This window comes from Sus scrofa, chromosome 4, assembly GCF_000003025.6.
Source record: "Sus scrofa isolate TJ Tabasco breed Duroc chromosome 4, Sscrofa11.1, whole genome shotgun sequence".
Taxonomy (NCBI): domain Eukaryota; kingdom Metazoa; phylum Chordata; class Mammalia; order Artiodactyla; family Suidae; genus Sus; species Sus scrofa.
Genome location: NC_010446.5, coordinates 15,632,031 through 15,892,911, shown reverse-complemented (window position 1 = coordinate 15,892,911; position 260,881 = coordinate 15,632,031). Strand labels below are relative to the sequence as shown.

General features: G+C 44.6%; 3 protein-coding genes and 1 pseudogene across 6 annotated transcripts; 1 reads left to right on the top strand and 3 right to left on the bottom strand.

The window, feature by feature from the left end:
* On the bottom strand, nucleotides 91,439-99,915 carry KLHL38 (kelch like family member 38). 2 transcript variants are annotated; one of them, XM_021088954.1, is made up of 4 exons: nucleotides 99,667-99,915; nucleotides 97,609-99,198; nucleotides 93,587-93,692; nucleotides 91,439-92,548 (listed from the first exon to the last, which is right to left on the bottom strand). In XM_021088954.1, the coding sequence occupies exons 2-4, from the start codon at nucleotides 98,959-98,961 to the stop codon at nucleotides 92,250-92,252; spliced, it is 1,758 nt and encodes a 585-aa protein (XP_020944613.1). In that variant the 5' UTR covers nucleotides 98,962-99,198; nucleotides 99,667-99,915; the 3' UTR covers nucleotides 91,439-92,249. The 2 variants fall into 2 exon arrangements, with proteins under 2 accessions (XP_020944613.1, XP_020944614.1); XM_021088955.1 differs by having other exon boundaries at nucleotides 91,446-92,548; nucleotides 99,643-99,858.
* ANXA13 (annexin A13) lies at nucleotides 126,978-185,336 on the bottom strand. Of its 3 annotated transcripts, XM_021088956.1 has the most exons (12): nucleotides 185,191-185,311; nucleotides 183,979-184,101; nucleotides 162,581-162,656; nucleotides 150,930-151,024; nucleotides 146,495-146,665; nucleotides 143,965-143,998; nucleotides 143,784-143,863; nucleotides 142,066-142,134; nucleotides 141,553-141,654; nucleotides 136,371-136,446; nucleotides 132,292-132,404; nucleotides 126,978-128,379 (listed from the first exon to the last, which is right to left on the bottom strand). In XM_021088956.1, exons 1-12 carry the CDS (start codon nucleotides 185,203-185,205, stop codon nucleotides 128,260-128,262), a joined length of 1,074 nt encoding a protein of 357 aa, XP_020944615.1. In that variant the 5' UTR covers nucleotides 185,206-185,311; the 3' UTR covers nucleotides 126,978-128,259. The 3 variants fall into 3 exon arrangements, with proteins under 3 accessions (XP_020944615.1, XP_013851954.1, XP_020944616.1); XM_013996500.2 differs by lacking the exon at nucleotides 183,979-184,101 and having other exon boundaries at nucleotides 185,191-185,336; XM_021088957.1 differs by lacking the exon at nucleotides 141,553-141,654.
* Nucleotides 211,086-252,626, top strand: FAM91A1 (family with sequence similarity 91 member A1). The gene is made up of 24 exons (XM_003354982.5): nucleotides 211,086-211,417; nucleotides 216,030-216,114; nucleotides 217,687-217,838; nucleotides 219,440-219,497; nucleotides 220,191-220,258; nucleotides 220,836-220,949; nucleotides 222,171-222,261; nucleotides 222,662-222,724; nucleotides 227,027-227,133; nucleotides 227,647-227,685; nucleotides 228,428-228,540; nucleotides 228,962-229,077; nucleotides 230,024-230,136; nucleotides 230,481-230,567; nucleotides 232,354-232,486; nucleotides 234,253-234,401; nucleotides 236,066-236,200; nucleotides 236,356-236,469; nucleotides 240,786-240,858; nucleotides 242,862-243,011; nucleotides 245,259-245,363; nucleotides 245,897-246,020; nucleotides 247,296-247,365; nucleotides 249,592-252,626. The coding sequence occupies exons 1-24, from the start codon at nucleotides 211,346-211,348 to the stop codon at nucleotides 249,775-249,777; spliced, it is 2,517 nt and encodes an 838-aa protein (XP_003355030.1). The 5' UTR covers nucleotides 211,086-211,345; the 3' UTR covers nucleotides 249,778-252,626.
* LOC100736994 lies at nucleotides 223,440-224,205 on the bottom strand (annotated as a pseudogene).

Below are 260,881 nucleotides of genomic sequence, written 5' to 3'. Positions count from 1 at the left end.
ATTTTGCACGTAGTCCCTACCCCATCTTGCCCCTCCCCACCCCTCACCCTCTCCCCGCTTTTATCCACTACTTGGTTCTCTTTGAGTCTGTTTCTATTTTGCTATATACATTCGGTTTTTAAATTTTTTAAAATTGTGGTTGAATTACATTTTTATTTTTTAGATTCTACACCTAAGTGATAACATAAAATACTTATCTTTCTCTGACTTTTTTCACTAAGCATATTACTTTCTAGGTCCATCCATATTGTTGCAAATGGCAGAATTTAATTCTTTGTTACGGCAGAGTAATATTCCTGTGTGTGTGTGTATCACATCTGCTTTATACATTTGTCTGCTGATGGACACTTGGGTTCCTTCCATATCTTGGCTATTTTGGCTGTTGTAAATAGTTCGACTATAAACATTGAGCTACATGTATTTTTTTGAATTAATGTTTTCATTTTGGGGGGATATGTTGCCAGAAGTGGGATTGCTGGATCACATGGTAACTTTGTTTTTAGTTTCTTGAGGAACTTCAGTACTGTTTTCCATGGTGGCTGCAGCAGTCTGCAGTCCCACCAACAGTGCACATCCACATCCTCACAAATAACCCTTGTTATTTGTAGACATTTTGAAGACAGACATTCTAATAGGTGTGAGGTGATATCTCATTGTTTTGATTTGCATTTCTCTAATAATTAGTGATGTTAAACATTTTTGCATGTGCCTGTTGGCATCTGTATGTACTCTTTGGAGAAATGTATACTCCAGTCTTCTGCCCATTTTTAAGTCAGGTCGTTTGTTTTTCAGATACTGAGTTGTATAAACTGTTTATATGTTTTGGATATTAACCCCTCGTCAGGCATATCATTTGCAAATATTTTCTCCCATTCAGTAGGTTGTCTCTTCATTTTGTTGATGGTTTCCTTTGCTGTGCAAAAGATTTTAAGTTCAATTGGGTCCCATTTGTTTACTTTTGCTTTTATTTCCAAAAAAATATTGCTATGGTTTATGTCAAAGGGTATTCTGTCTATGTTCTTTTCAAGGAATTTTATGGTTTCAGATCTTACATTTATATCTTTAATTTTAAGTTTATTTTAAAATATGGTGTGAGGACATGTTCTAGTCTCATTCTTTTACATGTAGCTATTCAGTTTTGAAGAGAATGTCTTTTCCCCAGTATATATTATTGCCTCCTTTGTTGTAGATTAATTGACCATAGCTGCATGGGCTTAGTTCTGGGCTCTCTATTCTGTTCCATTGATCTATGTGTGTGTTTTTGTGCCAGTGCCACACTGTTTTGATCACTGTAGCTTTGTGGTATAGTTTTAAACCCGTACTTTCCTGGTTCTTGACACTGCCCTCGGCTATGTAACTTGCTTTTGGTCAATGGGTGCTGGTGGATATGATGTGAGCAGAGGATATAATGTGTGTGCTTGTCTCATTGAGTTTGTCCTCTTGTGCTTCTACCAGTGCCACGACAAGAGTGTACTGTGGGAGACCACTACTCCTGAAGTCTTGGTCCTAGGATGTGACACATGGAATAGACACCTCAGTTGTCCCACAGGTATGTTAGCAAGAAATAAATTTTCACTGTTGAATGCCACTGAGATTATAGTGGTTTTTTTAATTACACAGTACTATTGTATCCGTAGTCAACTACTACAAAAAAAGGGTTGAGTGGATAAAGGTTTGTGGAAGTTTTAACTTCAAAAATTCAGGCACAATTATGAAATCACAATTTTTTCATCCTTGTCTTTCTGGCTAAGAACTAATCGCAGGAACCTCAGTGTTTGTCTCTTGTCCTTTGGCTTTCTCTTCCTTCTCAAAAAAAGAAAAGAAAAAAGTGTCTGTCATATCTTAGCCCAGACTTTACTGAAGTATGAGTGACTGCTTTAGATTTCCCACACCATTAAAAATCTAACTTGACGCTTCTTCCAACACATGGTTTCTAACTAAGAAGGCTTGTGATGCTGAGCCCCTCAAGATAAAGAATGTGCTAGGCCATGTCTAGACCAGTTACCTTCACATCAGATGTTGACTTGACTTTGCAAAGGCTCTGGGCCTGGAGTCCTTATCATGGCTGAGCATTTGAGAGCTGCAAAGACAAAATATCATTGTAATGGTTTTGGACTGAAGATATAGCGGCAGAAGGATGCTTTCACAAGGCACAGACCGATGTGATGGTTTGAACATTGCCCACAGTGTTGGAACTGTGGCTGTGGTTCCATTGCAGGGGTCCCTAGGCCTTGCCTCTTCTGAACAGCTTTGTGTAGCAGATTGACGAGATCACAATGCTGGGTATTTGATTATTTACACGTGCTTTTCCCCTATGGGGCTGTGAGCTTCTTGGTGGTAGGTCTGTGTCTTAGTGGTTTAGTTATCACAGTGCCTGGCATGATGCTTGGTACATGACAGCTGAACAATAAATAACACAATAAAGGAGTTCCCTTCATGGCTCAGCGGTTAACGAACCCAACTACGGTCTGTGAAGATGTGGGTGCGATCCCTGGCCTTGCTCAGTGAGGTAAGGATCCAGCGTTGCTGGGAGCAGTGGTATAGGTCGCAGATGCAGCTCAGATCCCACGCTGCTGTGGCTCTGGCGCAGGCCAGCGGCTGTAGCTCCAATTCAACCCCTAGCCTGGGAACTTCCATATGCTGCGGGTGTGGCCCTAAAAAAAGCAAAAAAACCCACAAAAAACAAAAAAAAAAACCTAACAGAAAACCCCCACGATAAATGTTGAACTATGGTGGGATGCTGTTAGTCCCATGACTTCATCTTTTGACATCTTATTACTTCTAAGGACATTGCAGAGTAGGGAGGTGGGAGAGTCGGCAGCCCCCCAATCCCAGCCTGCATATCTGAATTCTCTGGTGGTGTGCCTTACCAGTTGGTGAGGCAAATAGAGAAAAAGGTGGTCAAAAGGTAGCATCCTAGAAAAAAGATGTGTTAATATGCTTGTTACCTTGATGGCAGATGCTAGCTAGCCACGCTGAAGCGTGTGGCAAGCACTTTGCCCTGTTTGACGCTCCTCACAAAAGCCTATGAGCTACGTATTGTTATTCCCATTTTATAGATGATGAAAGGGAGGCTCAGAAAAGTTAAATAACCTGTCTAGGATCACCCAGCTAGTATGTGGTAGAATTCAGGCTGGTACCCAGGTCTGTCCTCAGCCCTAGCTGGAGCCAGATTGACTGGGTTCAAATCCTAGTTCCCTACTTACATAGCTGTGTGACCTTGGGCAAATTACTTAACCTCTCTGTGCTACTCTTTTTTCACTTGTGAAATGGGAAGGATGACAGTACCTACCTCCGAGGATATTGTGAGGATTTATTGAGGTAATACATATGAAGTATCTAGGATAGTACTGATACCAATAGTAGTTATTATCATTTTAGGCAGAACTTGCTTAAGCCCATATGTCTTCCTTACTAAATTTTAGGTTTTGAGGGCATGCAGCACAGCTTACTTAGCTAATTTCCAGATTTGGGAAACGTATCTATTGGAGCAAACTGAACAGTGAAATGCTAGTTTACCTATTATTAGTTATTATTTACTGCACTTGAACTGCAGAAGTGGGCCTTATTCTGTTCCAAAGACTGCATTTTCAAAGGTAAATCTGGAGTAATTTCAGCCTGGCTACTGCCTCCTACGGCTGTTTAGAGAAATTGTTTGTAGAAAGGATTGTGGAAAATGTGATAAATGAAATAACTATGATAAATATGTTTCTAACCCAAAATGACATTCGTTTATAGCTTTGGAAGAGGGATTGGCTACTTCGCACTGACATGTCATGATATTTTGTTTTTTTCAGAGCTTCTCTTTCTAAAAGGGTATTTTGTGTGTGTGCGAAAAATACTTATCAGCAGTAGTTGTGAGTTAAAAATAGCTTGAGCTTGTTGGGTTGGGGAGGGGCTGGAATCGGCCAGATCCATTGGCCCGCCCTGTTCAAGTCAGAGAAAATGTCCTAAAGGCAGAGCTGGTGTCTTAAGTTCAACCTGCCAATGTCTTCCTGAGGAATGTATTGTTTAATGCCACAGCAATTTGCATATGACCTTGTGCCCCGTCTGTCTAGGGTAGGGTATCCTTGAAACAGTGCGAAATAAGTCTGTTAGGTGTGTTTGAGCAGGAACTGCCAGCTGTGTGTTATTTCTGGGCCTGTGGCTGCCATGGGTCCTGCCAACTGAATTAAAGTCGGTCAGACACATGTCACTGAAAATATTCTCATTACTTTAATGAGAATCATTTGCTATTCCTCAGATGGGGGCCTGGTTCTGTTTCTGAGAGAGGGTCAAGGACATTGTGCTATAATCCTCCCTCTTTTATAGCTCAGTTGCTCAATTTTAATGAAAATTCCTTTTTTATCTTTTAATAAGTAGCAAAAAGGGTTTGGATGCAAAACGACTAACTTTTGTATCAACTAGGGAGTTGAATGAAACCACAACATTTACATCAATAGCCCAGACTGCTAAAAAAAAAACACAAAAAAACCCCCCACAAATTTTAATATGTGAAGGTTAAATTTGTTGTCTTCAATTTTTATGTTAAATTTGTTATGGATGTAAAACTTTAAATACAGTATTAGTTCCTGAAGGTGGTTAAAACTAGCCTGTTCGTGGAGTTCCCGTTGTGGCTCAGCAGTAATGAACCTGACTAGTATCCATGAGGACTCGAGTTTAATCCCTGGCCTCGATCAGTGGGTTAAGTATCCGCTGTTGCTGTGAGCTGTGGAGTAGGTCACAGATGTGGCTTGGATCCTGTGTTGCTGTGGCTGTGATGTAGTCTGGCAGCTGAAGCTCTGATTCAACCCCTAGCCTGGGAACTTCCACGTGCCACATGTGTGGCCCTAAAAAGCAAAAAACAAAACCCAAAAAAAACTAGCCTGTCATAATTCTTTTTTAAAAACTTTTTATTGAATTATAGAAGGTTTACAGTTTTGTGTTAATTTCTGCTGTACAACAGAGTGATTCGGTTATGCATATACTCATACCTGTCTATAATTCTTCAAATGGCATCTTGAATGGTTGAGTAGCAAATTTTAGTTCTGAGATTTCTCATATGCAAAAGTAGCTCAGACCGAAGTTCTTCTAGACATTGTGTCTTATGGGTTACTTACTTATTATCACTCATGTTCATGTAGTGTTGCATGGTAAATGCTTTATTCCCAGTTCACAGATGAAGAGACTGAGACTCAGGTGTGTTACCTGCTTACTAGCATGTCTGCTTAGAGAAATCAGAACAAACTTTTAGAGGTTACCTAGTCCGATTCCAAAGAAGAGAAGCTCACGCAGGAATACGGAGCTAGTTGTAGCAGTGCTGGGAATTGAGCACCGTGAGACCAAGCCCATAAGGTTAGGATACTCCATTACCCTTTCTCTAGTGGCCAGTGTCCCTGAGAAAAGGAAATGTAGAAGTAAAATGCAAACTCTGATTTACACATCCCAATGTTTGGATTTTATCAGGACTTCTCATCAATGAATTTGGTCCAAAGAGTGTAAGAAAAACAGTAACCAGTATTTGAGCCCTTAAAGAGACTACTCTTCAAAGTCAACCAGGATCCTAGAGAAACAGCAGATTTGAAAAATCAAATGCTTTGGAGTTCCTGTCGTGGCACAGTGGTTAATGAATCTGACTAGGAAACATGAGGTTGCGGGTTCAATCCCTGGCCTTGCTCAGTGGGTTAATGATCCGGCATTGCCGTGAGCTGTGGTGTAGGTTGCAGACGTGGCTCAGATCCCGCGTTGCTGTGGCTCTGGCGTAGGCCGGCAGCTACAGCTCCAATTGGACCCCTAGCCTGGGAACCTCCATATGCCACAGGTGTGGCCCCAGAAAAGACAAAAAGACAAAAAAAAAAAAAAAAAAAAAAAAGAAAGAAAAGAAAAATCAGATGCCTTTAAGTCCTTACCTGACCATTAGATTGAATGCAGATCTACAGCTTGTCATATTTTGACAAATAGTTGTAATCACTACGTGTTTGGACTTGTCAACCCTAGTGCTTGGGTAAGAGGTTTGTGAGTCACTTTAAGAATGTTTTCTCGTATGAGTCAGCTACTGATGTGTCAAATCCTGGAGAAGTCGCTTAACCTGTTTGGTTTCACATTTAGACACACATACATGTTTTAGATTGGTTGTGTGATTCTATGGCTTCATTGGTTGAAGGATGATCATTCATAATAACTACAGATTGTGAATAGGGAACAGAAAAACACAATTCTCTCCTATCCTTTTTCTTGGATGACTTGTATATCTCTGCCCATCTTAGCCATTATTTTCCCCAGAAAGCTGAAGTCTAGAAGTGGCTTCTGTTCACTCCTAGAGGACTGATGTCTGGCACATATGAGGTCTCAGAATAGGGGAAACTGCATTTCTAAGTTGCAGCCTAGGAAATGTGGTCAATGACTTGAAAACCATTTTTCTGTTTATCTCAGGTGATTCAAGAAAAATAAAAATAAAATGAACCCATGATTTCTTTTAAATAACAGTACATTCATTTCAGGAAGAAGAAAGCAATTTAAAAAGAAGTACAGAATGTTCATCTTCTTTCCCATTCCAGCTACTGCCTGGGAAATTCAGTCCCTTAAGGGACATAATATTTTCAACCAGGATTTACTGTTGATAGTAATTTAATAAATCATTTCGTCTTTTAAACATCTGTTTTGCTAAAAATGGTATTCCGTAAGTGCTTTTGCTAAACGTCTTCAAATTGTGTGTTTATTGAAGAGATGGCGCATAAATTAGATTTTTTTCCCCTCTCTTCTGTCAGCTGAACAAAAGGAGTGGTTATCTTTCGTTCTGTTTTTGATTATTTTACTGGCTGTAAAATTTATTATAGAATGTCATTCATTCATCATCTCAGCAGGGACACATCACACCCTTGCTATGTTCCTGCTACTCTTTTTTTTTTTTGCCTTTTCTAGGGCCGCTCCCGCGGCATATGGAGGTTCCCAGGCTAGGGGTCGAATCGGAGCTGTAGCCGCCGGCCTACACCAGATCCGAGCAGTGTCTGCAACCTACACCACAGCTCACGGCAATGCCGGATCATTAACCCACTGAGCAAGGGCAGGGATCGAACCCGCAACCTCATGTTTCCTGGTCGGATTCGTTAACCACTGCGCCACGACAGGAACTCCCTATGTTCCTGCTGCTCTTGATCTAAAGCAGCTTAGGGAACACAGAGATGAACATCTACCCTCAAGGAGTGCATAGGCCACAGGGAGAGAGACACACATAAACACGTACTCCTGAAACTGTGACAAGTGCAGTGATGGGGATTTGCGTGGGGGTCTTTGGGACACCCACAGGGATAAAGCACCTAAGCCAACCTGGGTCTTAAAGGATGAGTAAGAACTGACAGAGGAAATGGAGATAAAGGTGAGAGTAGGAGGAGCAGCCAGGTAGAGGAGACACATGGACCAATGACAAGAGTGGGGGAGTAGCATCGGGAGGGGGGCAGTGAAGGTCAGAATGTGAGGCAGGGAATGCAGAGAGCTGGGGATGAAGAGGGTCGGGGGCAGGTGGCAGAGGACCCAGTGAGGGTTGTCAGAGAGCCTGGGTCTGGTCTGAAGCAGTGGGAGCCACAGAGAGGGCTGTAAGTAGGAGAACCACATGGGTCCCTGCTGCTGTAGGTACGTATCCCTTGGTGTCAGAGGGCTGGATGGAAGAGGTACATGGACAGGAGAGAGGAGGCAAGTTAGGAGCAGGTCACTGTTTCCAGGCAGCAGCTGATGAGCATCTGAGCAGAGAGTGGCAGCTGGGATGATGATGAGGGGATGGATTTGAGACATGTGTGCAGGAGGCAGACACTGCAGGACTTGGTGACTGATCGATGCAACGGTTAAAGAAAGGAAAGGGCTAAGGCGGGCTTTCAAGATTCTAGCTTAGGTGAAAAGAGGAATGAACGGTTGGATGGAAGGCTGAGGACCAGCATCTTATTATTTGAATCAGGGCTCACTGTCACTGGTTTTAGGGCCAAGAACAGAACAAATTGTGTTTCTTAAGCCTTGGGGGATGTTGCCTGTGTTGCTGGAAGAACTTCTAATTGCCCAGGGATGCCCAGAGAGAGCAGGAACTCTATTTGGAACAACACTCCGAAGGGATCTTCTCTTTTTGCCGTCCCTTGTTTGATCCATCTTAAGATGGGTTTTCTCTGCCAGTGGTTGCAGCACCTAGCCCTGTATCATTCAATGAAATGTTCAGTTTTCACATTCCTTAACAATGTTACAAATATATATAGTGCTATTTTTCCCTACGAATAAGTTATAACAAACTTATTTATTATTTTTATTTTTTATGGCCACATCCGTGGCATATGGAAGTTCCCAGGCAAGGGGTTGAATCCAAGCCGCAACTGCGACCTGCACCACAGCTGTGGCAACACTGGATCCTTTAACCCACTGTGCAGGGCTAGGAATTGAGCCCGAGCCTCCGCAGCAACCCGAGCTGCTACAGTGGGATTCTTAACCCATTGCACTACAGCAGGAACTCCATACCAAACTTCCTTTAAACTAAGCCAAGAGTTAAATTGCCTAAAGCCAAGTGAATGAATGAGTGTTTAAAATTTATTTATATGTTTGTAAATATGATGTATATTGTATATATAATATGCATCATGATATGTATTAAATATATTATATATTTATATTACTATCTGATTAGTACCACACTCTTCCTAGCCCCTTTTTTGATTGAGGGGGATGCCTCACTGTGTTTTGGGGAGAGGTAGTGTTTATTTCCAAATATAGGACCTAAGGGGATCAGATCTTCTTGCTCCCTGCCTGTGGTCTTCTTGGGCTCTCTCTGTTCCCACTTACTTTCCACACCTGATTCTTCAGCCTCTTGCTGATGCTATGGACCCTAATAGTCTTTTGATCAAATCTTTGTGCTTGAGAGAACCAGGGCTGATTTCTGTTGCTTGCACATATCAATCCTGACAGTGTGAAACTCCCACATAGGAGAAGGAAGTAGTCAGCCTGGGTCACACACCCACACGCACTCTCCCCTCCACTCTTCTCTCCTCTAAGCCCCTGCAGTCTCCTGTGTTTACGTGTATCCTCAGGCCAAGGGTTGAATTAGACCAAAGGATGGTTTGTAAGTATTCGGGCTTACCAAAAGAAATCATCTGCTGAGGAAACTGGGCTCAAGCCCAGACAGGGGATTTTGGCGTGCACAAAACTGGCAGATTTAGAAACACAGAGACAGAGAAGAATGCTGAGCTGGCCGTGTGTGGAAGTGAAGGACGAGGAATTGAAAAGTTGAGAGCTATAGATCTTTCTTATAAATCCATGCCATGTGCATCATCAGGACAGCAGGGCTGAGCCCCAGAGAAAATTCAACTGGTGCTATTTTATAAATTTCCCTAAGGTACACATTTCGTTATAAATGGTTTCTTAAAGTGATGCTTCAGATGTGGAATTTAGCTTGAATGTGTATTGAGTGCCTGACTTTTTGTCGACATTGGTTTATGTGATTCACCCTCTAAGCCTGCAAAGTAGGTAAAATATCCCTGTTTTAGTCACAAGGAAACTGCATAGTTAGGATCACACAGCTCATAAGCAGCAAAGCTGGGATTTGAATCTGGGCTTTTTTTTTTTTTCTTTCAATTTTATGGCTGCACCTGTGGCATATGGAAGTTCCTGGGCAGGGAATGAATCCAAGCCATAGCTGCGACCTAAGCTGCAGCTGCAGCAACATAGGATCCTTTAACCCTCTGTGCTGGGCTGAGAATGGAACCTGAGCCTCTGTGGTGACCTGAGCCACTGTGGTTGGATCCTTAATCCACTGAACTCAGGAATCCGGGAGTTTTGACTCCAAAGCTCATGCTTTTCCTATGACACCATTCTGCTTTCCGAAATTGACATGAAGCCAACAGGGAAGTTGAAACAGTGTAGACTGCTAGACCTCAGGAAGGAAGAAAATTCTTCTGAGTAAAGGAGAATCAGGACCAGAGACACAGCTGACTCGATTGAACACAGCTGCCGTGTGGACTCTGGAGGGGCCACAGCTGTCTTGGTGTCTCTCACCATCGTGTCTCTCAGTAACCAAGGTATTTACTTTATGGCAAAAGAAGCATAGCACTGGCATCTCGCTGACAAAACTAGCTGATGTTACTGTGTAACTTCATCATTCAGAAGCTCAAGCCAATGTAGAATGATCTTCTAAAAACCCCTGAGAAATAATGTCCTAAAAATTTGGGGCTCCTGTCCTATGAAATATAGTAGGTATGGTGTTTGCCCCATATCCAGAATATAAGGCCTTGGAACCAAGAGAAAAGTGAGAGTAACCCCATCTCATTTTTAGACTGTTACACCTAACAACCCACTTAGAGTGTTTTGGCTTCCTATCCCTGAAATCCTGGGTTGGTGGGTTTGGAGGCCCTGGTTCTCAGGTCCATTAGAGCTGAAGCTGAAAGCATCCCTGGTCATTGGAGACTCCTCATGCTGCTGGACCAACAAGCATACAGAAGGTCACTGTGTGGGAGTTCCCATCGTGGCTCAGTGGTTAAGGAATTCGACTAGGAACCATGAGGTTGCGGGTTCCATCCCTGGCCTTGCTCAGTGGGTTAAGGATCTGGTGTTGCCGTGAGCTGTGGTATAGGTCATAGATGTGGCTCGGATCTCGAGTTGCTGTGGCTCTGGTGTAGGCCGGCGCTGTAGCTCCAATTCGACCTCTAGCCTGGGAACCTCCATATGTCACAGGTGTGGCCCCAGAAAAAGACAAAAAAAAAAAAAAAAAAAAAGAAGGTCACCGTGTGGACTGGAGTGGCTGATCCTCATTGTCAAGAAAAATGACATGATTGCCACCCAACAAAGGCAAGAAAAACCACATCCAGAGCCCAGAAAACTCAGTGGGTCCTTTCTTAGCATTCTCACATACAATAATAGCGTTTAGTTGGAGTTCCTGTTGTGGCTCAGTGGGTTAAGAACCCCCGACATAGTGTCTGTGAGGATGCAGGTTCCATCCCTGGCCTTGCTCAGTGGATTAAGGGATCTTGAGCTGCTGTGGCTGTGGCATAGGCTGGCAGCTACAGCTCCAATTTGACCTCTAGCCCGGGAACTTCCATATGCTGCAGGTGTGGCCATAACGAGAAACAAAACAAACCAAAACAGTAAGAGTGGTTAGTGAAAAACCATGCCAACCCAATGAATGCCGGATCACTAAGGGCTTGGATCCTATGGAAATAAAAGGTTGACTCATTCTATCAGGTAAACAAAACTCCAGTCATCCAAAGTGCTGAGAGCAGGGAGCAGGTGGATTGGGTGGTGGGAGAAGGAGGCTGTGGTTGTTGATTTTGGTCCCTTGACCAGCAGCTGTGGTGTGGATGTTGTACAGGTTATACTTGTTTTATCCAATCAGTTACAGTTTCCTTTTTCTGCTTGCTTTCGGGCTCCCTGGAGTGAAGGGTATGTTACAATTTCGGTTCCAAGTGAGGGTGTGACTGTGTTGCCATCTCCTTACCGTGACAGGGACCTGCTCTCTCAGTCGTGTTGGGAATGAGAGTTTCCTCTTCTGTGTGAGGGGCGAGGTGGATGCACGAGGGTGGGTCATGGGGTGACTCTCAGCCCCCTTCCCCATCCCTCCCCCCAGTCGCTTGCTGTCCTTCTCTGGGACCACCTTGCCTGGGCTCTGCCCTCTGGGTTCCCTTTGGGTTTGGTCAATGGAAGTTAATGGGCAGGAAACTTGGAGGGTGAGAGGAGAGAAGTCAGAGCATGTCCTCCTCACCCCCTCTTTGCGGCAGCACCGTCAGCCCCAAACCTTCCATGACTGTGGTCCTGCCAGGCAGCTCCTCTGGCCTGACTTCAGCTCTCAGGGGACTCTGCAAACTTGCTATTCTTCCCTTTGGCCCTTAAGACCCCGAGGTAGCAGGAGCCTCCCGCTGTCTCTAGAAGGCTCCCTTAACTATCCACACCTCCCTAGCTGATGCATTCCTGAAAACCTCTTAAGTCAAACTGAGCAGAGTTTTGTAACCTGCCAGGCCCCTATGTGATACAGACTGGGAGCTGATTGCATCTCACTGAAGCATAACATTTTCATTTTATTCATTTTATTGGAGCAGTCTTCATTTTCCCAAAGGGTATGTGGTCATGTTTCTGGAAAAAGAGTTTTGAAATATTTAAATCAATTTAAAATATTTTTTATTATAGTTGATGTGCAGTGTTCTGTCAAATTCTGCGGTAGAGCAAAGGAACTCAGCTTTATATATATGTGTGTGTGTGTGTGTGTGTGTGTATACATATATATGTATTCTTTTTCTCATATTATCTTCTCTCATGTTCTGTCACAAGTGATTGGATATAGCTCCCTGTGCATACAGTGGACCTCATTGCTTATCCATTCTAAATGTAATAGTTTGCATCTACTAACCCCAAACTCTCAGTCTATCCCACTCCCTCCCTCTCCTCTTGGCAACACAAGCCTGACTCCATGTCTGAGAGTCTCCTTCCATTCTGTAGATAGGTTCATCTGTGCTACATTTTAGATTCCATATATAAGTGATATCATATGGTATTTGTCTTTTTCTTTCTGACTTCAGTTAGTATGAGAATCTCTAGTTCCATCCATTTTGCTGCAAATGGCTTTCTTTTGCTCTTTTTTTGGCTGAGTAGTATTCCATTGTGTATATGCATCATACATTCTTAATCTCTTCATCTGTTGCTGGACATTTAGGTTGTTGCCATGTCTTGGCTATTGTGAATAGTGTTGCAGTGAACATAGGGGTGTGTATATCTTTTTCATTGAAAGTTTTGTCTGGATAGATGCCTAGGAGTGGGATTGCTGGATCATATGGCAGCTCTATATTTAGTTTTCTGAGGAATCTTCATAGTGGTTGTACTAACTTACATTCCCACCAACAGTGTAGGAGGTTTCCCTTTTCTCTGCACCCTCTCCAGCATTTGTTCTTTGTGGACTTAATAATGACGGCCATTCTGACTGGTGTGAGGTGGTGCCTCATTGTAGTTTTGATGTGCATTTCTCTAATAATTAGTGATATTGAGCAGAATGCCTTTCCATTTACCCTCTTTGCATCACCAGCTTCTGATTCAAAGCTCATTGGCTGTGACTTAACTGCAAAGGAAGCTGGGAAAATGAGTCTCTGGCCTCTTAGGCCTCTGTCATGGAGGGGAACTCTGCTTTACCCCAGAACTCTCAGTGGAGAATTCTTTTTCTCTCTCTCTCTCTCTCTTTTTTTTCTTTTTCTAGGGCCGCTACCTGCAGCATATGGAGGTTCCCAGGCTAGGGGTTGAATCAGAGCTGTAGCCACTGGCCTACGCCAGAGCCACAGCAACGTGGGATTCAAGCTGTGTCTGCAACCTACACCACAGCTTGCAGCAATGCTGGATCCTTAACCCACTGAGCAAGGCCAGGGATCGAACCTGAAACGTCATGGTTCCTAGTCGGATTTGTTAACCACTGTGCTACGACGGAAACTCCGAGTAGAGAATTTTCTAGAACAGGAAGATTCAGTGTTGGGTAGGATTTTTTTTTTTTTTTTTTTTTTTTTTTTGCTCTAGTGATAGGTGGAAAGCTAGATCCCTCCAAAATGAATACATTACAGTTGTTTGATAGCTTCTGACAAAATGCCCAGTTCTCTGAATATTTTGTCAGTGACAGCTTGACTGCGTTATTTTTCATCTACTCCCCACTCTCCAAATGTCAGGTGTCATAGCTATGACAGGTCATCATGTACTCAAGAGGGCTGTTAATTTCTTATCTATCCCCTACCTTTTATTTTAAAAGCAAATCCTGCCAGAACACAGTGCCCTTTTAAATGTAAACGGAATTGAATGCCTTAAGAAAAAGACGAAGAAACAAAACAAAAATACCCCGAAAAACACTGGGGCTTCAGCCTCTGATCTTGCCGTGCACATGTCACTGGGGAGGAGTGGCCTGGGCGGATGGAGCTGTTCATCTTCCACTCAGCCTTTCCCATTCCCCTTGTTAGTTCTTCAGTGTCACCTCCAGGGAATCTGGCCCCAGACTCTCCATCGGGTGCTCATGGAAACAGAGCCATTGTACCATCTGAGAGGCCGCGCCCTGAGTTAAGCAGTGTTTGATTAGATGAGTGTAATAATGCAGCCCCTCTCCTCTGCCCTTGGGCACATGGACAATTAAGCTGCATAGTTACTCTCAGCAATATGGAGGTGCCAACCTCCCCGTACTTAAGCCAAGAGACCTCAAGTTTGCCAGACAAAGATGAAGGGCATTCTAGAAACCAAGGCCATCTCTCTTCATTATCTTGGGCATTGGCTGGGTTTTGGAGAGCATCTAGTTCCACCCTGACCATGTTACAGAAACTAGGGCTTGAGGAGGCAAGGTGCTTGCTCAAGCTTATGTAGCTCAAGTGACAGGGCCAAGGCAAACTCTGGTTCTCCACCTCTAAAATGGAGGTGATAAAAATAATAAATATTCATCTGTGAATCACAAGCTTGCTAGGACATCAAATAAGAAAATATATGTGCAAGCCTTTATATACAAACATTAGGTAAATTTAGCATACCTGGAGCAAGTATGTAATCTCTCTGTGCCTCAGTCTCATCCCCTGTGAAATGGGAATAACATCATTAGGCCCTCATCACCAGCTTATGTGAGGATTAATTAAGTTAAAGCAGGATAGAATTTGCACATTGGGTGTCTCAGTGAATGGTGGCTGTTTTGTTGGTGTATTGAACCTAGTACCCAAATGAACCTTCATTTAGGTCCTCCTAATTAACGGATACATTAAAAAGTTAATTAGATGGTTAATTTACTCCTCTCCAAATTCTTACCCAAAAGCTAAGGTCTCACTGTCCTGTATGAAGGAGCCCCAGGAATAGCAGGGAGGGCTGTCATGGAAACCGGGGAACTTGGCTGTGCCACCTTTCTGAACATGCAGCCTTTGGGTACTGTCCTGAGAGCTGGACCTGTTTCAGATCCCGGCTCTGTCAGTTGCTGGCTGGGTGTCCACAGGCTGACCCCTCCCCTTTCGGGGGCATCCATTCTCTCGATTGTAAAAAGAGGGGAGTGAATAGGCTCTTCTTAGTTTTAGATGTCTCTGCAGGAGGTGTAGGCATTGGGACCGAATTTACTGATTTCCTGGAACAGTTGAGTGTGTGGATCCTAGAGTCAGAGTCCTGGGTTTGAGGGCAGTCTTGTGTGACCAGCAAATTATCGAACCACTTGAAACCTCAATTTTCTGATCTATAAAATGGGATGACAAGCGTACTTCCTTCGAGGGTGGTGTGAGGCTTGAATTAGTGCATGTACACGTAGCCTAGTGTCTGGCATCCCGTGAGCCCCTGCTAAATATTGGCTGCAATAATAACACAGACTGGAAGGGATTTATTTCTAAAGCTCACCCTCCAGTGTTCGCTTCTTCCCTCCATGTGCTCAGTCTTTTCCTTTGAAGTCCAGTACAAAGTTTAGGTTAACTGAGAGTTCTGGTTGCCTGAATACTGATTAATCAAGAGTTGGTTCCTCTGCTGTTTGATGGTTTATGCATATTTATAGATAGACTTTGCAAGGAGCCTGCTGGCATCTGATGGCGTTTGTCCTGAGATCATTCATTCTGAGGGAAGGAAATAGACATAGGTTCCCAGGCAATGGCCACCATCCTGAAACCATGAAGGCGCACAGCTTCTGGGAGATCCAGGTTAGGCAATATCTTACCAGAAGTAGAAGCAATTCTTCAGAAAAAGGAAAATATATCTAATATCACATTTTGTCTGAGGGCCACAGGGAATATATTTTTCTTGGAGATAAATAAAAAAGAAGCCACTGCCCCCTCCACACAAAAGTAATAAATAGTAATAAAATCTCCTGTGAACAGCCACTTCTTAGTAATCTGGCCCCCCAAATGTGGGTTCAAAGTCAAGGGTAGAACAATATGAGATGCATCACATAAAAACACAAGGAGCGTGGCGAACTGGTTATGGATTTATGACGTGTTTATGAAGCTGAATATTTGCTTTTAAGAGCCTCCTTCCCATGGCGTTGCAAGGAGCCCCGGCTCTGGGGAATGTTTCCACTTGGCCTCCTGGAGACTGATGGGGGTGGGGGGCGGGGTGGGGGGGAGGAAGGGGAGGAGGCAGAGGGGCCGGTTATCTGGTGATGGAAGAGCAAGAGAGCAAGTGAACTTTCTGGAGTCTCAGGCCCTCGATTCAAGGGTCTTGGTGTTACTCAGCCAAGCAACAAGTGGTCCTTCTAGAAGAGAATAGGTCTCACGGAGGTTCTGTCTCCAGCCAGGTTATTGCCTAACCTGATCTCCCAGAGGCTGCAGCCTTCATGGTTTCAGGACTCCAAGCCGTGGAGTCCTTGGCATCTTGGTAATGGAGCCATTTGTCTTCTGAGGCACTTACTCCTCCTTCCATGGTTCCTGGTCCACTCTAACCTTCTGCCTCTCGCACCTTGCTCTCTGCGGACTTCTGCCCTAGCTGACTATCCATTCCCTGCAGTGCCCTCTCCCAGGCCTTCTCTACCTCGCCATCCTCCCATTCACTGGGCGCATCGCTCTGTCCAGATCCGCAAATTACAGGACCTAACTACTAATAAAACCACGTGCCAAGCCCTTACTGGGTACTCACTGCTCAGCACTTTACAAATAGTATTTCCAGTTCCTACACCATCCCAGAGAAATGGCTATTCTGAGCTCCCCTTTTCATATGAGAAAACTGAAGCTTAGCTTGGTTACTTACCCAAAGTTGCACAACTAGTTACTAGCCAACCCAGAATTTAATGCTGGACCTTCTCTCGCTCCAAGATCCGGGCTCTTTGTACAACTCCAGTGGTCTTCAAACCACTGTCACATGAAAGATCAATAAAGGTGGCACTGCCCCATAGGGAGCAGGGGTGAGCCCTCCTGTCAGACATTAACAGGTGTTCCCTTTGAGTTAACTGCTAGGTAAATTTTATTAATTAATTCAGTGGGATAGAGTTATTTTTGAGCACGTGCCTTCTTGTGAGTTCCTGGGCCACCAGCTTGTAAATTGAGGCTAATAAACCTCCTGGTGGGTTGTGGTTAGGTTTCAAGGAGGTGATAACGGTGGAGTGTCTGGTGCACGGGAGGCGCTCCCTCAGTGGCGGTGACTGCTGTGACCTGACACTTGATTTCAGCCAAAATACAAGTCAAGGTTGTGAGGATGAACTTTTTCATTCAATAAATGACCTAAAGGCTGTTGGTTTGTTTAAAGAAACCAGAACCCAGATGGGTCGTATAGAGTCTCCCGCCCCGTCCGCCTGGGAAAAGGTCAAGGGGGCTGATAGACGTTTATGTCCAGGAGGGGATGCTCACAGCTGCTCCGTGAGCCCGCCGGGTGTACTGCCTGCGGGGAATTTGGAAGTGAGACACTTATCTTAGCAAAGCAGCTCCCCAGATGCTTCGTCAAATTCTTCAGCTCCGTTGCTCCTTTTGGCAACTCCAAAGGGCTCTGGTTCTGACCTCAGCCTGGACAGTGGATGGCTGGGGAATGGCTCTTTCTTCTAAATTTCTTCCTCAATGGCTGGATTCTCTGCAGATTGTATTCCTGCTTCTGGTTACATTTCAAGGAGTGTCTTTCACTTGGAACCGAGCCAAGAGCTAGACCTCGGGGACTCAGGCCAGAAAATGCTGTGCCTGGGATGGAGCTGCAGGAGGAGGAGACAACTGCAGGTGCTCCACGCAGAGCAAAAAAGCCGTCCTTTCTCTCCTCCTCTGCAGCCACGAGTTTCCATATGGATGCCCTGCAAGGCCCATACAGGTTTCCAGGTACCTCCAGACTAGTTAGTATTCCCAGCAGATGCAGAGGGAAGAGAGAAGTTGAGTGGCCAGGAAGGGCCCCCGGTTACAGACATCTCCTGGGCAGAGTAAATGACTTGCGAAAGTCTGCATGCCCTTGGCTGAGCGAGGCCAAGGGAGGCCAGGCGTTTGCATTTGTGTGAGGGCGTGTAGAAGTGGAGAGTCTCATGGGTCCTGATCGTTGGCTTAGAGTCAGAGAATTTAAGAGCTGGGATTCAATTTAGGAGCTGCAATTTCAGTGCAGTGGGTTAATGATCCAGCATTGTCTCTCTGGAGGTGTGGGTTTGATCCCGGCCTGGTGCAGTGGGTTGAGGATCCATTGTTGCTGTAGCTGTGAGCTGTGGTGTTGGTCACAGCTGTGGCTCAGCTTCAGTCCCTGGCCTGAGAATGTCCATATGCCCCAGGTGCAGCCAAAAAAGAACAACAACAACAAAAAAGATCTGGGATTCAGAGTTCCTATGTAGCTCAGAAGGTTAATAAGTAACTAATGGTGTCACTGCGGTGGCACAGGTGGCTACGGTGGCACAGGTTCGGTCCCAGGCCTAAGAACTTCTATATGTTGCTAGTATGGCCAAAAAAAAAAGCAAGGATTCAGGAGACACTCCAGGGCTCTAGGAAGTTGTGTCTTGCCCCAACTGATCTTATTTCTTGAGTGTATTAGCCAAGGCACTAGGCTGCAAGTGAAAGAAACTCAAATTAGTTTAAGGAAAAAGAAAAGAACAGAGGGAATTTATTGGCCCAAGAGCATGAAAAGCCCAGGGGTGACTCCTGGGCTGTGGGCACAGCTGGAGGTCCCCTGTGCTTCTCTTTCTCCCCATTACATGTTCTTGCTCACTTCTGCACTGGTTTCAACACCAGGCAGGCTTTTCTCAGTGGTGACAGATGGTCCAGAGCCCCTCCCAGCTTCCATTGTCCTCCCAGCTGATGATCCTAGGAAAAAGGGAGAGCATCATTCCCAAAATTCCAGTCTAAGTACGAGGCGTGACGTGACTGACCTGGCTTGAGTCACGTGCCCGTTCTCTGAAGCAAATGCTCCACAATGCATTCTGATTGCACATATTGCACAGGGCGTCCTGTCGGTACTGTCTGAAGCTGAGAGGGTGGAGGCCGGCTCACATGAACCACCTGGACTGCACACAGGAGGCGCATCTCTCAGGGATGCTGGACAGACAAGAAGCCCCACCTCCTCCATAGTGAGCACCTCCCATGCACCCACATGGCGGAACTTAGGGGAGGGTGGTGCGTAGTGACACCCACTGTCTGAGATCACAGGCTTCTTGGGGAGTGTGCCATGTCCTTCCATCCTCCTTGTATAATGATAGCATTTCTGCCATGGTTGCCTATGTTAAGCCCCTCAAAGATGTCTGTCTCCTAATCCCCAGAACCCGAGACTATGCTGTATTATATGGGAAAGAGAATTAAGATTACAGATCAATTCTATCCATGTTACTGCAAATGGCATTATTTTATTCTTTTTTATGAAAGACAAATACCATATGATATCACTTATAACTGCTGTCTAATATAAGGCACAAATGAACCTTTCCACAGAAAAGAAAATCATGGACTTGGAGAAGAGACTTGTGGTTGCCAAGGGGCAGGAGGAGGTAGTGGGACGGATTGGGAGTTTGGGGTTAATAGATGCAAACTATTGCTTTTGGAATGGATTAGCAATGAGATCCTGCTGTGTAGCACTGAGAACTCTGTCCAGTCATTTATGATGGAGCATGAGAAAAAAGAATGTATACATGTATGTGTAACTGGGTCACCATGCTGTACAGGAGAAAAAAAATTGTATTGGGATAACAATAAAATTTAAAAAAATAATAAAAATAGTTAACAAAAGATTACAGATTAAATTAAGATGGCAACATCAGTTGACTTTAAAGAGATTATCCTGGATTATCCAGGTGGGCCCAGTATAATCACCAGCATCCTTACATTGGGTGAAGAGTCAGAACCAAAGAATTGGCACTGGGAGAAAGACTCATTGGCCAGTGCTGGATTTGAAGATGGAAGAAAGTCATGACCTAAGGGATGGGATGACCTCTAAAAGCTGGGAAAGGCAGGACATGAATTCTCCTCTAGAAGGGAACCCAGTCCTGCTGACACCTTGATTTTATTTATTTATTTATTTTATTTTATTTTTTAAATTTCCCCAAATACATTATTTTTGGATTAGGAAGATGTGGTATATATATACAATGCAATACTACTCAGCCATAAAAAAGAACGAAATAATGCCATTTACAGCAACATGGATGGAACTAGAGACTCTCATACTAAGTGACGTAAGTCAGAAAGAGAAAGACAAATACCAGTGGACATTTGGGTTGTTTCCATGTCTTGGCTATTGTGAATAGTGCTGCAATGAACATGCAGGTGCATGTGTCTTTTTAAAGTAGAGTTTTGTCTGGATACATGCCCAAGAGTGGGATTTCTGGGTCATATGGTAGTTCTATGTATAATTTTCTAATGTACCTCCATGCTGTTCTCCATAGTGGTTATACCAGCTTACATTCCCACCAACAGTGCAGGAGGGTTCCCTTTTATCCACACCCCTCCAGCATTTGTTATTTATGGACTTATTTTTGATGTGCTTGTTGGCCATCTGTGTATTTTCCTTGGAGAAATGTCTATTCAGGTCTTTTGCCCATTTTTCCATTGGGTTGTTGGCTTTTTTTGCTGTTGAGTTGTACAAGTTGTTTGTATACTTTAGAGATTAAGTCCTTTGTCAGTTGCATCATTTGAAATGATTTTCTGCCATTCTGTAAAGACAACAAAAAAGTTGTCTTTTTGTTTTCTCTTTGGTTTCCTTTGCTGTGCAAAAGCTTGTCAGTTTGATTAGGTCCCATTGGTTTGTTTTTGCTTTTATTTCTGTTGCTTTTGGGAGAAAACATTTGTAAAGCTGATGTCAGAGAATGTTTTGCCTATGTTTTCTTCCAGGAGTTTGATGGTCTCTTGTCTTATATTTAAATCTTTCAGCCATTTTGAGTTTATTTTGGTATATGGTGTGAGGGTGTGTTCTAGTTTCATTGATTTGTGACACTTTGATTTTAGCTCAGTGAGAACCATTTCAGACTTCTGAGCTCCGCAAGATAAAAGATGTGTGTTGTTTCAAACCATTAAGTTTGTGCTAATTTGTTACAGCAGCAATAGGAAACTAATACTCTGCCTGGAATAAAAGGGACATCGCTCAGGCGTCTTTGCATCTAAGCCTCTATGACTGAGTTCTGGGTGGAGGTGGAGCAGGTGTGTGGCAGCTCCTGAGAATCTCTTCATCTCTGTTCTGTCCTGCTGCCTAGACGTGGTTGCAAACTGGACCACAACGATGCGGCCAGACCCCATAGGAGGTGGAGGTATGATCTGGAAGGAACAGAACCACAGACCCACATGGGCCTTTCTACCTCCACACTTTGGAGTGAGAAAGAAAGTTCTGTCTTGTTCAAGCCACTGTTACTGAGGGGTGTTAGCAAAACTCACAGCTCAAGCCAATCCTAATGGTTGTAGAAAGAAGAGGCGTTAGTCCTGAACTTTAAGGAGGTCTAGCAGACCCAGGCTCTACAAGCTGGGAGCATCCCGGAGCTGCTCCAGCCGTGATTTGGGAGCTTCTTCCCTGATCCCTGACTCTCCCCACGCAGCATCTTTTCTCTCAGACACTGCCGTCTCGACCTTGCAGCCCTGATCTCCATCCCGTCTCTTGCCTCTGTTTCTGGAATCTATTCTTAGGTGGCAACCCTAACCAGCCCTGATTTAACTTGACTCCTTGGCTCTCTGAATCCTGTGCTGCTTTGTGAGCATCCATGATCCAGTTCCGGCCCCATGGAACTCATCCCTACCCTGGCATCCCCCACATCCCACCCAGATAGAGCTAAATAAGAATGCAAGTGTACTTTTTTTTTTTTTAAGGGTTTTTGTTTGTTTGTTTGTTTTTATGTGTGTGGGTTTTGGCCACATGTGGAAGTTCTTGGGCCAGGGATCTAACCTGCACCACAGCAGCAACTCAAGCCCCTGCAGAGAAATCCCTAGATCCTTAACCCACCGCGCCACAAGAGAATAGCAAGAATGCAAGTTTTAATTAGTGCTGAAGAGCTCGTCTCTAGGTGTCTGTGTGTGACTTCAGAGCAAATCGTAATTACAGTAGTTAACATTTATTGAGCACTTACTGTGATACAGAAAATTCACTACGTGCTTTAAATTTGAATTGCATTTAATTCTCAGAATAGCACTAGGGGGTATATACTAGTGGTCTCTCACTTTACAGGGAAAGAAGCTGAAACCCTCTTACCAGAGCAGTTAAATAATTTGTCTGAGGTCACTCAACTGCTAAGCTGCAGAGCCAGTATATAAACTGGGCAGCTGGAGTTCAGAGCCCATGCTGTGATGCATTATGTGGATCGCCTCCCAAGCCCGGCCGCTGCCATATTCCGCCTAGCGCTTCACTCTGCAAAATGTTTAGACGATCATGAGTAATGGCTCAGGGCATCAGGCAGGGTCGCCATGTAAGGATGTGTGGACTGTGCACTGCACAACTCAGGAGGTGCCATTCACATTATCGTCTGTGTGAATTTAACCCCTGGAGTTGCGCGTGAACAACCCGGGCAAATGATATGTGGCTACTCTGAGGCCTGGGACCTGTGTGAGCTGATAGCCAGAGGTCACATGGAAATGCCAGGAGCTCAGTTGGGGAGCTATTAAAAACTGTGCTTGAGAGTTGGTGTTGAAGATTAGGAGTCAGAGAAACAAGCCAAGGTAACGGGAGACAGGAACGCAGAGGACTCTTGCTGCGGCCATCTGACAAAATCTGCTGGATGGTTTCTTACACACCCAGACCTGCACAGATGATGCTTTAAAAGAAGGGGAGGAGTTAGTTTTGCTTTATCATAAAAATAATAGATGCTTAATTGATGAACATTTGGAAAATGTAGAAAAATTTAAGTAAGAAAATAGTAGTCTCCCATTGTCCGCAATCCAGAGAAAACCACTGCCAATATTTTATTCAATTTTTTTCCAGGCTCTCCTCTCTCTGTTTTTTGATGATGATAGAAAAATACATACAGATGTCTCTCTGTCACTCTATCTCTCTCTGTCTCTGTCTCTCTCTATATACACACACACATACATAAGGAGACACACACAAAGATTGACTTGTACATGATTGATCATATTAAAAGTATTAGCTCATACTATCTGCATAACTTTCACCAGGTTCTCTGGAAATGGTTCAGGTGGGATTGGGCTGATTCTTGCTTATCCTGGAGCATCTCTAAGGCCCCATCTGAGTGCTAATAAAAGCTATGGAGCAATTCTTTCAAGAACTAGTGGGCCATAGAATGGGCAGAGGCCATTAATAGAATCGAAGGGAAGGAGAAACGGCCTTTGAGATGACAGAGAATGCGTCACAGTCAAACTCAGGGGTATTGAGTGGCGGGGCCACTGGAACACCTGGGCCAGGACGCAGAGTCATGAGCCTGCTTATACACCAGGCAGCTTGGTGACCTTTCAGATGATAAACTGGTTTTCCTGAAAGGGATCTTTAAGGTGACATGGTCCAGCATCCTCCCTCCTCTTCATCACCTTCCTGCCCCACCTTGACCACACAAACACATTTTCTGGATGAGGAAACTAAGACCTAAGGAGGTGATTAGACCTGCTGGAGACCACAGAGTGAGTCAGTGGCAATATAGGGACCAGAACTCAGGGTTCCTGAGTTCTTTTCAAGAACCCAGCATATCTGAAAAAGTGTTCTGGGAAAGGCCAGATTTACTATATACTCTGGAATAAAGGAGTGTTCTAGGGTGCAAGCAGCACTTTGGTCAAAGGCTGCACACTATAATCCTCTCTGAGACTCCCAAGTACCTTAGCTTACCAAAAGCTCTGAGAAGGCCTGCAGCAAAGAAACCTATTGAACTTGGTTCAAAGCAGTGTTTCCTGAACCTGTGTGAACAAGGAACTCTTTTTTCATTGATCATCTAGTCACATCCTGAGGAAGGTCCTTGGGGAAAGAGAGGCTGTGTTACACTATACGGCCTGTCCACTTAGGCCAGAAGGACACCTGAGGACATAAGAAATGTCACACTGGGTCAGGGCCACAGTCCTTCTAGCCCAGGAATGTGCTCTCTGATTCGGCCACCAAGAAGAGTATTGCAAGAGCGTGTGGCTGCCCTCTGCTGAGGCCAAGTTGGAGGCTGGACACTGAGTTTCCTTAATGGCCCAATAGCTTAGAATGTCACTGTTGTCCTCAAGGGGATTTAAATTTTTGAAAATTTCAAATGATTTACACTAAGTCAGTTCCACAGGAGTAAATTCTTGTGCATCTTGTTTGTTTCTATCCTTAGTGCCCAGAGCAGTGCCTGGTACATAGTAGGCATTCAGTAGAGACTTGAAGAATAAATGGAATCAATTTCCTATTGCTTTGGAGGGCTGTCGAATTCCCAGTTCATTTTCCTCTGAGCAACATAAAATCTTTAACTCTCTCTCCTTACAGCCTCTGGTCCTTACCCCTGATTCTGATTTAACAAACGCTTACTGAGTGCTTAATGTACGCGAACCCTGGGCTAGACCCGTGTCCCCTTAACTAAGCCCTTATTTAATATTTTCAGTGACCCTGTAAAGTATTATAATCTCGATCTTTCAGGGGAGGAGGCCGAGGCTGGGAGGTGTTCGGTGACTTAACCGCGGTGATGCTTTTAATAAGTGGCAGAGCTGGGACTTCAGCCCAGGTGTCCTCAATAAATGGCAGAGCTGAGGTTTATGGCCCCACTGCCAGAGCCAGGTGTTGCTTAGTCATGGTGCTTGCGTGGGATGAGCAGGGCTGACTTGAGATGAATCAGCAGGAGGCAGGTCCCGTCTGAAGGCTCCTCTGGGTTGGAAAGGAGGGCACTTCCTCTTCTGAGAAGTTGTCTGCAGCAAGGCCTGGTCACTATGGCTTTTCTGGGCGCTTTGTGGTGACCCCAGGCCACCTGTTATATGTCTTTGTAGAAAGTAATTCCTCCTCAGGCGGAGTAGCTCTGAGAACGGAGAAACACGAATAGTTCACAGCTGATAGAACAGCTGAAGCCCTAAGCTTCTCCGGCCCTGGTTACAGAAACAGTGCATAACGCGCCAGCCTGCCTCGAATCGGCCTGTCCACTCAGCATGTTAATAATTCTTTTTCCATCCAACCCTCTGAAAGCCCAGGCATTGATTTTATTAGCACTAGAGGACTTTTCTCCTTCAGTTTAATTTGAAAATTAAAGATAGACAATCATTGTAACACCTGATGGCTCTCTGAAAACAGTCTGTTCCTTTGAGCTAGAGCACAGAGTGGTTGATTAAACTATCTTCAAGAGAAAATGTGTGGGGAGTTCCTGTTGTGGCTCGGTGGGTTAAGGACCTGACATTGTGAGGATGCGAGCTTGATCCCTGGCCTTGCTCAGTGGATTAAGGATTCAGTGTTGCCATAAGCTGCAGTGCAGGTCACAGATGGGGTGTAGGTCCAATGTTGCTGTGGCTGTGGTTTAGGCCTTAGCTGTAGCTCCAATCCGACCTCTGCCCTGGAAACTTACATATGCCTCAAGTACAACCCTAACAGAGAGAGATAGAGAGAGAAAGTGTGTGGTTGGATGAAGGACTGGCAGATGGAAGATTATGTCTCAGTGGAATCATGGGTTGTCAGAACTGGGAGGAGCCCTGGAGATCATCTGGTTCTTCATATTACGGATGAGGAAACCTAGGCTCTGAGGTCGCCCAAGGTCACATAGCTCTTGACTGGTAAAGCTGGGTTTCAAACTCAAGTCTCTTGATTTCTTGAGGCCATTTTCTTCAACCTCCAGCATGCTGCTCTCGTGAGTAGGATCTTGGCTTCATCATTCATGCTTCATCACTATGCAAGTATTTAACCTCTGTGATCTTGGCTCATCTGCCAAGTATAGGCAGTCACAGTTACCTACCTCATGGAATCATGGTAAAGAATACATGAGATTTTTACCTGTAAAGTGCTTTCGCAAGTGCCTGGCACACATAATTGCTAAGTAAATTAGAGTTTAAATATTTAAAAAACGCTGTTATCATCATCATTCTGTATTCTAGAAAGGCATGATCTCTCTGGTTGGGGGGATTGGCGTGTGAGAAGGAAGGGATACCTCTGTCTGCCTGCCCCTTGCAGCCTGGGGCACATCAAGGATGTCTGTATTTGGGGGTTTCCTGCAATCCTCATTTCCATGCTTTGCCAGGCATGCAATGTGGTTGTGAAACTCTGGGCTTTTTCTGCCACTAAGGAAAGTCATGTGATAAACCCACTCATATTAAGGTGACAATGATAATGTTTTACTCCTCTCAGGATGCCTGGGAGATGATACTTAGTCACGTCAGACACTGAGTTAGCTCCCCCATTCAGAGTGATCAAAAATTTCACATGAAATATGGACAAACATCTGCTACTGTTGGTAGCAAACCTCACCCTAAGTGTATATTGTGCTCTGAGATATCAACTAATGAGAGTATATGGTCATCCTGATTTTTAGTATTTAAAGAGAATCTTTTCTTTATGGTCATTTTCAAACATTCATAAAATAGAAAATACAGTAATAAAACTCCATGTACCTGTGGCTCAGCTTCAACAATTATCAGCATTTTTGCTAAGATAAGACTTTAAAAACATTTCTTAGCTTCCTTTAAAAGTTTGTCTATATTTGTATAATGTATGTGAACTACACAGTATATGAATGTACAAAAATAAAGTACAGGAATTTATATAAAACCTTTTTACTCTTAAGAATGCATAATCCAGTGTTTAGAGATGGCTGTTCTGTGCTGCAGTCAGGAGACCTTTGCTTTTTTTTTTGCTGTTTTATATTTTCCTTTTTAAAAAGTTTTCATGAAGGATAGCTGATGTGCAATAGGATCATTTCTGCTGTACAACAAAGTGATTCAGTTATGCATATACACGCATCCATTCTTTTTCAGATTCTTTTCCCATTATAGGTTTCACTGAACACTGGGTAGCATTCTCTGTGCTATGCAGCAGGTCCCCATGGGCCAGTCATTCCACACACCTCAGTGTATACATGCCGATCCCAGCCTCCCGTCCATCGCTCCCCCTGCCTATCCCCTTTGGTAACCATAAGTTTGTTTTCAAAATCTATGAGTCTGTTTTTATTCCGCAAATAAGTTCATTTGTATCCTTTTTTATTTTTACTTTTGTCTTTTTGGGGCCATACACCTGTGGCATATGGAAGTTCCCAGGCTAGGGGTCAATTGGAGCTGCAGCTGCCGGCCTACACCACAGCCCCAGCAATGCCAGACCCAAGCTGTGCCTGTGACCTACACTACAGCTCATGGCAACGCTGGATCCTTAACTCACTGAGTGAGGCTGGGGATTGAACCTGCGTCCTCATGGATACTAGTCAGATTTGTTACTGCTGAGCCACCCCAGGGACTCCTGTGTCCTTTTTTTAGATTCCACATATAAGTGATATCGTATGATGTTTGTCTTTCTCTATCTGATTTACTTCACTTAGTATGATAATCTCTAGGTCCATTCATGTTGCTGCAATGGCATCGTTTCATTCTTTTCTATGGCTGAGTAACATTCCATTGAATATATGTATCACATCTTCCTTATCCCTCTATTGATGGACATTTAGGTTGCTTCCGTGTCTTGCGTATTGTAAATAGTGCTGCAGTGAACACTGGGGCGCATGTATCTTTTTGAATTATGCTTTTCTCTGGATAGATGCCCAGGAGTGGGATTGCTGGATGGTATGGGGATGGTAGTTCTATCTTTAGTTTTTTGAGGAACCTCCATACTGTTTTCCATAGTGGTTGTATCACTTTACATTCCCACCAACAGTGTAGGAGGATCCCTTTTTCTCTGCACCCTCTCTGACATTTTTTGTTTGTAGACTTTGTGATGATGGCCATTCTGACCGGTGTTACGTGATAGCTCATTGTTGTTTTGATTTACATTTCTCTAATAATTAGCAGTATTGAGCATCTTTTTATATGTTTTTGGCCATCTGTGTGTCTTCTTTGGAGAAATGTTTGTTTAGATCTGCCCGTCTTTGATTGGGTTGGAGACCTTTTTGATGTGCACATCTCATCATGCTGCATACTCCTCGAGGTCTTCTCATTGCTTTAAAGGAAAGTTCTGCAAGGATCCACCTAAGTGTTGTGCCTCATTCTCATATATCCCACTTTACTCTCTCTGCTCTGGCCCCAGGGTCAGTCAGCAGTGCAAACTTTCACACACTGCAGGTGTTGACCCAGTGTTCCTCCTGCCCAGGGCCTTTCCACATTCTTCGTCCTCTGCTCTGATCTCAGCTCCAGAGCCACTTTCTCAGGGAATCCTCCCTTTCCTCCATTCCAGGCTATGTTTCCTAAAGGTGATCCATTCCCATTGAGTTGAATTCTCTTCCTTCATTTTGCTTGTCTCAGTCTCTCCTATCTCACTGTAGACTCATTTGAGTGATGGCTAATGTCTGTCTCTCCCTGTGACTGAAATCTCCCAAGAAGTCTATCCTCCCCGATGTCCAAGGCAGTGCCCAGCACTTAGTGGGAGTTCGACACATTGTGGACTAAAGGAAGGCTGTATTATAGTGCAAGGTGAAAATAGCACAAGGGTGAGCGGTGACCCCTGTACACCAGTTGGTAGATGAATCATCACTGCATGAGAAGTTCAACTCTGGCAGAGAGAAGGAACAATGCAAGACAACTATTTGAGTTCACGGACAGTGCGTGGTTAATTGCATAGTGGATGTCAAATGCCTGAAGTTCAAAGAGAGAACGCTCTCGGTGGGGTGGGCTGGGCTAGTTTAAGATGGTATTATCTTTGAAATATAAAAGCTGCGTGTGAACAAGCACATGCTGACATCCTGGAAACCGAAATCCTTGTGTGTGATACTGAAAGCTAATTTAATTTTGACTTTCAAGAGTCTCCAATTCGACCCTGAAGTCATAATGATAATGTCATCCTCCCAGATCCTTCCAACATGAATGAATCTGCCCTTTTCTCCGGCTCCGTATCGTTGCCGCCTTGAGGATGGGACTGTGGTTTATTAGCAGGAACATCTTTCCTAAGGTCTTGCAGCCGTCCGTCCCAGTTTGACTTTCGACCAGGCTCTCACGTGGTGTTTTCTGTGGTTTTGTAATAAGGGGACTTGTTTTTAGATGATCTGGTAAGTAGAGAACCAACTTGGTATTAATTTAGAAGATTGGAGGCTGATTTGTGAAGCTCAGCCTGACATTCATATGATCTGACCTTGTTTTTTTGCCCAAGAGAAGCTTTGTTTGCATCTGTTTTCATTTCAACACACACTTGTTTATTTATTTTCCTGATTTCTTACTTGTCTCTTGCCATTAGAATCTAAGCTTCAAGAGGGAGGGGGAGGGAGTGGGATGGACTGGGAGTTTGGGGTTAATAGATGCAAACTATTGCCTTTGGAATGGATAAACAGTGAGATCCTGCTGCATAGCACTGGTAACTATGTCTAGTCACTTACGATGGAGCATGATAATGTGAGGAAAAAGAATGTATACATGTATGTGTGACTGGGTCACCTTGCTGCACAGTATAAAATTGACAGAACACTGTAAACCAGCTATAATGGAAAAAAAATCATTTAAAGAATCTAAGCTTCATAGGAACAAGGACCTAACTGTCCTGCCCTCATTATAACCCCAGCACCTAGGACAGAGCCTGGCACAGAGCAGGTACTCAATAAACCTTTATTGAATGAATGACTGCAGGGCAAGGTCATGAAGGAGAGTGGAGTTCATGGTGTGTTTGAAAGCATTGGCCAGAAGATTTTGTACCATTATTTTAAAAACCTCTTCAGCTGGTGAGTAACTTGAGGGAAGAGGAAATATTCCTCCTCATTTCTTTATTTCCTAGGACATTGGCTGGTACCAGGTATTTGGTCATGTAGATCTGAGGACATAGCTGAAGAGGATCAAGAACTCTGGAGAGGAGTTCCCGTCGTGGCGCAGTGGTTAATGAATCTGACTAGGAACCATGAGGTTGCGGGTTCGGTCCCTGCCCTTGCTCAGTGGGTTAACGATCCGGCGTTGCCATGAGCTGTGGTGTAGGTTGCAGACGCAGCTCGGATCCCGCGTTGCTGTGGCTCTGGCGTAGGCCGGTGGCTACAGCTCCGATTCAACCCCTAGCCTGGGAACCTCCCTATGCCACGGGAGCGGCCCAAGAAATAGCAACAACAGCAACAACAACAAAAACAAACAAACAAACAAAAAAAGAACTCTGGAGAGCCATTTGACCAGGGTCATGGAGAAGAAGGAGGGCAAGGACTGGCTTTTGAATGAATGCACCTGGAGTGAAGCCCCAGTTTCCCTATTTTGCTCACTGAACCACCTTGGGTGAATCACTGGATTTCTCGGCCTCAGTTTAGTCATCTGTACAATGGGGATATTAATACCAGCAGTCCTTGTCCCAGAGCTGTTGTGAGGCATTCTGTCTGGGAAGGGCCCTGTAAACAGTGACATGCCTAGAGATATGAGTTGCGGTGGACTCTGGCCAAGGCAATTAGAAAATGCTGGAGGTTCCCATAGGGCTGTTGGCAGTGCCCTTGGCCTTCAGATGGACACCGGCCTCAGAAGCTGAACCTGCTGGGTCCAGATTTCCAAGTCTTTGCCTCCATAAGCTCCTCTTGTCATCACATTTTTTTTTTTTTTTTTTTTTTTATCCTGCTCTCCTTCATGGCTTTTTCCTCCCTCCCCCACCTCCGGTCTCTTTTTATGCTGGCTCATCCAGCCTGTCTGGGTTGCCAGATGAAATGTAACTTGATAGATAGCCTGAGTTATCTAGAATTACATTCCAGAAACATCTCTGTGTTTCCTCGGGGTGGGGGAAGGAAAACAGGGACCAGGGCACAAGAGGGCATAGAAGACTCTCTAGCCATGTTCCACCTTTTCCTTTATGAAATCTGGCCTTTGGTTTCGTAAAGAAATGTCCTCAACCAGCGCCAGCCCTGTAGGTGGAACAAGTCTCCTGTTGGGTGTGATTTGAGGGGAATTGGAAGCCCTTGCTCTGATCTCTCATACTGGCCTGAATTTCTCCCATTTCCTGCACTTTTGGTTTTGAAGCCAATATATTCCCAATTGAAGATCATAATTAACTATTATCATCTGAGCTCCAGTTAAGGTTATCTCAGACTCCAAGGGCCTGGAACAAAGAGGATAGAAAAAGACACCATCAAAAAAGTACAGCCTTGAAAGGACCAGATAGAAAGGAATCCGGAGTGGGGGACAACCTATGGAGCTTTCCGATCTGAACTTGGGGAAGGATGGAAGCCTTGAGATGGGAGAGCGGAGGAAAGGGATGTAGCTACTTTTAAAAGAAACTAATTGGGTCACATACCTGCACAGAGTAACTCTGCTCTGCCTTTAACATTTCAAACCTCGACTAACTGGTTCACTCTTTTTTTTTTTTTTGTTTCACTCTTAATTAATTATTATGAACAAAGGTTAGTGGGAATATGGTTCTGTTGGCTTCCATTGTAAGGTGCTCTTTATTTTGTCAGAGTGAAAATAATCCTGTTGACCTTTCAGATTTGCATCATAATTGTTAATATCTTCATCTCATAGTTTCGTTATTATAAAGCAACGTGAAGATGACTGTGAGCTCCTGAGAACAGTGTCTGGTTTCTGTGCCTGAAACCTCCCCCTCATGCTTTCACCCTGGCCTGTGCCTCCTCTGCACCTTTGCTCGGACCTTTCCCTCTGCCTGGTGCCCCCTCACTCTCCCTCCACCTGTGCCTGCTGGAATCCCTCAAAGCCACGCTCCAACTTTATCAGCCCAGGGAGCTTCTCATGACATCTGTGCAGTGTCCCAAGCGGCCCTTACTTATTTGCCTCTCATGCACCCACGTCACTCTCCCCCCACAGCGTTCAGGGTATACCTGCTTTTCCACTCCACTCCCTGCCCCATCCCCCGGCTGGATGAGATGCACAGAGGCCATCATCCTCATCGTGCAGCCCTCAAAGCGTGCTTAATAATGTCCATTGAATAGAACTGTGTGCAGCTGGGGCAGAGTGCACTTCTGTAGTGATTTCAGGAGCCTCAGAGATAAAACATGCAACTGTCTGACTGGTGACTGAAACCGCCCCCACCCCCCACCCCTTACAGTCATGTAGGGCTTTCATTTCAATTCAAAGCAATGCTCACCAAAAGGTACATCAGGCTTCCAGCTTCCCTGAGAATATCTGAATGAAAGATGGAGCAGCCTCACCACAAGCTCTAAGGTGTTCTGTATGGCAATATACACTGTTTATAAGGAGATACACTGTATGGCGTGTAGCCAATGTTTTATAATAATGAATGGAACATAACCTACAAAAACATTGAATTGCTACATTATACACCTGAAACTACTATAGTATTGTAAATCAACTATACTTCAATTAAAAAAAAAATAGAACAAGGAGGTTCCCTGGTTAGGTCTAGTGGTTAGCACTTTCACTGCTGCAGCCTAGGTTCAGTCTCTGGTCTGGGAACTGAGATCCCACATCAAGCTACTGCGCACCATGGCTAAAATAAATAAATAAAACAAAATTAAAAAAAAAAGATACACCGTATTCCATACACTGCAGGGAGAGGTCTTACAGTGTAAGAATCAATCAAGCTTGGAGTCTGGAATCAGCCCATTCAGGTTCAAGTCAGTTGCTAGTCTCTGCAGTTCCTACCACATAGGGATGTTGTGAGATTAAATGGGGTAATATTCATGAAGCGAGTGAAGCAGAGCCAAGGATGTGATTGGGGCTCAGCAAGTGGAGTTGTTACTATTGTTGTGTTATTATTGTTATTTTCCTTCTGATCTGAATGACTGTGCCTTTGGGCAGCCCCTTCTGTTACTCTGTACCCACGGCGAGACCAAACTCAGCTCCTTACAGATACCTTTTCAAATTAAATTGAACTCCAAAAGTTTTTGAATTCAAGATTTCTTTTTCATGTGGAAGTTCCTGGGCCAGAGATCAAACCTGTGCCATAGCAATGACCTGAGCCACAGCAGTGACAACACCAGATCCTTAACCCACTGAGCCGACAGGGAATTCCTAGAGTTTAAGATTTCTTAGGGAAATCTGGAGGATAATATTGCATATTACAAAGTAAAAGTTTTTTTGTTTTTAATTCCCCTTTTAAGCATCTCTGTTCTTTTTCCTAAGTTCCTCTCTCAACACTTGCAACCCCATCTCTCTTCCCTGCCCAGATATTCTCCCATGACTTCTGGTAGCTTCTCCAGCCATCTAGACACATCCCCTTTGGGATTCACTCTCCTTGGGAGGTAGCGGGAGCAGAGTACAAATGACCTTTTCCCTGCTGACATGTATAATGTTAATTAAGAGAAAGTGCTATTTATTACAGATGTCAAAGATTAAGTGTGAATGCCAGGTACCCAGAATTCCTGGATGACCCAGCCTACAAAACTCATTCAGGTTACCTGCTTGGCCATTGGTGTGCTGGGGCTAGTTCAAGAGTGCTAGGTGTTCATGTTTCTCTCCACCTTTTCTTTCAGAGATATGTCAGTAACTTGAAATTGGCAAGAGTAATCCACCAGAGAAATTGGTGGGAGTATTCATACCACAGAAATGGGCAAATGCTGCCAACCAGGGCTTTCCCCTGAGAGTATTTGTTAAGTATTGACCAGCACATCACTGCTGCAGCCATTGGCACACACCTTTCTCTGGCTCTCATGAAAAATCTTGGGGGTGCCCAAGTTCCTGGTATTCTGTGTGTAGGTGGCAAAGAATTGTTCTTAGTTCTGTAAGTTCTACCCCAGTCCAGCTGGCTTTCCTTATTCTTTTTGGCCTTACGTCTGTTTATCTTACATGGAATCTGAGCTCTTCTTCTTTATTTGTTAATGAGCCCTGGTTATGCTTCAGACTATTTAGGGTCACTCTCCTTTTTTTTTTTTTTGGCCTAAGTTCCCAGCATGCTCCATAGTAGGGACCTCATCAGTTATGACATTGAGTGTGCAAGATTTGATCACTGCAATGGGCCAGTCAGTGATGCTGGACAAGTTGCATGACTGCAAGGGTAGAGACTGTTCCAAAGTCATGGTTTTGCTGTTAGCCTGACTCTCATTGTGATCTAGAATTCAGTGGTTTGCCATTGTAGTTGAATGGCATTTGAATCATCTGAGGCGTTTATTTATTATTTAAAAATTGAAGTATAGTTAATTTACAATGTTGTGTTAATTTCAAGTGTATAGTATATTGCTTCGGTTATATCTGTATATCTCTATGTCTATCTATATTCTTTTTCAGGTTCTTTCCCATTATAGATTATACAAGATATTGAATATAGTTCCCTGTGCTATACAGTAGGTCCTTGTTGTTGATCTGTTTTATATATAGCAGTGTGTATTGGTTAATTCCAAACTCCTAATTCTACTCCCCTCCCTGCTTTCAGTGTCTTCCATACAAATTTAAAAATTTTGTGCTCTAGTTCTGTGAAAAATGTCATTGGCAATTTGATAGCGGTCATATTGGATCTATATAGATTGCCTTGGCAGGATGATAATTTTAACAATATTCATTCTTCGAATCCAAGAACACGGTGTATCTTTCCATCTGTTTGTATCATCTTTAGTTTCTTTCATCAGTGTTTTATAGTTTTCAGAGTGTGGGTCTTTTGCCTCCTTAGGTAGGTTTATTCCTAGATATTTTATTCTTTTAAAAAAAATTTTTTATGGCTGCACCTGTGGCATAAGGAAGTTCCCAGGTTAGGGGTCGAATTGGAGCTGCAGCTGCTGGCCTACACCACAGCCACAGCAATGCCAGATCTGAGCCACGTCTGTGATGTACACACCACAGCAACACTGGATCCTTAACTGCCAAGTGGGGCCAGGGATTGAACTCACATCCCCATGGATACTAGTCGAGTTCATTACCACTGAGCCACCAAGGGAACTCTGATGTTTTATTCTTTTTGATGATATGGTAAATGAGATTGTTTCCTTAATTTCTCTTTTTGATACTTGTTAGTGTATAGAAATGCAAAAAAACCTTCTGTATATTACTTTTGTATCCAGCAACTTTACTGAATGATTTGATGAGCTCTATTTTTCTAGTAGTGTCTTTGGTATTTTCTATGCATAATGTTATGTATTCTGCAAACAGTGACAGTTTTACTTCTTTTTCAATTTGGAATCCTTTTATTTCATTTTTTCCTTCTCTGTCGCTGTGGCTAGGCATTCCAAAACTATGTCGAATACAACTGATGAGAGTGGGCATCCTTGTCTTGTACCTAATCTCAGAGGAAATGCTTTTAGCTTTTCATTATTGAATATGATGTTGGCTGTGGGTTTGTCATATATGACCTTTATTATGTTGAATTACCCGAGGACTTTAAAAGCTCTCAATGCTGAAGTACAGTTTGAGCAATTAAATCTGATAGACCTAAGCATCTTAGGATCTAGAAAAATTAACTTAAATTCCCCTCCTGCAGTCTGTGGAAGATCCAGGATCCTCCCTGTTGACTGTTAATTTTACATTCTCCTGGTCACCACCTCTGTTCCTTAAACCCCACTTCTACTACACTGGTTTGGCTTAAGAATCATCTTACCTTTTGTTTCATGAATTCATACAAATGTCATTTTCTTAGAGAAGCTTTCCTTGATTCTCCAGACTATGTCGGATCTTCTTGTGTACATGAAGATACACACTTTTTTCTCATCACTGAGACCAAATGCTTAGGTCTTCATGCTCAGCACGTGGGAGGTGGTCTATAGATAATTGTTGAATGTCGAAAAACTGCATCAGGAAGGAATGAGACTGGGGCCTCAGAAAGGGGCTGCAGCCAGGAATAAGAAACAACCTAGACTCTGAATCTGGTGTCTCTGGTTCCTTCTTTCCCTGCAGACTGGCCTCCTCTGCTTCCCAGTCTACTTAGTAGGTGACCATACAGGTCTTTAGTTTACATCACCTCCATTTAAAAGACCGACTCAGACTGAACTAGACTCTCCTAGTCCCAGGTCCTCAGTTAGAGATGTGATTGGCTCCAGTTGGTTCAGGCGTCCAATCCTGGTCCAGTCAGCGCTGGGGAGGGCACAGAGTATGAGGTATGCCAGTAAGCATATGCTTAAGAAGTCATATAAACACCCCAAAAGGTGTTCTGCATAGCCTATACATAGAGTCACCATCCAAAATAAACATTGACCTACAAATGGTAGTGAGAACTGGGAGTATGAGAGAGAGACAGGTAGCCTCAGGTAGCTAAGTGACCACAAGGAGTTCCCACCAATCAGTAGGGGAAAGGGTTGTTAGCTTGCCTCCCTGGATCAGACTTTTATACTCTAATCCCAAGGGCCTGGAAAGGCCAAACATTCCCAAGACTTATTTCCTGGCTGCCTTTGGCCCTCTCATGCCAGTGGAGGGGAGAAAGCACATGGACTGGTGCCCAGTCTGCAGAGAGGAGCTGGCTGGCTCCGAGTGGGTTGGCATTATCCAGATCTCATCGGACTAACATGGAGTTGTTGACAATGAGAGAGAGTAGAAATTCCTAAAAGAGGGAGAGAGAGCCATAAGAGGCCTGGGGCTCGCAGGCTGAATCTGCTGTGGAATAAACATCCTGGGCTGTGAACTTCCCTACCACACTGTGAGCTCTGAGGGGGCAGGGCTCTCTTCTTGTCTAGGATTCTGTAAATGACAGCTTACTGAGTGCTCGGTGAGGTCAGGGGATGTAACCTCAAATAGGCCATAGCCTTTGCCATCATGGGATGTAGTCTAACATAGTGTAAGAGAAACACAATCAGTCATTGGAAGATGGTTGTGGTTGGTGGTGACTGCTCCAAGGAGCATCAGGTGCCGGGGAGGCACATGGATGGGACCCCAACCCATGGGTGTCCGAGAAGCCTTCCTGGAGGAGGTTGATATTTAAGTTATGACAAAATAAACAGGATTTAGCCAGGCGAAGGAGGTTCATAGCGGGGCGAGACATGAGGAATAACATTTCAGGCATAGGAAATAGTATTTACAGAGCCTGCAGATGAAAAGAGCATGGTGTCATGCAAAAATTGGAAGTGGTTCAGAAGTGCAGAGCACTGACCAGCAGGTCCTCCTGGGGTCATTCTGTGTGTGGGGTGCCATTTTCCCTTTGTTTCGGGATGGGAACCTTGTGATCCCCACACAGGGGGTGGGGGGCGGGCATACTTCACAATCACGGGCTTTGATTTCTGTGGCGAGCAGAGCACGAGCAGTCACCACATCTCAGCTGACCTCTTTGGGCTACCTGTCTTCTCTGTAAACCATCTGGCACAAGGAATGTGAAAGTGATTTTCAAATGGAAGGGGATGTCACTGCTTCTCTTGGGTTCTGTGTTTGAGGCTGTACCACTGACACTCTTTGGATGATTGAATTATTCGTTTGACCTGATCTGTTTTCTAGGGCTGCTCTCCAACATCCCACCCTGCTGCTTACAGTGTGTCCCTGCTGCTCTTCTAAGTGGGACATGAGCTCAGCCAGTGCCCTGGTGGTAACACCGTGGCTTCCTCTCATCCTATGTCCTGCCCCAAAGTACTTCGGACTCTTCTGAAAACTCAGTGCACAGGGCTGCATTTCTCTGGGCGTGGGGATATTCTACTGTGGCATCCATGACCCCATGGATCACCAGGGTTGATGGGCTGGGAAGGTGTCCCCTCTCTCTCCTGCTGCTCTGTGCATGCCATGTCTTGAGTTGCAGGACAGATGTAGGAGGAGCTGAGATGGAAAAAGACAACCATCTTGACCGGGGCGGGGAGGCACGATCTTCAGTCAGAGTTGAGAGAGTAGTTGTGTTCCCCGCTAAAGTCTCATCACTTCCCTGGGCCCCAGCTTCCATATCTGTTAAGCAGGGAGATTAGACAGATGCTGTTTGACTTGCTTGCCCATGTCTTGCACAGGAGTCCAGGCCAGGCTGCTGAGAGGCAGCCCAGGTACGGCGGGGGAGGTACACGGTAGGGCAAGCTGACAGCAATGCCTTGTGCCAACCAGGATGACAGACTCAAGTCCCAGGGGTCAGGGTACCTGAGGGAAGTGGAGCGCGTCCCCACTGCTCCTGCGAATGGGGCACAAGCTCTCCAGGTCCTCAGGGGCTTCTGGCAGCCCTCAGCCCAGCGACTCCCTGGTTCTGTCTGGCCGCGGTGGTTGAGGCTGTACAGTCAACTCTTCAGTTTCCTCCCTGACGTCCTGGTCACTCCCTCACCCAGCTTCCTCACGACCGGACTCTGGGAACTTTCCCAAACCCTCTGAATCATAGTGGCTGCCTCCATTTGTTGAGTAACTGCCATTTGTTGTGTCTGGTGCTGCACTAAGATTTTCCATACTTTATCTCCCTGAGTCCTTATGAAATAGCCTCTGAAGTAGGTTCTGCCTGAATGTACTTCTCCTCTGCACGTGGCTGGTTTGTTTCCCTCCGTCAACCATCAGCTCAGTCCTTCCTTCCCGTGTTTCACTGCCCCCTGCCTCCCACCACTTCCCATCGCACCCTCGTGGCTTGTTTTCCTCATGGCATTGGTTACGGAAATGATCCTGTTTTTCTCTATCTCGTCGCTCCGTCCCAGGATGTAAACACCCCCAGAGCAGTGCCCATGAATGTTTGCCCTCCATTGTGCCACCCCAGCCCCAGCACCTAGAAGAAGGTCTGGCATATACCAGGCATTCGTGAACATTTGCTGAATGAATCAGTGCGATGATATCACCATTTCACAGAACGAGAAGACTGAAGCAGAGAGAGACTTTGTAGTTAATACAATGGCAGAGTTGGGGTTCAAAACCAAGTTGCCTGTTTCCAAAACAGGCACCTTTAATCCTCCTGCGTTTCTGGCCCCTCCTTTTGTGGCCTGGTTTCTCTTTCTGGGCTGAAACGGGCTGGGTTACTTTTCTGCTCTGACATGCCGCCTCATTGGTGCTGGGCCTTACTTTCCTTAATATGGAACACGACGTCCCAGAACCATGCCTCTCATTGCTCCCTGCCTCCCCTCTGTGTAAATAGTTCCTGGCGAGGCTGAGTGTTTTCCCCATGGACCTGCAAACTGCAGGAACCAACACCACGTTTATCTCTCCACAAAGCCAGCTTTCAAGAGGGCTTCACCTTTGCCATGCCTTTGGGTCTCTCCTCCCCAGATATCATGGCACGGAAGATGACTGAGACGATTGAAATTTGAGTCCTTGAAAAATATTCTGGAGGGAAGAAAAGGTGAAAATCCAGGGTCCTGGATTTCTCTTAGTCATTTTTCAGGGAAATTGTAAAAATAGAAAATCTTGTTCTACTAAGAAACTATTTAAGGATGAAAGTACATCAGAATCACATATAGGACTGGGTTAGGAAGGCAACAGCAAGACATGAAATACCATCACGATTCTGGGAAGAATCAGAGAGAAGGGCTATGTCTAGTTCTGTCCTTTCCCAGATTTTTGTACTTATGGCATATAAATAAAGAAGGGATTGGAAGAAGGGAGTTGGGAACCAGAAAGGAATTTAGGCGTCCAAAAGATACTGAAATGAGGTTTATGAACTCATGACTGCAACCTCAGAAGTGTTAGTCTCAGAAGATCCTAGGCCTATCCCAGCACTTCGGGTCCAACACTATGAATTCAGAGCAGGCAATGGAAGCTCAGCATTTCTTGAGCACCTCCCATGCCGTGGTTTTTCTTCTTCCCTAAGTCCTCTGTCTCCTACAAAAGTCAGTCTTTGCACGTTTTACACGAACCATGATAGAAATGTACTGTATTTAAAATCCCTTCCCCCCAAACACAAAATGGAGTTCCCTGGTGGCTCCATGGCTGAAGGACTTGGCATTGTCACTGTTGTAGCTTGGGTCACTGCTGTGACACGGGTTCAATCCCTGGCCCGGAACTTCTGCATGCCTTGGGCACAGCCAAAAAACAGCCCCCGCCACTTTAAAACGTGAAATCCCTTAAATAAAAGAAAATAAAATGCCAAGAAGGTCTTTAGAATTAAAGCCTCCATGCTCCCCCTCCCTTGCTGATTTCTTTCTTGCTAAGAGAAACTTCTAAAAAAAAAATCTCAATCAGAAATATTGCTTGAAATGAGTCACTAGATTGTCTTTTCTTAATAATTGGTTTACAACATTATCTATGTTTAACGTGCGCAATATTGTATTTCAGCTCCTGCAGACACTACAATGTGCTCACCATCAAAGGTTTAGTTTTCATCTGTCACCCCCCTTTAACCCTTTCACTCTCTCCCCACCCTCCAGCCCCTCTGGTAACTACTACTCTGTTCTCTGTATCTATGTGTTTATTTTTGTATGGTTTGGTTTGCTTATTTAGTTTATTAAAATGATTTGTTTATTTAAAAAAATTTTTTAAACATTCCACATATGAGTGAGATCATCCAGTATTTGTCTTAACTAGAATTCTACTGGATGGAACTCCCCTAGCCTGTGGCCCTAAAAAGACGAAAAAAAAAAAAAAAAAAAAAAGAATTCTGCTGGAGACAGAGAAGGCCTAGTATGTTATTTTCTTGTTTATGTTGCTGCTGGAGCTCAGCTGGGCAGAAGTTGTGAGCTCCTCAGTATGGGCGGCCATGAAAGGGCTGTTCTTGGACCTGGCAGTGCCAGCAGTGCACTTGCGGAGGTCAGCTATAGGCACAAGACACCCTAGAGAAAGAGGATTCATCAAGTAACTTCTGTGAACCTTCTTCAAGCTCATGGAAATATTCTCCTTGGATGAGATGAAAGAAGAGCAGGAAGTTGTCTTGGAGTTCCTGCTGGGGTACAGTGGTTAACCATGTGGCTTGTCTCTGTGGAGCCACCAGCACAATCCTGGGCCTGGCACAGTGGGTTAAGGTGCCAGTGTTGCTGCAGCTGTGGTGTAGGTCAAAGCTCCGGCTTGGGAACTTCCATATGCCGTGGGTATGGTTAAAAACGGGGAAAAAAAAAAAAAAAAAAAAAGAGAGAGAGAGAGAGAAGAGCAGGAAGTTGTCTGTTCTTTATACCTTGGTGGGTACAAAGGTATACGAAGGTATGAAGCCGCATGTTAGACTTGTGTACCTTCCCAAAGTTTACTGCTTAGGATTTGGGAAATGTATTTACTTTTGGTTAAAATAACTTCATACATATACTATAGAGCTGAAGGAGAAATCACATGGAGTTTTAAGGTGAAAACAATTTCAAAGAAGTGATGAGTTTATGGTGGGGCATTTGGGGCTCTGCTGCCCTCAGAGGCTGTCTGCTTCCATGGGTTTACTCTTCTCTCCCTTTCAAGGTCATTGGTGTGTTTAAGAAGTATCCACACAGTTGATAACATTGGTGTCTCTGGGGGAAAAAAAGTGCTAATCAAAAGGAGAACAATTAGGAGTTCCCATCATGGCTCAGCGGAAACGAACCTGATTAGCATCCATGAGGATGCAGGTTCGATCCCTGGCCTCACTCAGTGGGTTAAGGATTTGGTGTTGCCATCAGCTGTGTGTAGGTCACAGGGTGGCTTGGATCTGGCATTGCTGTGGCTGTGGTGTAGGCCAGTGGCTATAGCACTGATTCGACCCCTAGCCTGGGAACCTCCATATGCTACAGGTGCAGCCTTAAAAAAAAAAGATAAAAAAAGGAGAACAATTAATTAGTGTGGGTCAGAGGGGAGAGAGCTGGCAATACCCAACCAAAGTCAGAGATTTCCCTGGAGAGAGAGAGAAAGTGTCTCTCTGTGTGTGTGGTGTGTGTGTGTGTGTGTATTGGAGTGTGCTGGGGTTGGGGAAGGATGCTTCAGGCTCTCCTAGGCCAGAGTCATCAAATATTTCAATCATTTTATTTATTTATTTATTTAGTCTTTTTAGGACCTCGCCCGCATCATGTGGAAGTTCCCAGGCTAGGAGTTGAATTGGAGCTATAGCCTCTGGCCTACATCATAGCTCACAGCAATGCCAGATCCTTAACCCACTGAGTGAGGCCAGGAATCGAACCTGAGTCCTCATGGATACTAGTCGAGTTCATTACTACTGAGCCTCAATGGGAACTCCTAAATCTTTTTTTTTTTGCCTTTTCTAGGGCCGCTCTCACAGCATATGGAGGTTCCCAGGCTAGGGGTCCAGTCAGAGCCGTAGCCACCAGCCTACGCCAGAGCTGCAGCAACGCAGGGATCCGAGCCGAGTCTGCAACTTACATCACAGCTCACAGCAATGCCAGATCCTTAACCTGCTGAGCGAGGCCAGGGATCGAGCCCGCAACCTCATGGTTCCTAGTCGGATTCGTTAACCGCTGCGCTATGATGGGAACTCCTAAATCATCTTTTTTGGAAAAAACTTCCTTTGTTCTGGCTTCCTGCACTCCTTGCAGGTTCCATTGTAATTTGATTGTCCCTTCATTTTCCCGCAGGGCAGCATCTGGCTTTCTTGGTAGCTATGTTTGTCATTGTAAAGCAGTGCTTCTTGACTGGGGATGATGCGGGCACATCCCCACAGGGGACACCCGTCGCTACCTGGAGACAGTTTTGGTTGTCATGACCCGGGAAGGGGTGCATGCTGGCATGTGATGAGTAGAGGCCAGGGATGCTGCTAAACCTCTCACAGTGCCCCTGCCACACACAACAGAATGATCCAGCCCCCACAGTCAACTGTGCTGAGGTCGAGACATCTTGCTGTAAGTGACAAGTTGTTATTTTCCCCTCCGTCTCTTGTAAGCTTAGCTAGTTTGAATTTGCTGCTCAGAAACTAAGCCATCTCATGCCTGATGTAATAAAGTCTCCTAGCCCTTCAGACTGAAGACCAGCACCCAGGCTGTGCTCAATTCACCACCCAGAGCTCTGGGCAGCCCACTTGTGTCCCTTGACTTCAAGTTCTTTCCACTTTCTCTTGTTTTATTTTATTTTTAATAGAATGATTTTTTTTTTATTATAGCTGGTTTACAATGTTCTGTCAATTTTCTACTGTACGGCAAGGTGATCCAGTCACATATGCACATATACATTCTTTTTCTCACATTATCATGCTCCATCATAAATGACTAGATATAGTTCCCAATGCTACAAGCAGGATCTCATTGTTATCCATTCCAAAGGCAATCGTCTGCATTATTAACCCCAAGCTCCCAATAAACCCCACTCCCTCCCTCTCCCCCTTGGCAACCACAAGTCTGTTCTCTAAGTCCATGAGTTTCTTTTCTGTGGAAAGGTTCATTTAATCTCTAAAATATGCAAACAACTTATACATCTCTTGTCAATTTTAAAAGACTCTTCTTTACTTTGAAAACATTCAGTAAGTGAAATATGAATAGATGGTGTACAGGTTTAGATAACCAGGGGCGGGCACCCAGTCTCTTTCTTGGACACTCGCATTCACACATTCACATATAGATTTTAAAAATCATAGGTAAGGTCACACGATCCCGATACCTGCGTTCTTCACTTACTCTACCCATGACAAGACAAAGAGACCCGCCTTATTCTTTTTAATTGTTGTACATGGTATTTCCTCAGACGGGTATGTTGCAGCTGCTTTAATCATTTCTTTCTTGACTGGTATCGCAGTTGTGTACAATTTTCTGCTATTGTAAACATCTACATGGCATTTTGTCCCTTGCCGAGACCAGCTCAGCAGGTGAGGGCTGAAGAACGGGTGCTGTGAAACTTAAGGAAAAAGTTAACACAAAACAAGACACAGAGACATTTATCTTAATTGAAGGTGGGAACCAGGGGACTCAAGGTCTCTGGGACCAAGAGCCCCGCCTCAAGAAACCACACTGCTTTTATTGTGCTCTTGAGGATGACGTCAAGTGAGGAGGGGGGCTATAGGTGCAGGATATAGATTTTTATTATTTTAAAAGTCACATAGCCAGTAGCTGGTTAAGCGTTTATTCTGACTTTTAGGCATTTAACAGTCATTAGCATTGAGGAAGCTTGGTGTCAGCTGTCTATGCATAGCATCTAGAGAATCACCATTGTGCCTCTGCAGTCACTGTGCCTATGTGCAGTAACCTGGCGTGCCTAGGTTTGCACCTCGGTTCTCCTTGCTGATGCATATCCTGCTAACGACCCCTCATAAACCCCTTGGGGCCATGAGGCTCATCTTCCTCTTATTCTTTAGAGGACGTATCCTGCTGTGCAAACAGCGTGCCAGTCTGCACAGGTCTGGCGTGCCTAGACCAATGCATCAAGTCCTCATTCAGCTGACCACAATTGTATTCTGGCAATTGTAGCTGCTCTATAAATGTTAGTGGAGGGGCATTTTTCTTTCTTTATCTAAATAGAAGGATCTTTGACTAGAAGTTCTGAGTCATTATTATCTTTTTTTTTTTGAAAGCATGCTGATCTTGATGAAAAGACAGCACTAGCTGTCTGAAAATAGGTACCCATATGAGCTTTACAAACATCCTTAGGGGAAAAAAGAGGATTTGAAAGGATAGACGTGAATATATTTGTGCATGCGTATTCATGATACACGTGTTCATATACCCATGTGCATATTACATGTGTACGCATAGATAGTAGATGGATATATAGACATATATGTATACATACGTTGTAATAGTTTTTGGTCCTTTCCATTTTCTATTATAGCAATGATACCTATTCCTGATTTAAGATTTCAAACAGTATAGAAGGGCATATGTGAAATTAAAAAGCTTATGCTCTCCCCCGAACTGATGACCCCGCTTCCTGGCCGGGCACACTACCCCACCTTTAAATGTTAATATTTATAAATGAATGTTATGGTTACAACCATACACCTAAATGTGGTTGCACCTTTATTTTGTGATTTGCCAATATTTTATGAATTGAACAATAGTGCTTGGCATCTTACTGTTGTAGCTGAAACTTAGCAATTCCATTACCTACTGCCTTTCTTTTCCTCTCCTTTTCCCGTCTCATTCTTGTTTTCTTCAAAGTCACCTCTTTGGGGTGGCCACTGTCACCACAGCCAGACTCAGGAGGGCAACCCTTTGAAAGCAGACAGGGCAACTTCCTGGCAGGTCAAATCACTAGGTAGAAATTTCACTGGGTTCCCATCTCCCAAGCCTGGAAAAGTGACAAGAGCACTAGTCTCTGTTTTGATTTGTTTTGCTTTCTGCTGGAAGATAACTCAAAATATCTTCTTTAGCAGACTGTTGCCAGCAAATCAAATTCCGCCATCAGGCATGCATGCTCTTGGCTTCATTAACATTTCTTCTCTTTATTAAAATAATATTTACTTGACTATCTATCCAGCTCCTAAAACAGTTCTACTTTTCTTCCTCTAGATAGGCTTTTTAAAATTTAAAAACATTTTAAGAGAGGGGATTTGGCACTTGTAATTTTCTTAAAAAGCTAGAAATAATGCCCAAGCATCATATTAGAAAATGAGACAGATACTTAAGTTGAAAAAATAAACCACTGTGGTTGGAGACACGAAGGTACAAGGTTTTGGAGCAATTAATGTTGAGTCAGAAACCAAGGAGACTCTCAGGATGCCGAGAGCAGAAGTTCAAGAGTGCCGTTTGTTGGAGGATGTCAAGGGCCATTTCTCCTTTGGAGACGCAGCTGGAGCTATGGGATAGGACCATTTGGAAGGTGAAGGGGGCGCACGGGGTGCTCGGAGAAAGACTGCCTGGGTTTGAGCCCAGCTCTATTGTTACGGGCTGGGTAATTTGGGGCAAGTTATTCAGCCCCTCTGTACCTCGGTTTCTGTGGGGCTTCTTGTGAATATTAAAGGAAATAATGACTTTGGCCCCATGCTTGGCACAAAATGAGCCATTTTTATTATAAATGTTCTTATTATTACTAAGGCAGTTGACATCAACAATCTTTTTTTATGTTCAATCCAGGACAAGCTGGAACAGACCTGAGGAGTAGTTGAGCTTGGCTGTCTAATAGTGACAAGGGTCTTTAAATGAATTATATGAGCTTTTGTTCTAACATTTATTATGTTGCTGCAAGAAGAAACGGAGATTAATAAAAAGGTCGCACTATTTAGTGAGTAAAGAGCATCTCTATATTTGGTAAGAAAATGTGTTAAAATTGTGGCCGGACGCACATACCTGTTTGTGTTAGATGTGCTAGGGTGTTGGGCCTATTAACAAACAAGCCTGCAGCAACTACTCAGAGTCGAGAGCCTAGATGGAATTGATGAGTCTTGGTAAGTCCGTGGCTTGTCACCCCAAAGCTTTCAGGTGGTGGATGAGCCGAACACATTCCACACAGCCTCTTCACCAAATATGAATTATTTTGTCTCAACCTTTCAGAGACACACCTACCTGAGAGAGTAGCTCCTTGGAAGGCGTGTCCCCCATGGGCCAGGTGTGATGCATCCATGCTAAGGAGGCTCTGAGAAGGTGGAGGTGAAGGTGGAGTGAGAGAAAAGGACCAGAGCCATGAGGTCGGAAAGGAAGGCACTACACCCCTGGGACCAGGAGAGAACAGAACCTTCCTTTTCAAATTTCACCAGAGACGAAGGAGGCAGGGGGAAGGTCAAGTGATTGGGCGGAAGGTAGGGCTGCTTCGGCCTCAGAATCAACCAAAAAGGCTCTGAATTAAAAAGCAAAATATGGTGTTGGTTATCCAGCTTTCATTTGTACCCCACCATTTGACTGTGTTTCCTTTACAGAAATTCCCAGGCCAAGGACTGAACCCTCGCCTCAGCAGCAACCTGAGCTGCTCCAGTGACAACACCGAATCCTTAACCCACTGAGCCGCACGGGAACTCAAAGTATTTTCTTTTTCTTGGTCAACAAACGAATATTGACCCATTGTAGAAAACCATAGCAAAGTTACTGAAAGTTACGTAATTCCATTATGTAGGGACGACTCCTTAACACTTTGATTATTTCTTTCCAGCCTTTGTTCTAATATAGGTATTTTGCTTTCTTTGTGACCACATGCTACATGCATGGTTTTACACATTTCTTTTTTAAATTGTACTTTGTCATTTTAAAATTGAAATATATTTGACCTCTAACATTATATCGTTTCAGATGTACACCATGATGACTTGTTGCAAAACGATGACCACAATAAGTCTAGTTAGCGTCCATCACCACACACAGTTACAATTTTTTTCTTATGATAAAGAACTTTTAAGATTTACTCTCTTAGCAGCTTTCAAATATGCAACACTGTATTACTATTATTATTATTATTATTATTATTTTGTCTTTTTAGGGCCACACCCATGGCATATGGAGGTTCCCAGGCTGGGGGTTGAATCGGAGCTGCAGCTGCCGGCCTACACCACAGCCACAGCAACTCGGGATCCGAACCTTGTCTTCAACCTACACCACAGCTCATGGCAATGCTGGATCCTTAACCCACGGGGCAAGGCCAGGGATCGAACCTGCGTCCTCATGGATGCTAGTCAGAACTCCCACAACACAGTATTATTAACTGTAGTCACCAAGCTGTACATTACGTCCCCATGACATTTAGTTTATAACTGGATGTTTGTCCTTCACTTATTTTGCCCTCTATCCATCCCCTCCTCTGGCAACCACCAATCTGGTTCCTGTATCTATGAGTTTAGTTTTTTTTTTTTTTTTTCTAATTCCACATATAAGTGAGATCATATCGTATTTGTCTTTCTCTGCCTGACTGTATTTCACTTGGCACATTGCCTTCAAGTTTCATCCATGACATCACAAATGGCAAGATTTCCTTCTTTTGTGACTGAATAATATTCCATTGTAAATATATAGCACATCCTTGTTATATATTCACCCCGTGATGAACAACTGTTTGCTTCATGTTTTGGTTTTGTAAAACTGCTGCAGTGAACTTGGGGGTACCTGTATCTTTTTAAGTTAGCATTTGTGTTTCCTTTGGGTAAATGCGCAGAAGTAGAATTGCTGGGTCATATGGTAGCTCACTTTTTTTTTGAGGAATATCCGTACTGTTTTCCATAGTTGTTGCACCAGTTTACTTCCTACTGACAGTGCACAAGATTTCCCTTTTGCTCCACATCCTCGCTAACACTTATTCACTTATTTCTCATCTTTTTTTTTTTTCCCCTTCCATTTTTGGCCACCCCGTGGCATCTGGAGCTCCTGGGCCAGGGATCAGATCAGAGCTGCCGTTGAGCCCTAAGCTGCAACTGCGGTAACGCTGTATCCCCAACACACTGTACCTTGCCAGGGATCAAACCCACGTCCCAGTGTTTCCAAGATGCTGCTGATCCTGTTGTGCTGCAGCAGGAGCGCCTCGACTTTTTGATAATAGCCGTTCTAACAGATATGAGATGATCTCACTGCTGTTTTGGTTTTCATTTCCCTGGCAATTGGTGATATGGAGCATCTTTTCATGCTTCTGTTGGTCATCCGTATGTCTTTGGAAAATGTCTCTTCAGATCCTTTGCCCAGTTTTTAATGGGATTGTTCATTTTTGCTATTGACCTATGTGTATTCTTTCTATATTTGGGATATTAACTCCTTATCAGATATATGATTTGCAAATATTTTCTCCCCTCTGGTAAGTCGCCTTTTCATTTTGTTGATGGCTTCCTTTGCTGTGCAGAAGCTTGTTAGTGTAATGTAGTCCCACTTGTTTATTTTTCCTTTTGTTGCCTGGGCTTTGGGTGTCAAATCCTAAAGACCATGAGCAAGATTGAGGTCAAGGAGCTCACCACTTAGGTTTTCTTTCTGGGAGTTTTATGGCTCCAGGTCTTACATTTAAGTGTTTCGCCCATTTTGAATTGCTTTGCCTGTATGGTAGAAGGTAGTGGTCCAGTTTCATTCTTCTGCATGTGGCTGTCCAGTTTCGCTCAGACTGTTTATTGAAGAGAGGCTCCTTTCATGCGTCTTTTCTGAATAACGTTATGTCCGCACATTTTCCCATCGCTTTAGGACCCCTTTGTGAATGTTTTTAATGTGTGCCTAATACTCCACTGTATTGATGAGATATTGTATTGATGAGTTACTCAGCTATTTCCTTAGTACTGGACATGAAGTTGCTTCCAATTTTTTCTAGTTATACATCGCATTAACATGACTCTTCTTATGTGTACATCATTGACCGTATCTGATTGCTTTGTTAAGCTAGGTGCTTAGACATGGAACTACTGGGTCAAAGGGAACGCCAGAGTGATTTTTGGAAAATGGACCCAAATTTATCATCTCAGCTGGCTTCTGTAAAGCATGGGACTCTTACAAGCTCTACTGATGTGCCTCCTCAGGTTCTCAGATCCCTATGCTCTTCCCCCCGCATCACCTTGCAGGTTCTGCTCCTCCCTTCCCTTGTCTTCTCCTCTGGCCGGGAGTCATGTCCAAGTCACTCTTTCACCTGGCTGTCAACTTATTGCTTGGAGGATGTTGAATCCTAGTGATTTCTCAGAGTTTGGGATGGTTTATTTTCTCATACTTCCTAAGGATTCCCAGATGCAGCCAGTGAAGAGGAGGGAAAATTCTAAAAACAAAAACAAAAACAAACACAAATCAACAACAACAAAACAAACAAATTCCACCACTGCCCCCCCCCGCCCCATGCTCATATACATATAGAGGTCCCTAATTTCCCCACCTTTTCTCTGACTACTTCCAAGCTCATCTGAGAAGTAGTCAAAGGTAGAAAAAGAAAGAGAATAGCTGTCCTCTCTTCCTCCCTCCAGTCCTTCCTTCCTTCCTTCCTCCCTCCGGTTCTTCCTTCCTCCTCCGGTCCTTCCTTCCTTCCTTCCTCCCTCCTTCCGGTCCTTCCTTCCTTCCTTCCTTCCTCTTTCCTTCATTCGTTCCTTAACACACATCACCTATTAGAATCAAGGCCCTCTGATAGATTCTGGGGGTAAGGGATAGATAACACCAGGTTTGTTAGTCCCATTTCTTGGTTACCACCCAAAAGCTGACTCTAGTAAACCGACGAATAAAAGGCATGTATCAGAAGGATCCCGGTCACTTCTCAGAGTGGTGGGAAGCCAGAGAGCAGGACTTGGGCAACAGGCAGGGCCAAGGGAGCCAGGCTGCAGAGAACACAGCTCAGGCGCCACCCCAGGGGCAGTCTACTGATTAGGTCTCCCTGCCACCCTGCTGAGACAGCCACCATGATGTTTAGAGCATGAAAAAGCTCTGAATGAACTTACTTCTTTGCTTTCTTCCCTCCAGCTTTTTATTCTTGGGTGGAGGTTTCTGATTGGGTGAGGCCAGGTCATGTGATCGTGACTTCAGGGAGGATCCACTGGCTCCCTTGCCTGCTCTTGGGGGAGGTGAGGTCTCGCCTCTCACCATCTCTCACTCAGCAGAGGATTTAACCTAAATAAGAAGGGGGTATTCAAGTTCTGGGAGTTACCTCCTCAACCACCACCTGTCACACACACAGAACAATATCAGGACGTCAGGTCTTTGCCATCACAGGACTGACTGGTCAGAGAGGCAGAAAAGTAAACAGATAACTCCACAACAAAAGGAACAGTGGTGCTTTGTTCCTTATTCCAGGTGGAGAAAGAGAAAATTGAACGGGTAAGAAATATTAAGAAGATAGGCATTCCTGTTGTGGCTCAGCAGGTTAAGAACCCAACTAGTATCCCTAAAGATGCAGGTTTGATCCCTGGCCTCAATCAGTGGGTGACGGATCTGGCATTGCCGGGAGCTTCAGTGTAGATCACAGATGTGGCTTGGATCTGGCATTGCTGTGGCTGTGGCATAAACTGGCAACTTCCATATGTCCCCTAACCCAGGAACTTCCATATGCCGCAGATGCAGCCCTAAAAAAGAGACAAAAACAAACAAACAAACAAAAGAAAGTATAACTTGGAAACTCATTGCAAGTGGGAGGTGATGGAGAGCAAAGGAGATTCAGATGACACCCAGATTTGGGGGCTTAGCCAGAAAATGGGTGATGGACAGAGCCATCAAATTGAAGAACACAGAGCTCCTGCCGTGGCACAGTGGGTTAAGAATCTGACTGCAGTGGCTTGGGTTGCTGCCTTCATAATCTCCCATGTTGGATTCCTCTTGGCTGCATTCATATCAATCTATCTCTCTCCATACCCCACAGTACGTGGTGTCCCAGTTCTGGAACTACTGGTATTTATTGCTGTGCCGAGGAGGCCCATTGCATAAGTCCTCCTGAAAGAGGACATTGTCCTGATCATTTGGGCATCCCTGCCCTGGGGAGCCACAGGCAGAGAAACGGGCCCTAACCTTCCCTCTGCTACTAGTCAGCCCCCCAGCATCTTAAAACTGGAAACGAGTTTGGGGATTGTGTTAGCCAGGGTTTTCCAGAGAAACAGAACAAACAGGATACATATAACATACACTCACACAAACAGACATATAGACAAGTACAGTTTTTTTTTTTTGTCTTTTTTCTTTTTTATGGCTACACCTGTGGCATATGGAGGTTCCCAGGCTAGGGGGTGAATCGGAGCTACAGCTGCCAGCCTATGCCACAGACACAGCAACGGCAGATCTGAGCTATGTCTGCACCTACACCATAGCTTGTGGCAACACTGGATCCTTAACCCACTGCCTGGGGCCACGGATCAAATCCATGTCCTCATGGATACTAGTGGGGTTCTTAACCCCCTGAGCCACAGTGGGAATTCCTTTGTGTACTTTTTTAATTAAAAGAATTGGCTTCTATGATTATGGAGGTTCGGAAAGAGTCTAGAACAAATCTGCAGGGCAGGCTGGCAGGCTGGAGACCCAGGGAAGAGATGCAGTTGGAGTCCAAAGGCCATTTGCTGGCAGAATTCCCTCGTGCTCAGAAGAAGTTGATCCCTGTTCTATTCAGGCCTTCAAATGCCTGGATGAGCAACTGCCCCCCACCCCCGCGTCACATTATGAAGAACAATCTGCTTTACTTAAAGCCCACAGATTAAATGTCGGTGTCCCCAAACCCTGTCACAGAAACATCTGGAATGATGTTTGACTATATACATACCTGAGCTCTGTGGCCTAGCCAAGTTGACCCATAAAATTAACCATCACAGGAGTCGTTGTGTTCAGCCCCTTCACTTGAAGAATGAGGAGATGGGGGTCCAGGGAGGCTCGGTGATCTGCCTGTAGCTGTGCAGCCGTTCAGTGGTTGGGGGTGGGGGGGGAGTGCAGGTGGAGCTGCAGTTGTCCTGGTTGCAGCCCTGTGCTCTGCACTTCACTGCTCCCTGGGGTATTTCTCCACTGGGGCCACGTGGAAACCCAGCGCCCGAGGAGACTGCCCATTGCTTTGGCACCAAGTAAAGGGGAGTCCCACCATAGCATTGTTTAGTTGCCCTGGATTGGCGTGTTTGTAGATCTGCAGTGTACATTTTAGAGGAGAACTCTTTGGGAAGCTCGGTCTGTGTCTTTGGGTATCTTCCAGCTTGGTACCTCAGTTAGAATTCCGGGAAAGTGAATGGCTGAAACCTGAGGATGTTTTCCTGGAATGAAAGTCTTTAATCAAGCCATAAATCCCCTCTGCAGTATGTAGCTTACTGTCTTCCTTGTTTTCCAGGGGAATTTTTACAGTACAATTTTGAACACTTGCCATATACCTCAATAAATATTTGTTGGGTGATGAATAATATAAAATTCATCTTGACTTTTAGCCCAGGTTGGGAAGATAGGAATGTGATTCTTTACCAAGGCCCTGACTCATATTCTGAATGGTCAGTCTAAGTTCTGCCTCCTTCTTCTCCCATCAGGCACCTGCTCACGTATCAGCCCTGGTATTCCCCTCCTGCACTGGGGCGTTACCGCGTTGGAAGGAATGCTGATCTCTAAGTCACAGAGGGTGGGTGGACTCAGAAGTACAGGGCTTGTCTATTTCTTTGTGGAAGAGCTGAATTTAGAAGTGACAGCAACTGTTATATAATGATAATGGTCATGACCATGATAATAACAGCTGCCCTTCATGGAGAAACCAGTAGGTTCCAACCACCATGCTAAGCACTGTGTTAAGTTTCTGTGCATTTGCTCACATCTTTGGGTCTCTCCTTTGCCCTGATGTGATTCTCATTCTTGGATTTAGAAGTTTTTCCACTTAAGCAGAGTGAAATGTCCAGAATACAACCCAGAATAGTGTTAATATAACGTATAAGATGCATGAAGCATGGGATCGCTCAAGAGGGCTGCAAATATGGTGTTGTACTGGAGCAATCTTTGAGAAGCGTCTTGTGAGCCATATGTGGCTAAGGGCCCCTCATTTGCTGATTGTGCTGGGATCCCTGTAGAGAAGGACTTTATAGAAAATAATAGAGAGGCTCAAGGAGTTCCCTGGTGACTCAGCAGTTTAAGGATCCGGTGTTGTCACTGCTGTGGCTTGGGTTGCTAATGTAATGTGGGTTCAATTTCTGTGGCCGTGAAACTTCTATATGCCTTGGCAGCATCCAAAAAACAAACAAACAAAAAAATAGAGGGGATCAACTCTACTGTGGGTGACCTGGTCTGAAGTACTGTCTCTCATGAATCCCTGTTGGTACAGGAAGATGTGGCTCCCTGCTCTAAGTAAAAGCAGGAACAATGATGATATTATTGAATCAATTAGGGATGCTTTGGGCTGTGAGTTACAGCTTATTAACAGTGACTTAAATACTCAAGCATTTATTATCTCACTTAAGAACTCTGGAGGAAGGCATTCTGAATTGGTTCATCAGCTCTAAGGTCTCATCAAGGATCTAGGGTCATTCTTCATTTTGGCTTCTCTATCCTTAGCTTTTGATTACTGCCTTCATGTTTACCACTTCGTGGTCACAAAATAGTTACCATAGCTCCAGCCATTGCATATAAATTCAAAGAAGAAAGATGTGAGAAAGATTGTGTGTGTGCAGATGTGTGAGTTGGGGACACTTATGCATATTATTTCATGCCTTTCCCCTTACAAGCAAGCAAAAAAAAAATTTCCAGAAGCCTCCCAGATGACTTCTCTTAACCTTTCTTCAGTCAGATCAAAGTCAAATAGACATTCCTAGGCACAAGGGAGGCTGGAAAAGTCAGTATCTAACAGGAAGGAATAGGCTCATCATGCCTCGTGACCATAGCATGCCAATTGTTTTTTGTTTTTTTTGTTTTGTTTTGTTTTGTTTTGTTTTTTGTCTTTTTGTCTTTTAGGGCCACACCTGCAGCATATGGAGGTTTCCAGGCTAGGAGTCCAGTCGGAGCTGTAGCCGCCAGCCTATGCCAGAGCCACAGCAACTCAGGATCCGAGCCATATCTGCCACCTACACCACAGCTCACAGCAACGCCAGATCCTTAACCCACTGAGCGAGGCTAGGGATTGAACCTGTGTCCTCATGGATGCTAGTTGGGTTTGCTAACCATTGAGCCACAAGAGAAACTTCTTTTTTTTTTAATCATGTAAATTTTAATTTATATTCTAGAACAGGCATAGTGCTCTCTTGAGCAAAATCAGGTGTCTGACAACAAGGAAGACGGGTGACTATGTGATAGTATCTTCCATCATAACAGCTGGCATCATCTCATTAAATTCTCACAGTGATCCTTGCACTGGGAATGATTACTGTCCCCGTTCACACTGAAGAAGCTGGAGGTTAGAATGGTGAAGGGATTTTTCTGAGGTCACAGAGGTTATTGGCATGTCCTTATGTCCTTAAGGTCCAAACCGCGTGCTTCCTTTGCACTCCCTTTCTTGCGTATGAAGCTTGGCAAGCATGCACTTAAACTTGCTAGTTTGAATGACGGAATGATGGCACATCCATCCATTGAAGGCAGAGGGTCATGTGTGGTCATCTTACACTGGGAATAGGGGACCAGCAAATTCTTGTTTCACTGGATGGAGAAGTTGCTTCCCCTGGGGAAGGGCCTATGGACTTCATGGAGATAACTTTAGATAAAAGACCTCCCTTGGAGAGGGGTTTCCAGCAGTAAGTAGAGGCTCTGAGAGGGACGTAGTGGCTCTAGAGGCTGTGTTTCCCAACCATCTCCTGGTGTGATCAGCATCTCTGAAGTTTGTTGCTCAGTTTGGAGGAAACTGTCACATAGAGGTGCCTGGCATCTCATCCTTCCTGAGAGCAGAATTAGGACAAATCAGAATTAGAAAAAAAACTATTAGGAAGGAGTGTGCTGTTTTTTAAAAAATTTACATTTTATTAAAGTATAATCGATTTACAGTGTTGTGCCAATTTCTACTGTACAGCAAAGTGACCCAATCATGCATATATATACATTTTCTCTCTTATATTATCTTCCATTATGCTCTATCCCAAGAAACTGGATATAGTTCCCTGTTCTGTACGGTGGGAGCTCAGTGCTTATCCATTCTAAGTATAATAGTTTGCATCTACTAACCCCAAACTCCCATCCATCCCACTCCCCCCATCCCCCAGCAACCACAAGTGTATCCCCTATGTCTGTGAGTCTGTTAGGAAGAAGTGATTTATTGAGCAAAAGTATAGCTTTTGGCAGCAGAAAGATCTGGTTTTGAATCCCTTTGTTATGATGATTAAGTGAAATAATACACATAAGTTGCTTAGAACAGTGCCGCGAATGTACATGCTTCCTGTGTTGAATCAAATTAAGGTTGTCCAACTATAGCATAGGATGCCAGTGAGACTGGGACCTCCTTATCACCCAGGTATTCAAGCGTTTAACCCATCATTTGCAGTGAAATAACTCAACAGCAATAGCACCACTATCAACAGTCCCAGTCCACATTTTAAGGTAATGATCTTTTACTGAGTGTTTAATAGGTGCCAGGCACCTTGCTGAACACTTTCCATGAATTTTCTCACATAATTCTAATAGCAATTCTATGAGGTAGATGCTACTGTTATCCCTAGCATATGACTGAAAGACTGACGTTAAAAAAGACTGAGAAATCTGGCCCAAGTCAGCTGGGGATGGGGATGGGTTGGTGGCCAGATCTGCCTCTTGCTGTGGCCCGCGTTGTTCATCAGCAGAGCACGCGGTTTCTCTGAAATGGACCCTTACTTGGGTGAAGATTGCCTGGGATGGTGGTTCCCAGGCCCTCCTATGTCTTATCTGGATTCTGTCAAAAAACTGGGAGCCTATTATGACAGATTCAGAGAGCCCAGTTTTCCCAAGGACTTACATATCTTTATAGATATTAAGAAATATGTTTCAAAAGCAGATAAAATACTATGTCTTGCTGTAGTAAATTCTATTGCTATAATTTTAAAACACGAATGAAAGTAATAATTGTGCTGGCAGATGATGGTGGAGATAGTAAACGCCAAGTGTGCTACCATCTTCACATCCTTCCCTGCCCAGCCGAGAACTGCGGTGCCAACCAGGCCCTTTGCCCCCTCTCCCTCCATCATATTCAGCTGACAAAATCTCACCTCTCCTGCTATTCTTGACCTGTACCCAGTAGCTGAATAAGGCTGAGCAAAGCATTCAATGATGTTGACGGATCTTGCTTTAAATTGGGGACCATCATTTTTAAGAGGGCTCTCGGGCATGCGCAACCATTCTACTGCATTCCTCTGGTCAATTTTTGCCCCATTCTCCCAGAGGGCTCTTGCACCACCATTCTCCTCCAATCTCAAGCATCTCCTCCCCCATCCTCACTCTCATGGAAAAACTGGAAACAATTAGAAGAGAACTTCCCCTTCCTTCTACTACCAAATCTACAGACCTCCCAGCAGCTGCTCCCCTCTGCTCCTCCCCTGTGGTCCTTGCTCCTTGGCCAGCCTTGCACTCACACACTGAGTCCTGCTCCCATCACCTTCTCTAGCACTTAGCCTCTGTAGTTATTTATTTTTTTTATAGGACTGAAAATGGTTTTATTTTTTTATTTTATTTATTATTATTATTTTTTTTGTCTTTTTGCTATTTCTTTGGGCCGCTCCCGTGGCATATGGAGGTTCCCAGGCTAGGGGTCGAATCAGAGCTGTAGCCACTGGCCTACGCCAGAGCCACAGCAACGCAGGATCCGAGCCTCGTTTGCAACCTACACCACAGCTCACGGCAACGCCGGATCGTTAACCCACTGAGCAAGGGCAGGGACCGAACCCGCAACCTCATGGTTCCTAGTTGGATTCGTTAACCACTGCGCCACGACGGGAACTCCAGCCCCTCTAGTTATTCTCTTGCTTCTGCATCATCACATTTCCCCCTTCCTTCTGGATGATTCCCTTTATCACACAGACCCATGGTCATATATACATACCATCTTAAAAAAAAGGGGAAAGGCTCTCCCTTGCCTCCTTGTCTGTTTCCTGATACATGTCTTTTTTCCCTTGGGGGAAAAAATCGTGAAAGTAGTTTATCTTCACTGCCTCTACTTCTTCAGTTGCCATTCTCCTTGTTTCCTCCATGGAGAAGACAGACTATCACCAAGCAAAATGTGAATGATAATGCTTTTGTGCAGTGAGTGCTATGAAGAATTGAAAGTGAGGAGGCTGGGCTAGCATAGCCTAGGTGGTCCCAAAAGCCTTGTAAGGAAGTGACTTCTTTTTTTAAATAAAAAAAATTTAATTGAAATATAGTTGATTTATAGTGATCTGTCCATTTTTTTGCTGTACAGCAGGTTGACCCAGTCATACCTATACATACATTCTTTTTCTCATATTATCTTCCATCGTGTTCTATCACAAGTGATTGGATATAGTTCCCTTTGCTATGCAGCAGAATAGGAAGTGGCTTCTGAGCGTGGCCCACAAAGTGATGGCATAGGATATAGCCAGCCATAGTCATGCTTAAGAGAAGTTTCTGTTGAATCGCTTTCTCAGTTCTTTCTTTCTTTATTTATTTTAATGGCTGCACCTGTGGCATATGGCAGTTCCCTGGGCCAGGGATTGGATCTGAGCTGCAACTGTGGCATAGGTCACAGCGGCAGCTACACCCAATCCTTTGACCCACTGTGCCAGGCCAGGGATTGAACCTACGCCTCCCCAGCCACCCGAGCTTAACCCATTATGCCACAGCAGAACTCCTCTCAGTTCTTGTTTAAATGGTAAGATATAGAACATGTAAGTCCTTGAAAAAAATATCCTTTAAACAATATAGTTTTTCCTGTTTTAAGATTTTATATATGTTCAATAATCATGTATGCATTCTTTTTGTGTCTTATTTCTTTTAAGAGTCAACATTATGTTTGTGGTATTTATCTGTGTTGTCTCTGAGAATTTCCTTTCATTGATGCCATATTGCTCCGTGGTGTCAATATACCCAATTCATGATCTACTACTGATGGACATCTGGTTGCTTCAGTGCCACTATGAGCATGCCTGTATGTGTTTTATGGTGTATGTGTGCTAGGGTTCCTCCATGGCAGCTTCAAGAAATAGAGTTGCCGGGTTGTGGGTTATATCAATCTATGACTTACCTAGTAATACAGATTTTTTCCTACTTTTTTTTTTTTTTTTTTACTTGAAAGGGCTCCAATATTTAAGAGTATTTTTGATCTTAAAACACTCTCTTCAAGGTCACCAGCTGCCTCCACATTGCCGCAGTTCTGAGTCTTCATCTTGACCTATTAGCAGCTTTTGACACCATTGTTCTCTCTCTCTTCAAGACACATCCTTCACCTGGATTCTGGCTGATACTCTTGTCTGTTTGCTAGACTGGCCTCGTCTTCCCATCCTATAAATTCTCATGTGGAAATGCCAGGCCAGGCTTGCCCATTTCTTCAATTATTCAGGACAACTAGAAAACCTATATTTGTGTGAAATTTTTCAATTTTTAGTGTTGGAAATGAACTTACAAAATTTTAAAAACACTGTGTAGGCCAACCAAAATATATCTCCCTGGCTCAGGGCCCACGGGCTTTTTTTTTTTTTTTTTTTTTTTTTTTTTTGTCTTTTTGTCTTTTTGCCTTTTCTAGGGCCGCAACAGCGGCATATGGAGGTTCCCAGGCTAGGGGTCTAATTGGAGCCATAGCCGCCGGCCTACGAAAGAGCCACAGCAATGTGGGATCTGAGCTGTGTCTGCGACCTACACCACAGCTCACGGCAACGCCGGATCGTTAACCCACTGAGCAAGGGCAGGGATCGAACCCGCAACCTCATGGTTCCTAGTTGGATTTGTTAACCACTGGGCCATGACGGGAACTCCACCACAGGCTTTTTGCAAAGAGTTGGAGGAAGCCGACTGAGAAGATGTAGTCACACAGGCAGGAGGAGAACAAGGTGATTTTGGTGTCGTGGAAATCAAGGGAGAGGAGAGTTTCTAGATGGAGGCAGTGAACTGGAGTCAGATGTGGGAGAGAGAATGAGGAAGCTAAGGCCTGAAGGATGGCCAGCATATATCCTATTTAGGAAGCCACTGGAGATGAAGACAGGACAGGCTCCCTGGCATTGGGACCTGCAGAATCCAGACTACAATAGGTGCCAAGGTAGTGAAGGCATCATAACTTCTCTATCAGTTAAGATGTTGTTGGCTATGAATAGGAGAAAACTCTAAAATGTCTTAAAAAATAAGGATCCTTACAAACTCACATAAGTAGAGAAGAATGCCTGTTTCTGGATTGGTTAATCTATGGCTTCCTAGTGTCATCATGGACTCTGGTCTCTTCCATCATTTGGCTTTAAGACATTACAAATACAATCTCCAGCAATGCGGAGTTGAGGCTGGGTATTGGTCTTATACAGGGTCTGAGGCGTGGTTGGGGAGGGCTGGACCACCACTGATGGTGGCTGATGCTGGAAGTTTCTTCTGGGCCAGCCCAGGGCTTAGGCTTTAGAGAACAGTGGCTTATAGAAGGGTGGAAACCACAGAGAGACACCTGCTCAGAGGGCAGCGCTGCAGGGTGGGCAGCAGCAGACAAGTGCCACCTGCTCGGCCATGCAGCCCCGTAGTCCACAGCAAGGCCAGAAGGAGTGGCTGGGTGGGGAGACTGACTCCACATCTTCTATGCTTGATGTGGAAGAAGGATGGACCCTGCCAGCAAGATTCTTCCCTTGCTTTCCACCTCTTTAGCCCAAGTTATTGGAGTCATGTCCTGAAAAAGGGGATCCCAGACTTTCTGCCATATTGGTGTGTGGGGGTTGAGTCATTAATTGGAAAAACAAAAGCAAATGAGCGCATTTGACCTTAAGCTGCTCAAGCACGTTATACTGCACATAGATGTACATATTTATAATTATCTGCTTGTGTCTCCTTTTCCTCCATTAGACTGAGGGTTTGGGAAGGCAGGGATCACGTCATTTATACCTCTGAGTCCCAGAACCCAGGGTAGTGCCTGCCCTTTAGTAGGTGCTCAACAAATGCTTATAGGCCTAAGATGAATTAAGAAATGGGTAGTTTGGTTTTTGCAGATTCAAACCCAGTGCATTTTAAGGCTGAGGGTAATAGTGTAAGAATGTACCAGCTGTGTGCCAGGTGCTCACAGGTCCTGTGGAGAATATAAAGTTAACCAGATCTAGTTCTTGTCTTCCAGGAGCTGATGGTCTGTGGAGCAGGGAGACACAGACTCTTCCTACTGAAGTATGATAAGGTTTAGAATAATGAGTCAAATTAAGTATTATGGAATACAGAAGGAGCAATTCATTTCAATCTGGGACTTTTGAAAGGTGCCAGGGATATTTTGAGCAGAGCATTATGGATAAATCTAATTTCAACATGTGGAGAAGGAAATTGCAGGCAAGGAAATGGCCAAGCAAAGTCATGAATTATTATTATATTATTCAGAGGCATTTTAAAAAGTATCTAGGAAGAATAAAAGGCAGGTGGTAGAACACTATGGCAGGCTCACCAATAAACCAGTTGGGAGAATGACTAGAGTACCTTTCAAGAAAAGAGGGAGTATCAGTCAAGACAGGCTAAGTTATGCTGCAGTAATGAGCAACCCCAGTATCTTAGCGGCTTATACTAACAAAGGTTTATTTCTCACATGTATTACATATGTTCTGTGGGTCACCCGGAGGTTTGGCATCCTGCCGACCCAGGATGACAGAGCAGTTACCGATCTGAATGTAGGTGATCACTGAGGTGGAGGGAATGTGAACTCCATAGAGTCTTGTCCCATAATTAATTGTCTGCTGGAACACATCATTTCTGGTTACAACTGATTACCTGGAACTGGTCCCATGATTCTACTCCCTACAGGGGGGCCAGGAAAGACAGTCCTATCATGAGCCCCCAAATGTGGAGAGATAGGAATATCTGATGAGTAGCACTAACGGTTACTCTAGATGGCAAGACTGAATCCACTTCAGGGGATAGGGTCATGGGCTTGCTGTTTGTTTTTAAATTAAAATTTTTTTTTTTTTGCCTTTTAGGGCCACACCTGCAGCATGTGGAGGTTCCCAGGCTAGGGGTTGAATCGGAGCTGTAGCTGCTGGCCTATGCCACAGCCACAGCAATGTGGGATCCGAGCCATGTCTGCAGCCTACACCACAGCTCATGGCAACACCTGATCCTCAACCCACTGAGTGAGATCCTTAACCCATTGAACCTGCATCCTCATGGATACTAGTAGGATTTGTTTCTGCTTCACCTCGATGGGAACTCCTTGCTGTTTATTTTCTGATGGTGGGATAGTAATAGTGTCATGGTGGCCAGTGTGTGTGTGTGTGTGTGTGTGTCTGTGTGTGTGTGTGTCTGTGGTCTGTGTGGTGTGTAGTGTGTGTTCAAGTGTATGTGAGAGGAATGGGGGCTCTCTCCTTCTCATTTTTAATTTTTAAGATTTTATAGTCATTTGTTGTCATATTTTTCTAGCAGTAACTAATCAACACACCTAACTAGACATCGTCTTTCCTTATCCGACCTGCCCAATGTTTTCAGTGTCTCTCCTCCCTCCCTTCCTTCTTTCCTTCCTTCCTTTTATAATTTGTTTCAAATGAACTTCTTATTTTAAAATAATTTTAGATTTATAACAAAGTTGCAAAGACAGTACAGAGAAGTTCCATATACCCCTCACCCAGTTCTAGTTATGCTATCATCCATTTCCATGTCCATGGTATTTCTTGACGTTTTAAACCCCTTAAGGACTACATCCTGTCTGACCTAGTGTTTTCCTGGAGTTTCCCAGAGAGCCGTGGCTGGTGGGAGTCGCAACTGAAAGGCTGAGACTGTGTTTTCTGTCGGTTGTACACATGTCCGGGCTTGTCCAGAGGCCAGTAAAGTCTGTGAGCTGGACGGACAGAGAGGCCCCCTGGGAAGGAGAGAGAAAGGAGGTGGAAGAAGCCTAACAGTCTGTCTAAGCCAGGGCCACGGTCAGTATTGGAAGGAAGGAGGCTGCAGAGAGTGAGTGGGTTGTTCAAGAGCTTTCTCTCTCTTTCTCTCTCTCCCCCCTTCCCCCGCCCTCTCTCTCCTCTTTGACTCGGAGGAGAGGAGGTGGTTATGTGACTGAGCAGAATCCAGTTCTGTGAAGGAAAAAGAGCACAAAGGCTGTAGGACTCTGTGAGGCAGAACTCAGTGGAGCTGGGAGAGGTGAGCTGAGAAGACATCATACACTGAGGTGTGGCCAGTAAGGCTGGCCTGAGCAGAGTCTCCATGGGGCGGGAGTTCCAGGCTCCGTGAGAGCCCACAAGGCGATGCTCTCCAGGGGGAAGAGCCTGGGAAAGAGCTGGGTGGAGGTGGTAGCATCATGGGTCACATGTTTCCTCCGAAATTCTGTGTCATTGCTGTTATTGGAAGCCTGTTGTATCCTCACAGCAGTTACTGCTGGACGCATAGGAGTGACACGTGTGTGTTGGGCTCTGATAAGTATTGAGTCACCGCCTATCTCCCTCTTAAAGTGAGAGAAGGTCCCCAAAGGCCAGGGCCCAAAGAGATGAGTGGTACCTGGGCTTCAAAGATGAAAGTCACCCACTTGAGTGAGATAATTGGGCACCTGCAGGTCCATTAGAAGAAGGAATGGTCTGACCTCAAGGCTTGTGGTGACACCATGCCCCACCCAGAGGAAGAGGTCAGAGGTGGGGGGCTGGGTGAGCACCTCCCGCAGGAATGGAAGCAGAGATCTAGAGCTTTCAGGGCTTTCCAGCAGCTACCCCAGAGAGGAGTCAGTTCAGGAGCCTAAGAACTTGGTGGCGTTCTGTATACTTGGGAAGATTACATGCATTATTAACTGTTGCTTAGTGAGGCTGTAGGCTTGTCTTTGGAGGAAGCAAGACTTGGGACCTAAAGCAATTCTCAGGAGAAGGAACACCTCTAAGGTGCACTGTGAAGCTGCATCGTGAAAGAAAGGAGTCCCCGAGCCCGGGTAGGAAATGCTGGGTCAGGCGAAGAACTGACCTGGAAGCAGCTGCCTCTTTGCAGAAGAGCTGTGTTGGTATCCAGTAACTCAGCTCAGGTTGCAGCCCCTCTGTCTGCTCCCAGATATTCATTCTGATTGGATGTGCCATCTCGGTCAAGGGCATTGCCATCCCCTGTATCCTGAACTAGAAAGCCACGTGGCTTTTGTGATGTGCCCTTCAGTCCACAGTGAGCAAACTTGTCCTGAGGGTCAGTTGTGCTGCGCTCTGTATTGGGGCCTTACAGGGATTTTTGCATTTCACCCTCATAATAATTCTGTGAGATGGGTACCATTACTCTTATTTTACAAATGATGAAACTGAGGCTCGCAGATCAGGTAACTGATTCAACCTTAAAAAGAATATGTCAGAGTTCCCACTGTGGCTCAGTGGGTTAAGAACCTGACATAGTGTCTCTGAGGATGTGGGTTCGATCCCTGGCCTTGTTGAGTGGGTTAAGGATCCAGTGTTGCTGCAAGCTGTGGTATAAGTCACAGATGCGGCTTGGCGGATCTGGTGTTGCCATGGCTGTGGCGTCGGCCAGCAGCTGAATCTCTAATTCGACCCCTAGCCCAGGAACTTCCAAATGATGCAGGTGCAGCCCTAAAAAAAAAAAAAAAAAAAAAAAAAAAAAAAAAAAGAATACGTCTGTGTCTGACATCCTAAGCCACATTCCTTGACAGCCGCCATGTGCTTTGTTGGTGTTCTCTGTCTTGATCACACTGTGAGATCAAAGTTTCTTCAGGAGTGGTCCAGACTCCCTGCCTTGGAGTCCCCTGGCCTGTTGTTGGGAAGAATTGTAGAGTCTCTAGCAGTGGAACCCACCCCTTGTCTATAGAGCAAATTGTAGGCAATTCTGACGTCATTCGTGCTTAAGACCCCCTCCTGTGGCTGATCAGCATCTCTGAGATTGGTCCAATTTCTAGGATGGATCTCAATATTTTCGCCACGTGCTATGTACCCATTTTAGGAGAAGAGACAGATGAGCCATGACACTTCCCGAGTGGCTCTTTTCAACTGAGAATAGTCAGAACGAGAGCTACAGGGCCACCCAGACGGGACACCAGCACATCAGCAGGGTGATGGGCCCCGAACCATCTGGAGACCAGTTTTGTTAACCATTGTCACTGCTTAGAGAAGATGTTACACAAGTTCAGAATGGGCTTTGAGGATCCTTTTAGAGCAAAGCTTTGGTCCACAGACATGGACCAAATTGAAAACATTCTTTGAAACATTCATCAAGTGTTTTTTAATCTGCCAAACTCTACGTACTTGCAAAGTGCATTGCGTGTAGTATTATCTCACAGTGCTATGAGGTGGAGAGGAATATGGGTTGCTATGGAAGCTGAGCTTATAAATCTTGGAGCCAGAACTCACACCCAGGCCATGGTGCATAAGATTTGGGAGCTTCTGACTTCACTCAAGGCCACTAAGTCTTAGGCTTAATTGTCTTCTGATAGTTCTGGTTGAATGGATCAACTGACCCTTCAGTCATTCCATACTTACACCTTATTGAGCCTGAACCTAGGTGCTGTGGGGCACCTCCCGGGCTGAGAAAAGATACTTGCTTCTAGAAACTCACAGGGTAATTAAGTGAACAGCTGACATGTGAGGAACCGTACTAACTCACATGGACTTGCTGGGAGTTTCGCTCTGTGGGTCCATGTGTGTGAAAGTGTGTGTTACTGTGAGTCTTTATGAGTGTGTGTGTATGTATACGTGTGTGTATGTACAGGAGCAAGAATATGGGAAGAGAAGGCAGCACCCAGGGGATGAGCGTAAGAGAAGATGTGGTTCCAGGACCCAGTTCAGAGAACCTGGGAACTCAGAGTCCTGCCTGGCTGGTGAGATAAGAGGATTCTATGGGGAGGTGGTATTCAAAGTCCAGTGGCAGCATCTTAGACCATCTGGGGAGTTTTAAAAAATACCAGTGCCTGGGCCCTTCATTTAGCAGAGCCAAGTGGGGGATAGGAGAGGAATCAGTCATTTTTAGAAGCCCCTTCATCGTTCTGTGACTATCCAGATGGAACACCGCGCCAGTGTGTGCTTTCCCAGCATTTCCCGGGGCCCCCCTGTTTTGAATCCAAGCCACAGATCTTTCAATAGACTCCTTGGTGCTGGGCCTTCTTGTTCTCTTTCCTGTGACCAGGAGGTCAGATGACCACGTATACGCCTGCTAGGAGAGGTCACCACCTGTTGCTGTAAATCTGGTACAATTTCATCATCGCTTTGCCCCATGTATTTTCAGTATCTTATATCTACATCTGGATGGACGATCTGTTGTTTTCTGCTTTGTAGCAGCTTGTACAGTCACACGGGGACGTGTGCTGTGGGCTGTGATGCTGCTGGGGGGTTTGCCCTGTAAATACGGGCGGGGTGAGTTTATTTATAGGAAGTGACGATGGTTACCTTTGATGGTTATTGACCAGAGCAGGTTTTCACGTCTCATCTTTCTTTAATTTGTTGTTGGGAAAGAGTTTCAAATAAATTTGTAAAGGTCAAGTGAATTCTCACCACTTCGGGGAAATCTCCCTATGTGGGAGTTTCTGTGAGGTCTGAGGAGATGATCAGAAATCTGCCCGAGCAACTAGAAAGATAGGACATCTGGGAGGAAAGAGCTTTGTCGATGTATTTGACAGTGCATCAAGGCAGTGGTTCTCAGGCTTAGCTGCAGCATTAGAATCTTCGAGAGAACTTCAAAACCCAAAAGAAAGACAACCCCCGACCCCAAATCCCAGGCCTTGGAACAATCTAATAAGAGTCTCTAGGACACAGGACCAAGCATCAGTATTTTTTATGTTTTTTGGTCTTTTTAGGGCTACACCTGAGGCATATGGAAGTTCCCAGGCAAGGGGTAGAATTGGAGCTGTAGCTGCCGGCCTACACCACAGTCACAACAACGAGGGAGCCAAGACGAATCTGCGACCTACACCACAGCTCACAGCAATGCCAGATCCTTAACCCACTGATCGAGGCCAGGGATCGAACCCTCGTCCTCATGGATCTAGTCAGATTCATTACTGCTGAGCCACGATGGGAACTCCAGCATCAGTATTTTTTTTAAAGCTCCTCAGATGATTCCCTTGTGTAGCCAAGGTTAAGAACCACTGCATGAAGGGATAAGAGAGGCTTAAAAAGAAGGGCCTCGATAAGTTTTAAGGAAGAAAGAAGAAGAAGCAGCCAAGGTTAGAGAACAGTCACAGAGAGCAGCTTCGGAATGTAATAGTTAAGTCCAGCCTGTTCCAAGAACTCAGCTTAGCCTTAAGAAACGGATGGCCAATCTCCAAACATCCTTGCAATCCTCAGTTCATGAGCCATTTGCATCACGAGGCCCAGGGCACATGCAAGGGCTGATGAGAGGAGCACCCTGCTTCTTCTGTGCCTCCTGGCCCAGGAGAGGAGGGAGAAGGACTGCGAGGTCACTCTGATTCTCTACGCAGCCAATGATCCAAATGGATAACTTCGGAGAGGGTTAGAAAAGTCTAGGTGTGGGGAACGAGTGATTATTCTTCAAAGGTGGGGCTGAAAAGGTTTCCTGTTTCTGCCTTTGAGGATCTGCAAGGGGAGGAGATGGATCAAGTGACACAGACAAGACACGGGCCCATCATCTGAGATCTTAGCTGAGCAGGTGTGGTCTGTTAGGTCTGGCTGTAAGCACTCAGCTGGGGACATTTTTAAAAGAAACATTTTATTATTTAGTTCCTATTGCGGCTCAGTGGGTTGCAAACTCCTCTAGTATCCATGAGGATGCAGGTTTGATCCCAGGCTTCATTCAGTGGGTTAAGGATCTGGTGGTGCTGTGAGCTGCAGTGTAGGCTGGCAGCTCTGATTCGACCCCTAGCCTGGGAACTCCATATGCCTTGGGTGCGGCCCTAAAAAGAAAAAAAAAAGACTTTAGGGTAAAATACTGTGAGCTGACACACACTCCATATTCAGACTTTGCCAGTTGCCCCAATCATATCCTTTTATGGCTTTATCCCCCCAGGTCCAAAATGCAATAGAGGGTCATACATTGCATTTACTCATCATGCCTCTTTAATCTCCTCTAATCTGGAAAGTTCCTTGGGGTTTTTTTGGGTTGTTGTTGTTGTTGTTGTTATTTGCTCTTTCCTGACATTGACTTTTCTGGTGTCCAGGCCGGTTGTTTGTGGTGGGAAGACTCTTGAAAACACACGTATCTCAGCTGACGGTGAACATGTGTCAGCAGCCAGCGGCCCTCCAGGCCTTGCTTCTTGACCTCTGTCCTAGAGACTCCGGGGATTGTTTGGGTTTATGCAGCTCAGGTAACCAGATAATCAGCCCTTCAGTGAGGACACGGAAAGTCACATCTCCATGCAGGGCGGAGGGGAGGCTTGTAAACAGAGTGGTACCCATGGTCATGTCCTCTAGCAGCTAATCCTCTGTAAGGCCAAGAGAGTGGGTGGAACATGTTTTGGTTCCATTTGTGGAAATCATGTTCTTTCATTAGCCCAGCTTCCCTCTGCCTTTTATATACGTGCACACTGGTTTATGTTTTGTTTTTTCCACTCCTTCCCTCTCCTCTCCGCCTTCTTCTCACTCCAGATGCCCATCTCTGCAAAGACGCCAGATGCATTTTCCAGGAAAGGGTCAGGGTGCTGTTCCCGCAGCATGGGGTACTGTGGCCGCCATTTGTCCAGGATTGTTGAAATTGGCCTGGATTCTTCAAGAACATCAGGCACCCAGAGAAGATTTTGTTTGGGGGCCTGAATAGCTTTGGGGGCAGGGCTGTCGCTCTGCAAACCTTCACCCCTCAGTCCCTCCAAGCTGCTGTCAAAGCTCGATCTCTGGATCTGTCAACAGCCTGACTCACAGTTAAAATCCTTTCTATCTTCATCCCTCTTAATACACTGAGCAATAACACGTTTTTATTTATGAGGGATTGGACCAAGTTCGCTCTGTGCGGTGGTTAAGATTACGGTCTTTGGTGTCCGATGGTCTGGCTTTACTCTTTGCTGTCTCACCATGTGTCCTTGGACAGATTGCTTAAGAGCAGTGAAGTGGGGCACATATTAGCTGTTTTATAGGGTCAGAGCAAGGATTAAATGTCAGGAGAAACGATGGCATTTAGCACAGTGCTTGGCAAATAATAGGCCCTCACTGGATGTTCATCGTCATTATTACTTTGCTTATCACTTAAGTGGAAATTTAAAACTCATTATCCGTGGTCCTCGGGGAAAGAGTATGGGGTTTGGTGTCACCCAGGTGTGGATTTAAGCCCTGGCTGTGCCCCTGTGGGCTGAGGTTGGGTGCCAGCCCTTCTCTGAGCCTCGGTGGTCCCCATGTGTACAGTGGGAATGCTCATCTCTTCCCAGACTTGTCGGGTCCACCGAGAGACCCCAGCACAGTGCCCAGGGCAGAGTGGATGCTCGAGTGAGGCAACTGCTGGTTCTTTCCTCCTCTTCCTCTTCTCCCCCCGACCCACCCCTCCTGGCCCCACATCTCATTTCATTGAGTTTCCTTTCTCATAAGGGAGGGAAAGCAGTTGTTTTGAGTGGGTCAGGGCAGTGATGGGACTGGCATTCCTGTGGATTGTTATCACTGGAGTTATTTACCATTTAATAAGCACCCACAAGGGTCTAGAAAGCTCTCACTACCAGACTTTTTGCAGTTTTTCTGTAGCCCCAGTCCAGGAAAAAAAATGGGAAATGGGAAAAATTAGATTTTTGTGCATTGTTCACACCTCCCTCTCCTTTGGGTGCCTCCAAAATGGGGGCCCATGGCCTCCGCACCAGCCGCGTCTCCCACCAGATTCCTCTCCTTCCTGGAGAAGCCATCTTCTAGAACTTTCCCTTCCCATCACCCTATTGAAATTACTGATCGTTTGTGGCTTTTTTAGATCCTCTGAGAGGCTGGACAAGCTCAGCTGGGAGGCTCATTTGAGCTGAGGGGTAGTGGGTAGCAGACGATTATGTGGTATTCTTTTCAGGGAATTAATTTGTCTTTTAAACGGAGACCATTAATCTTGGAATCGTCGGTATTTTAGAATGAAGAGAATTGGTACTATTCATTTTGGAAGTCAGGTCTTCTGATTTCTGGTCTGGGAAATAGACTGGTGTATGTGTGTGAAAATAGAATCATGGTGGAAATCTTGGGTTCCAGGGTGGGAAAGCTGGGACGTTCACTTCGTTCCGACGGGCTGATCCGTGCCTCCTGCTCCTCCGTGCTGCGGCAGGGCCCAGGGCTGCGGTGGCCTTGCATGTAAACCACCCACAAAAAGACGTGCCACAGGAGTTCCCGTTGTGGCTCAGCAGTCACAAACCCAGCTCATGTCCATGAGGATGAGGGTTTGGTCTCTGGTCTCGTTCGGCGGGTTAAGGAACTGGTGTTGCTGCAAGCTGCGGTGTAGGTCGCAGACACGGCTCGGATCTGGCATTGCTGTGGCTATGGTGCAGGCCTGCAGCTGCAGCTCAGATTCCACCCCTAGCCCAGAAACTTCTCTATGCCACAGGTGCAGCCCCCAAAAAAAGAAAAAAAAAAAGAACAAAAAACATGCCACAGAATCAGCTAGTAGAAGCTTGGGAGGGTGAGTTTCAGATTTCCCTTTTTCTAATTTAATTTTTGAGTTGGTTTTATTTTCCAGATTGACAAAATAAGTTTTGTTAATTTGCACAGGGAAGTAGAGATTCTAAGTTACAGGAAAGGTCATTTTTACTCCAAAATTCAGGTATATGCAATTACACTCTCATTTAAGGAACTCTCCCTTCCTTCGTACCCAGGACCCTGCAACTCCCCTGAGCCTCTGAGCTTGCCTGGTACAAAGAAGGAGCCATGCATTGCTTTTTTTCCCCTCCTTCAATGTCTTTTTTTTTAATTGTCCTATAGTTGCTGTAAAATATTATATACATTAAAGGTGCATGATATAGTAATTTAAACCTTTTAAAGGTTATACTCATTATGGTTATTAAATATTGGTGATATTGTTGTACCATACATCCTCGTAGCTTATTTTGTACCTAATATTTTGTACCTACTACTCCCCTACCCCTAGAATACCCCCCCAATAACCACTAGTTTATTCTCTGTGTCGGTGACTATGCTTCTTTTTTGTTATATTCACTAGTTTGTTGTATTTTTTTAGATTCCAAAGGTAAGTGATATCACACAGTATCTGTCTTTCCATGTCTGATTTATTTCACTAAGTGTAATGCCCTCCAAGTCCGTCCATTTGCTGCAATGGCAAAATTTCATTCTTTTTTATGGCTGAGTAGTATTCCATTGTGTATATATCTGCCACATCTTCTTTAATCATGCATTGCCTTAAACCCTATCATCTCACCGCAGTGAGCCTGAAGCTTCAGGTACCCCAAGAGATTGCTTCTTTGAGGTCCCTATAAATTGCAAAACTGATAGAGGGCCTGGGCTAATCACGAAACGATTGAAGAAAGAGGAGAAAGCACTTCTGGAGCTTAAATTACTTCTTGAAGAAGCTGCTTCTGGATGGGGAACCTTCGTGTGGGGAAGAGCTGAGGAACAGGAGGACAGGATGCAGACAGAGGGTGCAGCACAGAGAGCAATTACTGCAAGCAGAGTTGGGAGACGGTTGCTGAAGGAGCTGTCACCTCCTGTCCAAGTTTGCTAGCACTGACCCCATATTTGAGAACTCCAGGCTGGTCACTCTGAGACTTATCCCATTCCCATAGTATTTGCCTCTTTGGACTGGCTGTGGGAAAAGATGAATAGTCCACTAACTTAACTTAGAGAGATCAGAGATGGTTTTTTTCCTTCTCTTTTTCTGGTTCCCAAATAAGCCTTCAAGCAGGAGAGAACACACAGACCTTGACCTGATTCATGTTTAACTAGAGCAGGGATGTGGGAGTCCAGTGCCTGTAAATCAGCTTTCCTATCTGAACTCCTCAAAGAAAATCTTTCCCCGGAGCAATCGCCACGTCCAGAGGTCACACACACTGACCAGCCCTTTGAAATTCTGTCTGTAGATAATGGCAGCCGCAGCCAGCCTGTCTTACTGAGAGAATCCTGTTGTCTGTGATATAATCCAGAAGAATCCCCAAGGTGGCTGATGAGATTTGCCTTTTGGAGCAAAACTGTAGCCAGGACCAGAACATATTTCCCATTGCGGTTTAAAGAGGTTTCTAAGCTTGCAATCCTAGATGTTTCAGGATTCTAAAATTAGGAAGCTGATTAAGTCTTCAAGTTCAGTTTAGAGAGAAGTGTGGGTTGATGAGGATTCAAGCACCACTGTCTCCTCTAGTGATTTTTTTTTAATTGATATGAGCTTTTCTTAACCTTGATATTCAACCGATTTTTAGGCTGCAAATAGCTGACACTAGATTGTCAACGGCTGAAGTCAAGGCCGGTTTGGAGACACAGGGGGAGGAAATATCTAAGTGGAGTATGTGTGTGTGGGTTCTCTAAGTTGTGTATCCGAATCATAGTTTTAGTCCATGTTGTCAGAATCACCTGGGATGCTTGCTTAGAATGTTTGCCCAAAATATTCCTCAGCTCTACCCAGTCTGACCAGATTAGACATTTGGGGGAAAAGTAGTAGCCTAGAACTTTACCTGTTACACAGTTTCTCCATGTGATTCTAATGAACACCAAAGGTTGCTTTAAATGAGACTCAGCTCCTAAAATTTGCAATATCTGTTTATCTCTAACCAAACTTTCAAATTCTTGGGAGAGAAAGACTCTGGTTGGCTTCATATTCCAATGATCTGTTGCTGAATAACAAATTATCTCAAAACTTAGTGACTTCAAATAAGATTTTGGTTTTTTAATTACTCAGTGAATTTTATTACATTTATAGTTGTGCAAAGATCATCCCAACCAAATTTTACAGCATTTCCATCCCAAACCCTCTGTGCATCCCTCCCCCCCAACTTGTCTCATTTGGAAACCATAAGTTTTTCAGAGTCTGTGAGTCAGTATCTGTTCTGCAAAGAAATTCATTGTGTCCTTTTTTAGATTCCACATGTAAGTGATAGCATATGATGTTGGTCTCATTGCCTGACCTACTTTACTTAGCATGATAATTTCTAGGTCCATCCATGTTGTTGCAAATGCTGTTATTTTTTTCCTTTTAATGGCTGAGTAATATTCCATTGTGTATATGTACCACATCTTCTTGATCCACTCCTCTGTCAATGGACGTTTAGGTTGTTTCCATGTCTTGGCTATTGTATAGAGTGCTTCAGTGAACATTGGAGTACATGTGCCTTTTCAAATCATGGTTTTCTCTGGATGGATGCCCAGGAGTGGGATTGTTGGATCAAATAGGAATTCTTATTTTTAGTTTTCTGAGGAATCTCCATGCTTTTTTACACAGTGATTGCACCAACTTACATTCCCACCAACAGTGTAATAGGGTTCCTTTTCCTCCACACCCTCTCCAGGATTTATTGTTTGTAGACTTTTTGATGATGGCCATTCTGGCCGGTGTAAGGTGGTACCTCATAGAGGTTTTGATTTGCATTTCTCTAATAATGAGTGATGTTGAACATCTTTTCATGTGTTTTTTGGCCGTCTGCATGTCTCCTTTGGAGAATTGTCTTTTTAGATCTTCTGCTCATTTTTTGATGGGGTTGTTTGTTTTTTTGATATTGAGCAGTTAGGAGGTGTTTATAAATTTTGGAGACTAATCCTTCGTCAGTCGCTTCATTTGCAAATATTTTCTCCCAGTCTGTGGGTTGTCTTTTTGAAGATTTTGTTTCATTTCATGATTTACAGGTCAGGAATTTGGGCAAGGCTAACTGTTCTGGTAGTCAGAACAGATACTAACTCAGCAAGTGCTGCTTACAGTGGGGCCGAAAGATCCACTTCCGAGATGGCACATTCACATGACTAGCAGGTAGTCCCTGGTTATCAGCTTGGAGTTCAGCCAGAGCATCAATGGGGAGACCTCAGTTTCTCTCCATGTGAGCCTCTTCATGAGGCTGTTTGGCTTTCCCACAGCATAGCAGCCAAGTTCCAAGAGCCAACATTCCAAAGGACCAAGATGGAAGCTGCCAAAGCCTCTTCTGACCCAGTCTTAGGTGTCAGACAGCATCTTTTCTGCCATATCCTTTGGTCAAAAAATTCACTATGATCAACTGAGATCCAAGCATAGGTGAAATAGACTTCCTTTTTTTTTTTTTTTTTTTTTTTTTTTGTCTTTCTGACTTTTTTTCTAGGGCCACTCCCATGGCATATGGAGGTTCCCAGGCTAGGGGTCCAATCGGAGCTGTGGCTGCTGGCCTACACCAGAGTCACAGCAACGAGGGATCCGAGCCGTGTCTGTGACCTACACCACAGCTCACAGCAACGCCAGATCCTTAACCCACTGAGCAAGCCCAGGGATCGAACCCTCAACCTCATGGTTCCTAGTCGGATTCATTAACCACTGTGCCACGAAGGGAACTCCAAAATAGACTTCCCTTTTGGGTGTGAGGAGTAGCATGTGCACAGAGGGAGGAAAGGAATCAATGGTGGCCATCTTTGGAGCCTTTCTTCTGTACCCTACTTGGGTCAGTTGTCAACCCCTGGATCATGAACACAGGCATTGGAACATAGTGTAGATTTAGCTACTGGGAGTTCATCCTGGCATATTGAGGGGAGAATCATCATAAATCTCGCAGGCACTCCAAGGGATGTCCGGTGATTATAGAATCTTTTTTTTTTTTTTTTTTTTAAGAGCCACAGGTGCGGCATGTGGAAGTTCCCCAGGCTAGGGGTCCAATTGGAGCTACAGCTGCCGGCCTACACCACAGCTGCAGCAACACCAGATCAGAGCTGCATCTGACTTACACCACAGTTCACGGCAACACCGGATCCCCAACCCACTGAGCGAGGCCAGGGATCAAAGCTGCATCCTCCTGGATCCTAGCCAGGTTCGTTAACCACTGAGCCACGAAGGGAACCCCAGAATCTTATGGATCTATACAGTCTGAGCATTTACTCAAATCAGGAACTGCCCATGGGCACTGGTTATCCTTAAAAGCTAGAATTCTTCTGACCTGTCCATGAGGCACCTGTTCCACTTTCAGATATTTCTCTGTAACGCCTACCTGTCATCTGCTAGAGTAACACTCAACGACTATGGATTGCTTTTCTAGACTATAAGTTTCTCCACCAGGCAGGCCTAAGCTCTTCAAGGCCTGAGCCTGTGTATTTTGTATATCCAGCTTCAGTCCCTGGCACATAGTAGGTGTTGAGTAAACGCATGTTGCATGTTCTTGAATGAATAAACACATTTATCTACATGGATAACAAAATTGACTCAGGTGAATACTGAGTCTCTACCAGTAGGGACGCATTCATTATTGCCTCCATATTTTCTCAAGTCAAGTTCACCTGAAGTAATTTATGGTTAAATTGCAGCTGGTAAATCAAGTGAACACTGGCCCAAACGTTGGCAACTGAAGGTATATTCTTTAAAACCACAGGAGAAATGTCACTATTTTGGAGCCAGGATCGAAATAACCGCCAACAGAAGCATTGCATGTTTTGCTGTTGTTTGGTTTAAAGAAGAAGTCAGACAACTATCCTCCTTCCCCAAGGCTACATCCTGCCTGCCACCTGTTTTTGTTAGTAATGTTTTGTTAGAATACAGTCAGGTCCGTTTATTTTCTTATTGTCTGTGAGTGCATTTGTGCTATGAGAGCAGAATGGGGTAGTCGTGGTAGGGGCTATTATCCACCTAGACCCTAAAATACTTACTGTCTCATCCTATACAGAAAACACTTGCCAACCCTTGGCAGAGGGCTTATTTTAAGTCTGTTTGGTGCTATAATAAAATATCACGAACTAGGGGGGCTTATATAAACAACAGCACTTTATCTCTCACAGTTCTGGAGGCTGGAAGTCCACGTTTAGGGTGCAAACACGGTCAGGGGAGGGTCCTCTTTCAGGTTGCAGACTCTTCATTGTATCCTTAAGTGATGGAAATGGGGCTAAGAAGCCATGTGGGGTTCTATTATTATTATTATCATTATTATTATTATAAAAGGGTTATTATTAAACATTATTAAAAGCATTAACCCCTTTCATGAGGGCGCCACTCTCAGGATGTAATCCCCTCCCAAAGGCCCCACCTTCCCATACCATCACACAGGACACTAGGATTTCAACCTTTGAATTTGGAGGGAGACACAAACATTCAGACAAGTGGAGGTCTGAGCCCTTTGTTCTTGGTTACTTTACTTGGCAAAGTTGAAGGGGTCTTCTCCCCACATTTCTACATTTTTAGCATTTTCTACCAAAGAGAAAAGCTCATCCACTGTGGGAACTCCAATGATGCTGAACTTCTTAGGTAAAAATAAGGTTCTTTGACTTGACCAGTAAATAAGAAGAGACCAAGAACCAGCATAAGGAGCAGAGGACTTTTAACCTGAGGGCAAAGGTTGGGAGTAGACCTATGGCTACCCTGTAGTAGACATTTATTGCTCTTTAGCAATAAAGGATCCATTTCTTCTTTCTTTTAGTAATAGCATCTTACTTACTTCTAGGTAATTACCTCTCCCCCACAGAGTGCTGATCTTGGTTGAATCAAGGCACCTGGTCCTGCCCTACGCAAGACTGGACTTATGATTTAAGCCCTTCGACCCAAGGGTGGATAGAATATTGAAATTGACGCATTCTAGTGATGGTGGCCTTGAAGACCATCCATTCCTTCCTGCTGCCTGGAGCCCTTGGGATGCTCTGGTCCCCCTTCCTTTTCAAGCCGTATTCTCCAACTTTCCCTTTAATTCCACGAGCCACCAGTATTCTCTCAGTACTTCCTTTTCCAAAAAATTTTAAATTAGTCAAATGCTATTACTTATAGCCAACCACCCTGAATGTGCAGATAAATAATAACTATATGAAGAAATGTTCCAAAAAATGCAAATCAATACAAGTATTTTTAGCCTATAAAATCAACACATTTAAATAATGATGTTATATCAAAGATGTAGTGGGTCAGGCATTCACATGAACTTTCACTGAGATTTTTTTTTTTTTTTGTCTTTTTAGGGCTGCACCCACTGCATATGGAGGTTCCCAGGCTAGGGGTCAAATCGGAGCTGTAGCTGCTGGCCTATGCCACAGCCACAGCAACGCCAGATCTGAGCAGCGTCTGTGACCTACACTGCAGCTCACGGCAACGCTGGATCCTTAACCCACCAGGTGGGGACAGGGATCAAACCTGTGTCGTCATGGATTTTAGTCAGGTTCATTTCTGTGGAGTCACGTTGGGAACTCCTCACTGATATTTTTAATTGGTGTTTCCTTTCTGGAGATTATTTTTTGTAATATATGTCAACAGGATTAAAAAAGATCATGCCTTTTGACTTAGCAACTTTGCTTCTAGACATTTGTCGCAATGAAAGAATGGAGCTGGAGATATGTAGATTTATGTAGAAAGTGTTCAGTATTATTTACGGTTACAAGAAATTGGAACTTACTTAAATGTCCAGAATATTAGGAGGACAAGTAAGTTGAAGGAGGTGTTATCATGTCACAGTTTCAAGTGTGGTCTCTGGAGCTGGTCAACCTGGCTTCAAGTCCTGTTCTTCCTCTGATCAGCTATGCAACCTTGGACCAATTGCTTAGACTTCTATCTGTAAAACAAACACAAAATGATATTATCTAATGGTGGCAGCTGGCCTTCCCAGATGTTGTCCACTGATACCCGTCTCCTGGAATTCATGTCCTTGTGTAGTTTTCTCTCATATTGGGAAGGATGACCTTTGTAACCAGTTGGATAGTGTGAAAATGATGGAATGTGACTTCTGAATCTGGAGACATGGTGGCTTCCATCTTGCTCTGTTTTGGATGATCTTGCTCTGGGCGAGTCTAGTTGCCACGTTGAGAGGGTACTCAAGCAGCCCTATGGAAAGGTTCATGTGACAAGGAACCTCCTGCCAGTAGTCCTGGAGTGAGCCATCCTGTGAGTGGCTCCTTTAGCCGAAGTTAAACCTTCAGATAAAACACACTGGGGAGTTCCCTGGGCTGTACAGTAGGACCTCACTGCGTATCCATTCTAAATGTAACCGTGTGCATCCCCAGCCCCAGACTCCCTGTCCATCCCACTTCCTCTCCCCTCTCCCCTGGCAACTGCACGTCTGTTCTCCATGTCTGTGAGTGTTTCTGTTTCGTAGATAGGTTCATCTATACCATATTTTAGATTCCACGTAAAAGTGATATCATATGGCATTTGTCTTTCTTTTTCTGACTTATTTCAGGGAATATATCCAATCTCTTGGGATAGAACATGATGGAAGATAATATGAGAAAAAGAATGTGTGTGTGTGTGTGTGTGTATGTGTGTGTGTGTGTGTGTGTGTGTGTATATATATATATATATGACTGGGTCATTATGCTGTATAGCAGAAATTGACACAACACTGTGAATCAACTATACTCTAAAAAAAATAAAATTAAAAAAAAAACCCATTCTGGATAACTGATCCACATCTTAACTACAACCTCATGAGAGAACCCTAACCAAAATCACTCAACTAAGCCACTCTTGAATTTCTGATCCACAGAAATCATGTGAAACAGTAAATGTTTACTGCTGTTTTAAATCACTAAGTTTTGGATTCATTTGTTGTGCAGTGATAGATAACAGGTCTTTTAATTTCTCCGAGCCTCAGTTTATTCATTTATGAAATGAAGATAACATTGCCTGCCCTAGGTTTTTGTGCAGAAAAATAAGGTAAGGGAAGAATTACAACTCTACCAGCCTTATTTGAAATCTTAGGAGCAAGATGTGTTTTGGTTTTAAGAATTTTTCAGTTTCGGGAGTTCCCATTTTGGCTCAGCAGGTTATGAACCCGACTAGTGTCCATGAGGATTCGGGTTCGATCCCTGGCCTTGCTCAGTGGGTTCAGGATCTGGTGTTGCCGTGAGCTGTGGTGTAGGTCATGGACCTGGCTCTGATCAGGCATTGCTGTGGCTGTGGCGTAGGCTGGCAGCTGCAGCTCAGATTTGACCCCTAGCCTGGGAACTTCCATATGCAACAGGTTTGGCCATAAAAAAAAATTTTTTTTCAGTTTTTATTAAAGTAATAAGCTGCACATTACATTATACTGTATATTCTTACCATCCCACTGGTGTCTGACTCAGCATCTCGAAATCAAATGGTAATATTTCTACATCAAAATGTATGACTATGCACCCAAAGTAGGATAAATAAAGGCTAAAAATAATCTCTTGTCAGTTTTTGCTACCAGGATTTGCTGCCAAATGAATATGCCACAGTCATACAAAATGAAACAAACAAGCAAAAAACTTGATTTTTCAGAGCTTTTTTTGGATTTAGGAATTGTGATGGGGCTTGTGGATTTGTATGTTTTTCATCATCTCAGGTTGATTCCTGCTCAGACACTAGCTCCCTCTCTTATCTGGTTGGATTGCAGTTATCTTTTTCCCTTTATTTGCATTGATGGGGAAGAGACCAACACGGCCTCCGTCACTGCTTGAAAACCCAAAGAGGGTAGGTTGAAGCCCTGGAAAAACCAGGGTTCCAACTGGTGGATCTCTCCTCTTATGAATTTAGTTCTCATTTCTGAGTCAGCACCTGATAGTCATGACCCCAGAGGAGACCAATGAATCATCCGTCATGGGGTTTGGAGATGATTCAGCAAGATCGAAGTGGTGTCAGGAGTGTTTTTGGCTGAAGTTCTTGAAGGTACTGATTACACGTCCAATTATGCCACTGGCGCTGAGGCTCGCATTGTGCTCCAACCCATTTCTCACCCAAACCAAGCATGTGAGACGGGGCCCTCACCTGGTAGGGCATGGTCTCCTGGTGGATCTCAGGCCCTTGGAGCTCAGGAAATTGTTCCTGCCAAGACGGTTCACTCGCCTTTCTTGAGTGAAGGGGAGGTGGACTCAAAGCCACCCCATCCATATTTACCCCTTCGGCGTCATCTCTTGCTCTGAACCAAGCTCAGAGATGATTTGAGAGAAACCAGAGTGATTCCTGTGACATACTCTCTTGCTGTGTTGCCTCCTTTCAAGGTATGAGAGGAGACCTCTCCAGGTTGAATCAATTTCTAGTGTTCAAAAGTGTCCCCATTCAGTGACTAGCGACTCATTCAAATGGAATCAGACCTTGTCCCCAGTTCTTGGAGGCTTAATATTGTTCTAGAACATAAAATCATGAGCTTGAGTTCAGATTCCACTGCTGCTGCTGACCTGGCCAATTTATCTTTCTGAACTTCGTTTTTACCAGTTGAATGGGGAGTGGGGAGTAAGAAAAAAATAGGGCTCCACTAGTTTAATATTCTATTATTATCTTTGAGAAGGCCATCTGAATTCCTTTCACTCTCTGTTCATCCAGCAGACATTTATTGAATACTTATTGTGTCCACTGTTCTAGGCATTGAATATATACTCTCTGTCTCTGCTTTTTGTCTGTATTTTAGTGGGATGGGGCAGCAAACAAATAAATATTAAAAGAGGACATGGGTAATGTTATGTTTGCATTTGAGAATTTGAATCTTGAAACTAATCCAAGAAAATATAGCACTTTGACCTATTGTCTTTACTTATAGAGCCTTGTATCTAATTATGATTTTTTCTTTTTAAAAATTATAGTTGATTTACTGTTGTGCCAATATCTGCTGTATAGTACTGTGACCCAGTCATACATACATACACATTCTTTTTTTTTTTAAAATATTATCATCCATCAGGAGATTGGATATAGCTCCCTCTGTATACAGTAGGATCTTATTGTCTATCCATTCTAAATGTAATAGTTTGGATTATTATGATTTTTAAAACAATGTTTTTGATTAAGGGGATAAAATATTATAAGCAAAAAAAAAAAAAAAAGGATAGAGAGATAGAAAGGCTGGAGGGCCATTAAATTCTAGGGGAAGAAACGGTGGTTTTCATTATCAGAGTTCCAGCCCTCTGCATGGATGTATGGAATCGTGTGTGACATTTTTGCTCTAGCCACAAAATTTCATGAATTTTCAGTCACTGAATAACAAAATAATTCATCATTCTAGTTGAAAAGAAGGAGGCAATTTTGAGGGCAAAAATATTTCCTTGAAAACCTCTTGAGATTCTAAGGCCTTGACCGCATTCACTGGGACTGAGCCCTCAGAGGAAGAGTGTCCTGAGGCTTTGGCGTGAAAGAGCAAGTCCCTGTGTCCCCACAGGATGGGGAGCCAGTGGCCAGGGACCTGAGATCGATTTAGTCTGTTTCTGTGTATCTATAGCTGTAGCTAATAGCTGAACGTCATTGTTAATAGGCAAATCAGAGAGTCCTCCTTCCGGCTAGTTGAAGAGAACAGGGAATATGGGGGCAGCAAGGAAATGAGCATCCTTGGAGTGCCTCTTGGGGGCAGGGGGTCCTCTGCTACCATTTTATTTGTTACCTAATCAAGTGGAGGCTGTCGATTCATACATATACAAAGGACCTTGTGGGTATGGAAGTGGAGTTTGAATTTTTCAAGGCAGGAAACCATTGAAAGGATTTAAGAAAGGGAGCAATCTGGCCAGATTTATTTTTTAGAAAGATAAATGGATCTGTGGCTTCCCCATTCTGCTAGGAGTGTCCCTACATTCCTGACTCCAGACGGAGGGCAAAGAGTGAGAAGAGGAGAGGATGGAGCCAGGGAGCTGCGGTCCTCTCTGCATAGTCTGCTGAGAGATCCCCACCAGTACGCCCACGAAGCATTGCCATCTCCTTCCTCCCATCCTTTCTGCTGTCATTGTCCTTTACAATGCTGTTGCAAATTTACATTGTAAATGTCGTGGCCATTTTTAATGTCATTGCACATTTTACTTATACATCTGTCATTACCCCCACCATTTGTGGTTATTATTATTATTATTAATGGCCAGACCCACAGCATATGGAAGTTCCCAGGCTAGGGGTTGAATCAGAGCTGCAGCTGCTCCACAGCCACCGCAACATCAGATCCGAGCCGCATCTGCGAACTGCGCCACAGCTCATGGCAACGCTGGATCCTTAACCCCCTCAGCGAGTCCAGGGATCAAAGCCACACATTCACGGATGCTAGGTAAGGTTCTTAACCTGCTGAGCCACAGTGGGAACTCCTTGTGGTTATTATTTTCACTTTTGACATTTACATAGTCATCTTATATGCTTCCCCTTCCACGAGCCCCCAGAAGGAGGCGAATATTATAATTCCTAAAATATAATTGTGGTAGTCGTGCCCTAGTGGGCTTGAGTGACTTGCCCGGGGTCTTCTTTCATGTTGGAAGATCAGGGGGGTGACTGCTCAGAATTCTGTGGTCTCATCATCCCCTCCAGTTTGGAGATGAGATAAGAACAAGTGCCCAGCATCCTCTTTGATGGACACCGAGATGTACAGACTCCTAAACTGGGGACATTCTCCATCATGGTGCCTTTGAACGAGAGGCGGAAGGGAGGCGGAGGGAGATGAGGCAGTAACATTAACCTGCCTCGTGAAGGAGTTGAGCTGGCACGAGGTAGCAAAAACCTGGACACCTTTATCCCGTCTGAATTCTCGTTTTATAGGAGGGGAGATGAAGGGCCAGGGAAGGGAGGTAAATTATAACAGTAATTGTTATAAATTGTTGGTTGCTGGCTACTTTGTGGAAGTTGCCTCCTTCAATCCTTGCAGCAATCCTATGAACCAATGTCTTAGTTTCCCGTGGCTGCTGCAATGAGTCACCAAAACCTGGTGGCCTAAAACACCAGAGAGTTGTTCTTTCATGGTTCTGGAGGCTAGAAGTTGAAAGCCAAGGTGTTGGCAGGGCTGCCCTCCGTCCAGAGGCTCTAGGTGGAGACTCTTCCTTGCCTCTTCCAGGTTCTGCTGGCCCCAGGTGGGGGTGGGTTCCTTGGCTTGCGGGTTCCTGCGTTCGGTCTCTGCCTTCATCCACTGTTGCCTTCTCGGCGTCTTACACCTCCCGCAGCCTTTCTCTCGTAAGGACACTCGCCATTGGATTTATGATCCACTCAGCTAATCATGATTAATCCATTAGGATTATCTCATCCCGAGATCCTTCATGTAATGACATTTGCAAAGACCCCTTTTCCAAATAAGGTTTTATCTTTGGGGCCATGATTCAGCCCCCTATGGAGTGAAAGGGTCACCATCACCATTTTAGCAAAGGGCACACTGATGTTCAGAGAGGTTAAGGGGCCTCCCCAAGGCCACACAGCTACAGATGGCTCTTTGCAGTGCATTATATGTAATTACATAAATGGTGATAATGGCTAACTCACAGACAGCATTTGTGTCTAATAATTCAGTTAATCCTCTCAAAAACTCCATAAGGAGGCAAGTGTTATTGTAGTCCCCATTTTGGAGATGAGGAAACTGAGGATCAGAGAGGTAGGTTAATTTTCCCAGGGCCACACAGCCACACACGTTGGCTCCATCTGTGCTCGCATCCACTCAGACACTGCCTTACAGGGTCCTCCACAGACGTGGAAGTTCACCACATAAGCCATTATTAGAGGTGCTTTCACTGGTGGCTGAGGAGTTTTAAAAGGGTTTCTGAATGAAGGGTCCCTAAGATCTCATAAGGGAGACAGACTGTAGGCAAAATTATAGATCCATGGGACCTGTGTCAGCCCCTGGGCAAGGGACACTGCTCTGGATGAGGAGGCCACGCTGTCTCGGAGTTTTCACCTCCCGACTGGCAGCCCCATGGCATACTTCCCTTCCTTTTGTTTTGCGCTTCTCTGCTGATGACATAGGCATCCCGTAGGTCAGCCAGGCCAGCATCTGCACTCTCTCTTCCTTGCTCCCCACCTCCTCCCCTCTCTGCATCCAGTTAGTGTCCGGCTCCGTGTGGATTCCGCTGCCTTGCTTCCTAACTCCTCGCTGTCAAGTCAGTGGCCACAGTGCATCATGGGATGGGAACGGCAGCCCATCTGCTCTCTGGACTTCTCTATCCTTCCGCTGGCTGCCTGCAGAGTGATCTTCCTGCAGCATCAGCCTCTGGATAGAGAACATGCCCTCCCCATGGCCAGTTAATCCCCTCCTCATACAGACCCCATGCTCACCACCCCACCAACCATCTTTCTCTTTTTTGCTGACATTCATTCATTCGTTCATTCAACAAATCTTTGTCCTTTGCCTCTTCCGTGTCAGGAACCAGGGAACCAGGGAACCACGGCAGATTTGTTCTCCATCCATGTGGTACTTCCACGGGGGTGAGGGTGTCAATCAACTGAACCCCAGAAAGCAGATAAAATAGTGATGAGAAAAGGTATAGAGAAAATATGCAAAGGGTGAAAAAGAATAATGCAGTGGAGTGGGTAGACGCTATTTTGGATAAGGTTTCAGCAAGAGTGCTGAGGAGATGCTGGACAATAGCTGAGCCAGGTCATTTAGGTACAGTGTTTAGCGGGTGGGCAAGCACCATCAGTCGTCGTCACTCACGGACTTATGCATTCAGCAAACATTTTCTGAGGGCTAATGTTTACCCCTGTGTGCACAGACCCCGGTGGTCTCTGTCTCGAGTGGAGAATTATCTGGGATCTCTCAAAGCCACTAGCATTCTTAGTTTTGCCCTTACGATAAGTTAAGCCAAATAAATCTATACCCAAAGTAGGGATTAATTCTGTTTTCTTCGCTAACACGCCCCGAAAGATAAGTGTCTCAGAGGCTCCACTAATGAATTCTATTTTCTCCTTGGTCTTATCTTGAGTATTGCTTCCCTTCCAGCCCCTCTCAGAGGATTTTGACTTTGCCATTGCCCTGAGGTGGCCTCTTGTCTCCGAGTGTGGGTAGGGCCAGCGGGTCTTCTGGGGAAACCGCAGAGACAAGCTCTGATTTTGAATAGGACGCGCGTCTTCCTAACTTACAAACACCTGGTACTCTGGACGCTCTCGCCTCCAGTCACCATATTCTGGACCAGCAGCTTGTTCTGGGTGCGTTGCTGGAGAATTCTGGACCTCATGCGCTGGAATTCTAATTAAATCAAACAAGTGAAATGAAGAGGAAAGAGAAAACAAAACCCAAATTCCCCACATGAGGAGAATGACGTTGCACTTGAACGGGAGCCTAGAATTCCTCTAAGATTGCGTGAGAGCTGACATTTCAGAGACCAGACTCCCTCCCTCCCGCACCCTCAGCGCTGGCTTCTGCTGTAAGGTGCAGCCTCTCACAGCATCCCCCCAAAGGCCTATGTTGGCAAGACCGAGAAGGAGACATTGTGGTGACATGGTGCCAACGGCTTAGTTCTCTTAGATCCCCGCTCACGCCTGACCCTGGGCTCGTCCTCACGGACTCTGCCTCTTTCTTGATTGGCATGTGGCAACAATTGCGCACCTTGGCCTTGGGGACGCCACTCAGAAGCTGTGTCTTGTAGACATCGGCCTTGAAGTCTGTTGAAGAGTCGCTAGTCCCTGTGGCATCATTTACTGCAGTCCAACCAATACACGTTTACGGAGTGTCTTCTCAGGCATTGTCCCCGCCCACGAGATGCCCCTGACAAAAGGGGGACATGAGGAGGAGTCAGTGTCACGGTGCCCAGCCTGGGGCAGAGGGCCGCGAGCCCCCATCAAGGATGCCTTCTTGGGGGAGATGCTCTCTGCAGGGGGCTGGATCATGTCTCCCGCCAAATTCATGTCAATGCGGACGCTCAGAATGGGACCTTCTTTGGAAATAGGGTCTTTGTAGATGTAATGAGTTAAGGATCAAGATGCAATCATGTAGATTAGGGTGGGCCTCAAACTCAATAAGAGACAGAGGAGGACATGCAGAGAAGGTCTCATGGTGATGGAAGCAGACTTGGGAGTGATGCAGCTGCCAGCCGAGCAAAGGCCAAGTTTTCCAGAAGCTGGGAGAGACAAGGAAAGATACTTCCTCAGAGGCTTCTGAGCAGGCCCAGCCCTGCCTACACTGTGATTTGGGGTTTCCAGGCTCCAGAACAGTGAGAAGCAAATTTCTGTTGTTTGAAGACACCGACTTTGTGGTGGTTTGTTGTGGCAGCATTGGGAGCAACACAGTGTCTGAGCTGAGTCCTGGAAGGACAAGTGTTGGGGTCTCCCCACCTCTCTCCCGTCCTTTTGAGCACATCCAGTTGGCAGAACTCCACTGGCCTGTGCCATTAGTGACAGCAGGAGCCTCATTCGCCTCTTGTTCAGTCCGTGACCCTCACATTCACCACCGTGCCTGGCCTGGAGGTTTCTGGGCCACATTTGTTGAATGCCTAACAGCAGTCTGTGAGTCACCGAGTGAGAGAGAGCGGTGCTGTCAGAGGAGGCCCCGCTAACAAAATGCAGGAGTCGGGTTCGCAGCTGTGAGAAGCTGGGGCAGCCACAGGGACGGGGCTGTTCGGGGCTGTCCGGGTCAAGGGCACAGCCTTGGTCAAAGTGGGTATTGAGGGAACTTTTTCATCGGGGACGTGCAGACTGGCTGGTAGTGAAGACAGGGAGAAGGAGCGGTTAGGGAGGAAGGGACAGGAACTTGACCGTGTCCATTGCCCACTTGATGTCAGACACTGTACTGTCTGTTAATGGCCATCATCTTTCTTGTTCTCCGGACACTCCCTCGGGTTGGTAAAAGTCCGCCCATTTCCTAGAGGTGGAACCTGAGGCTCAGCGAGGTCAAGTAACTTGTCAAAAGTTGCACTGCCATGGAGTTCCCGTCATGGCGCAGTGGTTAACGAATCCGACTAGGAACCATGAGGTTGCGGGTTCGGTCCCTGCCCTTGCTCAGTGGGTTAACGATCCGGCGTTGCCGTGAGCTGTGGTGTAGGTTGCAGACGTGGCTCGGATCCTGCGTTGCTGTGGCTCTGGCGTAGGTTGGTGGCCACAGCTCCAATTCGACCCCTAGCCTGGGAACCTCCATATGCCGCGGGAGCGGCCCAAGAAATGGCAAAAAGACAAAAAAAAGAAAAAAAAAAGTTGCACTGCCAGTGAGTGGCAGACCCCGCATCCAGGCCCAGGTCTCTTCTGCTCCTACGTTTGTATTCTCTGCGGCACAACGTGCTGCTTCCACAACACAATTGCTGGGAAGGGAGGGTAGTCGGGGGCCCCTGAGGCTGGGAAGGGCTGCAGTGCCTTCCAAGTCCAGATGACGGGCGGGGGGATTCTCTGAAAAATGATCCCCGAGGACAGAGGGCCCGCCGAGTTCTGGGGATCTGGGTCATCTGCAGGCCATCAGCTGCGCCCCTTTGTTTGTTTGTTTGTTTTTTGTCTTTTTTTTTTTGCTATTTCTTGGGCCGCTCCCGCGGCATATGGAGGTTCCCAGGCTAGGGGTCGAATCGGAGCTGTAGCCCCCGGCCTACGCCAGAGCCACAGCAACTCGGGATCCGAGCCGCGTCTGCGACCTACACCGCAGCTCACGGCAACGCCGGATCGTTAACCCACTGAGCAAGGGCAGGGGTCGAACCCGCAGCCTCATGGTTCCTAGTCGGATTCGTTAACCACTGTGCCACGACGGGAACTCCAGCTGCGCCCCTTTGAACAGTGGTCTTGGGGTGAGGATCAGTGTCATTTTCTCCCTCACCGCCTTTCACACCACTCTAGTCTGTGCTGTTCCTTGTTCTTAGATAGATCTGCAGTAATCGTTTTTAAAGCTTTGACACCATTGGGGTTCTTCCTTGACGTAACCCCCAGTTCACCTGATAATTAAGCCTTTGTTCTCACCCAGAGCAGCGTAGACAGCCCCGTGGTATTTAAAACCCGTTCACTTGTGCAAGCCATTCATTCATTCCACCAACATGTTGGCACCGTCTGTGTGCCAGGTACTGATTAAACTTGACCTACAGGTTCACAGGGCACCAAGACTCTATCTTTGGGTCCCCTTTCATCTCCATTCAACAGGTCTCTATGCTACAGCGTGAAAGGAGCTAGAATAAAGGGAAGGAGGGAGGGAGGTGGGTAGAAAGGCTGGAGAGGGCTCCACGGAGGAGGTAAAGGCCAAGGAAGAGTTCGGTGGGTGGGGCTGGGGAAGACATCATAGCAGAAGTAGCATGTGCAAAGGCACGGGGGCCTGGACATGTGTGTCTCACAGGAGCTGGGAGGGAAGGGCAATGCCAGACGTCCTGAGGACATAGTGGGTTTTTTTGGTTGTTGTTTTGTCTTTCTCTCTTTTTTAGGGCCGCACCTGCGGTATGTGGAGGTTCCCAGGCTAGGGGTCAAATTGGAGCTGCAGCCACCGGCCCACACCAGAGCCACAGCAACGTGGGATCCGAGCTGCGTATGAGAACTACACCACAGCTCATGGCAACGCCGGATCCCTAAGTCACTGAGCAAGACCAGGGATCGAACCTGCGTCCTCATGGATGCCAGTCAGGTTCATTAACCGCTGAGCCACGGCGGGAACTCCCCGGAGTGTTTGAGTAAAGCCAGTCATAGTCTTTGCCCTCTGGGATGTCGCAGAGTCTTGTTGTAGGCGGTGAAGGTAAACTCATCCTCCATTGGAACTGGGTATTTAAGATGTGGATACTCAGGACTTGCTCTTATTCACCAGGCAGAGTGGATTCGGGAGAGGGAGGGGCAGGACCACAAGGAGGAGACCACTTGGCGGGGAGACTGGCGGCTTACGGGGTCTCACCTTCAGAGCGACCACTGCTCACGGGGAGAGAGGCGGCAGAGTCTGCAAGGGCTGGGGCCAGGATGCCAGCAACTCTGTCCCACTGGGACCATGTTACTGTGCCAGGGGACACCATGCAGTGTCTGCTGGCCATGTCCCAGTCTGTGATTAGCCTGATGGCAGCCTCAGCCCTGCAGACCCTCTTCCCAGGCGCCCGCTGGGAGTCGGGGCTGGGGGCGTGTTCAGTGCTGGAGCAGCCCCTCCAGGGCCCACTTACCACTCCCTGTGCCTCGGTCTCTTCCCTCCAGCACTGTTTTCTCTGCTGGCTCCTCTCCTGCTCACTGGCGTGTGTTGGGAGACAGGGTGTTTGATGTTTTTGATAATGTGTTCTTGCTTAGCCCTCAGTCCCTGTCACCCCCCCTTCCCTTGTTGCCTGTAGAGATGATTAGTCAGGCTGGTTGACATTTTTCTACTTAAAATGTTTCGGTTTAACTGCTGCTGGCTAAATATATTTTGACCTCAGCCCTGGACTGTGGCTCTCTCTCAGCCAGGGAGACCAAGGAAGCTTTGTGCCAAAACCTTCTCCCTCTTTCGTTTTGGACTGAGATCATCCTCGCAGATTGGATAGGATCCCTCGTGTCCTGAGGGTCGCTTTGCAGCCCAGGTCAGATGTGGGCCCCGGTGTGTGAATGCACCTGTCAGAGGCATCTGACTGATGCACAGAGCTGGCCTGCCACGTGTGTCCTAATGTGTTTGGCCCTGGTGCCATCTTTCTTTAGAAATCCCAGCGGGCAGTTTACATAGTTCTTCTGTGCCCCAGGGAGACTTGGATGAGTTCTGAGTAGCCACAAACTCTGGCAGCTTATTAAATATTGGACTGAGACGAAGGGAAAAGAAAGTCAAGGCATTAGCAAGTCTCTGACAGAAGGATTTTTGGAGGCCACGGGAGGAGTTTATAGATGGCAAGACGCCTGCTTCTAATTCCAGGCAAATAGATCCCTCTGGACAAAGCCCTTCACCCTGCAGCTTGGCCGAGTAGGCTGTGCCACCTGGACTCGCTAAACTCAGTTCAGGATGGGGGAGGGGAGGGAAGGGGGGAAGGACAGGGTGCCCCCTTAGCAGAGGGTCTGGGGGCTTAAACCAGTGCCCGTGTACACATCCTCCTGAGTTTGAGGTGGAGACCCGGAGATGGTGGGAGTCAGCCTCTCTGTTCATTCAGTCATCATATGTTTATTGAGGACCTGCATACCTGGGGCTGACACTGAGCCCAGCCCCGGACGTGGGAATGCAGAGGAAAATGGGACAGATCTAAAGCTCTAAACATCTGTGATCAAATTATCACAAATAAGGGTGTCAAAGGGGATGTATCGAGACAAGGGGGGCATCTATTCGAGCTGACCCAGGCTGGGGTGGTGGTGGGGGCATGGAAGGCCTTCTTGATGCAGTGACTTTTAATCTAGCGTGTCAGGTCGAAATTGAAGGTGACGAGGTGAGAGACGTGTATCAGGAAGGGACAAGAGCACGTGCAAAGGTGGAGTTCCCATTGTGGTTCAGTGGTTAACGAACCCGACTAGAAACCATGGGGTTGTGGGTTTGATCCCTGGCCTCGCTCAGTGGGTTAAGGATCTGGCATTGCTGTGAGCTGTGGTGTAGGTCGCAGACACGGCTCAGATCCCACGTTACTGTGGCTGCGGCATAGGCTGGTTGCTATAGTTTCAATTGGACCCCTGGCCTGGGAACCTCCATATGCCATGGGTGTGGCCCTAAAAGGACAAATTAAAAAAAAAAAAGAGCACGTGCAAAGGTCCTGAGGCAAGAGAGATGAGGGGCACTACTAAAGGATGGCTGAAGCAGAGATGACTGCGGGCTGGGGGAAGAGGAGTCACAAAAGACAAGGCCAGACAAAAGGCAGCTGCTGGGTCATCAGAGGCCCTGGAGGCTAGATAAGGGATCAGGGGCTTCATGCAGAGGTCCCTGGGAAGGCCGTGTCATTGTTTTAAGCAGGAAAGCAACATGATCATTTCTGTGCTTTGAAAAGATTACCTGTTATTTGAGGAACGATCAGAGGGACAGCAGTGGAAGCAGCGAATCTACTAGGAGGCTGGCAGGCGGTGAGAATGGCTTGCACTCAGAGAAGCAGCAGTGAACAAAGAGGGACTGGAGGTATTTGTGGGCTATTTTGGGGGTGTCACGGACAGGACCTGTTGATGGATCAGAAGAGGGCCATCAGGGAGGGCATCTCTGAGCAGAGGCTTGAGGGAGGTGAGGCGGGGCGAACCACGTGGTTGTGATCTGGGGCCAGGGTTTCCAGGTGGAGGGCACAGCCGGCGTGGAAACAGCTGGAGACCAGCCTGGGAAGTGTGAGCTTGGAGGCTACAGCTGGGCGAGGGGGCGGGATGTGGTGGGCGATGAGACCAGGGGAGCAGGGTGGGCGCAGGGCCAGTGGGGGGCAATCTTGCAGGTCCCTGCAGGTGGTTTGAGACAGCTGAGAAGCCTTTGGAGGGAACGGGAGACTGGCCTATTGTGACTTGCTTTGATAAATGATCACACAGGCTGCTGTGTTGAGAGGAGGTTCAGGGGACGAAGGTGGAAGCGGAGGTCAGTGAAGACATGATCCTAAGCGTTCACCTGAGACAAGGTGGCGGCTGGGACCAGAGGCTGAGCTGTGGGTGGTGACGCTGCTGGGCTCTGGGTATTTTCGGAACACATGGAGTGGAGTGTTGAGAAAGAGCCAAGAGTAGTGGCCAAGGCTCGGGCCTGAGACACCAGGAGAAGGTGGTGTCCTGTGCCAGGATGGAGAAGCCTATGGGAGGAGTTGTCTTAGAAAAGCGTGGTCTTGAACATGTTTCGTTTGCAGTATCTACTTAGCATCACCGTGGAGAGGAAGGGCAGGCAGTGGGGTCTGGAATGAGAGACAGCGTGTGAGTGGTAGGGAAAGCCAGGCACGGGGGGAGCTCATGCACCCAGGGAGCGAGAGGAGAACCAAAAAATTCTCAGGGCTGAGCACTGGTGTTAATAAACCACTGCTGATTAGCCAGGAAAATCAGGAGACAAGAAGGAATGGCAAGGAGAAGAAAGGGAGGCCGGTGTGAGTGGGTGTCCCGGAGGCACAGAGAGGACAAAGAGGACGGAAGGGTCCTCTTCCTTCAGGACAGAAGGAGGGTCCTCAATGCTGCTGATGGTCAGGTCGGCCGAGGCACTGTAGGAGTCACTGGTTACCTTACAAGCATAGTTCAGAGTTCCCGTCATGGCGCAGCGGAAACGAATCTGACTAGGAACCATGAGGTTGCGGGTTCGATCCCTGGCCTCGCTCAGTGGGTTAAGGATCCGGTGTTGCCGTGAGCTGTGGTGTAGGTCACAGATGCGGCTCAGATCCTGCGTTGCTGTGGCTGTGGTGTAGGCCAGCAGCTGTAGCTCCAATTCAACCCCTAGCCTGGGACTCTCCATATGCCGCGGGTGTGGCCTTAAAAATAAAAAAAAAAAAATTAGGCATTACAAGTACAGTTTCAGGGAGGGGTGGGATTGAGAGCCTGAAATGGGGAGGTTCAAAGAGAAGAGGTTGGAGTTAGGCCAGCCAGACGCTCTGGGGACAGCGTGGAGGATGAGCAGTGGGGGCTGACTGTCTGGGGAGGGTGTCTGGATCACAGCCAGGTGGTCTGGGGAGCTGAGCAGAGCTTCAGACCCCAGTGGGAGAAAAAGTGAAAAAAAAAAAAAAATACAAACTAGGAAGAAAGGAAAAGTCCAGAACATGGACCTGGAGAGCTGGCCGGGGTGGAAGGCTTCAGCTTGGGGGCACTCTGGTGCCTGGCTCAGGGCAGCAAGACGCATCCCAGAGGCTTCCATTGGTCGGGAGGGGACTCTACCTACCCTGGGCTGGGGCAGGTCTGGGGAGATAGGATGGGGAAGAGACCAGCACAGGACGGTCTCCAGTGCTGAGAAGGGTGGTGGTTCTCCACCTGACTGCCAGTCATTGCAATGAACTGGGATGCTTTTCAACAATGCGGAGCCCTGGCCCCGCCTCTGGGAATCCCTGTCTGTCCATCTTGATTTGGGCTCCGCCCCATTTTCAAACGTCTTCCCAGGTGATTGTAGTGTGCCCCTAGCTTCAACTGATTCCTGAGTTTGGGACCGAGCTAGTGTGGGAGGCACTGTGAGATAAAGAGGGCCACGGGGAAAGTCAGCCCTGGCATTGGAAGGGCTGTAATCTCTGAAAGAATTTGTTGGCTTTCCTCAGGAAAGCAATTCTCGTAACATTTACCAAAATGAAAATCGTGATTAATTCTGCAGGTTTATAGCTCGCTGGAGGCTGGAGAAAAACATCATTTGGCATCAGAAACAAACTTTATTCCAGTGGTGCAGATACTTTTGCAAACACTAGCAACTGAGGTTCGCATACTCTCCTGGAGTTCCAATGCGCTACGTTCTAGAAGGTAGAGGAACATGGGCTCAGCCAGTTGCTCTTTCTGCCGCCTGGACCAGATGCTTCCAGGGACCCCTTTGGGTGTCTTCACCCTCTTGTTCCTAATGGCCATGCTCTCTGGGCAGATGTGGTTCTTATCGGCCCGGCATTTCTTGCTTTGGGGAACCACTTCTGTCCCATTAGGTGCAGTCTGGCAGTTTTATCAGCGACAGTCGTTAACCCCACCTCTGCCTGTGGAGACAGGATCCAGGTCAAGCTCACTTGCACAGTCTCGGGAAGCACAGTCTACAGTCTCTGGAAGTATTGCGGGAGACAGGGAATTCAAAAAGAACCAATCGGCATTGTTTTGGGGAGGGGGCGTTTCTATGGATAAGAGTAAAGTTCTTTCCTAAAGGTGCCAGATTGCTAGACTTTCTGTCACATTTCCTCACACTGGATGAAGAGGCTAAAGAAGCTTGTTTGCAGAATAAACCCTAATGGCAATGAGGTAGAGAAGGAGGGAGGGAGGGAGGAAGGGAGAGAGGAAAGACAGACAAGAGATACAGAGACAGAGAGTTCTGTGAACAGTAGGCTTGGTCTCAGGCCTCCAGGCTCTAGAACTTTCAGTCCTGAGAGCTCTCCCTGCACCCTTTCAGAGTTAAGCTCTTGGAATCGGGTTCTGTCTCTTGCCATAAGAGCATCTCGACTAAGCCAGGTGGCTTCTCAGTTTCTCATGGGCCTGAGGGGACCGTGACAGAGTGGGGGATGCATTGGAGAGTGAGGCAGGCGTGGTCAAAGAGCTTGTGTGGCAGCTGGCCCTGGGACGTCCAGGTGTCTGTCTCGGGGTCGTAGCAGTCAAAGGAGGCCAGGTCCTCGATGCTGCAGTCCGTGGTCAGCCGCCGCCCTCCCGTCACGTAGAGCTTCTTCCCCATCACCGCCGCCCCGTGGTGCATCCTCCGGTCTTTCATGTCCGCACATTTGACGAATTTGTTGGACTGGGGGTCGTAAGCAAGGATCCTCCGCGTGTAACCTGAAAGCCAAGTGGCATATCAACCAGGTCAGCGATACTCATTTGGAACTGGAGACGAGCGGCCGGGAGACCTGTCCGACCTCTGCCAGCACCTACCTCTGAGGCTGGACTCTCAACTGAAGCGTGGAATGTTTCATGAACCCGCCCAAGGTCTCGTGTATGGCAGAGCCGGGGTTTGGACCCAGATCCGTCTGACCCTAGCCTCTACATCGTAGAGAGCAGAGATGCCATGGGCCTTCTCAGCCTTGTTAGCTTTTGATTTTTTTTTTTAATTATTGTATGGTTGATTTACAATATATTTGTTTCGGGTATGCAGCAAAGTGGTTCAATTACATTCAGTTACACAAAATATTAAGTATAGTTCCCTGTGCTATACAGGTCTTTGTTGTGTATCTATTTTATATATAGTAGTGTGTGTATGTTATTCCTAAATTCCTAAATACGCTCATCCAAGAGTTTTAACAGTCCAATGAAGGTGCTTTTGGGAACTCAAAAGTGAGTCCCCACAACAGCCCTATCTGGTGGGTACTTTTAGGAGCCACATTGTGCAAGTCAGCAAAAAGATGCACAAAGAGGTTAATAACTTGCCTCAGAATATAGAGCCAGTTAGTGGCAGAGTCAGGATTTGAACCCACGTCCATCTGACCACCCCACCAACCAGCCCTCGTAACCCTAACATTATACTGCAGTTACCGAGAAATGATCCCTAAGCAGCTAATCTTATTTACAACAGCAAATGTTTTTTGACTGTTTGCGCCGGGTCTGGGATCGTGCTGAGAGGTTTAGAGATGTGAGCACTATTTTATGCTCGCAACTCTATGAAATAGGTATGATTTTATTCCTTGTTTGCAGATAAATAGAGAAATTTCTGGATGAGGAGAGAGCTTTGTTAAGCTGTCCATACCCCCCCTGATTGGCTGGGTGTGCTTTAAAAAAAAAAAAAAACTGTCCCAGAGAACAGCATCTGTCTATCCGCGACGCTTTTTCCGTGGGAGATGCCACGTTGGTGTCCGCTCTCCATCCTCTGTTCAAACTCACCTCCCACGATGACGATCCGCTCCCCCAGCACCACGGCGGGGGCACAGACGTTCTTGATCATTCTCGTCTCCATTTTGAACCACGTGTTTCTGGAAATGTGATACACCTGAGGGAGAAATACATAATCACAGCATTTCACTTTAAAGTGTGCTGCATGTTTTTTCCCTTTTTTTTTTTTTTAAGGTTAGAGGTGTACTTTTTTAAAAAAAATTTTTTTATCTTAGTTGATTTACATGTTCTGTCAGTTAAGTGCTGCATGTTTTTAAGAGACAGAAGAAGTGATTAAGTGGGCGAAAGAGCAGTGATTTCTTTTTCTTTCCACTTTTTTTTTCCAGTCCTGACAATGTAGCTATATTACGATCAACAAATAAAATATAACTAAATACGAGAAAGAAGGTTGTTATTCGAAATTGGTCTTTATGTGTCCCCATGAGATCGGTAGCTGTGTGTCTATAGGACAGACCATGTGTTTGTCGCATGTGTTTGCTTAGCTTGCTTCGAACGTGTCTTCTCCTGCCCGTGAAAAATGGAGCAACTTGGATGTGCATAATACCAGTGATTTTTTAATCATTTTTATTTCTGGCTCATGTTTAAATTTCTAACTGTTCCAGTGTATCTAAGAAGATCTTAAGGCCAAGAATAAATTCGGGGCTAAATGAGGAAGGCTTTTGAACTGTTCCTATCTGAAAGCCATTAGCATCGTAGGAAAAAAGGAAGCATGAGAAAAGGAGGAAATGGCAAAGGGTGGGGGCAGGATTCCTTGGCCTTGGTCTGAAATGGAAGCAAGTCATGATTCCCCAGAGCATGTTCTCCTGTTAAATCCCTCAGTTGAAAGTTCAAGTGTCCAATGTCAATTAGTTCATTAATTAACAAAGTTTAGCACCAGAGATATAGGCTGGACTTCACATATAAGAAAAGAAGGAATGAATACATTCCAGGATTCTTCACTGGAAATTCTTTCTATAGAAACTATAATTGCCACCATGTCAAAGGCCTTGCATTTTATCTTTTCACCAAATTTGATCTTCACAACCATCCTATGATGTAGATACCATTAGTTCTCTCCATTTTTCAGATTAGACCATTGAGGCTGAAAGAGGTTAAGTGACATGCCCAAGGTCACATAGCTAGAGTGGCAGAAGGTCTGGTCTGGTCGAACCCAGAGTCCACGCTTTTGTCCATCCACACTCTTGGCTCTGCTCGGGTAAAGGCTTTTGATGCCCTTGAAGTTGGTGAAGCATAGAGGGGGCTAAAGCTGGAGATGAGGGCAACCACATGGCTGTCAAACCCTGTAGTCTCCTCTGCATATCTATAGGTGACACTCTAGAAATTGAGATCCATGGAGGAAAAGGAAACACTGGTTGCATTTTACTGAGTCATTGCCTCCTGGCTTTCTGTTCTCTATCAGCGCTGGTGATGGTTTCAAAAGTAAACATTTGCTTCCCATCTTATGATAGGTTGAGGCAAGGATAACAAAGGATGGTCTTTGATCCGTGGAGGAAATGATACTTTGTTATGGTAAAGGATTTGCTTAACGTCATCCAGCAATAGGGGTAGAAAGAAGGCTAGGTAGCAAGGGACACGTACACACAATTTGCACAGTATCCCCACAGTGGTAGAGTTCTTCAAAGAATGCTTGCATGCAGATAAACCATCCGTGAAGAAATCTTTGAACCTATGCCTGAAAATCCAGCCTGCCCCATCAAGTAACCCCAAGCATTCATCCTGAGCTATATCTGAATGAGTACAAATTTCCATTACAGAGCTAGTGCTAGGCAGATAAGAAGGGCTTCCAAATGAATACTTGCCCCATTTTTTCCTTCTCAGGACTGCAGTGGAAAAGGATCATTCACATATTTTTTTTTTTTCCGTTTTGTTTTTTTGGCTCCCCCCCACACACCTGTGGCTTATGGAAGTTGAAATTGGAGCTGCAGCTGCCAGCCTATACCATAGCCACAGCAACGCCAGATCTGAGATGCATCTGTGACCTACACCGCAGCTTGTGTAAGTACTGGATCCTTAACCCACTGAGGGAGGCCAGGGATCAAACCTGCATCCTCATGGATACTAGTCGAGTTCTTAACCCATTGATCCACAGTGGGAACTCCATTGTTTATTGGCTTTTTAAGAGTCTTGTTTGATTGTCCTATGCATTTTTCTTTTCTTTTTTTTTACCCTTATGCAAACTTTTAACGAAGTTTTTTTTTTTTTTTTTTTTTTGGTCCTTTTTAAAAATCAAAGGTAAAGTTGATTTACAGTCTATGCTTTCCTTGTTGAGGTAGTTTTTTGGCGCTTTGTATTTATTCTTAGGAATTGCTAACAATTTTATAATTGTTAGCGTATTTATGGACTTTCTTTTGAAATACAGTTTTTAAAGCAGTAAGGGAACCAACTATAATGGCAAAAATGAAAATCATGTAAAAATATATGTGTGTGTGTGTATATATATGTGTGTGTGTATATATATATATATATATAAAAGAGGTAAGGGGGACTCTAGCTTTACATAGAAGCACTTTATTACACCTGTGGTTTGTGGCCAGAGCTTGTGGGTTGGGGGGCAGCAGAGCATGTCTCTCTTGGCTCAAGTGAATGAGTGGGATTTGGAACAGACTAGAATGGTCTGCCTAGATATTCAGGAAAGAGCCAAAAATATGGTATGGAGAAGTGAAGGAAAGCAAAAAACAAGAAAAGAATTAAATCAGAATTGTCATTGTTCTGTCTCCTCTGGCACCGGCTCAGCCCACTCCACCGTCATCCCTCCCCTGCGCCTCAAGAAGCTTCTCCCAGTGCTCCTCCTTTGTCCACTCAGGCCTCTGCCAGGCCCTTCTCCACAAAGCATCCAGAGGGAACTTCTACAAGTGAAAATCGACTACCTCCCAACCCTGTTACCCTCAGGCTCGAACCCCAATTCCTTGACGAGGCCTGGAAAGCCCTGCCAGATCAGCCTCGTCTTTGCAAACACCCATCACCTAAAAATGTTCTGGAATTTCTGTAGGAGGGGGGCAGGGGCAGCAGTCTGGATGGAGGGGGTTTCCCAGAGTGACTTGGGGCTGCCGATGGAGATTACGGGGGGACCAACCACCCCCAGCTCGGCCTCGGCGCCCAAGCTTTCTCCCCCTTCCTCTGGGTCACAACCATGCTCACTCTTGGTTCCTCCAGGCAATGGACTATGCCCCTTTTCCCGCTTCAGGGCCTTTGTGTTGGCGGATCATCTTTAAAAAGAGACTCGTTAATTGAAGGTTTTCGTATCTTTAGTTGAGCTGCAGAGACTAGGACTTGCATCAAGCTGGGAAACACCCAGTATCTGAGATTTTTATCTTTCTTAATCACGTTTCTCAGAGAGCTTGTTAGTGACATTAGCACCCCCTGTTATTGAAGGTGGGGGTCCCCAACCTGGCTGTGCCTTCAACTGTCCCGTAAACTTTTGTAAACTGTAGACCCCGGAGGTAGCAGGTCTGAGGTTGGGTCTCAGGGGTTTTGGTGACAGACTGTGGACCAGTGCTGGGAAATCTTTTAAGGCCTTGCTGATTTAGGTTAGAAGCAGCTACAATATCCCTAAAGGACTTCATGATCTGGCATCCAGCGTGTCCTGGCTAGAACCTTTAGAAGCCTCTGATGTACCTTTGTATGTATTAATCTTACACAAAAAGATTTCATACATGGATAAAATCTGGCTGAACTTTAACTAAGTCCTTCCTTCCCTCTTTTTTCCTGCCCCTGCAAATGGCAAGTGTGTATGTATATATGAATGTATGTGAGTACATGCATGGATGTATATGCGCATTTGTGTCATGACACATACATGGTGTACATGGATGTTGTGTGAATGTATATGTGTGTGTGCGTGCATTTGTGTGTGTCTATATGGATGAGTGTGTATGAGTGTGTGCTCAAGTGAGTGTGTGCATGTGCATGTGCACATGCGCGTGTGCATGTGCGTGCATGTGCGTGCGTGTGCGTGCGTGTGCGTGCGTGTGTGTGTGTGTGTGTGTGTAGGCAAGATGAGAAGGACCAATTACCTGGATAAGGCGCACGGGGTTCTGCATGACGTCCTCTCCCCCAAAAAGGTAGAGTCTTTGGTCTTTCACAGCGACCGCAGGGTGGAGCACGCCCACCGGCATGGGGGCCATCCTCTCCCAGGCGTTGCCGATGCTGTCATATCTCTCCATGGAGCCCAGGACCTCGTGCCCTTCTCCAATCCCCCCGATGGCGAAGATGAAGTTCTTGTGGGCCGTGCTTCTATGGGAGTAGCGGGCGGCCAGCATGGGCGGCCCCGGCCTCCACTGGTTGAGCTTCAGGGAGAAGACGTACACGCTGTGGCTGGGCTCGCTCTTCCCCGCGCCCACGGCCATGCCTCCCAGCAGGTAGACGCTGCGGTGCAGGGTGACGGCCGAGGCCTTATACAGCCGGGCCGGGAGTTTGGCGAGGCTCCGCCATTGGCCGCTCTGTGCGTCATACAGCAGGACGTCCCTGGTGGTCTGCTGGTTGTCCTTCCTTCCACCCAAGAGGAGGAGGAAATCTTGGTAAGAGTTTCTTGGGGGGACGTGCCAGAGCAGTTGGAGGTCCGGGGCGCTGGGGGTGCTGTGCAAGGAGAACATCTGCCTCCTGGCCGCCTCCAGGATGGTCCGGCATGGGGGCGAGGACTGCAGGAGGGCGTCGTTGGCGATGAAGTGGTGGAAGAAGGCCGGGTGGACGTACTGAAGCCTGACCTGCCTGAACAGCTCCTGCACGTGTCGCTTCCGGGCCTGGAGGTCATGCTTGATCCAGACCATGAGGGCCTCAAACACCTTCTCCTCCTCCCCACAGAGCCCGTCGTCCCCCAGATAGTCTCGCAATTCCAAGGCACAGAGCTCCTTCAGATCAGCCGACGCGGCCACCTCTGGGAAGTGTGTCAAGGCCACCTCCCGGGCTTTCCTCCTGAGGGGCTCGCAACTGAAGACCTCAGAGAGTCTGACCATGCCCAGGCAGTTGCCGGGGGTCAGCTGGCTCTGGAGGTAGGAGGAGCAGGCCTCAAGCAGCTTGGGGTACTGCAGCATGGAGGCCGCCTCCATCAAGGGCAGGACGGTTTCCGCTGTGATGCGCGCCTCGCCCGTGTACACGTACAAGATGATGCGCTCCAGGGTGGCAGAGTCGATGCCTTTCAGCTGGACTTTGGCCTCCCGGCTCTCGCGGAAGTTGCTGCAGAACATGGCCCTGAAGTAGGGGCTGCTGGAGGCCAGCACGGTGCGGTGGCAGGGGGCCTCCCAGGGCCCCGTGCAGATGCTCACATCAGTCAGGATCCTGCTTTGCCTCAGGCGGTTGAGCTGCCGCAACAAGTCAGAGGAGAAGTCCTGGTCTTTGAAGAGCAGCCCATCCGGCAACTCCTCGTCCATCCTACAAAGACGGGGAGAAGTCCCCAGAGGGAGCACGTGCTGGAGGGTTTAGCGGTGGTGGCCCCAAGACTTAGGGCCGCTACGTCCCTTCACCAGGATGCTGTGGGTATCGCCACGATTGTCGCCTAGCGACACTGGAAAGGGAGACCCCCTGCAGCCTGGGCCTCACAGCAGACACCTCTCTCTTTGGTTAGGAGCACTCTCAAAGGTAACAGGCAAACAGTATCTGCGGATAATCTGAGAAACACACAGGAAAAACCGAAAGAAGAAGACGGTTGGATAAATCGGGCAAAGCTGAAGATGGCCAGGGGTCACGGGCTGAAATGTTAGCCTGAAGCAAGGTGACAGTCTGTGCATTTGATCAGCAAAGTCTGCGCACTTTTCCCCAGATTGGTTCTCAGCACATCTCTTATTTGGTAAACTCATCTGAACATCTTGCTGGGCGTTAGTCCTTCCCTAAGGATGTCACTGTGGGGGCGTGGCCCTCTGGCAACCAAACAAACGGGGGATGAAAGTGGACCTTTGCGATTTTTTTTTTAACATGACTTCACAGAATCTTTTGGGGTTTGTTTTTAAAATGAGATACGTAGAAAGCACAGACCAAACAATGCCCTGGACGGGATTTATTGGATGACATCTGGCCATCTACCTGCAGAAGAATGAAACATTAGAATTATTTACCTTGTTGTGTGAGGAGACACCCACCTGATGCCTGGTCCGGCTGGTCCCTCCGGAGAGTGTCCACCTCTGGCTCCAAATGAAACCGTAAAGCCAGGCCTTTCCTTCAGCTGGCAAAGGATTTGTCCTGGGAGAATTCCGGGTTTGTTTATGTTGAAGGCACTTTCACAGTTTTCTAGAGCTTTGTGCAAGAACGGCTGGGCAGGGAGACAGTGTATACATTCCAGGGCTAAGAATAGTTGCATATGTACTTTCCACTGTTATGACATGTGACTTGCCAGTTGCCTTTTGCAGCAACCCAAGGGCCTGCGGGGCCGGCGCATGCCCACATGCCCTGTTTCCTTGGCAAGTGTTTACATTGGCAGAAATAGATCTGGAGGGACGGCTTCTCTTAGAGAAGACTTTGCTGCCCACTTGGACCCATCCCTCGTCCCTTGTCCTAAAAGAGCCCGGAATTCTAGATGTCTGTAAACAGGTTGTTGTGACCTGGGGAGAGTGGCTGAAGATAGTTCTGGGCAGGGAGAAGGTGGCGGATGGTCACAGGGACGCCAGAACATGGGCCCAAGCGTGGTGTCTATGGGTCTCTATTTCCTATGTCTGCTGGCAGAATCACTGGAGAGGCCCCAGGGTCATGGTATCTATGAGGAAAATAAATTTTTTGTTTTTGCCTTTTTTTAGGGTTGCACCTGTGGCATATGGAGGTTCCCAGGCTAGGGGTCAAATCAGAGCTGTAGCTCCTGGCCTACACCACAGCCACAGCCACAGCCACGCGGGATCCAAGCCTCATCTGTGACCTACACCACAGCTTGTGGCAACGCCGGATCCTTCACCCACTGAGCAAGGCCAGGGATGGAACCCGGGTCCCCCTGGATACTAGCCAGGTTCTTTAACCGCTGAGCCACAACAGGAACTCCGAAAATTGTTTTTAACATGGGCGGAGCACCTCAGACTTTCCAGACTTGGGAAAGACCAAACCTGTCTTGTTCTTCCTTGTCACAGGGGCTTCTGGTTTAAAGTGGCAGAAGGGCAGTTCTCCTGCAGGTCAGACTTGCTTCTCACAGACTGCTGCTGACTGCTCTGCAGTTAGATTTTTGGAGTTCAAGCTTGCTTTTCTGCTCTATTTTTCCATTTTTCTTTTTTTTTTTTTCCCCATCAGGGAGGCTTGAGCTAGAGGAAGAAGACAGGTATATTGCCCCAGGAGGAGACGGGGGAGGGGTGAGACAGTGGGGGGAGAGAGAGAGGGAGAGAGAGGGGAGGGGAGATGGAATAAAGAGGAGGGGGAAGGGCGAGGGAAGAGGAGGAGGTGGGAGAACAGGGGAACAAGGATGATGGGGTAGGAAGCAGCCTCCAGCTGGGAGAATTAGAACCCGGGTGGAGGGCTATAGAACCAGCAAAGATGAGTTAAAGGGACCCGGGTCTGTCCCGCCCCTGCCCCCACGAGGTCCTGATTGAGCGCAGCCGCAGCGAATGGCAGGGAAGCCCAGCTTCCTCTCCTTCTCAAGTCTTGCTTGGACGTTTGCAGCAGCCTCCTGTGCTGATTGTCCCCCTCTCTCTTCCAGTACATTCACCCTGTCTCCGCCAGAGTCACCCTGAGGAGGCAGATCAGAACCTGCCAGTCCCCTGCATCCTGCCTTCAGCGGCTCCTGCTGTCTGTACGATGAAGTCCCGACTCCTTAGCAGGAGTCAGGCTGGTCTCCTGCCCACCTCCAGAACCATCTCCTGCCACTTCCCTGTCCCACCTACCGTTTTGACTCTGGCTCCATCAGACAACTTGCAGATCCTTCTATGTGTCTGGTCCCTGTTGGGGAGGCTGGGCTGGGCTGGCCTCTTGGCCAGAGCATGGTGGGGTGGGGGGGGTGGAGTGTCTCTCATAATTGCAGGTCACAGAGCAGATCATGCCCAGAAGCACCTAGAAAATCAAAGTCAGGAAGGCATACCTATCACATGTCATTGGGGCCAGGGGCGTGGAGGCCAGAATTAGGAGAAGTTCTGACCCAAGAGGGTCAGAGACCCTTGGAGGTACAAGCCCGGAGCTGGAGAGAGGAGCTGTGACTCTTCCTGTGCTTCTGAGCCGGGCTGGGGACGTAGCGAGCCACTAGGCACATTCCTTGAAGGGCCGGAGGTCCTTCTCTGTGTGCTTCTGGGCCTTTGCACGTGCTCTTCCCTTTGCCATCCTTTCCGTTTTCACTTCTGAACTCCTCTGCATCCTTCAAAACTTGATTTGTGTATCAGCATCTCTGAAGGTCTTCCTTGACCCGCTCAGGACTCGGCACTCCTCTGTACCGTTTCTGTTCCCTCGACACACGTCTAATAGCACATGCCTCGTACCCTCATTGCAATCATGTTTGCCCGTGCATGTCCCTCTTGTTAGAATGGAAGTGTCTGGACAGCAAGAACTGTGTCTTCATTGCTTCTCTCTCCCCAGTGCCAAGCGCGAGCCTGATGCACGGTGGGTGAATTATCTACCTGGCAGAATGGAGACGAGGCAAAGAGAAGCTCCGCTGGGTACACGTCATGTTTCCACCTGCCGTACAGGTTTAGCAGGGCTGCCTCGTACAGCTCAGGGTGTAGCTATTAGACGGCAGTGCAGATGGTGCTTTGCAGTGGCCCCCATGTCCCTCGTGTTCATTTAATCCACTACCATGACGAAAAGTCCAGTGATTGCTTTTGCCGCAGAGCAAGAATTAAGTTCAAGGTTGGGAACTGAACTTTGGAGGTATTTCCAACTCCAAAGCTAGTGCTTTAGTCCTTGGCCTCAAGGGAAAAATAATTTCCTTGTTGCTCTGACATGCCTGTATTTTTTCTCTTCCAGCCAGTGGGCAAGCCAAGAGCTTGTTGTGAGGGCCATGGGCAGGGATTTCTGAGAGGGCACGAACATAGTGCCACCCGCGGGTGGGAATCTTGGAGCGTCCCCTACATTTGTTCCCTAACTAATTAGACCTTCTGGAATCTAGCCCTGTCAGGTGTTCAGACAAGCTCTGGTGTGTAGCGTCAGTGTCTGACCAACTTTAATAAATCCTTTAGATTCTAAAGTCTAGGAAAAAACAAAAACAAAAACAGGCCCCGTTCAGTTGGCCTGGCCTGCTAGGCGAATTCTGACTCTACGTTAAATGTCAGGAAAAGACCCAAATAGAGTCATGGTGTTTACTTGCAAGCAAACACACACACATAACACTAAGCCTCGACCGAAAAGCCCATCCACCACCCCCACACAACCCCAACTGGCCACTTGCAATTTATAAATCTGTTCGTCTCCCAGATTTAATGCTCTTTGTCTTAACTTTATGTCCTGGCCTTCTTAGACAGATGCCTCGGTTTAGGATCTGAACATATGGGAACCTAAGATAAATGAGGACTTTCAGCTCCTTTCCCCTCCTTAGGTTGAAAGTTGGTGTCTTAAGGAGTCAAGAGTCGGGCTTTGCAGCATGAAGACTTGGGAAAATCTTGACATTTCCTCTTGGCATTTGCATGGTCTTGGGCAAGTAGCATTGTTTTATTGAAGGATAAGTGATTTAAAATATTGTGTTAGTTTCAGGTTATTGCATAGTGATTCAGTATTTTTGTAGATGATACTCCACTTAAAGTTATGACAAAATAATGCTATACAGTATCTCCTTGTTGCTTATTTATTTTGTATGTAGCCGTTTGTACCTCTAATCTCATGTCCCTATTTTGCCCCTCCTCCTTTCAGGCTCCCTTTGGTAACCACTCCTCCAGCCTCAGTTTCTCCATCTGTTAAATGGGCATAACCTTGTCACAGAGACTTAAACGATCGGAAGCATCTAGTAAAGTGCCTGACACAGTGTAGGTTCACAGTCAGTCGTGGTTAGTATTATGCTATTACTCTGAAAATAATCTCATTCGATTCCAATAGGTCCTGGTGCCCAGTTTTCAGTATCTAAGTTAGTCTCCTTCTCACTCTAGCTGTTTCCTTTGCCTCCATCATTTGCTGTTTTTCTCATAATCTATTTAGCTTTCAGGGGTCCTGGATTCCCGTCCAGGCCGTGTCATGGACAGGCTGTGTGTTTTTAGAGCAGTCACTTAACCTCTCTGTACTTATATTCTCACTTGGCTATGAAGGTGTTGGCAGGTGACCTCTGAGCACCCCCTCTTTTAGCTCACCCTGTGATTTGTGCCCCGAAAAGGCCAGAGAAGGGACTGCCAGGGGTCGAGCCTTACAAAAAGGGCTTCCTCTGAGCTTTTGCATGTCTCTGGCCTGAAGCCTGAGGCACTGGCCTTGATGCCAGTTAAGCTGCCAGCTGGTACTCTTTATTATTTTGTCCTTTTAAGTAAATTCAGAAAGCCATCAGTTTCCTTGTTGATTTTTTTAAGATTTTCTAGTTATTTATTTTTTTATTAAAGTATAGTTGATTTACAATGCTGTGCCAGTTTCTGCTGTGCAGTATAGTAATATGTATATACGTCCATTCTTCTTCTCATACTGTCTTCCATCATGTTCTATCCTGAGAAACTGGCTGTGGTTCCCTGTGCTGTACAGTAGGGCCGTGCTGTGTATCCTTTCTAAGTCTTGCATTGATATCGCAGGGCTCTTAGACTCAGGAGGCCTCTGTCTCTTTCCCATCTGGGTGAGCTGGGCCTGGATTCCAGGGCAAGGGCAGTGCTGCTGGCTCAGGTCAGCCACAGACCTGACACCTCCGGGCCAGGAAGCCACGAAATGCGCTCCACCGTGTGTCCAGTCCTCCCAACACCTTTTGAGGCCAGGTGTTACTTTCACACTAACCAGTGAACCGTGGCCGGGGCGGGTGCTGGGACGTGTATTTCAAGAAGGGACATATGGGCATGTAAAAGCCTTGGGACAGCTCCGTGACACCCGGACGATTGTTCTCTGCTGGCATCAGAGTGTCTCCAGTCTCCACAGCCCATAGGTGTAGGAGAAAACTGAGGAGCAGACAAATAGTTTCGGTGATCTGGATCATTAAAAGCTGTAGGAAGAAACTTGCCTCTTGCTGTGTGATCTTAAAACTTGTCTGTGTCTGTGAGCGCCTGTCTATCAGGGTCTGTACCTATCTGGCTGGGTATGTTTTTTTTTTTGTTTTTTTTGTTTTTTTGTTTTTTGGTTCTGGCCACACCCTCGCATATGGAAATTCCCAGGCCAGGGATTGAGCCCACGCCATAGCAGTGACAACGCCGGATCCTTAACCTGCTGAGCCACAAGAGAACCCCTGGCTGGGTATGTTCTTTAACCAGCTTATGGGAAGCTGAGCAAGGACTGTGTACTCCAGACAATGGCCAAAAGGCATCCTGCTCCCTAATTCTGGGGTTGCTATGACAACCGTCCTTTGAGAGCTAAAAGCTTAGCTACTTTTACTAAGCCAATAGTGTAAACAACTGCCTTCCCAACTCTTCCTCCATCCTGTCCCACCGCCAGAAAATGTCTTCATATTTTCTTTCCCCTGGGGAGGGCTAGGGAAGAAAAAGGCCGACAGAGATGACGTCAGGATTGCTAGGGGATTGTTGGTATATAACCCAGTTGTCTGGCCCCCCTTCTCCCTGTAAACTAAAGTCTGACCTCATACATCATTTATGCCACAGATCAGCTCTCTGGGCTCTAAATCAAATTAGGAATAAAGAAATAATATGATCAAGGATACATTCTTCCCCTCCTGTTTTAGCACTGTGAGTCACAAAGAATAATACAATGCTTTGGTCTTTCTGCTCCCCAGGGTAGGCGCTAGCTGATGGAGCCAGAAATTTCAGCAGGAGCTTCACTCTCTCCAGGAGGCCACTGAGGCCTAGTTTGGCAGTTTGCAGCTCTGGTATAGACCTGCAGAGGAAAGTCTGTTGAGAGGTGAACTTTTCTCCTTAGAATCAGAATTAATTAGAATCCCTAGCAGAATGTGAGGATTGAATAAGGTGAAGTTCTAATTAACTAAGGATCCATCGTCTGTCCATTTATCCATCCATCATCCATCCATCCATCCATCCACTGAGTAAGAAAAGATCCCGGCTCTTGTGTGCTCACACTCTGGCAGGGAAGACAGACAAAGAAATAATTTAAATGCCCTAAGAGTTCTGAAGGGAAGCTTCCCTCAACCTCCCTCCTTCCCACCTCATTTACCTCCCACCACAAATTCCAGCTTTCCCCCGAAAGGAGAATTTTACACACACATCTTGAAAAACTCATATCGGGCTGAATTTGAATCATGTGTTTTCATCTCTCTCCTGTATTGTAACTCCTTGAGGACAGGGATAAGTCTTACTCCCCTGTCCCTCATCAGGAATGGCAGAGAAGTATCATGGGATTTTCTGATAGGGACTTTACTGGTGACTTTCTTTGAAGTTTTCCAAAACATTTTTTTTTTTTAATTTTTGTCTTTTTAGGGCCACACCCACGGCATATGGAGGTTCCCAGGCTAGGGGTCTAATCGGAGCTGTTGCCACCGGCCTATGCCAGAGACACAGCAACACGGGATCCAAGCCGCGTCTGCAACCTACACCACAGCTCATGGCAACGCTGGATCCCTTAACCCACTGAGCGAGGCCAGGGATCGAACCCGCAACCTCATGGTTGCTAGTCAGACTCATTTCCACTGTGCCACAATGGGAACTCCTTTTCCAAACATTTTTAATCTATTTATTTCTAAAGACCGAAAATAAAAGTAGAAGAGTATTTTTTGACTCCTTGCTAGATAAGAGAAAGAATTGGAAACACTTTTCCTTCTTTCTCCCTGGTTTTTGTAAAGATGACCTGAAATTTAAGGCCCAGATTTTTGTTATCACATTATTTTATGTACTATATCTTATCTTTCAAGAATGGCTTTGCTATTTGCTTTTGAGTCACATTTACAGTTATTTAGACTTAGCTCCATTCCTGGCTGATTTACATTTTCAATGCCAGTACTTTTATGGCACAACTTAAATGCTTCATTCTGACTCATCATTTGATTAACAAGGGTTCATTGACTTGAAAGATTTCTTAGGAAGAATATGAGAGAGGTGCATTTTTCTGAATCCTTTCTCATCTAAGATTCTTTTTTTTGTTGTTTATTTCCTACCATCTCCAAATAACACTCTGGCTAGATATAATAGTTTAGGGTCAAAAAATTTTTTTTGTTCGTACAAACTTCTGGTTATAAAATAGATAAGTTATGGCAATGTAATGTATATCATGAGGACTCTAGTTAATAATACTGTATCACGTGTTTGAAAGCTGCTGAAAGAATAGAGCTTAAAAGTCCTCATCATAAGGAAAAAGTTTTGTAACTCTGGTGATGGATATTAACTGGACCGATTTTGGCAAAATCATTTTGCAATACATACAAATATCCGATCACTGTGTTGTACACCTGAAGCAAATGTAAAGTTATATGTCAATTATATCTTAATTAAAAAGAAATAAATTATTTTCATCAAAAATTTCTGAAAATCACCCGTTTTATTCTGGTGAAGCCATGGTGCTACAGGGTAGAAGTTTGAGAAGTGACTGATTTATATCCTTTTTCATTTGTTAAATTCTTTTTTCTTTATTCTTTTAATTAAATATCTTGCCAAGATATGTCCAGTTATATGTTCTTTTTTTTTTTTTATAAATTTTGCCTATAAAACATGACTTTTGATTTGTATATTCTGGACTTTATTCAGCCCAGGAAATTTTTCTGTCATCGTATCTTTTTTTTTTTTTTTTTTTTTTGTCTTTTTGCTATTTCTTTGGGCCGCTCCCGCGGCATATGGAGGTTCCCAGGCTAGGGGTTGAATCGGAGCTGTAGCTGCCAGCCTACACCAGAGCCACAGCAACGCAGGACCCGAGCCGCGTCTATGACCTACACCACAGCTCACGGCAATGCCGGATCGTTAACCCACTGAGCAAGGGCAGGGACCGAACCCCCAACCTCATGGTTCCTAGTCGGATTCGCCAACCACTGTGCCGCGACGGGAACTCCTGTCATCGTATCTTTATTCCCTGTTTTACCGTTTTGCTTCTTCATGAACAACACTGTATATTTTAAAAATGTGGTCTCCTCACTGAAGTTATTTTCTCCTTTCAGACATTTACTTGCTCACCCTTGCATTCTAGAATACCAACCAGTTTGGTTATTATGAATTTCTGCCTATTTTACAAGAGGGAATGTCATTTTTTTTCCATTGATGTTGAAGTTTTTATTTACTTAAAAAATTGTGTTGTAGTTGATTTACAAGGTTTTGTCAATTTCTGCTGTACAGCAAAGTGACCCAGTTATATAGATATATATATGACCCAGTTATATATATTCTTTTATATATATATTATTTTTCTCATATTATATTATCTTCTATCATGTTCTACCACAAGCAATAGGATATAGTTCTCTGTGCTATATACAGCAGGATTCTGTAGCTTATCCATCTGAATGTAATAGGTTTTTTGTTTTTTGTGGGGTTTTTTTTTTTGCTTTTTAGGGCTACACCTGTGGCATATAGAGGTTCCTAGTCTAGGGGTCTAATCAGAGCTACAGCTTTCAGCCTACGCCACAGCCACAGCAACTCCAGATCCAAGCCGCGTCTGTGACCTACACCTCAGCTCTAGGCAACACCGGATCCTTAACCCACTGAGTGAGGCCAGGGATCAAACCCACAACCTCATGGTTCCTAATTGGATTTGTTTCTGCTGCGCCATGACTGGAAATCCTAAATGTAATAGTTTTTCTCTACTAACCCCAAACTCCCAGTCTATCCCACTTCCTCCCCCTCTGCATAATGCTGAAGTTTTTGAAAAAAAATTTTCTCAAGACTAATCTTAAGTCTTTAGAATGATGTTCTCTTTTCTCATCCTGCAGTATACTTTCAGGCTGCCTCTTTTCTTTATGTATTCATCTTTGAATGAGAAGGTTTATCCAGACCCAGTGATGGGCAACCAACAGACTGTACGGTTTGCCCTTGGAACTTCTGACTCTACCCTTGGCTGCTGCTTGAATGTCTTTACATCTTCAGTTGGAGGAATGGCTGAGTATTCCTCCTGCTTCCTAGCTTCGTTCCCATGGGTCCGGTGACATCCATGACTTTTGGCCCTGCTGGATTGAGGCGTGATTTCCCTCTATCTCCAATGCACAAAACAACTATAACCCTCCACTGCCCAACAAATGCCCCCCGCAGGCCCTTCCTGTCTTCCCCACAGTTTTCAAAACTTTGTGTATGCTGACTCTACCCCACCTTCAGGATGCCATGTGTCCCTGGCAGGGACTCTGCCCACCATCTCCTGCATCTTGCCCTGTTGGTTGCTTGGGAGTTGCAGTCTCTAAAAGGATATGAAAATGTTCTGGGGGATGTGCTAGTGTGAACCAAACTGTATTCTTGCTGCCCCAAAAGATATTACTGTGTAGTAGAGGATGGCCGGTCAGCTTTAAGATTGGTCTAGTCCTGGGTCTTTGAGTGCAAGAGCAGGAGTGTAGAAGAAATGAACTCTCTCTCTGTTGACTTTCACAGAACTGACTGTCCTCTCTTGCATGAGGTAAAGCATGAATAGGTCACTTACTGTTTCTCAGTCATATTGAGTTGATTCTCAACTGGGTTGTAATCAGTCCTGTCCTTCTGAGGTTGTGGTAGGTGTTCACCCTTTTTGTAAATCATTTCTGGTGGAAGAGAGATGCCACCAGAGACACTGTTTTGTATTAGGTTCACACATTGTTCTTGAGGTTCAGGCTTGAAAACTTCCCAAGGACTCATGAGCCCTTTGGATAAAGGCTTCCCTTGTCATCTCTTGACTTCTTCCTACACTTGAATAATCAAAAGGTAAAACAAAGGGTTTGAACAAAGACAAACACGGTGGATCTGGTAGCCTCCCTCCCCCTTGCTAGGGAAGCTTGCCCAAGTCCCCGGGGCTTTGGGTAAGGAAGTAGGAAGTATGTTCTGGTGTTTTCCATTCCAATGCAGGCCAGCACAGGCCGTGGCGTTTCAGACATGAGCTGGAGGTTGGGGAGTCTGCTATTTAAACTCTTCTTAACACCTAGTGCATTGTCAGTTGCCCAAAGGCATTATGCAATATTGGGCATAATAATAGCAATCAGAAACCTGCCGTTCTACCTCGGGGGATGTGCACATTATTCCTATTGTCATCTCCAGAGCTTTCTGCAACACAAGTGCCTGAAGGGAAACTTTCTCCGTGGCTCCCAAAGTAGAACACTAGACAGTGGAGGGGGCGGGTGGGCAACTGATGACATGACCGAGATTCCCAGTTGTCAGTGGAGGTTCCTCCAAAGGTGACTGCTGAAGAACAGTAAAGAGGATGAGCTTTTCTGAAATTCGGAGAAAATTTCAGGGGCGCATTGATTGATTAAATCAGTCCAACCCAAAATTATTGAACACCTACAGCACACCTGCCATCTTCCCTGCCTATGGAATGTGTTTGGCGAGATGCACAAAGATCTCATTTTCACCAGCCCACTCCTTACCCTGAAAACACCCCCTCCCCCAATTAAAGCAGGTAATGAACTAGACAACAACGAGGAGGATAGGGCAGGAGAGAGGGAACTTGATTGTTCCAGAAGGTGTCATCCAAATGTGACTTATCCCCAGAAAGAATATTCTATTCACTTTGCTGTACACCTGAAACAAATACAACATTGTAAGTCAACTATACTCCAAGAAGATTTTTAAAAGAGGATATAAAGCCTATTTATAGACATAGGGAAAGATTCAAGATATATAAGTAAAAAAAGAACTTAGAAAAATCCTGTACAAAATGATCTTATTTTTATAAAATATGTAGATATCTGTGTATATGTATCCATAAATATGCATATACCAGACTAGGATGTTTACATAATGAAATGTTGATAGTGATTATTTTTTCTGTCTTAGAGTAACTTGCCATTTCAGCTTTGTTCTGGGAGGTTTTTATGTATTTTAGTATTTTTTCAATGTACTATTTTTAATGTAGGACAAAAATAAACATTTTTTTACACTTTTACATTTAACATAATTTTCAAAAAATACTATCATGAGGAAAAAATGGGATTGCCAAGAATCAGTTATTCAGTATCTGTTCTGCAAAGAAGTTCATTGTGTCCTTTTTTTAGATTCCACATGTAAGTGATAGCATATGATGTTGGTGTCTCACTGTCTGACTAACTTCACTTAGCATGGTAATTTCTAGGTCCATCCATGTTGCTGCAAATGACATTATTTCTTCCCTTTTAATGGCTGAGTAATATTCTATTGTGTATATGTACCACATCTTCTTGACCCACTCCTCTGTCAATGGACATTTAGGTTGTTTCCATGTCTTGGCTATTGTATAGAGTGCTGCAATGAGCATTGGAGTACATGTATCTTTTCCAGTCATGGTTTTCCCCAGATAGATGCCCAGGAGTGGGATTGCTGGATCAAATGGGAATTCCATTTTTAGTTTTCTGAGGAATCTCCATACTGTTTTCCACAGCGGTTGCACCAGTTTACATTCCAACCAACAGTGTAATAGGGTTCCCTTTTCTCCATACCTTCTCCAGGATTTATTGTTTGCAGACTTTCTGATGATGGCCATTTTGGCTGGTGTAAGGTGGTACCTCATAGTGGTTTTGATTTGCATTTCTCTAATGAGTGATGTTGAACATCTTTTCATGTGTTTTTTGGCCATCTGCATGTCTTCTTTGGAGAATTGTCTGTTTAGATCTTCTGCCCATTTTTCGATGGGGCTGTTTGTTTTTTTGGTATTGAGCAGTAGGAGGTGTTTATAAATTTTGAAGATTAATCTTTTGTCAGTCACTTCATTTGCATATCTGTACCACAAATTCTTTATCCACTCCTCTGTTGATGGACATTTAGGTTGCTTCCATGTCTTGGCTATTGTAAATAGTGCTGCAATGAACATTGGAATATATGTATCTTTTCAAGTCAATGGTTTTCTCTAGATAGATGAAAAAAATTTTTAAAGAATGTGTATATCTGTATAACTGTGTCATTTTTCTGTATAGCAGAAATTGATGGAACATTGTAAATCAACTATAATAAAATTTTAAAATAAAAATTAAAAGAGAAAAAAAAATAAAATGGCAGAGTCCTTTCACAGGATTAAGGCCAAAAGAGTAATGACTGAAAACAAAAAACAAAACCCCAAATTTTTAAAGAACCAGAAAAATAAAAAAAAGAATGTTCCAGTCCTGGTTCGTTTGTCAGATAAGGGTTGGGGTCTGAGAAGGAGCACCTTGAACAGGTAGAGAGCAGAGCCAAACCTGGGAGGGGGGAGCAGTTGGAGGGGGTACTTTTCTTAGAACAATGTCTCTGCCATGTGAGGGCATCGCAGGGCAGAGAGGGAGCCAGAGTTGGTATTCTTGCTGAAAAGGCAGAGGAAAAGGTGTTGCAGACCAGCTGTGCCTGAGGTGGCCCGAGAACCTTTGCGAGGCATTCCCCTCCTCCCCGGACCTCACGCAAGGTGCCCAGATGTTCTGATGGAGGCGGAACAGGCCTTCCTCACTTGACATTTCCCGCACATTTTCTTCCTGTGGTCTCCCCAGGCCCTGTTCTCCTCCTGCCTCCCCTCCTCGGCTATCTCCCCATCTCATTTTCTCCTCTTACAAGGCCAAGGCATTTCTGTTTGCACAACGACTCTCCTGTTATCTCTTGTAGGATTGTTTCTCCTGAGGAACGTCTCTGGACCTAACTGGTTTGGACCGTGGCTTCTACCCTTTTCCCCTGTTTCCTTGGGGGCACAGAGAGAGCCCGAAAGCCTCACTTCCTGAAGGGAGCGGTGTTCCCCTTAGGCAGGTGAATTTGCTTATGAAACGGGGAGTCCCTAATCCTTGATGGCCGTTCTTCTCTTCTGCGAGAGGGGCAAGAGTGGGTCTGTTGCCAACAGTTACATAAAGGCTGAGAAGCAGTCTTTGAACAGACCCAGTGCTGCCACTTACTGGTCAGGTATCTGTGAGCACTTTGCCTTCTGTGTGTTCTTTCATCCTCTCGATAATCCTGGGAGGCAGGTTTCATGAAGCTAAGGTTTTCGGTATAAGTATGTCTCCAATATGGCACAAGACACACTGATGCTGAACTATTTTCTCATTATCTGCAATTCAAACGTGAGTGTGTATCCTGTATTTTCATGTGCTACTTCTGTAACCCCTTCATTAAGCCCCCGCTGCACACGAGGTTCTGTGCCTTGCTCAGGGTACGGCGTAAGTGTCAGCCTCTTCCTCTCATCCTTCTCCATCGCCACCATTCGAGCCGTCCAACGAGCAAAAGAAAGAAAATACTCAGAATGAACCCTCTGGCCTTCTGCCCACTGACCCCTTTGTCAGTCACTTTCACCTATTGTCAGCAGCAACCTGGCGGCACTGAAATTCAGGAGAGGGCACAGCGAGCATCTGATACTTTGGCTGAATCCCGACCAGAATTTTGACCTTTCTGAAAGAGACGTGGCAAAGCAGAAGCCCAGAGGCCTTGGCATCCGCAGCGGCGAATAACCGCCCTGGCTTTGGCACCGGCTTGATCTCTGAGCCAGGCCACCTCTGTTCATTCTTTTATGAGTTTTTGTTTCTCTGTTGAAAAGCTGAGGATGGGACGGCGGAAGTTTGTTCTTCACAGGACCAGGTCACGCAGCGCGGCCCAGCATCTGATACCAGAGAGACCTGGGTTTGAATCTCTCCCACTTACCAGCTCTGTGACTGGGGGCAAGTTACCTAATCTCTCTGTGCCTTGGCTTCCTCACCTGTTAAAGTGGAGATAAGGTTGCTGCAAAATAGAATGAAAGCTGTGTGGTTTTGAGGCAAGGCTTACTAATTAATACTTTCATTCTAACGAATTCTGAGCTGACAGCCTAGTCAAATCCTCCTCTCAACAGCTCTGGTCGGGGCTGGGAATGAATGCCTGGCTCTGTTCAAGGAGCAGGAGACACGAGGGAGCAGGAAATCCAGTGTAGTCCCAGAAGGACCAGTGATCCCGTGGGAGGAGATTGTGATGGGCAAGGCAGCAAAATCAAGGGCATGGTGATTGAGCGCAAATTCAGGCAGAATGCTAGCGGGGGAGGAATAGTAACAACCGCATCTCAGCCTTCTATACCCGGTGCAGTTTACCCAGGGCATTGCCAGGCAAAGAAAAGGGCCATCAGAATGAGGAGGGAAGCTTCTTGGAGGAGGAGGTTCTTGGATCAGTAATGGGTTTGGATTGGAAGATGGCACCATTTTTTTCTTTTTATGGCCTCACCTGCAGTCTGTGGAAGTTCCTGGGCTGGGGGTCGAGTTGGAGCCACATTTGTGACCCACACCGCAGCTTGCAGCAACACTGGATCCTTAACCCTCTGAGCGAGGCCAGGGATCGAGCCTGCATCCTCACAGACACTATGTCGGGTTCTTAACCCACGGAGCCACAACGGGAACTTTGATGATGGCACCTCTGATAGGATAAATCCAAAATGCAGAAGTGGAGCAGCTGGTGACACCCAGTGGGGCAGCAGAGGAATTGAAGTGGGCCTACCTACCGGGGGCTGAGGCTGGGCCTTTGCTCACGCTTTTCCTCAGATGGTTGTATGACTGGCTTCTCAGTGTTCAGGACTTGGCTCAGATACTCCATCAGACACAGCTTCCCTGACCTCCTGAAGGAACCTGCATCCCCTTATCTGTCTCTCTCTGTCATGTCGCCCTGTTTTATTTTTTATTATACTTTTTGTGCTATGAAATTATTCTCGTAGTGTGTAATTATTCTCTTATTTCATGTGCATTCTGTCTCCCCTAACAGAGTGAAAGCCTCATGAGAGCAAGAACATTGAGCCCATAGTAGATGCTCCATGAGTATTTGTTGGCGGGATGGATGAGCAAGGAGATAGATGCCTCAGAGTTCCAGCTTAAGGAGTTAGGATTTTATAGGCACTTATGAGAACTTCAACACAACCTGTAGAGATGTGCACTGTGTGTCCCTGGAAGGATCCTTTGGTGGCCAGAGTCAGTGAGTGGTCCTTCCCTTTCCTCTTGGCTTAAAATGGGTCTAGAGGGTGATGCAAGTTTCCAGGAGTGTCTGTGGGTGAAGGCAGAGGCTGGGTTTCAGAGCCTCTCAACCTGCACTTGTGTTGGGACAGTGATTCTCACCCTGCTTTCCATTCAAGCCCTGGGGAAATTATAAAATTCCTGATTCCCAGGATGCACCCCTTAAGTCCAGGAAAATCTACCTTTCTCAGGGCAGGGCCTGGCTCAGCCCTCTGTAAGCTTCCAGGGGTGGGGAGCATGGTGCTAGATACCATCCATGTCTCTTACAGGCTTCGGGCATGGTTAACTGGCCCACCTTACTCTTGAGAAGTGGACACCAATTACTCTTCTTTTGATCTTCCTTGGACACCCTGCCCAGGGTGAAGTGCAGCCAGCTAGGCTCTTGGGTACATTTATATATTTGATAACCTGTTTGGAAGTAGCCATGCATTTCCCTCCACTGGGATGGACCAGCTCTAGCAAGGCCTCACATGTCATCCTGATGAAACCTTATTTTGGAGCTGGTTGCTGGCAGCCCTGACCTGGCTTCTGTTCTGCTGGCCCCATCAGCTGACTCAGTTCCAGCCTCCACTTTTGCTGCCCTTGTGGTGCCCACATCGCCCAACATCTATTTATCACGTCTTCAGCAATGCTGTGGACAGAGAGTGACTTAATGTGGTTGATATTTGTTACATGTCCCATGGAAGATGCCAAGCCGACATCACCAGCAAGTCTTATGTCCCTACTCCTCAGCTGGCCTGGCTTAAGGGGCTTGGAGAAGGCAGGTGACCCGAGGTCTCCCTCTTGGAAAGGGGCTGCTGAAACTCCCTTAGGTCTTCTTGGAACTTGCCTTCGAGACCTGTTTTGCCAAGCGCCATCCCTTCCCTCCTCCTCTGATGCCAAGGTCTGTGTCACCTTTCTTGGGCTGCATATACACTGTGTCCTCTGATGAAATCCAGCATCGGGGCAGTTCGTCTATAGACCTGGTTCTCTTTTTAAAAATTAAAGTATAGTTGATTTACAATGTTGTGCCAATTTTTGCTGCACAGCGAAGTGACCCAGCCATACGTGTTTCTCATTGGACCGATGGGCATAGAATGAGCAGAGCTGCAGAGAGACCTGATGCTCCTGGCTAGGCTCTCAGTGCCAAACAAAAGAAGCAACCCATCAGTAATCCAGGCAGTGGATGCCCTAGAGCAGTTCAAGACCCATTTTGTTCATTAGCCAAAGGTCTGCTTGCCTTCTTCTCTCCTCCCCACTCTCCCCGCAAACAAACATTTGCTTCAGGGTGTGATTTTCCTGAATCATGTCCCCATGTGTTGTTTTGGAAACCATGAGCCACTGCTGTAAACATAGCATTGAATCTCCTGGCTCTTTGGGTGCCCTGAGATTTACAGTGTTCATGGGGGCTATTCTATTGAGTCACCCTTCATTTAACAAGCACGCTGAATGAGTCCCTTGTAAACAGGCCTTTATTGAGCACCTACTATGCACCAGCCACTGTTTTTGTCACTAAGGATAGAGTATGGGAGGCAGATGATAGAACAAATAAATGGAAATGAAATGATTTGAGATGTTGATAGGTGGTGTACAAGCAGCTCTGTGATGGAGAAGAGGGTGGAGGGAAATACTAGATATGAAACAATCTAGCAGGTGGGAGAGGTAGGGAATTGCTACGTGTGTTGGGGCTGGAAAGCTATCTGGCCCTTTATCTCACAGAGCTTCCCGTCTAGTTGGGGATATGGATGAAGAGAATAATGAAGAATGCTACATTAAGCGCTCGGGTGGAATTGTGTAAAAGAAAGAGAGCATAGCAGGGGTCACCAGCAATGAGAGGGTGGGGCAGGCAGGGTGAGATTATGGTGCTTGAGCCATAACAGAAAGGAAAGGTGGAAATCGAAGGGAAAAGCTGGCTGGAGAAGGGGAACAGGAAATTGTGTTAGTCATTCATCTGTTCCACCACATTTGATTGAGCATCTACCATGTGCCAGGCATTATTCTAGGTGCTGGGGTCCATGGCTGAACAATAGAGAAAAAGTCCCTGCCCTCCTAGAACTTACATTCTAATGGTGATGGAGGGGAGGTAGACCATGAATATGTAAACAAAGAAGAGAACTTTGGATGGTGACAACTTCGACGAAGACAATACAAGATGATGTTAAATGGGGAGTCTGGGTGTGTGTTGAGGGCAGTGATGAGGACGGGGCTTGATAGGGTGGCCGGTGTAAGACTCTGGAGGAGGAGACGTGTGCTGAGATTGGATCACGGGGTGGTCTGGGAGAAGGGGAGTCCTAGGTGGAGGGAACTGCAAGTATGGGAGTAGGGATAAACATGATGAGTTTGAGGAACAGAAAAAAGGCCAGCGTGCCTGGTGCCTGGTGAATGAGCAGGAGCATGGGGATTCCAGAAGGAATCAGAGCAACCAGGGGGAAGCAGGAAACCCAGATCTGAAACCATTGCAGGGATTCAGGCTAGAGAGGATGGAGACTTGACCTGGAATGAGAGCCATGGAGGTGGTAAAACATGGCAAGTCGAAGATGTTTGAGGAATAGAATAGGACTTTTGGTACATGTCCTTGAGGGAGGCAAGGAATCAAAGATGACTTTGGCTTGTGCAGTTGGGTAGTTGGGAGTGGTTACTGAGATAGGGACAACCAGGAAGGGAACTGGTTTTGTGGGAGAAAGCAAGATTTTTCTTGGGAGGCATTAGTATGAGATGCTAATTAAACATCCCCGTGGAGAGAAAGCATAAAGCCTGAAGGTGTAAGAGTGACAAACCCTTCTGGGAGCCTGGGGACAGTGCGGAAGAGAGCCTGGAAGAGGGATATGACCGGAGGTGGGGAGATGGCTCTGGTCTGTCTTGTTAGTTCAGACGGAAAAGGGTGGGGGTCCTGACCCATCTGGCATCTGCAACTTGGATTCGCTTTCTTGTGCAATGGGCTGCTTGTGATCCCCTTTCAGGAACTGCTTTGTGATCCTGTTTCAGGAACGGCAGCCATCCAGCACTGAGGATGGGGGGACTTGGCTAGACAGAAATTGATCCTGTGTCCAGGGAGCTCTTGGCCTGGGTCCATCTCTGTGCTAAGGCCTTCTGATACTTTGTCTTACTGAATCCTCACCAGGATCCTTTAGGTGGGTATGACTCCTGTGCTTATGCATGAATGTGGTTGTTACTGTCATTTCTGGTAAACTCAAAATGACATGAATAGGTGACCAGGGGAGACAGCTCTTGTTTGTCCTGGAGGTATCCTCATCTCTGAAGGTTCTCTTGCTTCTGGTCCTTAAGCAGGGGAGCTTCTGAACCATTTTCACCTGCATTTTAGAGAGGAGGAAACTGAGTCTCAGGAGAGCAAGGCGGCTTCCCAAAGCAGCACAGCCTGTGAATGGAGCTGCTGGGAGTCTCTCCCTGGTCCTTCTCTCTCCTCCGCCCCTCCCTGCTCTTAATCACTGTGCAGGGACTCAGGTATCAGGAGATGTGCCTTGGAAGTCTCTGACCAAGAGAAAAGCCTGTGATCATCACAGGCAAATTAGTCTTTGAGAAGGAAGAAAAATGTGTGCACAGTGGAAACCCTCTTATCTGCCACACTGGCCATTTTATTTAAGCCAAAATAAACTGGCCGTTTTATTTAAGCCAAAAGCAGAGAATCATTTCAGTAAAACATACATAACTTAATTTTATTTTTCATATCAAGATTCAAATGTGCATTGATTTCCTGAAAATTTTTTCTTTGCAAGTGAGCCACTGATGGGCATCAGTGTCGTTGTTTATTCTATTTTAAATACAAGACACCTTTAGTTCTTCTTTCCGAAGCATCGACTGTAGCTTTCATAGAAACAAGAAGTCTTTCTTTTTGCACTTATACTTGATCATCTTAATTAACATTGAATTAGACTTTATAATTACAATAGTGGGCACAATAGGTATAGACAGGTTAGGGAACAAATACAATGCATTCTTGCAAAATGCATGATCCATCGAAAGGGAGGGCTTCCTACCAGTGCCCCACCAGCCACCAGCCTTCAGAGCATCCAGGACCTCTACCCACAGACTCCCCAGAGAGGATGGGGCATGTTACTTAGTCTGGCAAATAAGTTCTAGTGGATTCAGTTAAAAGAGCTCCTACTGATAGAAATACATACACGGTGCCTATCTGTATGTGCCAGACGCTTGAAGTGAATGAAATACTTGTGCAGCAAGGCTTTTGCTTTTCTACTTTATTTTCCTTCTGGTTCTACCATTTCCAAAGACTGGTTCTAATTTGAACTGGTTCAGTAGGATTTTAAAAACAACAACTTTGATTTTGTTTTCAGTGCAGTTTTGAAAAATTAATACTTGGGTTGGGTTCAGAGTTCAGCCAATTAGTGTGTCCATTTTGGTTTGTGAGTCATATTATCCTGGTCCACATTACTCACAGTGAGGAATGATTCAAAACCAACTCTCCCCCGTCCCCCACCCCAGCCCAGAGTCTAAAAATGCTTCAGGCTTCTTTTGTCCTGAGACAGCTTTGTTCTAAGAAATCCTGAAGTTATACTTATTGGGGACCAAAAATCATTTACAGGGAGAGACTGACTCAAAACCCCACTGTCTTGATTCTGATGCTGAAGGTAGTCTTTCCCTTTCCTTTGCACAGTATTGGTGTGAGCCGAACACATTTGAACTCATTGAACCTTGGTTACCATAGGAACAGAAGGCTTCATTATTTCTGCTTTAGTCACAGAGGAGCCATGGAGCATTCTCTGCAGAACCTGAGAACAATTCCTTGGGGACCTGGTCGTGGAGGTCTGAGGACCACTCAACCATGATCCACCCTTTCTCTCCAGAACTGGGCACAAAATGGAAATACAGTCAATCAGTGGCACATGCAGGGTACTGTGCGGTTTGCTTTGCTTCTTCCCATGGCTCCTTTTTCCAGGAGCTTCCCTCCGACAATCCTGTCTCCTCATCATATTTTCAAGATGTCAAAAATCCTCCTTCCAGCATGAGCCATGTGGTACTGAATAAAAGCTGAAGGCATTGTGTGAACTCATATCTAACTTAATATAGAGACAGATGGATCTATGTCTGTGTGTACATCTACCCCATATAGCTATACCATTTATCTGCATATATGTATCAATATAGATGTGTGCGTATACCTGAGATAGTCTACACACTTATTTCCTAGCTCAGTCCACTGAGTAGGCCTAAAAGCAATGACACCCCGACAGCCACGAGCACACTTAGTGCCCAGATTTGGGTTTCTAAAATCATTCCCATAAAAGGACCAGGGCTTCTTGGAGAAATGGTAGATTTAGGGCTAGGGAAGGGGATATACAAAATAAGCCTGCAGCATCTTACAGTGACAGAAATAAAAGAATTACTCAAGAAGCAAAATGACGGGGTATGACAAAGGGACTCAGGAACCAACTGAAAGAGCTCCCAGCGGACAAAGCTGGAACAATCTGAGCAATAAAATGAATAGTATAGTACTGGGTTATAACCCAGAGTACAAAATAAATATTCCTAAGTCTATATGGATGTAAATGAATTACTGAATAAATAAATACATTGGGGAGAATAGACAAACCTGAACAGAAGAGTCCCAAATAATGTAGATACTCCCCCTTTCAGGAGTGGAACATAACTCTCTGCCCCATAAGTGTGGGCTGTGCACAGTGCCTTCCTTTTAAAGAGTGCGGCGTGCCATGGAGAACCTTGCAAGTCACTCCCTGAGCCAGAAGATTGATGTCAGTGTCAACAGTGATAAGTCACCTTGATGGTGTGGACCCTGGATACGCTGTGATGCGCCTGGCACTTTACCTCTGTGAGCTTCCTCCCCCAAACCTATAACCCCAGCATAACAGTGAGAAAAGTATCAGACAAAACCAAACTGAAGGACATTCTGTAAAATACCTGTCCTATTCTCAACACTGTCAAGGTCAACAGAAACAAGGAAAGTCTGAGTCTAGAGGAGCCTAAAGAGACATAACATCTAAGTGTAATCTGATCGTCTCATTGGAACCTGGAACAGAAAATTGACATTAGATAATAACTAAGGAAATGCAATAATGTATAGGCTTTGCTCAATTATAATGTATCAATATTAGCTCATAAGTTGTGACAAGTGTATCATTTTCAATGGTACATTTGGAAAATTGGGACTGGGGTATATGGGAACTCTCTGTAATATAATTACAACATTTCTGTAAACCTAAAGTTTACAGAAATAAAATAAAAGTTGGAGTTCCCTCTGTGGCACAGCAGAAGCGAATCTGACTAGGAACCATGAGGTTGCAGGTTTGATCCCTGGCCCTGCTCAGTGGGTTAAGGATCTGGCGTTGCTGTGAGCTGTGGTGTAGGTCGCAGACGCGGCTTGGATCTGGCATTGCTGTGGCTCTGGCGTAGGCTGGCAGCTACAGCTCTGTTTAGACCCCTAGCTTGGGAACCTCCATATGCCGCGAGTGCAGCCCTAAAAAGACAAAATAAAATAAAATAAAATAAAATAAAATAAAGTTTATTTTGAAAAACTCACCCCTCTTTCCCATCCCAGCCACTTTTCTTTCTCTCAACTCCTCTGTCTCTTAACATACTGGTCATCTCTGTGTCCTGGTCATGCAAGAAATTGCAGTGGCACAAACAGGCAGCCTAGACATCTCTCTAAATTCAATGCGGCAGCTCTTGCTTGTTGGTATGGAGAGCTGAATACCATTTCTGGCTTTCTGGCGCCCTTATTTCTTGGTTAATATAGTTTCTGGGGCTTATCTGCGGTGTTTTTATTGGCCAAAGTGTGGTCTGAGAACTAGTTTGCAGCCGGGAGGAGTCTCATGTGTTGGTCCTGGTGGAGGAGCCAGACACTGAGCTGCTGAGGCAGCAGCGCATCACCCTCTGGATGAGAGTGGAGGGGACTAACAGTCCAGAAGATGAAACAAAGGTTTTATCACATATAAGGAGATAGACGGTGAAGCCAAAGTGGGCTATCCAGCCTGGACAGAGTTAGAGACGCATCACCCTCTGGATGAGAGTGGAGGGGTCTTCCAGGGGCTGATGCGTCTCTAACTCTGTCCAGGCTGGATAGCCCACTTTGGCTTCACCGTCTATCTCCTTATATGTGATAAAACCTTTGTTTCATCTTCTGGACTGTTAGTCTCATCTCCTTTTTCTTTCTAATCTTCACTTTTAAACACTCTCCTTAGATTGACAAAGGTTGATTATATGGCTATATGGGGTGCCAAGAGGGACAGAATCTAAATGTTTTAGAGTAAGATGCTGCTAACAAGGCATTTTGTCTTGGGAAGAGTCTCTTGAATGGCTTCTCATAGGTAAAATGGACCAGTTCTAGGACCAGTCCATACGCTGCCTCTGTGAAAATTAGCAGAAGGCGCCCTCTCTAGGCAGCTATAGTCCTGCAGGCAAAATCTGAGGGGGAAACTAGGGCTGGATTTCAGGTCCCCAAATCCCCTGGGCCAGGCAGCCTTGTGCAGTAGACAACATATGCAACCATTCATTGTGACCCTGATATGTATGGTAGGTAGCAGTACACCGCCCTGGGGGAAGAGTGGTCAAGAAAACCTCTTCTTTTTTTTTTTTTTATTTTTTTTACTTTCCCACTGTACAGCAAGGGGATCAAGTTATCCTTACATGTATACATTACATTTTTTCCCCACCCTTTGTTCTGCTGCAACATGAGTATCTAGACATAGTTCTCAATGCTATTCAGCAGGATCTCCTTGTAAATCTATTCTAAGTTGTGTCTGATAAGCCCAAGCTCCCGATCCCTCCCACTCCCTCCCCCTCCCATCAGGCAGCCACAAGTCTTTTCTCCAAGTCCATGATTTTCTTTTCTGAGGAGATGTTCATTTGTGCTGGATATTAGATTCCAGTTATAAGTGATATCATATGGTATTTGTCTTTGTCTTTCTGGCTCATTTCACTCAGGATGAGATTCTCTAGTTCCATCCATGTTGCTGCAAATGGCATTATGTCATTCTTTTTTATGGCTGAGTAGTATTCCATTGTGTATATATACCGCCTCTTCCGAATCCAATCATCTGTCGATGGACATTTGGATTGTTTCCATGTCCTGGCTATTGTGAATAGTGCTGCAATGAACATGCGGGTGCACGTGTCTCTTTTAAGTAGAGTTTTGTCCGGATAGATGCCCAAGAGTGGGATTGCGGGGTCATATGGAAGTTCTATGTATAGATTTCTAAGGTATCTCCAAACTGTTCTCCGTAGTGGCTGTACCAGTTTACATTCCCACCAACAGTGCAGAAGGGTTCCCTTTTCTCCACTTGTTATTTGTGGACTTATTAATGATGGCCATTCTGACTGGTGTGAGGTGGTATCTCATGGTAGTTTTGATTTACATTTCTCTTATAACCAGCGATGTTGAGCATTTTTTCATGTGTTTGCTGGCCATCTGTATATCTTCCTTGGAGAAATGTCTATTCAGGTCTTTTGCCCATTTTTTCATTGATTGATTGGCTTTTTTGCTGTTGGGTTGTATAAGTTGTTTATATATTCTAGAGATTAAGCCCTTGTCAGTTGCATCATTTGAAACTATTTTCTCCCATTCTGTAAGTTGTCTTTTTGTTTTCTTTTTGGTTTCCTTTGCTGTGCAAAAGCTTTTCAGTTTGATTAGGTTCCATGGGTTTATTTTTGCTCTAATTTCTATTGCTTTGGGAGACTGACCTGAGAAAATATTCATGATGTTGATGTCAGAGAGAGTTTTGCCTATGTTTTCTTCTAGGAGTTTGATGGTGTCCTGTCGTATATTTAAGTTTTTCAGCCATTTTGAGTTTCTTTTTGTGCATGGCGTGAGGATGTGTTCTAGTTTCATTGCTTTGAATGCAGCTGTCCAGGAGGATAACCTCTTCTTATGCAGGTGCCTGGGGATAGGGTACAGATTGTTTGGGGAAGTCCTCTGGAAGAAATGGGATTGAAACTCACACCATATGGAGTGCTGGCGTCAGCTCCTATTGGTTTGTGGGAGCCAATTGTTAATTTTTCATGAATTTTGTGAGCTGGTCATAGTCATTATTAGACACTAAATAATGTAAATTTACAGTTGAATTACATTGATAACAAATGTCATAAATACTCAAAATTCATTACTTTCTAATTATCTGCTGCATTTTACTATCATCCATGCTCTTGAAGTTATTTACATCTGTTGTATCCATGTGATGGAAAGCCTGTATGCAGGTGTGCTATGCTCATCTCTTCTGAACTCTCTGTTCAGTGACGTCACATCAGTAGCTTGAAACTGGCTATGTTTGGAGTATTTACACCACAGACATTGGCAAATGCTACAAATGAGCTACCATTTCCCCAAGAGAGCTAAAACTACAACCCCTAAATGAGAACCAGCAGGATCTACGTTTCTAGAAACTCTCTGGTATCGTCACATGGTTCAGGTCACCTTGTGGGAAAGGACCCCAAAATCCTCCAAGAAAAGCTCAGTCATGAGAAGAGGGAGGGTAGGCTATTCTGGGACTGTGTATGGGTGATCCCACCTCCCCTCCAAACCCAGTCATACTGGGAACCATGAAGAAAACTGTGGATAAGAACAGGTGGAGCCTTGGCATGTGAATGTGGGGCTCCCCCATGGAAGAGGGACTTGGAATAAGACCCAGACACCCTACTGTGGCTTGTGAGGTCCTGCTCCATTTGGGCCCAGACTATCTTGCTGACCACCCCTCACTCTGCATCAACCCTGCACCGACCATCCAGGGGCTCTGAGGCCACCCCTGCTCTTTCCACTTCATCCCGTGTTGCCCTGTTCTGTTCTCTGAGCTGGAAAACCCTACCATCTAAGATACGGGTGAGCCCCTCTTATTCCTTAGGTCCCAGCTTAGTGTGTCCTCCTCTGCGAGGTGGTCCCCAGCTGCTGCTTTATTTTTTTGTTTGTTTTTTGTCTTTTAGGGCTGCGCCCGAGGCATATGGAGGTTCTCAGGCTAGGGGTTGAATCAGAGCTCTAGCCGCCAGCCTACGCTACAGCCACAGCAATGAGGGATCTGAGCTGCATCTGCTACCTACAGCACAGCTCACGGTAATGCCAGATCCTTAAGCCACTGAGCAAGGCCAGGGATCAAACCTGCATCCTCATGGATGCTAGCTGGGGGTTCGTTAACCACTGAGCCATGACGGGAACTCCCTGGCTGCTGCTTTAAAGGCAGTGATTCCTTCCTCCTCCCTCTCTCCAGCCTCCATCACCATCCATCCCAGCATCCACTTAATTCCTTTAATAGTTGGCATCATAATCTGTGACTATTTGCTAGCTCCCTTTGTCAGTGTCTGTCTCCACCAGGGCAGGGGGCTCTGTGAGATGTGATCGGCTCACCTTTTCATCCTCGATGCTCAGCACTGGGCCTGGTTCATGGCAGAGTCTCCCTGCTGCTTGAATGATTGGCATAAGAATGAGTCATTTGCCCTCCAGCATCTTGGATTTGACAGCCTGAGCTCTGGCGAGGGAAGGGCCTAGTATAAAGAAGAGAAAAATGACAAAGGGGGAGTTCCCGTCTTGGCGCAGTGGAAACAAATCCGACTAGTATCCATGAGGGTGCGGGTTTGATCCCTGGCCTCGCTCAGTGGGTTAAGGATCCAGCATTGCCATGAGCTATGGCGTAGGTCTCAGGCTCAGCTGGTGTCCTGCATTGCTATGGCTGTGGTGTAGGCCGGCAGCTGCAGCTCCGATTCAACCCCTAGCCTGGGAACTTTCATATGTGGCAGATGCAGCCCTAAAACGACAAAAAAAAAAAAAAAAAAAAGCAGCAGCTCACGTGGAAATGGATGTGAGTTACCCTGGCTTATCCGACGAGGCCCTCAGGGAGGGATTCAAACACCCTTCCCTTCTGCCTAAACACCTGGGCGACAGGTGCTGGGATTCCCCCTGCGGCCCTGGAGGAAGGGGTGGGTGGGTGACAGGGCTGTGCAGAGAGAGGGTGACAAAGCCTTTTCCTTCCCTCTGTCCTCTCCTTCTTCCCCCTCCCCACGGGCCGGCCCTGTCCCCTGAGTCTGGGGCCTTAGGTAGGGGGGGAGGAGCCTGGGAAGGGCAGGGTGTAAAGAAGGAAATTCCTGCTCAGACCTGGAGGACGGCAAGGGTGGGGCTCTCCGGGGACAGGCCAACATGGGACCTCACCCCTCCTCCCCCGGTCAAGTGCATAGGAACTGGCTTCTGCTTGTGTGAGTGGTGAGTGGCGAGCAGCAGATGGCAGCCGCAGGGAGAGAGATGTGCCACGCCTGGCTCCACAAACTTGGAGAAAGCACTGGAGCGCATGAGCTAGTACAGCAAAGAGCTCGGGCCTCAGGGTCGGAAGGACCTGGTTTGAATTTGGCCCTGGCACATCCCATGTGGCTTTGCTCTCTCAGCCTCTTTCCTCACCTGTGAAGCCGCTTTGCTCTCTTCTCTGTGTTAATTATGGCCTTCGACGCTCTCACATGAGGGCTGTTTTTAATAGATCTCTTTTCAGTCCTCATTGCCCTGTCCTTACCATAAACTCAGATCCTAAGAACTGTTTGGTTTTTGTTTTTGTTTTGTTTTTGTCTTGTTGCCATTTCTATGGCTGCTCCCACAGCATATGGAGGTTCCCAGCTAGGGGTCAAATCGGAGCTGTAGCTCCTGGCCTGCGCCAGAGCCACAGCAACGAGGGATCGATCTGAGCTGCGTCTGCAACCTACACCACAGCTCACGGCAACGCCGGATCCTTAACCCCCTGAGCAAGGCTAGGGATCGAACCCACAACCTCTAGGTACCTAGTCGGATTCATTAACCACGGAGCCACGACAGGAACTCCTTTATTTCTGTTTTTTAAAAAGCAAAGGCCAGCTTTGACAACAAGTAAGTAAACCAGAGAATGTTTTATCACTGACCTTGGCTCTAGGAAACCGTTTCATGTGTTAGAGCTCAAAACCACAGCAATGACTGTTAGGTAAATAAACCAGAGTATTGAGCATGCAAATGTTAACATAACTTCTTAATTTGTTGACCACCCTTTTACAGCATGTTTGGGTGATATGCTCTAGGCTGGTTACGCCACCAAAGTGACTCAAATCTGGTCACGGTCCTCACTCAAACATCTCCAGGGACCACCATGGCCTCGGGGACCGAGGCAGGACCATGGCTGCGTGACCCAAATGTACTCTTGCGTGGCTCCATCGCCTGCTTCCCCAACCTCTCTTTCCTCTCACCAATCTACGCCCCGGGAGAATGGATTTCACCTCCTGATCACATCCTGCTCCCTCGGCTTTCTGAGCCTCCACATGTGTCCTCTTATTTTTCTAGAAAGTTTCTATGCATTCTTCAAAACCCAGCACAAATCCATCTCTGTGAATCGTTCCCCAGGTCCCCAGGCAGAGCTGTGTGTTCGCTCTTCTTACTCGTGGGTAGAGGGCTTTCTGGGTCTGTACTGACAGCATTCTGTTGAATGCTGGATGCACCTGTCTACAATGTTGGCCTGAAATGAACTACCCAAGGCATAGCCAGTGTTCTCTTTATTCTTGTATTCCTGAAGCCCAGCGCAGTGAACAGCAGATAATAGGAACTTAGGAAGGTGAATGAATTCAGACCGATTGCCATGTATATTGTGTTATTTTTCCAACAAAAGCAGTTATGAGTATGGATTCTGGAGTCCACCAGCGCCAAATTCAAATCTCAGTTCTGTCATTTGTGAATGAATTTAGCCGGGTTACTTAATGTCTCCGTTGCCTCAGCGAATAAATGGGAGTAATATTAATCACCCCGGGATGTTGGGAAGATTAAACATGAACGTAAGCTCCTTAGCAGTGCCACGCAAAAATAATCATCCAGGGGACAGTAGCTATAATCATTGGACCAGAGTGTCCATGTTCTCATGACAGATCCCTTCAGGTGCAGCAGCACGTGGCTGTCAGACACACATCTGGAAACAGAGATGGTTTGGGTACAGAATCAATCCATTTGAGAGTCAGACCATTAACCTTGATCCTGTTGGCACCGTGCCCAGCCTAACTGTATTCGAAGATGAGAGGGAAGACTCAACTGGGCCAAACGTCTAGAGAAGCAAGGAAAACCATTTAACCCAGGTAGCAGATCCGTGCATTTTACCCCTCAGTACGTTGCGTGTAGTCAAGTCAATTGTTTCCTTGCTCTTGGCCTTGATGCTTGTCCTTGGTGATTATTAATAATTGTAACTGTTTGCATTTTCCAAGTATGTTCGAATTTCACAAGTCATATATTTCCAGGACAAAAGCCAAAATGAATCAACCCAGTCTTTTGGAAAAGCAGCTGATGGAGGCATAATCCACATCTTTAATTAACGTTGAGGATTTGAAACACAGAATGTGAGCACACAGAAGGAAAATTGAATGAATTGCCTAATTTTGTCTTTCTTGTACTTTAATCATTTGCTCTTTACCCAGAACATCCATACACCTATGTGATGCGTGTTCTTCTAAGTGTTTTAGTAGGAATGCATAATTTTCTCATCAACTGCAGATTTTATTTGTGCTTAGAAAGCATTCAGTTACTACCCTCAAGGAAAGTTAAGAGGCAGCCCAGATACTTGCTAAGCCAGCGTTCGGGGTGACCTGTTCAAGGGTCTTGAGGCTGCTGCCCTTAACTGAAACAGCTTGGCCTGTCTGCACAACTCAAGCTGCCAAGGAAATAAACTGGCACCCGAGGGAGGTTTTCGTGCTGGAGTCGCATCTGCAAATCTGGTTTGGGAGGAGGGCCTCTCGACAAAGGTGGTTCCTCCCTGTGCTGCAGCTGCCCTGGCTTCTTTCAGTGCAAGAGGGCCACCAGCAGTTTCCGGAAGTCCCCAGAGGTGTCTGCGCGAACCATGTCAGAGAGAGACGTCTGATAGTTCTCTTGGAACTTTGCTTTTATCGCCGGAAGGTCCACCTGTAGGAGAGATGACAACCGCCACGGGGACATTATTAGCGTTTTCACCATAAACACAGGCAGCTACTGTTCCTGTTCCGAGCACGTTAGTCTCACTTGCTCATTTATGCCTCAAAACAGCCCTTAGAGTTGGGGTTATTATTCTTCCTATGTTGCGGCTGAGAAGAAGAATGCTGAGTTCAGCTCCCCAAAGATGGCAGAGAGGTCTGTGTGCTTGTTCTGGTAAGGTTTTATTTGTGGATGCTAGAAGTTGAGTTTCATATGGTTTTGCGTGTTACAAAGATATTGTTTTTCCTTTGAGTTTTTACAATTATTCTTACCTATTTTTTAAACTTTATTTTTTTATAGCTACACCTGCAGCATATGGAAGTTCCCAGGCCAGGGACTGAATCTGAGCCACAGCTGCAATGCCAGATCCTTGAATCCACTGCACCAGGCCAGGGATTGTACCCACACTTCCATAGCAACCTGAGTTGCTACAGTCAGATTCTTAACCCACCGTGCCACAGCAGGAACTCCTCCAGTTATTTTTAATTATTATATATTATTTTATGGCCACAGCTGCAGCATGAGGAAGTTCCCAGGCTTGGGGTCCAATTGGAGCTGCAGCATGAGGAAGTTCCCAGGCTTGGGGTCCAATTGGAGCTGCAGCTGCAGGCCTACAGCACAGCCATAGCAACACTGGATCCCAGCTGCTTCTGTGACCTACACCACAGCTTGTAGTAATGTCAGATCCTTAACCCACTGAGTGAGGCCAGGGCTCAAATCCATTTCCTCACGGACACTATATCAGGTTCTTAACCTGCTGAGCCACGATGGGAACTCCATGGTTATTTTTAAATAATCATTTTCAGATAACAGGATTGTACAAAAAGAGGCGGTGGGCCTGATTTGGCCTGCAGGCCATAGTTTGCTGACTCTTAGTATAAGGTTAAGAAAATTGTCGGGAGTTCCCATCGTGGTTCAGGGGAAACGAATCTGACTCGTATCCATGAGGATGCAGGTTCGATCCCTGGCCTCACTCAGCCCTGGATCTGGCATTGCCTTGAAATGTGGTATAGGTGTTAGGTGCAACTCGCATATCGAGTTGCTATGGCTGTGGTGCAGGCTAGTGGCTACAGCTCCGATTTGACCCGTAGCCTGGAAACCTCCATATGCTGTGGGCGTGGCCCTAAAAAAGACAAAAAAAAAAAAAAAAAAGAAATGAAAATTGTCAACACAGTTTGAAATGAAGCCTTATTTTTCTCTTATATCCTGATCGGCAAGGATATTAGTGCCAGCAACACAATTCAAATCATCATCAATTCGTAAGACTTATTTTGAATCCACAATTTCCTTGACCAATACAGGAGTTAGCGACACTGCCCACATCCTGTCTAGAATCCGCGTCCAGCTCTTTCTGCCTCAAAAACAAAGGAATTGATAAATGCCTCGCCCAAGGTCAGGGAGCTGAAATAGTCTGGACAGAATCAGGCCTCAAACCCTCGTTCTTTTGATTCTGCATATTGTGATCTCTAATTGAACACAAGCTTTCCCCCACACTAAGTTAACTTAAAGATCCATAAAAGGAAATTACAGGTATTAGGTTTGTTGAAACAAATCTGCCCACTCCATTCAAACCCATGTCATTCAAGGGTCAACTGTAATTCTTTGAAAAGCTTGAGAAACCTAGGTGCTGGAGGTGGGGAAAGGACTCAGAAGAAAAACAAGTAAAAGGATTATTCTGCTCTAAAGTCTCTTACAACCTAGTAAAGGAGATAATACTTGCACCAGGAGGGATATAATTCCAGATAGAACATAGTGAGTCTCATAAAAGAAGCACAGAGCTCACTTTAACCAGAAGGGTTTTTTTTTTTTTTTTTTTTTTGTCTTTTAGTCTTCTTGTTGTTTTTCAGTTGGACTCAATCTTGCTTTCTAGACAAACCCACAAACCATTGCTCAAGTTTCTGGTCCTTTTTTCCTCCTGCCCCAATTAGAACAGGAGAGAGAAAGCTGAGAGCAGGAGAGGGTGGGAGAGGGAGGAGTTGTTGGAAGTGGATGCTGAGCAGGAGAGAGGCTGTATCAGGCAGGTGGTGTGTCCCCTGCTCCGATGGCTCCAGGCTGCTTGGCTGGGGGAGGGGCACGAAGTGGGGGGGGGTGTGCGGTCAGGGCAGGGATGGGTGAGGCTCTGTTCTAGTACCAGGCAGCTTTGGGGGATTAGGGCTCTGGCCAATATGTCTGGTGGGCCCATTCAGACAGACTGGTCCCTATGTGGAGTGACCCAGGACCTGTGGTCAGTACTGAGATGGACAGAGCATCTTGGAATGAACACTCCATGGGCCAGATGGGAGTAAACAAGGCATCCTGAGGAGCTCTTGGAGCCATCCAGTTCCTGGGGCCTTTAAAATGCTTGTTGGGCTCTGCTGCCAACCTGCTCCTGGGGGCTCAGGGTCTCGGAGACTCTGGCTGGGGTCCTGAGTTCCTGGGAGACAGAGAGACAGACAGACAGAGACCTGGAGAGGTGAGGGAAAGAGAGTGAGTCAGAGCATCCAAAATGAAAGGAAGACAGTGGTGGAGAGCCTGGAGGATGGAGAGAGGAGGAGGAGGGGAAAAAAGGGGCTTTAAGAGAGAAAGAAAAAAATATGAATTGAGGAGGCGGAGAGGAGAAAGAGGGGGAGGAGAAATTCCAGGAATAGAAATAAAAACGAAAGAGCCATCGTGTTGTGAAGTTATATTTCAAAACAGCATCAGATGTTAAGTATTATTTATCGAAAAGCTGGAGGCCAGCATGTGGGTTGGTATCTTTTCCCCTCATTTAACATGTTTTTGAGAGAAGATGGCTGTGGTTTTCAAGCCCTCAGTTCCACTTGACTCCCCAAGGCTTCTCTGCTGTGGATGAAATGCCATGTCCCCCATCCTCTAATTCCTTCTCTTGGCGGCCCTGAATTCCAAGTATGAGTCTTGACAGCTGCTCCCAAGCTTCTGGCTGCTCCTTTCCCTGTGTTAGACTCATGCATCCTCGAAGTGGGGCGATATTGTTCCCAATGGGGGCAAAAAGGGGTGCTTAGAGGGTGAAAAAAATCTGAATCTTTTCGTGTAAGAGTAGCTACGTATATCCATAGTGCGTGCCATGCTGAGTTCATGTTTCTCAGAGGGGAGTGTCCAGTAGGAAAAAACGGAGTCGACAAAGGCCCCCTTGTGGGGCGATCGCTAATTTTAAAAAGGTTGAGAAACAGGAATTCCTGTTGTGGCTCAGTTGGGTTAAGAACCTGAATAGTATCCATGGGGACATGGGTTCAATCCCTGGCCTTGCTCAGTGGGTTGGGGATCCGGCAATTGCTGTGAGCCGCGGTGTAGGTCGTATACATGGCTTGGATCTGGTGTTGCCGTGGCTGTGGTGTAGGCCGGCGGCTGCAGCTTCCATTCGATCCCTAACCTGGGAACTTCCCTATGCTGCAGGTGTGGCCCTAAAAAGATTAAAAAAAAAATTTGATAAATATTGTCTTGTGTTGATGTGGTTTTTTGTGCAAAATTGTATTTCTGGTGTGTGTTTAAGGAAATAAAGGCCTGGCTCAGGAGTCAGGAAATCACTTGCTCGTGGTCTCTGCTGCTGGGTGACCTGTCCATCGCTAACCTTGTAGTGTCTCTGTTTATCTTCCTTGCCATGGAGCCGCCCTACCCGGACCGGCCCCTCTAGGTCCCTTCTGCACCCCACCACCAGCTCTCCGGAGCCAGAGGTGACAGAAACAGAAGCTGCTATCGGTCCTTTATTTTTGTAAAAAGAGACAGAGAGAAGCCCAGCACAATGTCTGCCACAAAGTCTGGGAAGGCAAGGGCTCTGTTTTACTTTCTGGACGTGGGCCCTTCATGAAAACGACCTGTGGCTACCATCAGTGGTGGCACAGCAAGAAGGAGCAGCCTAGCACGTCTTACCTCAGCCCTGGTCACAATGATGTCAATGAGCGTGTCCTCGTCGGTCCCCGCGCCCTTCATGGACTTGTACAGACGGTCGGCAAAATAGCCCTGGAGGTCCCGGGCACTTCTCACTGGGCAGGACGAAGCAGAGACAACGGGAGGCATGTGCATCTTCGTGAATAACACAGAGACCCCAGAGACCCTTGGAAGGAACAGAGCTGGCCCAGAGTGTCGCCTGGCTGCCCTCGGAGCGGACTGAATCTGGGGCTGATGTTTGGAAGGGGCGGACTCCCCGCCGTAGTGAAGGGCAACTGGAAGGGTCCCTGGGTCAGGGCACCCAGAGTCTTCAACCCAAGCCCCTTCCGACTCCGGAGAACCTGTCCTGTCCCCTGAGGACCCTTTGGAGAAGGAGGAGCTCTGTGGAGCTCTAACCCCAGGCTCTCCCTCCAGAGCTGAGGAGTCTCACCCGCAGAAATAAGGTCTCATCTCTAAATGAAATCTCCGATGCCAGAGTCTGGTCTGGAGGGAAAATACAGACTGGCCGGCAACCTCGTGGTAATAAAACTTCATCATCCTAAAGACACGGCCACTTGGACTGCGGCCGGCTTGTCGGTGCTAAATATCATTCCTTTTCCCTTTGTTGCTTCTCCCTGGGTTTTATTCGTGAGCCTCATCTCTGCCTCTTTTTCAAGTTCCCCACAATCTTCTTAGTTTGTGATCTGGGATGTGGGCTTGATGAAATGTTAGACCCTGTCTACCGAGCGCCTTTCCGTGATGCTGCGCATTGCTCGTTTCTGGCCCTGCCCAAGACCTAAATGAGTCAAGTGTGATCTAGTCCACCCATGAATGAAGTATGGTTTCTTTTCACCAGTCACGGGATAGGGAGCATCTCTAGTCCTGGGGATAAGTCATTCTTCCTCTCCCTTCCTCCCAGGCTCCTGTGGATCCCTCAGGACTGACATTTGGGGGGAATCAACCCTTTACAGTTTACGTTGTCCACATTTACCTAGAACCCTTAACAGTTTCCTTGTGTGCGATCAGTAATGAGCAAGAAATTCAGCCTAAGTGTGGAACATGCATCCTTCCTCTGTCCTGTAGTGAGAACTCTTGTTTTCTAGGGAATTGCCTGTAGGACTGATGCTTAGAAGGAAGAAGGAGGAGCAGAATTAGGGAAGCAGAGTCTAGGTTGGGGGGGGGGTCTGTCTCTATTTATAGGTCCCGTGGGGACCACCAGAGTGTCAGTGGTAAAGCCCAGACTCAGGGGTTCAAATCCGAAAGCTGCTGGATTGGCGGTGGTCGTGGAGGTGAACCTGGCAGTTTGGGGAGTAGCATCTTTGAGACCCACGGTGACCGCCCCCCTCCCCGGACATTCTGAGCTTGTGGCCTCACAGAGTTTTCCCAAGGACCCTCTCCCGTGCGTTCGTACTAACTGATGTGGAAGCAATTGTCTGCATGATGTCCCTGTGTCGCATCCCTACACGTTCCTTCTTCCTGATACTTTGGGGACAAAATGCTCAGCTTTTCTCCCACGGACAGTCTAGGCCTGGTGAACAACCTCTGTTGTGAGCTGCGCAGGAACCCCTGACAGTTTGGATGGGGCTCGCTGGGGAAGATGTGGGAACAAAGCTGTTTGTGGCGGCCTGGGGAGGAAGGGCAGCCGGCCAGCCTGCTGTGTCTCTTGCTCCTTCTGGAAGGCCTCCTCCTTCTGGCCTTCAGAGCAGGGGTTCTCAGATGATCACGTGGGGTAAATGCCTGGCTTCGGGCTGCATTCCTGCAAGTTCTAAATTGGGCAGCCCGGGGTGGGGCTCTGGAATCTTCACTGTCACCTGCCTCCCCACAGGTGATTCTGGTGCAGGTGGTCCTGAAGACCCCACTTTGAGAAGTGCGGCTCCAGAGGCTGCAAGCAGTCTGATAGCAGCTCCTTCTCCATTTTAGCTACAAACTGGCCTCTCTCTGAGTTAGGCAGGAGGAGGGTGGGGGGTGTCTAGAGAACATAGTCAGGAAGTCATGTCCCACTCTCTGTGTGGTTGATTTTCAAGGTCTTTTCTAATCTCTTTCTTTTTCTTTTTTAGGGCTGCACTAGCGGCATATGGAAGTTCCTGGGCTATGAGCTGAATTGGAAATGCAGCTACCAGACCACACCACAGCCACACCAGATCCGAGCCTCATCTGTGACCTACACCACAGCTCATGGCAACGCTGGATCCTTAACCCACCGAGTGAGCCCAGGCATCAAGCCCGCGTCCTCATGGACACTAGTCAAGTTCATTACCACTGAGCCACAATGGGAACTCCTCTAATCTCTTTCATACTTGGTACCAGTGGAGTCCACCTAACTCCTGCATTTCATGACCCCCAGCTGCAGGGTTGGGTCCTTTCCCTCCTCTGTACACGCCTTATACTGGCTGTTTTTTTTTGTTTGTTTGGTTTTGGTTTTGCCTTTTTTTTTTTTTTTTTGTCTTTTCTAGGGCTGCACCCATGGCATATGGAGGTTCCCAGACTAGGGGTCGAAACGGAGCTGCAACTGCCGGCCTATACCACAGCCACAGCCACGCCAGATCCGAGCCGTGTCTGCAACCCACACCACAGCTCACAGCAACGTCGGATCCTTAACCCACTGAGCAAGGCCAGGGATTGAACCCACAACCTCGTGGTTCCTAGTCGGATTCGTTAACCACTGCGCCACGATGGGAGCTCCTGTTTTTGTTTTTATCTTTACTATAGCCCAGGCTGAAGACTTGTGTGTATTCTGTCATGGATTTGAACCTTCTTAAGAAGGAACCGGACCTATTTACCTCTGATCCCCACAGTCCTGGCCCAGGCTTGTGCTAAGGAAATGTCAGAGGGTTGAATGGTTTTGTTACCATTAATACTTAATATTAATAAGGATTAATTTTAGTCTTCTGGGTGAACTCTGGTGTTTTCATGATTCTTTTACTCTGCAAGTACGGAGCCATGAATAGATCTCTCTGTTTACTTAAGACACTCATCCTTCAAGCCCTAAGGGCAGTTGTCCCTGTGTATCCAGTGTGGGCCAGGAGTGATATGAAGGATGTTTAGGCCTCTGTCTTGTATCACAGTAGAAGTTCTACTAATTTGAATGCAAAGTGAGAGTGGATTAAAAGACAAAAGAGTCAATTGCTGACTTTGCTCCCAAAAATCCCATCCAAAAAAAAAAAAAAACAAAAACAAAACACGAAAGAGTTTGGCAGTGAGGGGGCATTTTTGAGCTTCCAGGGGCCGCATTTTCGGTTCTGGGGATGTTCTCTCCCTTTCTGGTGCCCTTTGGGATGGTGCCTGGCCTCCTTGTCCAGGAGCGTGGACAATGGACAATGCCTCCCCCGCTGGGCTTGCAAGAAGGAAAAAGGAGCCTGCCAGACGCAGCCCTGTGCCCATCTCTCTGCTATTTCCTGCCTATGGGCAACACCGGGAGGGAGATCCTGGTATTTGCTTGGCACCCTCACGAGCTGGTCTCCCTCCCCTCTTTTTCTAAACAGACCCCATTCATTCCAGCGTTGAAGGGAACTGAGCGGAAAAGGTCACCCTCAAGCCACCAGGTGCCTACAAAAACTTGTTCGTGGATTGGAACCTGGCTACTTTTGAGTGTGTGTCCCCCTGAGACTGGACAGTGGTCCCAGGCTGTTGACAGATGCTCTCGGGGACCCACGCTCTTTGTGGGACTGTCATGGATGCTGGGGCACATGTGACCCCCCCCTACCCCCCCGAGGCCCTCTTCAGGACCGAGGCACTCATGCCAGGTGCTACCTGCTGGCTGCTTGCAGCTGAGGCCCTTCTCAGGAACTGCCCTCCAAGGAGGACGCTGCCTTCCCCGAGGTTGCAAATGCTCCCTGGGTACAGCCAGCTGGTTTGGGGTGCAAGGCCTGGCCCCCTCGCCTCCTCTTTGGAATCCCAGCTTCAGGGCTCCCTGGGGAGCTGAGCTCCTGTTGCAGCTGCATCACGTTCATTCTCTCCCTTCCCAAAGCAGCTTCAGTGTGTGGCTCCCCAGACTATTCCCTGAAACCTCCCTGCATGCAAATCCCCATCTCTGGTTCCAGGGAGCCCGGCCTAAGTCAGGGGCTTTCCTGGCTTTGCTTTACCGAGAGTTAGGTAGGCCTTCTTCAGATTTCCTGACGTTTCCGACTCGATGGCCTCTTCGATATCTTTGCCAATGAGCTGGAGAGACAAAACCAAATGTTAGTCCATGTTGGGCTTTTGGCCTTGGTGCACTTGAGGCTTGTTCTTCTACAAAAAGCACCAGACTCTTGAGATTTGGTCCCAAGAGCCAAAGGAACTTTGGAACTCCTCTCTGGCCTTATCCTTTGCTGGGGTGGGGCTGGCTGCCCCCGCTGGAGTGGGTACTCTCATGGCCAGCGACTTAGTCTCAAGTTGACCCCTAATGGATAGGACTTCCTTGGCCTCAGTTTCATCCTCTGTAAGACCAGAGAGTGGAAGGACAATGAATAAATACTATAGGAATATTCTTTATGTTTGCATAGTACCTGAGTCTCCTGTGTGTTTGTAAAAACTCCTTCCATTTTCAGTTTTCCAGGAAGCTGTGGTTATAATCACCTCCCACACCTTCCTCTGCTGTGGACCGAGACTGGGGCGTCTGCAGTTCGGGTGACATGAACAGAGGCTCCGAAGTTCACGGTAAGGACGTGGTCTAAAGTTTCTGATACAGTGGGGCTCCCTGGGCTGGGAACGGGGGGCTGACCCTGTCAAACACTGCTTTCCTTCCCTCTGGGGAGACTCCAAATGATCTTACATTCACCCCCAGCTTGAGTATCATTCTTCACAGCCTTATACATCAGATCTCCTTCTAAATATTTATAGAAGCTGAAGTTCAGAGTAAATCGTGACTATGCTTCCCGCAAGGACAAGCTCAGGGCAGGCGTATAAAAAAAAAAAGGAGACCTTTTGGTCGGGTTTGCAAAATGCAGTTAAGCCTTAGAAACACTGAAACTTCTTTCTTAGAAATTATCTCTTGAGGCTATGACACAATTGTGAGCCTATAAATAATTGGGGCCTTTGAGGACACACCAGTGGAGTCTATGTAGTTTATTCTGGAAACACTGGTAAACAAAATATTCATTGTGATGCAAGCACAATAGATGTGGGGGGAGGAGGGCTCAGATTTAATGACACTTTTGATCTCAAGCTTGTTGGTCTGTTGTGTCATGGATCTAGGTTAGGAGGGGGTTGGGGTGGGGGGCTTTCAGTCTTGTCCCTTTCTGAGCTGTTCTCAGCTGTTTTGCGGTTTGATGTGGGAGCTGGTATTTCAGAAGAAACTGCTATCTATCACTTTCCCATGAACAGGGTTGTTGTTCTGTAGACTGAGATTGAATTTCAAGAGGACATTGTATTCACACAGGTCTGTGTTTACTAAAAAAAGAAAAAAATGAAAAAATACCCTTACACTAAACCACTTTCTGTTTTTATTGTTAATACTGGGCTAGAACCGTGTTTTTAATTTTCTGGGCATCCGCTCACATGACAGATAAAAGCAGGAAAGCAGAGCTGTATGGGGGAGGGGGAAGATGGGCTTCTTACTCCAGCCCTGGCCGGAGGTAGTGTCAGGTTCCCGCCGCCGTCTCAGAGTCTCCTTGATGCCCAGCTCTAGGGGGCACTATTCACATAATACAGTGAGATGGCCCTGCCCTCTCATCTCTACCTACCTCCTGCCCTCATCCCCTCCTGGTAGCCACCAAGGCACCGCAAGGCCTTCATTGAACACAGATGGAAAACAATTCCCTGGCCCCATCTATTGAGACTTTCCTTTGCAAATGGCACGCTTCTCACCTACTGGGACACTTAATTCTTTGGGGGCTCTTTGGACAAAACCAGGTGTTCTGATCTCAGTACAAAAACACATGGCCAGGGTGGATTCCAAAGAAGCCTCCAAGGCTTCTGGTTTACCAGGTAGCCCTGCCTGTGAGGAGGTTATTAGAAAAATAGGGGAGGAGTTCCCATTGTGGTGCAGTGGTTAACAAATCCGACTAGGAACCATGAGGTTGCAGGTTTGATCCTTGGCCTTGCTCAGTGGGTTGAGGATCTGGCATTGCCTTGAGCTGTGGTGTAGGTCACAGATGCGGCTCGGACCCCACGTTGCTGTGGCTCTGGCGTAGGCCGGCGGCTACAGCTCCAATGCAACCTCTAGCCTGGGAGCCTCCGTATGCTGCGGGTGTGGCCCTGAAAAGACAGAAAGACAAAAAAAAAAAAAAAAGAGAGCGAGAAGAAAAATAGGGGAGACCTTTCTTTCTTTTAAAACAAGTGCCCTACAAGTGAACCTATCTACAGAACAGAAACAAACTCATGGACATGGAGAACAGACTTGTGGTTGCCAAGAGGAAGGAGGAGGGAGTGGGATGGACTGGGAGTTTGGGGTTAGTAGATGCAAACTATTGCATTTGGAGTGGATGAGCAAGGAGAGCCTGCTGTATAGCACAGGGAACTATATCCAATCACTTGTGATGGAGCATGACGGAGCATAATGTGAAAAAAAGAACGCGTATACATATGTATGTATAACTGGATCACTTTGCTGTACAGAAGTTGACAGAACATTTAAATCAAGTATAAAACAAATAAACAGACAGTGCCGCAGGATTGACAGCGTGCCCACAGCAGAACCCTGTGGACTCTGGCTTTGGCTACAGCAGTGAAAGGGTAGAGGCTCTGGATCAGGCTTAAGAACCACTTAAAGGAGAGGGGAGAAGTGGGGAGATTCGTGGGGGGGGGGCAGTGACCTGGGGCTATGGGGATGTGTAGCCACGATTTATACTGAGCCCTGTTTGGGGGACTTTATAACTATAAGCTTTTCATCGTTGGTAGACTTGGGTTCGATAATGATCTTTGATGATGCAGCAGAGTTAGGGAAGCTTTGTTGCCTGGGCTTGGATTTCTGAGAGTGTCAGCAATTAAGATTCAGGCTTGGGGGACAAATCGAGGGCCAAAACCTGAGTTTTTTTGGTGCCAAACATTAAAATTCAGCTCTAAGTCAGGAGAGCCTACGCCACATAATACACTTCAGGGATCTGACCCCAGCATCTTGGTGCTTTGAGCCAGAGACCATGAGAAAATTTATGGAGCCAGGTTCCTAAGATCTGAGTGAACTCTAAAGATCCGTGATAAACATCAGGATGTATGATGTTCCAGCAAGGCTTTTGGAACGGATGAATAGGTAGCATTTTAGAGCTGGTTTCATGTAAGGAATCATCAGATCAATGGATTATCTTATTGTCCATGTGAGAGTTAGGTCTGATTTTTGAGGTTAATAGTTCACACAGAGAGCCTCCTAACAATTGCTAATGTTTATCAAGCACCTATTGTATGCCAGGCACTAGATGCTTTAAATCTTTTTTTTTTTTTTTTTCTTTGTCTTTTTAGAGCCTTACCCACGGCATGGGGAGGTTCCCGGGCTAGGAGTTGAATCAGAGCTGTAGCCACCAGCCTACATCACAGCCACAGCCACATCAGATCCAAGCCTTGTCTGTGACCTGCATTGCAGCTCACAGCAACACTGGATCCTTAACCCACTGAGCAAGGCCAGGGATCGAACCCACATCCTCATGGCTACTAGTCGGGTTAGTTATGGCTGAGCCACGACAGAACTCCTAGATGCTTTAAATCTGTTAATTCATTTAATCCTTACCAACCCGTCAAGTAGGCACTGTTATTATCCCTATTTTATGGTTGGGGAGATGGAGGCACAAAACCCTTAATAACTTGTCCAAGGCCATATAGCTAGTCGCCTAGAGCAGACTTCTTAAACTTGAACATGCGTTAGGATCTAGTAGATGTATTAAAACGCAGACTATAGGACCCCAGCCCCAGGAAATGTGATTCATAGATCCAGGGACAAAGAATTCTTATTTTAAACATATTCTCAAGCAGATCCTGATTCTGCTGTTTTGGAACTAGTTTCAAGAATAATTGGCTGAGAGAGTGTCCTTGGATAGTCAGTAGTTCATGTACACACACAGATACACACATAGACACTCACATGTATGTGTTTCTATAGTGATTCCCAGTGACAGCCACCCCAGAAACTCCTTCCGTGGCCCCTAGTCTTATGGGAAGAGGGTCTAGGTCATGGAGGAGTCTTCCAGCTTAGTCTACACAGCTCCAGGCCCAGAGGCCAGGGGAGTGCAGGGTCAGCTGCCTTTGATCTTGACTCTGGGCACAATTTGAAAGCAGAGGCCCCTAAAGGCTTATATACAGTAATGATAAAATTCCAAAGCTTGATTGTCTTTTCATCTGCTGGCAACACATAGGAAACGCTCTTTTGAGTGAGGAGCAGCCAGCTCAAGCCGAGGTAGGAGCTGGGGCTGGGGAATCTTGGGAGTTCTCATCCGCTTTCTGCTACTGACTTGCTGTGTGGTCCTGATACATTACAGATGCTTCCTTACTCATAACAGACTTTCCTTGTCCAGCAATTGTGGGTAACAGTGGCCCTTCAGCCTACGTTAGAGTTGCAGTACTGTTGTGAAATTGAAATGAGATACAGGGCACAGAAGTGCTTTGAATAGTTAAAAGCAATCCACAAATATATAAAAAAAAAAAAATCTGATATTCCACAAGGGGCTTCTTACAACCAAAGACTGACTTTCAGGGAAGGGCGAACCACTGTGTGCCTTGAAATAGATAACTCAGCTTTGTTGGCTTAAAATGATTAGATTAAAAAATTAATTGCATAAAAGTGATTTATACACATCTTTTCAGGAGTGTATGTCGGAGGTATTATCCTTATCTGTCTCTGGGAAGTGGTAGGCAGGCACTGTTAGCCCAACTGTAAATTGTGATAATAATAACAGCAAACATTTGTAGGCTTAGCATATAAATGGTAAGCATACATCTTATTTAACTTTTGGAGGCTGAATTTTTTATTTTTTTTATTTTTTTTATTTTTAGGGCCACACCCATGGCATATGGAGGTTCCCAGCCTAGGGGGTCAAATCAGAGCTGCAGTTGCCGGCCTACACCACAGCCACAACAACACAGGATTCGAGCCTCATCTGTGACCTATGCCACAGCTCACGGCAACACCGGATCCTTAACCCTTTGATCCACTGAGTGAAGCCAGGGATCAAACCCACATCCTCAGGGATCCTAGTTGGGCTCGTTAACCGATGAGCCACGAAGGGTCGGGGGAGGGGCAAAACGACCCCTGATGAGAAGCTCTGTTGTAAAAGCCCCTCCTAGTTCCATACCTCAGATCTGGACCTCTTTTGGAAATAGCCTGAGATTCGGTTTCAGCTGCCCTTGTGCTGGATCACTTACCACTTGGTAGGCTTGAAAGGTGGCTCGTAACTGCTTGTGACTCCTCTGGGCCAGGACTTCATTGAAGGCAAGCTCGTCCGTGCCCCAGCGGCCTTCCCCTGCCTAGACGGCAGAGTGCGAACACTTTTGAAAAAGCTTTTTGCAAAAAGACTGAATGTATAGAGCTGTGACCAAGTCACCCTTACCGGGAATGATAAAATGTGCGCTGAATAGAAGCAGCATTGATCGCCGCAGTATTTCCACCTTCTAGCCCACAAGTATACCTCACATATTTGTTTATGTTATTTATACCCTCAGGCGTTCCAGAAGAGATCTAAAGTGGTTATCCCCAGGGTGTAAGAATAGGAACAATTCTTTTAGGTACACGAAGACTGTATGTATGACAAATATGTTAAAGATCATACTTATTTCCCAATTAATTCCAATTCACATGCCAGAACGAAACATTTTGTTGAAAGTAATGTTCATGAAAAAAGAAAAGAATTTGCAGAGCCTGCAGGTCTGCATACTCACATCATACAGATCTTTGGCATCCTGACCTGCGAGGTCTTTGTCCACGTTATCTCCTTCTTCACGATTAGCCTAGAAAAGTCAACACATTGTTGTGAACTTGAGTTCCTGCTTGACCACAAAAAACAAAGAGGGCAAGTCCCAGAAGACGGGTGGCTTCAGAGGGGTGGCCGGAAGCTGGACTCATCCGGGCAAAGTGGCAGCGCTGCTCTTTGCTGCCATCTTTTGGGCACAACTGATGAACAGAGTAGCCTCTGCGACCAACACATTTGTACGTTTTTTTTCTCCTAGCAACCAGGGTCACTCAGAAACCCCACTGACCTCTGAGCGACATCCTGATGTCCCCTCGAATGAGTCCATTGAGGTGCTAATAGTCTTCCTTTCAAAATATCAAACTTTGCCTCTCAGGGACTCAGTCGTGAAGAGCCCTGAACGTTGGTCATGGAAGGTTTGAGGTCTCACCTAAGCCCTGAGTGTCAGGCAGAATTCTCGGATGACCTCAACGGCCCACCGCCTTGTTTAATCCCCTCCCATGGATGGTGGGCAAGACCTATGGACATAGTGAGGTATCACTCGTGTGATCATGTTTTGCGTGTATGGCAAGGGGCATGTCTGCAGATGTAATTAAGATCCCTAATCAGTTGAGTTCATCAAAAAAGGTGCTCTTTGGGGGAGGCCTGACCCAATCAGGTGAGCTCTTAAAAGGTCAGAGAGATGGAAGAAGTTAGAGATGTGCTTCCTCTGGCCTGGAGGAAACCAAAGAGCCGTGCTCTGCACTGTCTATGGGGCCACATGACAGGGGACTGCAGATGGCCTCTACCGGCCGAGTGTGGGCTCTGGTCAACATCAAGGAACTAGGACCATCAGCCACACAGCCACAGGGAACCGAAATCTGCCAACAGTCAGTGAGCTCGGAAGAGGACCCCGGGGCCTCAGAGGAGATGGCAGGCCTGGATGACACCTTGATTTCAGCCTGGAGATACCCTGAGCCAAGGACTCGGCTAACCTGTGACAGGACTCCTGGCCCGTGGAAACTGCTCAATCATAGGTCTGCACTGCTTAGGTTGCTAAGTTTGTGGCAGTTTTGTTCTGAATCAGGAGAACACTCACACACTCTTCCTGCTACAGCTGAAGCCTGCTCTGTGTGTTCTCTGCTGTCAGTCTCTCCAGCAGCAGAGTAATGAAACAGAGGAAGCCCACAAAGCTCATCAAGACGGCTGTGTCAATGAGAGTGCAGATGCTATCTGGCTGGAGGCCAGGGGGCTGTGTCCTAAGCAGGGCCAGTTCTGAAAGCCCTGCTTTCCCAGCCAAACTCCCCGCAGCCTGGCTTAGACTCCTTGAGTCCTGGAGTTAGCTGTGTCATGAAAAGGGCCCGGCTTGGGGTCAGATGGGGCTGGTTCTTGCACCTGAGCTTTGTCTTACCTACACCTGGGGGTTCCTCACTGGCAAAATGAGTTGATGATGCTTGATGAAATAACTCATTAACAAAAAAAGGATTGCCAACTGCAAATAACTAGGCAGATTTGTGATCATGGCGAAAATTGCCATTGAGTAATTTCACAATAGCTGGGCTGACAGGACACATGTCGACAGTCCCTCGATAACATTTGTAATAAAATTAGGAAGGGTTTATTATCTATATCGCCTTTTTCTTCGTGGTGCCAAGTTGCCACAGGCTTTATCTCACGATCCCAAAGCAGGCAAGACCTCTTTACGCTTACCTGTAGCAAGGAGACCAGAATTTTTTTTAGGTTTCCGCTTGTATCACTTTTGACATCTGATTCAAGGCTCCTGTCAAATACTTTGGAGAAGAAAAAAGGACGAGAGAGAGCAGATTTAGTTTCCCAGAGGTATTTTGGAAGGAACATTCTTTATCTAAAGTCAGAACAAAAGGTCACTTACACTTTTGGTAGGCCTCTTTAATGGCGATGATTTCCTGGGAAAGGTAATAAAAAAAGATCAATATTCCAAGGCGGGGTTAATAGATAAGATAGGCAGAGACATGCAAAGGGAAGAGGCAGGAGCTTGTCTCTGGACACAGCATTCCTTTCCGATACAGAGGGGCCATCCGGACAGGTCAAGGTCTAGGCCTGGAACAAGCCCCTGACTTTATGAAGGAGTCCTTTTTAAAAAAAAAAAAAAAAAAAAAAGTGTATTGAAGTATAATTGATTTACAATGTTGTGTTAATTTCTGCTGTACAGGAGAGTGATTCAGTTATATGTATGTGTATATTCTTTTCCATTATGGTTTATTACAGGATATTGAATATTGTAGGACCTTGTTTACCCATCCTATGTGTAATGATTTGCATCTGCTAACCCCAAACTCCCAGTCCATTCCTCCCCCCGACTCGCTTCCCCCGTGGCAACCACAAGTCTGTTCTCTTTGTCTGTGAGTCTCTTTCTGATTCGTAGATAGGTTCATTTGTGTCATGTATTAGACTCTCTGTATCAGTAATATCATATGGTATTTGTCCTTCTCTTTCTGATTTAGTGAAGGAGTCCCTTAGCTTACATTCTCCTTAGTTAAAAATGAAAACAGGGAGTTCCCGTCGTGGCTCAGTGGTTAACGAATCCGACTAGGAACCATGAGGTTGCAGATTCGATCCCTGGCCTCGCTCAGTGGGTTAAGAATCAGGTGTTGCCATGAGCTGTGGTGTGGGTCGCAGACTCGGCTCGGATCCTGCATTGCTGTGGCTCTGGTGTAGGTGGGTGGCTACAGCTCCAAATGGACCCCTAGCCTGGGAACCTCCATATGCCGCTGTTGCGGCCCTAGAAAAGGCAAAAAGACAAACAAACAAACAAACGAGGCAGGGCTGTCTATTTATTAAAATGAGGTAGGGCTGTCTGTTTCGGTAGCTTGTGCCGACTGGCCCACTTGGGAGCTGCCTCGGTGTACACTTGAACGAGCAGTGTGTCAGAGCAGACATTTCCCCACAGCATCTCCCATAAACTGTTTTAAAGGAAAGTCAGCGGGCAGTGGAGGGAGAAGGTGGAGGGGGCAGCAGAGGGTGAGGAGCCAGGCTGAGGTTGCCAGGGTGGACGGAGGGAGCGGAAAGCAGGCAGGGGCTGGACACCTGTGATTCTGCAGCCCGTCTGCTTTCTCCTCCTTCCAGCCCACTCCCAGGACCTGCCTGAACCCGGGGTCTGCTCTCTGCCTGCTTTTCTTCTTTTTACCGTCCGATCTAGCTGATTGGAAAAGAAAAAAAGGCTGTGCTCATTGTTTGAGACCAGGACCTGAAAGAAACTTGGCTGAGGATGAACCACATGTGGACAAATGAGATTAGAAAAAGCATGAGCCAAATTAACCTTCTTGCCAAGGTAGGCTGCTCAGATATTGGATGCCCGGTCGCTGGGACTTTGGTACTTGCGGAAAGGAGAGGAATATTAAGGAAAGCTGGGTGGTTAGTGGACAGATTGATGCCATCCTCCTGTGCAAGCGCTGCCTCCTCTAAGGCACGCTAATCGAAAACTGCCCAGGTGGAGGGGTTTTGTTATCCTGCGGGAAGAAAAGAAGTCCAGGGGTGAGGAGGGAAGGGTTTTGCAGTGTGGAATATGACGATACTTCGGGAAACATGGCCTGACAGCACAGGCTGAGCAGGAGGAACCAGCTCAGGTCATCGGCACTCCAGGCTTAAATGGCATTTTAGCGCCAGGACGCGGTTGCGGTTTTTCCTTGCTGTCTGCTCCAACCGCGGCTTCTGTTTCCCACCCAGAAGCCTCCAAGAATGTTAGGTTTTTCTGGCATTTTCCTTACTGGGCCTCCCTCTTCTACACGATGGGTATCATGGAAGAGGGAAGGATCTTCAGATAATGATCCGTGGACCCTCTTTACTCTTGATGAATTCCTTGGCCCTGGTGGGTTCTGGAACCAAAGATGAATGGGCTTCTGTGAGGGCCTTAACGAATGTTCTTTGCAGCTCCTGAGATGGTGCGGGGGGCGAGGTCTGCTGACAGAAGGACACGGAAACCTCTGGCAGGCAGTGGCAGCCCTGGGGGTGCCCACTGGGATCTCCTCGGCACCACCCACCTCCCCGCCTCGTTCTTGCACTTGACACTAGACGCAGCCATACTTGGACCGCCTGCTTCATTGTTTGTGCCAGGAGACCTGCGAAGTCAGGCCAGGTGGGTAAAGCAGAACTTTCTTCCTGCATACGAAACCGTGCATCTCTTTAGAAAAATGAAAGCTGACTGACACAGCTCTTCTGGAAGGTCCTATTCTGTCAAGCTAGGGGCAGCAACACCAAGACTGACGATCGGAGATTGGAAGAGGTGTCTCTCTAGTGTGAACCAAGCGGACACGTCTCTGCCCAACACTTGCCCATCCCGTGGGTGGGATGCGGGAGGACTTTCCCTTCTGGCGGCTCTAACCATCTCTGATGGGCGTGTGGACGCAGCCCTGGGGCCGGTCCAGGGCTCAGCTTGGACTGACCTTGTTGGTTCTCGTGCACAGGATCTCGATGAGCACGGACTCGTCTGTCCCCAGGCCCTTCATGGCTTTCCGGAGCTGCCGGGCAGCGTACTCGCAGGGGCGGTCCAGAAGGGCCAAGGCCGTCTTCTCGAAGTTTCCACTCAGCTCACTCTTGAGCACCTCCTCCAGGTCCTGTGGGAAGAGAGGGAGGGTCTTGGCTGGGAATGGCCTGCGAGCAGAGGAACAGGTGTCTGCTCCCCCTGCTGCCTGGCCTACGGCGGGCCGGGGTGGGGCGGCAGGACACCTGCCATGGCCCCACAGGGCACCATCTAGACAGGGGCTCTCCAGGCCTGAGCGACCTGTTCTGGAGGACGGTGGTCACTTGACTGCCTGTCTGTCTTCCACCAAGGCTGGCAGAGAGGCAGAGAGAAGACCCCCTGCCCTTCTGGGGACCACAAAGGTGAATTACAATAGCAACCAGCCGAGTTCCCGTAGTGGCGCAGCAGAAACAAATCCGACTAGGAACCGTGAAGTTGCGGGTTTGATCCCTGGCCTCCCTCAGTGGGTTAAGGATCTGGCATTGCGTGAGCTGTGGTGTAGGTCGCAGACACGGCGTGGATCTGCCATTGGTGTGGTGTAGGCCAGCAGCTACAGCTCCGATTCGACCCCTAGCCTGGGAACCTCTATATGCCTCGGGTGCGGCCCTAAAAAAGACAAAAAGACAAAAAACAAAAACAAAAACCAAAAAACCCCCAAGAAACAAACAGACATAAAGCAATAGCAACCAGCATTTGCAGAACATTTTGGGGCTCACATCACCTCCCTGGTCCTTGAGGTGGCCCTGGCAGGAGAGGTATTGCATTATCCCCTCTGGCTGAGCCTCAGGAAGATACAGACCTTGGCCCCAAATGCTTGACCAGAGTGGACTGGACTGCAGCTTTGCTCTCTCTATAGACCCTTCATTGTCCAAACTGGGGTACTTCTGAGAGGGAAAGGGGTGCTATTAGGAACAGCAGGGGGACAACAGGGATAAACTGGGCCTCTCCTGCGCAAACCAGATGGACAGTCACTCTGGTATTTTGTTAAATCCTGAAAGGGTCGCACGTGGGGCAGAGCTCAGCTCGGGGTGGGGACGTTTGCAAACTTCCCACTGACATCCTGTGTTTCTGGTGAGCCCTCCGGCATCACCAGTGAGTTGCCTTCTCCTGATTGTGCCTCCCTCTGACTAGACAGTTTGATGAGGAAAGAGTCACAAGTGGGCGTTTTGGAGCTCCCATTGTGGCTCAGCGGTAAAATGAATCCAACTGGGAACCATGAGGCAGGATCCCGGGCCTCGCTCAGTAGATTAAGGATCCGGCGTTGCCATGAGCTGCGGTGGAGATCGCAGATGTGGCTTGGATTCCACGTTGCCGTGGCTGTGGTGTAGGCCGGCAGCTGCAGCTCAGATTCGATCCCTAGCCTGGGAACCTCCATATGCCACAGGTGTGGCCCTAAAAAGCAATAGTAGTAGTAATAATAATAATAATAAAAAAGAATGAGGAGTTCCCGTCGTGGCGCAGTGGTTAATGAATCCGACTAGGAACCATGAGGTTGCGGGTTCGATCCCTGCCCTTGCTCAGTGGGTTAAGGATCCGGCATTGCCGTGAGCTGTGGTGTAGGTTGCAGACGCGGCTCGGATCCCGCGTTGCTGTGGCTCTGGTGTAGGCCGGTGGCTACAGCTCCGATTCAACCCCTGGCCTGGGAACCTCCATATGCCACGGGAGCGGCCCAAGAAATAGCAACAACAACAAAAGACCAAAAAAAAAAAAAAAAAAAAAAAGAATGAGTGTTTAGTCCAACTAGAGTCATCCATGTCCCAGCTTAAATGAAGGACCTCCAAGCAGGTCCTTGACACAGAGGGACAGCCCCGTGTGTGTCAGACTGGAAGCCCAGAGACCAGCTTGTGTGTCAGGAACCAAATTACAGCACGAGGTGGGTCTGGCTACTCGGCACCGTGACATGACGACTAATAGCACTGCAGCTCTGTGACCTCAGAAATGTACTTGGTTTCACTGGCTGTCAGTTTCCTTCTCTGAAAAATGGGGTGAATAATAAGACTTACCTCTTAGGGTTGTTGGGAGAATTATATGAAACAATCCAAGTAAACACTGAACACAGTGCCTGGCACATTTTCAATATTTAATAAGTGATGATGATGATTGTTATTATTCCATGTTGAAAGGAACTTTCAGAGAGAAGGCAAATCGCCTATTTCTCCAATGAACCTCTGAGCTCCGGGCCTGGGAGAAAAACTCAGAAAACTTTTGTTCAAGGCCCTGGGACTGGCAGGCTTACAAGTGGGTTGTGATATTACTGCCTCTGTCCTCTGGCCGTTCCTGCGTCTAACCCTGCATTTGGGGAAGACAGGCCTTTGGTCAGTACTCTGTGGGTCCACGCAAACACTGGAAATATTTTTTCAGGTCAGACGGGCGTTATACAGAACTGCAGAGGAGAGAGATCCCAGCTGCCTGCTCTCACAAGCCCCAAGCACGGAAACAAATCCTTGTGCGTTTACATTCTGTTCGGACATAGGAGCCCGCTCAGGATATCTCATCTCTGTCCTGGTTTCCTGCTAACCAGCTGTGTCAGCTTGGCGTGGTTCTTCCCTTTGGAGTCTGGTTGACTTGGGGATTTAGATTTGATCGTCTCTACTGCCTTCTAGCTTTGGAATGTGGTTCTTGATCATTGCTTTGGCAGGCTCTGCTGACTGCATCACAGCTGAGAATTGGCAAGCAAGCAAATGATTGGCAGATACAGGTAGCTCAGGGTGTTGTGCTAGAGCATGCCCACCTCATCAGAGCCCTTGGGACCTCCCTTTGAACCTAGTTATTCGTGTCTTACACTAAAATTTAAGAAGGCTGCATCTGACTTTCCGTATCAGTAGAAGTAGATATAGCACTTAAGAGGCTGCTCTAGTTAAACCCGCAGCAAGGAGAGTTCAAGGTCTTTCAATTCAATTCAACGAAGCTGAACTGAAGCTTCATTTATTTTCACCACTGTCGTCAGTGAATGACATTGGCAAGCCTGATTGTGAGGAGAGAAGCAGAAAAACTATAAAAGCACAGCTGTGTGGACTGTTTAACGTGTGTATAAATAGCTCCTCTCATGGCCGTGGATTTTCTAGGAGCGGAGGCTGGCCCTGGAGACAGAAGACTTTAGATTTGAGTCCTGGTCCTTTTTCTTACTAAGGTTGTGGTTTGCGGTAGTCATTTAAACAGATGAGTTTCACTTTTCCTCTCTGTAAGATGGAAATCATCATATCTGGGAGTTCCCGTCGTGGCTCAGTGGTTAACGAATCCGACTAGGAACCATGAGGTTGCGGGTTCGGTCCCTGCCCTTGCTCAGTGGGTTAAGGATCCGGCATTGCCGTGAGCTATGGCGTAGGTTGCAGACACGGCTCGGATCCCGAGTTGCTGTGGCTCTGGTATAGGTCGACAGCTATACCTCCAATTCAACCCCTAGCTTGGGAACCCCCATATGCTGCGAGAGCGGCCCTAGAAAAGGCAAAAAGACAAAAAAAAAAAAAAAAAAAAAAAAGAAAAGAAAGAAAGAAAGAAAAAGAAATAATCATACCTATCATAGCTTCCCTTTCCTGGTATGAGGCAGCATTACCCTGCCTGATGCTCCCAGCAACCTGAGAGGGCAGGCAAATTATCATTTTCATTTTATTTGTGAGGAGACCAAGGCTTAGAGAAATTGCTGCCTGCCCAGTGTCAAAAAAGTAAGAAAATCCATCTCAATCTCTGTATTTATACATAAAGTTATTAAAACTGTAAAGGTTTTATAGATTTGGATTAGAATGCAGCATAATAATGACTAATACCATAATAATTCTAATACCATTAAGAAAATGCTGAATTGTGTTCATGATATATTAATAAAAAATAGAAAGCCTAATGCATTCTTAAAGATTTCTATACATAACACCATTAATAATAAGAATGAAAGAAAAGAAACATAAAGGAAGAAAAAGGTGTTGATGCTTAAGGAAATGCAGGGGATTTTTGTTTTTGTAACAATCACTAATGAAGAATATATTATTCTTGAAGATACCTGAATAAATGAAGAATTCTTGTACAAAGACCCACCTATGAAAGCTGATTTTCCAATCACTCTCCTATCTCTAAGTTAATCTGTGGAATTAGACCAAATGAGTGGGAAAAAATGACAGAGGGATTAATTCAAAAAGAAGTCAATGGAAAAAATAATGAGTTAAACAATATTGATTTTATAGGCTAACAAGGCAATTTGTTTTTCTGAAGTCAGTCGAGGTTGTAAATAGCTGTTTTGTTTTGTTTCTCGTGGGCTAACTCAATAAAGCATTAAAGATAGGCCTCACTGCCTTGGAAACATAAAGAAAGCAGAAGAGACAGTCAAGACCAAGGCCAAGTGCACGGCCTGGGACCCTTAGCATCACCTTGCCATATGTTGCCTTGTACTTTTGTTTGATTTGTTGCCTCTCATTCGATGTCCTGCTTGATAGGATTTCAATGATGGCCGCTTCATCAGTTCCTGGAGTGCAGGAGAAAGAGACAACACCGCAATGAGCACAACTTAAGACGGACATTTATTTTAGTCAGCCTGGGGAAACCACGGTGGTGGTCAGAGGCTTTGGTGGAGCCCAGATGGACCCTTTGCCTTTAATATCGTGTGCTGAGACCTGTCTTCTTGTCACTCACTTGACAAATACTCACTGAGGCCTCACGCTGCCTGAAGCATGGCTAGGCGTTTTAGTGGAAAGAGGAATGAATGTCGCCCATTCCTTAATTTCATTCCTCAACATAAGCACAAGAGAAATGAAAACTTACATCCACACAAGACGTGTATTCCAATGTTCATAACAGCATCATTCATAGTAGTCAAAAGGTGGAAACAACCTGAATATCCATCAATGGACAAATGGATAAATAAAAGGTGCTATAGCCATACAGTGGAATATTACTTGGTCAGAAAAAAGGAGTAAAGTATCAATACATTCTACAGTATGAAGGAAACTTTGAAACATTATGCTGAGTGAAAGAAGCCAACCACAGACAGCCACATATTATGATTTCATTTACATGGAAGTTCAGAATAGGGAACTCTATAGAGACAGACAGTGGAATAGTGGCTGGGGGTGGGGTTGGCAGAGGGGTGATGGCTAAAGGGTATGGGGGCTCCTTTTTAAGGTGATGAAAAGATTCTAAACTGACTGTGGCGATGATTTCATATTTCTGTGAATATGTTAAAAACAACTGAATTGAACACTTTTAACAGGTGAATTGCATGTGACTTATACCTCCAAACAAAATGTTAAAACAAATAAATATGGTATGTTCCTTGGCCTCCAGGTACTTAAAATGGAACAGAAGAGACTAAGATACAGGCCCAAATTGCTACACATTCAAGCCCATCCATAAATTTGTTCATCTCAGAAGAAAAGTCCTAATAGGAGGAAATTGCCCCTTAAGACTCCTTTGAAACAGTCTTTCTAAAATGATTTTTTTCCTTGATGCTCAACGTAATATTTTCTCATGGGAGGTAATATGATCAGTACCAAAATGATAATAAGAAAGAAGGGGATCTTCTTTCTTATTATCATTTTTTTTTTTTTTTGGCTGCGCTCATGGCATGCAAAAATTCCCTGGGCCAGGGATTGAACCCAGGCCACAGCAGTGACAACACCAGATCCTTAACCCGATGAGCCACCAGGGAGCTCTGAACATATAATTTTTTTTTTTTTAGGGCTGCACCACCCTTGGCATATGGAGGTTCCCAGGCTAGAGGTCAAATTGGAGCTGTAGCCACTGGCCTGCACCACAGCAACGCCAGATCTGAGCCATGTCTACAACCCACACCACAACTCATGGTAATACCGGATCATTAACCCACTGAGCAAAGACAGGGATCGAACCTGCATCCTCATGGATGCTAGTCAGATTCGTTTTTGCTGAGCTATGATGGGAACTCTCCATATCCTTTTTGAATATGGAGACAGGATTGGGAAGATCCTGTGTTGCAGGTGTGGGAATGAGAAAGACTATTTAATCAGCAAACCCTGAATTCAGTTTCTTCAGACTAGGTTAAAATCCTGGCCCCACCCTTGAACTGTATGACATCAGGCAAGTTCATAGCCTTAACAAGCCTCAGTTTTCCCACCTGTAAGTTGGAGGGGATAAAAGACAAGGCTGTTGCATGAATGAAATTCAAATAGGGGTCCAGGGTGGCCCTGAGGTGCACAGGGATCTTGGGTCACCAGGGATCGCAAACGACCCAAGGGCTGCCTCAGATCCAAGCAGGCCCGCTGAGGCCACCCTCCCAGTGACTGAGCTGAGAGGAGCATCAGAAGCCTTCTGGCCCAAACTCATATTTACAGATGAGGAAACTGAGGCACAGCTCGGACCCTCTTCCTAGTTCCCGCATATACCTCACTGTTCTGCGGTATTTGGATTCATTGAGGGTTCCCTGCCTGAGGCCCTCTCTCCTTCCACTCCTTCTTCTGCCCTCCACCACCTCCCTCGCAGCATCCTCCAGCAGCCCGTTCTTCCCGGCTCTTTACACTCAGCCTCCAGTTCTGCTAGTTGCCATCACTCCCCGACACCCCCCCCCCCGTGCCCTTTGCCCTTTGGCTGATGAATCCTAAACCAGCGCCTCTAGCCCTTACCTTTGCTGAGTCCAGATCTTATTTCCAGCTGCCTGTGGCCATCTTCCCATGCAAATCCCCAGGCATTTCAATTTCCCGTGTAGCTAAAACTTAGCTCATCTTGTCTATCCTTAAATCCATGCCCTACCCTGCTCATTTCATCTCAGTGCATGGCACCTGGATTAAAAAAATCCAAAGTCACTTTTGAGGGCCCACTTTCTACTCTTTTATACTTTTATACTGCCAAGTCCCATCTGTCTTACCTACTGTTCAGAGTTAAATTGTGGGAGTTCCCCCTGTGGCTCAATGGTTAACAAATCCAATGAGTATCCATGAGGACGCAGATTCGATCCCTGGTCTTGGCCTCACTCAGTGGGTCAAGGATCTGCCATGGCTGTGAGCTGTGGTGTAGGTTGCAGAGGCGGCTTGAATCCCACATTGCTGTGGCTGTGGTGTAGGCCAGCAGCTATAGTTCCCGTTCAACCCCTAGCCTGGGAACTTCCACATGCTGTGGGTGCAGCACTAAAAAGCAAAAAAAAAAAAAACAACAAAAAACAAAAAACAAAACCCAAAACCAAAAAACAGTTATAGTGTGTCTCCCCAAAATACGTTGAAACCTTCATTCCCCCAGTACTTTAGAACGTGACCTTATTTGGAAATAGGATCATTATAGATGTTATCAAGTTAAAACGAAACCATTAGGAAGGGGCCTAGCCCAATATAATGGTGTCTTTATAAAAAGCGGAAATTTGGACACAGAGAAAGATGCACAGAGACAAGAAGATGTGAAGAGACACAGGGGAATGCCCTGTGAGCTTGGAGGAGGGGGATGATGCATGTACAAGCCACGGAACCAAGCCTCCGGTGCCCAGAAGCTAGACGAGGCATAGTACAGATTCTTCTGGAGCACCTCGCGCCTCGAGGGCGGATGGCCTGTGGACGTGGTGGCTTCAGACTCCTGGCCTTCAGAACTAAGAGACAATACAGGTGTGTTGTGTAAAGCCCCCCAGTTTGTGGTACTTTGTTATGGCGGTCCCCAGGAAACTAGTCCACCCATTATCCCCAGCATCTCGAGAAGTCCAGGAAAGGAATGAAAAAAACCTCCCTTCACAGCCCAAAGCCTGGAGAGCACCTGCATAAGCCTGTTCCCAGCCCTGCTCTCAGCGCTCACTGCCTGTGACTGGTGTGTGCTTGGTCACTTTGGAATGGAATCGAATTAGTTGATTATGTACAATCGCTCCTACTCAGCTGAGAGATGAGGAGCCTGAAGGAGCAGGCGACGGGGAAGATGCAGTTTTATGCATTTTGATAGACGAGTTGGGAGCAGGGCAAATCTGAATCATGAGTGTGGGAAAGGCTGGAGGAGGACCTGGCTGGAAATGGGGAAAGGAAGCAAAAGGGACATTTGACTGGCTCTCACTCTGGCGCCAGCCCTCATTGCCATATCTGGAAAGGCAGGGCCAGGACTGAGACTGCTTTGGGAGTTCCTGCTGTGGAACCGTAGCAACAAATCTGACTAGTATCCATGAGGATTGGGGTTCGATCCCTGGCCTCGCTCAGTGGGCTGGGGATCCGGTGTTGCCATGAGCTGTGGTGTAGGATGCTGTGGCTGTGGCATAGGCTGGCAGCTCTGATCCATCCCCTAACCTGGGAACTTCCTTATGCCGCGGGTGCGGTCTTAAAAAGCAAAAAGAAAAAAAAAAAAAAAAAAAGGGAAAAGAAAGACTTCTCTGACCCATGACCTGGGGTTGGAGAGCTGTGTGCTATTCTTTCCATGGCCACTAGCTCTGTGTCTGTGGACCATTCACTTAGTCTCAAGGATTAGTTCCACCTTTGCAATTCTGGGACTAGCTAGCTCTTTCATTCCAGTTGGAGAAACAGAAAATACTAGGATGAGCTCACTTGCAAAAATAGCATTTGTTGCCTGCCTCCTCTGGCTCGCATCCAGCACGGTCATGTCTGCTGTTCCTCTTCATTTCCTCCCGCAGCCTCACCTACGTCATGTGTATCCAGTTTCTTCCTCCGTGACATTATTTCTTTTTAATCTCTGAGTGCCAGAACTCTCACCTCAAAAGGGATTTCTTTTTCTCATAAAAAAAATCTTTCTTTCCACATGGGCTGCTCCTGCTCAGGTCTAGGGCCTCCGCATCTCAGACCTGAATCCGTGCAGTCATCATCCCCAGAGACACCTACCTGCCTCCCAGGGAGTCCATTCGCGGTATTGTGCCCGCCAGGAATCGGGGGCTCATCGCTGGCTCCCTCTTTTTCCTCACCCCACTTCTAATTTGTCATCACTAAAACCTCACGCCTCACTCCCTTGGTGTGGCTCAGATCCACCCTCTTCTCCCCAGCCTCCGCTCTATCCTATTAGCAGAGCTGATCCCCGCATGAGCTTCCTCTTTTACCCTCACCTTTCCCATCAGCCTCTGCTTCCCCAGAGTGACCTTGCTGCTGAGCAGATCACCTGCTCACTCTTCTGCTTCACATCTTTCCATGTCGGCCCCCTGGAATCCGGAATAACAGTTGCGCTGCTCCCTCTTCCTGCAAGACTTTAGCTTTGATGCTCACCTTTCCTCCCTCTTCCCAGACTGACCCGCTGGGCTTTTCTGGCACAGGTGGGCCCTCCTTCCCATGTCCCTTACGTTGCCTGTCCTCCTTCTCTGTCCTGGGACACTGCAAGTGCCCCAGAAGCAGAGGGCTTTGCTCGTAGCAGAATCCACAGGGAAGGCTCTCGGTATCCATCAGACCTGGCTTGCTGAGTGAATGATGTTTCAGTGCACGCACAGAGAAGTTGGCACTGAGTTATAATGGAGCTGAGCTCTGCATGGGTGTGAGTGGCACATGCTACTCGGGTGGGCGACATGCAGCAGGGACCAATAGGAAATCCTCTGCTCTAATGCCGGAGGCAACCCACATCCGCATCATTCAGGAACACTGAGTTAAAATTTTAAAAATAAGGGTTTTTTTTTTAGCCTTTCCTTCCTGGAATATTTTTTAAGTCTGGGGGTGGCCCAGCAGCAACTTGGAGGTGGGAAGAGAGCCTGGAAATGACTAGATTTCCCTCAAGCCCTTTGAGTCGGGTATCAGGTTTATCCGAGGAACTATTACCACTCCCTGACCAAGGAGCGATTTACGGAACAGTGACCTCATCTTGCATTTCACTGTATGTGTGTCACAGCGGCAGTCTATGCAGTGGAACAATTTCCTGTAAACATTTACAATGGTTTAAGGCTCTGGGGCCAGTCCCCAGTGATTCTGGGAAAGACGTTTGAAGAAAGGAGGAAAGCAGGAACCTCGGCCTTGACCGTGCATCAGCCACAGCAGAGTCCCTGCACAGTGGAGGTCAGAACCAGGGCAATCGCTAGCCCCAGATGTGCCAGAGGGCCTCCTGGCTTTGGCTTTTCTAGCAATTTTCTGGGAAGATACCGAGCTGAGTTTCAGCAGGATGGAGGCTGCTGGGTTTGAAGTGCCCTCCATGCCACACCCAGGACGCATGTGCCTGCTGAGTGCTCCGTGCAGGGTGCTGGTGGCCGGGCTCGGCTTCCCACGGGCTCCAAGGCCAACTGCAGCCGGCCTTGCTCCCTAGCCGCTTTTCCCTCCAAGACCCTGTTTCTGTACTTCTCAGAGGGAGGAAGGCACACATCCTTCCACATTTCAGAGAGGATAATGGATGTGGGGGTCCACACACTGTTAGATTAAGACACTCTTCAGAAGGGGCCTGCTGGGATGGGATCCCTGAGAGGAAGGCCTGACGGAGTGTCCGTGCTGGGGACTCTGGGTTAACCAAGACCCAGGCCAAGAAGAGCCTTCGGAGACAGGAAAGCAGAGGAACCAGAGGAACAGCAAGGAATCTGTCAGGTTTATGTTATTTGTAAAACTCAAATATTATTTCCTGGTCTAGCATCCTTATTATTTTGAATTGCCTGGGTGGGTGAGTGGATGGCGAATGCACTTAATCTTTTTGATGCATAGGGCTCTGACCTCACTCTACTCAATACATGGGGTTATTGAGGACTCAGCATGGCTGAAATAGTCTGTAGGTATAGAATACAAATGGTCTTTTGAAGGCTCATTACTTAAGAAGGGACATCAAGTATCTCATTAATTACTTTGATATCGGCTCTCTTCAAATAGATATATATATATATATTTGGCGTGCCCTTGGCACATGGAAGTTCCCAGACCAGGGATTGAACCTGCACCACAGTAGTGACCCGAGCTGCTGCAGTGACAATGCCGGATCCTTAACCCGCTGCACCAAAAAGGAATTCCGAAATGATATTTTTGATATAGTGTTAAGTAAAGTGTATTGTTAAAATTGATTTCATCTGCATTTTTAAAAAATTTGACTTCTCAAAAACTAAAAAATGACCTATACGTCTCACCTCTGTGGTTATTGGACACAGGTTTGGCTTCCCACAGGCTCCAAGGGAAGACTGAGACATTTAAATGTCTCTTAAGTAAGTCTCTTCCAGACAGACATTTAAATCCAGTCCTACCAGGGTATATCAATGGGATAGGTGCATGGTTTGGCAGACAAATCTTGCCAATGGTACAGTTTTGCTTGAGCTTGCTCTTATTAATAGAGGCCGGAATTCTAGCCCTTCACCCCAATGATAGCTTTTTCAAGATGGCCCTTGTTTCCCGAGGCCCCACCCTCATCTTATAACGCTTTGTTCTTGGGCAAGTATATAATCTCTGAGGCTTGGTGATCTCATCCATTCTGTCATTATAGCACAAGTTTACAGGGTTGTTGGGGGAGCTACACAAGGTGATGTATATATAGTACCCAGCTTAGCCCTTGGCATGTCGGGGGATCTCCAACAGTAACCAACCACAAGAGTGGTCCCATCTCATGGCCACACCCAAGGCGGGGAGAGAACCCTACGTGACTTTGGCATTCAGTAGGTGCTCCATCTGTGCTTGGTGAACTAAACTTGTGTGGTGGCGAAGAACTCAGGGATTTATCACAAATTACAGCTGACTTAGTCCCATACCCACTTCAGCGCCCGTCTCCAACCCAATATCCAGATGTCAAGCCCTCACTCGAGAGGCAGCAGGGAAACACCTGTGGGGCTGGATCAGCCAACCCAGGACTCTAAACATCCTGACACTTCCAGGCAAACACATCTCCTGACAGCTGTTGTTCCAATACAAGGTGAGCCAAGACCCGAGCTGGGAACAGTTCCTCTCTGCTGAGCTTTCCTCTGATGCCCCCCCACCAAGCAACCCAGTTGTCTTCCTTCATTTCCAGCCCCCTACTCGCTAATTGATCCAATAATACTTATGTAGAAATCCCTTCTACCACTTTCCTTCCAGATCGTCTCTAACCCCAGCTCCTTCAGAACTTCAGTATCCCTTGGGCAAGTCAGATTATTCCATAGTGAGATAGTTCCTTATACTGAAGCAAAATATGCCTTCCTGGAACTTCCACCATGGATCCCAGTTCTTGCCTCTGAAGTGACACAAAGAACTCAAGGCCATCTTTCTTCTACCACAATACTCATTCCTAGGATAAAAAAATCTCTGCTTATTTACTTTTAAGTAAAAATCGAGCACTTGTCTTCATGAAACATGATGCCGAGTGAAAAAAGCCAGCCACAGAAGGCCACCTGTTGCAAAATCTCAGTTGCATGAAACATCCAGAAGAGGCAAATCCATAGAGATGGAAAATGGACCAGTGACTGCCTGGGCCTGAAGGGAGGGTGGAGTGGGAGTGGCCGTTAATGCCTGTGGGATTTCTTTTGGGTGATAAAAATGTTCTGGAATTAGAGGCGAGGGTTACACAACCCTCTGAATATAATGAACCCCATGAAATTGTATGCTGCAAAAGGGTGCATTTTATGATATGTCAATTATAGCACAGTAAGAAAAAGACAAATTTAATAAAGCACCCTGTAGACTTAAATGGCTCCTGTCAGCTGTTAACAGAGCATCCGTGTCCTCTCATGCTTGTCCCCTGACTCACCTCTCCATTGCAGCTATGTGGTCAAGGTGGCTTAGCTGTAGCATCTCTAAATTGGTGGGCTTTGGAGTGAGTGACAGGAATTGGTTCAATTGCCGTGTCGTGACTTTGAGTAGGCTATTTAACTTGTCACGGCCTGTTTCTTCATCTGAAAAATGGATTTTGTGGGAATAACTTAATGAGATTTTATAAAGAGAGTGCTTGGCTCAGTGCCTAGAATGTTAAAAGTTTCCCAATAAATGTAAGAAAAGAAAATTAAGGAAATCAGTCAACCTTGCCCCCCGGTCCCTCTATTTTTTTTTCTCCCAAGCTATTGCCCCTTCAATGCCCTAACTTCCTTGTTCTTCTGGAACCCCTGGGCAGCAAACCCGGGGTCAGCCTAACATCCATTTCTCTTGTCCTGCCTTCAGGCTGCAGGAGAGAATCATGAGCTGTGGGGGTTGGAGCCAGGGTGAAATCATGGTCTCTGCTCAGCAGAGACCTCACCATGGATCAGCAGTCGTTTCCTGGACATGTCCACTCAACATCTATTCCAAACCACCACTCGGATGTCAGACTCCATTGGTCAACCCAACTCTTTCAGCCCTGCTGAGCAGTGGCAGGTCGCCAGGTGAGAGCTCCCTCAACGTTGGGCCCCTGCCACCCCCACGAATGTATCGAGTCCAGCTCTCCCCTCCCCTCCTCTTTCCATTCATGGTGTTTGGGATTCCCCCTCTTCCAGGCTTTCCTAAAATCTTGCTTCATCAGCCATTCCCGTTCTCTCCTGGATGTACAAACTCTCCTTCAACAGACCCCTTCTTTTTCTGTCTAGTCTCCTCTAACCTCAGCCTTCTGAGGCTGCGAGCCTCTCTCCTCTCTGATGGAACAGCTCCCTCATCTTTGTTCTCACCCCAGGGAACAGCGGCGAGCCTTCTGCTTCCAGCTCTGCTCCCAGAGCTACTCCGGTAGTGGTGATCGCTTTACCCTGGGCTGCAAAATCCAGCGCTCACCTCCTCCTCTTCCTTGGCCTCAGGGTGGATAGGGTTTTACACGTTTCCCCCACTCTTTCTCCTGGGAACTCTTTCCCTTTGGTTCTGGAGACACATTCTTCCTGTTTCTCATCCCATCTCTCGGCCATTCCTTCCCATCTTACTTTTACATTTGCCTTGAATGCGGGGATTGCCTACCTCTTTCCTCTCTCTCTCTCTTTTTTCCTTCTAGGGCTGCACCTGTGGCATGTGGAAGTTCCTGGGCTAGGGATCAAATGACAGCCGCAGCCACCAGCCTACACCACAGCTCACAACAATGCCAGATCCTTAACCCACTGAGCGAGGCCAAGGATGGAACCTATGTCCTCAGAGAAACAACATCCTGTCCTTAACCTGCTGAGCCACACTGGGAACTCCTGCATCTCTTCTCTCTTTACTCCTGCATCTCTCCTCTCTTTACGCCTCACCCATGGCCTTAACCGCCACCCATGTGGTGGCGTCTCTCAAGTCTGGGGTCTCTGTCTGCATCTCTCTCCCTGGTTCTAGACACATCTTTGCTCATCTGGATCATTCCTTTGGATTCCTCAGACCCTTGAATTCAACACGTCTAAAGAATGATCTACACTTTCACGCCACACTTCACCTCCACACGCTTCCCTCTTTTTCTTGTTAAATGGTAACGCCTCTCTTGTTCCCTGAGACAGGAGCTCTGGGGTTCTTTCTGACTTCTCACTTTCCCTCATGCCCGACTCGTCTGTGACCAGCTCCTGGGGTGTCTGCACATTAATGCCTCAGATCTCTTCCTTCTTGTCCGTACTCACTGCCCTACCGGCCTCCTCTCCTGTCTCCTGGTCACCTCCTAACGTGTCTCTCTCCCTCCATTCCCACCTGCCTCCAGTCCGTTCTCTCTGTGGCTGTCTAGGTAAGGTCCTCCTTGATTTCACCTTGTCTCAGAATAAAGCACCGGTTCCTAAACACGTCACACACGACTCTGCAGTGAAGGCGCTTGATAAGTGTTTGTTGGCTTGTTGAGTGAATGCGAGATGTGTGCTGAAGAGCACCAAGGGCCCCCATGGAAGTGGAAGCTTGTCCTAAGCTCAAAGGTTGACCTCTGATGGTCAAGAGCAGGGATTTAATTCCTGCCTGAGCTTAACGCTGCTCTGCCACTTGCTCAGAGCTGTGGGAGTCTGGACAAGTCACGTAGCCCCTCTCAGCCTCACTTTAACCATCTGGAAAATTAGGACTAAATGAGGTGTGCTATTATTAAATGAAGTAATGCGTGCAAAACGTATGGCAAAAAGAGTTCAATAGATGTGGTGTCTTATTGTGAAGCTGCCTCTTCCGTAAAGTCTCAGAACTTAAGCTATCCTTTGGAGGCAGGTGGATTTGTTCTTTGGCCTCTTCCTACTCCATGGGCCTTCCGCATAAGTCTGCCCTGGCCACCTCTGCCTTCTTTTCTACTCAAAAGCTGTTCCAAATCATCAGCCAGACTCCACACTCCATCCCTTTAGCAGACAACCTTGCCTTCCGTTCCCCAAGCAACATCCACCTTCAGGCCTGACCACCTTCGGCTTCCTCCCCTTCCAACACCCATTGATGTGCCACTTCCCGCTCTCACTCTTTCCCCCCCCCACTCAAGGTAACTCCTTCTATCTGAGCTTTGGATTCCACCTTCTTCCAGGCTTCTGGGACTAGAACCTTGTTTTATCAGTGACTTCCTTGGGCTCCAGAGCCTTTTCTCATAGCCCTGGATGCTCCTTCCCTCATCCCACCTGGGCCCGGGTTTGCTTACTCCTCATCTCGCTTAGCCTCCCATTCTTGGCCCCGCACTTGCCTTGGCCTGGATGTAAGTAGCTTCCCTAGTGTTGCCCCTTGATTCTTGACCTTGGCCACAGTTTTATCTCCACTTGCTCTACTTTGAGATGCTGCCCCCAGGTGCCTAATCCAGTTCTAATCAGCCTGATCCCCCACCACCTCCCATAAAAGGCCTCAGAGGGTTTAGATGACATTGAGCTCACGAACAACACTGCTCACAAACATTCCTCCACCTCAAGTTCAAATTAAGTATGAAAATATCGGGAGTTCCCATTGTGGCTCAGTGGGTTACAAACCTGACTAGTATCCATGAGGACACGGGTTCGATCCCTGGCCCCGCTCAGTGGGTTAAGGATCCAACGTTGCCGTGGCTGTGGTGTCGGCCAACCGCTGTAGCTCCCATTCAACCCTTAGCCTGAGAACTTCCCTATGCCACAGGTGTAGCCCTAAAAAGCAAAATAAATAAATAAATAAACAAATAAAATTCAATTTCTAATTATTTAATTGAATCCTGAGAAGTAATAGGATCTGATTATACATTTGCAAATGCTTATAAAGAGAACCTTAAAGTCATCAACTCAGCTTGGAGTATACAAGAGAAGTGGAAAGTCATCTTCTTAAGATCATGGGAAATTTGGACATGAGATCATGTTTCATCAACTTCAGAATTAAGATAGCAAACAAAATATCTTTCATACCCATTCCTTTGCAGGCTTTGTGCAGCTTTTTGGCATCTCGATCAACATCGAAACCCTGATCACTTTTCGCTTTGGCCTGGAGAAAGATAATTGAGAAGGTGAGTGGACAACATAGGCATTTCAGAATTACCTCTGGCTGAAAGTGGCAGCTAACGGCAAGACCAAGCAGACATCCAAATTAGGGACCAGCTGCCACTTTACACGTGGATTCATGTGGAAATCAGCCGGGGAAACTCTGGCCGCAGAGAGGGGGCTGGTACTCCCTGGAGCCAGCTGGACTTGGATGACCTCGGAGAATGAGCCCCTCTGTCCTCAAGGACAATCAGCCTGGCCAGCTCCGGGAGGGGCGACTTTCACATCAACCCCACCTTTGTGTATCTGTCTCTGAGACGGAGAGTGTGACACAGTGGCCACTGTCCTAGAAGGCCGAATTTCTGCCTTTGCCGTGAGACACAGTATGTCAAGGGAGGAGGCATTGCTGGCCAGAAGCTGAGGGTTCCAGGATCTTCTTACAAGTCCATTTGGCACCCTGGGCTAGAGCTTTGCCAGTCACGCAATGATATTTAGTTGGTCAGAGATATCCTAGGGACAGGCAATAGCAGAGTTGCTGGTTTTTCACCATCCCTTGGGGAGAGAAAGCTCTGTATATTTACTAATGTTTCCTGCACTTCAGTCATTGGCATAATATATGCCCTGATTTGTCCGCAGCTATCTGTGTCTACATTATTGTTATTTGCTTATTACTTTTCTTTCAGTTGACCTGTTTTCACTTAAAATTATTTTTCAAGGAGCTCCCGTTGTGGCTCAGCAGTTAACGAATCTGACTAGCATCCACGAGGACGCAGGTTCGATCCCTGGCCTCGCTCAGTGGGTTAAGGACCCAGCGTTGCTGTGAGCTGTGGTATAGGTTGCAGACGCATCTTGGATCTGACATTGCTGTGGCTCTGGCGTAGGCCAGCAGGTATAGCTCTATTAGACCCCTAACCTGGGAACCTCCATATGCCTCGGATGTGGCCCTAAAAGGACAAAAGACACACACACACACACACAAAAATTAAATTAATTTTTAAAGAAGGAGGGTTAAAAATGTAACGACGGAAGGTTAATTGCAGTTTGCCATTAGTAGCTTTGAACACACCCAGTGGTTTCTCAGTTCTTGGTCCTTCCTCACAGAGATGCCCTTTGATAACCTGTGTCACATATTTCCCATGATCCTTCAATGAAGGCTGGTTTAAGTGCTAGTCTCTACTCTCCCTCCTTCCGTTTCTTTGGGTACCTGTTGGGAGTGAGCCGTTAACCACATAAAGCACAGAGTACCAGTTGTGTTTATCTGTCCGATAACCTTATTTCCTTTGGGGGACTTCCCTCCCCCATCTTGTATCGTCTCGTGGGGGCGGTCAGTCAGGAGGCTTGAGCCCCATTGTTCTGCCCTTGGGTAGATTCGTACCCTGTCACTATGGCAACAGTGACTGGCTCAGGAGTGGTGCTGTAATCCAAGCGGGATGGCTTAGAGTTTTCCCTTGGTTGATTTGTGGATATCTCGAGAGAGATGTTTTTCCTTGCCGGGTTTGCCAGGCTGACAAGTGTGGGTAGAGGGCTGATGGTGCCGTGTTGTCCACCACATGTAGGAAGCATGAATGTGGAGACAAGAAGAGTGGAGATAGGGAGAGAAAAAGAGAGATTGAGATTGAATAACTGTAGGAAAAACTATGGAGCGGAGGAGGGCTGGCTTCTAGGTTTCTGTTAATGGAATAGCATATGCTTAGAACCAAACGGCTCTTCGGGGCCACCTGTCACCCCACTGAGTTTGCAATGTGACTCATGGCCCGTCTTGAAATACCTGTTCCTGAAACAAGCTGGGAGAGGGACTCAAGTTTGTTGACACCCACTATGTGCTAAACAATTTCTTCATTTACAGACCTTTGTTCATTATTCACAGGGAAGAGTAGGCATTAGTTGGCTGCTTGACAGAGGCAGAAGCCTGGGTTCAGGCAGGTCAGGGAATTTGTGGTCTTGCACGATGCAGGTTTGCTGCAGCTCAACTTGTCTCCTAAGGCCCCTTGGGTACCGTGCATCATCATCTTGCCTCACAATCTAATTATGACATGTTCAGCAGAGGGATGGCAGGTCCTGTTTTCCTTTCCTAGTATTTTGTGAGCTATAAGAAAGCTGTCTGGTGCTTCTAGAGGCTTGTTGGCGGCTCCAGAGACACAATTTGTGGGGCTCAATGCTAAATGAATGTAGGACTCCTTGGTTTAAAATGATTAAGAATTTCGAGATGGTGATATCAGAACGTTCAACCAAGAGGAAGGCCTTCCTGAGCCGGGCCCTGTGCAGCTGCACAGGCTGTGCACTGACCAAGCCCACCCTGCATTTTGATCATATTCTAAAAGGCTGGTTCTCTGGGTGTGGGAGCACGAGAAATAGCAATCTCAAAGGACTAAATCGTGCCTTTGCTTTTCATCAGGAGCATTACAGGCAGCTCAGGAAGTGAGGTGGAATCGAACCAGAACAGCAGAAATCTCCTATCTACAGGCTGATTCATAAACTGTTCTGCATGTCCTTTTAAACTCATTGGTACAAGAATTTGGTGGAACCCTTATTATCTATCCCACTTCACAGGTGACAAGTTGAAACAGAGACACAGGGCTCTGTGAATGGCTATTCAGGCTCTGCCTGTCCTGAGGGTCCCCGTTCAGGGTCCATCTGGGTTACACTTGCCAAACTCTGTGCTGGCAGGGCTGCTTTCTCCCCAGAGGGACACTTTCCCCTCATTTGCACAAAGATGCTGCCAGAGCTTGCATAAGCCACGAGGGGACATGTTTAAGATCGCCTGGCCAGGCAACGGCTGAATCAGAGCCAGGGCTCAAACCAGCACTGTCTGACTCTGTCAGGTATGCAGTGACATTCCCTTCCTGTTTTAGCAAGAAAGTTCCACGATGCAAATATCCTAGAGTTTTAAGAGCAGAGGGGTGGGAAACCTTCTGAACATGTCCAGTTTGTTTTTCCAAGGCCAAAAAATGAGTAATAATGTGTCATTTAGTCCAAAATAATAGTGATGGCGGGGGTGCAGTGGGAGAATGTTGAGTCAATGTTAGGAATAAAGATGATGTTGAGACTTCCTTTTTTTTTTCTTAACAAATAAGCAGCATAAAAGTCTGTATTAGATGTGCGACCCTCCGAAGGGCAGTTTGAAGTCACCATTCACTTTCTAGGAATGGCCCTTAGCCATGTTGGTCATCTTTCCTTATCAGAAGAGAATTCCATGCTGTTTTTCATAACAGCCGGGTATGCATGTCAGAGGGCAGGAATCATGTGATGTGATTTTTAAAAAAGATAACAGAGAGAAAAAGAAAACCGTCTGTTTGCGAGGAGTCCTCCCTCCGCATGGCTGGGGCACGGCTACAATGGACGCATTCAGCAGCGAGACCCAGTGTTGATGCCAGGGGTGCCCGTGTCCCTGGCTCGTTCTCCCGAGCTGGGTAATGAACATCTCCGGAATGTGTGTGGAGCCGACCCATTGTTCATTGTTAGCGGGCCAGGCAGCTGGCTCTGGGGCCTCGGGCCTGTTTGCCCATCAGGAGATTTTCTTTGTGAGACCTGAGGCCGCTCAGCAGAACTTCGGCACACAGCAGGTTTGCAGGAATGTGAGTCAGACACAAAAAGGGGGTGCAGGGGCTCCAGGATGGGGGTGGAGGGTTGAGATTGTGGCGGTTGAGGAAAACCCGCGAATATTCCACTTGCTTTCAACTCCAAGGCATAACAGAGGTGGGACAACGCTCCTTTTATTGTTTTGTGTTGACTTTTTTTTTTTTTTTAACAGCCTTTGTACTGACACTTGAGAGACAAGAAAAGGACATGATGTTAGGTGTCCTTTATTATTGTCCTAATAACAATGATAACAGAGACTGGGCTTTGAGCCCACGTGAATCCAAGTTTGAACGGGGTCTTGCCCCTTAGCAGCCGTGTGAACCTGGGCCATTTAACCTCTAAGCCACCATTTCTTCATCTGTAAAATAGGGGCAGTGTCCGCCTGCTGAGATCTGAGGCTTCTGTGAGAGAGCATTTCCAGTGCCGATGTAGAGGAGGCACTGAAATCCTAGTCCTGTCTCTGCCTCTTTGGGCCATCTCTTGTTTTTTTGTCTTGTGGTAATAGGTTTTTGATTCTTCATATTTTGACTTGACAAGTTTGGAAGATATACATATGTAGATATATAGACATCTTCCAAACTTGATACTGTGAAATTCCATCATCTATCTATCCATCCATCCATCTCTCCATCTATCCATCCATCTATTCATCCACCCATCCATCCATCTATCCATCCATCTACCTATCCATCTATCCATCCATCTATCCATCATCTACCCATGTATCCATCTATCCATCCATCTATCCATCCATCTACCTATCCATCTATCCATCCATCCCTCTATTCATCTACCCATGCATCCAACTATCCATCCATCCTTCTATCATCTATCTGGCAATGCCCTGGACAATATCACATTTATAATAAGTAGCCACTGAGTCTAATCAGACTGGATTTGAATCCCAGCATGACTGCTCATTACTTGTGTGACCTTGAACAAATTTGGGAACCTCTATGAGCTGTGGTTTCCTCATGGCAAAAATGTGGATAATAATATCGCCCACCTTGTGGGTCTCTTGTGAGAGTTTAAGTGAAGTCATTCATGCAAAGCATCTAAAAGGAAGCCTAGCAGAGGGCGCACATGCTTAATAATTGTAACAATTAACGTTTGTTGAAGGCAGGTCAACAATGACCTTTCCAGAATATTCTAAACCCTTTCCTGCTCGGGGACTTTTTGCCTTATAAATGGCACTTGAAGGATCCATTTTTCATTCATCACCTACAGTTCAGATTTAGTGCTCCAGACATCACCCAGGGCAGTAAGGTGGTCAAAAATGCAGGCTGTGTGGAGGCCGAGGGACCTGGGCTGACACCACCACGCCACATTTTGATCAGGGTGGTAATTCACAACCTCTGGGTGTGAGGGTCCCATTGAGACATAGGCGGGGACAGTGCTGGCCATCGTGCTGTTGTGTCAGGGTCACATTAAACAAATACTCCATACTCTACAAAAGGCACTGCCCGGTGCATGACTATGCTGGGAGCTTTCTGTCTTATTTTTTCACTCCTTCTGGCATGTCTACAGGTCACTTTTCTGTGTTTCCATGTTCCTGCATCTAAAACAAGGCAACAAAGGATCCATTTTTCTTGAGGGAGAAGGCAGAGAAAATAAATAGATTCTACGGACCTAGGAAGTAGCATCACCTGGGCAGAAAGAATGTTGGAGACACCCACTCTGAAATGAGTCAGGGATGTGCCAACCTCAGCACATGGACTGCCCAGGAAGAAGGCTGGTTCTAAATCAAGTTCTGAATCATAGCCTCGGCCGGAAGGGCTAGGGTGGAGGAACAGACACCTGATCAAAGGCTTCTGACCCAGCGCGATTCAAGGAAGGGTTAGCTCTTAGGATGAAATGGGAGGGTTTTAAGAAATCATCCTCCAAATTGCATCAAGCTCTGGGGATGGAGTGTGTGAAAAAGTTAGAGGAGGGATGTGGTTTGCAAGTTGGTTGCTCTGTACAGTTATATAGTAACCAAGATTTTCCAGGAGTACACGCTTGTTTAAGTACACTCCCACTCACCAATAGGTGTGACCTCATTGAATTAAGCCTGGAAAATAAGAACATCCTGTCTCATGACAGCCATGTGAATTCCTTAAAAAGCAGTACAAAGCTGGCACATTGGACCTCTGAACAGTTCCTCTCTCTTCTCTGCTTCCTCTCCTCACTTCTCTTTTTCCTTTGCCTTCTTCCCTTTTCTCCTTCCTCCTCTTTTTCTTCTCTCCTCTTCCATCAGCAAAAAGTACTGAAGATCTGTTATGTGGCAAACATGACCCCAGGTGAGGGGGACTCAGTGATCTATGAATCGCAGTCTCTGTCCCTGGGACATAAACATGGAACTAGATCAGTGGCAATTGCCTTCTGATATGGTAAGCTCTTTGACTGCCAATAGCTGAGAGAGGAAAGAGGAGTTTTTAAGGAGAAGTTGACATTTGTGCTGATTCTAGAAAGATGAGTAGGAATCAGGCAAGCAAGAATTAGGGTGGGGAAGAGGACAGGTGGAGGTGGGGAAGGAATATTCCAGGAAAGGACCACAGCATGATGCTTTCTGGGTGCATGTGTATTTACTAGGACCTGTCACAGCGCTGCTGCAGACCAAACAGGATTGACCTAAATGTGACATACAGGCACAGTGTGAACTTGAGTCGGGTCCACTGTGTTCAGTTATGCTCTCCAGGTTGGAGGATGTGGGCAAGCTGGCCCAGCTCTCCAAGCCTCTGTTGCCTCTGCTTCACCGTGGAGGTGCCCGACTCACGGGTGGTGTGGGGTTTGGATGTGGTCCTATCCAGGATGCAGTACCCCTGTGCCAGATTATGGGGAGCACTTGGCTGGGGGCATGTAGGAGATGGGATGCTGGGCGACATAAGGATGTCAGGATCATGTGTAAACTCTGAAATATTATCAGAATGTGATGGGAGTGGCATTTGGATTGTTTGCTGTCTCTCCAGAGCAGGTCCGCCGGAGCCTTGGCTTGCTGCCGTCTGCTCGGTCAATATTTGAAAGTGGTTGCTTGGTATCCAGACTCTGAGACAGGACGTCTCCGAGGAAGTGCTGGGGAGCAGAGGGCAGAGGGCTCACAGCACACTAATCCAAAGAGGGCAGTTGTTTGAGCTGACATGGAATCAGGATTGGAACTAGCCAATGGCCTGGGTGTATTAAGCAGGAGGAAAATGGAGGCTGTGCTGGGGAGAGCCTCGGACACGCCTGCACCTGCCTGAGCATTAGCAGTGAACATCCCTGCCGCTAGTTCATGGTACCTTGAGTTAATGTTGATCATTTGGTCAACATTTGCCTTGTACAGAGTTGGGGAAACTGAGGTTCATTTTGGGAGAGAGACTTCTTTCTGGTCACACAGGTAGTCCCCCTGCTCCAAGATACCTACCCTTGAACCTGGCGTGATGCTATTTCTCTCCTTATCCTTTCTAAATCTGTTTTCCCACCGGAAAGATGGTAATAATAGTTTCTGTTGCTTGTGGATTGTTAAAAGGATATGTGTTAAAAGTGCTTGGCAGGGAGTTCTTGTTGTGGCGCAGCAGAGACAAATCCGACTGGTACCCATCTGGATGTGGGTTCCATCCCTGGCCTCACTCAGTGGGTCGGGGATCTGGCATTGCCATGAGCTGTGGCGTAGGTCACAGACGCGTCTTGGATCTCGAGTTGCTGTGGCTGTGGTGTAGGGTGGCAGCTGCAGCTCTGATTTGACCCCTAGCTTGGGAACCTCCATAAGCCATGAGTTCTGCCCTAAAAAGCAAAAAGAAAAAAAAAGAAAAAAAAAAAGGGGGCTTGGCAGGATGCTTGGCATGTGGCGAAGACTCAATGTTATTTTTATTTCTTTCTTCCATCTTGACCTGATTCCTTCTGAGGGTTGAATAAGCCCTTGACATGATGCTTCGTGTGGCAACTTTAAAATAGCTGATTATATAATTTTGTCCTAAATCAGAACCATTTTGTGCTTGTAGATAAGTAGTAGCAGGAGCTGAGAGTTTAAGAGAAATTAATGCGAGAAACACTTCAAATTGAGAATGACAGCCAGATATGAAGCACTTACTTAATATGTGTCCAAGCACTGGTCCAAACAGTTTATATATAACTCACTCAATCCTCATAATAATTCTATGAAGTAGGTATTATTACTTCCCATTTTGCAAATGAGAAAACCAAACCACAGAGAGGTTAATTAATTGCCTGAGGTCACACAGCTTAGTGAGTGATGGAATTCAAACCTACACAATCTGAATCCAGAAACTCTACTGTCAACTTCTCATTAACTGATTTCTTTTGTCCCTGTCAAAATTAATAACTTAAAAAATTTTTAATGATAGAGGCACTCATTTCAATTCCTAGAATTCTGGTTTTTATAGAACTACCAGTTGAGACCTATGACTTGCCTACTGACGTGGGAAGCTAAGGACCACTGGCTTGGCCATAGGATCAATAAGTGTTCTTGATGATGAGACAATAGGAAGTGAAATGAAAAATGAAGGCCCAGTTGTCATATTTGCAAGGCAAAAGGAACAGCCTCTCCCCAGGGCAAAGTGTGTGTGCAGGAGAGGCGTTATTGTCAAACTCTGTTCCCATTATGCCTTCTGAGTCAAATGGAATCACATCTTCTTTTCTGAAAACTGGGACCAACACCTGCCATATCCAGCAGAATCCCAGGAAGATAAAATATGACAGCGTGATTACTGCCGCATCCTTCGCAATAGCCAAGATGTGGAAACAACCTATGTGCCTGTCAATGGGTGCCTCGATAAAGAAGGTCAGAAGACAGATGATAGATAGATAAATAGGGATAATATATGATGGCGTATTAGGTATATGATGGAATATCATTCAGCCATGAGAAAGAAGGAAATCCTTTTATTTACAACAACATGGATGTTCCTTGAGGGCATTCTGCTAGGTGAAATAAGTCAGAGAAAGAGAAATACTATATGATGTCACTTATATATGGAATCTAAAAAAGCCGAACTAATAGAAACAGAGACCAGAATGATGGTTACCAGGGACTAGGGGGAAAGGGAGAGGCTGGTCAAAGTGCACAAACTCGAAGTTATAAAGTGAGTAAGTTCTAGGGATCTAATGTATCGCATAGTGATTATAGTTCAATAATACTGCATTATATACCCCATAGTTGCTAAGAACGTGTCTTAAATATACTCACCACAAAAAAAGACATGGTAACTGTGTGCCATGCCTGGGTGTTAGCTAATTAATGCTGGTAATCATTTCACAGTATACAGCAGATCAAGTCAACGCATTTCACACCTTAAACTTACAGAAAGTTCTATGTCCATGATATTTCAATAAATCTGGAGAAAAGAGACAAGTGAGAGTCCTGGGTAGAGAGAGTTCATTGTCGAGATCAGAGCTGGCCAGGGAGGAACCGACTTTTCTGACCGTCTCCTTCCTCCTCCTCTCCCTGTCTCATCCCAAATCTTCCAGTTCCCCCTTTCCGAAAAATCTGGCCCTTAGTTCATCGGGATCATCCTTCAAGGACCACAGTAGGCCAGGGAGTTGAATTTTAGCAGAGGCGTTTTGAAGACTGGAAAGGCTTTTTGAAACTGGCCAGCAGGATGGCCAGTTTCTGGCGTTTGCTCCTTTGGGGTGCCTGCCTCCCAGCCTGATAAACTGGAATGTTTTCACAGGGAAAATGCAACCTCTCCCTGCCTAACAGAATCAACACAAAAGGACTGCCGATTGTCTTATGAGCAAGGGGCCTACCGTGTGAGGTTGGGGAGGCGGAGGACGGGTGCTGTGAGTGTCCTTATTGTCCTTCTGGAGTCCCCAGAGGGCCAAAGAAGCACAGGGACCCACAGCCCAGAGCCTCGGGCCCCTCCGTCTTTTAAACACCAGTTGCCCACCATTGATTCTGTGGGCAAGAGTGGAGCCTGGATCCACTTAAAGAAATTTGCTGAAGCCTCATCTCCTCTCTGAAACTGTTTCTGGCCCTCCTGGAAAGAATCGAGGACTTTCTGCCAGTGGTGGGCTGGCACTAAGGTGAACAACAGCTCGACTACCCAATATTGAGGGTTTCCCGGGAAATGCGGGGTTCTCAGTGCTAACACTGGGACGTTTCCAGGGAAACCAGGATGGTTGGTCATCCTAGCTGGAGCTGACTTGGCAAGCTTGCAACAGCTAATTGTGTGCCTTCACAAATGACTGAGTCTCATCCTGGTCCTGTTAAATCAGAATCGCTAAGATAGAGCTCACCGCTAGGTATAGGCATTTAAAAACTCTCCAGATGATTCTAATGTGCAGCCAAGATTGAGAACCATCGATCTGATAAAAATTAGAAACTTTTCCATGGACATTCCAATGAATGAGAAAGACAACTTTAAAAATATATATGCTGAGGCTTTGTACAAGTAAGAAATCCTAGACCTTATTCAAGGAGCAAAAGATAAAGGGAAGAAGTTTCTTGTAGTTCTTAGGGTAGAAATGCAACTCAGGTTTTTTCAAAATGGGTGATACGGAATACTGGCTATATTAAAGCCCGTTGGATTTCCAGCTGGGAAAGAAGTTCCTTTTATTTACTTATTTTTAATTTTTTTTCCCTTTACGGCTGCACTTATGGCATACAGGCTAGGGGTTGAATCAGAGTTGCAGCTGAGCCCAATGCCACAGCCACAGCAACACCAGATCTAAGTTGCATTTGCAACCTACACTGCAGCTTGAGGCAATGCCAGATCCTCAACCTGGAGCAAGGCCAGGGATCAAAGTCACATCCTCACGGAGACTGCTCTGGGTCCTTAACCCACTGAGCCACAATGGAAACTCTAGGGTCTTATGAGTCTTTGCCTGGTAATAGTACATCTTTCACACTCTTTGAATCCAGGGGCTGGCAAACTGTAGATGGCAGCTAAATCCAGCCCATCACCTGCTTTTGTAAATAGGTTTATTGGAACATAGCCAACCCACTCATATACATTTGGTCAGTGGGTACTCCCACCCTCCAATGGCAGAGTCAAGTAGTTGCAACCAGGGTTGTAAGGCCCAGAAATACCCAAATAGTTACTTTGCGAATACCTTCTCTGTTTCATGCAAACAGGTCTTTTTATCACAAAACAGGTGACAGGATCGGAGCCTTGGGCTGGCAGTAGTATTTGGTTCAAATTTAATATACTCTTCTTGCTTTCATTTGGTTTTCTGTATTTATATCAACTGATAACTGGTTTCCCATTTATGGTACTAATTTAAAGTTTATTAAGATAAATTTGTATCAAAAAGATGATGAGATTTAAAGAAAAGAGAATAGCGCTATTAATAGAACAATTGGCACATGTATTTGGCCACATTCAAGAAGGTCACACTGAAGTCTAAAGTCTGGGAAATATTATTCAATGTGTCCAGTCCCCTCATTTTATAGATAAACTGAGGCTTGGTGGTTAAATTATCTGTCCAGGGTCACTTTCTTACTTATGGAAGAAACTGGGCTCCTCTCTCACAGGACAATGTCCTTTTACCCATAACTGGTCATTCGTTTGTACTTTGAAACCAGTTAGCATGAATGCAAAGTATTGTACTATTTAAAGTTCATGAATTCAGAGCCAGAAAACATCCTGGTGACATTTCCACAGATATGTTTAGTAGACAGTGATGGGCAATTTGCAACACAACAGAGGAGTCATTCACATCTTTAAACATGAATCTTGGGTGATTAGTGGCATATTGTTTCATTAAGTTGATTGCTTTTTGGGCATGGTTTCCCTGAAACAATAAATTTGATTAAAAGTCTCTCGGGGGCGGGGGGGGGGTTTAAATCAAAATCTAATTAAATACTTGTCAGAGCAAAAAGTTAAAACTATTAAATAGAAAAAATATATATTGCAGTGTGCTCTGTTGGGTATATTTTAGCAGAGTTTCAGTCCTACAAGAATACCTGGTAATTTCACCATGTAGTTATTCCTCCATTTTCATCAGGACTAGCCATCATCTCGCTGATTAATTGCAAAGCTAATTCCTCCGTTCTAAGATCCTCTTTCCATTTGGATCTGTTTTTGAAGTCTGTTAACCAAGGAGGTAGACCAGATAGCTAGGAAAGTGTGTTAGGAAACCTCTGCTCAAACTTTGAAGGGTGCTGAGAACACATGGAGCTGTTTGTTGCTGTTGCTTCAGCCTTTCAGAGATGCAGTTTTAAAGTGACAAGTGTGACTATTAAAGGTTTGGCCATCAGTTTGAATGGGTACAAATATTTGCATCATTCATCAAATAAAGCTGAAAATAGGAAAAACATCCCCTTGGGTCAGATCTCAATATGATTTACTTACGTGTGCTGTGTGTTCTGAAAAATGAGTGAAACTTTTTAGGTTAAAAAATGATCTTTCTCCTAAATTGGGGGTTATTTATATGTTGGCATTTTAAGAACACCCTTTAATGAAATTGGTGTAATTGTAGGTCATTTTCCAGAAAGACAAGCTTTTCTTAGACTATGCTGTCTGGGTTATTATATTTTGATGTGATATTTCCCATCGAAGGTGACTATGGGGTTGAGACCTAACCTTAAGGAGATCTGAACTGAAGGCTCTGCAAGGGGGTGGGTGCCGTTGTTACCAGAGGTATTGTCAATATACTCAGAAATGCAGACAACGCGATGCTGAGCCCTGAGCTCTGGTGTGGGGAGATTGATTGGGGCAACCCTTTTGAGGCTATACCCAGAGGAGAGGTGAGCAGATGAACTCATGGTTGTTCTGGTCAGTCTCTTTCCAGCTGAGCATTGTTCATCTAGGCAGGAAAACCAGTAGCTCAGCAACCTTGTTCCTGGGTGTTTCTGCAGGGAAGCCCCGTGCCTTCTGGCTATTAGAACTCACTAATGAGCTGACAGCCTTTGGGGGAACAACCACTGCCTCCCTGCTACTGTTGTCATCAACAGAAGGACAAGGGTCAAGCTTCAAGATGAGTTGGCTTTTACCCTGTGATAAGAGAGGCAGTCAGTGTGAGAAAGCCTGGGCCAGAGGGGCAGGAATGCACAATTGCTGGTAGAAATCCAGCCAGATAAAGACATTATGGGGCCATCTCCTGCCCTTTCGCCTTGCTTTTCCATTTAAGGCCTGTGTCTAATGATGTGGTTCTCAACCAACTGGGAGTGCTTTTTGCCTCCTTCGGGACATTTGGCAACGTCCAGAGACATTTTTGGTTGCCACACATAGGGGAGCGTTAGTGGTATTTGGTCAGAAAGGCCAGGGATTCTGCTAAACATCCTCTAGGGCACAGAAGAGCCTCTCCCTGCAAAGACTATCTGGCCCGAAACAGCACGAGTGCGAAGATCTGCTGTGAGAAGAAGGGTCTACAACCCTGACCTAATGGCTGTAGCAATTCTGTCAACATGTTACTTTAAAAGGTGTTGCGAAGGCTGCCTTGCTGGTGGTAAATGACACATAGGGACTGACTAAAGCAAGGTCCTCCGTCACAAAGAATGAATTGCGGTGGGTCCAGAAAAGGAGGATTAGAAGTGGACCATGACGTCTGTCTTTCTCTGGTTTGCTTTCAAAGGAACCCCAGATGACAGATCTGAAAGATGAGTCCTGGGATAAGGTAACTAGGAGGCAGACTTGGTGTTAAAGTCAGTCCAGAGGGAGAAGCCTGTCATCACCTCCTACTCCTTGGTGTGCATGTCAGGGGGTGGCCACAGTTGACTCATCCTTCAGGGCCCATCAGTCCTGCGTGGGGCTGGACACCTCAGAGTTTCTACCAGAGGCAGAATAACAGGCATTGTCCTGAAGCCAGATGTTGTGTCCTGGGGAAAATGACTGTCGGCTTTGAGGTTGTCCACGGATTGATTGGGGAGGTTAGAGACCCCTGAAGAGTGTTCTCCAATTACTGCTGTTCTGCCTCAACAAAAGCGAACTTGGAGGGGAAGGTGAGATGGAGTGATGACAGCTATTTCTCAACTGTGAAAGGAACCATGCCTTCAAGAGTTATGAAAAATGAAGCACTTTTCTCATTAGGAAGGAATTATCCATTTCCTCCTATTGCCAAAGGCTCTTTTTTGTTTTGTTTTGTTTTTGTTTTTTTTTTTTTTTGCCAATTCAATGAGAGTATAAACTTGGGATTCATTCTTACAGGAAAGAAGGAAGCTAGTGTACTCTGGGATCCTCCAGAGTCAAGGATAAGTGGGCAGATGGAATTGAAAAGTGAAAATACTGGGGGCTGAGCTGAGCCATTACAGCATTGAATAGTGCCGTGTAGTAGGGCATAACCAAGGTATGTGAGCAAGTTCTGATTTGCTGAGCAGGAAACAAGGTGAAAGAGCGAAATTTGCTTTGAGCAAGTTTTTGTCTCCTCCAGAATCAAAACAATGAATGTTATTCTTTCCCCTGGTAAGAGAGTTGAAATATGCATTGGATCCAAACTTAATAATTATTTAAAAAAAATCTTTTTAACCTTTAAATCCTCCTTTGCTTTTCCACCACAATCCAAACCCCCATCGCCAGAAGGGTGAATTATGTTACTGCCTTTCTACCCGATCTTCATTCTCTTTCTATTTCAGTCCATCCAATAATAGTACTAGTAGTAATTGTAGTAATAAGAGTAGCAGTGGTGATAGCAGCAGTGATCATAGTAACAGTAATATTAATAAAACAATAGTTATAAGAAAGCAATACTGATAAAGCAATGTCACCCTCCCCTAAGAATGGGTAAGGCCAACCTTGGCCACAGTGATAGTCCAAGGATTAGGCACATACCGAAGCCAATCAGAATTTTTCCCTGACATTGTCTGTATGGACGTTGGAGAAAGCTCTTTTTCTTGGGTTAGTCAGTCTGGAGTTGTGTGAAGCCATGGAACTCTCCGTGGTGCCTGAACTATCTGTGGCCAGGCCTCCCTCTCATCAACTCTTTTTGCCTCCCCCACCATTGAAAAGAAAATGTTCATTTTCAGTGGGAGAGAATGAGACCAAGACATAGAAAAAATGAAGAGTGGGGGGAACACCAGCTGATGAGAGGATTTCCCCAGCCCTGGGAATGGATCACGGCCCATCACTGTCCTCTGCATCTTTGCCAATGATTGGTTCTGGCCAATGAGATAGAAAGAGATATCTGCCTGGAGCTTTCCCAAAAGATTTCCCTCACTGAAAGGGGAGTGGTACCTTTTTCTCTATCCCCTTCCATCCTGCTCTGACCCTATGATGTGAGTTCACTAACTTGGACACAGGCATGGCCATTATCTTGCATCTTTGATGGGAAATATTGCCAGGACAGGAGGGTGGCAGCATGGAATGGCACACGTAGCCTGAGTCCTTAATGATATGACAGAATGGGAGGCCCCTGGTGGCTCAGCAGGTTAAGAATCTGGCATCGTCACCACTGTGGATGCTATCCCTGGCCTGGGAACTTCTGCAAGCCGTGGGTGTGACCAAAAAAAAAAAAAAAAAAAAAAAAGATGTGGCAGAACTACTGAACCAGCCCTGAAGTCCCTTCCTTTCAGACTTCCTGTTAGGGTTAATAATTAAATGTCTTTGTAATTTAAGTCACTGTGAGTCTGATAGTCTGCTCACAAATACATACTAATGTCAAAATATAGAACTGAATTTATACTCTCAAATGACCTCAATCCAAGACTTCTCTCTTGATATTCAGATCCAGCCACCTGTTAGGCACTGTGCCTAGGTGTGCCACAGATATCTCAGACCCCCAAACCAAACTCGTCCTCTCACTTTGCACACCTCCTCTTTGCCTCATCCCCAGCATGCACCACCGTCTGCCTATGTGCTCAAGCCAGCTACATGGGGGTCCCTCTAGAGTCTTCCTGGTTCCCACCTCCGGTATCCTGTATCAGCAGCTTATGTCACTTGGACCCTCCACTCTGCCATCTTCTAATTTCATTGTCACTGTTTTAGTTGGGGACAGGGGTTCATCCACTTTCTCCAGGGCCACTGCCTTTCAAGTGCTTTACTCGCCTTTGGTCGTGTTTCTCTCCAAACCTTTCTCCACTGACTTCCAGCATGGTCCACTAAAAGTACAGCTCTTACCTTGTCATTCCTAGGTCTGTGATGGATTAGGGCTACTCTGGTGCCTAAGGTAGCAGTTCTCAAAGTGTGGTGCCCAGACCAGCATCATCAGTATCACCAGGGAACTTGTCAGAAATGCAGATTCTCAGTGCCCACCGTAGTGTCCACTGAAACAGACACGGTGGGAATGGGGCCCAACTCTGGTTAAACACACCTTCCAGAGGAATCTGATGTCCAAAGTCTAAAAACTACTACCAGCTTAAAGCAATAAAACCTAGTTTCCCTGATGTAAAGGGTTGAATAGTGTCCCAAAAATTCTTATCTACTCAGAACCTCAGAATGTGCCTTTGCAGATGTAATTAGTTAAGGATCTCAGGACAAGCTCGTTCTGGACTTAGGGGGCCCAAATCCAAAGACTAAGTATACTTATAAGCAGAGGCGAAAACATGAAGACACACGAAGGGGAGAAGGAGAAGGTCGTGTGAGGATGGAGGCAGAGATTAGGGTTATCCTGCCAGGAGCCACGGAATGCAGTGCCCTGGGGCCACCAGAATCTGAAAGAAGCAAGAAAGGATTCTTTCCCAGAGCCTTCAGAGGGACCATGGCCTTGATTGCAAACTCCCTAGATTCCAGAACTTGAAGAGAATACTTTTCCACTGTTTGAAGCCATAGTTTGCACAGCAGCCCTAGGAAACCAGTATGCATACCAGGGCCTTCTGGTCTCACCCCTATGCACCTGTCTAGTCTTGTTTCCTATCTCTGCTCCCCATCCTTTGATCTTTCTATCAGAAATATGTATGGAGTGCCCATTATGTGTCAGTCCCCAGAGGTGAAGCAACGTGTCAATGAGTAAGACAGTCTGCCCTGCGGAAGCTCACAGCCTGGGGGACCGGGGAGCAGCTGCCCAGGCAATCACTGTGTGATGTACTGGGTGCTTTGGCAGGGCCAGAGCCGGACTTGTGCTCCTATGTTACAAAGATGCCTTTCCCCTCTCTAGAAACCCACTTCATCTCTCTCACACAGCACCACTCCCTCCTCTGTCCAATTTCTGAACTTTGTTACGATGGACACGTTTCTATTAGTGCATCCATCACCCATCATTATAATTATTTGTTTGCCTCCCTAACTAGACTGTGAGCTATTTTAAGGGCATGGACTGTGGTCATTTATCTTATTCCTCTTTTTGACTTCAGAACCTCAAATGGTACCTGGGTCGTGGTAGTTTCTCTAAAAGCATATACTGAGCCAGCTGGGAGGGTGGAAAGGGACTTCCTGCCTTTATGGGGCCATCTCACTATGCAGCTCTAAGTTGAGAGGTGAGAGAGGGTACAGCCTGGTGGGGAGTAGGGAGGGAGCACAATGGGCTGGTTCCTTGCATTTGATGGAAGAGGCCCGGGAGGAGGACATGGGGCTAAGTCAGCTTTAAATGCCATCATCAGGGTATCTCGGCATTTAAAGCTGAGTGGTTAGAGTGGTTCATAGGGCGTGGGCACACCTCTAATGAGGCCCGGAGGGAGGCTTTTGCTGCAACACTTGTTCTCAAATGTCGGAATCACCTGGAGGGCTTGTTCAGTGGCAGTTGCTGGGTGGTCCCCCAAGTGTCTGATTCAGTCGATCTGGGGGTGGGGAGCCAAACCTTTGCATTTCTAGCAAGAACCTAGGTGATACCAATGATGCTGGCCTGGGGTCACATTTGGGACTGTGGCACTAGAGGAATACCTGGTATTAGATCCATGCTTCTCCATTAGGATCACTTGGGGGGACTTTTCCAAAATACAGATACTGGGACCTCACCCCCACGTTGGTCTTGGGTGTGATGGGTCACAAGGGTTTGGACTCCAACTGAGCAAAACATTGGTTTGATTAAGGCTCACTTAGAAAATGCAATGAATGGATGAATGCATCCAGCTTTGATTGAGCATCTGCCATGTACCAGGCATTGTGTTGGTACTGGGGATGCAAAGATGAATAAGACACAGCCCTAGCCCCAGGGAGCCATCAGTATAAATAGTTCTAAAATCACATGGGAAAGGAGTGATGGCCTTATATGCAGGGTCTTATGGAAGCACTGTGGAGAAACATCTGATCCAGCTTGGGAGCAGGGGAGAAGGAGGAAGCTCAGGAGTGGGGCTAAAGAGATGATGAAGTGATCATCCAGTTCAATACTTGTAGACATCCCAACAGCTTGCTTCTGCTTGGTATAGTGTGAGCCCAGGACACAGCATGAAGAACTTCTACCCAAACCCAAATTCATGGTTCACCTCTTGCTAGATGTACAACCTTGAACAGATTATGTAACCTCTCTTGGCTTCACTGTCCCCCTATCTCAACATGGTTACCACTCACCTATTTAAAAGGGGAATAAGAATAATAGTACTTCCCTCATAAAATTGTTCTGAGGACTAAATGGCATATGTACATGAGTAGAGGGAAGGGCTCAAATTTTATGGACCACACTGCTCAGAACTGCTCACAGTCTAGCAATCATTTGAAAAAGGTCTGTTATTATCATCATCATTTCAGAAGGTCCTCTTTGAACCTCCAAGGAAGCCCATCATCCCTGGGAGTTTTGGTCCATGTTGCTGCGTGATTGAGCAGAGATGCCTGTGTGCGCTGTTTGCGTCACAGCTCATCCCCTGCGTGAAGTGGCCCCAGGCTCCCCCAAGTTTATGTATCAAGTGTTACACTTGCATGGTCTTCCTTCTGTCAATATATTTGATCTTGGAAGCCTTTCCCCCCACCTCTTTCAGATAATAATATAGATTATGATAGCCAAGCAACCCCCAAAGCCAAGGTTGTATAGTTGTGCCTGAAATGTAACCAGACTTTGAATGGGAGCTTGTTAAAAGAAGGTATGCTTTAGTGCATATCAGGTTTTTTTTTTTTTTTTGTCTTTTTGTCTTTTTGTTGTTGTTGTTGTTATTGTTGCTATTTCTTGGGCCACTCCCGCGGCATATGGAGGTTCCCAGGCTAGGGGTTGAATCAGAGCTGTAGGCACCAGCCTACACCAGAGCCACAGCAACGTGGGATCCGATCCGCGTCTGCAACCTACACCACAGCTCACAGCAATGCCAGATCGTTAACCCACTGAGCAAGGGCAGGGACCGAACCCGCGACCTCATGGTTCCTAGTCGGATTCATTAACCACTGCGCCACGACGGGAACTCCCATGTCATGTTTTGACATCAGAGGCCCTTTTTTGTTTTCTCTTCTATGGGTGGTGGTGATCTAAAGGGCTAACTTTCTGGGATAAAAGATTTCCTGATAGGAGAGAGATTACTGCATGGTCTAGGCTGGTGTCTGCTTGGGGTTCACTATGACTCTTTGAGGATCACAGTTTAGTGCACCCTCTTGGTTAAAGCTGTATTTACTTTTGTCCTCAGCTCCCAAGCACATTCTTATGGGGCTCTAGAGCCTCCCTTCTTTTCTCAGGAATCAGGACCTCATCCCCACCCACCCCATGAGGCTCCCAGGTGTTCCCAATTCACCTTTGTCTGAACTTGCCTGGGGCTCCCCTGCTACAAGTTCCAAACTATTCTCCATTTCAGACATTATTTGTAGTAGCTAAATATTGGCACAAGTGAGTCATAAATGCAACATGTTCACAAACAGCGTGGCAGAGCGCTGAGCAGATGTTCTGACATTTACAAGTTGGTTTTCATTTACAGGCACTCACGGTGACACTTCTGTCATCAGCGGTGCACTGAGCTGCGCTTGCAAGGATTGTGATGTGCTCCGGTTCACCGTGTCTCACACTCTGTGCTCATTGGCATCGCCTGGGGAGCACTTAGAAATGCTTCCCAATGCCCAGGCTGACCACCAGATCAATTAATTCAGACTCCCTGGGGTAGGACTCAGGCATCGGTGGTTTTCAGAACCCCCCTGGTGACTCCAATGTCCAGCCAAGTTTAAGAACGTGTTCTCCAGTCCAGTGCTTCTCAGACTTTAATGTGCATGAGAATCACTAGAGGATCTTGTTAAAATGCAGAGTCTGATTCAGTAGTTCTGGGTGGGCCTGAGAGTCTGCATTTCTAACAAGCACCCAGGCCACATGGATGTTGCTACAAGCCCAGGGTCCACACTTTGAGTAGCAAGGCAGTAGTCTTTCCTAGCTCCTGTTCGTTAGCCTCTTTAAAAATTCCAGAAATCAATAGTCCCCTTGTGTTTGTGATTATTTCCACATTAATCCGTGACTCCCCTAAATCTCCTTCCCTGTCTCTAACCCTGTCCTTACCCTTCAGCCACACTCTTATGGCAAAGTCATCTTGCTATTCGTCTCAGTATTCTGTTTCCCTCTAAATTGTGATTCTCTTGAAAACAACTCACACAGTAGAAAACAAGAGTCATCTGGCTAAACCTAAGAGGGTTTTTCAGTGGGTCTATTTTTCTGTCTCTGCACAAAGCTCACTGAGCACAGGGACAGTCCTCCAGGCTAAGCAAACTCTTTGAACGCCGTGTGTTCTAGTCAATGGTCATTAATATCCAGTATTGGTTATTACTGCTCCAAATAGGTTGGTCAGAAACATGATGTCTTCAGTTCAAAAAAAAAGAAAATCGTTAAAAATGGCAAAAGGTTTGGAAGAAAGCACAAAGGAAAGAAGTAATTTTCTGTTTTCAGAGTTGGCTAGGATTCCCTATCACGGTACCTTGGAAAATGTAATTTCCCGCCAACATCCTATTGGCTTTAGAACACGGTTTGTCGAACAGTTGTCTGTGGACCCTGGTCTGTGGACACATTTTTGGAGATTAAACTGTCCCAGCAGACTTTTTATTAATTCACGTGTTTAATGTTAATTTTATTGATTAGTATAACTTAATGTATTTCATGCTGAAAATAACTAATATATAAAAGCTAATATAAAGCATATTGGATTATTGGAATGACCAGGGGCTAGCCCATGATTTCAATGCCTGCGTTTGTGTTTCTATTTATAAAGCGTGACCAATAGCCATGCTTTAATTGTTGCAAGCTAATGATAAAATAACAGAGGACATAGAGAGGTTTAATATAAAAAGCCTGCATTGTAGCCAAGAGGAGACCCAATTGTATTACAGGGAGTCTTACAAACAAAAGTTTCTCAGTAGTTTGGGTAAAGAAACGTGATAGGAGAACGAAGTCACACACCACATCATATTTTAAACATGCTGCCACTCAAATAACCCCCGCATTATAGCAATTCGCACCATTTTTATACTGAGAACAGTTTTTAAGCTCAGCAAAATACCACGATCTCCAACACTAAATCAGTAAGATGTTTTTGCACATCATCGGCTTGGATGTTACTAGCATTTCGTTTGTAACTTTGCTTTGGTTGTGTAGTTGCTTTAAAACCATTAACACCAAAGTTTTAAGTTTGTACATGAGATTCAGGTCACTTTCTAATGCAAATACTTTGTCATTTCTGGGACAACTTTTCATCTTTTAAAAAGGTTTGCATTTGCTTATCTAGAAACACAGTCTGTAACATAGTCATTCCTTGGGCACATGTTAAATTCCACTAGTATTTTCACAACATCAATAGCGTATTGTAGGATCATGTACTCTGTTCCAGGCCACCATTAAGTGACACCCTTGGGAAGGGAAGCTGACTCCCCAGAGTACAGGTTTACCTTGGCTGAAAATATGGTAACAATCATTTTCTAGGGGATAATTTCCCTGCTGGAAGTAACCCCTGATAGTGACATTTTCAGACTAGAGGATCGTGGACAGTCCAGGAGGACAAGTCATTGGTGAGTGAAAGGGGGCCCAGGAGAAAACCTGATCATATCTATGATTCGGAGGGAAAATAGAGTGCTTACAGGCTGATGGGACTCTGGCTGTCCACTCCCTGACCGGTGGCTGAGAGGCTGCATGGCTGCCGAGGGTTGGGCATGCCCATTGGGCACCTGGTGACTGCCTTCTGACAGGGAGTAAGATTGGCTCTGAAGATTCAAAAAAGAGATACATAAAATGCACCACTCACACAAGCAAGCTGCCCATGGGGTTCACTACAGGGATGAACACACCCTCCTAAGCTGCTAAGGCAAGGGCAGGTGATTTTACCTGAGGTTCTCTGCATGGATCAGAAGTATTTTAAAAGCAGGTTGCCGTTTCTTTGAAGGATTACCTAAATGGAAGCCTCATCACCCTGGCTGGTATGAAAATGCTGTTTACAGATGATTTTAAAAGTAATGCCTCTCAAAGAACACGCTTGTAGGTTTCTGATCATCTGAGGGCAAGTTTGATTTACAGCAAAGGAGAACACCTTATAAACAAAGTTCTAGTTTACAGAAAACTTTGGAGTTTTATTCTCTTCGCTCCTGGTGTACACACAATAAATCCTTCTTCCCGTGGGAAGCGAGAGTGGTACAACAAAACCTTATTAAAATTCGTATTGCCGTAGCTTTAGGTATGCATTTTTCACTGTAAAAAAAAATTGAGATTTAGCTTTGACCTGCCTTGTGCATGGTTGGTTCCAAATGGTAGTATTTTTATCAGTGTTTTATAGTTATAGACATGCTAGACATTTCAGAAGAATAGTAAAATATTAAATCCATCGCACGAATATTTGCAAATAGCTGGTCGTTTGATGCTGTTTAGGAAAAATACTGGGATATTTTCACCTTTCAGTCTAAGTTATATGGGTTTATGGGAGTACTTATACCTTCGACCACTGATATTTGCAGCATGAACCTGAATTCCCAAGCCAACAGTGGCTAGTGTGGCTTTGCTACAAACTGGCAGATTTAGTCCACATTCCTCAAATTCCATCTTAACCACTTGTTTTCTGCAAGGCACTGTCTACCACCTTGGTTTAAACACTTCTCTTTTGCCCCTCTTAAGAGATTTCCAACCAATGGAGAAAAAATATATTCCAAATGCATTTTAAAAATATGCTTTCTGTTGTGAAAACCAGCAGTTAGGAGCAATCACAATGATAAAAATATCAATCATGCATTCATAGTTTAAACTGGTCGACATGCTAACCAAAATTAAAACTTGCTTTGATTCCCAAAGCAGTAAATACTTACATGACGATTGCCCATTTTCGGTTTTGTCAGGGAAAGTTGTTCATTAAGAGATCAGTTCTCCCGCAGGCTAAGTTTATAGAGGTTTTCCCAGGGCATAATATCTCTTGAGTTTAATAAGTAACCTTTGGCATTGAATTTGAATACATTGTTGGGGATGGGTAGGGAGTGGCAGCAGCTACAAATGAGCTTAACCTGCCCACGTTCGTTGCCTTGGTTGGCCATCTTTTTAAAATAAGGTATTTATTTAAAAAAAATAAGATATTTATTAATATCTCAAGTGCAGGCTTTAAAGTTGAAAATCTTATTTACAACCAAAGGGCTAAACCTGGATTATTGAAAGAGTTACTCATTTTTATTTTAGGCACTTATTTAAAATTCTGTACCTTGGAGTGATAAAAGCATTAGCCAAAGAAGATTGAAAAACATTATTCTACTAACATCACTATTATTATCACAAAGAATCTTTTTGAAGCCTACACTGAGGTATGCTAACATCATTTTTGTAATTTAGCGAGTTTCTAAATTAAAAAACCAGTATGTGCAGATGACATATTTTCCCCCTAATAATGTGAAAAGATACCATGAAAAGGAAGCCTCCTGAGCTCTGAGTCCCTCCCCTCTGAGGTTTGGGTCCTTCCAAGAATGGCTGCATACACGGCCATGTTTATCTGCCTTTCTGTGTATCTATCTCTGGCTTGTTTTTTTTCTCAACAAATAGGTTTGTACATTGCATTCTGTTCCATGCCTCGTGTGTTCCATATGCTAAACAGACACAGGACAGTAGCGCATTTGATTTTCAGTGGTCGCATGATAGTCTACTATGGGTATGAACCAAACCTTATTGAATTAGTCCACTCTTCGAAGTCATTTAGGTTATCTTGGTCTTTTGCATGATTATCTTCATTTATGCATCTTTGCATATGTGTGCATGCTTATCAGGAGAATAAAATCTTAGCATGCCGTGGCTGGCCAAAGAGTATGTGCTTTAAAATTCTGAGAGATGTTGCCAAGTTGCCCTACACACAGACATGGAAATACTGAACAACTTTCAAAGATCAGCTGACCCACGAGGCTGGCTTTCAAAAGACAAAGCGTATCCCTTCCTGCAATAATATGCCAGTGCTCCTTTCCCCACATGCTGGCCAGCACCAGAGATTATCAAACTTTCTCATTGCTGCCAGTTTCAAAGATGAAAAATGGTTATCTCACTGTTTAATTTACATTCCTTTCCTTTGGTATTCTTAAAATGATATATCCCATTTCTTAAAAGCCATTTGTATGATTTTTTCCTGTGGTCTGCTTGTTCATGTCCTTTATTTTTATTTTGAATTATTCATTTTTTTCATTATTTGCTTGTAATAATATATGTAATAAAATCTAGGCCGTTATCAAGTATGACAGTTATAATTCTCCAGTTTGTCTTTTGTCTCTGTTTATGCTTTGAGTGTGTAGGTGTGTATACAGGAAGTGTTTTGTCATTTTTATGGATTTAAATATATCCATCTTTTCTTCTTTGGCTTGCTTGAAAAAGTCTTTGCATTAAGATGATGAAGACTTCTTGTACAATTTCAAGTTTTTTTATCATCTTCATTTTTTAAGGCTTGTATCTTTTATTCATTTGGAATTGATTTTGCTGTAGAACAAGAAAGAAGTGGATTCAGCTTTGGTTTTGGTTACTTAATCAATCCTAGATAGTTATTTATTAATTCATCTTTCCTCTTCTGGTCCAAGATGCCATCTTTATTTTATGCTACCTTCCCATGTAACATAGTGTGAATATTCTTATAGGTTTATTACATTCTGATTATATGTTCATTCTTTTTTTTTTTTTCTTTGTCTTTTGTCTTTTTGTCTTTTCCAGGGTCGCACCCACGGCATATGGATATTCCCAGGCTAGGGGTCAAATCAGGAGCTGTAGCTGCCGGCCTACGCCACAGCCACAGCAACACGGGATCTGATCTGCATCTGTGACCTACACCACAGCTCACGGCAATGCCAGATCCTTAACCCACTGTGTGAGGCCAGGGATTGAACCCACAACCTCACGGTTCCTGGTCAGATTCGTTAACCACTGAGCCATGACAAGAACTCCTATATGTTCATTCTTCTGTTCTTTAACTTTTATCTACTGAGGTTCTTGGATGAGCTAATTGCTAGAATTTAAAACAGTGAACAAAATGGAAATAAATTTTCTCTTCCTAGAAGGTACAGCCAAGTGGAGGAAGTATACAAAGAACAAACCTTTTCAGATTGTTGTACGGGCTATGGAAAAACTAAACAGGATGCTGTGATGGAAGCTAATGTTGTGTGTGTGTGTATGAGTGCACATGTGTGTGCACAAGTATGTGATTTATTTAAATAGAGCTAGATTTCTTCAGGAACTAAGCTTTAGGCTGTGAATCCTAGGATAAGGAAGAGTGCATCATTTGAAAAGGGAACGTGTTCCAGATCAGATGTTTCAGTTTGTGCTGAGGCTCAGAAAAAGGAAAGAGCTTTGCAAATTGCAGGAAATGAAATGTGGCCAAAGAGACTGGAGTCAGCTGTGTGCCAGGTGGGCTGATGGGTGTGGAGATGCAGTGGAAAATAAGATACAACTCCCCTCCAGGTACTGACAGTGGAATGCGGCAGAAGCTAAGATGTAAGTTAACAACTAATGCTTGGACCAGTCACTGGTGTCTAATTTGTGCTCTGTAATTCACTGCCTCCTTTCCCAGCCCCAGACTTCTCAGAGCCAAGTCTTTCCCGCCCCACCTCTGCGCCGGCTTTGGAATCAACCTCTGTGTCACTAACCCCTCCTAGATCAGTGATGGTCCCCCTCCCTCCCTTCCTCTCCCACCCCAGCCATCGAAGCTCAAAGTTCAGGAGAAACAGGGCAATTTGACATGTGGTGCTCCGTGTGGAGATAAGTTCTGTTCAAGGGTGCCCAGTTACGGAGCACAGGAAATTCATAAAGAAGAGATATCATTTATGGCTCCAGGGAGGTGAAAGATAGCTTAGAGGCCGAGGAAGACGCTGATACACCTTCTTATTTTTCTAGGTCACCCCCACTATAGCCACCTCTTGATGATTTCAATGTACCTACAGTCAAGTTTAGATTTGACTGAAGCAGAACTCCTTCCAGTGTCATCTCATCCTTTGCTCCTTCCCCAGTTGGATGGGGATGCGGGCGGGTGGCTGGGATAATCCTGAGCAACAGCAGTGGCGGGGGGGCGTTCCTGTGACCCCAGGCCATTTCTGGGAGGACCACGTGGCAGGAGGTCCAGAGGGAAGAAAAGGAACTGCCCGGAAAAGAAAGTGAGCAGACTTGATGGCAAGAGGGCACAGAGGCGTGATGGAGGGGTTTGGGATTTTGTGTGTGTGTGTGTCATTATAAATATTAGTGATTCTAAATTATTACAGGTGCTGCATCTTTCTCTACTAGACTGGGCTTGGATATTTACATCTCTTGATTTTGGTGGTTCTCAAAGTGGTGATGCCAGCCAAAGTCTAATCTCCTCCCAGCCTTATGCGTCTCAATTGCAAGTCATAAATCAGTCTTGCCAAAGAGGGTCTTTCCTTCTATACTGTGGACCAAGACTAAGTTTCTAACACTTCTTTAAAATGTTGGAATTCCTATTGTGGCTCAGTGGTAATAAATCCAGCTAGTGTCCATGAGGACGTGGGTTCGATCCCTGGCCTCGTTCTGTAGGTTAATGATCTCGAATTGCTGTGGCTGTGGCGAAGGCTGGCAACTCTAGCTCCTATTCAACCCCTAGCCTGGGAACTTCCATATACTGCGGGTGCAGCCCTAAAAAGCAAAGAAAAAAAAATGTATGTTATTTATACATCTGTTATGGGTTGAACTGTATCCATCCCCACCGCAAGGCACAGTGCGGTCCTAACCCTCAGTACCTCTGAATGTGACTTTATTTGGAAATAGGGTCTTTACAGATGGAACCACACTAAGCAAAAGTTATTAAGATGGGCCACAACCCATTATAACTGGTGTCCTTATACCAGGTGGGAAATGCGATGTGAAGACTCCATCACACGGAAGTCCATGTGATGACAGAGGCAGGGACTGGAGTGATTTAGTTGCAAGCCATGGAATGCCAAGGACGGAGAGCCATCACTGGACTCCAGAACGAGGCAGAGAAGGACCTTAGAAGTCTGCTGACACCTTGATTTTGAACTTCTAGCCTCCAGATCTGTGAGACAGTAAATTTCTGTTGTTTCAAGCTACTCAGTTGGTGGTACTTTGTCATGGCAGCCCTGGGAAACTAATGCAACATCTCAAAAAGCAAGCAGAAGAACCTCATCGGTTGCTATGAGTCTCAAAGCAAAAAACCATGCTGTGTAATTTATATTTAATAAAACATTCATTTAGAAATACCTTGGAAAAGCTTATAGGAACATAAGACCACAAGTATTTCATATTATTTTGTAGCTATACACTATTCAAAATAACAAAAGCACATAGATGCTGATTTTCTAAATATAACAGTCAAGTTGAACACTTGCCTAATGTCTATTTCCCCAGGGAGAATTAATAGTATTTTTTAAATTTAGTGTAATTTAGATAGAACCCCCAAATTATAGTTGTTTTGGACTGCTATTTTCCTCCACATAAGCAAAAGCAAAAATGCTAGTGTTTTGTCATGTTTGTTTATAGTTTTTTCTCTACATTAGTTAATAAATGCAGATGTGAATAAATGTTGCTTGAGTAAAAACAAAAAGCCTGAAACCTGCAGGAAGTGATTATAGTTGCTGAAAACAACTATATTTTTACACTCTGATATTTTTTCAGTAGTAAAAACCCCGAAAGTAATACATTTCATCTTGCAAGCATTAAAACAAAAATCTCACAAAACAAAATACCTTCTTAACTCACTGACTGGTTAACAAGGACTTATTATATATTATGCTAATAAGCTGCAGGGCATGTGAAAAATTTAGGACTCAACTCCCACCCCTGCCTTGTCAAATGCTTATGTTCTGGTGGGAGAAATAAAACATCTACATATGAGAAAACACCTTGATTTAATGTAGCATTTTATGGCAAACCAAAAAACAAACCGTAGCTCTGGGAGAGAAAAGGCCCCAGTTTTCTTCTGATCTTTGGTACAATTTAGGAGTGTGATCATTTCAGTGTTACAGTCTCCAGTTCTTGGGTTTCAAATGAGTACATACAATAATGAACTTCCTCTCTGAATTTACTCCAAGACCTAAAAGACCATGAACAATTTGGATTTAGGAAGCTATATTGGGACTCTTGGTTGCAAGTGACTAAAAATCTGACTCACTATAACCTAAGCAAACAAGGAACTTAATGGTTTGTACAGTTGGATAAAGGAGTTCGTTTCAGGCATAGCTGGATCCAGCTACTCAAAATATATTCCCAGGATCCACTGTCTTTCTCCATTTCCCAGTTCTGCCTTCTCTCCTCTCAAAGGGATCCCCCACCCCAACATGCAGAGCCATTTTTCGGCTGCCAGTAGATTCATACGGTCATCCTCACAATTCCTGAGCTATGGAAAAGAATATGAGAGCTTTTCCTTTCCTGTAAGTTTGACTATATGTCCTGGTCTGATTCTCTGGCCCAGACTGGAGCTCAGCACTTATCTTTGAACTGGCCACCAGAGCTGGAGGGAGGTTTTGAAGACTGGGTTTCATGTCACCTCTAGAGCTGAGAGAGGAGCCAACCCCACCCAAAACACATGGTTTGAGAGTGGGGGAGGGCTGGTCCTCCAAAAATAATTGGGGTGCTCTTGATAAAAGATGGGCAAATGGATGATAGGCTGGCCAAAGCAAGAGATGTCTACTGCAGAAGGGCAAAGGGGGTAGAATAAGGGAATAAGAGAGGAGAAAAAAGGGAAAAGGGAGGCAGGGATTGTGAGGATGGGAGAAGCGAGTGGATATAGAAGCCCAGAGGGTTTTGAACCTCTCAGAAGCTGAGACTTGACTGGAGCCTGGGAGCAGGGTGCCCTTTGCTCGGAACTTTCGCTTCTGGTACAGCTGTCTGTGCATCCTCTTGGGCTGACCTACCTGTGGTTGGCCGCGGACACCAGCATATACGACAGCTGCCCAGGCACCTCTTCAGTGTCCCTCTGCTGGTGGCCCCAACCCTGGAGGAAGAAGAGCAGGTCTCAGCTGAGAAGACAGGGACACAACCAAATCAGGGAGCCATCCCCCCAGGGGATGTTAGCATCTTGAGCTGTGCAGAATCCAAGAGCTTAGAAAGGGAATAGAAGCCTGAAGACAGGGCTCAGAAAGCATATTTGGTGGGTGATAAGAAGAAAGAGGCCATCAGGAAGGTCAGAAGATTCATCAGAGAAAGGGGTCGAACAAAAACGAGATAAAATAAGTATGTAGCATCACAGGATGCAGGCTGCCTCCTCCAGGTCAGCCCTCACCCCACTGGATTCTTTTTGCTTCTTTGCTTGCATGTTCTCACCCTGGAATAGGGGAGTGATTATCTTCTCTTCACCTTTCTGTATCCAGAGCTTGTATGGTACCTGTCAGGTGGAAATAATGGCAGCTGTCTTAGGTATTTGTTGAATGGGTGAGAGGAAGGAATTCCTTAGAAAGCTGTCTGTCACAGACCAGATTTTGTTATGATAAATCCCAAGGGATGGAAATATTTCTTGAGCAAAAATTTAATTCATGCAAACATTCCTTTGGTAAATGAGAGATTTGGCTGGAAAAGGTGTTCATGTGTGTGTGTGTGTGTGTGTGTCTGTGCAGGCTTTTCTCACTTCAAACCAGTGCAGGTTAGAAAGGCTGGGATGAGGTATGTGTGTATGAGTGATTCTGTGATTCTTAAATTGTTTCCGGAGTTCCTATCATGGCTTAGCGGAAACAAATCTGACTAGTATCCATGAGGACGCAGGTTCGATCCCTGGCCTCGCTCAGTGGGTTAAGGATCCAGTGTTGCTGTGAGCTGTGGCGTAGGTCGAAGATACAGCTCAGATCTGGCGTTGCTGTGGCTGTGGTGTAGACCAGTGGCTACAGAGCTCATTCAACCCCTAGCCTGGGAACCTTCATATGCTGCGGGTACAGTCCTAAAAAGACAAAAGAAAGAGAAAAAAAAAAAAAGAGTAGACAGGGGCATTGACAACATAGTCACTGTGTGTGAAGAGGGCGAAGCTGTGGCAGAAAGACACAGGGTGATGTGAGGGGGAGCAGTTGGGGAGGCCACCTGTCCACCTGTCGGGGGCAGGAGGGAGAGGTCTGTGTGAGGTGGGGGCTGGGGGTTGAGCCCTGAAGAATCAATGCAGAGTTTGAAGGACTGGGGGGTGGGGGAACGATTTCAGGCCAGTAGTGGCCTTGAGGTCAGAAGGCTTCTGTACAATTGAATAGCAGAAAAGATGTCCTCGTGGGGAGAGTGGGCCGAGGGAGAGAAGGGAGAAGCGGATCAGACGGAGCAGGGCCCTGAAGGCGATGGGGAGGGATTTGGAATTTACTTGCAGAGCATTGCAAAATCACTCAAGAGTTGTAGATGAGAAAGTGGCTTGATCTGATTTAAGAGTTTAAAAGAGGGCCCTTGCTGGGTGTACGTGATGGCTCTCAGGGAGGCAGAACAGACAAGAGACAGGTGAAGAGGTGTTTGCAGTGGAGCAGTGAGCCATGCACGTGGCCTGGTGCAGAGGGCGGGTTGAGCGGAGGGCACATACTTGGAGGGGGAGCCAAGAGGGCTTGCTGGTGCACTGGGTGTGGGGACAGAGGGCAAGGGGAAACCAAGGGTCTCTCCCAGATTCGAGTCTCAAGCCCCTGGGTCAAAGGTGATGCCAGTAACTGAGGTGAGGAAGGCTGGGGTGAGTGGAGATCTCCCAGCAAAGGATCAAGATTTTTGACTTTGGTCATGTTGCCCTTGAGATGCTAATTTGACACCCCGGTGGCGATGTCAGACTGGGCATGAATGGTGCCTGCGTTAGGGAAACCTTTGGAAATCATCAACCTATGTGACGTCATAAGCCAGCTGGAGATTATTGATGGAGAGGGTGAGGATAGAGAAGAGGAGAGAAGGAAAGAGAAATGAAGGCCCGGGACCGAGTTTTACCTGTGCCAGTACTCATTGGCTGGACAGAAAAAGAACAGGAGGCAGCAAAGGAGGCGGAGAGGAGCCGTGAGTCAGATCAAAGGAAATCTGGAAGAATGTGGTGTCTAGAAAGGCAAGATAAGAGAGTGTTTCGAGAAGGAAAGTAAGTCATTAATTAGGCTGAGTACCCCTGGGAGTCACAGGAAATGAGCAAAGGATCTAAATCATGTTTGATTTTAAATATTAACCTTTCAGGTTTCTAGGAATGTGTATACCCCATGCCCGGAAGCAATCTTTTCTCAGATAGTTTTATTTGTAATTATAAATGAATAATAAATTTGTATTTAACTTTTAAAATTAGTAAACTTGATTTCATTTGTGTCGAAGAGACCTGATTAGAATCAGAATTAGCCTGTTTGTGATAAGTTAAAGTAGGTGGATGCATTCATGGTGACTGCAGGGACGTAGGGGTCTCCCCGGCCACCTCAGCCACAAGACGCTGCACCACCCCCTGTCTTTGTAATTAGCTCATGACCATACTCAAGTCTCTTCCTCTTTTTTTTTTTTGGTCTTTTTGCCATTTCTTGGGCTGCTCCCTTGACATATGGAAGTTCCCAGGCTAGGGGTCTAATCAGAGCTGCAGCCACCGGCCTGCGCCAGAGCCACAGCAACGCAGGATCTGAGCTGTGTCTGCAACCTACACCACAGCTCACGGCAACGCCAGATCTTTAACCCACTGAGCGAGACCAGGGATCGAACCCACAACCTCATGGTTCCCAGTCGGATTTGTTAACCACTGAGCCACGACAGGAACTCCTCTCTTCCTCTTTTTTTTCTATTCTTTTCTTTCTTTCTTTTTTTTAATTTTTTTTTTATTTTGATGTTTTTAGGGCCACACCTGAGGCATATAGAGGTTCCCAGGCTAGGGGTCGAATCAGAGCTGCAGCTGCCAGCCTACGCCACAGCCCACAGCAACGTGGGATCCTTAACCCACTAAGGGAGGCCAGGGAGCAAACGGATACTACTTGGGTTTATTACCACTGAGCCATGACAACCCCCTTTTCTTCCTTATGTGCTCCAATTTTTTAATTCTAAAGCAAAGGGGGTTAGGCCAGGTATGTAAAGTTCCTTCTGTTTTAAGACGACTTTTGGGAGTTCCCACCATGGTGCAGTGGAAACAAATCCAACTAGGAACCATGAGGTTGTGGGTTTGATGGCTCAGTGGGTTAAGAATCTGGCATTGCTGTGAGCCATGATATAGGTCGCAGACGCGGCTCAGATCCCACAGTTGCTGTGGCTGTGGTCTAGGCTGGCAGCTATAGCTCTGATGAGACCCCTAGCCCGGGAACCTCCATATGCCACAGGAGCGGCCCTAAAAAGCAAAAAAAAAAAAAAGACTACTTTCATTCTGTGATTCTACCTAGGGCCATTTATCTAGACCTTTCTTATTAAAATACATGAACATCAATAAAAGACATTTTGTTGTTGTTCCAAAAACTTGCCCAAGGCTAACCTTGTCTGCGTTGATGTACAAAAGATTTTCATTTTTGACTTTTTGTTTCATGATTCTGAGTAGAGCAGTGTCAGTAGCAAGATGCAAAATCCCCACTTTCAAACTCCAATTATTTTATGATATCTTAAAACCTGATTCATGTTATAAATTAAATTTTACTTTATGAGGGTACACTCTGACTTGGATGCCTAAGATAAGAGTTCTGTGCCTTTTGAACTCCCCCCACTTATTGGCTCTATATTACTGGCTGACTTTAAGACCAGAACTTTCTATTAAGAAAGTACATGTTGAAAGTTATTTTTTGAGGCCCTTTGCTCTCCCAAGGACCACAGCATGTGTGGGCTCCTCGCAGGACTCTGATTAAGCTTTATTTGATGAACTACACATGGCAAAAGCTAGACAAAGTCGTGTAGTTCCATAAAAATCTTTTTTTTTTTTTTCGGAGTTCCCGTCAGCAGTTAGCGAATGTGACTAGGATCCACGAGGGTGAGGGTTCGATCCCTGGCCTTGCTCAGCAGGTTAAGGATCTGGCATTGCCATGAGCTGTGGTGTAGGCCACAGACTCAGGCTTGGATCCTGCATTGCTGTGGCGGTGGTGTAGGCCAGCAGCATTAGCTCCAATTTGACCCCCAGCCTGGGAACCTCCCTATGCTGCGGGTGTGGCCCTAAAAAGAAAAAAAAATATATTTTTTTTCAAGCCTGCATTTCAGATTGCATGCATATTCCCAAAGTATCTTGAAAGAAAGGCTGTAGAAAACTGTCACAGAAGTCATGCAGAGTTGATGGATAAACCATTAATACGATGGGAAGTTAATATATCACCTGCTCACCAACATGCCCTAGAAAATGTAGTTGTCAGAGTGTGACGTGATGAAGGTCACACATCACTTTTTAACAGATAACTAGGCTTCTTAATCTTTCCTGATAGTCAAGACTACTTTTAGAGCTAGGATTCTTAAAGTAACAAGGAGAACCAAGCATTACTAGTGATTTCATTCATAATTTAGATACAGCAACATATATTATTTTCCATAATTTATTTTTGAAAATCTCCCCCTTTAATCTCACTCTTATGTTTATCAGCTCCTGGAGAAGAAGAAAAAAATGGAAAGTTTTGCAACTTACTTTGGCAGCACATGTTAAGTGACACTTTTAAAGAGATGTAGCCGGGTGCCCTGTACCCAGAGGTCTAGTAAATAGCTGAGAAAACAATCAAGCCCACAAAGAGTAATTATGTGCTAAGTAGATGCACAAAGTGAAAAGTGAAAAGAATTCCAAAAGGCACCTTTCTCCCCGCCTAACAAATACAAAAATCCCATGTGGATGGAGGTTCATTGTCTATTATCTAAATGCTCATTTGTTGTTGGTTCAGTGTCATTAGGGGAATTCTGGAGGTGGAGAGAAACTGGAGCAAGTCTTTAAAACTAATTAGTACAATAGAGACCATTAAAAGGGACATTTTTATTTGCTTGAATAAATACACAAAAAACCTTGGAGGAAAATCAGCTCCATCGTAAGGGTGTGTGAACATCACTCAACCGCAACACCAATGGAGTAAAACCCCAGGTGCCTAATGATAGATATTGTATACACTGCAGATGTTTTTTTTCTTGCTTTTTTGCAGCATATGGAAGTTCCCAGGCTAGGGGTCGAATTGGAACTGCAGCTGCCAGCCTACACCACAACCACAGCCACGCAGGATCCAAGCCATGTCTGTGACCTACACCACAGCTCATGGCAACGCCGGATCCTTAACCCACTGAGCAAGGCCAGGGGATCGAACCAGTATCCTCATGGTTACTAATTAGGTACATACCCCTCTGAGCCACAACAGGAATGCCCAGATTTTTTAATTTGGTGGAATTTTGCTGGAGCAACCACCCAAATGAGGTTAAGATTGTCCTGTGGGACCTGAAGAGAATTTAGGTGCCTGAGAGGCTGGGGAGGGGAGGTGATGGATGGGGGTTGAGGGTGGGGAAGGGTCCAGGGTGGATAGGAGTGGAGAGCCAGGCCAGAAGCCGTGCACCTTGGGTTGCTAAGTGTGCTGGTTAATTTTATGTGTTAACGTGACTGGGGTAAGGGATGCCCAGAGGGCTGGTAAAACATTATTTCTGAGTGTGTCTGTGAGGGTGTTTCAGGAAGAGATCAGCAGACGGAGTTCAGTAGAACGAGGAGAGAAGCTCCACCCTCACCAGTGTGGGTGGGCATCATCCGGTCCTAGTAGAACAGAAAGGGTGAAGGAAGAACTGCTCCCTGCACTCTCTTCTTGAGCTGGTACATCCATCTTCTCCCGTCCTGGGGCGACAGAGCTCCTGATTCTCAGGCCTTTAGACTCAGACTGAATCAGACCGCTGGCATCCTGTTCTCTCACTCGCAGATGGCAGAACATGGGATATCCTGGGCTCCATAACTGTGAACCAATTCCTATCATAAATCTCCTCATATATAGTGATCCAGTTTTTATAATATATTTACATCCTATTGATTCAGTTTCTCTGGAGCACCCTGACTAAAACAGCAAGGTTGGTTCAAGCTGTGGCATTGAGTAGAAAGATGGATTTTGGTATTTTGGCATGGTTACCACTCACCTCTGGGTTTTATTCCACTTGACCACCTCTAGATGTTTTATAGATCAATGCCCAATTCAACCAAACCCACCCACTTCCCTCCTAGGTGCTGGGCAATATGCAGATGCTAAAGGTATTGGTCATAAAGAAGCCATTGGTGTCATTGTGTAATTGTCAAAAAAGAACATATACATCTTTTCATGCGATGGGGAAGTGCTAGGGTGGAGGCAGACTGGCAGTCAGGCGTGTGTGTGCATGCACACTCATTCTGGGTGGGGGCGTCCCTACCCCATGGCTCAAATTTTGACCCATAGGAGGCTGAAGATGGGAAGGAATCAAAGTATAGATTTCTCACCCCTCCTGCCCCCAAGTAACTGTTTTGAGGTACAGTAGTTTCATCCTGCATCTGGGAGGTACCCACAGGACTCAGCAACCAATTGGATGTTCTTCAGATGTGGTGGCTTGCTTGCTTAGGAACAGAGTATCTTATATTTGCTTTCTGTTCTTTCCCAACTCATATTGTCCCCCCTCACTCTTGCTGCCCTGGGATTGGACCCCCTGGTAAAGTGTTAGGATGTAAGCTTTGTCCATCTGTTTTTGAGAGAATGGGATGAAGGCATTGTTTTTTTTAATGTTTGGAATGTTATCCCTGAGTGTTATGGGGGTACTTAACCTAAGATGGATGAATGGGGGAGGAAAGGTGGAGAGGAAATCAGGAGAGGCTTCCAGAAGGAGGTGACCCTTGAATAGGGTTTAGAAAGAAAAGCAGTGAGGCAAGTGGGGCTAATAAAGGAAGATGGAACAACATGAGTGAAAGTATAGAGACATGGAACTGTGTTGGATTCAGGGATAAGGCTCTGCCTTGGAAGGTCGTAGAAAATGTGGAAGTCTTAAAGTCTTACTAATATGACAGTTACTTATTATTATTCCTACTTAATATTCATAGGTAATACTATTAAGTGGTATCACTTAATACTATTATTATTCCTAATGATGTTATTACTTGATACTATTGGTTACTTGAAGTCTTACAAAATGTAAGAGAGAGGCTGCTTTAACTTCTCTCTCAGTCACAGGAACATGCTCATCAGTGTAGCCCCACACAGTGAGTTTTAATTTGTGTGTTTCAATTGGTTGCCCATCAGGTTCACATAAAATTCAGAGTTCCCATTTCTCTTGAAAAATTTGAGCTGGAAGTGCAGGGCTTCTGTCTCTACATGAGTACAGATGGCTGGAACTGAGTGGTAGGTGTTCATATGAGAAGACACGAGACCTTGAGTTCACATGGCCCCCTCCATCCCCTGAGCTGGCTCGTGTGGTTCACTTAGTTGCCTGGTCCCTCTGGCATTTTCGTTTGCAATTCTGGGAATTCACTCAGTACTGAGTCATTTGGGGCCAGTGAGAGAATCTCTGCCCCCTCCGCCTCCCGGGCTGCTGGCCGCTCCTGCCACTGAAGCGCATCTCACGGAGACCAGGAGGATTGACAGGTGCCTGCTGCTCTGGTCCTCAGCTCCTGATTCGCACACAGTCACGAGCATGTCTGATTGGCGAGGCTGAGGTCACGTGCTCCTGCCTCAGCTGCAAAGGCAGCTGGGAAAGAAATATTGGCATTTATAACTTCTTTGATGGGAGGTGGACTGTGCCTCCAGCAAAACCAATAAAATGTTTCGCTGTTGAGCAGCCAAAAGAATGACAAAAGTCCACTAGAAAGGGGTTGGCTGTCTAACTGTGGCATTCTACAGTGGGGCACATGAGATGACTTTATGGGGAACACAAAATCTTTGCTAGCATGGCATTATTTTATATGCATTAAGAAAACACAACTAAGCTATTAGACCTGTAAAGGACAGGACAAATCTGTAAAGACTGTGAAGTGTTACAATTTAAAGAAAAATCTTGAGTAAATAGTAGCTTAGATGATATTGAAAATAATAACATTATTATTCAAATGACTACACTTTTGGAAATCATTCTAGATACTAGCAACCCTTTACATTTCTCTTTGGGCCGCGGAATGATGGTGATAAAATCAATAGTAATAATACGAAAGTTTACACTTGTTTAGTGTGACGGGCAAGACCATGTTCTGAGCACTTGACCTTTGTTTGTTCACTTGAACATGGTCACAAGTTTATGAGGTGGTTACTATGACCTCCCCCACTCTACAGATGGGGCTTAAACGATGAAAGTTCACTCAGTAAAAAGTCAAATGAGGATTTGAATTCGGGCTGCTGTGATCTAACTGACAACTGCATAAGTTGGGATGAATGTGGATTCCTGTACAATGATTGCACCAAAAATCTGCAGAACTGATTTGGAATTTGCAGTAAGAAACTTTGGGAGTGAATGCTTTTAGAGCACTCACTTTCGTGCAAGATGATTTCATTCCAAGGAAAGTTCTCAACCTCGGCACTATTGATATTGAAGAGACAATTCTTTTTTTTTTTTTTTTTTTTGGTATATATGTAGGGCCGTCTTATGCATTTAAGGGCAGTATTTCCACCCTCTACCCACTAGATGCCAGTAATTATCTTTTCCAGTTGTGATAGCTAAACAAGTCTCCGGACATTTTCACATGCCCCTGAGGATAAGATTGCCCCAGTTGAGAACTCCTGGTCTAGAGAATTCTGAAGTCTCACAGTGAGAAGCTCAGAAATAATTATGGGTGTGATGAAATGATATGACTAACCTGCTCTGGTATGTTTTCCTGGGTATTCTTCCATAGTATCATGTCATTATTCATTAATAGCAGGTGTGTCTCGTTTCTCATATCAGAAGTAAATACACGGTACCAGCTTGTACCAGCTCTTGGTTTTTAATGCAATCTATGGTGAATCTTTAATCCTGTGGTTTACTTATAAAATGAACAAGCGGCTTCTCATTTTTCTAGAATCCAGTGACTGTCCACTTGGGAAGAAGCAACAAGGGGCCTCAATCTCCTTAAATAAATATTTAAGCTGCCTTTCTTTCCTTGACTTGGTGTTCAAGCATATCAAGATTTTTTTAGGAGGGGGTGTTCTATGTAAAAATAGATTAAAAATTAGGTCCTTTCTATTTGAATATGTTTGTTAGGATTTTAAATACAATGATCAATGCATTATGAACACAGTCATGATGTATTAATATATCATAAAACACTAAAAGCTATGAAAGGACAAATCATTTCTCAAGTGGGGCTTTCTGGTCACTAAATCTTACTAGACAACCAAGTCTAGCAAGAGCGGCACTGAATCCTTTTATTTTCATGTGCCCCAGCCACCATGGCACCTCCTACACTCTTCTCTGCCAGTCCAAACACCTTCCCTCCAATCCCTTCATATCTACCTAAACATTAAAGCCCAGCAAAAAAAGGCACCTCCCCCATGACTGCTCCCAGAAGTGTCAATCAGAAGAGCTACTTCCTTCCCCTGGCCCCATGTATATGCACCCATTCTTTTTTTTTTTTTCTTTTTGCCATTTCTTGGGCCGTTCCTGCGGCATATGGAGGTTCCCAGGCTAGGGGTCTAATTGGAACTGTAGCCGCCAGCCTACACCACAGCTCACGGCAACGCCAGATCCTTAACCCACTGAGCAAGGCCAGGGATCGAACCCGCAACCTCATGGTTCCTAGTCGGATTCGTTAACCCTGAGCCACGACGCGAACTTCTGGCACCCATTCTTATATTCTTTGCATTCCATCAAATTAAGTGAGGGACCAGCCCACTTGTTCAGTCTTGCTCCTTATCTCTATGCAGAAAAGGTATCAGCTCAGATTAAAGCTGGCAGTTTGGGGTGGGGGTGGGGAGCGGGTTGAGAATGCTTACACTTGAATAGTCATATACACAAATTGTAGCTGCTTTGTTTTCAAAGATGAATCAATTGTCCTCATACTGTCACGCCCCTGGATAGTGTGTGTGCAGGGGTTAGGGCCTTAAATCTACAAATTAAGATACTCTTTAAAAAAAAAATTAAAGTGTAGTGGATTTACAATAGTGTTAATTTCAGGTATACAGACTCTTTTTAATGATTTTTATTTTTTTCCATGACAGCTGGTTTACAGTGCTCTGTCAATTTTCTACTGTACAGCGAGGTAACCCAGTCACACATAGACATATGCATTCTTTTTTCTCACATTATCATGCTCCGTCATAAGAGACTAGATGCAGTTCCCAGTGCCACACAGCAGCCAGGTATACATACTCTTAATTCAGTCTCTTCCTGATTAAATATCACTGGGGCAGTGGTTTCCACTCAGCAATGCTCCATCTTAAAGATTTCATCTTCCTCCCTGTTTCTCCTCAAGATATGCCAGTGGGAACTAAAATGAAATAATTCAGAAAGCTGTTACTCGACAAAACCTGGCTTTCAAGACTACTGTCTCGGAGTTCCTGTTGTTTCTGACTAGAAACGTGAGGTTGCGGGTTCGATCCCTGGTCTCGCTCAGTGGGTTAAGGATCTGGCGTTGTCGTGAGCTGTGGTGTAGGTTGCAGATGCGGCTTGGATCCTGTGTGGCTGTGGCTGTGGCGTAGACAGCCAGCTGCAGCTCTGATTCAGCCCCTAGCCTGGGAACCTCCACATGCCATGGGTGCAGCCCTAAAAAGCAAAAAAAAAAAAAAAAAAAAAAAAAAAGACTACTGTCTTAATCTGACTAAAAAAATCTCTTTTTTTTAATTTCAAAAGAGGAACCTTGACTATCTTTCTTTGTAATAATCCTTATGCTCAAATGCAAATGGATAATGCCGTTTGATTAATATTTCCCTGACTTTTGCTTTCCTGGGTCTATCTTTTACCAGGTACATGATTTCAGTTGGCTTCTAATATTCTTTAAAAGAAAAAAAGAAAACTGCTCTGTGTTGAGGTTATACAAATTCTTAAAGGATATGATCACTAATGGCATTGAACTAAATCTTTGCAAATTCTAAAAGAAAGAGAATTTACTTCTGTAAAGTGAGAGAACAAATGCTTACACAGACCTGGGCCAAGAAAGAGCCAGTTTACATTTTCCTGGGATCAGTTGTAAAGGTAGCCAAGAAGGTGACCTATCTCTCACTGAGATCTCATTTACAGGGGTCACGAAACAGTCCTTGGATGCTTAATTGAATCCCTGATCATCATTACACTAGTAGACACACTCATATTTCTTGTTGGACCATAAAGAGATTACGTGTTGCTAAAGGTGTATAGTTTGAGTGACACAATGCAGAAGGAAACAAAAAAAAAATATTTCCTTTCAGCCAGGTTCTAAGCCACTGTGACAATCTACCCACATAAGCTAAAAAGATCTGAGCTGGACCAATACTGCAGGTGTAACCCAAACTCAAATAATTGCCATGTCAGTCCAGCAGCATGTCATTCTTCATGTATCTCATGGCCCTCCCAGTGGTTATCAAGGGGGAGAGAAATATTTCCTTGGCCTACGTGAATGTTAAAGAGATGCCTGCTTATTTCTCATACAGAAAAGCATAGATGGGGGGAATTATTTTGCATATGAAAAAAAATTATAGTCAGCCATGGGGTTATTGAGTTGTGGCGTTCCAGTGGATTTGGAAGGCATCTTTGTTAGTCTCATCATCATACCCATGCATTTCAGTAAGTGCTTATTGAGTACCTGAGGTCCAAAGAAGCCCAAGAAGTGGTTGTCAACCCGCTGTCCTCTGAGGCACCTGGGGACATTTAAAAAATTCCCTGGAGTTCTCTTGTGTAGCAGTGGGTTAAAGATCTGGCATTGTCTCTGCAGCGGCTTGGATTGCTGCTGTGGTGTAGGTTCACATCCGTGGCTCCACAACTTCCATATGCTGTGGGTGTGACCAATAAATCAATAAATAAAAATATGCAAGTCCCTGGGCTCCAACAAGGAAGTCTGGTGTACTTGTTCTGGTGTGAGGTCTGGACGTTGCTAAGTTTAAAAAACTTCACAGGACATGCCCATGCTCCTAGAACGACCCTTTCCCTCCCAGTTAAAAAAAAAATGGCAGAGTTCCCGTCGTGGCGCAGTGGTTAATGAATCCGACTAGGAACCATGAGGTTGCGGGTTCGATCCCTGCCCTTGCTCAGTGGGTTAAGGATCCGGCATTGCCATGAGCTGTGGTATAGGTTGCAGACGTGGCTTGGATCCCATGTTGCTGTGGCTATAGTGTTGGCCGGCAGCTGTAGCTCTGATTGGACCCCTAGCCTGGGAACCTCCATATGCCACAGGAGCAGCTCTAAAAAAGGCAAAAAGACCAAAAAAAAAAAAAAAAGGCATCACAATTTTGATTCTGTATCTTACCCACTTACTTAAATTAACTAATTTGATGAGGTAAAGGCGGAAAATGAGAGAAACTCTCCAGATGCCTCCTCACTTCTATGGGCTTTTACAACTTTATTCCTTTTACCTCTATAGTTATTTTTCCAACTAGTCCAACATCTTTTTTTTTAAAAAAGTTAACTGCCTACTGTGGAAATCCCAAATTCTATTCACTCAAAATGTCATTTTACTCCTTATCATGGGTATTATGAAAATATTTTCTATTATGGATAAACCATGCCTCATAGCTGACTGACTTACCCTGTCAACCTGAGCGGCTGAAGGGCACAAAACTTTAGGCTCAATGGTGACCTTGAGATTGTACAAACCTCAGCTGGACCACGGCTCAGCAGTCCTAAATCCATCAGTTTTCAGGGAAGAATCAGTAGTTTTTGGTGCTATCGAATACTGAAGACAAATTAGAGAAAGAATTTCAAGGACTTTAAGGCCTGAGAAAATGGTTTGGATAAAAGTCAAAATATGGCATAAATGATCCTATCTATACAACAGAACCAGGTCATGGACACAGAGAGCAGACTTGAGGTTGCCTGGGGGAGGGGGGAGGGAGTGGGATGGACAGGGAGTTTGGGCTTGGTAGATGCAGACTATTACATTTGGAATGGATAAGCAGTGAGGTCCTACTGTACAGCACAGGGAACTATGTCCAATCTCCTGAATTAAAACATGGCAGATGATAGAATATATATATATAAATGAAAGAATGTATATATGTGTGTGTGTGTGTGTGACTTGGTCACTTTGCTGTGCAGTATAAATTGAAGGAACATTGTAAACAACTGTAACTTAATAAAAATTTTTTTTTAATTCTGAAAAACAATAATCCAAAAAAAAAAATCAATAGTGAGAAATGGGACATGTAGAACTCGTAGGGTTTTAGGTATAGAAATGTTGGGGGAGATCAGCCCCTAGTGGCCACCTTTATTATTACAACTGTTCAGCCTTGGCCTTGAGGTGACCTGGCTTGATACTGGAACGGTATTCATTTCCACGTCAGACCACAAACATTTTCTAAATACACTGTCTTCAGATGGCAGAAATATAATGTGTATTATACATAAATATATAATATTAACCTTTCACAGGCTCTGTGGAGGAGGATCTCTCTGCTTCTCTCTAAAGTAGTTTTGCATCCAGTTCTCTTCCATCACTCATAGAGGAAGTTTACAGCTCCTTAATGTTGAGGACAATAGTCCCATATAATCGTGCCTCTTCCCACCGCTCCATCTTCACCTTCTCATTCTTCAGTGTTCCAGTCACAGCGTCAGGATGAGAAGGTTTCCAGGAAGAGAAGGAAGAGAAACATTCCAGAGAGGGATAGTCTACATGCAATGACCCCACAGGCATTAAACAATGTGACATGTTTAGGGAACTCATAATGTCTTGCTGTTCTGAAGTCCCTAATGCAACTGAGGATGGACAGCTGTGCCTTGCAAGTTAGCTTTCATTTCCTTCCCTTTCAACAGAGACAAGGTTAGAGAGATATTTCTCTACCCCGAGATAAACAAAGCACAGGTGAGAGGGTGTTCACAACTGACAGCTTCTGTAACCGAGGCAGGAGTCCTGGAGAGCATGGCACTGAGAAAGCCCGTGTTCTAAGCCGGGCCGCCTGTCCTCAGCTCCCCTGACCGCTTCGGGGAAAGGGGTCTAATGTTGTGGAATTTCCTACATTTCCAAGAGAATCTCCATGTCTGGATTTTTATGAGAATTCTGCTCCTAGGCAACACCTATTCATCCATGGAATACTACGGTGCTCTTCGGAGCCTGAGGACACAGCAGGGAACAAAGCAGACAGAAGTTCCTACCTTTGGGGTGCTTTGAGTCTAATGGGGGAGACAATTTTAAAAACTAAGTAAATTATTAAATATATTACATGGTGGAGTTCCCGTTGTGGCTCAGTGGAAACGAACCTGACTAGTATTCATGAGGAAGCAGGTTCAATCCCTGGCCTTGCTCCATGAGTTAAAGATCTGGCGGCTGTGAGCTGTGGTGCAGGTTGTAGATGTGACTCAGATCTGGCATTGCTGTGGCTCTGGTTGTAGGCCAGCAGTTGCAGCTCCAGTTCGACCCCCAGCCTGGAAACCTCCATATGCCATGGATGTGGTCCTAAAAAAAGACAAAAAATATATATTACATGGTAATAAATGTTGTGAAGAAAAATAATGTAGGGGAGGTGGCTGAGGAAGACTGGAGAGGTGATAGAATTTTAAATAGCCTGGTTGAGGAAGACTCAACTGAGAAGGTGAAATGTCATGTAACTAGTTCACTCATTCAATGCTTTTGATGACTTTTGTTGAGCACTTACTACCTGTGAGGCATGATTCTATATACTGGAGAGAGACTGATGAACAGGACAGACAGGGTGCTTTTTTTTTTTTTTTTTTTTCTCTTTTTAGGGCCACACCCAAACATATGAAAGTTCCCAGGCTAGGGGTGGAATCAGAGCTGTAGCCACTGGCCTACACCACAGGCACAGCAATGCCAGATCTGAGCTGCATCTGCGACCTACACCACAGCTCACAGCAACGCCAGATCCTTAACCCACTGATTGAGGTCAGGGATCAAACCGTACCCTCATGGTTATTAGTCGGGTTCGTTACTGCTGAGCCACGACAAGAACCCCAACAAGGTCCTTTCGTTCATGGGGATCAGACAATACGTAAGGTATCAGGCAGGATAATGTCAAATAGTGATTCTTTGCAAGAGAGGAAGTAAACCAAGATAATGTGTTGGAGAGAGGAGGGGGAGAAGTGGCTGGGTTGGACAGAGCAGTTGGTGAAGGACACTCCACGTGACAGTGGGTGGAATGAAAGGGAGTGTGCTGTGCAAAGGTCTGGGGGAAAGGCGTTCAAGGCCAAGGGAACAGGAAGGGCGAAAGCCATGAGGTAAGAACCAGCTAGCCACGGTGTTGAGTATTAGGCGTGATGCACTGGTTCATGCACTAAAACAAAAGCACTATCAGGAGGGAAAACCACGGCCGAGATCAGACTCCGGCAAAACTGCGAAACAAAAATTGTTCACCGTGACGTCCTCTTTCCTCTGAACATTGCTTCCTCCTGAGCAGGTGCTTCCCTGGCTTCATTTAATGCCCCCCCCCCCGCCCCCCGGCTCTTTCTCTTTCAAACTTGCTCTCAGGAAACAATGTGATATCACATGTATACTAAAAAAAAAAAATCTATAAGGCTAAAAAGTCATTATTCCTCCTAGGGTATTTATACTTCAACTCTAGTGATTTAATTATGAAATTTGATGCATCAGCTGTTTGGGTACTGGGGTATTTTATTGTTGTTGGAGTAAATTAATTTCCTATGGATGCGATAACAAACAAGTACCAATTTAGCAGCCTGGAACAACACTCATTTATTATCTTAGAGTTCTGGAGACCAGAAGTCCAAAGTGAGTTGGCTGGAGGGCTATGATCTTTTCAGGAGCTCCGGAAGAGAATCTGTTTTCTTTTCCAGAGCCAAGAAGCTGCCCATATTCCTTGCCTGTGGCCCTGTGTCACTCCGAGCTCTGCTTCAGTTGTCATATCTCCATCTCTGACTCTGGCTCTCTTGCCTTCCTCTCAGAAGGACCCTGTGATTACACGGAGCCCGATCAGATGATCCGGGATAATCTCCCCATCTCAAGAGCCTTAATCACATCAGCAAGTCTCTTCTGTCATGTGAGGTAACATCTTCTCAGGTTCCAAGGATTGAGACATGGACCTCTTTGGGGGCCATTGTTTCACACATCCCAGGGAATAATAATATTCTGGAGTCTGTGATATTAGATCCCCAGATAGCTCCTTGCTTCTGGGTTGTTCTTGCTCCTTATTTTTGTTGGAATTGTGGGAATGAAATGGTTCTGCAGTCTTTCTGAAGGGCAGCTTGCTCAAGCCGGTTGAGTAATTTTCCTTAGTCCAAACTGGTAAAGCCAGGTAAGATCAACTCAACATGCACTTGTATTTTTTTTATCATTTTTATTTTTTCTCTTTTTAGGGCCTCACCTAGAGCATATGGAAGTTCCCAGCTAGGGATTGAAGCAGTCTATGCCACAGCCACAGCAACACAGCATCCAAGCCACATCTGCGACCTACTCCGCAGCTCACAAAAACACTGGATCCTTAACCCTCTGAGTGAGGCCAGGGATCAAACCCACATCCTCATGGATACTAGTTGGGTTTGTTACCACTGAGCCACAATAGGAACTCCTTGCCCTTGTATTTTTGAACATGGTGTTCACTCATAAGGTTAATTTGAATGGCAGTTTCTGAGCCAGGGCTTCTAACACTGCAGTTTCTGACCTCTTTGGAATTTGAAAAGCAAAGATCTATTAAGCAGAAATAGCAGGGGGCCTGAGTAAAGAACCTAAAAGGATGGGCATTACTTTTACCAAAAAGGCTCAATGATGTAATGAGTGCTGCCTGTGGAGCCCAGTGGCTTGTTTTTGCTTCCTGGTGTTTGAGGGAGCAGTTCTGTTCCTGAACTTCCCAGAAGAGGGGTCTTTGAGCCCTGAGATTAGCCTGCAGTCTCTGAACTGCTTCGTTTCCCATCTCTCAAAGACTGGACACCTTGGGGGAAACAAGGGAGATAGGGTTTTGATGAGAACCCTGTTTTTCACAAGTCAAACTCTGTCACCAGTTCCCACATGGAAGAGCTTGTTGTTTAGATTCTTCCCATACGTCGCTTTGATCTATTACCTTTTCCTCCTTCAGATTTCTGCCTTTCTCAGCTCCTTACTGAGTTAGCATGTTTTTTTCGTGGTCAAGTTTCCAAAGGTCTGTGTCTTTTTGATTTAGCGGGTGTAAGTTCATTTTCACCAGCCCTATCTACTTCTGTAGTTTTTGATGTATCCACACTATATCTGATATTTGTTGATAAAAATGATGAATTAGCAGGCACTTTCCTGTTTGACTGCGATAATTCCCTAAACAGTGGGTTACAAGGATTTAAAAATTATGTTAATTTAATTTTTGTTGTTGCTTACGCTGAATTAAGCCAAAGTTAGACTCTGGAAGAATATGAGTTCTTCTACACTTAATTTTTTTTTTTTTTTTTTTGGCCTTTTCTAGGGCCACTCCCATGGCATATGGAGGTTCCCAGGCTAGGGGTCGAATCAGAGCTGTAGCCGCTGGCCTACACCAGAGCCACAGCAACATGGGATCCAAGCCACCTCTGCAGCCTACACCACAGCTCACGGCAATGCCGGATCCTTAACCCACTGAGCAAGGCCAGGGATCGAACCTGCAATCTCATGGTTCCTAGTCAGATTTGTTAACCACTGTGCCACGAAAGGAACTCCATTCTACACTTAAGTATTAAAAAAAATTTTGAGGGGGATTTATGTTGTTGATTTTAAATGAACAGTGTCTGAATTGGAATAGCAGGCAGAACAGTTCAGAGAGAGCCTGAACTGAGGAGCTGAAAGGGTGGCTCTGGCATAAAGGAACCTTGGGCTCCAGTTTGGCTCCGTCACTACCGCCTGTGTGATCTTGTGAGCAGGTCAGGCAGCCCAGCCAAGCCTCGGTTTCCTCCTCTGTTAAATCACGATCGTAAGAGTGGTATTCTTTTATAAGGTTGTGAGCAATGACAACCTATTATAAGCCAAGGGTTTAATACATAAAAGGCAGGTAAACAATATTTGTTGAATAAACATCTCATGATCAGAGTTCCTTTAATTTTAGCTATGACAATGAAGGTCTGTAGACATAGGATTCTAAGCATTTAGTGATGGGCTCTTTATAGTTGACACAACCTGAGACCAATGCATATGTGAAGAGCAGCATGGACCATATTCGTTTCAATATACCAAATATATTACATAAGGTCCCGGCCACATATCAGACTGGCCAGCTGCTGAGCTGTGCTCTAGGCATCATAAAAAGTTCTGAGTATAGATCTGTCAAGTGTAATAAAATATTATTTAAAAACCATTGTTTAAACTGAAATGTAAGAGTTCTCGTTGTGGCTTAATGGGTTAAGAACCCAATATAGTATCTGTGAGGATGTGGGTTCCATCCCTGGTCTCACTTAGTGGGTTAAGGATCTGGCCTTGCTGCAAGCTGCTGTGTAGGTCACAGACGTGGCTTGGAGGCTATGTTGCTGTGGCTGTGGTGTAGGCCTGCAGCTGCAGCTCCAATTCAACCCCTAGCCCGGGAACCTCCATATGCCACAGTTGCAGCCATAAAAAGAAAACAAATAAAAAGAATAAACAAATGTAATCACAGAAATACTGAATTCATCTATGGTTGCTTGCCAGTAACAATGATCATGGGTTTGCTAAGCCAGTGTAACAAATTCTGGACGAAAGGGTCCCCAAAGACATTCTCACTAGAACTGAAATTAAAGCAGGCTTGATCTGCCATTAAAAAGTGACTGGAGGTTGCAGCATGGAGCAGAAGCAGAAACAAGAGGCTGTGCCCAAGAATCTTTATCTCCTAGATTCCCTTAGGGCCTCCCCATGTGAGCACCAGCTGTTTAACATTTTAGCTGAATCCCTACACTTAAAGAATTTGAACCTTTGTTTTTTTTTCTTTTTAACAGAAAACTTACTTATTTATCAATACAAACCTGTAACTCATATAACATTAATTGGAGTAACAAAAAGAAGTATTTCACATGAATTGGTATCTTCAGGTGATTTGAAGAACCCTTTTTGAAAGCGGTCTGGTGAATGGATTACGACTGGGATAATGACCATAAGAAGGAGAGTAACGCCTGCCCTCATGGATCAATAGGTATATTTCTTGGTGTTGAAACATATGACCATGGAAGTTTCTTCTCATATCTTTATTTCAGATGAATGAAACCAACCAATCAGGAGACTCATGGTGTAAGTACCTTTGTGAAAAATGAATCCTTGGGGCAAATTCACTTTAAACAAAGATATATGAAAGGACTACATTTTCAAAGAGTTATAATGCAGAATAGTAACGACTTCTATATTCTGATAGTTTACACTAGTTGAGTGAAACTCGATCTGCCAAAAGTGTGTGTGTGTGTTCAGGGGTTGGGGAGAATGGGGTTAAATGGGAACCTTAGAGCGCAACGTTTCTCTTTCACAAGATGCAGCAACTTTCAGGAGGTGAAGGGTCATTAGACCTCTGCCCTACGCCTCTACTGGGAGTAAAGCTCTGTCTTGAACATTCCTTCCTGAGCCTGGGCCCTGCCCACCCGGCCTCGGTTCAGGGTTGGCTATGGAGAGCTAGGGCCCACAGCTCCCGCACTTCTAAGTTAGCTATGGCCCCCCCTTCCCAAGTCTCTCCTTCTCGGGCAGCCCACCCCAGCGCCTGTAACTGCCTGCTGCTGGGCTCACATTTGAGGGCAAGTCGGTCATCCAGCAATGGTACAATGCAAGCCCAATTAATTCATCCAGAGACTGACAGAGGCACAGGGAGTGCGCGGGTGGGCGAGCCATACCTGAGCACCTTGCGGCTCTATCTACTCAGGCCAGACCCCAGTGTGGAGGGGGCGGGGCTGGAACCCCGGGCTCCGCCCCCCAGCCCCTCGCTGGCGGGCGGAAGTGACGCACCTCGAAGCCATTTCCGGCGGGCTGAAACTAGGAAGAAACTTGGAGCCGCCGAGGCTTCTGGCCACCTCTCTTCGTTGCTCGCGTGCCCCGTGGCCCGGGCCGCGCCGAGTCGTCGGGAGCCCTGGCCATGGGGCAGCCCCGGCCGTCCGCAGTTTGAGGCGCGGGGCCTCCCGCGGGCTCCTGGGAGGCCGAGGGCGGGCAGGCGGGAGGCGTCCTTCCAGCCGCGGTCCCGGCCGCTGCCGCCCGCCCGGGCCCCCGGCATCATGAACATAGACGTGGAGTTCCACATCCGGCACAACTACCCGTGGAGCAAGCTGCCGGCCAACGTGAGGCAGGTATGGAACCTGGGGCCGGGGTCCCGCCTCGCCGGCATCTGCTCGCCGCGCCCCGTGGCCGTGGCTGGCGCCTCTAGGCTGATTCCTGGCCTTCCCCTCGCCAGGGTTAACCTGCAGCCCAGGGGTGAGGAGGGGACGCTCCCAGGGCCACAGGGGCAGGATAGGGCCGTTGCGAAATGGGATGGAATGGTGTCCACTGGACTGGCTTCGCGACTTTGCACGCACTCTCGGTTCAGCCAGGCACTGGGCTAGGCACCTTTAAGCTAATTAAAGCACGGCCCTTGACCTCCAGAATTTCGGGATGTTGGGAAAGGGTCTAGAAATAAATGAATACATTTACAGAGTGATAGCAGCTTACACGAAACTGCATAAGTGTATATGCGAACGCACAGAGGAGGAAGTCACATTGTCCAGGGAGTGTCAAGAGGATGTGTAGAGGAGGCATTTAAATTGGGCCTTAAAGGACGAAGAAGAGATGGCTAGATAAGAGACTTGGAAGATTTTCCAGGGAGAGGGAATGTCATTTTAAAAAGCGCGGACGAGTGAGAGCGTGTTTTGAGAGAGTAGTGAGCGACTTCCTACCACCGAGCCTGGAGGTGTAGCTGTATTGATTTGTTTGGAGGTGGGGCTTCGTGAGTGGGGGTGGTGGCAGTCAGGGCCAGATTTTGAAAGACTTTTGTATTTTGTTTTGTTGGACTTAATCCTCTCAACAGGATGGGTTTATTAGAGATCTTTCAAGAAGAGAATGACAAAAGGCTTTTGTCTGAGAGGTAATTCTCAAATACTTGAGTGTCGCGTTTTTTCCTCCATTGTTTTACAGATGTTTATTGAACACCTACTATGTACTATGCCTTGTTTTAGGTGAGGGTAATTTGCAGCAGTAGACAAGAGGAAACCCCCTCTTCCTGGAGCTTACGTTTTAGTAAGGAAAGAGGACAGTAAACAAGTAACTGAATAATACACGTAATATAGCAGGTGGTGGTCAATCTAATGACGGGAGTGTTATGTACTTTATGGAAGGCATTGTTCTCCGGTCAAAGATTGACCCTCAAGTTCCTGCCATTCTACTTGATTGAGAGTGAAATTCTGTTTTTCATTGGTGCTGGGTCCTGGGGGTGGTGGTGATGATGGTGTAAAATTATTACTTTGTGTCCTCTCCCAGCGTGGGGTTTTAATTCCAAAAACTGAATAATTTAAGTTTCTGGTGATGCATCTTGTGGCAGAGAAGATGCTTTGACTTTAAGGAATCAAAAGCACAAGAAAGTGGAAAGATACATTGAGGAACTCAGAATTCTCAGGTGGCAATGACTGCCTATGTGGCATTAATCTTGAACTGGAAGAAGAAGGTCGAAACCTGAAGGAATAAGTTTCTCTTGTTAAGCTTGAATGAGGGCTTTGATGGACACTTTGTTTTTAGAGTTTTGTGGCATATGGCATATGGAAGAGTCAACAATCCTTCTTTGTTTCCATATTTTCTCTGCCCTTCCTTTCACAAAAATAAATGTAGCATAATAGAAGAGAGATGGATGATTTTATTACGTCCAACAGGAATAATCGATCCTAATTAGTGTGGCAAAAGAATTTCATGACTATTAAAAATAATGTCAGAACAGTGTTATAACTAGGTACAAATGTGACAATTTAAACTTTTTTTTTCTGGTAAGATCTTAAAAATTACTATTTTAGCTTAGAATAAGCTTCCTCTTGTGGAAGGTGTTGCAGAACTAATTTGTACAGGTTACTTCATGGACTCTCGCTAGCCTTGCGCTGTTTTCCTAGGTCAAGCTCCACCTTGGATTTCTGCATCGGCTTTCTGTCTGGTCTCTTGCCCTCAGAAAAGGACCCTCCTATCCATTCTTCATACCGTACTGGGGTGAGGTTTCTAACATGCAAATCCAGAAGTTCCCTTGGTGGCTCAGTGGTAACGAACCCGACTACTTTCCATGAAGATGCGGGTTCCATCCCTGACCTTGCTCAGTGGATTAAGGATCTGGTGTTTCCATGAGTGGTGGTGTAGGTCTCAGATGCAGCTCGGATTTGGTGTGGCTGTGGCTGTGGCGCAGGCCAGCAGCTGTAGCTCCGATTAGACCCCTAGTCTGGGAGCTTTCTCAGGTGGGGCCCTAAAAAGACAAAATGAAATAAAGTAAAATAAAATCCCAGTGCTATCACTACCTGTCTCTATAGATTACTTGCTGCTTCCTTTTGAATCCCAAATGTTAACTTTTCACAAAGGTTTCCCTGACCTAAATCTGGAGTGATTGATCCTCAGATCAATGTTCAAAACAATTTACAGTTGTTTTATTTTAAGGGATATCTTATGATGAGGTTCTGTATAATCCAAGGAAGGTCAATTTTAATTAAAAATCTATGTATTTGGGGGGGCTGCACAATGGATTGGGGTTTGTTGGAGCAAAAGCTTTAGAAAGAATTCCTTATGTTTTTGGTATAATCTGATGCACAGTGGGTGTTTTACAGCCAGTTCCTATTTCACTCCATCTGTTACAGTTCATTTTATATGCAGGCAACTCCATTTGTCAGACCTGGTCAGTATTTCTGCAGGGTCACCACTGGCTCAGAGTAAAATGACCTTTCCTTAGTTGCCTCCTCCTAGAGGCATCGGGGTTTTTTTTGTGGTTTTTTGGTTTTTTTGGTTTTTTTTGGATGGTGGGAAATTTGGGATAGGAGTGGAAGAGAAGCCAAAGGATCTTTGTGAACAAAGCAGTTATATTTTATATACATGGGTAGTGAAGAATAAAATCAGCTTTTATTGTAGTTTTTAGTTATTTGTGCACACACGTGGACCAGTCATTACTTAATGACTTGCAAAAAGACTTAGATGTTTCATAGATGCTGTATTCTCTAATTAACGTACAAATAATGAGGACCCTTATATATATATTTTTTTCGTCTTTTTGCCGTTTTTTGGGCTGCTCCCGCGGCATATTGAGGTTCCCAGGCTAGGGGTTGAGTTGGAGCTGTAGCCACCGGCCTATGCCAGAGCCACAGCAACGAGGGATCCGAGCCGCGTCTGCAATCTACACCACAGCTCACAGCAACACTGGATCCTTAACCCACTGAACAAGGCCAGGGATTGAACCCGAAACCTCATGGTTCCTAGTTGGATTCGTCAACCACTGCACCACGACAGGAACTCTGGACGCTTATATTTTGTGTAAGTGGCTTGACTTACACTTTTTATCCTGGAGTTACCAGGAGCAAAGTTTTAAAGGGAGAAAATTGTTGTAAAGATAAATTAAGGGACTTATTTTGAAACAGAAGAGCAAATCCTCAAATTTGGGAGTTGCTAAGATTTTAGCCAATTGTCTGCTATGTGGTCTGAGTGAGAGTGTGTGTGTGTGGTGTGTGTGTGTATGTGTGTGTGTTCTTTGAGAAAGAGACTTTGATTTGGCAGTAGAGCTAGAGAAGACTCTGAAAGATTTACAGAAAGCCTAGTATTTTGGGCCCTCTAAATATCTTAAGTACTGATTCTGGCTTTGGTGCTACGTAAAAGATGGGATAGTGGTTTCTCTACAGTGAACTTACTCCTGACTACTTGTAGTGTTAAAATGGATGAAAATAATATAAGCACACACATTTTGGCGGTAGTGTGGTTTATACTTTAGCCTGTGAAAAATAAGTTAATCTGGATGCCGAAAGAAAGATTTTTAGTTTTCTTACTCTATGTCCCTTTTTCCATAAAAAACTATCCGCCACTAGTTCAGTTATGTACCAGTTTATTTAGATCTGAGTTTCGTTTGTCTTGCGAAGATTGCCTTAAGTGACAAGTATGTATATAGACATTTACCTTGGTTTTCAAGAGTCTGTGAGTAAGAAGTATAATAACTGAATCCTCTGATCTTCATGTCGTTAGTCTCTTATGCTGTCTAATTTTATTTTATAGTGTGTTGGAAAGATCATACCTAGTAATTAGAAGGGGATAGCAGCCACATATTAAGTTCGTGGTCTCACATTGACTATATTAACTGTAATCATACGTATTTCTTTGCTTTCATGAGAATCTGGTTGTGAACTTAAAATACTACGTTCACAGCTAAAAGGTATTTTGCATACATTCTCCAGAAATCTTAGTTTTTAATAATGATAGCCCTCAACTATACCTAGTTATCAGACAGGAATCTGTCCTTCGTTGCCATTCTTAAATTTAAGTACCTGTAGGTGCAGGAAAGCGTCCATCTCTCCCGAAAACTGGGAACAGTTAAGATAGAAATCTTTATCAGTAGAACTCAGATTTTTTTTTTTTTCCTTCTGGCCACGCCCATGACATGTGGAAGTTACCTGGCCAGGGTTTGAACCCATGCCACTGCAGTAACAATGCCAGATTCTTAACCCACTGCACCACAAGAGAATTCTGATATTGAATACTTAATTTCAGTAAGTCCATTTAGAAAGGCAGATTGAAAATAAACACATTTTTGCTCTAATACCATAGCAGGAAAGTTGTATAATAAAATTTAAGAAAATCTTCTTCACTCAGTTCTGGAAATTAGAGATTCCAGGATAAAATTAGGGGGCAAAGAATTGAATTTTTATGGGAGAAAGTAACTTATTTAGCTTAAAAATTATTTTGAATCTTTTTGAAAATTTTTTTTAGAGTCTTGGAAATTCACAGAGAGAATATGAGAAGCAAGTTGTCCTGTACAGTATCCGCAATCAGTTACGATACAGAAATAACTTAGGTAAGTGGAGACATTTTTACTTTGAGATGGAAGTGACTATTGCTGAATTATTTTCTTAAATCTCGCCTATCTTTTCACTAGATATTTCATCATATTGAAATTTTTTCACATAAAAACTTTAAGAAACTCTATACTGATCTGTCACACCGAACAATTTGTGTTAACAAATAGATTTTTCTCTTTAACTCTGATGAAAATTATTTTTGAGATTTTATTCATAGATTCATTTTACGTATATTAATTTTGATTTACATGTCGTCTTTTTATTCTAGGTGAGAAAATGTTCCAGAAAAGAAGTATATTAGTTCTTAATAATTTTTTATTTTGAGGTATAAATTTTGCAAATAATATGACTTTATTTTTTTTTTTATTTTTTTGCCTTTTTGCCTTTTCTAGGGCCTCTCCCGCGGCATATGGAGGTTCCCAGGCTAGGGGTCGAATCGGAGCTGTAGCCACTGGCCTGTGCCAGAGCCACGGCAATGGGGGATCCAAGCCACGTCTGCAACCTACACCACAGCTCATGGCAACGCCGGATCCTTAACCCACTGAGCAAGGCCAGGGACCAAACCTGCAACCTCATGGTTCCTAGTCGGATTCGTTAACCACTGAGCCATGACGGGAACTCCCAAATAATATGACTTTAATGAAGACTCTATAATAATTGGAGCAAATTTTAAAACAGTTGGTTCCATGGGGGGGGGGGGTTAAGCTTTTTTTTTTAATGTTTGCTTTTTGGAGTTCCCGTCATGGCTCAGTGGTTAACGAATCCAACTAGGAACCAGGAGGTTGCAGGTTCAATCCCTGACCTTGCTCAGTGGGTTAAGGATCCAGTGTTGCCGTGAGCTGTGGTGTAGGTTGAAGATACGGCTCGGATCCTGCGTTGTTGTGGCTCTGGCGTAGGCCATCGGCTGCAGCTCCGATTAGACTCCAAGCCTGGGAACCTCCATATGCTGCGGGAGCGGCCCTAGAAATGGCAAAAAGACAAAATAAATAAATAAATAAATGTTTGCTTTTTATTTGTCAGATTACTTTGAATATTCTGTTGCCCTGCAGTCTTCCCTCCCATCTGTTAACTCTTATTTTAAGCATACTATTTCAGAGATAGGTTTTCTATGAAAGATAGGTATTCCATGGAAGTTAGAAGTCTTTTTATATTTAAGACACAAAAACCAGCAAATGGTTTTTAAAAAATAGGCTTGATTTCATAGAAAACTGCCATTCAGGTTGGCTGTCCTATAGAGTATCATAGTAGGGGGTTGATGGATTATAGCTTGATGTTTTATACCTTTTGGGGAGATAGTCTGTGCTCACCTCTTTGCTCTTTAGTTTGGTAAAAATTATTTCTCTGTTTATCTGTCCCCTTATACATTTTATTTATATACTCTGAAGTCTGTTTCTTGTGGTGTAATGGTTTCTTTGTTCCGACTTAAGTTATTTTATTTGTCCTCTTCCAATTTGCATACTTTCATTTTTAATTAATATTAATTTGTAAAGCATTTCTCATTGCCTTTGTAATTATGTGTAAGTATAAGACATCTGAAAAAGCTGGGGAATTTCCCTTTTCCCCCCCAGTGAAACATGTCAAGAAGGATGAACGCAAGTACTATGAGGAGCTGTTGAGGTACAGTCGCGATCATCTCATGCTGTACCCTTACCACTTATCGGATATCATGGTAAAGGGCCTGAGGATAACACCGTTTTCCTATTACACTGGGATTATGGAGGTGAGTGTACGGGGTGCATGGACCTTCAGGGTCGGAATGGGACTGGACTTCATGTCAGGGACACTTTGTAACTGATTACCAGCCACAGTGGACATTGTTTCTGAGTTGAAGGTGTAAAAAGGATGGTTGGCTACAAGTTAACCTTTGTCGCCCCACTGTGCAAGTAGTTGTCATTATCAGTGTTTTCACAGTGGGAAGTTATTTATTTTTACTCTGTTCTTAAAGATGTCTCGACCCTTTGTGCTCTTGTAGGATTAATCAGTCATTTATGTTAGCACAGTTTGTATAAAATTTATCGCTTTTAATACACAGTTAAAGTTGAAAATGTGGGTGACAGAATTGAACATTAAGTTCAGAGAAACTGAAGTTATTTAGGTATTTGCTAACTGTGGAAAGAATAAATGATGGTATAGACCCAACATTTTGTAATGCAGGTGTCAGAAGAGTGGAAATGTATTGGTATTCCTGGCTGCCAATCTTTCTGTGTTTATTAACTCCTAGATATTGGCCTTTTTCCAAAGGCAATTTTTAGGCTGGTGTTGAATACCTTTAAATACTATTTATATACTGTCTTTAAGTGAGCTTTATGTAAACGTTGGCAGTATTTATCTAGTATTCATTGGCTACTTAATTCTCTTCGAGAGCTGCTGTTCTGGGCTCACGGACCTCTGGAAGGGCAGAGGGCAGCCTAGAACCGAAGGAGTTGGCACCTCCAGTAGCAGTGAGCTCCCGTCTAGAGTTGCCTTCACTGGCGTGCCCTTTCTTCATAGGCACTTCTGCAGTCTTGTGTCTCCTGTGTCTCTGCTTTGGAGGAAATATAAAGAAAAATTTGAGGCCTAGCCACCGGGTCTCTGTCATTCCCTTGCCCTGGAACCAGGGTAGCATAATGAAGGTGGCAGCTAAGCAGTGCGTAGAACAGTTGTTGCTGCCTCTCCGATTGTTTTCCTGATGTCCACAGGTTTGGAGGAGATAATAGTTGGAGGTTTTGTTCCATTTACCAGCTTTCAGCTATATCCATGTGCCTGCTCTTAGCCGGTTTCTGTTCGTATATCATTAGATATGGCTCCTGGGTTGAGAATGGGTCTTATCATCCCCAAAGTAAACAGTTGGTTTATTACAAGAGATGCAGATGAGGGTTGAAAGAAGCTGGGTTTAACTCTTGCCGGTTGGGACTTAGAGGAGCAAATTCCACTGCCTGGCTGAGGTCTTTGTTGGCAGTGCACATCTTGGGTGCATGCTGATGCAGCTGTTGACACACCATGGGCCTTCTCTCAGGGTGGGTGTCTAGGATCAGGTGTGAAGTGTGGAGAGGCTGGAGCCTGAGCTCTCACAAAGCTATTCCAGGGCAGAGGTTAAAGGAACCTGCCTGGGCTTCCCAGAGAGTGCTGTGAGAGACCTAGACCTGGAAGCCTGAGACTCGCGTACTAGGTTGGGTCCCTTGGTAAGTGCCGTAATGTGGCCTGCCTGCTGTAGCTTGCCAGGCTCTGATCTCAGTGCCTCATCTAATAATTACTGTTATTCTCTTTGGCTATCGTAACATATTCATGTTTTCATCTAAGGACATTTTGCATTTAACATTAAAATTTTGTTCTTTTTAAAAGGACATTATGAACAGTGAGAAGAGTTATGATTCATTGCCCAATTTTACTGCTGCTGACTGTAAGTATTTAATTATGCTGAACGAGGTAATGTTTAGAGTATGTCTTTGTGCATACGTACTCCTGTCAGTATTGTGATGTGTGCTTTTAACCTGGTAGACTTGAACGATGAGAACAGCAAGCAGCATTATTGATAGGAATTTTATCAGATGGTACAAGTCAAGGATGATTTAGCCTTAATGTCCGAGAGAGGAATATTTTGGAGTGGTAGAATCAGAAAAATGGATCTAGTCTCTGTATTTCTAGAGAATGAAGTTCTTTCTGATGCTTGGGCTATTATGTGCCAAATGGGGGAAGAAAATTTGTGCACAGTATTTTTGCTGCACCATGCAGTTGTTAGTAACATAATTTGCTGGCGTTTTATTATGCTTGTTTTAATATTTGAAATGTGACTTAGTTCTGTTCTTAGTTTCTTCAAAAGAAGAAATTTTTGCTGATAAGTACATCTTGACTTCCTGAAATTGAGAGGACTTCTGCTTTTTAAAAAATTTTCTCGCTTAGCTTTGTCAAAAGTGTCAGCTTGAATTCATCTTTCCCATTTGGTTTTCTTTCATAATTTGTTTGTAGAATTCCTTTTAATTTGCTATTGTCTGTCATTAACCAAAAGATGAACACAACAAGTCAAGGGTTTTTTCCTAGCAGATTTATGAGTGTGCTGACATTTCAAGGTGTATCAAATGATTTTTTCTTTTAGGCCTAAGGCTTCTTGGCATAGGAAGAAACCAGTACATTGATCTGATGAATCAGTGTAGATCATCCAAAGTAAGTTAGTTGTTTCCCTTTCTTTCTCATTTCTTGTCCTTATCACACAGTCAGATGGTCTGATTAAATTTTTTAAGTAGTAGAAATAGTGAATTGTGGTTTCTTTGATCAAAGGAAGTATACTTAATACAGAAACAAAACAAAAAGCAACTCATTGGTGTCTCTAGGTTATAACTTAAGTGACTATTGAATTAAAAATATTTAAGGCCTAAGACATTTCATTTATTTTTAAAAAATTAACTTTTGTTCTGCTGGTCTTTTTACCTGCTCATTCCACTCCCATGGTTCACTTCATGAGTGAAATCAGTACACATTTTCCAAATGCTTTTTCACCTGGGTTTCCTTTGAATTTCTGGATTTATATCTAAATTAAATAGTAGTGTTTTAAAGTAGCTTATTCTGAAATAATTTGAGAATGACTGACTCCAGTACATCTAGAATACTTCAGATTTTTAAACATGAGACTCTTAAAAGATATTTATTTAGCCTCTTACAAACTGTCTTGTTATATTGTGAACAATGAAAAAGTAGTAATTTTAGGTTGATTGCAAATTCTCAAATGTTTGTACCACTGCAGAAATTTTTCAGAAGGAAAACGGCCCGTGATCTTTTACCAGTAAAGCCAGTGGAAATTGCCATAGAGGCATGGTGGGTGGTACAGGCTGGATATATCACAGAAGATGACATAAAGGTAGATATCTGTAAAAATTAAATGTAGGATTTTTATTTTTAAGATTATTTTACGATTTTTAACTATAGTTATATAACTTTTAAAAAAAGTAACACTATTTGGTTTTCCCGAGGGAAATGAAACTTAAATTCAAAATTGTAAATGATCTCAGTAGGCTAGAATATTGGTTGGTTTCGAAAATACTCTTTAGTAATGAGAGAGACTTGACTTGGTTCATGTACAGCAATCTGGGGGTTTTAATTAGAAGTTTCATGTGAAGTTACATGATGCTGCAGCTACCAGTAATGTCTTTGCTGACACATTTTGAGCACTCTCTGTATGCTCGATGTGCCGGGCACTGTTCCAGGTGCTTTTTATATTGTCTTATTTGATTCTCGTCACAACCCCAGAGGGATGTATTGTTTGTAGCCTATTTCACGTGTGAAAAAAGTGAGCATAGAAAAATAAAGTAATGGCTCCCTTCACGCAGTAGTAAATATCCCCGGATTTTAACCCAGGCAGTTTGCTCTTAATCACTGCGCCAGCCTGCCCTACTGAAATGGTAGGTGCTTGCAGTGGTGTCAGGATCAAGGGAAATGCTATTCTTCGTGGTCAGACCACATGTGATGTAAGCTTTATCCATTTTAGAAGAGATGTTGGTTTAGAGGAAAGGGGTGGGGACGAGAGAGCTAGAGACCAGGTCATATCCAGGTAGCTGAAGGAATGTGAGTATGTAAATTTCTCTTTAGTTAGCATTTCATTTTGCTTCAGAGGACAGAATAAATCCAGTGAGTGCAAGGCTTAGAAATTTTACTTTAGTAAAAGTAAGCAGAGATGTCAGACTGTGTCATGAGATCGTGACCTTCTTGTCACTTATAATAGTCCTGTGGAGTGTGAATAAACTTCTCATTTGAGAGGTTCAGGATCAGCAAATGGGTCAGATTCCAATTCAAAGAAGATGAGTAAATACGAGCATCTATTGTGAGCCCATGCTTACCAACAGGTATTGGCACTTGTAGTTGCTTTATTCCATAAGCCCTGTTGGTAGCATATTTTGGCACCTTAATTGATGGTTACGTGCAGAGCTTTTTTTGTTAGAATTCTAGAGTAAAAATGAGAAAAGGAGGCAGCTCATTCAACTAGTGACGTATGATCATTGGTTTTAACATGAGTGGATTTGCGGAGACTTGTCAATTAGTTAATCTGGACAGAACTTAATTAAAAATATTTTGCTTTTCCTAGATATGTACTTTGCCTGAGAAATGCGCTATCGATAAGATCATCGATGCAGGCCCTCAGCTCTCTGGATCACTAGATTACAATGTAGTACATAGTAAGTGGTTAGTAGAAATGGTCTTTCGTCAACATAAAAGTTTAAGCCATCAACAATTAATAGCAATTATTTGTCAAGGAGTAGTCAGGAATAGTAGTATTTCTTAAGACACATTATTGTTTGGAAATATGTCCTTAGTCTACGGTTTTCCAGTGTGGCTGTAATTAATCACATAAATTAGAAATTTATGCAGATGAATCATAAGAAAAATTGTCCAGTTCTAAACAACTGAGGGAAACTAAGATTTGAAAGCTATGATATAATTCTTCTATTTTACTTTTTTCTTTTTCACACAGCATTAAGTTGTAAGAATCTTTACAGAAAATCAGGAATAAAGATTTTTTTTTTAATTACTAATGTTTACTACTCAGTCTAAAACAAGATGCTTTTGCTTCTATAGGTTTATATAATAAAGGATTTATTTATCTGGATGTACCAATATCTGATGACAGTTGTATAGCGGGTAAGTGTGTGCTAATATTTCTCAATGTTTTTTTGAATGGCTACCTAGGTGCTGGGCACAGCGTATCACCCTAGTAAGTTAGACCCATATCATTCTAGGATCGTTGGTGTTAGAATTTTTCAAAGAAAAACATTTCTTCCTTATTACACTGCAGTACATTATGGTGATTCTACTAAAATTCCTTACTTTCATTTTTATCTTATATTGGTGTACATACTATATTAAAACAGTAGAAATCTGAGATAAATTTCTTACAATCTTAAATCAAATCAATGTTTTTACAAATCTGTCACCTTTTAGACTTTGGTGCATAGATTTCTACATATATTCAGTAATAGAGAATGGTATGTTTTTAATTTTTACATGACACACATGTCTTATTTTTTTCATGCTGCTACCATTTTTTTTGGTCTTTACCTCCTCCTCCTTTTTCACCCACCTCCCCAAGTTAATATTAGGACCTTTGTGTGTTTTAGTTTATTAAACCATTGCCCCATTGCTGGTTATTTAGATTATTTCTTTTCTTTTTTTTCTTTTTTCTTTTGCTTCACTGGGATGTAGTTAACATCTTTGAACATAGAGTAGAGGTTTTTTCCTACAGATTAGGTTTCTTACAATTTATAGAAACACTTGTTATATTTAGATTATGTATTACAAGTGTATTTTCCATCATATCTTTTATCTTATTTTTTTAAAACATTGCAAATAAGATCTTTTATTTGTCACCATTAAAAGTCTGAATTTTAAACAGATCTTGCACTAGGGGCTCATGGCCGTCAGCTCATTTCACTGTAGCACCTGTCTCATCCCCAGTAGCTTTTCCAGAGCTAGTACCTTCACCATGTAGTTCCATGAGTTTCCCAATTCAAACTTGAGCTTCTTCAGCATTTTTACTTTTCTAACAAAGACGTCATGGAGCAGATAAATAGACTGGCAAGCCTTTTCTATGCCCTTTGCAATGCTTTCTGGAATCGATTTATTGATCACCTCTGAAAGTCATTTGTCTGCACCTCTCGGGACATGATTTCCATCATCTTTGGATTTCACAGACTTGTTGGTGCTGGGCATAGGAGGGCTTCTGAGTCTGATTGTTGTGTTTTTTAGTAACACCAGCACAGAACAGATGAAGCAGATAGCCATCGGTGGTCTTGACGTCAACATGAGCTTCAGTCATGGTCTGCCATTTTTTGAACATTGAGCATGTTTTGTCACAGGTTAAGATCCATTCCTTGGAAGTTAGTTAGACAGTTTTTGCCCAGAATATCCTTAGTAATCAGCTTGAATATTCTAAATGCAGCTTCATCATTCTGCAGATCAGCAAGGCTCACTTCAAACACATGACCCTTGAGGCCATCAGATGTGATTTTGGTTCCTTGAGTTCTCGTGACTAGTGTTTTGCCAGTATGTCTTATATTGAACATAGCTGGTGCTATCACGTCATACCAGTCTTTCTTAGAAAATGGATCAACCACTTTCTTCTTTTAGCTGTTGCTCTTGTTTGTGGTTTCTTTTAGTATTCTAAGGTATTTAATATTTCTGTAATTTAATGGGAAGTGTCAAACAACTCCAGAGACCTTACTGTTAACAAATTAGTGATGCTAGGGCTTTCTACAAAAATACTCCCTTGTAGCAGGTTATCATGCTCAAATTAGTGTCCTGACCTTTATTTGTATTAGCATGTGTTTATGGCCAGGCTTTCCTTGTCTTTTTTTTTTACTCTGGCTGCACCTGAGGCATGTGAAAGTTCCCAGGCCAGGGATCAAACCCACGCCACAGCAGCCACCCCAGCCACTACAGTGACAATGCTGGATCCCTAACCCGTTACACCACACGGGAACTCCTTTTTTTAAAAAAAAATAACTTTCTTGCTATTTCCAAGTATTTTTCCTTATATTTATTTTTATTAACATTTTTGAATAGGCAATAATTATGATATAAAATACTAAATTTACAAGAGTATAAAAACATCTGCTTCCCATGCCTGCTGCTGACCACCCAGTTCTTCTCTCAGCCACCAAGTTTCATGTCTATTCTTCCAGAAACATACTATATACATAGGCGTTTACGTATGTATCCTTTTTTCATGTGGTTTTGTTCTTACACAGATGTTGTACTCTAGTTCATGCTTTGTTTTTTTACCTTAATATATATTGGAAACTGTTCTGTATCTCTTCATATAGAGTTGCCTCATTCTTTTTGCCTAGATGTAAATTGTGTATTTCTAACCCCTTAGTACCTTGGTTCCTTCGCCTCTGAGATTGGGGTATAGTTTTGAACAACTCTTGGCATTAAAAGGATTGAATGAAAGTGTACATAAAGTAGCTGGCAGTATAGTCTGGCATGTAGTAAGTGTTCAGTAATTGTTTGCACTTCTTATTCACACAGCTGATAGTGTAGAGAAATAATTGTATAAAAAATGGGATCACTAAAATGTTTCTAAAAAGAAACTGTTGATCCTTAAATGTTCTTGGATGGTTGGAAATATAGTTCTTGGAAATATGGGTAGCACTAAGTTAAAAATGATATGAATTAGGTCTGTAAAGTGAATAACCTATCTTGAAATGTACATTGTGGTTTTTCACAGTGTCTTCATTTTGACCCCTTTTGGTTGTCTTATTTCTCTCTGTTGGGATTTTTTTTTTTTTTACTTTTTTTTTTTTTTTTTTTTTTTTACTCAAATGAATTTATCACACCTGTAGTTATATAATGATCATAACAATCTGATTTCACAGGATTTCCATCCCACAGCCCAAGCACATCCCCCCACCCCACAAACTGTCTCTTCCGGAGACCATAAGTTTTTCAGTGTCTGTGAATCAGCATCTGTTCTGCAGAGAAGCTCAGTCTGTCCTTTTTTCAGATTCCACATGTCAGTGAAAGCATTTGATGTTGGTGTCTCATTGTATGGCTGACTTCACTTAGCATGATAATTTCTAGGTCCATCCATGTTGCTAAGAATGCCGGTATTTCGTTCTTTTTAATGGCTGAGTAATATTCCATTGTGTATATGTACCACATCTTCTTGATCCACTCCTCTGTCAATGGGCATTTAGGTTGTTTCCATGTTTTGGCTATTGTAAATAGTGCTGCAGTGAACACTGGAGTACATGTGTCTTTGCGAGTCGTGGTTTTCTCTGGATAGATGCCCAGGAGTGGGTCTGTTGGGATTAATTTAGGTTTTAGGTGCAGTTAGGTGGTGTTAGGGTTAGGGGACACAGGGACACCCAAATCCAGCTATGGCCTAGGCCTGTGCTTTCTTCCCAGGATGTTTTCCAAGGAAGTGTGTCCATGGGCAAGAACGGCAGATGAAAGCATGGTGCTGCTTTAATGTTGGTTGGGCAGAGCGCTTTAGTAAATTAGAGTATCTGGACCAAAGAGGTGGAGAGAAGTGAGTATGCATAAACTGTCAGACAGCGAGCAGTGATCCAGTGGCTTCTTGTGCTGAGAAAGGTCCTAACCCTCTTCCCACTAAGGAGGATACAGAATGGAAAGCCCCAAAGAGCAGATGAGACCACTGATAAATGTGTGATGAATTTCTCCTCTTCTCTGGATGAGTGGGGATGATGGGAGAAAAGCAGAGAGCCGATACTTTCTGTCCACCTGGCTCTGTGTAGCATGGCAACTCATGGTCCTTCTCTGCTTTAGACCTGGCACCTCTGCTGCCTATGGGGCATCAGAAACACAGCCTTGGCAGGCTTCCCCATTCTGAAGGAGCCACCCCCGCCCCCTGCCCGCCTTTCTACAAAATCCATGCCTCCAGCCCTTCTCTGCCTCAGTAATACTGAGTGGTCCCTGGGGATTGCTTGCCGGATTCATGCTTTGCCATCAGAGTCCACTCTGTGTAAACAGCATTGTATATAACCTTAACTTGGGGAGGTTTAGAAGAATTTGCTATGGAGTTGATAAAATGAATCCAAAGCTGAATTCAGGGAGCTCCCTTCGTGGCTCAGCAGAAATTAATCTGACTAGAGTCCATGAGGATGCAGGTTTGATCCCTGGCCTCGATTGTGGGTTAAGGATCCAGTGTTGCCATGAGCTGTGGTGCAGGTCTCGGATGTGGCTCGGATTCCACGTTGCTGTGGCTGTAGTGTAGGCTGGCAGCTGCAGCTCTGATTCCATTCCTAGCATGGGAACTTCCATATGCTGCCGGTGAGGACCTAAAAAGACCAAAAAAAAAAAAAAAACAAAAAAAAACAAAAAAAAAAGCTGAATTCAGTCCTTAAGTTGAAGAAATAGTTGAATTACACTTTCTTGTTTTATAAAAGTATTATCACTGAGAAAAGTCTATTTTGTTTATTTTAGTTCCTCCCCTTGAAGGTTTTGTTATGAATCGAGTGCAAGGTGATTATTTTGAAACTCTACTCTATAAGATATTTGTTTCAATAGATGAGCATACTAATGTTGCAGAGGTAAGTGTGACATCTTGTGAAAGAACTTAACCTCAAGATTATAAAAGAAAGTTTGCATAAAGTAGGTAAAATTTTTTAATGATGTAATTAAAATATTTTCAAAATATGTACATTAGATCTTAGACCATTAATATACATAAGTCACTGTCTTAAGTTACTTCCTAAATATGTGTATTAAAATTCTTTTTAGTTATTAGCTTATAATTTGGTTAAATAACTTCATATGACTTTATAGTGAAGGCATTGTAGATGATTGATTGAATCTAGAGATCTTCTTATTTTAATTGTAACAAAATTAAACAGTAAGTAATTAAATAGTTTGGGTCACTGCCTAGATTTGTACTGTTCTAAGTGTCTGAAGAAAGGAAAGAAAATTTTGATTGTAAGATTGATTCAGTCTTTGAGTTATTAATAATTTAAATTTTACTGATTATGGTTAAATTGCCTATGTAATTATGTGACATGCTAATAATTCTTAGAATGTAAAATACGTATTTTTTTATTATTTTCCAGCTTGCAAATGTCCTTGAGATAGACCTATCCCTAGTTAAGGTATTGTAATTTTGATACTCTTCACTTACCATATGAATAAGATTATATTATATGGATTATAGGTTTTTGTCTTGAGAAGTGGAAGCAGTAAAGTTCTTACTAGCTTTCAGAGGAAGTGTGCACAGTCAGGCTGCTTGCAAAGACAGAGAAGGGCATGATGAGACCCTGGACCAATCTTCCACCCCAGGGACTGAAAGCTGCCCTCCTGCGTCTGCATAGCAGGAAGCAGCCTGACCAGTGTTGTAATGAAGTCAGTTAAAGCAACAACTCTGCCTTCTTTCAGGTGGATCTGGGGGTGAGGGTTTGGGGGAGGCAGTCGCTTTGGGCCTTCCCCTTCCTGCCTATATGAAGACCTTAGGGGAAGACTCAGCCTTCTAAAAATGTATTTATTTATTTATTTATTTATTTATTTATTTTGCTTTTTAGGGCCATCCTCGTGGCATATGGAAGTTCCCAGGCTAGGAGTTGAATCAAGCTGCAACTGCAACTTATACCATAACTCACAGCAACACCAGATCCTTAACCCACTGAGCAAGACCAGGGATCAAATCTGCGTCCTCATGGATGCTATTCAGATTTGTTTCCACTGAGCCATGATGGGAACCCCTAAAAATTTTTTCTAGTTATGAGATGAAAACCTTGAGGCTCACTATAGGCATAGCCCACAACAGTTTTTTTCTCTCTGCAAACATTCTGATGTCTAGTTTATTTCAAATGCTCATTGTCTTCATATTCCTTTCAGAATGCTGTGTCAATGTACTGCAGATTGGGATTTGCCCATAAGAAGGGACAAGTAATAAATTTGGATCAACTTCATTCATCGTGGAAGAATGTACCATCTGTAAACAGATTAAAGTAACTCATTTATTTAGTATAAGATAGTATATTTTTGAGAAAAATCATTCAGTTTTACATACAAAAATTTACTTGTTCCACCTGTTGGCTAAGGTGAACCTTAAGTACTAGTGGTCTTTAATCCTGTGTGTGTGTGATCCTCTTTTTTAGAATGTGATGAAAAACTAAGAACCCTTCCCCCAGAGAAAAGCTCATACGGTATTTTACGTGTAATTCTAAAGGATTCTCGAATTCCCGGAAGTCTATCCGTGGGTTTCATTAAGAACCTTTGATGTGTGTGCAGAGCATGTGGGGTCTCCATCTCAATTTGGGGCTTGAATGTAAGACAGGAAGTTCATAGTTTATGTACTGACTTGAGTAGCTGTTTTTATGTCTGGTCTTTATATGATTTTTTAGCAGTGGATGTATTCTTCATTAATAGGAGTACTTTAGATCCACAAAAGATGCTTCTTTCGTGGGATGGCGGGGAAAGTAGGAGTCCTGTACAAGAAGCTTCATCGGCTACTGACACCGATACAAATAGTCAAGAAGATGCAGGTTAGAGTGTCTCTGTTTGGCTCTGCCTACAGAAAAGCCAAGTGTCTATGCGTACACTCAGAGCAAACTCCCAGGCTTACAGGCATTTTGTAGCTTGTTCTGGGTTTCACTCATTTACTATGTGGTCTTCGAGTACTTTCCCATATGTTAGGCCCTGTGCTAGGTCTCAGGGGTATAAAATTGACAAGAATATGATAGTTTCCCTCTAAAAATTAAGTCTGGAGAATGTAACCACACAAACCACAGCAGGGTAAGAAGTGTTATGGTGCCTCTGGGGAGCAAAGAACCCTCTTTCTGCCTAGAGAGGGTTAGGGAGCCTTTGTGGAGAGCATTGAGCTAAGGATGGATACAAACGTGCGGCTGGCAAGTGAAGGAAAGCCATGGCGAGGGCTAAGCACAGAGGGCGGCAGAGCCTAGTGGGCAGGGGGGCTGCACGTGGTTTGGAGTTGGGGGGAGGGGCACAACTTGTACTCCAGTTCCTCCTCTGAGTTGCTCTGTTACCTGAGCCAGCTGACTTGCCTGAAGAGGTTAGGCTAAGTAGTCTTGTTGGTCTGACAGTTATCAAGTCTCGTTTATTATTGGTTTTCAAAAAATTTACTACAGGAGTTTCCTGGTGGCTCAGCAGGTTAAGGGTCTGGTGTTGTCACCGCCGTGGCTCGGGTCACTGCTGTGACACAGGCTCAGTCCCTGGCCCTGGAACTTTTACCTGCCATAGGTGCAGCAAAAAAAAAAAAAGCTACAAAAGTGAGTGCCTTAAAAACTTTTTTTTAACTTTATATTGGAGAGAGGTAAGATCAGGGCCTCTTAGGACTACAGTATTGCCTATGTTTAATTATAGACTTTCCGGCTAGTAAATAAAGCTGAAATGAAATACTTTCTCCTTCCAAATGACAAGCACAGAACAGTTTTCATGTACTTGATTTTAAATTAGGATATTTTTTTTCAGCTGACACAGCCAGTTTAAGCAGTTTGAGCTTGTCTACAGGATATACAAAGCGTATCGCATTCCTTTTTGACTCAACTCTTACTGCCTTTTTAATGATGGGAAATCTTTCACCAGTAAGTTAAATTCTTGTTTAACTATGAAAATGTTTAAATAAAGGTTAGATACAACATAATTCAGTGCTTTTATATCTTTTTTAAGTACCAGATGATTTATTCCTGAAAATGCAACCACTTGGTTTTATATTCCGTAGAGGAGTGTAGTAACTTTTTAGTGAAGGCTACTTTGCTAATAAGAAAACTCAGCTCCTCACCTCGCTCACCCTTATGTTTTAAATATGTTGGAAAGCATGTTATAAACATAAGATATTATGCTTAGCATTCAAAGGGAAAACTAGAGCTTATTAATAATAGGATTACGTAAGGTACATTTTAGTTTTGTTTTTATTTCTTTATTGCAGAACTTGAAAAGCCATGCAGTCACAATGTTTGAAGTCGGCAAACTCTCAGATGAGTCTCTGGACAGCTTTCTTATAGAACTAGAAAAGGTAAATCTAGGTAGCTTATAGTGGGATGTCAGGGCATCTGGAACTTTTCCTTGCTTGATAAAACGTCTGTCACTGATTGTGTAGATTGTTGGTATATTCTTGCGCGTTCCTACCTCATTCCCACTGTAATACTGGGGCCATCATTTAGACTTAAACATATTGAGTGGATGAATGAATTGTGTGATTTTAAAAAAGTGATTTGTCTACCTCATCTGCATGCTTAGCATATTTTGATGTAATAAAGAAATGGGGTACAGAAACCTTCAGTCTATATGTAATTTTTTAAATTGCACGTTTCTAAAATTACATTTAAATTTTTTTTTCAATATGACACTCAAAGATCTACTCTTAAGCAATTTTAAGTGTTTGTTCCACTTAAACATGGAACACTCTCCCTGGGTATCATATTTATGTCCCTTCTCACTATCCCTTGTAGCACCTTGAAGACATGGGCCATATTTGTTCTTAACCATCTTTTTTCCCCATGAGTACAGCCCTAGATTTCCTTAGCTCTAAATCTTAATTGCCCTTTTTGGTGTTGTTCATTCCCTGGGTATTTTATTCTGTCTTCTGTGCTTCTTTATGCAGTTTGTGTGCCTAATCTATTCCTTGACTAATAATTTTGTACCTTTTGTAATTCAGTGAATTATTTAGTGATGAACTCTGTATGTTTAGAGAATTTTGTATGATTTTGTAATTCCTTTGTATCTCAAAAATAAGTAAATAAAAAGATTATAACATTTTTCCCAGTCTCCTAATCCATAGGATTTTTACATTTTTAGTGCCTGAGATAATCTTGTTATTAAGTAGTCTGCTCAACGTTTATCTTTATGTTTTCATTATTTCCTCAATATTTTTAATACCTCATAACCCTATTTCTTATTGTGTATTATCTTTTTATATCCAGCATATTTACTGATTTTTATTTTTCTCACCTCAACGAGTCTTTTGTTAAATATAGTAAATTGGAAGATCATTTTTACTTTTTAATCTCTCTCTCTCTTTTTTTTAACCACATAGTCACTCTTGGGAAAGCCTTTTAGTCCGAAGTTTAGTTTTTAAAAATAGTGTCTTTACTATTTTTTGAGAAGCTTCATCTTGATTAAACTTAATCAGTCGATCTTACTAATTTAATGCAAATCTAATTTAGTTTTTTCCCCCTGTAGGCCTGTCCTTCACTTTTCTGTGTTGTTTCTGGGATATATGTGTGTTTAAATGTTGAGTAGGTGACTGACCTGTATCAGAAGAGCATGCGTTAAAATGTAAACACAGTGAAGGCAGGGGTTTTGTCTGCTCTTTTCCTTTCGTCCTGTAGAGATCATAGCGCATAATAGGGACTCAGTGAATCCTTGTCGAGTGATTTTAAGCTGTGTGCTCAGCACTGGTGAACAGCTTGTTGAATCACATACTCCGTTGTCCGTACAACCAGTGATACACAGTTGTGAACAGGGTGATAAGATAGCGGTATAATTGGTGACCATACATTGGAGTACTTTTCTGAATGAAGCAGAATATATAGATCTTAGAGTTTTTTACACACTCTATTTGAATCATATATGGAACATAGAACATATTATGGTACAATTAAGCATTACTTGGTTTTGCTGAAGTTGTTAGTTTTACTTGTTGGGTAATTTCTGTCATCCTCAAATGGAAGCTCAGCCAAGATTGAGGTTAATATTTGTTTTGATTTAAATTAGTCTTAATATCTCTACTGTGTGGCTGGGTACTTGAATGAATGGCATAGAGTGGTATTTGTTGTAAAATGTATTTTCTCTTGGTTTAGGTGCAGAGCACCGGTGAAGGAGAAGCACAGAGATATTTTGATCATGCACTTACTCTGAGAAACACAATATTGTTTCTGCGTCATAATAAAGATCTAGTTGCACAAACTGCACAGCCAGACCAGCCCAATTACGGTATGATAAAGTATACTTGATTTTGAAGACATGATCCTGTGGAACTTCTTTCTAAGAAATTAAACAGGTCGTGCTTACTTATTCAGCCATTGCTTATTTAAAACATTTTGTGTAGGAGTTCCCGTCGTGGCTCAGTGGTTAACTAACAAACCGACTAGTATCCATGAGGATGTAACTTAGTTAAGATCAGAGATGCTCCTCTTGTTTATCTGTGAAAGGCCGGACACTGACAGACCAGAATCCTTGTTAAGCAGACTTTGGTTAAGCTTCTCTTCTTGTGATGTTAATTTTGCTCACCCAGTCAATGTGTTTTGATTTCTCTACTGTGTGGTTAAGTGTTTGTCCCCTCGCAACTAATAAGCAGTCTGTGGGGAGACCATCAGATATCCTACTTCTTATATCAGTGTTTCCTCCTAGATTTGGCGTCCACTGTTGATTCCTTGCTGAACCTTTCTTTACTGTGATGGTTGCAAATTGATCATTTTTTTCCAACTTTAGAACTTCTTCCTTTTTGAACGTTTGGGACCAAGCCTTCTCTTATATTTGCAGTATAGATTTATCAATTCCTGTTTTTTCAGTGGTTTATAATCAGTCATTATTGTCTGAATTATTTTTTTGCTACAGTTGTCTCAGATTTTGCCAATAGATTTCTTTTTTCCTTGTCCTTTGCCTCTCGTCTTTCTCAAAGAAAAATTTTTTTGGTCGGGGGGAGTTAATGTTTATTTTCTGGCAAAACTATCTTACCTTATATTTCTGCTCCAACCCTGGAATCAGCCTTTTCCGCTGGGAAGCTGGTTTCTTTTACTCATGAATGGTCTTAAAGACCAAGATCTTGGTGCCAGTTGTGCTCATGTCCTTTCAGCAGTTCGTGTATTTTCTTTAGATTCACTTTTGCTTAGAGGGCTACCTCGATCTTCTAAAGTTTCAAGTATCTCTTTTTAGAGAGCATTAGGATGGGTCTATTCCAGAAGGTTTAAGAATGGAACACTGGAATTCCCGTCGTGCCTCAGTGGTTAACGAATCCGACTAGGAGCCATGAGGTTGCGGGTTCGATCCCTGGCCTTGCTCAGTGGGTTAAGGATCCAGCATTGCCGTGAGCCGTGGTGTAGATCACCATGTGGCTCGGATCCCGTTGCTGTGGCTCTGGCGTAGGCCGGTGGCTACAGCTCGGATTAGACCCCTAGCCTGGGAACCTCCCTATGCCGAGGGAGCGGCCCTAGGAAAGGCAAAAAGACAAAATATTTATATATAAATATATATAAAAAAGAATGGGAACACTTACTTAAAATTGCATGCTCAGTGAGTTCATCTTTATGGACCACAGTCTAGGGCACGTGTTTCTAAATGAGCAATTCTCGCCCCTCTGGTCAATTCAGCAGTTGGCTGAGAAGTTTCTGTAGAGATTGGCAGTTGGGGGAGGGAAGGATACAGCTTTCCTGTGGCACTTAGGCTTTCATAAGATGCCACTGCCGTGTTATGGCGGGGGCAGAGAGGAAGCTAAATAAGGCAAAGCAAACATATTTTTAAAGTAAAAGGTTAGCCTGAAGAAACACCAATAGACAGTTATCTTTCCAGACCGAAGAATAAAGACTTTTAGCTTTAAATTTAAAAGAGTCTTAGTACTCTCCTAGGAAACAAGGCACTGTTTGGTAGATTCTCCCGTATTAAAAAAATTTAAATCTCAAGGCAGTTATCAGTACTTAGTCTTAGACATTTTGGTTTCACATTGTCAGTCTTTTATTCTGTGTGTGTCGATCATAATTCAGGTTTTCCTCTGGATCTCTTGCGCTGTGAAAGCCTTCTGGGTTTGGACCCTGCAACTTGCAGCAGAGTTCTAAACAAAAATTACACCCTGCTTGTTTCCATGGCTCCTCTTACCAACGAAATCCGGCCTGTCAGCAGCTGCACACCTCAGGTAAAGACCCACTGGGAGGCTCACTCTGCTGTCACTTCATCCTTTCTCATGGCGACTTGAAGGAGAGGTTTAACAGTCTTGCTGTGTTAATTTTCAGTTTGCAGATAGTAGATATTAAAATCACTGACTCAGAAAGCAGTTTTGTATTTTTTGCTGTTGTAAGATGTTATTATGTTCAGTTTGTGAGGTGTAATTGGTACATTTTATATGTGTATTATCTAGTGACTAATGACACACTAGTTAAAATTTTATTCTCGAATGCAGGATTTTAAGAGAATGCTTTTGGGTGCTCTAAGACGGAAACTTGGATGGCTTTGAGGGATAAGATAAATATAATTAGGAAAAATGAAATATTTTGAAAGTGAAGCTGTGATGCTAAGTAAGCGGAAAAGAAAAGATGAGGCTTGAAAAGTAGAAGTTTAATTATCTTTAAAAGTGTGAAAATGGAGTTCCCATCGTGGCTCAGTGGTTAACGAATCTGACTAGGAACCATGAGGTTGCGGGTTCGATCCCTGGCCTTGCTCAGTGGGTTAAGGATCCAGCGTTGCTGTGAGCTGTGGTGTAGGCCACAGACACAGCTCGGATCTGGCATTGCTGTGGCCCTGGTGTAGGCTGCAGCTCCAATTAAATTCCGCCTAGGAACCTCCATGTGCTGCAGGAGAGGCCCTAGAAAAGGCAAAAAGACAAAATAAATAAATAAATAAAATAAAATAAAAGTGTGAAAATGACTTCTGCTCTTTTACTTTTTCAAAATAAATCAGTTGTATTTATATCTAATCTTAGCAAGGCCATTGTGCCGTGTACTGTTTTCAGAGAGTGGGGATTATGCCGCTGTTCTGCAGTGCTACATTGTGCCAGGTTTCCTAGATGTGGTAGGTTTATTGGTGTAAAAGAAGGGAGGGGGAGTTCCCATCGTGGTGCAGTGGTTAACGAATCCGACTAGGAACCATGAGGTTGCGGGTTCGGTCCCTGCCCTTGCTCAGTGGGTTAACGATCCGGCGTTGCGTGAGCTGTGGTGTAGGTTGCAGACGCGGCTCGGATCCCGCGTTGCTGTGGCTCTGGCGTAGGCCGGTGGCTACAGCTCCAATTCAACCCCTAGCCTGGGAACCTCCATATGCCGCGGGAGCGGCCCAAGAAATAGCAACAACAACAAAAGACAAAAAAAAAAAAAAAAAAAAGAAGGGAGGGGATTCTTGTACAAGGATGATTTGGTTGCCTGTGCTGGTCTAGCTGCTCAGTAAGCACACCCTCCCTTTACCCCAATTTTGTCCTCTGTCCAATGGGAGCGGTTGTAGATTTGCATTTACTGATTTTTTTAAAACAATTTTTTGTGTGCGTTCCACTCCCCCACCCCCATATTTGGTTGCCGTGTTACAAATGAGCAAAACCAGGCACAAGAGAGTTTAAGTAACCTTAGGTTGAAGGGATGAAACCAAAATTTAAACCTTGGCCCACTCCTCCAGAGTCCTCTCTCTTAATTGCAGTGATAAGACCTGCTTTCTCGATTCCAGTATATATTTGAAACTGAATGGATCATTTAAAATGTATCTTCATAAGGATATTAGCAGTAAACAGTTAATATTATACTCTTAGCTATGAGAATATAATCGATTGCTTGTGAAGTAAGTATTTACAGCTGTATCTTGCCTGTTTTATGACTTCAGCATATTGGACCAGCAATCCCAGAAGTCAGTTCTGTCTGGTTTAAGCTGTACATTTACCACATCACCAGGCAGGGACCACCTTCTCTTTTACTGTCCAAAGGTACAAGACTTCGAAAACTGCCAGACATATTCCAGGTATGTTTCTGAGGTTTTTTGTGGGTTTTTTAAAAAAGCTTTTAGTTTTAATTTTTGAGGAAATAGAAATTGGTGAGCAGTATTATAGGTAATTTTCTTAATTTTTAAAAAATGTCTAAATGCCATGCTGTGTATTATTCACTTCTTTCCCATAGGGTTACGATCGATTACTAATAACGTCGTGGGGTCATGATCCTGGGGTGGTTCCTACATCGAATGTGCTCACAATGTTGAATGATGCTTTAACACATTCGGCCGTTCTGATTCAGGTACGGTTTCCTTATTCGAAACAATCAGCTTCGGATTTTTTATTTTAAAGATCACAGTTTGTCTAGCTTTCTGCTGAGCCACAATCACTAATTTGTCAGTAATTTGACATTTGTCAAGCTGAGATGTAAGGAGTCAGAGCTCTGGATTTCAGTTGTGGCCTTTGTTTAGTAGTTTGGGGAAATGGTGGAAACAACATGGGCATTGAAATTAGACCCAGTTTGAGTCCAGCCTCATCTTTTGCTACCTGTGTGACCCTATTTTCTTTTACAGTATCTTTAAAATTGAGATGCACTTCACGTACCAGACAATTAAATTGTGTAGCCCAGTGATTGTTAGTGTAGTTACAGATGTATGCAGTCATCACCACACTCAATTTTATAACATTTTGCGGTTCCTTTATTTCTCACTTCCCTATTCCACTGTCCCCGTCCATGCGCCCCCCACCCCCACCCCCAGCACAGCTCTTAAAATAATCTACTTGCTGTCTCCCTGGGATGCCTATTCTGGGCATTTCGGATACGTGGAATCATATATAGTATGTGGTCTTTTGTGACTGGCTTCTTTCCTGTTGACAGGATTCATCATGTAGCATGAGTACTGCATTCCTTTTTTTTTTTTTTTTTTGTCTTTTGTCTTTTTTGTTGTTGTTGTGCTATTTCTTGGCCTCCCGGCATATGAGGTTCCAGCAGGGTTGAATCGAGCTGTAGCTACGGCCTACGCCAGAGCACAGCAACGTGGATCGAGCCGCGTCTGCACCTACACCACAGCTCCGCAACGCCAGATCTTAACCACTGAGCAAGCGCAGGACCGAACCGCACCTCATGGTCCTAGTCGGATTCGTTAACCACTGGCCACGACGGAATCTGCATTCCTTTTTGTTCAAGTAATATTCCCTTGTATGACTGTCCAGCATTTTGTTTTTCTGTTCTTCAGCTGATGGACGTTTGGATTGCTTCCACTTTTGGCTGTTATGAATAATAATGACCACTGTTTAGGTATAGGTGTTTGTGTGGACGTGCTGTCATTTCTTTTGGGTATATCCCTAGGAGTGGAAATGCTGAGTCATATGGTAACTTAACTGTTTAAGAAACTGCTAGGCTGTTTTCCAAAGTAACTGTATCATTTATAGTCCCTCCAGCACTTGGTACTATCTGATCTTTTATTACGACCACCCTAGCAGGTGTGAAGTAATGTGTTTTATTTTTATTTGATACATAGTGATATATATTTATTCATGCGGAGCCATTTGTTGACACCCTGTTGTGGGGGCTTTGATTTCAGGCTGTTCATCCTGGCGCTGATTGGCATCAGCATTGCCTGGTGCCCAATGTGCAGTCAGCCCAGAGTGGGCAGTGTGTAGCATTTTAAAGATATTTCTCCTAGACTTAGTTTCCCATCTGTAAAATGAAAGTGATAATATCAGCTGTTTGCAACAGGAGACGATAGTGACAGCTAATGCTGGGGTAAGCATTTTTAGCCTTAGGATTGTTGAGAGCATGAAATGAGAAGGCATACGTGAAGTATGTGGCACACCTCTGGTACATAAAAATTTCATTAATTCATTCAACTAACAGTTGTACTTGCCCTATTCTGTGGTAATTAATGTGTGTATACAAGCAAGACATGGTCCCTGTCTTCAAGGAACTTTAGTTGCATAAGCAGTCGCTTCCAGTTTTTTTGCTGAGGGCTGAATAGAGTTATGTGTGGAAGCATTAAAGAGAAGTATTCATCCAGCCTTGGGGCAAGGGGAAAGGCTTAGGGAAAGCTCCTTAGAGAAAATGAGACCTGCACTAAGTATAAAAGGCTGATTTAGAGGCCAGGGAGGCCAGTCAGAAGAAGGTTCAGCATGAATAAATCTCTGGATAGAGTTTTTTTTTTCCTCTTTCTTCATAACTATTTCCCTGGCCCTTGGAATAGTGCCTGACTCAGAGAAGTTGCTTAATGAGTAGTGAATAAATGAATAGGAAGACAAAGTGCTCGCATGTGCTGGGGCCTGTAAACTGTTAGGTGATTTTGAGCTGCTGAATGCCGGGGTGATGGTCAGAGGTGAGTCTGGAGAAGTAGCTGGGCTCTGAAGGGCAGCGTACCTTCACCGTCCTGCTAGCGTGCTTAGACTTTACCCTTTAGATTGATGGCAGCCAGTAAAGAGTGCTAAGCAGGGGATTGACACGATCAGTTGCCGTCTGGAAGATCAGCCCGGAGACTGTTGAGAATGGCTGGGGGGGCGGGGGAGAAGACACCTAAGCCAGAGGACCAGTTAGGATTCAGTGTTGGAGACCAGATAAGAGATGAGGACAGCCTTGGCCTGGGAAGTGGTGATGAGCATGGAAAGGAAGAACTGTTACAAATATAAAAAATAGAATTGGTCGGGTGTCCGGAGAAGGGTGTGGAAAGAGGAAGAATGATTCTTGCAGCGCTCGGCCTGATAAGGGAGGTTGTACGGGAGCGATTGGCCTGAGTGTCAGCATCAGCACGTGGGTGGTAGTGGGAAGCGTGAGGGAGGATGCACGAGCCCTCTGGGGCACACGTGAGGGGCGGGGTGGAGGAGACGACGTGGTAGAATGGCTTTGACAGCACGGATGGGTCAGACTGCCTGAGGTCACATCTCCGTCCCACTACTTAGCAGTATTAGGCAAGTGAAATAACTTCTTTGAATTTCAGCGACTTCATGTGCAAATTGGAGATAATAAAAGTTCTAATCTTTATATGATTGTTGAAAAGAGTGAGGCTTGGCTCAGTGGGTTAAGGATCCAGCGTTGTCACTGTAGCAGCTCAGCTCACTGCTGTGGCACGGGTTTGACCCTGGTCCAGGAACCTCCATATGCTGTAGGCACCACCAAAAAAGAAAAAAAAAAAAGAATGACTAAGATGGATGATCGGATGATCTTCATAAAAGTGCCTTAAAACATCTGTGTTTAGCACATAGGAAAATCTTAAGAAAGTTACGGTGGCAGTGGTAGTGGAAGAGAGTGAGAGTTTTAAAGTATGTTGAAGGAGTTTTGTCTTTGTTGAAAAAGAATGCTTCTTTCTAAACCGTAGAAAAAGATTCATCTGGCTAGAACCTAAAACATAACAAAATCAAAGACTTTTGTTAAAACCATACTTTTATAGTAACTGTCTTGTGTAGGTTTAAAATCATGAATCTATCAATGGAATAGAAATAGAAACAAGATGTCAAAAGTATTTTCAGGTTGTTAAATGAACCAAGTAAAATGAGTGTGCTTTTCCCCTGAAATTATTTTTTCTTTTATATCACACTGTCTTGAATTTGAATGATATATAGGTCTCTTTTAAAGGGAAAAAATGTTTATAGATACCCAATGTCAAGTTTTCTTTTAAAATCATTCTAAATAAACATTAACTTAAATTCCTCATGCTTGTCATTCTTACACAACTATAAAACCAAAACAAATTTAGGGATTACATACAAAATACTTTAACAGAATTCAAATGAACATTAGAAGTGATGGACGAAACTAAATTATTATGTGTAGCGTGGGAGTGGGGTGGTTAGACTCATAGATTATTATAAATTTCACTTTTGAATTAATAGTAAATTCACATGATTCAAATATAAAACACTATTAAAAGATGCTCAGAGAAAAGTATCACTACCCTTCTAACACTCTACCCAGTGGCCACCCCCTAACTCTCCTCCAGCTCAGACAGCCTCTTTAATTTCTGCTGTGTCCTTCTAGAATTTCTTTATGCACATGCAAGCCACTACCCACTGATATACCCCATGCTGTTTCCATTTAGCAACTGGAGATCTTTCCATTCCAGTTTGTAGAGAGCTTCCTCTTTTTTGCAGCTGCATCGAAAACATAAACATTAATTTATTTAACCAGCTCCCTACCGACAGGCATTTTGGTTGTTTCCGATTATGTGTAATTATAATGTTGCAGCAAGTAATTCTGAATGTGTCATTCATTGCAGGTTTTTGAGTTTTGCATTCTGGTCCATGGCATGCCAGGTGACTTTGGGGATCTTTCCACCACTTTGCTCTCTTAGCACTGCAGCTCACCCTTGTGCCAGGGCACTCTGATCTCAATCAGGCTTCACTTGGCCTGTACACTCAGTCTGAGACACGTTGGCCTGTACACTCAGTCTGAGACACGTTGCCTTAATAGGTCAATATAGACTTAAGATTGCCCTTGCTTGCTGGAGAAAAATAGAAAAGTGTCAAGGACGTTTCGATGCATTATGACTGGGGAATATCCCATCACGAGGCACAGTGTTATTTATCACTTGAGTATCTCCCATTGAAAATACAGGTTTCGTGTGTACGTTTCAACTTGTGTTTCTTCCTGTTTAGGGGCATGGTCTGCATGGGATAGGAGAGACTGTCCACATACCTTTCCCATTTGACGAGACAGAACTCCAAGGAGGTACCTCACTTTTGAATTGTATCCATTTGACTTCTTTATGATTAATCTTGTCAACAATTTGGTGGAAACACAGCAGGAAGTGAATTCTTAAAATTTTTAAGTTCTAGGGTCTTACAACCATTCTTTTAAAGAGGATTGGCAAAAGGCAGTTTTCTGCCATGTGCCTTTTCCTGCCAAGAATTAATAGAATAAGATTCATTTAGGACCTAGGACTAGAAGGAATGAATACCAGTCTGTCTTAGAGATGATGAGACTAAGTAGGTATCTACCTAGATGGAAGGCTAGGCTTTCGGTATGTTGAGCCTTTTAGTTTCCTTTTATTGTTTCTTTATTTGGAGGTTGTTGGAGAAGACAAGTCAAAGGGAAGATTTTGTTTAGAAAATTGATTTTTTTCCCCCCAATGTTACATACCATTTTTTTCAAGGACTTTTTTGGACTCTAATGAACATTTGTATACTAATTTACAGTTTATAGAGAACTTACATGTATTTCCTGTTTCAGCATTTATTTCTGCTGTTAAATTTTGTATATGCTATTAGAAAGGTCTTGAGTGGATTGCAGAGTTTGAGCTAAACTAAGCTGGTTAGAACCAAGGGGGGAAAGCCCTATTTAATGTTTTCTCTTTCTGGAATTAGATGTGAGCTAAAATAAATTTGATGAAAGATACTCAGAATTTCTGTAAAACAAATTCTTTCTTCATTTTCTTTAATATAAAAATACCTTTCCTCCATTGAATATTAAGAAAGTATAGATATTCAGGGAGTTCCCGTTGTGGCTCAGTGGATTACTAACCCGACTAGTATCCATGAGGATTTGGGTTTGATCCCTGGCTTTGTTCAGTGGGTTAAGGATCTGGCATTGCTCTCAGTTGCTGTGTAGGTCACAGACACGGCTTGGATCCTGCGTTGCTGTGGCTGTAGCTTAGGCCAGCAGCTGCAGCTCCAATTTGACCCCTAACCTGAGAACTTCCATAGGCTGTGGGTGCAGCCCTAAAAAGCAAAAAAATTAAATTTTAAAAAGAAAGTATAGCTATTCAAAAGAAAAATACTCTGATTAAAACCTACATATATTTATATACCACTTGTGTTTCCTGCCCCATGCAGAACTGCTATTCTGAAATCTATTTTTCTTGTTCTTAGAGCCATAATGCTTGGAATTTTAGAGAGCAGTGAATAGTTCAAGTAATTTAACTTACAGTAATTCATAGAACTTCTTTTCCAAAATGTTAGTCACCATTGTCCTCTCCTCCCCCAAAGTATGAAAAGGAAGAAAACTTTTATAAGTATCTTTTCCTTTTCACGTGGCTAGGCTGCAAAAACCTCACATTTAAAATTAAGTGTTCTCTTGTGAATAACTGTTCAAAATTTGGAGAAGAGAATTTTCTTATTTAGACGTTTCTCTGCAGCTAATCCTCTGATACGTTATAAATTCTGTGGAAAAACTGATTATTCCTCAGAAAATACAGAATAGTGACAACAGGATCTTAAAAATCTTAAAATCTCAAGAACTGATTAATAAATCTCTTGCCTTGGCAGATTATTGTGTGAATTCTAAAGAAGAGAAGTATTCATATTTGGGTATAGAGCATCTTTCTCTTTTATAAGTTTGCATATTTATGAAACTTGAGCTAATATCTAAATAATTTATTAAGGATATAATTTCAAGTAGCTTATTAGTTTTAGTTTTAATACTTTTACTTAAGTTTTTTAAAAAATAAAATGTGTATTTAATGCATTTTCCGGTAGAGGTCCACTGAGTGTTTGAGGCACTGACTGGCTCTATTTGCTTACTTAGCAGCAAGTAATTTGTTCTTTTGCCTTCTGAAGGCTATAAAGATATGTGTATAGCATCCCTGTATATTCACAGATATTTCTTTATTGGAATCAGTCTTGAGAAAGTATAAAAGTAGCTCTAAGAATTGCTTAATAAAAGGAAAGTATATTTAATTTTTGGTGTTTTATTATAAAACTACTTATAATGTAATGTCAATTCTTTGTTCTTAGAGTTTACTCGTGTCAATATGGGTGTCCATAAAGCACTGCAAATACTAAGGAGCAAAGTGGACTTGCAGCATTTTTGTGGATATGTCACCATGTTGAATGCTTCCAGCCAGCTTGCAAACAGAAAACTCAGTGATGCTTCTGATGAGAGAGGTTAGCCAATAGTTGGGTTGTTTGAATTAAGATAATTGGTATTGAGCATATCACAAACTTAATATTTAAAAAGCATGGAGAATTTTGTGGGAATGTAGACTTATTTATGAGAGTAAGTAAGTCACTGACATATGAGAAAATATTGTGACATTGTTGGGACAAATGTCAGTTATTCAAATGGAGGAAACGCTAAGTGACTAAAAGTGATGACCTGGGGTTGGAATACAGAACGGTTATTAGGTGTTAGCCCTTTACTGTTATATTTATGTTTATAGGCTCCAATTTAAGTTCCTTTATGGGGTGATGGTTTCAAAATTTTAGTCTCTTGGTAAAACTGTTTTCAAACTAAAATGAGCAGTTTTTCAACTTTCCTTTTCTGTCCAAGGCACCATTGTCTCGGTTAGGCAGTCCTTAAAATCATATCTTTGTCCCATCCTTCTTCTTTCCCACTCTTTCCAGTCAGTCTCCAAGTTCTGTGAATTAGTCTGGAAATGTCTCTCACAGGAGTTCCCATTCTGGCTCAGCTGTAACGAACCCAACTAGTAACCATGAGAACCAGGGTTTGATCGTTGGCCCCACTTAGTGGGTTAAGGATCTGGCGTTGCCCTGGGCTGTGGTGTAGTCACGGATGCGGCTCACATCCCCTCCTGTTGCTGTGACTGTGGCGTAGGCTAGCAGCTGCAGCTCCAATTTGAACCCTAGCCTGGGAACTTCCTTATGCCTTGGTGCCGCCCTAAAAAAGGAAAAAAATAAAAATTAAAAAAAGGAGAAATGTCTCTCACATCCATTTCTTCCCCTCTCTCTTCTTTAATTCTCTGTAACTGCCATTTTAGTCTGAGGTTTGATACTTTAAACATGTTTTATTGCAACCATGCTTAGCCTTCCTCATGTCACTTGCCTCCTTTCTCTCTCTAACCTGTTCTGCATATTGACTGCAGCTAGTTTTCCTCACATAATGTTTTTCTTTCTTTTTAATTTAAAAATTCATTTTTAAATCTTACTGATTGTTTCCTCTCTGGCATAATTTTGTCTTGTATGTACGTGGCCTTGGTTGCCATGGTGCCACTTCTGGTCCATGACTCTAGAGAATCTTTCAATTCAAGTGTATCATTGATTGACTACATTCACTGAACCTCTTAGATTGAAATCCTAAGAGAATATGATTTGTTGCCAACCACCCAGTGGATTTGATTGTCTCCCTTTGAGTTAGATATCCACTGCTGTTGTGTTTACCTTTGGCCAGAGGAGTTGGGTTGCTTTCAGCAGTTGACTACCAGGTATCGTGGGAGCATCTTGAGAGAAGAGGGTTGTGGGTTAGGCATTCATTTCGAAAAATGTCTGCTACAGCTGTCATGTTTTATTTCATTGATTCCACAAGCATTTATGAAATAGCTCCTTAGGTGCTAGAGATATTTATAGTAGTAAAACCTAAGGAGTTAAAACCCTAGAAGGAGATTCAAGCAGGTGAATCAGCCTACTGGGTAGTGTTAAAAGACCGTGGTAGGGGTCTGCTTTTTGAAGTGCTAACATAGGACAGAGAAGGCATATCTCAGCCCAAGTGAGTTGTCGGAGAAGGCCTCTTAGAGAAGGTAAAGGTTGAACTGAATTTTGAAAAATGAGGTGTTAGCTACCCAAAAGATGATTGTTGTTTATCTGGAGGGTAGTAGCCTCTCAGGCAGAGGGACTCAGACAACAGAGCAGGTCACCTTGGGCAGTAATAGATGAGAGCAGAGAAGGAGGTAAGGTCTTGAAGGTCTTGGATGATCTTTCTTGTCAAAAGATGTAGGAAGTCAGTTATTCTGAAAAGGAATGATGCAATCAGATTGTGTATTTCCATGGAGAGAGAAACAGTTTTGTAATGATCTAAATGAAAATCTTGTCTTCCGCCTTTCGAATCCTTGTTTCTTTAGCCAAGGCTTTACAACCCCAGTGTATTTACATTTTGAGCTGGACAACCTTTTGCTGTTGGGGGGCTGACCTGCTCCTTGTAGAATGTTGAGAATCCCTAGGTATCAGTAGCATCCATCTCCATTCATGGCAACTAAGGCATGTCTTCAAACATTGCCAGATGTTTCTTGGGGGACAAAATCACCCCCCATTTGAAAACCACTGCTTTAGGCTAAAGAGTAGTTAGCGTTTTCCATTGTCATTTTGGTTCTGAAGGCTTCTTTTATGTTACGACTGACTTATTGACAATTTATGCCACCTGTTAGAATCCTTATATTGTGTATGCCCTTTAATTATAAGGAGAACCTGATTTGGCTTCTGGCTCAGATGTAAATGGGAGTACGGAGTCATTTGAAATGGTCATTGAGGAAGCAGCTGTAGATTCAGCCACAAAGCAAAACTCTGGTAAGGTTTTAAAAATTATTTGTAAGCTTAGACTAATATTTCTGAGGTTTAACTTTTTGTTAAGTCATTTGGATGTCATTTGTCTTTTCTTATTATCCATAGTGGACCTTTTCATATGTATTTTCTGGGAAGCATTTTTATATATTTAGAATTATAACTAAAATATGAAAATATGACCTGAGAATTTAAAAGTTTTGTTTTACCTATGTTAATTCTCTCATCTTATAGATGGCTTGCAATTTTTTTTTTTTTTTTTTTTTTTTTTGGTAAAAGACTACTTTGAGCATCTGATGAAAGCTGTGTACTTTCTTCCCAGAAGTATGTATATATACTCAAACAAACAAAACCATTCTTTCCTTTCTCAGAGATTCACTGACCCCCTCTGAGTCCTCTCCCCTGCCAAGCCCATTGGTCACGTCAGCAGAGGTGGGAGAATCTGAAAATCTCTGGACCTCCATTAAGAGGTTCCCTGGTCAATCATAATATATAAAAATAGATATATATGATTAATAACTCTATATATTCTCTTGTAGTTGCCACAACAGAAGCAGATTGGGTTCCTCTCGAGCTGTGCTTTGGAATTCCACTATTTAGTTCTGAATTAAATCAGAAAGTTTGCAGAAAGATTGCTACTCATGGCCTTTGCAGGAAAGAGAGGTGAGGGTTTATATTTGTCGTCTTTTCATCTGAGACCTCTTAAGCTCTCAGTATCAGTTGCTTTCTCTTACTTCACACATGATCATGCTAATTGCCTTGCATATATTTATTTATTGAATAAAGATGGCTTGTTCAAGGGTTTTGCTGTGTTTTTTTAAAATTAGATTTCATTATCTCAGAAATTAGGACATGCAAAGCTTTTGGGCACATGTTTTGGTTGTATTTACTTAGTTACCTAGATTTGACACGAGTGTGGTAAAATGGGCATGCTTATATGACTGTATGAACCTCGCTTTTGAAAACATGTAAATGTTTAAGAAATTTCTCTTGTGCACATCTTTTTCTTTTTTCTTTTTTTGTCTTTTTGTCTTTTTGTTGCTATTTCTTGGGCCGCTCCCGCGGCATATGGAGGTTCCCAGGCTAGGGGTTGAATCGGAGCTGTAGCCACCGGCCTACGCCAGAGCCACAGCAACGCAGGATCCGAGCCGCGTCTGCAACCTACACCACAGCTCACGGCAACGCCGGATCGTTAACCCACTGAGCAAGGGCAGGGACCGAACCCGCAACCTCATGGTTCCTAGTCGGATTCGTTAACCACTGCACCACGACGGGAACTCCTAAATTTTCATTTTAAAAGTTTTCTTGGCGTTCCCATTGTGGCTCAGTGGTAACGAACCCAACTAGTATCCATAAGGACACGGGTTTGATCCCTGGCCTTGCTTAGTAGGTTAAGTATCCTGTCTTGCAGTGAGCTGTGGTGTAGGCCAGGAGCTGCAGCTCTGATTCTCCCCCAGCCTGGGAACTTCTATATGTCACAGGTGCAGCCCTAAAAAGCAAAAAAAAAAAAAAAAAAAAAATCTTATATATAATGGTTATAGTTGGTAGTAGTTTAAACTTTTTAACAATTTTCCAATTTTGGTTTTACATGATGTTTTAGGTCTTTTTACGCACTGTTACTCCATATTATTGAAACAGGCAGAAATTTCATTGAGAACCATTGAAACTGTTTCTTAAGAATTTTTATGTGATTAATCAATTTTATTGTTCTCTGAATTCATTTATTTAAATATAGAGCATAGCCGTTCCAAATCATGGAACAATTATCAACATAAGGGATAAAGTTGAGGAATTCAATTGAATTGTTAAATTTCTTTAGATGAATAGATATCTTAAAAGAAGCAAATGCATTTAAGTTGCTAAAATTAAACTCTTGTGAGATACTGGTTCTTGTCATTATATTTGTTTAAACTTTGTCCCCCCCCCTTTTTTTTTCAGCCTTCAAAACCTCTTACATTCCAGTAGAAAACTATCTCTACAAGTCCTTAACTTTGTTCACTCATTCCAGGTAACAACAACCAAAAAATCCTCATGTTATTTGCATAGACCTTTTATAGTTTGCAAAACACTTCCATGTTTGTTTTCAGTCTTCACAGCAGTAAGGTATGAAACAAGCACTAATTTTAATTTATAAACAAACATGCTGAGATTCAGAAAGTTACCTGACTTGTACATGATTTCCCTGGCCAGATCTTTAGGGTCTAGAGCTGTTTGGACTGTTCATTCTGTGCAGATGCTTCATTAAAGAGAAATGTGCCACGCATCTACTGTGGGCCAGGCACCATGCTAGCTGCTGATTCTTGGGTCACTGTACTTCCATTAATAACTACAGTGATTCTCCATTGCTGAGGGGAGGTTTTCTGTTGAGGTAGTGAAAACCAGTGTTCTGGACCTTTTAACTTCTCCCCGAGGAAAGAAAGAATACTCTAGACTTGATTTGTAGATAAACTTTTAGAATGGAGTATTTCTGTTCAGAATATCTGTCCTCACATTATGAAATCCATATTTTGGAGTCTGGTTTCATTCATTCTTTCAGTAAAAACTTGTCTGCTCTATGCCAGACCCTTGAGCAGATGCTGGGGAAACAATGATGTCGAAGCCACTGTTGGAGCTCCTCGTACTGTGTGAGACCATAGGCAAGTCCGCCTTGAAATATGCAGGGAATTACAGGTTTCAGTAACTGCTTGGAAGGAGCCAGACCCCTTCACATCTGAGAGAATCCAGTGGGGGACCTAATTTAACTAGACAGCGATGACGTATGACCTGACAGAAAAGATGGGAAAGACAGGCCGAGCTTAGTAGGTGCTAAAGTCCTGTGTCAGAAAGGCCCTCGGCCTGCAAGGAAACGAGAGAAGGCAAGTGTGGCAGAAGCCTTGTGGAAAAGGGGTAGTGCCAAGCGGTGAGGTTGAAGAAGGGAGGGCAGGCCTTCTAAAGAATGGGTATTTTATGCCACGTGGGAAGAAAAACTACTAAAGGCTTTTAATAGGGAATGATATTACTTCTTTTTTTTATTTAAGTACAGTTGATTTACAATGTTGTGCCACTGTCTGCTGTAGAGCAAAGTAACTGAGCCATTCATATATACACACGTACTACACACACACACATACATATATAGATTCCTTTTCTTACATTATCTTGCATCATGGTCTATCCTAAGAGATTGGATGTAGTTCCCTGTGCTATATACAGTAGGGCCTCGTTGCTTATGCATTCTAAATGTAATAGTTTGGGGAATGATATTACTTCTGTTTGACTCTATTAAAAGTTTAGTTACTGTTTAGAGCATAGATTAAAAGCTGACAAGCATAGAAACAAGATCAGTTCAGAGACTGTTGTAATTGTCCAAGTGAGGAATGTTGGCTGAACACCCTTTTTCATTAAAAAAAAAAAATCTGCATGTATCCATAATAAAGGTAATATATGTATATACTGTTATACATGTAATAAGATAATGTATGTATGTTATAAAATAACACAGAAACAGGAATTTCATTGGATGCAATAAGTAGATAAAGGATTTTAGGATTTTTCACGGTACTGCTCCCTCCTCTGGAGTGAGTACCCCACTTTGGAGACCATTGGCCTAGACGATAGTGGTGGCTATGGTGAGAGAATAAAGGAACCTCATTTGGGATACATGTTGGAGGTAGACTCATAGAACTTAGTGATTAAACCGCAAGGAAAGACTGCGGGTGTGGTGAGAAAGGCAAGACCTGAGAATGACTTTCATACTTCTTGATTAGCTAGATGTGTTGGAGAAGGGAAGACTGAGGTGGGGGAAAGGGTCTGCTTATGGATATGCCACGTGTGGAGCTTATGGTGAAGCATCTAAGAACAGCTCTCACATAGGTGCCGGTTTGAGCCTAGAGTTCTGGGGCGAGAGTGAATCTGAGAGCTGGGAGTGGATGGATTATTCTGGTGCTTAGTGCTGTGTGAGGGTTTTTAGAGATTATCTAAGAATTAACTTTTTTCTTACCCCCATGCTCTCGTGGCCTATTATTTCTGTTTGTTTGAAGGCACTTACCATCTGCATTGTATTAGTTTGCACGTGTGGATACCTGTCATTGATTATTTGGCTGTGTGGTGTACATCTTTGCATCTCCTAGAGTGTTTTGCATTCCATAAACATTTCTTAGATAATCCAGGGTCTGTATTTCTCATCAGCTACATTAAGTGGCTTGGTGAAATGTTGAATATAGACATTTTTTTCTCTTGTTTCTCGGTCTTTTAGGAAAGTGCTTCACCACTGGATATCCACACTGAGGCCAGTTTTTCAGGTTTGCTTTCACAGTCATCCTGTGCCGACGTGGGAGTTCCACTTCCTGCAAAGAACTTAATATTTAAAGATGGCATCTTAACAGAATGGAGTGGACGGTCGCCTTCCTCGCTTCTCCTTGCTAATCTCCATATGCAATAATTTGGTTACACCATTGTTGCTCACACTTTCTGCCTTTTTTCTTTCTTAACGTCAGCTTTATAGTGCCAGCCACTAAAAAGCATCCTGCTGCTACAGTGCAGTTCATGCTCAACTAATGTTAAAAGTTTGGGGAACATGTTTATGTTTTCTGAAGTTTTCCTCATTATTGCACCTCCTAATGCAACAAAGAGCTTTTTAGCAGCCTGCACTGTATTTTTTACCCGGAGACAATCTGCGTTTCTTTTATGAAACTGAGGATGTACTTTATAGGCTTTATGATGACTGTTATGTTTATAAGCAGTCGCTATGAATACTGCAATGGTAATTTTATATGTTAGTTTATCAAACATAAATCTTGTTTAATTTTATATTTTGTTACCTACTCTTTAGGGGATCATATCACAGGAAGAGGAGGAACTCTTCCTCTGGAAAGGCTTCTTGGTATTTAAAGTAGCGAAACTATACAGCGATAAACATCCATTATTGAGAAGGGATCTGATGGGGCATTAAGAATTGCTGTGGATGTCTGTAAATTATGTATTATCGGTTGAACATTGTTGAAGGTATGTAAATCAGCATAGTTATGTATAGCTTAACCTTGATTTAGAAGGTCTTAACTCTGACTATACATTGACATCTCGTAAGAAGCTTTGGAAAACATTCTATTTTTAAACAATGTTTATAAGTGGACTTCCGTTGTCACTTTGGGCTTTATATTTTCATAGAGTCTTTATGGAAAAATAGAATTTATTTTCCACTCTTGTAGCTGTGGCTGCCGAACATTGTCACCCTGATTTATTTTTTGTTTAGTAGCTTTACCCATCAATTGTTACGGAATCAGACTTGATGTTTTTAAACCAAGCATTTTGATTTTAGCTTAGAATTACATATTAGAGGCATTAAGGGTATGTCTTCTGATCAGAACACTTTATTGATAAACCTACTGTGAGGACATATTCCTAAGCAACCTGGATGTTAAATTTATGTGACTAGTTTTAGAGGAATGATAAAGAAAAATTGAGAATTTCAAAATGTTTCTTGAGTCATTGGTCTTTTGACATCTCAAATGTCGATTAGAATAATTGGAATCACTTTTTAGATTTTTCAAGTTACCTTCCTTGGGAAGTTTGTGCAGTGTTATTAGTTTAGCTTTTCTTATAGGATAATGGTTTGCTAGTTTAAAACTGTAACCAAACTAACTGGTCAGACAACATATATCTAAAACATTTAAAACATTAGAAAATTTGGGAAGGTTATAACCTAAACATTTTCACTGATACCTTTTGTTATTTATAGAACTGACATTTGTGTGTTTAACATACTTCTGGAAATATATGCCTTTCTTAAAACTGTTAGCATAACCGTGTATTCAATACCATGGCCTGTCTGTCGAATTGAATATCTTAGAGCAGGTTACCCGGAGCACAGTCTGGGCTGTGTTTAGGGTAAATGCGGTAATGTTTAGTTTTCTACTTTGTCTCGTATGAGGTAGAAGCCAAGTCTATGTTATGTTTGTCTATAGAAGGAAAAATGCTAATATTAAAGTAATTTCTTATAACTGTGAATCACTCACTTATTTTTCCAGTAATTGATATTGTACATTCCTAGTGCTATGAGGTATGTATGTAACTTTTATAGTTTTTCAGCCAAAAGTTAAAAGGATTTCATTTGATCAGGGCTCTTTAATCTCATTTTCATTTGCTTTGTCTAACTGTAGTTATTTATTTCTGTATTAACAAGCTAAGCTTATGTTAATGACTTGTACACTAATAAAGAATTGAATGTAGCTGTTGGTAGTGAACCCAGTCGCCGGTGTATTTAAAACAAAATATGGGAGTGATTTGCTGCTATATTTCCTTAGATAACAGAGGAAAAATAGAACCTAATAATGATCATGAATTTTAGGGAAAGTACTGGCAAAACATGGGGTCAACTCTGGTTTCTCATGTGAATGAGGAAAGAAAGATTCGGATTTCCAGCTAAAGACCTCTCAATAGTTTTATGGAGAGAGAATCTGCCTTTTTAGAACTATTAGCAAAATGTGAAAGCCAGTTTTGTGCTTTCCTTTGTGAATTTGGCTTCGTTCCACTCATATATTAACCCACGTAAAGATGCATCGCTTACATCTTATGTGTTGATCCAATTCAACACAAAGGTAAATTAAAATAGAGAATTTATTATTTGCCAAAGAGAATTTAGGAAAGAATTTTTATCCAATTTTTCTGCAAATGTTTAATTTCATTTGGCTTTGTGCTACCTCCCTTCTTTTCTGTCCTTTAATATAGCTTAAACTATTGGCAAACTTTAGAAAATGAGAAAAAAAAATTTCAAAAAGGACATGGTAGGAGTTCCCTTGTGCTGTAGCGGGTTGAGGATCTGGCATTGTCACTGTAGTGGCTCAGGTCACTGCCGTGGCATGGGTTCGATCCCTGGCCCAGAAATTTCCACATGCAGCTAAAAAAAAAAAAGGACATGGAATTTAGTATTATATGATTTCACCTCTTAGGTGGGTCTAAAGAAATACAACTTTATGTTGTTAATATATGATCATCTGACTTCCTTGATTCCTTTTTTTCTTTTTAAATATGTAATCGGGTGGTTTTATTTGTTTTGGGGGGGAACATCGGTTTCTTGTTTCCACTTTTCTCTGCTATTTGCGTTTCTTTTTTATGTTCAGTGTTTCAGAATACGGTTTGTATTTAAAGATTTTAAAATACCAAAACTGTAACTGAGTACAGTGGATTTTTTTCTGGTATGATGTTAATATTATACAATGAGATGTATAAAGTGTTGTCAATTTGATTATTGACACATATGTTTACAAATAAACAGTGGTGTTGATCAAGTTATTGTGAAAATGTGTCTAATCTTCTGTCAGTCCATGTGTTAATTTTAAAAAAGTTATACTTTCAGTGCTGAGGCTTTCTTCTACCTTTTAAAATACATTCACTTTTTATTTTATAACAGTTTCAGATGAGCAGAAAAGTTACACAGGTTGTCCAGGAATATTTCCTACACCCTTCCGTGAGCTCCCCCTAATGTTAACACCTTATGTAAACTATGGCACATTCTGTCAAAACTCAGAAATTAACATTGGTGTACTGCTCTTTACTAAAATACAGACTTTGGTTTCCTCCCGTTTTTTCTCTAATGTTCTTCTGTTCCAGGACCCCTTCTGGGATACCACATTGCATTTATTTAATCATCACTCCTCCTTAGTCTCCTCTAATCTGACAGTTTCTCAGTCTGTCCTGATTTTGACACTTTATGAAGAACACTGGTTATTTTGTACAGTGTCCCTCAGTGTGGGTTTTTCTGGTGTTTTATCATAATTAAACTTGAGGTTGTGCTTTATCAAGAAGGAAAGCACGGGAGTTCCTGTTGTGGCTCGGTGGGTAACGAACCCCACTCGTATCCATGAGGATGTGGGTTCTATCCGTGGCCTCTCTCAGTGGGTTAAGGATCTGGCACTGCTGTGGCTGTGGCACAGGCAGCAGCTACAGCTCCAGTTCAACCCCTAGGCCAGGAACCTCCATATCCCGCAAGTGCGGCCCTCAAAGACAAGAGACCAAAAAAAAAAAAGAAGACGAATAGCACAGAGGTCCTGTCCCCTTGTACACTGCACTGTGTCATGAGGCACATGATGACCATAGACTGGCTTTCTAGCTCTGCAGGTGTTATCTAGATACCAGCCCTAGAATTGGCTACTTCGCAAAGGAGCCCTGGTTCCTTTTACTGCAGAATGGTATTTAGAAGCCAAGATTGAGGTCTGGGAGTGCTTGCTGCTCCTGCATCTATACCTTTTCAGTGAAATGAGCTAAGAGATACAAATATGTATCCTACTCAGTATAGAAGTACACAGCTCTGTAATTATTTTTAGCTCTGTCTCAATATGTATAAATCAAACCGATTTTCGTCTATCACCACGAGGTTCATTCTAGTTATGCCACTTCAGCCTTATGGCATCTGCTCAAAACATTTTCCAGAGTAACTTAATTCAGCTCATTTTAGTCCCTACTCCCATCATTGAGATTATGTTACACATTTGTAAAACGTTGATTTGTCACACTCTGCATTCCATCTGGGATCTCTTGACATCCCAGTTGATTTTTTTCACAATTTCACATAGCGAAATTCACTCTGCATGGGCTTTGACGAATGCACAGTCACGTGTCTACCGTCTCAGTACCATACAGAACCGTCCCGTCACCCTTGAATTCCCCTTTGTACTCAATCCCTCACCCCACCCCTCACAGCCACTTACCTGTTCCATTCCTGCCATTTTGCTTTTCCCAGAGTGTCTAATAAATGGTGGAATTGTACAGTTTGTACAGTGCTGAGTCTGCCTTTTTTGCATGGCAAAATGCATTTTAAATTCATATTGTGTGAATCAGTAGCTTTCCTCTTTATTGCTGAGTACTTTATGGCATATCAAGGTGTGTGTATCATCTAACATTGATGTGCGTTTAATATGAACATAATTCATTTTGCTTGAGTAAATACCTAGGAGTGGAATCGTTGAGTCCTTGGTAAGTGTATATTTAACTTTATAAGAAACTGCCAAATTGTCTTCCAAAGTGACTGACTGCCATTTTGCATTCCCACCAGCAACGAGTGAGGGTTCTTGTTGCAGTGGTATCTCATTGTGGTTGAAATGCTCATTTTCCAAGTGGAAAATGCTGTTGAGCATCTTTTCATAGGCTTACTTGCCATTCATATATCTTCTCTGGTGGTGTGTCTATTCAGATCTGTTGCCCATATTTTAAAAATTGGGTTTTATCATTGAGATTTAAGAGTTCAGTGTACGCTGTGAGTACAGGTCTTTTATCAGATAAGTATTTTGCAGCTATTTTCTCCCAATCTGGCTTCTCTTTTCATTCTCTTTAATAGTATCTTTTAAAGTGAACAAAAGGTTTTAATTTTGACAAAGTCTGATTTACTAGTTTTTTTTAATGGATTGAGATTTCGATGCTGTTTTCTAAAAACTCATCACCAAACCCAAAGTGCAGGGCTTTTGTTGTCTTCCTTCTAAGAGTTTTATAGTTTGATATCTGGGTTTTTGACCCATTGAACTAATTTTAATATATGGTACGAGGTCTCTATGTATCTTTCACTGAATTGCCATTACACCTTTGTCAAAAAGCAGTTGATGAATCTGTAGAGATGAATAGACAGTTGCCTGTGGTGGAGATGAGGAGTGACGGCGGATGGATAGAAGAAAAAGTAAAATTGGATTTTGGTGATTGATGGATGTGAAACTCATAAGTTTACCAAAAAATAGTTGCATCGTACACATAAGTAAATTTTATCATATGTAAATTATACTTCAGTAAAGTGGTTTTAAAAACTCAGTTGACGTTTTTGGTGCGGGTCTGTCTCTGGGCTCTATTCCATTTCATTGATCAATGTGTCCTTTGAATACCCTACTGAAATAGGATAGCATTAGTCATCCAACTTTGTTGGGGTTTTTTGGAATTGATTTTGGCTCTTTTAGTTACTTTGTCTTTCCATATAAATTTTAGAGTCAGCTTTTCAACATCTCTACACAAGCCTGCAAAGATTTTAATCAAAATTATACTGAATCTATAGATTAGATGGAGAATTGGCATCCTAACAAATCTCTCTCTGTTGATTTGTAACTTCTCTAATTTTTGTTGGTCACCGTTTTGTAGATTTCAGCATACATATAGCGGTTCCTGATTCAAAGCATATACTGTAAGATAGAACTCCAGGTGCACAGGTGTGCAAGAGTTTCTCAGTGAGAGCTGTTTATACTCTGGTGGGGTATCAATTGATACAAGCTCTTTGCAAAACAGTTTGATACAATCTTAAAAAGTTGAGCATTTGCATATCCTGATAGAGCAATTCTAGTCCTAAGAAACTCTTAGGAGGCAAGTAGTGGCGCTGTTTCTGATTGTATTATTTGAAATAGCAAAACATGGGAAACAGTCCAAAAGTTAATAGAAAGAATGAACAAACGAATGTTACAGTCCCATATCAAAATACAGAGACGTGAAGATGATTAAGCTATAATTATCAGCGTTCTTTTTCAATTATAACATCCAGATGGATACAGGAAAGCATGGTAATTTTCCACTATCACCATAAGGATACTAATTCTAGTTTTCTTCTGACGTTTTCTTCTGCCTTCTGCATTGTCTCTGTTTTTCTCTGAGCTCCTTCTTTTCCGTTTGAACTTCTGGAGGTTTTCATGTGGACTGGTGATCAAGGGAGTTCCCTTCCTGGTTCAGTGGAAACGAATCTGACTAGTATCCATGAGGACGCAGGTTCAATCCCTGGCCTTGCTCAGGGGTTAAGGATCCGGCATTGCCACGAGCTGTAGTGTAGGTTGCAGATGCGACTTGGTCTGGCATGGCTGTGGCATAGGCTAGAGGCTACAGCTCCTATTTGACCCCTAGCCTGGGAACTTCCATATGCCACGGGTGTGGCCTTAAAAAGACAAAAATAAATAAATAAAAGACCGGTGACCACCTATTTAAGGTAGGTAGGCCCCAGCAGAGCCTGAGTAGGGCTGGTTGAGTGGCGGGGCCCACGGAAGGGGAAAGGCACTTTTCATCAGGCTGCTCCCAGCCATCAGCATCTGTAGGCATTTTCTCTGGGTCTGAACAATGTGGAATGTTCGTACTGATCATACAGTGGGGATACTTGTGCTGTTCCTGGTTTAAGAAATGAGACTTCAATTTCCCGACTGAGCATTAGAAGCACAGCTACCAAATCCTAGGAGCTGGGAAGTGGGGGGTGGCAGCAAGATTTCACCTAGCCACGTGCCCCTCACTTCACCTCAGCTTTTCTGACTCTCTTTCTCCTTGGCATTCTAGCTGGATGAGGAAGAGGTGGGTGGGGCTGGGGATTCGGTTCTATTCATAGTAATTCGGTCTTCTGCTGAAGTCCCCTTCGTCTGTTCTGTAGCACCATCTGTCCCCTCCCACCTCTGCTTTCCCTCGTCACCCCCTGTGCTTTGTTAAAGACCTCTCAGTTTTATCAGCGATTGTTTGTTTCTCCTCCTTGTGGTTTATGTGGGTGGCTACCAAAAGAAGGTAACTTCCAGAACTTTTTTTTTTCTTTTTTTTCTTGGGGCCTCACCCGGGGCATATGGAGGTTCCCAGGCTAGGGTCAAATCGGAGCTGTAGCCGCCGGCCTACACCACAGCCACAGCAACTCGGGATCCAAGCCCAGACCGAAACCTGCAACACTGGATCCTTAACCCACTGAGCGAGGCCAAGGATTGAACCTGCGTCCTCATGGATGCTAGTCAGATTCGTTCCCACTGAGCCATGACGGGAACTCCTTGATCATCTTTTAAAATCAGGAATCTTCCCAGCCTCATTATATCTCGTTTCTTTTCATTATGAAACATTTCTAATGTAAACAAGAGTAGCGAGAACAGAATAGTGAAGCTGAATCACCCAGCTCTGGATAGTTACTGATGTTTAGCCTCTCTTGTTTCATAGGCACAAAGTGGAGAGTGCTTTTACACACATACATAGAAGTATACGCAAAGAGAAAATCTTTGTCACCACTAGATTATTTTAAGGCAAAACCTGGATACCAGGATTTATAATTCAAAATCAGTCTTAATTCTGAATTACAGAAAGCAATCATTGCTCTGAGTCAGGAACAGCACAAATTTCCCCACCAAACCATCATTACCGATATCTAACCTTAGAATCAGTAGCTGATGAAACTTGGCAAGAGAACAAAGTACAAGAGGTAAGTTATAAGAAGTGTGGGGGGGAAATTATTTTTCAATCTATAGATCAGTATACCAGGCAAATGCAAAGGAACTAACTGAAACGTTATTAGAAACAAAAAGAAACGTCAGTAAGCGCTGTTTCAATTGTCAGCCTCCAGATCCCTGGAGTGTTGGTGAAGCTCAGAAGCTGTGTTTAAAGCTGGGGGCCCTGGGTGCAGAGGCCCTGAGTTGTTTCAGGAGCTTTTGTTGGTTTACAGGCTTTTCTCTTCCAGTGGGTGGCAGCCTTTCACTTTTTATTCCTCCTTTCCCAGAGGGAGTTAACTTGCATGGGACAGCACAGCCGTGCTTTTCACCAGTAAGCTGAATTCATTTACAGCCCACCCCCCTCACCCATCATTAACCCTGAGGCCTGATAAGTGTTGGCTGAGTTTGCTTGGCAAACAACTTTGAGAAGATGAGGACTTAACTTGCTAAAGATCCAGCGTTGCCCTGAGCTGTGGTGTAGGTTGCAGACGCCACTCAGATCCGGAGTTGCTGTGGTTGCGGCGTAGGTCGGCAGCTACAGCTCCGATTCGCCCCTTAGCCTGGGAACCTCCATATGCCATGGATGGGGCCCTAAAAAAGACAAAAAACAAAAAACAAAAAAAAAAACAACAACAACAAGACCTTAGATCCATCATTATTTAATGACTAATTTGATTTTAAACATAAATATATAGCTTAATATTATACTTGTAATTATTTATGTTAATATAATTTAATGTGACAACTGTCCATTATTGTTCAAGGAAATAGGTCAGCCCATCACCTATTTCCTACCTAGACGCTGGTCTTGGGTAGAGCATTTCCAGCATCACCATGATTTGCTCTGTTTTGGGGGAGGCACACCGCAGTTCAGGAGGGCCACACTGCAGTGAGAGGTGACGCCGGACAGCATGGTGTGTGTGTTCCAGGAAGAGGCCAGACTGTCTCGGGGTCCATTCTGTGGATGAAGGTCTTGTAGGAGTTTGAAGAGAGGGAAGTGGTGAGAAGTGAATCATTCTTCTGCAAAAACCCAGACTGCCTGAGCAGGCGGCCTCAGTCACGGGGGAACAGTGGTCCATTTTCTACACAACTGCATCCTCTGTCATGTTGTTGATGTGAATTGTATAGATGTGTTGGATTTAATTTGTAAACACGTTGGCTTTAACACTGAGATTCAGAGGCATGAGAATTTGATGCCCACATATTTATGTAATGTTATAGCGAAAAATAATCTTCACTGGAGTTCCCATCATGGCTCAGTGGTTAACGAATCCGACTAAGAACCATAAGGTTGCGGGTTTGATCCCTGGCCTTGCTCAGTGGGTTAAGGATCCGGCATTGCTGTGAGCTGTGGTGTGGGTCGCAGATGCGACTCGGATCTTGCGTTGCTGTGGCTCTGGTGTAGGCCAGTGGCTACAGCTCTGATTCGACCCCTAGCCTGGAGTCGAATGCTGCAGGAGTGGTCCTAGATAAGGCAAAAAGGCAAAAAGGCAAAAAAAATCTTCACTAAGAGTCTGATTTTTTCCTCTTGAAAGAGTACATGGATATTAGTTACTGAAGTGTGAGAAACAAGCTGGGGTGGGGGGAACGGGAGTGCGGTGAGAGGAATTTCTTGGGGAAAGGGAAGAGCCACTGAAAGCCTTCAAAATAAGGGGAGACATGCATGGTTCAGGGAGCAGCATTCATGCATAGATTTTTTAAAATTTATTTTTATTTTTTATTCTGGGGGGTTTTTTAGGGCCACACCTGCCGCATATGGAAGTTCCCAGGCTAGGGGCTGAATCTGAGCTACAGCTGCCGGCCTACACCACAGCCACAGCAACTCCGGATCTTTAACCCACTGAGCGAGGACAGGGATTGAACCCATGTCCTCATCGACACTCATTGGGTTCATTACCCTAAGTCCTATAGAAACTCCCATGCAGAGATCTTCGAGCATTCCCTCTCTGGCTCTCTTCTTTTTGGGTATTCTTCCCTCCCTCTCCATCAGCTGTTGCTGCCTCCCCTGGAAGCCAGTCCTCTGATTCTTCAGGCCGACAAACACATCGTTTCGTGATTTGTAGAATTGAATGGGGGCATGTCCTCAAATAAAAAGTTGTGGAACTGCACCCATTGCTTTTCTTTCTCCTAAATTTCAACTTCTCTCCAACTTCTGCTTGTTTTGGGTCACTTAGCAGGGCTCCAAGGCAGTTCCTTTTTATATTTTGTCCAGTTGAGGGATGGAATAGCTGTTAGGTGCTACGTGATCTTTAGCTCCTGTCTCATGGCTTCTCTGAGATCTTCCAGCTCTAACATACAGTGACTGAGTAATGGTGGCAAGTTTACAGCCTTACGTTAGTTTGGTTGATAAAAGTGAGACTTCAGTGGCACTTCAGAAAAAGGGAGTAGGAGTTCCCGCTGTGGTGCAACCGGCTTGGTTGCACCTCTGCAGCCCTGGGACGCAAGTTTGATCCCTGGCCCAGCACAGTGAGTTAAGGATCCAGTGTTGCTGCAACTGCTGTGTAAGCCATAACTGTGGCTCGGATCTGATCTCTGGTCCAGGAAATACATATGCCACGAGGTGGCCAAAAAAAGAAAAGAAAGATGAAGGGAGGGCGTTCCTGTTGTGGCTCAGCAGGTTATGAACCCTACTAGTATCCATGAGGATGCAGGTTCGGCCCCTGGCCTTGCTCAGTGGGTTAAGAATCCGGCGTTGCCATGAGCTGTGGTGTGGTTTGCACATGCAGCTTAGATCTGGCGCTGCTGTGACTGTGGTGTAGGCCGGCAGCTGTAGCTCTGAATTGACCCCTGGCCTGGGAACTTCGATATGCTGCAGGTGTGGCCCTAAAAAGCAATAAATAAATAAATAAAGGGAGCAAGGTTGTAAGAATTTAGTGAAGCTTGGAGAGCGTGTGGGAGAAGCCATTTAGCTAGGTGCAAGAGAGGGAATGGTGAGACAGCCACAGAAAACCCATGGTCCTGGAAGGATGGAATAAGCAGCAGAGGAGAAAAGAAGCTGTGTGCTTCTACTAGGCAAACATGAAAATATGAGCGAATTAGATTGGAGCCAGGGGACATCCGACACCGAGGGCTGTGACCGTGGGAACAGTACTAATTACTGTTCTGGTAGGTGTCAGAACTAGCTATGCCTGTTTCTCTTGGGCAGGAAGGGTTTCTCATTTTCTGTACCCTCTCATTAGACACAGTGAAGACATTCAAAGATTCTTCATTAAAGGAATTATCCTCTTATTAGCCCTGTAATGCCAAGTTCTTTTTCTGAGGATAGATAGAAACAAAGGTTTAGTTGTTCTAGAAATTGAGCAACGATCCTTCAGTTTGATGTCCGATATTGCACAGGACCCAACCCTTAAATGTCAAGAGGTGGAG

Coding starts and splice junctions, on each gene's coding strand:
- KLHL38 (XM_021088954.1), bottom strand. CDS start 98,961: ATGGACGAGGAGTTGCCGGATGGGCTGCTCTTCAAAGACCAGGACTTC. Junction 93,693..97,608: donor ACCCCGTGCGCCTTATCCAG/GTAATTGGTCCT, acceptor TTTCTCCCTCAG/GTGTATCACATTTCCAGAAA. Junction 92,549..93,586: donor GCGGATCGTCATCGTGGGAG/GTGAGTTTGAAC, acceptor CTTGGCTTTCAG/GTTACACGCGGAGGATCCTT.
- ANXA13 (XM_021088956.1), bottom strand. Junction 143,864..143,964: donor TAAAGAGGCCTACCAAAAGT/GTAAGTGACCTT, acceptor TCTTCTCCAAAG/TATTTGACAGGAGCCTTGAA. Junction 142,135..143,783: donor TTCTGGTCTCCTTGCTACAG/GTAAGCGTAAAG, acceptor TGACTTTTCTAG/GCTAATCGTGAAGAAGGAGA.
- FAM91A1 (XM_003354982.5), top strand. CDS start 211,346: ATGAACATAGACGTGGAGTTCCACATCCGGCACAACTACCCGTGGAGC. Junction 227,686..228,427: donor TAGACCTATCCCTAGTTAAG/GTATTGTAATTT, acceptor TATTCCTTTCAG/AATGCTGTGTCAATGTACTG. Junction 234,402..236,065: donor TCAGCAGCTGCACACCTCAG/GTAAAGACCCAC, acceptor TTATGACTTCAG/CATATTGGACCAGCAATCCC.